General features: G+C 38.3%; 2 protein-coding genes across 3 annotated transcripts; one reads left to right on the top strand and one right to left on the bottom strand.

Moving 5' to 3' along the window:
* Positions 1-4,877: 4,877 nt before the first annotated feature.
* On the top strand, positions 4,878-148,809 carry LOC130077435 (serine/threonine-protein kinase ULK4-like). Its single transcript, XM_056242675.1, has 15 exons — positions 4,878-5,008; positions 5,403-5,524; positions 22,554-22,610; positions 23,433-23,484; positions 23,776-23,870; positions 26,943-26,994; positions 28,813-28,996; positions 30,585-30,677; positions 44,617-44,665; positions 72,303-72,408; positions 89,758-89,924; positions 98,928-99,020; positions 113,185-113,370; positions 142,256-142,341; positions 148,666-148,809. Exons 1-15 carry the CDS (start codon positions 4,882-4,884, stop codon positions 148,772-148,774), a joined length of 1,578 nt encoding a protein of 525 aa, XP_056098650.1. The 5' UTR covers positions 4,878-4,881; the 3' UTR covers positions 148,775-148,809.
* A 145-nt stretch (positions 148,810-148,954) lies between these two features.
* ctnnb1 (catenin (cadherin-associated protein), beta 1) lies at positions 148,955-164,473 on the bottom strand. 2 transcript variants are annotated; one of them, XM_056242661.1, is made up of 17 exons: positions 164,299-164,473; positions 156,256-156,300; positions 155,902-156,126; positions 155,366-155,619; positions 155,038-155,276; positions 154,617-154,818; positions 153,763-153,907; positions 153,567-153,670; positions 153,436-153,462; positions 152,693-153,031; positions 152,401-152,559; positions 152,112-152,231; positions 151,513-151,663; positions 151,150-151,271; positions 150,799-150,859; positions 149,903-150,128; positions 148,955-149,712 (listed from the first exon to the last, which is right to left on the bottom strand). In XM_056242661.1, the coding sequence occupies exons 2-16, from the start codon at positions 156,266-156,268 to the stop codon at positions 149,920-149,922; spliced, it is 2,370 nt and encodes a 789-aa protein (XP_056098636.1). In that variant the 5' UTR covers positions 156,269-156,300; positions 164,299-164,473; the 3' UTR covers positions 148,955-149,712; positions 149,903-149,919. The 2 variants fall into 2 exon arrangements, with proteins under 2 accessions (XP_056098636.1, XP_056098640.1); XM_056242665.1 differs by lacking the exon at positions 153,436-153,462 and having other exon boundaries at positions 164,299-164,472.
* Positions 164,474-210,121: the final 45,648 nt, after the last annotated feature.

The following is a 210,121-nucleotide window of genomic DNA, read 5'->3' on the forward strand; positions in this document are numbered from 1 at the left end:
AAAAATAGTTAGTTAATCATGGATAATCCACGGCTAGCCATGCATTAAAGGATTTTAATGCACGACGTAGAGGCGAAGAACCACCCGACGCGAAGCGGAGGGTGGTTGCCTCTACGTCGTGCATTAAAATCCTTTAATGCATGGCTAGCCGTGGATTATCCCGCTTATACCTCGGTTATTTGCCAAGTTAATAAGAAGTTAAAGCTGTAACTGATGTTTACAATGTAATTTTTTAACAGACGTGTAAAAATGACGGTTATTTTCTTAAGTTACGGCTTGTTAGTTCTAGCACTCCGTCCGCTTTAAATAAAGTAGAGCCATCGGATTGCTTTTATTTTATGAATTATCACATTTATTTAAATTCATTATTAAAAGAGAGAGACAGAGAACTGAAAGAGAAGGAGAAGAGAGAGAGAGAGAGAGAGAGAGAGAGAGAGAGAGAGAGAGAGAGAGAGAGAGAGAGAGAGAGGAGAGAGAGAGAGAGAGAGAGAAGAGAGAGAGAGAGAGAGAGAGAGAGAGAGAGAGAGAGAGAGAGAGAGATGAGAGAGAGATGAGAGAGAGAGAGAGAGAGAGAGAGAGAGAGAGAGAGAGAGAGAGAGAGAGAGAGAGAGAGAGAGAGAGAGAGAGAGAGAGATGCGTGCGCGAGTTACCTATGAGCGTCTCTTCTTTAAAGTCTACAGTCCCCTCGTTGCTTAAGCATAGGCCTATAGCTAACTTAATAATTCATGGATTTATTAAAATTATTTATGAATGATAGGCAACACTGACAGTGACAAGGCAATCTTTATTTGAACTAATCATGGCATTTATTTAAATGAATTAGCTGTATGTCAAACCAAACTTTTCTTACGCGGATGATGAACGCTGGTGTCTTTTCCATTTTTCCTGTAGCGCTTTAAAACTGATTTAAAGACGGCATTGCTTGACTAGAAGTCTTTATCCCTTATGATGTTGTATTTTGTAACGTGACGGTTTATACCTGCTCTGAGACACATCAAACTTGCAACACTGTATTCGCGTCCAGCGGTAGACTGAACAGAGGCATAAAACTCCCGCAATGTCTCATTTAAAAGAGAAGCAGAGTAACGTTAGGTCTCGAAATCACAATTGTTCTGTCTTTGGCGCAACAAGTCACTGAAAGTGTTAACTGCCCATTTAGTTGTCTTTTTCGTATTGACCTCAATCTTTGTCGTCTTCGATCTTATCTAGCTCTGTATTTTCCCTCAAAAAAAAAAAAAGCCTAAAACGTATCTAAGTAATATACAGTAGTAGGCTATTTCGTTGTCAGCCTGCCTCTCCAAATGCAAAACTGACATTAACAAAATGCAATAACAGCTGAAAAAGTACTTGGGTGTGTGTTTTATTTTATATTTACCGGTCAATGATGCAATCGCTGCTGTCTGTCCCATAGAAGAACAATGACAGCCAGGGTATGTTTTGGACTATTGGGGCTTACATGAACCACGTGACAGCCATCGCGGCGACATCAAAGAGCGTCGTAACTCTTTCTCTCTATGGCTCTGAGCCTACCTAAATAAACGTTTTCATATGTGTCTCTCTCTCACTCTTTTGCAAGTGTAACTCTGTTACTATGGTTACCAATGTTTATAGTAGCGGATTAATTTCGAACTGTAATCAAACTGACTGGAACTACCTGTGCATTAAACGGTTTTACTGCACACCTTCCAGCCAATCAGAATCGAGTATTTAAACAGGCCGTGGTATAATTTAATGTAAAATATTATCTTCTATTTTTAGTCTTAATTCCTCTAATCTCTACCAGTGGAGGAAGAACTTGCATCTTTTTACTAAAGTAAAATTAATAATATCATAATGAAAATGTTTTTAATTACATATGTACAGTACTTTTATACTATTTTTAAATAAGTAGTAAGCAAAATGTACTAAACGTGAAACATAGTGTTATTATAATTATATAAATTATTGGAATATTGCTTGATGTTGTAACGTAGCGTTATAGGCAGAATGAGCTTGTCTGTACACTGTCTACACCGGACGCGGCCGTTATTGCTCGCGTCGCAACAGCTGTTTACCCTAGACGCGAAAAAGGGCCCGTTACAAAGCAGAATGGGGCATCAGTTTACTGTCGGAGATTTGTCACTCGCGCAACGCATTTTAATCAATGTTTCATCAACCAATTGCCTGGATTTAATAAATAAGAAGTAAATATAGCAGACAATATAATCAGGACTTCTCAGCTGCGCGCTTTCCCCATCACAAGCTCACACAATACATGACAGAGGCTGGTAGCAGAGAAATCAATTCTGTGAATTACACTGCGCAAATCAAATGTAATAGGCTACTACCCACCGGATGAAGAAGGGTTGGCTCTCAACAGAACATAAAATATTCATTTTATTTTATTTTATTTTTCGTGTTCGCATTTATGAGGAAAAAACAACGGATGTGACAAGCTCTGAAAGCGGCACTAAAAGACTTTAAAACTTTCACAGAGACATCAAACAGAAAGCGCAAAGCCTCTCATTAAAGTGAATTTCGTTTTGTATTAATTGTATCTTAATTTTAATCAATGTTTCATCAACCAATTGCCTGGATTTAATAAATAAGAAGTAAATATAGCGGACAATAGATAATCTCGACACGGAGGCGCCGGCGCGGGAACTGCAACTCGTCTCATAAATGAACCGAAACTCAGCGTATAGACCTGAGAAATATATCTATATTGAAATGTCTACTTTTAAACAGAACAATTCAAAACGAAAGACAGACTGCTCTCTGCTGTAATTCGTATGAAATGTGCATTTCTCTCTGGCGTGTTCACTGAAGATCGCGAGTCAGCGTCGTCAACTTTGCAGCGACACTGACTGAAAACACTTGTTTATTAATAAACAATTAAAATGTATCCTTGCTATATTTGATGTATTCACAAATCATTACTTCTTTGTGACAGCTTTTATGTGCTTTATTGGGATCGCCGCACCCGCTTTTTTTTAAATAATCATTTATCGGCCATTATAAATGCCGATACCGATAGTTAGGAAATTGCCTTATATCGGTCGGGCTCTAGCAGAAACCAATGTGGTGTTGTTGCAAAGTGCCGGTCCGTGACAACACCACATTGGTTTCGGCTAGAGCCCGACCGATATATCGGCGGGCCGATATTAGGCATTTTCCTAACTATCGGTATGCCAGACGAGCAGAAAATGAAAATATAGCCTAAAACGGAGACATATTTTGAAACCGGAGAGGACCGCGGAAAAAAAAGAAGAAAAGCCGTACATACCTGCCTCAGAAGACGCATAGTCCAACCCGACTGCTTTGCCATAGAAACCGATGCAGATATTACGGAAAATGGAAGAGCTGCATGGACACAAAAATCGGATCTGAACAGTTGCGATACACAGTGTGGACATCAATAATTTTAGATCACATTCCAATCGGATACACAAATAATCGGATTTGTACTGACAGTCTGAACGAGGCCATAGCAACACAGCTATAAGTATTCCTAATATGTTGGAACTTTTATTGACAGTAGTCAACTTTTACCTGTTGAGCCTGGATTTGTGATGTTTGAGGTGGGGGAGGTGAGACACGCAAAAGGGGCGTTTGCAAAATATGCTGTATTTATGGAATTCTTTGGAATTATTGCATTCTTATTGTATCACATTGTATTATTTTACCCTTGTCACAGACCCAGACTTCCACTCTTAAAATACAGTATGAAAATCCATTTTAAAGTACATTATTAAATTATAAATCATTATTAAACGTTTCAGACTATGGTAATCTAAACAAAGAATGGGATAAACATAAACCAATTTGACACACTGATTTTTTTTTTTCAACCAAAATCATTAGTTAATATTGGTTTGTATTTCCATTAAGATGGTACATTTTATCACATTGTGCATAAAATAAAATAACATTAATAACAATAAATAATAACAATTACAATAAAAAATAATTAAAAATAATTAACAATAAATAAAAGTAGAAATAACAAAAATACAAATACAATAATGATTGTGTGTTAGGTATAAATGAGATATGCTCCGTTGTATATATTAATGTAAAAAATATATCAAATTAACTTTAGCAAAAAGTGTTTAAATACAATACAATACATGATTCCAGATGTTGAGAAGAAGAAAATAATTGATAGTCTATTTATATTATGAAATAATATTTTATGTATGTTTGTTTGTTTGTTTTTTTGCCAAAAATCTTACAATCTTTAAAGTTACTTTAATTTCCTATTATCACTTTAAAGCTGCTTTGAAACAATCTATATTGTTAAAAGCGCTATATAAATGAAGGTGACTTGACTTGTTTTTTTTTGTTTTGTTTTACGATAGTTGTTATTATTATTATTATTATTATTATTTATATTATTATTAAGACCAAACACCCATACAAATAAAATAAAAATTCCACCCGAAAAAAAGTAATTTTAGATCCAAGGCAATTCCCAGAATCCCAGGAGATGTGATCCATGCTTTTACTAAGATTGTTCTTCGTACCCCGACCCCATTAATCAATCCTAATATGTCGGTTTGCATGTTTGAATCAAGTCATATTCATTCATCTCTAATTCAGCCACCAATTTGTGTACCTTATACACTTCAAATTCAATTCCATTCCAGATGCATCTTGTTTTTCTCTGGTCCTTTCAGTCAGGCAGACAGACCTCATTCCCTTCCTGATATTGTTTCAGGATCAACACCATTTCATCTCCATTCTGTCACCCCTCCAGCTGTTGAGTGTAATTGATTAAAAAAAACCTCTATCCTCTCCCCACTGTGTTTCAGCTCTCTCTCTCTCTCTCCCTCCTTCTGTTTGGTCTGGGTGTCTGCAGATGAATAATAATGTTTTGCCAACCCTTCTCTCAGGCTGGTGATGTACATTGAAAGAGACGTCCGAAAGGCCACGCCAGGAAAAGAGCAACAAAGCGGCAATGAATACCTGTCAAAATGCCTGACCCTCTTCATCCGTCACACTGTGCACGAACTGCCAGCCATCCTGGGTAAATCAATCACAATACACCCCAAAAAGAGGGAAAAGGGAACGCAAAGAATTCACCCGAGATGGAACAGAGTGAAATGGGCAAAACAAAGAAGGGGCAATAAGATTGAACATCCAATTTGATTGGCCTCTCTTTAATTACCTTTCTGATTGAATACGTCAGCAGGCTCTCAGGTATCGACCTGTTCCTCCTTTTTCATTTGTGAATCAGTGCCGCTACACACCACCGCACCCCCATTAAACAGGTTCAAACCGGTTTAGTTCTTTATGCGGGTTTCGTCCCAACACTGAGACGCACCTGCTCACGCCCCTGGCCACCTACCCAGACTAAACATGATAGTTTGTTTGTGAATGGCTGATTTCTCACTGTCTCTGTTTATGTGGGCTCTCTTTAGATGACATCCTGTCCGTGTTAGGCAGCATTGTGGGAAGGAAGCACCCCTCTCCTACACAGTCCCGTCAGCTGAAGCAGAACCTCCCCATGATGGCTGTGGTGCTGCATCTGCTCACTTCACAGGTGTGTGTCTGTGTCAGGTCTTACTATATTTACCTATTTGCTAGTTATTTTGGGTTTTCGATCTCCTGGAGGATGGGACAACCTGAAAAAAAAAAAAAAAAAAACACTGCAGGGACCTACCTTGTGGTGCAATAGATAATACCTTTTTTCACATATAAACATGTTTAATGTCATTGTTAGAGTTTTGCTCAGAGGTTCACAATCTGTTTAGGCCAAGTACCCCTTTGGTTATATCAGAACTTCCTAGAACAGGGGTGTTCAAACTCTGTCCTGAAGGGCCACTGTCCTGCAGAGTTTAGCTCCAACTTGCCTCTACACTCCTGCATGGAAGTTTCTAGTATGACTAGTGAGACCTTGATTAGCTGGTTCAGGTGTGTTTAATTGGGATTAGCGCTGAATTCTGCTGGACAGTGACCCTCCAGGAGCTGGATTGGACACCCCTGTGCTAGAACATGTAAGCCCAGTTTCCTCTGTCTTTGTATGTTTTAGTTCAAACTTGAAATGTGTGATTTCTGGGCCACTTGTGCTTTTTTAAAAATTTTAAAAATAATGAAAACAGGTTTCTCAAATACTTCCCATCTGGCATTGGCCAAACAAACTGGTAGTCCTGCCCAAAATTAGTACTATTGTTTGAACAGGGAGTCTGGGACGGCCCATAATTTAAAATAGAATTTCTCTGAAATTAAAAATCTTTGGGAACTTTTGGGATATTGAGTACACAACTGCAGGAAATATACCACTCTGTGCAAGTGATTTTTGGATATTTAATTAATTCTTACATATTGTACCTTTAAATACAATATTACATTTAAATTGAACCAATGCTGAAGCTTCAAAATGTTTCATTGTTCCTATTTATTTATTTATACATTTTAAAACCTTGAAATACATGTGTGAATTTAAATATAATGTACACGTATAGTGTATGTGCATCAATACAGATGATAATTCAACACAGAAACAAATTATCGATGGATGTGCAATGTAAAATACCATGCATAATAATTATAATAATAATACCTTTTATTTATAGGCGCCTTTCAGGGCACTCAAGGACACCGTACAATATAAAACGAGGGAATAAATACAATCATGTCATTAAAAGCTATTCTAAACGGATACGTTTTTATCTGAACTTTAAAAATGGAAAAATTGAATCCATTTGATGAATGTGCAGTGGTAAAGCATTCCATAACTTAGGTGCCACACAACTAAAAGCTCTACCACCAAAGGAAATCAACTTGAAGTTTGGAACAGACAATAAGTCTGCAGAAGATGATCTCAAAGAATGCAGAGGAGTATACAAATGAAGAAGATCTGAAAGATAGTGAGGTTTGAAATTATGAAAAGCTTTATAAGTAAAGCCCCGTTCACACCGCCAGCGATTTTGTCACTACATGTCGCTAGTCTCTGTACTGTGAAGTCGCTTGTGGGCGTTCGTAGTGCTGTCGCTCTTATGTTATTGGTAGACTCCACGTCTGGCCATATATCTATACAAAATACCATCAGAAGTGACATATACAACTATATCATTTTAATTTGACTAGGAATTAGGCTCAAAAGAAACAGTATGCTGTTGGGAGAGTGTTTTTATATTACCACGGCAGTGTTAAGTGGATTAAATCATTTACTAGATTAACGATCGATCAATCAACTCATTCTGTCATAAATTACTAAAATGTCATTCGAATTTGACAAATAATAAATTTTTTTGTCCCTAATAGTCAACATAATGCAGGGGAAACTGTCAAATGATCTGCAGCAGTGCTAAACTTGCATCATAAAATTACAACACTCGAACTATAAATGTATATAAAACTGCTACTTGGGCGGAGTGATAACCGCAGCACCTGAGACGCGCTCTCTGCTCCTCACCACGGCGCATCTCAGGTGCTGCGGTTATCACTCCGCCCAAGTAGCAGTGCTTCGCCTTCAGAGAATATAGTTCCCAGTATTTATACGGTTAAAATATGTCTGTGTCTCATGTGACTTTGTTTTTTGTACACTCTGTGACTATACAAATCACAACATGTAAATAGGAAAATGTTTGCGTTATTTTGTCACTTATATGGATTAGTATGCTAGCTGCAACCATTTACATCCAGTCTTTGTGCTAAGCTAGGCTAGCGGTGGGTGCGTCAAACAGACTTATAGCACGCACGGAGATGAAAAAGGTATGTATGGACTTATCTAACTCTGGGGGATAAGGTGAATAGGCTAAAGTCCCAAAAAGTCGGAGTGTTCCTTTAACGGGGCTTAAGGAGTAAGATTTTGTAATGTACTCGATAACGAACAGGAAGCCAGTGCAGCAAATAATTGGAGTTATATGATCAAAGGTACGTGAGTGAGTAACAATCCTGGCTGCTGAGTTCTTAATTAACTGTAATCTGTGAAGTTGTTTTTCAGGAATACCAAATAAAAGAGAATTACAATAATCAATCTGAGATGTAACCAAAGCATGAATGAGTACTTCGGTACAATGTTGAGAAAGTGAAGAACGAAGTCTAGCAATATTACGTAAGTGAAAAAATGCAGTACGTGAAATATTATTATTATGGGAACTAAAAGAAAGCAAACCATCAAATATAACCCCAAGACTTTTCACCTGGGTGGAAAAGTTAACCGGGCAATTATCAATAAGGAAGGTGAAGGCTTGCGTTTTAGATAAAACAGACACAATAAGGAGGGCTTCGGTTTTACTGGTATTTAACTTAAAAAAATGATTAGTCATCTATATAGTAACATCCTGCAAACCTTTAGTGAGGTTAGAAGGAGGATGAGAAGCATTAGGCTAGGTCTTGTGGGTATGCACACTTGTGTGTCGTCAGCATAAAAATGAAAATTAATACCATAAGAATGAAAAATGTGACCAAGGGGTAAAATATAAATAATAAATAAAAGCGGACCCAACTCTGACCCTTGTGGAACACCGTGAGTGACTGAGACAGGCTCTGAATGACCAGTCTTAATCCGTACAAACTGTTTCCTTTCACATAAATAGGATGAAAACCAAAGTAGCACATTATTAGCTACTCCAATGCAATCCAATCATTCCAGTAATACTGAATGACTAATAGTATCAAAGGCAGCACTAATATCTAAAAGAATAAGAATAGACATGAAACCAGAATCAGCACCCAGATCATTTGTAACCTTAACAAGAGCTGTTTCTGTACTATGTTTGGGTCTAAAGCCCGACTGTCAGATGTGATTCAAGTTGAGTTGCTACTATTCTTTCAGGTATATTTGATATAAAAGGAAGATTAGAAATGGGCCTATAATTGTTTAGATCGTTAGGATCAGCACCAGGTTTTTTGAGAATTGGAGTGATAGAAGCCATTTTTAATGATGAAGGAACAGTAGCAGTAGATAATAAAGAACATACTATAGCTGTAATAATAGGAGAGATTGAATGAACAGTAGGTAAAGGATTGAGTGAGCAAGTAGAAGACTTTATGATCAGCTTAGTAATGGAATCAATTGAAGGCAGCTCAAAATTAGAGAAAGTACTTCCAGACCAAAAAATATGATTATATCCATTTTGATAATCACTAGACATTAAGTCAGAATTAAGTAGTTCTTGATTAGGGCTGGGTACCGAGTTCGGTACTTTTTAGGTACCGACCGAATTGCCTCGATACTACCGAGTATCGAAACATGTCTTGTTTTTCGGTACCTAAGTGGTTAATCTCGTCAACGTCAGTGAAACAATAAGCATGCAGCATGATTGGCTGTGGCGGAAAAACACTAGATTACGCGGCTGCCCAGAGACGCGGCTCGTCGCACGTGAGGCTGCAGTGTGTGTGTGTGTGTGTGTGTGTGTGTGTGTGTAAGCGTGCGTCCCAACCCAGATAGATAGAAAATATGTGGAAATGATCCAAAGTGTACCTATGTCATGTGCCAGACTCGATGCCAGATGCACGCGATGCAATATTTTCGACAAGATCATTGCTGCCAAGACCGGCAACACGGTAAATCTAGGCACTGAAGCGCACAAAATACACTTGAGAGTAATGGTGTTCACATCGAACGCGAATAGAGCGTCAAATACGCGTCTATCGCGTCTAGTTCGACGCTTGAATCTTCAGCTCGAGTTCAAATTTTTCAACTTGCGCGGAAGACGTTCGCGGCAAACGCGTCGCCCAATTCGCGTCATTCGCGACGCCCGGCGCGAATGATGCGTCTATTCGCGTCTTTGCATTGACTATGTATGTAATCTACACGCACAAATAATTAAATTCGTGTTCGGTGTGAACACACCATTAGTAAACACTTGTTCATTAATAAACAATTAAAATATCTCCTTGCTATTGTTTCCACATCCATAATCATTAGGCTACTTTTGCCAGTGCTTTGCTGCAAGCTTCACGTGCAGGTATATATCCCGCCCCCCAGTAGCCTATATTTAATTTAATTCACATTTATTTGTATAGCATTTTTCACAATACATATCGTTTCAAAGCAGCTTTACAGAAAATGCATGTCTAAATTACAATTTAGAGTGATCTGTTATCAGAGGTGACAGTGTAATGCATTTCAATTAATTTTCATTCAGTTTCATCGTTAATTAATGCATTAAGTTAAAGCAGAAACAATGAGCTCATTGAAGTAAAGAATACATGTTGTTAAATGATTAGGAAACATAGAAAACTTTAGCATTGGTGCTTTTTTACATACTCAAAATATGAGTGTAAAAAAGTCAACAAACTGAAAAAAAAATTAGGTAATGTTATATTGTTAAACCTGGTTACATAAAATTGGTATCGAAAAAAGTATCGTTCAGGAACCGGTATCGAAGTCAAGGTATCGGTATCGGTATCGGTACCGAACATTTTGTTACGATACCCAGCCCTATTCTTGATGTATACTGTCAATCTTAGATCTAAAAAAATTAGAAAAAGATACACATTAATCGGGAGAAAGTGAAACAGTATCGTAAGGTTTCAACATTTTGTTAACAGTACTGAATAAAGTCCTTGTATTACTTTGTCCATTGGCAATGATATTTGCATAAAAAGATGGTTTTGCTCTTTTCAGTCTTCATAGTACAATATCCATTTTTATATGTATATTTAATTTAATGTATTTTGAATATGTTGTTTATCACAAATTTGTAATAAAAATGCCACTAAGGATTCCTCTGGCTGCAACTGAAATCACGTAATCTCTGCATAGGTAAATATATTGTGAATGTGAAATTATATATGTATGTAGCATTGTGTAGGCAGTCAGCACTGTTGACCAATGGAATCTTTAGAATCTGCTGTGGGGAGGAGTTTGCACTGAATTGGTTCTGGGAAGAAAAAAAAAATCATGCATTCACAAGTCCTCTCCCTTGGCCTGATAGGATAATAAAGTGTCCATAGGATGAGATGTAAAATCGACCATGTTATGGAAGATGATCGTATATTTTAACATATACTTTACTATACTTTTAATTTTATTATTAATTTGTGTGTATATCGCTCAAATAGTGTGCTTAGCCAGCTACTGAGAAACTGGTAGCCAGGCAACAGACAAGTGACAAATCCTGAGTTGCACACGCATTCTACCAGCACTGTTCATCACGGTTAGCCAACTGTGCTGAGAATTCCAGGCCGAAAATGGTTTGTAATTGTGCCGTGCCCTACCAGGTTTAAGTGGAAATACAACTGGAACCGTTCCTTACCGTTCTTAGCACCGTTCGGCCCGACATTTCACACGGCGGCCATCTTTGAAATGCCTCTCTGGCAGCTATTTCAGTCATGCAAGTGCAGCTCCTATCTCTTTGAATGGGGTAACATTAAATTCTCCAAAGCTGTTCACTAAGCTTACGATTAAATTTCCTATTTGAAATCAGCAATGAAATCTGACAACAACTGTCTCAACTCATGATAAAAACACTCAAATCATGATAAAAAAAACTGCATTTTTCAGGCTGGACCAGCCAATACGCATTTGGAGTCCTAAGCCCGTGTCTTAGAACACTGTTTCTATAGCTTCTAACGCAGGGCTCGAGACTAACTTTTCCACTGGTTGCACTGGTGCTACCAACCTTCTCAGTTTGTCGCACCAGCATATGATTTGGTCGCACCTTTTTTTTTTTTTTTTTTTTCTACATGCCATGGGATTAATCAATGCATGCTGATGAATAGTGGTTTTAATGGACTAAGGCTAGCAAAGGCTTTCTGGGTTGCAGCAGAAATACCTGTAATATATTAATTATCATTGCCAAATTTCAGGATTTTCATGGATTTTGGACAGTAATTTTAAGCATTTTACATTTGAATTATATACAATCTATCTATTTACATTTGAATCATATTCTATCTATCTATCTATCTATCTATCTGTCTATTATCATCTTTCTATCTTTTAAAAATCATTAAACATTCAAATGTATGCATTACATTTTAAAAGATTAGAGTATTATAATAAACTGATACAGATTGTTCGTTATCAAAGTTTATAGTTGTAACAAAAAGCAGAAATCTCACACTCCTTACCTTCTGTATTTTATAATAATTTCCTTTTTTCCTCTGTCGAGCGATCATGAGAGTAATCGCTCGACAGAGGAAAATATAACCGCTGAAAAGACGTAGGAGGAAGGGGCTCTGGGTTTCGTGAGACCATTTTTATCATTTTTATATGCCTTAATTCGTGAATTCGTAATTGGCACGTTTCACCATCAGTGTGCAATGCGCGTGGCGTCTACGTTCGTAAATAAATAAAACTGCACGTGTCTTGCGGAAGAACATTGTAGACGGAACTTCTCTCCGTTAATGTCTATGGCGAGTCACGCAGGCACTGGGCTACTCCGCAGCCGAGACGACCCCGGGATAAAATAGTCCGAATATAAACACTTATTATAGGCCTACCGTAGTGATTCAGAATAAGTCAAAAACACGGTTTGGAAAATGGATTCATGATGTAGCCTACTCGTTCATTTTGAACATAAGTTACGGACTGCAGCAGCTGATACAACAGCGTTCTGTTGCTCAAGCGTCCACTCGCACAAATGCGACCACATAACATTTTAACTCGCACATTCTCAAAAAATGGTCGCATATGCGACCAATTTGGTCGCAGTCTGGAACCCTGTTCTAACGGCAGCTGCAGTGACACAATGACTTTATTAATCAGCGATTGGGTCTTTTATTTAGAAGGTGGGACTTATTCCACCATATTGTATGTTGCACTTTCCACCATTTATAGTAATATGAGTGCACTGTCTTTATATATATAAAGTCTAGAGTAGCGAGTGTAGAGTAGCGTAGAGCATAATGGAATAGTATGATATATGGTATGGTATAGGTATAGATAGATATAGTCTGAATAGAGTAAATTTGTGAATCATTTTGTGACTTTTAAACTAACTACAAAATAAACTTTCCAGACACTCTTACTCACTTTATTAAACGTCTTCATCTGCACAGAAAATAAAGGAAGGATGTGCTGTACCTGCCTGTCACGCGCTGTGTGTAATCACTGTCTGTGTCAGAATGATCTATTAAATAGCTTTTCGGTGCAGCTTTAACGCACACATTCACACACACGCACACACACATACATACACGAGATTATTACCAGTTGCCAAACAGTGCAAAATTGGATTTACTTCTGACACACTCAGTCACGCCAAAATTAATATGAAGGGATCTGGTGTTCTCAGAGAAAGATGTTTGTCAGTGTGCAGAGTTGATGAGTCTCTCTGCTGATTAAATAGGCTTTTACATTTGGCCAGGATTTGCCATGGAGACTCAGTGGCAGATTGAGTCGTCTCATTTGAAGGGGTCGGAGCTGATAGAGCTGTCTGTCTGATAGTTCCACTGTCATTAACTCATCTGAGGAGGATACACTGAAGTCCATTAACACAGAGCTGCAGTGGGCTGTTAGAGTGGTAATAGGCAGTTACCAGTGTGTCTGTCTGCTTTAATGGTCCTCACAGTGAGTTGTGTTGGTGTAGTGCCAGCCTCAGACAGCACATCCACAAATTGACCGCTCACTGGCCGTCTAATGCTTATTGTACTCAAATATGGCAAATATTTGTCCAAATTGCCAGCCTCAATCTTACTGGCTGTGGCTGACAATTTCTGGGAGATGTTTTTTCTTTTTCTTCTTCCTCTTTTTTTTTTTTACCTGCTGGGAAACAGTTGCCAGGCTGCTCCAGTGAGCGCTTCCATGGAAGAACTACACACTGGATCATCTTTTTCTTCATAAAAATTAACTTTGGTTCAGTTTTTTTCTTATGATCTTATAAACCTTTTGATTTCACCTTCAATTTTAATATGCTTTATGCTGTAATATACATTATCGTTCAAAGTCTTGGGATAAGTGTATATATATATATATATATATATACTGTATATATATAATTTTTAAAAAATAAATTATTATTTTAAATTTCTTTAAAATCGCTGTAAAGACCTTTGCACTCTTATAATGAAATAAATAATGAATAATGTATCATGGTTTCCACAAAAAGATTAAGCAGCAGAGCTGTTTTCAAAATTTATAATGATTAGCATAATATAATATATTATATTATAATAATTTCTGAAGGATCATGTGACACTGAAGTCTGGGGTAATGGCTGCTGAAATTGTAGCTTTGCCATCATCATCAAAATAGATTAAAATAGAAAACAGTTTTAATAATATTTCACATATTTACTGTTTTTACTTTATTTCTGATCAAATATATTCAGCCTTGGTGAGCATAAAATACTTGCATACCTACCCCTTTTTAGGGCAGATTTACACTATAAAATATTTCTAATAAAACTAACTATTATTAATATAAGTATTGCTATTACAGTATATGCAAATTTCTTCAATACAGTTTAAAAAGGAAGCTCCTCACAAAGTTGGCTGAGAAAATAGACAATTTAGACAAAGGTTGGCTACTTTGAAGAAGCTAAAATATGAGATTTTTTTTAAATTTAATTTAGCATTTTGGTCTCTAAATAATTCACATTCTTCCATTTGTGTTATTCACAATGTTGAAAATAGTAACAAAATAAAAATAAACTTTTGTCCTAACTTTTGTCAGTCATTCGACCCCTTCCTGCCTAAGTAGGCGGATCTTGGCTAGAATAAGCTGCAGTGTGGGCTAGACTTCATGCCTATAGTCAAAAGTCTGGCCACACAACAACCAGTGTGTGTGTGTGTGTGTTCTGATATTAAGAAAAAGGCTGCAGGCCATAGCTGGTTGTCTTCCCAGTAGCAGGATGGTCTGCATCTTTGAGACTTCACTGGCCTCTTCATGCCCTTGAGCCCAGTATGCGTGATCTCTTCAGCTGCTATGTGGTTCTGAGAGGCGTCGTGCTCTTGTAATGTGAGAGCATGCCTGTGTGTTTGTGCATCCATACATACATTCATGCGATGAGCCCTCTCTGTGGTCTCATCTGTCTCTCTGGCCTGTTGCTTCACTGACAGCAACACACTACGCTGACACTCCACCACTCATCAGTCACGGGGATCAGTGGTGAGGTCAGATCCAGTGTGTTTCTCAGAGTCCAGAGTGGATAAGAGCTCAATACCTCACAGTCCAGGTCTATGACCTCTGACCTTGCATCATTATGGTCCTATAGCACAAACATGACCCCCCTCATTCTCACACCAGCGCTGAAGTCCTCCAGAGAGGAGGATCACATCCTAATATGACATTTTAAATGGAACACACCACATCTCAGGGCTCGACAGTGCAAGCATTTTACTCACATTTCCTTCTAAAATGAGATGTTTGTGAACTGTGCATTGTATTTAGGAGCACATGTGTGAATAAAAAAAGGTCCCTGTGGGTCCTCCTCAGTTTTAGGAAATTTAGGGTCATACATATTCGTACAGTTTAAACTATCTTAAATGGTACAACAAATGTTTTCATTATTTTAAGAGATCTTAAATGTGGAGATGGAAAAAACAGGAATTGTGATACAGCCTAATGTGATTATTAAACTTCTAAAGAGTATGATTGAATTACATAAATATGAGCATTGAATGTTTCAAAGTAGCAACATGGTGGTGTTGAGTATTTTATTGGCTTGCAGTTTCAGAGCTGTTCGCAATCAATGAAAACCGTGCATTTATTAAAATAAATGATGATATACTGTTGATGAATTAATGGTGTTTACATTGTAATATGCTGTAGATCAGTATTGCACCCCCTGAGGCAATTAACATCCCTCTGCATATTTGGCTTATTCACGCCTGCATGCTAGGTGACGCTGACTGACGATACATTTTTCCTCATACATGTATCTCGTAGGTGTTTATGTTTGCCTTTAAAGGGTTAGTTCGCCCATTTAAGACATGAAGTTGTATGCAATCCTTACCAGCACTATAGTGCATACACACTGACCCACTCTGTTGTCACCTCCCTGGTCAGAGCAGGGCCGGCTCTAACCCTTTGGTTGCCCTAGGCGATATTGAGTTTTGCGCCCCCCCCTCCTTTAAAAAATTATAAGTATTTATTAAACTAAACATGCTCTTATAGTTACTCGAAAACTTAAACAATAAATTGTTCATACAAATGCTACAAAGAACGTTCAAGGATATTTATATCATAGTTGCATTGTACAACTATATTTTATCTGACCATAAATAACTTTTTGTAGATAAATTACAACTACTACCACCACTAGGCCTAGGCTACTATTATTACAATCTATTGGGCTGCTACAAGGTTAAGGGGGTTTAGGGGGGTTTTCCCCGTAAGAAAATTTTGTGCATTTTAATGTTAAATTCATCAATCTGGTGCACTTTGAGAGTTCAAAACTAAAAGCTCCAACCCATATTCAGTGTGCAAATTGAACAAAGAAAAATTCAAACCTCTTTTAATTACAGTGTCTGTCTTCATTACACTACTACATAATAGATATAATATTAATCCCATGACAGTAATTGCCATAGGCTATATTGTAAAACAAATGCACTGAAAAATAAAGGAAACTTTCATGAGTATTGTACAAATTTCTATACTTGAAAGTAAGTTATATTTGGAAGTAACCCACCGCCGCCAATTAAGCAAAACAAAACGAATGGGCCACAGATGTACGAGTTTTATGGGCCGTTAAGACAAAAATAGAAAAATAAAAGTATGAGATGTATGTATCGGCCCAAAAAGCACGTCGGGCCCGCGGGAATCTCCCGGTTGTCCCGATGGCCAGAACATTTGACACTTATGGATGAGATGAGAAGACTTACCTCTATACTGGGCTTTCTTTTTATCTTGTTGCTTTCTCCGTTTTCGTCCCTGTGCACCAGAGGGTTTAGACCGCTTCATTTTCGATCAGCGCGCGCAGCAGCCGAGCACTTGCCTAACGTAACCATAGAACGTAACGTAACGCAACTAACCCTTTAGGAAATGATCGACAATAATCATCCATTCAATCTAATAATCAGGTTGACAAGTAATTAAACGTATGGCTGAGGGGCGCCTTAGGATGATCATGTTTAATAAACATGTTTTTGTTTCGCTTGTCATTCTAATTCTATGATTAATGGGAAGTAGGCCAGGGGAGACACTAGAGGGCGCCCGCGCCCCCAACACATTTGTCGCCCTAGGCAACCGCCTAGTTCGCCTATAGCAATCGCCGGCCCTGGGTCAGAGTTCTGGCCGCTGGAAGTTTTTCAATAAAGTACTCCCGGTTATTTTCCGGGGCCACAAAACTGTGCGTTTTTACGTGAAAAAATGATTTGCATTTCAAAGCTTGATTAATTTACCACACAAAAAACACGCCGGTCAAAATTTTTCACGGCACTATTTTCTATCCATTTCTATCAATCCGCACTGCTGTCAACGTCAACGATTTGCTGTTGATAGCGCGACTCGCTGACAACATGTCTGACTGCGAAACTTCTGATGATGAAACCAATTTTAGCACAATGTCAGACGGATCAGAGGATGAAAGTAATTTTAGCACAACGACAATGTTATTGATTGCAACACAAAACCTCAATTGTGTGTGTGTTCAATCAAATAGTTTTCTCAGCAAATTGTACCAATATCCCTATATACTGTTTTTATATTAGTCATCTTTTCACGTGTTTTATAATGGAGTCTAAACATCAGCTTGTTTACTGTACAGTTTAGACATGGGATCATAAAGTTAGTAAGGGCTTACCCGTGGTACTGGTACAGCAAAACTCTTTAATTTTCCTTTTCCTCCTTGGTTGGGGATGTAATCGTCTTCGCTGAAGTGAGCACTACACACACGAAAATCCTTTATTCTGGATATTTTAGCTCCCGCAGAGTAGCCGATGGCAACCAGCCAAAGCTGTCTCATAGTTATATTCGAAACAGGAAAACGATGGAATCTGAACTTTGATCCCGGCACATCCTTGTGGTCACAGCCTGGGAATTTACAAGTTCGCACCATTGTTAATTTAATACTTTTTACGTCGTTGTCAATCGATTGTGTAAACACTATGGAACAGCTGATCGGAACGTGCGGACTGTTGACGTTGACAGCAGCGCGGATTAAAAGAAAATAGTGCCGTTAAAAACTGAGGTATGAATTTTGACCGGCGTGTTTTTTGTGTGGTAAATTAATCAAGCTTTGAAACGCAAATCATTTTTTCACGTAAAAACGCACAGTTTTGTGGCCCCAGAAAATAACCGGGAGTACTTTATTGAAAAACTTCCAGCGGCCAGAACTCTGACCAGGGAGGTGACAACAGAGTGGGTCAGTGTGTATGCACTATAGTGCTGGTAAGGATTGCATACAACTTCATGTCTTAAATGGGCGAACTAACCCTTTAAAGGGACAATGTGTAGGAATTTCTCCCATCTAGTGGTGAAAATGTATTTTGCATTCAAACGAATTGTGCTCTCCAGCGCCTCGTTTTTTCAAATGCGCGTTGCATCTACGGTAGCCATTATGTACCAAAAAGCTATGACAGGATGTCTTCTAATAGCACTTCGTCGAGTGTTCCTTCGGGTGAACAGGTTTGTTATTTCAAACAAACAGCAACTTGACACAACGAACAAACGAATGTTGCAGTATGAATTCTGACTGTGAAAAACATGAACTATTGTAATAAGTAGTTATGCCTTCTTTATTCGTTATATTTTCTGAAGTACGTGCATTGTTAGATATCATCATCAACTTTTAACTATAAATGTTCATCTGTCTATAAAATAAAGTACACAACCAAACAATGGAAAAAAAGCTTGTAATTAAGACTGTAACATTGACTTACCTGTCGAGAAGAAAGCAGGACTTCAGCGTCTCTTTTGAAATCTTTCTCCTGCATTAGCTCTATCTACCTGGAAAAAGCTATCCCGACATTAACTCGTGTTTTTCGTAATCTCCGGTCACGTTTCCTTTTACGATCTATTTTTGGACTTTTCTGGCGACGAGGATTTGCAATGCAGCCTTTTAAACAGTGGCAGTGACAAGCACCTCTCACTGCTCTGCTCCTCCGCTTCTGCTGCGTTCAGTTACTGTACGTCACGCTCGCTCTGAACGAAAACGCGCTGTGGAAACGCGTTGGCCTAGTACTTTTTGTCCCTCTCTGCTATTATAGTTTTTCAAGATGGCGGAACTACATGGAAGCCTCCGTGGACCTACCCGTCCCATGTATATAAAGATAATAAATTCTTTGTTTACGAGGATAAGTCACATAATTGGCAGAGGTATTTGTACACCATTGAGGACATATTTATGAATAAAAATATTGATTTTAAATAATAAAATACATAAAAAAGTACACATTGTCCCTTTAAATTTATGTCGTGTGTGTAAGATTCTTCAAATTCCATTAATTGAATTATTAATAGTAAATAAAGCAATCATATAAACATCAGTATCAACAAAAGCCATCTTCCACATCAGTGGCACAAGCTGCATCTAGATGCATTTATAATGTCACAAATAGGCTAATGTTATGAGATAATGTTTTAAATTGAAATAAAAAAGTTCTACAGAGAAATACGAAATGTTAAAAACCAAGTGATACTTTTAAATATTAAACTAAAATCACCAGTACGTGGCGACAAGTCTCTGTCTAAATGAGTAAGCAATTCATTAATTCGTTCGTTTGTTCGTTCGTTCACGAAGCAAATGGCTGTAAGGGTTCATTGAATCATTGATTCTCCCGATTTATTTAAAGCCGCAGATTCATTCACTAACGAAACGCCACTGTGTGTTACTTAAGGCCAATTCACACCGCGAAGACAGACGCCAACAAACACAGACAGATACGTTCGTCGAGATTCGTCGGATTACCCGTCTTCGTTTTTTGGTGTTGGTCGGGGTTTGTTTTCATCTGACTTGGCATGTTGAATCACTGTTGATATGATTGTACAACAAACGCCAGAAAACTCGGACGTACTCTAATGTAAACATCCTTTATAGATATAAAAATACCCCAAACCTAATGGAAATCACATACTATCGTAATCGTGTGTTTATTAGCTTCATGATTTATGTGTAGAAACATTTATCTGGGAAGTGAAAACACAGCGCAGGAAGCCCCTAATGATCATCAGATTGCATAAATCAGTGGATAATGAATAGAAATGATGATTCTGTCTAATTTTTGTCTCACTTTTGGACTAAAAGCCCTAATGGACGCTGTTCAGTGCAGCTATTTGAACACAAATAAACTTCAGCAGACGTGACTGAATATGAATGCGTGTTGTTATTCTATTCAAAATATCATAAGCTACCGATTATTTGCACTCCTGACATTAATATAAACAGACATTAATATAAACAGTGGACAAATATTGAAGCTGGTGTATTTAATCTTTCTAATGAAACTGCAGTTGTTTCACGTCGCAGCACCCACAATCTCCTTCGTTTTGTTCACCATATTTCCAGGCAAAAGATGACACCTAAAGACATTCTGACTTGAAGTTTGTCGGTGTCTGTGTTGGGGCATGTGAACATGCCAGTTATTTTTCATGAAATTCTAAATCCAATGCCAACTTGTTTGCCAGTGTTTGTTGGTGTATGTCTGTGCGGAGTGAATTGGCCTTTAGAAATGCACAACTTGTTTGCTGTGGCTTTCGTTGGAACTATTATTTCGTTTTCAAAATAGAGCAAACAATACTGACAATACTGTTTTTACATCATTTAATATTACATTTTTGTTTGTTGAACTGTTGTATAAAATGGTAACACTTTATTTCAATTGTCCACTTTAGACATTCTATAATAAGTATTAACTAGTATTAACTAAAAGTAACTTTGCAACTACATGTCAACTAGCTCTGTTTGCTTAATATCTGCTCACACTTTGTTTTGATGGTCCGCCAGCAGACATTCTACTGACTATAAGTAACTTTGCAACTATCAACTTATTCTACTAACCTGAACCCTAACACCTAACCCTTACCAAACAGTCTACTGCAGTCTATTAATACTCTACTGACGTTTTAGGTTTAATGAAGTTGAAAAAGGACCATCGAAAAAAAGTGTAATCTATAAATATCACATTTGCAATATGTGAATATTCAGGGTATTTTTTTGAATCGAAGAGACTTTGAGTTTTAAAACAATCTCTTTGCTATGCAATCTTTATGCACAGCCTGTGATATTTGATTGTCATGCTACTGTATAAATGCTAAATTGTCGAGAACGGCAGTATATTCTGCAAGCAACCTATCATATGCACACTGCTTGTGTGGAGGCAGTCAGCTTTGACCTCAGAAGATTTTTTATTTTGATTGGATTAATGTATTTGACATTTTACGGCACTACCATTTTCCTGTTTATACATTAGAGGCCCGTTTTACATTTTACCTGTTAGAAATGCATGCTCGATTTTTATGTTATTTTAATTAAATGAAAGCAAAACCCTCTGTCACCTCACAAACCCCCAGGGGTAAGCGTAACCCGGTTTGAGAACCACTGCTGTAGATGGTTGTAAGAGTGCATATTTTATCTCGATTATCTTTTTAAATAGCAACCGCCAATAGTAAAGCATAGACATTTCAAAATAAGAGTCCCAGTGTATTTCTGGCTTGTTTATTAGTAAAAGGTCAACATTATACATAATTTTCTTTTGCTTTTTCTGGTTATTATTGGTATGTTGGTACACAAACTGTATCTGGCATTTAATTCAACATAAGCTCTTGTAGCTTTTGTGTTGGTCGACCCGTCAGAAGAAGAAAAGACAAAGAATGTTATTTAATATTGTTTATATATATATATATAGTTAAGAGTAGGCCTATAAATAATTACATAATTATTAAATACAGTTTGAATAAAAAAAATTTATAAAAAAAAAACTAGTGTACTTTTTGTAATAAATTAATTCATTTGGCTTTTAAATGTCTATTTCTATCCATTTATTAAGGAAACACACATTATTTGATATATTTTCATTCCACAGTTTTCTTTTTTATGTGCTCCTAAATTTTTCAACTTGTGCTCCTTGGGAGAAAAAAAAAGTAGTCGAAGTTCTGTTGCTTAGTCGAAATGGTGCATGATGGGAAAAATGTCCTCTGACAGAACAGTAGAGCTTTATAACATTTTCTCTTAAACCGGCTGAACATTTTGCGGTTTTTGCTGTCCTCCACGATCATTGCTTGTCAGATTGTACAGTACAATGTGTCCCGCATGAGATCTTGGGTAAAGCCCACAGCAGACTTTGACGGTGACATTCCTCAGTGACATTAACGTTCTTATGTCAGACTGTACGATGCACATCGTAGCTGGGATTTAAGTCACAATTGACAGCGTTGAGCGTTGCAGGAGCAGTTAGATTGCAGCAAAGTGGCCCGGAAATTCTGAACCTGCCAGAAGATTCATTGCAAAGGCAATTTATCGGCCGTCGGTGAGCGTGATGCATTAATAGATCCAAGACTGCCGATTTTGCTGTACGATGAAAGAAATCTAGAGCGTGCATTCGGCTGTGTTCAAGACAACTGTAAGACTTTATAGCTGCTAAAGCTCAAGTGAAGACTGACAGTTTTCGGTGGCACTCAAAGGAAATAAGACTCAACGGTACTGAATAGCAATGTTGTACAGTGTTGCAGGGTTGGTAAAGCTTCTTTCTAAATCTAAATCTCTTCATACTTTGCCTGTTTGGTTTGACAGATCTTCCGACCCCAGGTGGTGACTGAGGCCTTTCTCATCAAATTTGGGAAACTGCTGGTGAGTGTCTTAGTTGAGTGATACTTAAAATTAAAATCTCTTGTAAATGTTTCCTTTCTGAAGTCATTTGCTATATACTGTAGACAGACACTACTGTTCAAAAGTTTGGGGTCGGTAAGATTTTTGTTGCTATTTTTGAAAGAAGTCTCTTCTACTTACCGAGTCTGCAATTATTTGATAAGAAATACAGAAAAAGTCAAATTGTGAAATATTTTTACAATTTAAAATAATTGTTTTCAAATCTAATTTATTCATGTAATGACAAAGCAGCCATTCGTATTATTATCAATGTTGAAAACAGTCGTGCTGCTTAATATGTTTGTATATTATACATGTTTTCAGGATTCTTTGAATAATTAATTCAATTTAGCATCTTTTATATGCAATAGATATCTTTTGTAAATGTCTTTACTGTGACTTTTGATCAATTTAATGCATCCTTGCTGAATAAAAACATTTATTTATTTATTACTGCCCCCCCCCCCCCCAAGCTTTTTAATTGAAGTGTATATATAGTTTCCAAATATTTTTTCATTTTGAACAATTTGTGAAAAATAAGTGTTTGTTTAAATTCAGCAATTTTGTGTACATCTTTCAATTAATTACATTAGACATATTGGCCATCCTGCTTTACACATTACAGTATCTGTATTGCCATTGGCCATGTAAAAATCCAAATACACTAATTACCATTTTACATAAATATGATATCACTACGTTATTGTTCATAACATCTCAGTGAAAATGATTAAGTAAATAAATATTAAAAAATATATTCAAATGTGTCATTTTAATATCTCTTTTCTCTTTAATTGTGGAAAGAATCACATAACCTCCATTGACTCTAATGAGACCAGTTTGGGAAGTGCTATAGGTAGGTTTTTATTTTTTGCAATTTTAGTGATCTAAGATTTTCAAGACTTTCTCTCTCTTTCTCTGCTGTTTACTTCAAACCTGTCTTGCATGAACTACATTCTCTAATGTAATTTAGCTCCAATTTACCAGACATGCTGTTTGTCTGGAGATCAAATGTAGGAAAATTATTGAAGTCTTCCACTGTCATTTTTTTTTTCTCCAGCCATTCAAATGAATTGTTTGGAAGTACTACTGTTGTGTGCCTACGTTTATGCTTTCTGTGATCTTTTTTTTTTTAACAAATTAACAGGTCAAGCAGCATCCGAGGAGCTGATCAGAAACACTCTATCTGCAGTGGAGGCCATTTCCCAGCATCCCGTTCTTCTCAGCCTCTATCACTGCACTGTGAGTATATGCACCACTCTTTGATGTTCTGCTTTTAATTTTGTGTTATTATTTATAAATAATTTAAGCATCTGTCCAACAGCATTTAGTTACATCGTGTAATGGGACTATTGCACATACTTCACAAACCCTGTTTGCAAGAGTGTGTGCAAGGTGTTGATGAAAATGTTCTCACAAAGTTAGTTTCTAAACTCTCTATTTTGCCCCATGCAGCCTGTAAAACTTTCCATCTTTAAGGACAGGCTAACAAAAACAATATATCAAGCTGTGTATGAGAGCAGCTAGGGCTACACTCACGTCTAACTTGAGATCTCACATCCTCACGCCTAATGGAGCTACAACTGAGAGACCACGGCTCCCCTCTGCCCAGCACCATTATTCTCACAAACCTCTCGACAACAGGAAATCACTCAGGAGTGAAGGGAGTTTGTATTTCTCTGTGTGTGAGGCTTTTGTAATGAGTATTGACGTGCGTTCTGTAGGACTGATGCATCAGGAAGCTTTGAGAGGACACAGGTTCTCTGATACTCTATAATAGGAGAAGGCATCTTAATTAGAGTTTGCCAGGAGTCATTAGATCACATTCTCCACTCTTAACACACACACACACACACTCCATATAGTATGTGAATGACCATAGCTTATTGAAACTTATATTCGTGAGGGTATAGACAGAAAGGCTGTGCATTCAAAAATGCTGTCTCGCTTGCCAACTAAGTTCAGTTTGACCTCCAAAAATGCTCTATAGCAGTGTTTCGCAAGACCGTTTTGAGTGGGTCATGGAGTGTGTAGTCAAAAAGAAACCCGTACAAAGACGTAATCGTTTTTTTTTTTCTGATGCAATGTGAAAGCTGTTGACTCTTCTGTCAGACGCAGTTTAAGTCTGAGAAAAACGGGATTCAGTATCTGCTGTCAGATGAGTTGTGTTGTCAGGCTATATGTCAGTGTCATTATTCTAATGTTATTTTTGTAACTAAATAAAAAGTCTCACACCTCAGAAAAAGGAAGTTTCCTGTCGTGTCAAATACTGTGCTTGCGGCGCACACTCTTCAATTGCACTTGCAAATGTTGAGCCGCGTGCTGTATATCACTTAATATTAGGGGGGGAACGATACCCTCATGTCACGATTCGATACATATCACGATACTGAACTCACGATACGATATTATTGCGATACTCCAAGTCAAGACTTATGATAAAGGTTAACAATAAATGTAAAATGGTAAACTTAGGCCACATTTGACTGGTAACATCAGACATCAGGCATTATCAGGACCCACAAATATTCCCCCATTGCATTAGTATACATTATATTCAACATTATATATAGTAAATTAATGTAGTACTGACACTAAAATTATGTAAACTTCAGTTTTACTTGAATTGAATTTTTTCTCACACAGTAATTTTTATTTTGGGTGAACTATACATAATACATATTGTTGCATTTTTGTATTGTGATATATTGTGACACGACATATTGTTACACCCCTACTTAATATAATAATAATGCATTATATTTAGAGGCACCTTTCAAAACACTCAAGGACACATTACAACTTTGACAGTCATACAAATCAAGACAGACGATTAACTTGCGTGTACTGTAAGCTGTGTAAAACGTGCATTCACTCAATCAATATTGAGCATCCAGATCGTATAATCAAATATATATCGTGGAGCGCTCTCGGATTATGCATGTATTTGTCATTTTTACTGTTGGTAACGGAGCGTAAAAGTGGATTTCAAAGATTTATTATCCTGATGTGCCCCCTATAGGCCATGATCAACGACTAGTTGACAGAGCATTAAAGTCAACTAGTCTGTGCAACACCTAGTGTCAACCATTTTTGAGAAATACATTTTATTGTTTCAAATTCCTAAAAATTTGGGTCTCCGGTTTATGACCATGGGAAAATATGGTCCCATGTCCGAACCAGTTGAGAAACACTACTCTATAGGTAGGCAGCTCAACGCTTTGGATTCTAACTTTTGAACACCCATTAGATAGCCAACAATGATCTAGTCTATATAGTTCATACATAGTTACATCTTCTATGATGAACATATTTTTAACTCCTGAGTTCAATTTCATATGAAGGGGGGTGATGCAACTGTCCTACATCATGAAGAAAAAAAGCTTCATTAAAGCAATGACATTTTTTTTTAAATAAATCCCTAAGTAGATTGGTACAAAACTGCTTATTAATATTAAAAAATATGCTAAATCAAAGTCATGTGGTTAAGCCAAGAGTCATGTGGTCAAAATCAAATTTTTTATTTTATTTTGTTACATCATGACATTTTCATTACATTTCAACTTTTGTTTAGAAACCAACATGAATACAAAGAGTGTATTACTAAGAACTCAGCATGTTTTTTTTAAAAGCTTTTCCTTTTTTTTAATCAAGGACACTTTTATTTGTCATTGACCCATATAATGACTCTAGGTAGACAACTCACTAATTCTAATGTTCAAACATACCTCAACTAAGCTCAAGAAAGAATTAGCATTATACTGACATTCACGACAACCCTCTCAGAAGGAGCGGGCAAGAGATCAAAGATGTGCCGTGGGTTTAGTGTAGCACCTGTACAATATGTGCGGCTCTGTGAAAAAACGGTCTTACAATAGAGAAAGAAAAAGAAAAATCCATAGATAACCTTTACAATTTGCTTCTTTGGTGTTCTTTTCACTTGCAGTCACCGAGAGTAAAATCCTTTGTTTGAGAGATGCCCACAGCCATCCACATTAAGACACCCGTGTGCAACATTTGCTGCCGTGCGGCTGATTGTAGTTGGTAATAATTGTAAAACCTGATTCTAATTTTCAAAAGAGCTGGCGTAAGGCCTTTTGTTGGAACACACTTTCTATGATCAAAGGGCAGAGCTGACATCACATTTCCATGCAAATTGGAGCTGTTCGGAGCACTCTCTCAGTCTTCCGCTTCCAGCTGTTTCACTTTCACTCACACCATGCATGTGTGTGTGTGTGGTCTGGTGAGACTAAGAGCATATAGGTGAGATTTCTCACTTTTAGAATAATGCACTTCTCTCTTTGTTTCCCTAAGGTTGTGGATTTGATTGTACCGCCACTGGCGTCTCTGGCCTTCAGTAAAAACGGTGAGAACACACTTCAACTGCAAATAAGCAAAGACAATTATACACTACAAGTCAAGTTTTGACACACCTACTCATTCTTTTTTATTACTAGTCTACATTTTAGATTAATATAAAAGTCATCAAAACTATGAAATAACACATTTGGAAGTATGAGAAATGGTTATTTCTTGGACCCTGTGGACTTACGCTCTTGTAGAATTCATTTTCACACTCCCACTAGTTATTTGTCAAATAAAAATGTCCAACCGTTGTTATACCGTATCTGCACATAAGTCCTCCAATTGTCACTCTTCAAGGGGCAGAAATTGAAAGAGTTAAATCTTTTAAGTATCTAGGTATCTTAATTGATGACAGTCTTAGTTTTAAAGGACATGTTGAACATTTGGTTAGGAAACTGAGACTGAAAATTGGCTTTTATTTTAGAAATAAGCTATGTTTTTCTTTCAATGCAAAAAAGAAACTTGTAGCTGCAACATTTACACCCATTCTGGATTATGGTGACCTCATTTATATGAATGCCCCGAACCAAGTATTGAAACTACTGGACTCTGTTTACCATGCCGCATTGAGGTTTATCACAAACTGTAAGCCTCGCACACACCACTGTGAACTTTACACACGTGTGGGCTGGACAGGACTGGAGAATCGTAGACTCAGTCATTGGTATATGTTTATTTATAAGGGTATTCTGCGTCTGCTCCCCTCATATCTGTGTGAATATATTCAACCAAAAGGGGCTGGACTGTATTCTTTACGCTCACAAGACTCACTGCTAATGTCTGTACCAAGTGTCCGCACAGAAGCGGGTAAGGTGGCATTTCACTATTCTGCCCCCACAACATGGAACAATTTACAAAAATACTGGAAATTAAAGGAACTGGTTTCAATAGGCCAGTTTAAACTCTTGCTCAAAAGTTTGGAAATGAAATCTATGGTTTGTGAATGTTTTTAAATAGTCTTATGAAATTGTCTGTAATGTACTGAATTGTTGTGGTCTGTGCCGCTGTCTTGGCCAGGACTCCCTTGAAAAAGAGATTAGTAATCTCAACGGGATTTTCCTGGTTAAATAAAGGTTAAATAAAATAAAAAAATACATTTATATTAGGAGAATTCTGTATTATTATTATTATTATTATTATTAGTAGTAGTAGTAGTAGTAGTATTATGTAAGAAAATTCTGTGAAGTAGAAATATTGAAGTAGGAAACATTTATTTGAATAAAATGACAGACTCTTTTAACTCACTATATACAGTAACATGACAAGTATACTCATATGTCATGCATGTTCTTCATTGATGGTAGAAATTAGAAATATTGAAAACGTTTCGCACAGTAAACATTCAAATGAAAGGTTTATGATTGTTTCACTGTTTGGCCCTGTTTACACCTGATATTAACATGCATTTTGGTCGATCTGAGCACAAGTGGATGACACTAATACAGGACACATAACAGTGGAAAAAGTTTTTAAAAATCATTCAATTATGTAGTGACCAAAAATGTTGGCAGTTTTTCCTTTCCATTTAATGTTTTTTTTTTCTTCTTCTCAAATGTATTTTTTTTATATGGGTAAAGAAATGTATTGATAGGCAGTAGGCTCACACAAATCGTAAGCCTTTAATGCTAAAGGTTTTTAAGATCATGAACATCACTTTTCCATTGAATATGAGCTATGAATATGTTGATTTATAATTGTGCATATGAGTAAGTATACATGTAACCCTTTGTGTGTGTGTGTGTGTGTGTGTGTGTGTGTGTGTGTGTGTGTGTGTGTGTGTGTGTGTGTGTGTGTGTGTGTGTGTGTGTGTGTGTCCCAGTGGAATGGCGTATTGTGAGTTTGCGTGTGCTGTCAGAGATCACGCTGCTCCTGCTGCTGAGCCAAGACGCGGTGGAGGAGAGAGAGAGAGATGGAGGGAGAGAACGAGAGGGAGAGTGGGAAGGTGAAGGCATCTCCTCCAACACTCGCTTGCTGACGCTCATCTCTGAGGCCCTGCTGCCACAGTAAGACTCACCACTCACTTACCTATATTCTGCTCTCTCTGTTTACTCCTCCGTCCTCTCTATTTATTGAAACTAAGATTGTGTCCTAACCATTATTATTTTACTGGATATGACAATATTCTGCTAAACTATAAACACATTAACAGTGATATTGCAAGACAGTGATATTACAACAATAAAAAAATAATACAATTGTCATAACAAGAATTGGTCATTTTAAAAATATTTAACATTTACATTATTTAATCAGCGACAGTGTACTCTTACTGTCATTAATATGAATTACATAATTACAAAATGATTACTAGTGAGTTTTAATAAGTAGATTTAAATAATTGTATTATTTTAGGGGTATGCACTTTTTAATATTTTAAATGAATGCAATCACTGACAATACTATTTTGAACAGTAAAAAAAAAAATGGAAAAAACAATCTTGCAACAATAGATACTATAATTGTTAAATTGTCAAAACATTAATTTAAAATGTGAAGTATGTAAGATTTTTTTTATATTAAAATGCATTCTCTTTACCCAGTTTTTGTTCATTGATTACTATTAGTATGCCATTCATGGGTTTATAAATACCATCAATACCATCATCATGCACTTGACAAAGACAAATGTAACAGTTGTGTCCAATGTAGACACACTTGCGTTCACTCTAGACAGAATGTTAGCCTTCTCAATTGCTTACTCATGTCATGACACTTAGCAACACAGTTAAAAGTATTTGTTCTCGGAATAATTGCAAAGTTTCACCATCATAGAGTAAAAGTTTGTCATTTGCATCTGTTTTAGGTCCTGTCAGTTTAAACATTGAAGTTTTTTTAAACCATTTGAGCTCAAAAAGACACGAAAGAGAACTCAATTTGTAACTCCAGCACTGTTGTCTGTGCACACACACACAGAGCAGCACAGACACCATGCAAACACGGCATTCCGCTCTCTTTCTCATCTGTTTTTGTTTGAACGGACACATACACACAGAATTGTCAAAATGTCTGTCTTATGTCAAAACACAGTCGCTAATGGCTTACGTGAACATAAACAATTGGCAAAGAAAATGGATGCACATCATTATATTGGATCCAGTGCATTAGGTCTTTAAGTGACAGCAGCCTAATATATTTATTAATTAATTAACATTATTAACATAAAGTTATTAATGTTAATCAAACAACAAAATACAAAGAAAATCACTTTTTGTAGCTTTTACAAAGATTAATTATATTTAATTTATACAGTGAAGAATATGCAGCGCTATGTTCTATTTTTATTTGTATCTTTGTTCTTTTGAATTTATCTGATTGTAATTTGTTTAGTATTTTCTATGCAGATTCACTCCCCTACAAAATCACCCCAATCATTCTAGAATGACTAATTCTTTCCAAATAGAGCTATTCATCTGGTGAAACTGTTTTCATATCGCAATTGTGCATCACAGAAAAACGAAATATCGCAATGTCAGTTGTTGTTTTTTTTCCAATATCGTCTAAGCCCTAATCTTTAATGACTTTTGTTATGAATGAACTTGTATCCGATTGTACACATATTGCCTAGCTTGTTTAACGCAGATCTCTCTGCAGGTATGTGACTCTGCTCCTGGAGCCAGATCCTGTACCAGTGTATGCTCTTAAACTGCTGGTGTCCCTCACTGAGCACAGCTCACCCGTCAGCAGGTAATCAACAGCACAGCAAAACATTCTACACACTCTGGTGGATTATTTATTTATTTAGTGAACACATTTTAGGAGGACCTTAATTTGACAGTTTGCACGGGTACACCAATCCCCTTCATTTCTGTATAACCCTCAAGATGAGGCCCCACACAATTCTATTGCATATTAGCCTTTGTACTGTTCCATTTTTTTCTCTAGTGAGCAGTGGCGTACGATCTGGTTTACTGTAAATCCAGTTCTCTAACCACAAGACGACAGCTTGTCCTTTAATTAATAATAACTAATAATGTATTCTTACAGAACAGTATACTAAAAATATTTACAGTTGAAGTGTTGGACAAAAACACTCCTAATAGTCCCAGAGATACCAGGCAGAAGATTGTCTTGAGGCTTTTCTTTCCTGTGTGTTGCTGAACTCAACCTTATTAGATTATTGATCCTTCAAAAGTAGGTCACGTTGAGAAGAAATAAACTTCAGAGATGCCACATATAGTTTCTAACTACACCCACAGATGCAGCTTTGTGCTGGAAAGCCAAAAAAAAGCTCAAATAAAGATGAACATAAGTTGTATAATTGTATTATTCTATAAATTTACGAAGTATTTATAAATCTATTACAAGATAATTTGTCAAAATGCTCTAAAGGCTCTAAATCTGTCTGCACAACTCTTGTGGATCTTAGCTTTGTTTGGACTAGTAGCTCACATGCTTACACCCACACACACACACGCACACAAAATGTCATCTCTTTTGTCTTTTTAATTGTTTTCCCTGTTCTTACCACCTCTCTCTGTGGGCTTTTACGAGTGTCTGGGTGCACAGGTGAGGGAGGGAGTGAGTGTGTGTGTGTGTGTACATTTCTTATCTCATCCTCATCCCCCCGCTGTTTCTCTAATGGCTCCTGCTGGCCTCCTGCACATTGTCTTTCTTGGTGCTGATAGAGCTGCAGCCACACAGTTGAACTATTCAAATTGATGTCACCTATCGGAAAATGCTCGTCTGTTGCAGAGCCATCCCCCCCACCCCACCCCCTGCCTGCGAAGAGCTATTTCCACTCACAATAGTGAAATTAAATTGCGTTGCCTGTGCTTGATAAAGTCCTAAAAAACGCAGACCGTCTCTTGATGGGTTCCAGGCGAAATGAGATTGCAAATGAGGGACATTAGCTGGTTCTGTGCGAGCACTGGTGTTCTTTTATTATCGGTTGTGATAGTAGTTCAAACTTTCCAATTATCGAGAACCTTTGGCCACTCTTGGGTTTAATAGAGACTAAAGAAAATAGATGTGCTCTTAAGAGAGTTGTGCTGAACGGCTTCTCTAAAGTGTAAATTTTATCAGTACTACGAATTTATGTCTAGTACATTAGCCATTGCTTAGACAGGGGATAATGAACTAGTTTCTAACCAGTATGTTTAGTTAAAACTCTGAATGGGCTTTAGCTCAGCTAAAGGAAGAAATGTGACTCACTGATGGTCTGATTGACTAAAACTAAATTGAGTATTTAGTCCTTGCTAGGAGTGAGGGAGCGTGTGATTGGCTGTGACAAATTGATCAGACCACTGAAACTTCACAGAATCTGTTTTATTTATTTAATTTTACTTTGACAGAAAGAGCCTTTTCTGCTCTTTATTTCATCGATACTGGAGAGCTGACAATAAACAATAGGGAAGAGTGGAAGACTGACTGCATGTGCATTACCTGGCAGGCCACACTTCCTACCTACTCAAAAGGTTTAATGTGAATGGAATTGATTTGTAGATATCCCACAGTCACGAATGCGTTCGAACAACTACAAAAGACTGCGCCTATTTTCCTCCTAGTGACTTGCGTAAACATTATGGCAAGCGCGCTAGCCAAACAGAATATAAACTTTGTCGCCTGAAGACTAGTGTTGCTTTCTTCAACGAAAATTATGACTAAATATCGTCGTCAACGAACCTTTATCACGTGACGAAAACGAGACGCAACGTAAATGCTGGTCATGTGACGATGACTATAATTAAATGTATATTGCAGTATTGTTGACGAATAAAAACGAGACTAAATGTGGTTTACAAAATAAAAACTATGCTAAAATGTCTCTTCATTTTCGTAGACCGAGACGAGACGAAACTTGCATTATTATTATTAGGCCTATGCAGCATTTCTGTTTCCTGTGTCACTTCAGGGGCTGCATCAGATCGCACTGCGCAGACGCAGCCGACTTCACATCCTCGAGCCCAACTCGCGGCATTATTTAGAAGATGCAGCTGCGTGAGTTACGGCTGTTTCACACATACTCCGTGTGTAGTGCGTATGCGGTGGGTGTTCCGGTGTGTATGCAGGAGCAGCACGCGCTATTGTGCTTTCACGTGTGCTGCGTTTGCCGTGCGCAACTGATCTACGGCTGTACCACAATCACAACATTTATTCTCTATTTTTTATTTCAAATCGATATTTTTAGCCTACATCCATTATGTCGCGTTGTTGAGGTAGATACTGTGTGTAGATCTCTGCTCTGCTGTTATGCACGCACGCTCCTGGAGCGCATTGACGGACCGCATCCGCGTGCGTGTGAGCGCTCTAACCATAGGCTCTAACCTATTAACATGGGTGCGGGGGAAAATACGCACCACATACGCACTGCAAACGGAGTATGTGTGAAACAGGCGTTAGCATGAACGACAACAAACAAAGTTAAGTCTGATTCGTCTTTGGGAGAAAAATAAGAAAAGACATTTGGAAAAACTTTCATTTCATCATGTGTGTAGGCTACTTCTAACATGTTTGGTTGGTAAAATAAATATGTTGTAAATTCAAATCAGAGCGTCTTCCGTGTCTGAAATGGATGCATTCTTGAGTCTATAAGGTAACAATAATATAATAAGATAACTATAAGAAGATAAGATAGTTTGAAATGGGTTTGGCTAAAAGAAAATTTTGGTTCCGTCTATACTACTAGGTACTTATACTATATTGACTGGGTTAAATAGAATTGCATTACTAAAAAGAGACTAAAATACAATTTGCATTGACTAAAACTAGACTAAAATGTCATCAGTTTTCGTCGACTAAAACTAGACTAGACTAAAAAGAGTATGAACGTGACTAAAACTAATAAAAACTAAAATGACAGCTTGACACAAAGAATAGACTAAAACTAAAATTAAAACAGGCCGCCAAAAACAACACTACTGAAGACCCAAGTTTGGTTTGAAACTTTGAAGACAAAAAACGGACCTAGCACAATTAATGTTCTCTCACCATTACTGATTTCTAATATGCACTATGTCAAAGCAGAAACTAAAGCTGATGCTCTCCGTATGTCTTTCCGTCGTCTCAGTGCGCGTTCATGTGTAAATTGCGTGTAGACCCTCCCCTCGAAAAAATCAGGACAGAATGGGTTGAAAGTGGACAAAAGAGACAGATTAAAACATCAGGTGTAGACAGGCCACAGTTGCTCAATGAAATTTCGTTAGCAAAATCCAGTAATTTCAATACGAATCCACGCAAATCAGGAATTACACATTAGGCCGAAACATTTCCAGATGCAGATGCACGTCGACCAACAGAATGCTGCTTGGTTTGAAAGTGACTCGCAATAGCGATATTAAAGAGGTGCTGAACGCAGACCAGCTGTTGATTGGTTCCAGGTGAATGCATTTATATATGAAATATTTATAAAATAGTTTCCTTCAGTAAGTTTTTCCAAACTGGAAATGTCATGGTAGTTCATTGGTCAAGAGTTGTGAGAATCCTGTATGTAAAAAGATATATGGTCATTGGCTAAATTAATTGTTCCTATATAGATTTATAGTTGTGACCTTATTGTTTTATTAATATTATTTTATTATTTATATTATTATTATTTAAAAAATATATATATTTTCTTTTTAAATTGTCACAATTTACATCAGTTGGTCAGGTCATATTACAGTGTAACTACCAGTATAATTACATTGGTACAGAATAATTCTAATGAACAACATGTTACTTAATATATAATAGTTTTGTGAAGTTGCCAATAACATATGACAGATACAACAAGGACAATTTAAAGTTAATATTACTTAAAGGCACACTGTGGAATTTTTGGCCACTAGGGTGCGCTCGACCTGTAATTTTCACGTCTAGTGCCCCTAGAGGCCACAAGCGCCGCAGCATTGTCGCAAAAGTCAACAAACAGTCAACCGGTCAACCTCCCGTGTCTTTGTGTGTGTGCAGACGGCATTTGATTTGTATGTTGGAGAAAGTTAATCGATTCACTACTGACCAAAATAATAATATAAATATAAGATTAATAATATAAATCCTATAAAGAAAACAAATTGAATAAAAGTAGCATACGCAGAAAACAATGTCTGATCAGGTAAGTCGCATTGACAAGGGTTGCCCAATCCTGCTCCTGCCGATCGTCTGTCCTGCACAGTTCATCTCCAACCCTAATCAAACACACCTGAAGCAAACAATTAACGTCTTCAGGATCTCTTTGCAATGGGTTGGAGATGAAATCGAGTAGTCGGGAAATCGTGTAACAAAACTGATATAACTCACTACATATTTCCGTTATTTGTAGTCTTCAGTTTGTTTTTCCTTTTACACAAATACAAACATATATGAGCTGAAAGGAAAAAAAAACATTTACATTTACATTTGTATACGGCAGTATGTTGTGACTTATATCAGTTTTGTTACACGAATTCGCAATAAATATTACATTATTTATACACTTTTATGCCGATGTTTATTTTAAACTCTCCCTTTTTCTTTTTTTGGTCTCCTCTGACAAAATCTTTGCTTTCTTCGCTTTCTTCCGAGTCGCTGTTGATTCAGTCATGACGACAACATACAGACGCCGGCAATCAAACGCGAGTTGAGCTCTCACGTTAGAATTTGAGGAAGTTGGGGTGGTGGGGGAAGTGACGTATGCCGTAAAGCGGTCGAATTTTGTAGTTCTTTTTGTGCTCGGGTTCCTACCGGAAACCCGAAGTTACATAGTGCTAGTACAAGCGATACAGACACCTTCAGGCTTCGGCAGACGTGTCATTCAACCTATTGTAAGTCGATGTACCATCTCAATGGGTTTTGGTAATATATTATAAAGGTTGAAAAGTTCCACAGTGTGCCTTTAAAAGCAGGATAAATGGTGGCAATTTTATTCTTTTTATTATTATTATTATAATGTATGTGCTAGTGTAGATGAGGTGATGTCTTTCTACACCAATGGAAGTGTCTTTGTTGCTGCTGTAAAGGATGACACCCCCTGCTAGCGTTATATTGGACAGGACGTGCGGTGTGTGGGAGCTGTCTGTGTCCATGGTGCTCAGGCATGTGGAAGTGTCACGATTTGTTTGTATGTGTGACTGGCTATTATTCTCTCAGCACTGTTTATGTGGGCAGCTCTGGACTGAAAGGATGTGTGGGCATAGCAGTTGTTCTGGCTACAAACGCTGGCCCCTGACAACATTGTACATCCACTGAATGGACGAGACAGAGATGGACGGATGGATGGTTGCTGTTTCTGGAATCTATGTAATGGATCTATTTGTTAGTACACTAGAACAACGGAAATCTCAGAGGTCTACCAGGGAGAAATAACACCCTACGACGGCTCTGATAGTGTCTCGGCCCCAGAGGGCCGATGGTGCCAGTAAATGTCGGGTGCCGTTTCGAAAGAGTGAGGGGGGAGTGAGGACCGCATAGCAGTAGCTCTCTTCACTGACTGATTGGAGATCTGATGCAAAGGTTGCCTGCAAGCGTAAAGATTATGTGCATACGTTCTCTTATTAGATGCTTTAGTGTCTTTGGCTGACATTTACCTGTGTAAATGCCAATCTCGGCACTACCTGTTTCCGTGAAAATGCTGCTTTGCACCATTAAAATCACTCTTAGATGCAAACGAAAAGTTGAGGCATTCATTATTTTCTGAGTTAAGACCTAGTAGCCTTGTTTTAGAGACAGGGAAAAAGACAAGATGTAGGATTGAGATTTGAGATGCCTGTAATGGCTGGACTGAACCTTATCTCTGCTGATAGGATTTTGATTTTGTCACAAATTTGTCAACATCACCAATTACATCAGCTTCATTGTTAGTGTGGAGGATATCTGTCCTGAATTGACAGACCAGGCTGGCTGGTTAACTCTCTACAGTCCAGTGCATGTGAGTGATATTCCACTCTATGCCAGTGCACTCCACTCAATCGCTCACAGCCCATGCTTACGCTCACCGGTAAAATGAAGTTGCTCAAATCTTGCTCCGACATTGAAGGGGTCCTATTATGTTTTTCCACTTTTTTAAACTTTAGTTAGTATGTAATGTTGCTGTTTGAGCGTTAAAAAGAAATGTAAGGTTACAAAGCTCAAAGTCCACTCCAAAGGGAGATATTTTATTTAACAGAATTTCCTTTTCAAGAACTACAACGAATGGTTCATTTGGACTACAACGTGATTCTTCCGAATCTTATGAAGTCACAATGTTCCTCATTTAAATAATTTGCGCCCATGGAATAAACAAAAAAGGTGCGAGGCCTGGTTGAGCTGCATTAGAGAAGACAGTGTTGTGGCTATGTCAAAGACATAGCCAAATTTTTTTTCACAGCGTTTCCTAAACTCATTTGTTTGACCTTCCTAAGGCTGACAAACTTAGAGTGGTTACAATTTATTTTAAACACTGTTCCTGAACATTATAACACCAACGTTTCATTTCAACACTGCACATTTTATGGAGAACAGCTTGTTTTCTGTTGCTTTGTAAGCTCTTGCTTTTGTAAGATGGTTCACGGCTCCTTAGGAAAATTAACCATGATTTTGTGATCGTTTACTGTTTGTATTACCTTCGTTTTCCGACATATATCATGATTAAATGGTGGATAACATTGTATCTATAATGTATTAGAAAATAACAAAGAACATACCACTCTGAAACATCCTGTGAAATCCGTGCGTGCAAATTCTCTGCATGAAATCCGTTCTGCGTGATCCTCTTGTTCGTAAACATTGTCAGGGTCTGAATCGGACTCGAATTGGTTTGAAATTGACGCCATTATTATTCATATTTACACTAGAGAAGAACACGCAGATATGGGAGGTGGGACATTTCCTGAACACGTGCTGAGCGGTGTCAATCACAACACACTAGGCCAGCTAACCAATCACAGCACATTTCGCATTTCTGAAGGAGGGACTTCGTCAAAATCGGTGTGTTCGAGCCAGACTGGGTAGAGAGGAGCTGTAATAATGAAAAATATGTGTTTTTTGAACAATCGAGCATGAAAACATAATCTAGTACACCCCCAAAACAAAATCAAGACTTCATAAAAGGGCATAATAGGACCCCTTTAAATTTATTTTATTTGTAATGAATTTCTTGAATAGTGAATAGGGATGTTCACTAACCAGCAAATGAAAAAGGGCATTCTTGGTTGAGTGAGCGGAATCTTCAGAAAGGCTGAGTTTTCATGACTTTTAGAAAATTAAAGATAAAACTGACCTTGTCCGCTGGTGGACGTTGTTAGTAAGTAAATTAAATAAACTAGTGTGAAAATTTTGTTTTAAGAGTTTATTTTTTAAATATGGGAATGTGTTTAATTGTCACAATGCCCTTAAAATTGTCCAAAAAAATGCTTTATTTTCTTTACGCAAAATATGACTTCTCATTCCTTCAGATTTCGGGATGATAGATGACCCAAACATGTTCTTGACAGATTGCATGACATTCATCCGTAACCTGACACACAGTCCATCACTACGTGGGCCACGATCACTTTATCCAGGTATGGGTTTTGCAGTGAAAAACTGTGTCTCTGGATACGTAGGATAGGACTGTGTAAGTGGACCAATAACCTGGTTGGTCTGAAAGCTGTGTAAGTGAAAAGCTCAGTATTTTTTCACCCACCCAGTTGACCTCATTTACCTCTGCAAATGCCTGTCATTCAGAAAGATGGATGAGTGATCCTAGCCACTGGGCTGCTTGCCTATTAAAGACCTAATGGAGCACATACCGGGCACAAATAAGCCTTCGCTGAGAAAAGGCCGCAATCCCTCTCCCTTTCTCTGGTGTGTCATGATAAAATGGCCCTATTCATTATGCCTGCTTACTCTGTTGTACCCAGTGTGTGTGTGTGTGTTTTGTATTGGCTTTTGTGTTTTGTTGGTAATTGTAGGGGTAATGATGTTTGTTGGGAAGTAGAGCGCAGACAGATGAGAGATCATTGACTGTTCTGAATAAACATACTGGAGAAAGGGCACGTCGGTGAACACTTGAGTGTACTGATTGCTCGATGTGCGTCACTGTTCTGTCAATGGACTCCATGTACCGTGAGTGACGGTGAATGGATTGATGTTTGCTGCAGGTAATCTATTCTTGGTATGTTGAATGGTTTCTTTGGTGCATATTAACTGTGTCTGATCCGTGGCCTATTGGTTTATGCACATTGTTAGACAAGTTGAGCTGGTGCTCTTGTGGAAGACACAAATTCTAGTTTAGCCTTTCTGTTTTTACTATATACGAGCGGTATTCAAATGGCGGACCGTGGTCCGGTTCTGGACTCCGGCTTGGTTCCATTTGGAGAGCAGGAATAATTGCGCCATTTTACCGTTTCTACAGATAAAAAGTGAGCAGCGGTTCACATCACAACCGCTCAGGGCCATTTACGGTAATTATCTTTCGTCACTACATCTTTTAATATTTTTAATCTAGAGCCAAATGTGCTTTATTCAAGCCTTTTCCGCTACATTCGCATTGATGATGCAGTTACAGGGATACTTCACCTTCACTGTCCTCAAGTTGTTCCAAATCTGCATGAGATTCTTTCTTCTGTTGAACACAAAAGAAGATATTTTAAAGATTGAGAGTAGGCTAAAAAACTGTTTTGTGTTCAACAGAAGAAAGAAACTCATACAGAGGGTGAGTAAATGATGACAGAATTTTTCATTGTTGGGTGAACTATCCCTTTAACAACAGTAGCAGAAACACGACGAGAAGCAAAATAAACACTTTTTGCTAAAATGATGCAGAAAACAAGAATGCAGCAAATACAATTATTTGTATCTGTCATAAAGATGATTCCGACCATTTAACTAAACCAGGTTTGTAACAAGTTAACGCGCGGCACCTTTTCACGTTTTTTTTTTTTTTTTTTTTTTCATACAGTTGGGATTATTAATCCGCATATTAAAAGCATTTCATAATAAACAATGTAATACTTTGGAAAAATATTTAGAGATGGCAAGGGAAGACAAAAAATACGTATTATTGAAATTGCTAGTTATTTCCAAGTTTTGTTTTGTGCTCATGATGAGAGTATTTATTATTAAATCATGTACGTTGTTTGTTTTTAGTAGTTTATTACTTTGATCAAAATATAAAAATGGTCCATTCTTTTCTTTAAAAGTAAACCCTGCTCCCCTAGTATGTTTTCTCAGTCCCAAGGCCTTCTATGTGCCATACATGCAAGTGTCTAAATGTAAAAAAAAACAAAAAACATCTTAGCTTACCTTTTTGTATTCATATCCAGTTGGGAGAAAAAATATATATATAAATATGTTTTTAACGTTACTACAGCTGCTCCGATTGGAAATGTATAACTGTCTCTGTATAATTGTCCAGACTTCCACTGGGAAGGAAATATAGAGACCGGACCTCTTGGAACTTTTATTGAATATTCCTGCTGTATATTTTATCTGCAAGAATAGCAAAATGGCCTAAATGTTTTCCACATAATAAGTGTAGTTTAGCTTTCCCTTGATTTAATATTTTATATATCCTGTTACAAGAGGAATATAGGACAAAATATATCCAGGTTTGTCAGCAGCCAATAACCATTATGTCATAACTCATGAGATCATGGTTCAAATTCAAGCCTGTACAGAGAAGCGGATATTTAATGTAATTGACAATAATTATATTATAATGATATAATATAATATAATTTATTTTAATATAATATATATTTGACATTTATTTTAATACCAAAAATTGCTGTTCTCTTGAACTTTCTAATTATCAAAAAATCCTGGAGAAAAATGGATTCCACAAAAACATTTAGCTGCACAACTGTTTTCAACTGTAATAATAATAATAAATGTTATACTAAAGCACCAAATTAGCATATTAGAATGATTTTTGAAGGTCTTTGACCTCTGCTGGAAATGTAGCTTTTCCATTAAAAGAATGTTACATTTTAAGATGCATAAAAATAGAAAACAGTATTTCACATATTTGTATTTTTGAACAAATAAATAGAGCTTTGGTGAGCATAATCCTGGGCTGAAACGTTTAAACGGCAGTGTATATGGACTCAACGCTAACAGACACTAACTAAAAAGCTACAAAACTAGTTTCATGGGGCCTCTGACTAACTAATAGTACTCTGGTCTGACGAACAACATGACATTGCTGTTGCTGTTCCTGATGCGTTTTTTTTATATATATTTTTTAACCCAACTCCATCAAAATACACAATTATTTTGGCACAGTAAAGCCTGTTTTGGCCCTAAAAATCCCTAAATCCCAGGTTTTGAGCTGTGCTGACTTCTAGTAGACTTTCAGGCACAAAGAAGATATTTCTCTCTCTACCTTTGGCTTTGGTTCATATAGCAAGAATTCAGCAAGTTAGGGGAGATTTACTCATATAGACCTCTGCATTCACCTTATCTCAGGTTTCCTGGGCAGCTCTCTTTCTCACTAAAAGAAACCATATCCTCCGTAGAGGACACTCTCAGGGGAGAATGGTCAAATAAGCCTATATCTCTGCATTGACTGAGGAGGGCACCGTAAGTATTTCAAATGTGACCCTTCTACTAATTTCATTTTATCTGTCTGTCCTTTTCTCAGATTATTGTGGCGTTCTGTTCTATGCACCTTTTGCATACTGTAATTGGCTGTGAATCAAAGACCTTAATCAATAAGAGAGCATGGCGAGTCATTTTCAATAAAGGCTTCCATTACTCCTCTGGGGCTGGCCGTCTGGAGCATTATCTTGCTGTGTTTCAAAACCTTGTGAGCTGCCTACCTAGACAGCATTTTTGAGACAGCACTTTCCATTCAGACCAAGTGGACTGTTTACCAAGACGTATTTGAAAGTTCAAGTCAAACGATACGAATCGAGTGAGTAGCCAACATAGTCAGCAGTTTTGGACATCATAATTACATACGAACCTAGTGAGCTGCCTTGTCAGCAATTTTTTGCATCATATAGACATTTTATTTAAATGATTTAAACCTTGTGAACTGCCTACCTAGTCAGCAATTTTAGGCATCATATAAGCACATTTGAATATTTGACTCAAACTAAATGAGCGCCCTATCTAGATGGCATTTTAGCAACCATACACGTTCAAACATTTGATTCAAATGAGTTCATTACCTAGACAGCATGTTTGGCTATTATAGTCATGTTTGAACAATCCATTTAAACAATTTGATTTGAGCATCATAGTTCAAGCCTTCCTTGAGAGTCTTTTTAGACATCGTAGACACATACAATCGATTCAAATGAATTTAACATGGGAAGCTGCCTACCTGTACAGCTACTTTTGGCAGTCATAGTCACATTTGAATGTTCTTTTTAAAAACTGAGCTGTCTCCATAGACGCATTTATATATTAGAATCAAATTGTACGGTGGCCGAGACAGCTCAACGCGCTGCAACTGAAGCAAACACATGCAAATAGAGAAAAACGCGTGCAAATAGAAAAAAACGCATGCAAATAGAAAAAAAAACACATGCAAATAGAAAAACACGCGTGCAAATAGAAAAAACACCAGCAAATTAAAAAAAACATCTTCATCAGTTTCACAACACACGTGTGCTCCAAATAAGGAAACGCGCTGCAAAAGTTCACAACACAACCAAATACAGAAAACAGCTGCAAATAACACAGACCACAACGGAAATGTTTCCAGGGGAACCAAATAAGTGACGAACCCGGCTGAGACGTGCTTATTGCTCGTGAGCTTCCCTATGCCATTCTCCCTTCGAAGGGCAGATTGCAGAGCCCTTTTGGAGTGAGCAAAGGTTCTAGTGTCCTGTTAGGCAGCCGTGTGGAGCGCACTTGATGAAGGGAGCAACTAAAGACAACGTGGGATGTTCACATGACAACGCAGCACGGTGTCCATCAGCTGGTCTTACGACAGAAATATGATGCTGTTAACATAACGGATGCAAATACATTTTTATTTTTAGTTTACAAAAAAAGCTTTTAAAATATGCGTTATATATCTGTGTCTCAACTTTAAAATTTTGGACCCTACATTACCTAACATTTCTTACGAAACTTTTCTTTATGAAAATGTAATAACATGAAACAATTTGTACAGTGTAACTGATGTAACTTATAGATAAATATCTTTCCTTCATGTTTTTCTTCTTTATCTTTTTTATTTATTTATTTTAGTTTCCAGCTCATTGTTCTTTTCTCATTTGTATTCTGATGACATTGAACATATTGTTAATACATTTTGTACATTGTATACAAGTTGTATGTCATAAAAAATGTAATCTCTGTATGTTTTACACAAACAAATAAATAAATAAACAAATAAATAAAGTATCATTTTAAGCTGTAAGCACCAGCACGCATAGATTTATGGATATCTATGCCGGCACGTCCCAGCCGGGTTCGTCACTTATTTGGTTCCCCTGGAAACATTTCCGTTGTGCTCTGTGTTATTTGCAGCGCGTTTATGTATTTGGTGGTGTTGTGAGTATTTGGAGCACACGTGTGTTGTGAAACTGATGAAGATGTTTTCTTAATTTGCAGGTGTTTTTTTAATTTGCACGCCTTTTTTTTATATTTGCATGCGTTTTTTTCTATTTGCATGCGTTTTATTTTATTTGCACGCATTGTTTTCTATTTGCATGTGTTTTCTTCTATTTGCATGCATTTTCTTCAGTTGCAGCGCGTTGAGCTCTCTCGGCCACCGTAAAATTGTCTGAACTTAGTGGAGCTTCCTTCTTGATAGCATTTTTTGAGGATAATAGTCTTCTTCTATGCGTTTGATTCAGTCCTAGTGAACTTTTATTACTTAAACAGCATTTTTGGACATTGGATAGATTCAAACAAATGATTCAATTTTGAATGCTCAATTCAAACGCTTCAAGCTTATTGAGCTGCCTGCAGTGTAAAGGTGTTTGTAATTTTTCCAAAAATGTAAAAACGCTACAGTAAAATCTGGTTAACTGTAAGTTAGCTTACCATATATTGTGGAAAAACTCTAAATGCTTTAACATTGCATTGTGTAATTCTACTGTAAAATACTGTCAGATTTATGTTTTTCCGCATGTAAGACTGTTATACTGTATGATTTATGGTGGAAAACAATAGTACACTCCCTGTGGCACATTATATTTTATATTAATCTTTTTTGTTTCTTATTTTTGTTATTAGTAATGTACATTAGGTTGTTCTGTTATGCAGTTCATGTTTATTGCAGTATTTTAGTGTCATGTGTTACCCTAGTGGTATTTTTATTTTCCTTGTTGTTTTTTACCCCTTTTTCACACTGTGTCTTTGTATGAACATTGACCATGTTTTATGAACAGTCCATTTACGATGAACTCTGATTCATCATGTGGCTTTCTATTTTCCCACATGTATTGTAATGGTGATTAGCAGTGCATTTTAAAGTAAAAAGCCAGTAAGAATCTAGGTGGGAAACTCTATTTCTCACTCTCAATTTATTATTGTGTTTCCATCTGACTTTCTTCCTCCATCACTCTTTCATCTTTTCAGCGGCATACTTTCTCTCTCTTTTTCACTCGTCACTGGATTAGTCAAAGGTCATTTTCCCAGCTGACTGATCTTGGCACGGCAGAGCGTTCACACCTCAGTGGTCCTGTTCAGTGCCAAAACCCAAACGTGTGCACAAGTGTCACACTAATGAAGATGGAACGTGGGCCTAATGCCATGAAGTAAATGTGTGTATACTTATGTGTGTGTATGTGTTTTCCCCCAACAGGCTTGTTAGAGAGAGCCGTCTCCTGCCTGCTATCTTTCAAGTCATAGAGGTAAGTGTGCTTCTGAGCTTTCTGGTTTCCTCTGTTTGCTTGATTTGGGAAGCAATGAAATTACCTGAAAATCAAAAGCTTTATGTAAATCTGAAAACACTATATTGGAGAAATTGGCCATGTTGCAGAAATGCATCAAAGTATTTTAGAAAGAAATAGTGGTAGTACTTGACCTGTCCTAGATAAACCTGTGCTATAACCTGTGTCAAAGTCCAATTGCAAAATATAAACTCACGATTGCAACTTTTTCTCACAATTCTGTTTATATTTGTTTATATCACAATTTCTGACTTTATTGCTTGCATTTCCGAGTTTATAACTCGCAATTCGGACTTTTTTTTCCATCCGATTTGTTAGATAAAAAGTCGCAAATACCTTTTTTATTTTCTATTCCGTGGAGGAAATAAGTTCCAAAAAACCCTACATAAACGTTGTACATATTTCTTATCATTTGTGTGCTGTAATCCAAGTCCTCTGAAACCATGATTTTTGTGAGAAATAGAAAGAGAATTAAATCGTTGTTCACTGAAAATTTTCACTGCATCCCCTTCACTGAAGCTCTCTTTTGCTCCATTCTATATTTTTGAACTGGCATCATGACACGTTAAGTTATGACATGCGTTAAAAAAAAGATGTTTTGCAGTCAGTGGTGTGAAACCAGACATGGCACATTGACGTGTCATTTAAGAATCTGAATGCTAATGAGATTACAGATATTCAATGGAGGGGAAAATTATCGGAAAATCACAAAATGAATGACTACGAGTTCCAAATTAAATGATTATCTGTTGATTAATTCCAAAATAAAAATGTTAATAAATCACCTTTTAAATGACGAGTCATTTTAGAATCTGAACGCTAATGAGATAACAGAGCTTTGATGGAGAGGAAAATGATCGGAAAGTTATGCCTTTATTTCTGTCTGTCACAAAATATACGACAAGGAGGTCCACTTAAAAATAAAACAAAGGTATCATTTATCACTGTATTCATTTCAAATTAAAAATGTTAATAAATTAAAATGTATCAAATGTATGTTTTCAAATTGAGAGATAAATAGACGTGTCTGAAACTAATTCACTTTTACAAATGTAATTAAATGTAACAATACAAATTAAAATAAAGGAATCTCTTTCCAAACTGACTAATAAAACTACTATTCAAAGTTTTGGGGGTCGGTTAGATATTTTATTGTATTTGAAAGAAGGCTCTTATGCTCACCCAGACTGCATTTTTTAAAATAAAAAACTACAGTAAAAACAGTAATATTTATTACAATTTAAAATAACTGTTTTATATTTTAATACTTATTTTAAATGACATTTAAGATACATTTCAAAATGTTATTTATCCCTGTGATGGCAAAGATGAATTTTCAGCAGCCATTTAGTCCTTTAACCTCTAGGGCCCTATTTTAACAATCTAAGCGCAATCTAAAGCACACGGCGCAAGTGCGCTTAGTGCACCGAATCCAGTTTTGCTAGTTAAACGACGGGAAAAATGTTCGGCGCGCCTGGTGCATGGTCTAAAACGGATTCGCTATTTACATTGCGGAATTTGCAAGCATAAAAACTGAACACTTCTCCAGAGAGGAAACGGATCTGCTCGTATGCGAGGTTAAAGCACGCAGGCAGACCATCTACGGGACAAGCCGGATTCCACCATATCTTTATGTACACAATAATAATCTTTCACATTGTAATCCTTTTTTTTTTTGGCATGTGGCAGTTTGTGTGCTGCTGTGCGTGTGTGTGTGTGTAATAAGCCGAGTGTACGCGCGTTGTGGACCACCCTATAGGCGCACATTACTAACGCGCTCTTTAAATAACAAAAAAAAGATTGCGCCATTGACTTTAGACCAGGTTTCAGTTGGTCAATTCTATTTCAATTGCCTCAAAATAGTAACGCGCCATCAATGCTCCTAAACACACCTCGTTTTCAGACCAGCATGGGCAAATGGGCGCAAATCCATTTGCTATTTAAACAACGTGGCACAGGACGTGAAAATGATAACTGCGTGTGGCTGAAACTAGCAAAAAACACTTGCGTCGTGCTTGGCGCTGCAGTGCGCCTGGTGTATGATAGGGCCCCTAGTCTTCAGCTTCACATGAACTTTCATAAATCATTCTAATATGCTGATTTGCTGCTCAAAAACATTTCTTCTTATCGATGTTGAAAACAGTCGCTTTATAATTTTGAGATTTTTTTTTTCATTATTCTAAATAGAAGTTGTTTGTTTTTGAACACTTGAATGCATCCTTGCAGAATATATTTCTTATGTTCTTAAAAACATATCAAATGTTTAATTAATTCATGTTTAAAATGTTAATTGTTACAATACAGTATTAATGGCATAGCATAACTTGTTAACGTATTTATAGGCATTTATATAAGGGCAAATTAGCTATATAAATGTGTGCGTTTGTGTAACAGTCAGACCTTTCCCTCTGAGCATGTTCCCATCCCAGTATCTATTGAGTTATTATGTAAATGAGCCAGTAGGGGTCTGACCTATCAGAGTGTAATGTGTAATTGGGTAGCAGAGTTAATGGAGTGTGGATGTGAGGCCTTTTCAACAGCAGGTTACATTCTCATTAGAGTGGACCCTACATCGACTGTTAACAGTCAACACCACCCCCACCCCTCGAAAACATACAAACACACACGCATACTTATTTCAAGTAGGCCACAGTGAACTGCAGTCTAACATATCGTCGCTCTCGGGCGGAAACCTCACATCTCCAAAACCGCTACTTTTCAGGAAATGGAAAATAAACACTGTATTTTTTAAATAATAAACACTGTGTTGTCAAAGGTGATATTGTGGTTTGGACCCCCCCCCCCCCTCCCAAAAAAATTAAACCACATAACTATTATGTTTACAAAAGAGCCGAGACACACAGAAACCGTATTACATGTTTTTTACTGAACTTCCTTCTTTTTTTCACATCCACGCATGCGCACACCATAAAACCTCGCACAGCTGATTCTATAACAACCAACACAGCTAGTTTACTTCATAATAGTAGCCCCCTTGTTATTCCCCTAACAGTGTGTAAATAAATGATTTTAGTTAATTATGTGATTGTGAACACAACATTTCCCCCTCCCTCCCAAGAACTGAACTTATGCAAAACTGAGTCCTTGCCAAAACAATTGAACAGTCCAATACCTAGTGCAAGGCCTACACTGTCACTCTGTGACAAAGTCCTTTAAAGGAACACTCCGACTTTTTGGGACTTTAGCCTATTCACCTTATCCCCCAGAGTTAGAAAAGTCCATACATACCTTTTTCATCTCCGTGCGTGCTATTAGTCTGTTTGACGCACCCACCGCTAGCCTAGCTTAGCACAAAGACTGGATGTAAATGGTTGCAGCTAGCATACTAATCCAAATAAGTGACAAAATAACGCAAACATGTTTCTATTTACATGTTGTGATTTGTATAGTCACAGAGTGTACAAAAAACAAAGTCACATGAGACACAGACATATTTTAACCGTATAAATACTGGGAACTATATTCTCTGAAGGCGACTATATTCTCTGAAGGCGAAACACTGCTACTTGGGCGGAGTGATAACCGCAGCACCTGAGACGCGCCGTGGTGAGGAGCAGAGAGCGCGTCTCAGGTGCTGCGGTTATCACTCCGCCCAAGTAGCAGTGCTTCGCCTTCAGAGAATATAGTTCCCAGTATTTATACGGTTAAAATATGTCTGTGTCTCATGTGACTTCGTTTTTTGTACACTCTGTGACTATACGAATCACAACATGTAAATAGCAAAATGTTTGCGCTATTTTGTCACTTATTTGGATTAGTATGCTAGCTGCAACCATTTACATCCAGTCTTTGTGCTAAGCTAGGCTAGCGGTGGGTGCGTCAGATAGAGTTACAGCACGCACGGAGATGAAAAAGGTATGTATGGACTTATCTAACTCTGGGGGATAAGGTGAATAGGCTAAAGTTTCAAAAAGTCGGAGTGTTCCTTTAAGTAAGCAGGGCGGACCCTGGCCCTTACGGGTCGGCCCTCCGCAACCTCAGGCTGCGGCCATTCCAGAACCGCTGGGCAGTTCCCCATAGCTGGACTTGTGGCACAGCCCGGCCCTGGATCTGACTGACGGCCAGGGGAAAGCAGGTGAGATTGCAGGTCAGGGGCAGGTTGCTGGGGCGCTGGTGACGGTACGGCCTGAGGAGTATGGGAAGCCTGCTGTGGCCCTGTACATATCGGCACCGGTGGAGGAGGGGCCGATGGCAGTGGAGCCACCATTTCCTCACCTGGGTTCCGCACTTTCCTCAGTCTTTTAGCATGCCATCGTGATCCGTCACTAAGCATGAATGTGGCTGGGCCCAGCTGGCGGTGCACCTGAAAGGGCTGGCTCCAGTATGAAGCCATCTTGTTGCCCCGATGTGGCCTACGTGCTCGAACCCAGTCACCTGCGGTAATAGCCGTGGCCTTGACCCTGTGTTTCCGATCAAAATACTGCTGCATCCGTTGCTGGTGTCGGTTTACAGCGGCTTTGGTCCGAGCCCGAGAGCTGCCGGCTGTAGGCACTGCCATGCCTTGTGCTTTAAGTCTGTCCAGTGGCAGTTCCATCTCCCGGCCCAGCATGAGGAGTGCTGGAGAGGCCCCGGTTGTAGCGTGTTGGCTGGCCCTGTAGTGCATTAAGGTTTGGTTGAGTGCTGTCCGGAATGTACACCCCTGAGACAGGTGGGCCCGGACGCCATTCTTTAGGCTCTGGTTGAACCGCTCCACACCGCCATTTGCTTGTGGATTGTAGTATGCTGTGCGGATGTGTTTGATTCCCCTATCACTGAGGAACTGAGAAAAGTCTGCAGAGATGAACTGGGGTCCATTATTATTATTATTTATTATTTACCTTTATTTAACCAGGTGAGCACATTGAGAACATTTTCTCATTTACAATGGCGACCTGGCCAAAAAAGCGTTGAGGAACAAAAACATAAGTTACACATATAATTACAAGACAGAGTAGTACTCAATTAACATAGAAGAAGATTACTATACAGATCCGTAGAGCAAGTACACAGATCAGGTTAGCATGTACAATGGTCCGACAGTAAATTTGCTAACAGTAATTTGAAAGTGATTAACGGGACAATGGATTCAAGTTTCAAAGATTTTTGGAGTGTATTCCAATCATTAGCAGCAGAGAACTGGAAGGAGAGGCGTCCAAAAGAAGTACGAGCTTTAGCAGCCACCAGGGTGATATACCTGCTTGAACGAAGGTTCATAGAGGGGATTGCTCTGGAAATTAATGATCGTAGATAAGGTGGGGTGTTACACAGTAAGCATTTATAAATAAAAAGATACCAATGTTTTTGACGCCGGGTATGTAATGAGGGCCAGCCGATTAAACTGTAAAGGTTGCAGTGGTGAGTGTTATATGGAGCATTGGTGACAAAACGGATGACACTATGATATACAACATCCAATTTCCTAAGGAGAGAATTTGAAGCGATTCTGTAAATAACATCACCATAATCAATAATTGGAAGAACAGTCATTTTCACAAAGGCAAGTTTGGCTGGGAAAGTAAAGGAGGCTTTATTACGAAATAAGAAGCCAATCCTAAATTTAATTTTAGCTTGAAGCTGATTGATGTGGGTCTGGAAAGAGAGTGAACAGTCTAACCAGACCCCTAAGTATTTATAGGTATCTACCTGCTCTATTGCAAACCCATCTAGTGTCATGATACTTTTTGAACAGTCAAATACAGTGTGAGATCGATTAAAAAACATAAATTTAGTTTTGCTAGAATTTAAAAGCAGTTGAAGGGAACGGAAAGAGCGTTGTACACTCACCGGCCACTTTATTAGGTACCCCATGCTAGTAACGGGTTGGACCCCCTTTTGCCTTCAGAACTGCCTCAATTCTTCGTGGCATAGATTCAACAAGGTGTTGGAAGCATTCCTCAGGGAGTTTGGTCCATATTGACATGATGGCATCACACAGTTGCCGCAGATTTGTCGGCTGCACATCCATGATGCGAATCTCCCGTTCCACCACATCCCAAAGATGCTCTATTGGGTTGAGATCTGGTGACTGTGGAGGCCATTTTAGTACAGTGAACTCATTGTCATGTTCAAGAAACCAATTTGAAATGATTAGAGCTTTGTGACATGGTGGAAGTAGCCATCAGAGGATGGGTACATGGTGGCCATAAAGGGATGAACATGGTCAGAAACAATGCTCAGGTAGGCCGTGGCATTTAAACGATGCCCAATTGGCACTAAGGGGCCTAAAGTGTGCCAGGAAAACATCTCCCACACCATTACACCACCACCACCAGCCTGCACAGTGGTAACAAGGCATGATGGTTCCATGTTCTCATTCTGTTTACGCCAAATTCTGACTCTAACATCTGAATGTCTCAACAGAAATCGAGACTCATCAGACCAGGCAACATTTTTCCAGTCTTCAACTGTTCAATTTTGGTGAGCTCTTGCAAATTGTAGCCTCTTTTTCCTATTTGTAGTGGAGATGAGTGGTACCCGGTGGAGTCTTCTGCTGTTGTAGCCCATCCGCCTCAAGGTTGTGCGTGTTGTGGCTTCACAAATGCTTTGCTGCATACCTCGGTTGTAACGAGTGGTTATTTCAGTCACTGTTGCCCTTCTATCAGCTCGAACCAGTCTGGCCATTCTCCTCTGACCTCTGGCATCAACAAGGCATTTCCGCCCACAGAACTGCCGCTCACTGGATGTTTTTTCTTTTTCGGACCATTCTCTGTAAACCCTAGAGATGGTTGTGCGTGAAAATCCCAGTAGATTAGCAGTTTCTGAAATACTCAGACCAGCCCTTCTGGCACCAACAATCATGCCACGTTCAAAGTCACTCAAATCAACTTTCTTCCCCATACTGATGCTCGGTTTGAACTGCAGGAGATTGTCTTGACCATGTCTACATGCCTAAATGCACTGAGTTGCCGCCATGTGATTGGCTGCTTAGAAATTAAGTGTTAACGAGCAGTTGGACAGGTGTACCTAATAAAGTGGCCGGTGAGTGTATATTATTGAAGCTTTCTTGGAGGTTTTTTAACACAGTGTCCAACACCGGGCCAGCTGTGTAAAGGATGGTATCGTCTGCATAAAGGTGAATCATTGAGTCTCCTGCAGCAAGAGCAACGTCGTTGATATATACAGAAAATAAAGTCGGCCCGAGGATTGAACCCTGAGGCACCCCCATAGAGACAGCCAGGGGACTGGAGAGTAGTCACTCTGACTTAACACATTGAAACCTATCTGAAAAATAATTTGTGAACCAAGCAAGACAATCATTTGAGAAACCTAGGTTTTTCAATCTATCAATTAGAATGTTGTGATTGACAGAATCAAAGACCTTGGCCAGGTCAATAAATACTGCTGCGTAATAGTGTCTTTGATCAAGAGCAGTTATGATGTCATTTATTACTTTAAGTGTAGCTGAAGTGCACCCGTGACCGGCTCGAAAACCTGATTGCATGTCAGAAAGACTGTGATGGGATTCGAGATGGTTGATAATTTGTTTATTAACAATTCTTTCGAAAACCTTTGAAATCCTTTTCCCATTATCTGTCGTGATGGCGCGAGGCATGCCCCAACGCGCGAACAAGACTTCTAGAATGTCTGTGATTACCTGGGTTGTGACAGTTCCAGCCGGAACCACTTCAGGCCATTTCGAATGGAGGTCGTACAGCACCACAAGGAAACGCTGATGATGGGGAATTCCACGACCATGGATCTCTCCACAGATGTCAAGCTGGAGATGTTCCCATGGGCGGGACGGCCATGGAACCGGCTGCAGAGAGGTTGGCACTGGAGGTCCAGTTTTCCCACTAAGGAGGCATGGCACACAATCTTTAACGAGGGCTTCAATATCGCGATCGATGCCTGGCCACCAGATGAGATCTCGGCATCGCTGTTTGAGTTTAACAATGCCTAGGCGCCCCTTGTGTGCCATGGATAGCACGTGGGCCCGCAGACTACAGAGCACCACGGTGCACAAGCCCCTGGAGACACAAACATCACCCCAACATGAAAGTTCATCACGCACCCTTGTGAATGGCATGAACTCGTCACAAACCTTTGCTGGCCATCCAGAGCGAATGTACGTGCGTAGCGAGGACAGTGTGGGGTCACGCTCTGACTCCTGCTGCAACTCCTCCAATGACACGGCCGACTGCAAGGCTGTGTGAAGCATGTGAATTAATTCAGTCTCTGTGTCCTCGTCAGGGGAGACCATGGGTGTGGGGGCATCGATGGAACGAGATAGTAAGTCGGCGACTACATTGTCCCTTCCGGGGGTAAATTTCAGTACATAGTCATATTGCCTCAGCCTTTCCCCCCATCTGTGCAGGCGCAGGGGTTTATGACCGGATCCAGATGCCGTCAGCAATGCGGTCAAGGCCTGATGGTCAGTCCTGAGGGTGAAACGCCGTCCGTAGAGGTAAAGGTGCCACCTCTCTGAAGCCCAAACACAGGCAAGCGCCTCACGTTCACCCACCGAGTAGCGCTGTTCTGTTGGTGTTAATGCCCTGGAGGCGAAGGCTACAGGTCTCTCCACCCCGTCCTGCACCTGTGAGAGGACTGCACCAATAGCCCGATCTGAAGCATCACAGGTGACTAGAGTCAGACATTCAGGGTTGAAGTGGGCTAGTACAGGAGGTGTTGTGAGCTGGGCTTTCAGTGTTTGTACGGCCTCAGAACATGCTGTAGTCCAGTGCCATTGCTCTTCTTTTTTAAGCACCTGGCGGAGGGGTGCAGTGGTCTGTAAGTAGTGGGGCAGGAAACGGAGGTAGTAGGCCGTCATGCCTAAAAGTGAGGCCACTTGAGAGGCTGAGGTCGGCTCTGGAATCCTGTGTATGGCATCGACATTGGACTGTAGAGGGGAAATCCCTTTGGCTGACAAGCGGAACCCAACAAAGTCGATGGCTGGGGCAGCGAAGCAGCATTTTTCTGGGTTCATAGTCAGGTTGTTCTGAAGAAGGGCTTGAGCCACCCTCTGGAGGTGCTTGTTGTGTGTCTCGATGTCTTGGGCATGAATAACAATGTCATCCAGAAAGACCGCTACCCCAGGGATGCCGGCCAGTATTGTGCTCATCACCTTCTGAAAGCAGCTAGGGGCGGAGCTTAATCCAAAGGCCATTCGAGTGTACCGGAACACCCCAGCATGCGTCACGAAAGCAGTGAGGTCCCTGCTGGCTGGGTGGAGTGGTACCTGCAGGTAGCCCTGATGCAAGTCAAGCTTTGTGAAGACTTTTGAGCCGTGAAAGTGTGCGGTGAGCTCCTCTGAGGTGGGCAAAGGATATCTGTCTGGAATAACTGCCTTATTCACCAAGCGTAGGTCCACGCATATTCTTATTCCCCCAGCTTTTTTCTTTGCAATGACTAGGTTTGAAATCCATGGAGCAGCGTTGACTGGTTCAATAATTCCCATGTCCAGGAGTGTCTCAAGTTCGCGGATGACCTCGTCTCTCAAGGCAAAGGGGATCCTGCGCAGGGGCTGGATGACAGGTGACACCTCCGGGTTCACCAGAGGCCTGTGTGTGAAGGCTGAAAGACAGCCTAGTCCATCGAACAGAGCCGGCCACCTTTGCTGCCAAGTGGAGGTGATGTGGTGAATGTCGGAGCCAGCATCATCCCGGAGCGTGAACCCCAGGCCTGTGAACAGGTCCAGGCCTAGAAGGTTGGCTCCCCTCCTCGTAATGTGAAAGGGAAAAGATGGTAGGTGCTTGGAGCCATAGTGGACCGGCACGTGGAGCACACCTAGGATGTCAATCCTGGAGCTGTCATAGCCACATAGAGCGGTGGCAGGATGATCTAATGGCAGGTGAGAGAAAAACTTAAAGTAAGTGCTTGAATTTAGGAGCGATGCAGCCGCACCAGTGTCCATTAATAAGGGTAGGGTTACGTCGGCTAACTGGACGGTACATGTTTTGAACGCCACCTGACCGGCAGTCACATTTCGGATCTCTGTATAGTTGTGCTGAGCTGGTGGAGGTCCAGTGTGTTGTGGGAGCGTGGCCGGGGCTGAACGGCACATCTTGGCAAAATGGTTGTGCTTCAGACAGTTTCTACATTGTTGTCCTTTGGCAGGAAAATGCTGTGCCTTAGAATTGTGTGATTTAGAACCACAGTTACCACATACCTCTGCAGTTCGCCTATCGTTCTGTCTCTGCGTGAATTGTACTGGGAAACCTTGCTCTGAACCCCGACTGTCATATGAGGAGTGCATGCTGGTGTGATAGGCAGGCTGTAACTGCTCTGTAGCTCTGTCCGCGAGTGGCCGCGCGCCTGCTAGCTGAGACGTGGATTCCATGGCTGTCTCGATCTGCAGCGCTATCTCCACAGCTCTGCTTAAAGTCAAATCGTCTGCTTCTAGTAACAGCTTTTCTCTTGTTTTCTCACACGATGTCCCCTCAATGAACTGGTCCTGAATTATTTGATCTTGCAAAGCCCCATAATCACACAAGCGCGCCATGTCTTTCAAGTTTGTCACGTAGCTTCGAACAGACTCACCGGGTCGTTGCAGGCGCTTCCGAAGTTTATACCGACGGAGTAAAGTCCTTTGGTGGCCAGTGAAATGGGTCGTCAAGAGGGTAACTGCAGCATCATAGTCGTTGGGCGTCCCAAGATTGCGAAAAATGCGTTGCCCCTCCACTCCCAGACAGTGGCGGAGGAGCGCCATTTTCCTCTTGTCGGTAATGTCATCAAAGCCTAACGCGTCCAGGTAGACCGTGAAACTCTCCAGCCAGTTTGCCCATGGAACTGGAGGATCTCCGGGGACGGCAAGAAAGTGTGCAGGCGGGGGTAAACCAAATTCAGCCATCCTCGTCGCCAATATTATGTTTACAAAAGAGCCGAGACACACAGAAACCGTATTACATGTTTTTTTACTGAACTTCCTTCTTTTTTCACACCCACGCATGCGCACACCATAAAACCTCGCACAGCTGATTCTATAACAACCAACACAGCTAGTTTACTTCATAATAGTAGCCCCCTTGTTATTCCCCTAACAGTGTGTAAATAAATGATTTTAGTTAATTATGTGATTGTGAACACAATAACGAAACTCTTCTAAATTAGCACAGCGAAACATTAAGCACAATTAAATATCACACTTAATATTAATCTTGTACAAAAAAAAAGAATATTTATTTTACATTATAATTTTTGTATTTACTCTCCCTTTCAAGTGTCATGATTTGTCTAAATTAAAAGAAAACAAGTTCATAAAACTCAAAACAATGAAACAATTCAGATTACTTGAGATATGTCAGTTTGGTGAACAAAAAAAAAAGTTCTAAATACTCATAAAAGTTCATTTGATTGAACTGATTTGTTGAATTTAAGTTTACCCTACTCAAACTAATTAATTATTTTGAGCATTAGGCGAATTTCAATGAATTTCACACATACGTGATTTGTCTGTCCTTGGAACGTCTACATCTGAGGCAGTAAGTGCATCGCATTACATTTTCAAAAATGTACAGGTTATGGAGTTTACTGTACAGTAGCTCTGTTTTCTGTCATTTGGTCCAAATCTCATTATAAAAGATGAAGTACTTCGCACAGGCTATTTAAGACCGTATTGGTTATGACTCGACAACAAATAGATTAAGACACTCTTCTCTGCTCCTCAAAAACATACAACTTTAGCCTTTATATATAGTGTGTTTCTTGAGTAAAAGAAATAAATAATTACCCTTGCATTGAAAACAAGCTGAGATGGTCTAAAATGTGTGCGGCGGCACTTCATTCAAGATTGAGGCTGGGTGGAGTTATGAGGTTTTACAGACAGTTGGCGGATCCAATGGAGTTACGAAGTTTAGTCACAAGCTCTTTTTAATACTTTCCATTGGTGAGTATTTGCAAAAAGCCAAAGACAGACGTAAAGGGTGACCAATAGTAATGATTTATTAAAAAAAGACAAAATATGGAGACATCAACAATATCTGAAGAGCTTGGCAAAAAAAAATGCTATATATATATGTTTTTTTTTTTTTTTTTTTTTTTTACTTTCGATAAATGGTCATTGTTGAGCTGCCCAGCAGTAATTCAGAGCCTGCAGATTTTCAAGAAGTATCTGATGATTGAGCCTTTGACGTTCCCATTACCTGAAGTGAAAAATTGCCATTGCATTAAAAGAACTGTTCAAGGTTAATGCTTCATGCACTGTAATTTCATTTTCCAAAGCATATACATTTTCATCAGCCAAGCCAACCAAATAAAAATCAAGTATTTTTTGGCCATTTTTATGCAAAAAATGATGGTAACACTTTAAAATAAGGTCCCATTAGTTAACATTAGTTAATACATTAATTAACAAAGAACAATACATTTGTTACAATATTTATTCATCTTTGTTAATGTTAGTTAATTAACAATAGTAAAGATTAAGAAATGAAGTTTAGTCAACATGAACTACAACTGAAAAATACATCTAATGTAGTTAACTAATGTGTACAAATGGAACTTGATTGAAAAGTGTTACCAATATTATTAACACAATGTCAACAAGTAACAAGTCAGCAATGCATTAATACAACTGAGAATATTACATCTGAAAGTCAAAATCAGTGGCAGTTACTTCCTCACCATGCAATGAGCTGACTGAACACACCTGTTGTCTTCATTTACCCGATTTCCCTCTCTTATGCACTGACCTGTGGTCTGTAATCACATTTGCTGCTGATTTTAACACCGTGCCTAGCCTGGTTAAAACCAGACCATTCTCAGCTGTAACTGAGTTAGGGTCTGGCAAAGCGTCATAGACAAATCATTTCCAGAGGGACTCACCAACGGACGTCGCGGATAGACCTAAACCCAATCGGAGCGATGAAGGAGATGACGTATGCAGAGCAGCGGAGAAACATCTCCGTGTGTTGTTCTTTGCTCGGTTTTTAACAAAAAGGAAAAGTTCAAATCGCTTAAAACAGACGCGATAGCTGATTCGAACGAGTGATGTTCGACGGCGGCATCCATCTTTGTAATGTAGGCTACAAAATCTGCTTCAAAATCCCAGCGCTGTCGTCATCGTGTAAAGCCCGCCCCAACGTTTCTGATTGGTGCCGCGATTTCGACGGATTGGAAATGAGCTTGAATGAGCTCTTTGCCAGACTAACTTTCAGAGCAAATCTAAATTTGCCGGAAGTTGTCTGGGTTTTCCCAGGCTACACCGTGCCAGTAAGGTGGGCTCATCTCAGACCTGTACGTCCATCTGTGTTTGTCTTTTTTCTTTTTTTTTTTTTGCAGATAGCATTTGTTTTGGCAATTCTCCAGCAGTATAGCAAAGCAGTTAAGCTCCACTTTATTTGGTCAGTTGCTGTTGTCTGGCTTGAGATTAAATCAAACAGCGGTTTTGGTTTTTCAAGTGTGCTAATTTTCATATTGATAAATTCATTAAATTTGAGCTCTGCCTCAGTAGATAATTCCTGAACTATTTGGTAAGGATACACCGATAAAATATTCTGGCCAGTATTGATTACAAAGTAATTAGTCGTGCTTACTAAGTCAAGCATTAGTATTACTTATTGCTCATACTTGGATTTGTTTTTTCTCTCAGCATTTTCTTTTCTAAGCATTCTGACTTGCGTTCTTGCTTCTATTTTGCCTGAGGGGGCAATTAAAATAGATTAAAAGTTTCGTAGATTTCATTGGAATGAGTAATATCTAGAGATAGATAATGAGTCATATCTAGAGATCATGATAATCATTGGTTTGTCCTATTATGCTTTTTTTAATATTACCTTTCATGCAGTGCATATAGCTGCTTGTGAATGTAAAAGGTCTGCAAAGTTTTAAAGATCAAAGTGCATGACAAATAATAACATTATTGTCTCCTTAAAGGTGCAATGTGTAAAGAATTTGAGTGTCTATTAACAGAAATGCAATATGACATCCATAACTATGTGTTCAGTGGTGTATAAAGAACTTACTTAATAAACCGTAATGTTTTTATTACCTTAGAATGAGATATTTATATCTACATAACCGCGGGCACCCCCTTCTATGAAGGTCGAAATATTGTGACGTCATGTTTCTACCGTAGCCGACAGCGAACAAACGTCGTTTCGTCACTACATTGAAAGAGAAGCCGCAGAAAGCTAGAAGCTAGCCATAAACACCGTGAGTAGTGACTTTTCCCTTGTCAGTGGTGTAATCCAACTAAAATATGTAGTTGGATTGTTTCATGTAACTCAGTTCTTCTCCCTCGCTGTGTTATGGCTTTGCTATGTGGGGATAAATGTGCTGGTTACGTTCGTGAGACAGCTGATTAGTACTCTTGTCATTGACCGTAAAACAGTAACTGTTATGTTACAGGAATCACCAACCCGTCGATCGCGGTCGACAAGTCGATCTTGGAAGCATTTTAAGTCGATCGCGAAGAGTTTTCAAAATCAGAGAAAAAAAGCCAATTGTGTGTAGTAAATGGTGTCTAGGGGATGCGGAGGTGCGCGCGCTGTTACAATCACGTCATTTTTGCCACGCGCACCTTTGCACTCATTCGGACGCGTCCAGTATAAACAAGGCTTTACGCTTTAACCAGCTCAGCCACAGTAACAGCTCATATTAGCCAGCTAAACCTTTACTACCCTGTTAGAAAAAAAATATGTAGTTGGATAGTTTCATGTGGTTCTTCTCCCTCGCTGTATTATGGGTTTGCTATGTGGGGAGAAATGTGCTGGTTACGTTTGTGAGACAATCAGCTGATTACTATTATTATATTATATATTAAGACCCTTCATCCTCACCTGACTATGGCTTTGTAAACTTTATCCATGATGTGGTTTATAATGGACTGTGGTACAGAAACAATGACAATGTTACACACTCTTGGTTTACTCTGGCTATTCTCTGCTGTCTCAGACGACAATGTTTGTCCCGTTTTAGCCACCGTAGCTTCTTCGAAAGGGAGGGGTGAGCAGTGGGCTGAGCCCTTAGTGCAAACTCGCAACCGAAACGCTAGATGTCGCTAAAAATCACACACTGCACCTTTAAAGAAATAATTGATTCTGAACTGCCAAAACGCATTAGTAATTCCAGTCTCACTTCCTGTTACATACCTATGGAAAAATGTTAAAATTTGCATAATTGAAGCCTATGGTCTTCAATGGCTGCTTACAAACAATGTCTACTTTGCCCTGCCCTTAAACACTGTAGTTGTAGCTGAGGCCTGGAAGAGTTTGGTTTGTGTTGTCGATATGTCAAGAAGACGCTGTTTTCTACACAGTGGTGGACGAAGTACACACACCATGTACTTGAGTAAAAGTAAAGATACTCAAGGTAAAATATTACTCAAGTAAAAGTAGAAGTGCTGCCTTTAAACATTCACTTGAGTAAAAGTACAAAAGTATTTGCCTTCAAATGTACTTAAGTATCCAAGTACTTTGATTTTTTTTATGGCTATAATGTTCTATTATAATTTGTCACAAGACTCTTGCTTAACTCAGTCTAATTGACTAATCTAAGTGAAGTCTAATGTCACTCTTGGCACACCAATCTATTAATGAAATGACATTAATTAGTATATATATGTATATATATTTGAATTGAGTTAATTTTTTGTGCGTTTCATTTTGGAGGGAAGGGGACTGTTCCCATAAGGTATAAAACATTTACAGTATTTACTGTATATATTTTTCTCCAGCGCCTATGGTCATAATTATTAACATCTTAATATTATGATACATTCAACGCCATTAAATATATATACATACACACACACACATATATTCACACGCGCACACACACGCACACACACACACACACACACACACATATACACTCACCGGCCACTTTATTAGGTACCCCATGCTAGTAACGGGTTGGACCCACTTTTGCCTTCAGAACTGCCTCAATTCTTCGTGGCATAGATTCAACAAGGTGCTGGAAGCATTCCTCAGGGAGTTTGGTCCATATTGACATGATGGCATCACACAGTTGCCGCAGATTTGTCGGCTGCACATCCATGATGCGAATCTCCCGTTCCACCACATCCCAAAGATGCTCTATTGGGTTGAGATCTGGTGACTGTGGAGGCCATTTTAGTACAGTGAACTCATTGTCATGTTCAAGAAACCAATTTGAAATGATTAGAGCTTTGTGACATGGTGGAAGTAGCCATCAGAGGATGGGTACATGGTGGCCATAAAGGGATGGACATGGTCAGAAACAATGCTCAGGTAGGCCGTGGCATTTAAACGATGCCCAATTGGCACTAAGGGGCCTAAAGTGTGCTAGGAAAACATCCCCCACACCATTACACCACCACCACCAGCCTGCACAGTGGTAACAAGGCATGATGGTTCCATGTTCTCATTCTGTTTACGCCAAATTCTGACTCTAACATCTGAATGTCTCAACAGAAATCGAGACTCATCAGACCAGGCAACATTTTTCCAGTCTTCAACTGTTCAATTTTGGTGAGCTCTTGCAAATTGTAGCCTCTTTTTCCTATTTGTAGTGGAGATGAGTGGTACCCGGTGGAGTCTTCTGCTGTTGTAGCCCATCCGCCTCAAGGTTGTGCGTGTTGTGGCTTCACAAATGCTTTGCTGCATACCTCGGTTGTAACGAGTGGTTATTTCAGTCACTGTTGCCCTTCTATCAGCTCGAACCAGTCTGGCCATTCTCCTCTGACCTCTGGCATCAACAAGGCATTTCCGCCCACAGAACTGCCGCTCACTGGATGTTTTTTCTTTTTCGGACCATTCTCTGTAAACCCTAGAGATGGTTGTGCGTGAAAATCCCAGTAGATTAGCAGTTTCTGAAATACTCAGACCAGCCCTTCTGGCACCAACAATCATGCCACGTTCAAAGTCACTCAAATCACCTTTCTTCCCCATACTGATGCTCGGTTTGAACTGCAGGAGATTGTCTTGACCATGTCTACATGCCTAAATGCACGTAGTTGCCGCCATGTGATTGGCTGCTTAGAAATTAAGTGTTAACGAGCAGTTGGACAGGTGTACCTAATAAAGTGGCCGGTGAGTGTATATATATATATATATATATAGCCTATATTCTATATTCTATGTTATGGGAGCAGCCAATTTCCCTCCAAAATTAAACACAAAAACGTATTAATGCAGCGTTTCTGCTAGGCTGCTCCCTAGAAAAAAAAAAGCTATCATAAGCAAGTCATTTTAGTGGCAACGTAATGTACATTATGCGTCAATACTTACCAATAATTGTTGCAATAATAGCTGCTGCTCTCTGTCCCGCTTAAAATCATTGTCAACGCGATTTGTTTGGAACTATTGAGAGCTACACGAATAACGTGACGGCGAGATCACAGACACAACCATCTACGTATGTTCGCAACTCTGATATTTAACGGCTCTGGTTCGCGCTTAGTAGATTCCGCCAAGGCAAGTTCAAAACAAAGCGCGCGCGCTGTACTGTGATTGGTGGTTTGACCAGTTACGGTTTTAACCACTCATAAATAAAAAGGAACGACTGATTTTGAAAATGTAGTAGAGTAAAAAGTAAGATATTTGACTTTGAAATGTAGTGGAGTTAAAGTAAAAGTCTCCCAAAATTTAAATACTTGAGTAAAGTACAGATATGCAAAAAAGCTACTTAAGTACAGTAACGAATTACATTTACTTCGTTACTGTCCACCACTGTTTCTACACTACTAAAGCAAATTCACTTTGCATCAACTTCAAAAGGATGAGGACTCGCACTAGAATTGATACGGGGGGGGAAACTACTGTGAGTACCACTGTGTAACAAGCAATGATGAAGCCTCCAGAGCTAAAATTCAGATATGGTAATGTTCGTTTCCGACACGTGCTGTAAGCGGTAGACCAATCACAACAGAATCTGACATCGGACCAATCAGAGTAGAGTTGTCTCGAGGAAAGGAGGGGTTTAGGGTTTAACCGATTTCAGACTGTTTGAGAAATTAGGTTATGTGGTATGTATATTATGAGAAAATTAAAGTTTTTTTTTATTTTTATTTTTTATCTTTGATACATTTAAATCTATTGTAGGACACCTAAAGAAAACTTTAAAATAGCATAATAAGGGCACTTTAAATGAAAAAGCTGTAGGTGTGCTCTGTTTAGAAAATGTCTCAAAAATTGAGAGAGGATGTTATGGAATGAACAACTCTTGCGATAAATGAGATGTAGACTATTACACTTAAGCAGTTCCATTTGAAAGGCCATGATTTATTGTTGATAGTCACAGCTAAAGGTCAAGGCAAGATGCACAGCATCTCTAAACAAGCAGTGCTGTACAGTGTTGTTGCACTGTACACTGAATTCTGAAATCAGTTTTGTTCTTTTTTTTCATGTGTGGTTTGGTGTGCATAAATTTATGAATTATATAGACGACTTGTTTCATTTGGTTATTAGGTGTCCTTTTGGGGTCTTCAAGTGTCCTTTTTTGGAAAGACACCTACATTTACCTTGAAAAAAGCTTGCAGAAAATACAGTTTTGTGAGAATCATCCTTCAATCTGATAGTTTACTTTGCTGGATATAGGAAATGATGAAAAAATAAACGCATTAAACAAGATAAATGATGTATGCTTAAAGGGAGAGTTGAATGGGGGACAAGTGAATGGGGTACAAGATTTTGAAGCCCAAAAAAGTGCATCCATCCATCATAAAAGTAATCCATACGACTCTATGGGGGTTAATAAAGGCCTTCTGAAGTAAAGCGATGGGTTTTTGTTAAAAAAAAAAAATCCATATTTAAAACTAAAATAGACTAATTAGACTAAAATACCAGAGTAACCCCTGATGCAATGTTGGATTAGCGTAAGCTTTGACAGCTCTCGCGGTTCAAACAAATAGAGCTGGGCAACAAACTCCAGCTCCTCTTCTCTTATTTCAAAATCCTCTGAGATTTCTCTTTAAAAATTCGAATTTTATGGCGCTTTTCCACTACACAGTACCAGCTCGCCTCGGCTCGGCTCGGCTCGACTCGACTCGCCTTTGTTTGGTTTTCCACTGTGTAAAAGTTGTACCTGTAGCTACCTGCTTTCGGGTACTTTTTTTCGTACCACCTCCGGCGAGGTTCTAAGCGAGCTAAGCCGATACTAAAATGTGACGTGAAAACAATGCCGACTGCTGATTGGTCACAGAGAATCTGCGTCATCATTGCACGCGCCAGATGGAGTATCCAGAATAACCCCGCCATTTTTAAATAGTTTGGCCAGAGATAGTTACTAAACTTACTACTATTATTATGGCAACTCGGAAGAATACGCCGTGGTCAAACGAGGAGGTGCAGACATTCCTTTGTTTGGTTGCCGAAGAGAGGATCCAGCGAGAGCTTGATGGGGCAACGAGGAACGAAATGCGTCGCTATGACGACCGGGTACTATTTGTGGCGGTACTTTCTGCAATGGAAAACGGAGCGAAAAGCGAGCCGAGTCGAGGCGAGTCGAGTCGAGTCGAGTCGAGCTGGTACTGGTAATGGAAAAGCGCCATTAGACTTCGTGATTTTATAAAGCTTGGAAGAGCCAGAACATTTTTTTTATATATATCTTCGATTGTATTCGTCTGAAAGAAGAAAATCATATACACCTAGGATGGTAAATCATGGGCTAATTTTCATTTTTGGGTGAACTATCCCTATAATTTCACATTAAGTATGCGATTAATCACGATTACAATTATGGTAACACTTTACAATAAAGTCTCATTTGTTAACATTGGTTAATGTATTAACTAACATGAACTAACAATGAGCAATACATTTGTTACAGTATTTATTAATCTTTGTTAATATTAGTTAATAAAATTCCAGCTGTTCATTGATTGTTCATGTTAGTTTACAGTGCATTAACTAATGTTACCAAATACAGCATTTGATTTTAATAATATATTAGTAAATGTTGAAATTAACATTAACTAAGATTAAAGGCTGTAAAAGTATTGTTAATTCTTAGTTTGCGTTAACTAAAGTAGTTGCTAATGTTAACTATAATGAAACCTTATTGTGAAGTGTGACCATAGCCATGATTTCCTTTCCTGATCGCCTCTCCTATCACTTCCTGTCATTGCTTCAACTTCCCTATCAATACTAAATGCAAAAAGGCCATAATAACCTTTGAAGTCTCTGAAGTAAGATCCTTCGGTATGAAGATATAGTCCCTGATATAACGACAAAAAAAGAAAAGAAAAAATAAATGCTATTATTACTACCCAGTGAACAGGTCTTTCAGGTCATCTATATCTCCGAAAAATCAGGATCAAAGCGATCAATTTTATCAATTAAAAGTCTACTGTCTCGATATTAAACTTTCTTTGGAGGCCAAACTAAACTGGATTTTCCCTCTCCAATCAGAGTGCAGCCAAGTCTCTGAGTCTCAGTATAATTCAGATGCGGTCCATTCATCCTCATGAGCCCTGAGAGGACATGAAAGGAAGCCTAGGACTCTAATGAACAAGAAATCGCTAATGAACAAGGAGAGAGAGGTTTGTGTGACTTCTTTGGCCAATCTCAGCAAGCTAGTGGGCCGTAAGAGACGTTAGCTACAGCCTCACATCCCCTTTAATCCCAATCCCTCAATACTGCTGCCCTTCCAGTTCACAATCTGCCCTCCACACAGAGGTGTGGGCCTGTTTGCTGTAACAAGCGAAGGGATTAGCGCTTACCGAACATTTGAATTGTGTAAATGTGCTGAGGCGAGTCTTCTCTGTGTATCCCAAATCCCAAAGCGCCTTATTGGTCGAAACTTTCAACAGAAAAAAGACTAATACTGATGACAAAGGATGAGTTGTTTAACGTATATTCCAGCCTATTCAGCTCTACGAAGATTATGCTAGGAATCAGTCTGCAATTATACAACTCACGTGTCAACCAGAGAGTTGGTCAACAGTTTTAATGAGCTTGAAAAAGTCTATTATGCTCACCAAGTCTGCATTTATTTGATGAAAAATACAGTAAAAACAGTAATATTGTGAAATATTGTTACAATTTTAAAAGAACATTTCTATTTTAGTATATTTATTTAAAAACATCATCATTCATTACTCCAGTCTTCAGTCACAGGATCCTAAGATATATTTCTTATTATCTAAAGTTTGGGGTAAGTAAGATTTAAAACAATAATAATAATGAATTAATTAAAGAATACTTTTATTCGGCAAGGACACTATAAATTCATCTAAAGTGACAGTATAGACATTTATAATGTTACTATAGACTTTTTTTTTTTTTTTTTTTTTTTTTAATGCTGGTTTTTGAACTTGTCATTTGAACTTTCTTTTCATCAAAGATATGAAACTGCAAAGAGTGTTTTCAACATTGGTAATAATAAGAACCATTGCTGATAATTGAGCACATTTGACCTGGTGTGTGTAGTTTAACTGCACAACCAAGAGATTATTTGAAAGGATGTATGAAAATCCTGTGAGTTATTTGACTTTGTTAAATTATTTACTCTAGTCAGTTAAATGTCAAGGTAACCAAGAACTATTTAAAGAAAGAAAGAGTTCTTTTCATCATTGTAGTGTCATTGTATAGTATCATAGAGGGGAAACTTTAATGAATTACTCCAACACTGTTTGTACTGCCACGGCTTTCTGTTGAATGTGACCTGTCACTATAGATTGGACAGAAAGAAAGAAAAAACATGAATGTTCTTGAGAGCTGAGATGTACTCGCAGCCACACTTTCTGAGCAAGAAAAGTGCACTTAAAGCTTTTAGCTCTTCTTGTCAATAAAAGGAGGCTGTTTTTAATGTAGTAATAGATGGAAGTGTAAGACAGTGTTCTGAATATGTCCTCTTTAATATAGTGTATCACACCAGGGGAATATAAAAACCATTAGTCATACCTCAAATAAAAAAATAAAATATATATATATATATATATATATATATATATATATATATATATATATATATATATATATTAGTGCTGTCAAACGATAAAAATATTTAATCGCGATTAATCGCTTTAATGTCATAGTAACTCGCGATTAATCGCATTAATGTCATAGTTAACTCGCGATTAATCACAATTAATCGCACATTTTAATCTATTCTAAATGTCTCTTGATTTCATTTTGTCCCATTATTTTTTCTCATTTTAATGCTCTTATCAACATGGAAAAGTGGATCGGCTTGCTTTGTGCAAATGTTTTTTTTATTGAAAACAACATTGACAATACTGTGTTCAATTTCACACTAACATTCTCACTTGGAGCAAATAATCTCTCACACAATCTAACACTGTCCGTCAATAAAAGGGTGAAAGAAATACTGACGAGGTCCTGATATTGACGAGGGGGCGGAGAATTCGCATCAGCTGTGTATAAAAAAAATAAAAAGTAAAAGTACAGATACCCTAATAAAATAATACTTATTTTGCCATTTTATTTACTCCATCCTTTTGCTCAAAATATGTGGGGCATATGATACTAGACTCAGTCTGACATCATGATTCATTTCGATTCAATTCACATTTATTCGTATAGCGCTTTTCACAATACACATCGTTTCAAAGCAGCTTTGCGGAAAATGCATGTGTCTACTTTACAATGTAGAGTAATCTGTTATCAGAGGTGACTGTGTCCAAGTAATGCGTTTCAGAAATATACATCTACAAATCACGCAGTTAGGCAGAAACAGTGAGCTCATTGAAGGTAATTATTACAAGTTGTGAACATGATGATTACAGTATATTGCAAATTTAGCATTGGTGCATGTTGATTTAGAGTATGCATTATGAATTATTGTGATTTGTCGAGTAGCCAAGATTATGCAGACACTTAATATGTATTGATCTGCAAGTAACCTCTTGTAAACAATGTCATATAACTTTACATTTACCTCAGAAAAGCAATTCAATGTCCAAAAACTCATTAGTCGTCTAGAAAAATGAACTTAGTGCATATATTTAGCAAAATACTCCTCTCTGTGTAAATATATGCATTGTAGTTTACTTAACCTGGTCTTAAATATTTAATGTTTGAATAAATCCGTTTTATGACAGCCACCATTTAAATGTTTATATGAAAAAAAACGAGTAGAAACACAATTATGTTATTAAAAAATTATTATAATGTAATTATAAAAACCTTGTGTGTAATTAACCTTTAATATTATAATGATGAACCAGTGGATGATGGATTAGTTGATAGATTTTTTTTTTTCTGAGGAAATTTGCTGTACTGTACCTAGGCCCCAAATTAATCAATATCAAATCGAAATCGAATCGCAAGCTTGTGAATCGATTTTTTTATTATTATTTTTTGTACTTTATTTTCTTGTCAGAGTGCATCAGAATGCTTTGTTTACTTGTTCAAATCACACGCAGAAATTCCCCTGCGGGCCAATGCCCCCAGGCCCCCTACAAGTATTTCATTCGTAAACTTGTCGCCTTTTTCACCATTTGTGAGTTTGCAGGTCTGATACATATAAGGAAATTTACTGTTAACAACAGATTTGTACCGTAGCATTTTTTCAGTCGTTTACCTTTAATATCACAATCATTTTTTTTACATAGGCTATGTGAAATTGCTAACATTACAGAAAAGTACTAAACCATAATGAGCCTTTAAATATAAATCAAGAGCAATCATAAAGCTTTCCGCAGTGCAGCAAAAGTAATGATTATGAATGTTTCAGAAAAAATTATAAATTTAGGGCTGCACAATTAATCATTATGAAATCGCAAAGGCTGCGATTATTTGTATTGCGCAGCATGTCAGTGCAGTTTCATTATGATTAATCGTGCAGCCCTAAATAATTGATCAATAAACTACTCAATAATCAGTGTCGGCTGCAAAGATGAAGTTGACGACTCTGATTGTCATCTCCGCAGTATAGTGGATGCGCCTATACAGAGAAAAGCAAGTTAAGTTAAACATCATTTAGTAAGTGCTGTACTAATTTATCTTCCACACGAACACTTGGATATGCGTCTAATAATAGTGCACATTTATCTAGGTTAATGATAATGTTAGGGCGAGCGGCCATGTGGCGGCTAACGTTAGGCTGCTACTTATATGTTTCAAATGATTAGCCATGTTTTGAAATATGCAAACATTTGGATTTCCGGCCCGACATACTGTAATTACCACAAGAACCAGCCGTGTTTATGATCTGTCCCTCACGGACTGCTTGACTTCGCCACTTCCTGTGTTTGTTTGTTTTTTTTCTCCTGTGACTAACCAACTAATTACAGTTTGGTTGACTAAGCATTTTCTCATCGACTAACATTTACTCGACTGTTAGCGGGAAGACCTAGTTTATTATTCAGCTCAATTAGTTCAATGTTGATTCTATTTAATGTGGATGTTGCGAAGTTCATTAGTTATGAGGCAAACTCAGTTTAACATTAAAGAAGGTTAACCAAAGATAATGGTCTCATTATTCAGCTTAAGTGAGTTCAGTGTTGATCCAATTTGGTTCAATAACAGTGCAAAGTTCATTATATTATGAATCAAGCTTAATTCAGCTATAAGAAACTCTACAGAAGGCAATAGTGGTATCGTTAAGCTCAAGTCCATACACTGTTGATTCAATTTATTATCCAGCACAATTTAGAAAGTCCAGTCCATCCAAGTCGGACTCAATTGCAATCCCATGTATGGTACACAACTGACCACTTTTGATGCAAGACAGCAGTTTCCTGTCATCTTTGCAGGAATGTTATATGGAGATTGTACAAAGTCTTATCTTAACCAACTGAATTAAGTGAATAGCACATAGCTGACACATGTTGGTATAACCATAGATATCTATAGGTGTAATATACATTACATGACTAAACGCGTCATCGTCTTTGAATAGCTTTGTCACAGTCCACACTACAATGAGAAAACGGCATTTTCAAATGTGTCCACTTTGGCCCAAAAGGCCAAAACTTGTCGTGTTTTCAAATGTATCCGGATTAATGTAGACACGTAGCCTGTGACATCAAGATGAACTGGTTTTGTGAAACAGGCTATTTTCAGCACACTCCCAATATTAAACGTTTCCTCATTGTCTCTCCTGCAGTGTGTGTGTGTGTGTGTGTACTATATTTATGTATGGACTGAAGGTTCCTGATGAATGCACGACCCCTCCACTCCTCTCCCGAGGCTCCGTGCGGAAATAAAGTGGAAAAAGTAATGATTCCAGGCCTTGAAAATTCTTGCACAGCCTGTGGAGGGGCTCGGAGATTCCCCTGAGACAGAGATACCCTTCTCTAGCTGCCTGTCAGCCAGTAGAGTTGGCCAGACCACTCTTTCTCTCTCTTTATCTCCCTTTCTCGCTCTCTCTTTCCCTCCCAAGCCTCACTCAGACCTCTAATTAAAACCCCCATCGATTTTCCCCCTCCTCCTTCTGCCTTCTTTCTGCTCTTCTTTGTCTGTTTATCATGTTTTTAATCGGCCCCTGGACCTGAGCTCGCTGCAGGATTAGACAGTGTCTTTGACCCTAGAGTGGAAAGACCTAGACAACACCGTCCCTACACCTCCGGCCTTAGCCAGCTCCCCCTGTTGGCCTCACCCAGCCTCGGGTGTCCACCCTGGGGGAGAGATGAGAAGGGCAGAGCCTTGTCTCTCTCTATCTGGCAGCACCTCTGCCCTCTCTGGTTAGATTCACTCTCCACTCCTGAAAATAGTAGACGGCTACACAAGAGTGGAAGCACTTTTTCCTTTTGCTGGTTTTATAGCAGACATTGTTTGCCTCATTGGAAGTGCTATATAGTCCTGGATTAAAGCGATGAGCAAGGCTTATGTTTCAGTGATTTTATCATGGTTTTGGGGATTAAATGCCAAAATTACGAACCATGCTAAAATCATTGTACTGCATATTCTTGAGTGGCTTATTTAGTTTACAAAATGGTGGCAACAGCAATACAAGTAACCAATTATACATAAGTAAATAAAACTAGAATAAATAGTTGGCACAGACGTGCCTCTGAAAGTGGTATTTACTGTAGGTGTCTGTACACAGACTGTTTAATGCTGCTCAGAGGTGACATACATGCATTTGAATAGTATACTTTTAGGGGCTAAGGGGGGCATAATTTAGTCTGGCTTTTATGCATTATTATTTCTCAGAATTTGAGCAGGCACAGAGCCGCCTTACATCATCTGTGTAAAGATGCCTTTTGATAAATAACTCTTAAAAAATAATCCACTATTTGATTAACCGTTACTGATCACTAAATACTTTAAAACACATTTTTAAAATAGCATTAATGATATTAGTATTTTAGAAATGTAATAATGTTTAATAATAATATTGTTTTTATTATATATTAGTATTAGTATTAATAATAATACAAATTATGTTACTCTATTACTTTATTGAAAATGTGATCAGATTTCAAATTGCTTTCATGTTACTTTCTAAAACCTACAAACACTTTCAAACCAGAGGACAAATTGCTTGAAACCAATGTATGTGTGCGTGTTTGAATGATGTTTTGTGCATTGCTTGTGTTACATGTACTGTATACTGTATGTGTGCAGATACGTCTGCTTGTGTGTACCTCATCATTGTGAGTCTCATTCTATGATAAATTCCAAATCACTGTTGAACTTACAGGGGTTGAACGTTCTGTAATGAAGAACTTACATTTCACAGAAAACTTTTGAATTTTTCCACTCAACATATTGCACTTAACCTTGCATACCTCTGTCGCACTAGAGATGTATGGTCGTGATTCATGTTTTATTTTATGAATTTGATAAAATATTACTTTCAAACTGTGTGTAACCCATTTTATATGTGATTAGTATTTGGAATGTAATTAATAGTCAGTGTCTGTAACCTTTTTAGACAACTTTATTTGCTAAAAAATACAGTATAATTAGATTACAGTCCCTAAATACTAATCTGTAATCTGTACTTAGTATTCCATAACACCCTTCATTGCTCCCCCAAGTCATGTGTCATTCAGGTCAATATATGATTCTTTCTTCAATGTGAATCTGTGGATAATTTCTTTGTTGTTGTTGCCGCATTTACTGTATCATCCACCCAGCCTGATCATTTAAAACAGTGGCTCAACTTTTTTCACTCCAAGGTCCGAGACAATATTTAAGATAATACCTCTGGTTCTTCTTTTGTATTAAAACAAATAAACTCAAAAATATTGTCATTTTAATAGTTCACCCAAAAATGAAAATTTGCTGTTAATTTACTCACCCTCAGGTCATTCAAGATGTAGGTGACTTTTTTTCTTCAGTTGAACAGTAAAGAGGATTTTTAGCTGAAACCGTGGTTCTTGGTGATTATGTATAATGCAAGTCAATGGCTACTGTCACTTTGAGGGTAAAAAAAAAAACACATGCAATGACAACAAAATTAATACCCATGGCTCCTGACGATACATTAAGGCCTTATGTAGCGAACCGATTGGTCTGTGCAAGAAACTGAACATTATTTACAACATTATTACCTGTAATCGTGCACTAATGGCAGTCTGGAGCGCGAGCTTCCTGTCACATAATGACGGATCTAGTAAGATCCAGCAAGATTCAGCAAGATCCACTAATAAACAATTCAAACTGTGTAGAATTCAGGTTATACGTGGTCACAGTTAAATCCACTAATTTACACAGAGCTTTGATTCATTCAAAACGTCTTCATCCAAACTGGTTGTAACATTTTATAACATTTTTTTTTTTTTTTTTTTTTTTTTGGAGATTTTAATAAGATGTTCTCTTTTTTTTAGGAGCACCAGAATAACACAGTTGGCGGCATGATGCAGAACGCCATGGCTCTCCTCAGCAATTTGATTGGGCAGAAGGGCACGGACCTCCGACCGTTCTACAAGCAAGGTACTGTGCATCTGAACATCACATGCTTTGATATATCGGCCCTGTGGTTTTTAGCCTGTCTCTGAACCAGAAAGCACAAACCCACACAGTCTTTTCACCCAGACACTGCCACGCACATGAAAAGGGCCTGCATTCAGAGAGCTGCCCTTGTTTTGTTTTGGAGTGTTTTCATTCCATTACCAGACCCTTATTGCTCTCATCTTGCTGTCTGACTCTCGCGTGTGACTCTGATGGAGGGGGAGGGTGTTCAGCTGCCTTTTTAAAGGGCTTTCACCAGATACTGCTGCTTTTATCAGCATGGACGCTTGTGTGGTGGCCCGTTAGCCCACATATACTTAGTGTCCCACCCCTCTAGCCCTCATATCACCCACCGTCCAGGCTTGGGCATCTTAAAAAGCCGCCTCTCTCCTTCTGTTTTCATCTGGTGCTATCTAGCCTCTACTCATTCTCTCATCTGCACAATTTTCTGTCTGTTGTCTCTCTGTTCATGAGCATGCAAGGCTGTTTTTTTTTTTTCGTTCTTTTTTTTTATTCCCCCCAGCCTGCCGTGTGAATGCCCAGTCTCACCCTGACGCTTTCAGCTCCCTGTGCTGAATTATTGAGTAATGGATTCCTATAGCCTTACTTATGTTGACAGTTTTGGACCCGCATGCCTGTCTTCGCCGCACGCTAGGGCGAGATGGACGCTGAAGTGTGCGGGGGTGTGTGTTTGTGTGTGTCGTGTTTGTGTTTTTTCAAAAGGAGATGAGTCAGATTCACACACACACTTCACATTCAACATGGTTTGAAGAGGGGGGCACCTTGGTAAAAAAAAAAGTGTGTCGGTTCACACTTACGTGCTCATGTGGTTCTAGAGAAGGTGAGATTCACGTTGACTACGTTAAGTAACACGTTCTTAGCACTCACCTCAGAAAGAGAGCTGTAGCTGGGACGGGTGAAAATTAGTTTACCAAGCAAAACATGTCACTGGTTCTGCATCCTTGTTCCTTTAACAAAATTATTTTCAACCAAATCAGATTTTATGGTTATAATTCGGACTATAACTTCAGGATTTGGTCCAAAAATCATATTGCGAATATTTAGAAAATTTGGATTGCAAAATGATAAACATGTAACATCTCATAGCTGCTACTTAGAAACTTTTTGCCACAAGTGCAGGTCTTGGTGGCCATTTTTATTTTTTAAAGGTCCTTATATATTTATGACGTAGTTCTTTCTATAGTTCCTTCTTTTATACTTCTTTTTCGGTCTAAAATAAAGTTTGAAATATCTGAACAGCGGTATACTGTTAGCGAACATCCTGGCGGTGAAAAAAAATATCTGTCGCATTGATGGCATGTGAATGGTCATGTTTTTATGAACAGACACATTTGCAATATTCATTACAAATTAAATGTTTATCGCACTAAATTTGCTAAGTAACTACTATTTAGTTTCTAACTATTAAGTTTGTATATAATTTGGTTGCTCAATTTGTTCTTAAAGGCCCAATATTGTACACCCTTCTGAAGTTTTATTTTAGGTTTTGATGTCCTTAAGAATATGTATTTGCGGTATAAGTAACAAAACCATTTCATTATATTTTTACAGCTCCTTTCTCAGGAGCTCTGCCAAGAACAGGTCGATTTTGGCCTGTCTAATTAATATTCATGAGTCTCTCTTCTGATTGGTCTTGTTTTCTGAGTGACGCACGGCCACAAGTAACTAGGGTCATGTTTGCTGTAGCCTGCTGTGGCTTGGTGATGCTCACAAGTAAGGTAAATAAAACACCTGTAATGTTAGTGATAAATTATTTGTTATTATAGCATAAACATTTACAAACCACTGTTAATTTAACATAAAAGCAAGCATTAGGCTACTGCGCGCATGGTTTGGCATGACAGAAATAGCACAAAGTGCGCTCCCTTAATAATTCCTAAAAAGCTGACATCTCAGTTCATCGCGATCTCACAAAGCTCCGTTATTATCAATGAAGTTGACTGCACAATAAATCTTTCATAATGTCAACACTTCGTTTGTTATAATTTAGAGGATTTGCCAGCATGCAGAATTCAGAACTGAACAAAAACTCAATTTTGAGCGGTGAGTGGATTCTATCTTAAATGCATCTCATTGGCCATTGTGTTCAAGAAATCAACACATAGCCTATGTCTGTGATTGGCTACATTGCTCAATGCTGCAAACATGTAATAAATAGAAACTCGTTCTGGCCTGTAAATCGTTTTTATTTAGTTTCTTGTTGCTTTTGTGCAACATATGAATAACAATTTATAATAACAATTTATTTGTTTTTAGATGTTTTATTTTTAGATATTTCTATTTTTCGGGAGTCCCGCGAGTCATTTTATTCTCCCACAACCCGCACACACATGAGTACCTTACCGCCTGCGCCCACACTCGGCCATCAAATCTAGTCCCACGCCGCACTCTGTTGCATTGGGTCCCGTGGGAGTGCTGGTCTTTTTCTCGACATGTTTCCGTGTTGTTGTTGCTCAGCAACGATGTTGTCTGGGGGTTGGGCAAAAGGAGGGAGAGACGGTGGGCAGTGCTCGGGGTGGGTAGTTCTGACATCACATTTTTACGGAAGTCACAACGGCTTGTGAAAAGGCACAGCTATTTTATGCAGGCTGTTCGCATTTGTCTGTGGATTGACTGTTTTGAAACTTATATGGTAGTAACATAGGCCCCTAGACCTCTGTTATCATGAAAAAAGCCAGGAAATTTCATTTTTTAATAATATGGGTCCTTTAAGTCAAAACTAAACTAATAGGTTGTAAGCAGGGCTTGACAGAAATTATTTTTGCTCACCAGCCACTGTGGCTAGTGGTTTTCCAAAGTTACTAGCCACTCAGCATTTTCACTGGCCACAAGTTTGACATCGATACCACAGGAAAAAACGGCCATATAGATATGTTTTATATCTCATAATTTGGCAGCAGTATATTAGGCTGCTGTCACTTTAAGACCTGATGCACTGTGTGTTCTCTTTCTCAACAGTTTACGTTCACTTAAAACATAACTGACTGTGTTTACGTGAATACTCGCCAAGACTGGCATTTCAACATTATTTTGTGTGTATTTGACCGTTTAAGTGCAATAAGCAGCGAAAAAAAACTCAATTTAGTACTGAGAGGCGGCTTTATGTGCCCTCTCTTTGGGTGTGAGCACAAAATCTGCAGGAATGTGTAAAATTATGTGTAATACATGCAATCCCACGCCGAAATTCAAGCCCATAACACCAACAATATTCATCCGGAGCAAAAGAAACATGTGAGTGAGGGGAGGCGGGTTTGTGTGTCAACTCGCTGTCTGAGAGATGAGAGGCGCAGCTGGTATCGTATATCTATTCTGCGGAAAATGAGTATTTGAAGCGTTTCAGATATTTCAGTATCGATATGTAGCCTTTTTAAAAGACTACAGTTGAAAAATGTATATATATTATAAAATTCAACCCGTCAAAGTGGCTTGTAGGAGTGACTACGTTACACGCCACTGCACCCGCATTTAGCGGTTTGGCCGATGTTAATGTCAAGCCCTGGTTGTAAGCACGTTGTAGAAAAACCTGTAGTTATAAAAATTGTAAACAGAAGTAATTAAGTCATGCATTTTATTTTGTCTGGTCACAGTTCAAGTTTTTTTCTTTTCCTCACAGAACTATCAACAGAAATATAAATTAAAACTCTGTTGAAGTGCCTTATATAATGCAATAAAATGATTAGTCTATTTAAATATGTACAAAAATACATTTTCAGGAATAATATCTAAGGAAGTGTGACAATATCAGTTTCATTGATTCAGGGAAAGGAGGAGTCAGGGTCCGAACTTAATTCACAAAATAAATTTGCCACGATGGCTCTTTCCAACATCAACTCAAAACACTTGCTCATCAGCAGCTTCAACTCAGTCCAGCACAGCTCGCTCTCGTGGCAGGTTCTCTCTCTCTCTCCGCAGCCAGACATCACAGGCTTTTTATCCCATCTCTTGACTCACTGCAAAATGATAACAGCGGTTAGATCTTGTAAACCGGAGGCGCGTCCCTTACCACACGTCTCCCGAGCTCACTGTCCATCTGCAGCAAACGCTAAACCACGCCCCCTTGCCACAAAAAGCAATATACTAATATAGCAAACATGAAAATTTGATATTTATGTATTTTAATTGATAGTTTTTGTGTAACCTGTAAAGTACAAGTTGACCATTCAGATAGGTTTCATGCCAGTAAGCCATTAATAACTTAAGCTATTTGCATAACGTTCTATCTCTAAAAATATACACGAACACGAATATTTAAAGGAATGAAGTCTGCCATGCAAAACGTCAGCGCTTGATGAGTTTTGTTATGGGGGAAGGTGCATATTCTGGATTTTTTTTCACAGGTTAGTTCCTGTCTGTCAGCTGCAGCGAGGCTGACCGTAAGCACTCACATACGCACACACATCCGAAGCCTTCCAGATAAGTACAGGCCTGTAATGGCTTTTTTTTTTTTCTGGTAGATCTGTGCACAGCACGCTTCCCCATATCACAACAACCCCTCATGGACCTCTTCTTGTGTCTAAGCGAACCAGGCTGCTGCAGGCTGGGATCAGACGCAACAAACCCTGCCCTCCACACCTGTTTTTTTTTTACAGCACAGGGTCATCTACAAGCCATCTCATGCAGCCACCATTGTTATCAGCACTCCTCCTCTCGGAAAGCTCTGACCCAGCACTAAATATAACCCCTACAATTAGCGCTATCTTGCTAATGCCAGCCACCTCGGTCCTGCTCCGCTCTAGAAGGGAGGGGAAACACCGTAATTGGTTCTTTTAGGTGCGAGCAAGAGAGCATGGGCACGGGACGCAGATACAAGAAGTGAAGGAGGGAGTTAGGGAGAGATGAAGAAAGAACAAGAAAATGTGAGGAAAATAAAGAGAGCTGCGGCGGGGGTTGAGGGTTGATTGAGACGAGGAAAGAGTGAGAAAGATGAGTTTTATAATTGGTGAGATTTGTCGGGGTGAAAGATAACAGATGGAGAAGGAATAAGCAAGAAGAAGAAACCCAGACTGTGGAAGTGTCAGGATTATGTTGTGTTTTGTGCTCATTTCATTCCGGTGTGCTTCAGTTTAGTTTAGTCTTAAGTTAGTCTCCTTGGTTACTGATTACATTCAGCTGTCTGTCATTAAGTTTCCCTGTGTATTTATACTCCCTGGTTGTTTCTCAATACCAAGTAGGCAAAGTTCTGAGCGCCCGGTGATCCCCTGGATCTCACAACTTTTTACATTTTCAAATAGGCGCTATATTTCTACATACACCACAGATTCAAGCTTTAAACAACTACATTCTCGCCTCAAGAACACATCCGGGGATTTGAACTAGACTTGGCTAGATGTGAACTAGCTAGCCTCCGTTTTGTTTGACAATACTTTGAACGTCAACAAGAAGTGACGACTCCCAACATCGCTTAGAGCACCTTTAACTAGTCAAGCTAACCTTATAAAAATGTACACTATTCGCTACTAATAAAATGTAGCAGGCAACACCGAAGCTATTTAAAGGGATAATAAATTTTTCTATTTTCTGCTGACCTCAAAATAAGATATTTATTTGTATTTACTTCTGTTGTATTTGTTGTTCATGCAATGGGAGAAATTGGAACTGAAAAATATCTTATTTTGTGTTCTGCAGAAGAAAGAAAGACATACAGGTTTGGAACGACATGCGAGTGAGTAAATAATGACAGAATTTTCATTTTTGGGTGGACTATCCCTTTCATGTAAAATTATTTTTTTAAGCATAACTATCCAATGATATCCAATATCATATAATAAGGCTTCTGATCCAGTCAATTTTATTTCACTGTCTGAGTTAAAAGCATCAAAGGTTCCCACAAATGCACACTGTAATTCGCCATTGCATGCAACAAAATAAACATGTTTTATACGTGGTTTTGTATAAGCTCACAGTACAGTACACAAATACACATATCATGTGACAGCTATGATTTAATGCACACATAGAGCCCGACCGATATGGATTTTTGGGGGCCGATGCCGATACCGATATTAGGGAGTAAAAAAAAAGTCCGATACCGATATATCGGCCGATATTATTTATGTGTATTTAGGGATGGGACGATTACCGGTTTCACGATAAACCATGATAAAATATACTGACGGTTAGTATTATCGTTTAAAATTTAATTATCATTAAAACCGTGTTTGATTATCACGATTTTAATAACTCACTGTAAATCCTGTCCAGCCAGCAACAGTCTGACGCAGGCGCAGCGCGCAATGCTTTTTTTTTGTTGTTATTATTCGAGAAGGAATGGCGGAAGGCAGTGAGATTTTTTGGATTCAGGAGATTTTTCAGCCTTTTAAGAGGACGAAATCTGAGGTGTGGTCATATTTTGGCTTTTACAAATGGTCCTGAGGGAAACTTGATCGAGGATGGTCACCCTGTCTGCCGAACAAAAAGTCGCTGCAATAGAAACACTTACAATCTTCCGAGTCGTCTTGTGTGACCATCACCCACTGTTGTATTGCGAACGCAAGGCAAGTTAACTTTGACCTCAATACCAAAACTACGTCTAGGAAATAATTGGGCACGAAATGTTGTTTTGAGTTGAAATATTTTGTGTCACCCACTTAAAATAGACGTGAAGCTTCCGCGAAGAAAAGTTTGCAGCAAGTGGCTTTGAGCCAAAGACGAACGAACAACTTCAAACAAGACTATTATTAAGAGTGACATTTTAAGGGATAGTAATGTATAGTTTCATTGTACACTTGTTACACCAATTTTATTTTTACCACATAATTACGGGGACATATTGAATTGAGATTAATGTTTTAAATCTTACCCGTTTATAAATCCATTTTGTACAGTGTACAAAACAATCGTCCAGACAAGATGATCACAACAATATTATCAAACTCTGTAAACAATAAATCAACTCCGATAAAACAGGAGACGCAAGACGCCAAGTTGTATTTGAATGAAACAAGAGCGCGTGTCCGTTGTGATACATGGATGTGCGCCGTGTAATAATGCGTTGCTATTGACGACGGGCATTATAAAGAAGGAAATGCCACAGAATAGAATCTTGCTTAAAAAAACTGCATAGAGCTGCTTGTTTTATTTGTTGTTTGTTGATTTTCAAATATAAAACTTGTTGAAATGTTTTCAGTGTGAGCATCAGTTCTTTTTGAACACTTTCATCTCATTTTAACAAAACCGTGATAATATTGATAATCACGATAATTTTGGACACTATAATCGTGATATGAAATTTTCATACCGTCCCATGCCTATGTGTATTATAGTACAGTATACCAGTCAAAAGTTTGGACACTTTCCTATTGGTGTGTACAAACTTTTGATGGGTACTTTACACAGTATAAACAGAATAAATATATTTTATAAACACGTTTTGCAATGATCACTCAAAAGTGGTAATCAAACACTTGTGTGACACAGATATGTAATGGAGGCAGGGGGAATGATAGAATGAGAATTATACAGTTGAGCTGTAACCAAACTAGTTTGCATTGCATGTTATATATTATATTATATTATAAATACTGCTGCATAATCTTCACTAACGACTTTGTCTTTTAATTTAGTCATAACTTGTATCAATAAATATATTAAAAGTGTCACTGACAAAACCTTATTATCTTCTATTTTTAGTCTTAATTCCTCTAATCTCTACCAGTGGAGGAAGAACTCAGATCTAATAGTATCAGTACTCAGATAATATCATAATGAAAACGTTTTTAATTACATATGTACAGTACTTTTATACTATTTTAAATAATTAGTAAGCAAAATGTACTAAACGTGAAACTAGGCTACTCTTAATGCAAAATGGCCCTATATAAAGTGTTATAATTATATAAATTATTGGAATATTGCTTGATGTTTTAACGTAGCGTTATAGGCAGAATGAGCTTTAACACGGTGTCTACATCGGACACGGCCGTTACTGCTTGCGTCACAACAGCTGTTTACCCGAGACAAAGCAGAATCAGTTTACTGTCGGAGATTTGTCGCTCGCGCCACGCATTTTAATCAATGTTTCATCAACCAATTGCCTGGATTTTTATAAATAAGAAGTAAATATAGCAGATAATATAATCAGGACTTCTCAGCTGCGCGCTTGCAATAGTCACAAGCTCACACAATACGTGACAGAGGCTGGTAGCAGAGAAATCAATTCTGTGAATTACACTGCGCAAATCACAAGTAGGCTACTACCCACCGGATGAAGAAGGGTTGGCTCTCAGTCTCCACAGGCTACATAAAATATTCATTTTATTTTATTTTATTTTTCGTGTTCGCATTTCTGAGGAAAAAACAATGTTACAGACGCAACAGTTCAGCACTACGGACGTGAGCGCTCTGAAAGCGGCACTGCTTTTAAACTTTCACATAGACATCAAACAGAAAGCACAAAACCTTTCGTTTCTAAGTGAATTTCGTTTTGTATTAATTGTATCTTAATTTTAATCAATGTTTCATCAACCAATTGCCTGGATTTAAGAAGTAAATATAGCAGACGATAGATAATCTCGACACGGAGGCGCCTGCGGGTGAACTGGAGCTCGTCTCATGAACCGAAACTCAGCGTATAGACCTGAGAATTGAAATATATCTATATTGAAATGTCTACTTTTAAACAGAACAATTCAAAACGAAAGACAGACAGACTTGTGAAATGTGCATTTCTCTCTGGCGCGCGTTCACTGAAGATCGCGAGTCAGCATCGTCAACTTCATCTTTGGCTGACACGACTGAAAACACTTGTTTATTAATAAACAATTAAAATGTCTCCTTGCTATATTTGTTGTATTCATAATCATTACTTTTGCCAGTTCTTTGTGACAGCTTTTAGGTGCTTTATTGGCAGCGCCACCCTTACATGAATCACCGCACCCGCATTTTTTAAAATATTCATTTATCGGCCATTATAAATGCCGATACCGATAGTTTGGAAAATGCCTAATATCGGGCCGCCGATATATCGGTCGGGCTCTAGAATGCACAGCCCCTTGCATTAATTTATAAGACTTTTGAGACTTATTTTGCAGTGTTTATATCAACCTTATTTTTTGACGCAGAGGGAAGCTATTGTGAATTTATGATGCTTCTGATTCATTAGCCACCATGAGTAAATAACTGGAAGAATAACAAAGTGCAGTAAATGATCGAACTATTTGTGCTACAAAAAAGTGTGATAATTCAAATAATATGATAATAGATACCAGATGGCAATATCAAGCTGCATGCTTAACAGACTGTTTTTGTAAGCGGCTGACACCGGAAGCCTCACACATTCAAGGTAAAAATTACCTTACTCACTCTCACTACATTAAAAGTAAGGTAGATATGTTTGTTTCGTAGACTGTCTATGGAAGACAATTTATACCACAAAAATTCTTACAAAGCGAAAACAAACTCTCACGATGTGAATCTCACCTACACTCTATGGTGTATGGCATCTATGGTTCTATGAAGAACACACATGGAAACATATAACATATAACGCATAACATACATGGAACCTTTCCATTCCATTAATATTTATAGTGGAAAATGGTTCTTTAGATGTTTAAAATGTTATTAACACTCAGAAAAAAAATGGTGCTTTAAGAACTGTTAAACTAAAGGTTCTTTTAGAGAACGATTGTTCTATGGCATCGCTGTGAAAACTTTTTAAAAAACTTAGTTTAAGATTGTACTGTACTTGATCTCACAGTTTGAAATGTATGTCATAAGAAAGCATGTGGTTGTGAATAATTAACTGAAGTGTCTTCTGAATTGATAAGGGCATCCAGTCTCATGAATAATTATGAGTCGTCATCATACTATAGCGTATCCTGTGACGTTAACACAATGTGTATTAAACCTGGAAGACGAAAATAGAGCAAAAAGACTCAAAATAAACCAGTTACCTCCTTAAAATCAATGGATGCTCACATTTTCTGAGCCATCCATTCTGGAATTGCCTTATCCATGAATTAAGTATACATGTGATGCTGCCTTGAACTTTTGACTAAAAGTAGATATCTTAGAAGATAGCATAGTTACACTGCCTAAATTTTGGAATGGTCTTTGTGTTGGGAGTACAATACTGCATTTGATTTTTTTTTTTATAAGAAATCAGATGTACTATTGCCTCTGAGGCATTTGGACATCAGGTATATTCCCTTGCTTGTGTGGCACATATCTACTTTCTGACTGCCGTACGAAGGAGAGAAAAAGGTATTTCCTCATAAAACATGAACTGCTGACTTGTTTGTTTTTGCTTTGCTCGTGGAAGCGGAAAAACATCCATATCCTAAAGTCGTATTTGCATGACTCATTTTACTGGAAGTAATAGCAATAAATTCGGAACCAAAAGAAAGTAAGTTACATAAATTTAACTGTACAGCTGTAAGCATAAATATCCAGAGTCTGGCAAGTAGCTCTTTGTGTTTGAGACAGCGCTGAAATACTGCTCACAGCTCTGTTAAGACCTACGTATGCATTTCAGTTCAATATATTTGCATACAAATTTCAGAAGTAATTTTTGCACTGTGTGCATTTATGATAATTCACCTAAATTGCGAACGTTCCAGGCTGCAGTTCCAGTTTCATCTGTATTTCCCCTGTATTAAAGGTGACAGCCTTGGCTGTGTTTTCTTCGTTCAGCAGTGGATTTGTATTGTTGATGGCATTGCCGCTGTATTCATCTTGCATAATTTGTCAAGCGGCGAATTTCATGCGTGGGTCCTTCACCTCAGATAACTGCAGTACTAATCTCAGATAAACAGCGTGATAGCCTCAGGTCTTACTCAACTCCTCCTGATTATTACTGCTGGGACTGGAAGATAGCTCAACACACACACTTGCTATCACATGCCATCCCCAATACACAGGAAATAGTCTATGTCCCAAGTGGCCACTTCACCCTTTGGTGTTTTTTGTGTTGAGTTTGTAGTCCCCAGGGTGCTCCAATGCAGTAAATTGATAGTATCCTCTATATTTAGTGTGGAATGTTGTGCTTTCCTCTGTATGTGTCATAGGTCCTTCTGTGTGTGGTTGAATGTATTGATCATCTGGTACATGTGTGTTTCTGTGGTGTATCGTCAGGTTGAATCCCACTTAAGTATGAATCATACTTAAAAAAATATATATATATTAAGGGTGCTCCGATTGATCGGTCGCCGATCATAATCGGCCGATAATTGCTTTGGGATGTGTGATCGGCGGTCTCTATAAAGGCCGATCCAGAAAAGCCGATCAGATGACGCAAAACTCGCGAGACAATTTTTTTACGCACTGGTAAAAATAGCTTCACCGGTCTGGCAATTCTATTCTACAACAGGGCTCTCAAGTGTCAAGCATTTAGCGTGACAGTCACTCATTTCGGTCTTTTGTCACGCTCTCCCGCCACACATTGTATTTCTCACGCTGAAAAACTATTTGTAATATATTTAATATGCCGCTGCGGCCAAAACTCTGAACGCGCCGCTCTCACTGTGGAACCGGCATGAATCAAGCGCGTTTCCTCTGGTGTTGTTCGTCGAGCTACACAATAGCCAATCAGAAAATAGCACTATTGTATCTGGGTAAGATTTAACGCAACAACCAATGACAAAAATGTATCCAACCCCCGTGCGTCCGTCAAATCACTCGTACATATTTTCTCTCATCAAAACTGAATATGTTCATCAGCGGTTACAGTTATATCAAGCAAGGATACGTTTGTGTTTTATTTTGTGATTACACCGGAATGAATAAGAGTCCGCAACGGCGATAGATTGAAGCGCGCGTCCGAGTGAAGACTGCGCGAGACACAGAGCACTGTATCCATGCAACTGATCGCCGCGGCAACGAGCGCGCAGCTTGAGTTCAAAAACACATTTTAGCGCTAGATTTCTTATTTAATAGCGAACTTAATGCATAATCTGCTAGTTAACTGAAGATGTTTTATTTATTTATATTAGGTACATGGTGGGACAGACTTCACTGGATCTAAAAAAATCAATCTAAACATAGATATGACCCGTAGTGGGGACTTTCTTAATCTGTTTAAAATAATTTTGCAAGGGTTCTTCACACACACACAGACACACACACACACACACACACACACACAAAAAGGTTTGTCTACCTCTCTCTTCCTCTCTAAATGCCCACAAAATCTGACGAAGCATCCCAGAAAAAAGCAAAGTTATAGATACAGATATGGAAGTTGTTATTTATTTTTGTTGTTGTTGTTGTTGCTGTGCACTTTACTACCTGTGGTCCTTTAAGTGTATTAGAAAAACTGATGGCTGACTGACTCTAAACTAAAAACAGCAACAAAAAAAGGCTATAGTCAAAATAATGTTTAAAGTAGTCTAAAGCTAAATTTAAAGACTCAGATGTTCTGTCTTTTATTAATTTTATTTTATATTCTACAGGAAAGTTGTATGTCAAGCCCTAAGCTGCTCCCAATAACCAAGCTTCTATGTTAATACATGTTGCTTGCAAATAAATACACAGGTGTCAATTCATTATGCATTGTCTTCTCTTAAATGTAATACTTAATGTACATTGTTGTTAAATATAGTTTAATAAGTAATGCTACATGATAAAAAGAAGTCTTCAAATAGACCCTGTAATCGGTGATCGGTATCGGTATCGGGTGATACAGCTTCCAGTAATCGGCGATCGGCGATCGGCCCCAAAAATCCTGATCGGAGCACCCCTAATATATATATATATATATATATATATATATATATGCATAAAATACCCTTCTTACCTGACAGATATCACTGAAATATGTCTTGCAACAAAAGCTCTGTAAACAGGAAACATGTATGAATATATGGATGGGATGTTGCATTTATATTTCAGTCGAATCACACCAGAGTTTGTTTGAAGTGGACAGAGTTCCATCTTTTCAGCGGTCTTGGTCCACTTGTGCTCACCTGGGTTCGGATGGCAGCATTCACACTTATTCAAATGAACCGTACTAACCAAACAATCGCACCAGAGTTTGTTTTAATCAGAACAACCTGTCAAATGTGAACACGCCCTTAGTTTAGGTTTCATGGTCTGTTTGTATTCCTTGTTTTCATGTGTTTTCTTCCCATTTCCTCTGGTCTCATCATTAGTTAGTTGCTATGGTTACCAATTATGTTGCATACCTTTTTCTTGTTTAGTTTGTCATTAGCCTGTGTTTATAAGCCCTCAGTTTGTTCAGTCCTTTGTTTTGGTATTGTCTTTTCATATTTTGTGTTAAGCTGTTGCGTTGATACTCACCCTTTGCAGATTATCGTCTTTGTTTTATTTTGGTTAATAAAGTTAAAAGCTGCAATTAAATCTGCCTCTCATCTTCCTTTGTCTGTCCAGCCATGACGCCTTCCCTTCTTTTTGGCATACTATGACTTGGGACAGATAGTATGTGAACTGTGATTTTAATCTCATTCGCTTTGCAACTTGTCTGAGTCTCTTTTTCATCTGTTGGCATGTCTGTCTCATTGCATTGTCATAAATCATATAGACTGTCACATTTCTACAGCCCTCGTGCAAAGATTTATTTAAAATAAATGCTTTTAAAGGGCCAGATTTACTAAACGGGGCAAATAACGTGAGAGCGCAATTCCAAAAAAGTAGTGTAAAGTTCTGCGTGTGATCTACTGACGCAGCGCAAATTTAAGAACACAGACGCAGCCAGATCATTTCCATAATGACCAACGCAATCTAGCATCTGGTTTAAGACTACTGTTTTGGGGCTGTAAATAATGGCGCCAATACCAGTAAATTGACTAGAGCAAACCGTAGTAAATCACCTTGCATGATTCATTTAAAGCTGGGGTATGTGATTTTCTTTTGACCATTTTTTTCAAAATCACTTGAAATCCTATTCCCAACCCACTTTCAGCGACTGAGTTAGAAGCACTGAAATGAAAATTAAGCAATTTAATCATCTGTGGAACGGGCAGGACTCGAAAAACTCCAGCCAATCATTTCCAAGACCACCTAGAATCATTGGACTGTAAGTGCGTCAATCAAACGGTCGTACCATACCCTCCTCCCCCCATCCCCCTTGCGCGCGTGTCCCCTTCGTGCGCATACTCAAAGCTCGTGTCACAGTAAGTGCAAGTTGCCCCGGTACAGAGAGAGAGAGAGAGAGTAAGTGCAATCTCGCGCATCTGAGTTTTGCAGATGCATGATTGCGCGTCCATGTTCTTCGAATGGGTGGAGTCAGGGCCAGCGTTGGAGGAAAGAAGGTAGGACCTTTTGAGTTGTGTATTTTCAAAATCTGCCGGCCGTTTTGCAAATCCCATACCCTACCTTTAAATATTCTCCTCCCATACATTTTGCGTCTGAAAGGGAAACTCCTACAAATGCATCTGCAATAAGGTCAGCTGCAAAAGTAACTGTGTCCACGCCTTTTCAGTGCTAATTTTTCACTGCGTGTCTTTAGTAAATCCTGACAGTAGTTTTTTATCGCCAAAAGAGGGTTTGCGCCGGTGCAAGCTGTTAGTAAATCTGTCACTGTCTTCTAGAAATACGAACTTAGAAAAATGTATGACTCTCAATGCACTGGAGACATTTTGGCTTATCTAATGCTTTCTAGTATTCTAATGCTTATATAGTATCTAGTATTTCTAGTATTTTGATAGATGATAATAATAGATTTTCAAAATACACAGCTTCACTATTACTAAAATTGATCATGCATGGTTTTAACAGTAAATGCTATTATAAAGAAAATGTCCTATTAAATCTAATATGGCAAATCAGTTTCAATTTTATTCATTTATTGTCTTTTATTACATTACAAATGACATAATTTTCAAAGGGAAATACATCAAATCATTGAGGCAAACTGCTCATCAAACTAATTCATGAAGATGTTCACTCACATCTTAATCCTACAGTCTTCTCAGAGTACAAGTCAACTCACTTTGGATGCTTATTTTAGCTTTATAACAGGAAAATGCAGAAATGTGCGTCACCGGTAGTAGCAATAGCGGTATTAAAAACGGTGTTTGTCCACATCCCAGTCTATATCTTATAAGTATAGTGTTCTGGGTAAAAGATCATACCATGTTGAGAGCTTAGCAAGGAAAGGAGAGATGAACACATAATCTTAATATTTCAACAATACTGAGAAAGAAAGCCACAATAAGGTGGAAGGGAAGGCAAGGGTTCTGTCTGCTTTTGTGGAAGATCATGTATTTCATGTGTCATCAATAGTAAGGAAAAATAGACTTTTTATGTTTTGTATCTCAGAATAATACTGTAAGAATGTTCAGAATATTTATACGTTACAATATGTATATGTAATGTAAAGACTCATGTTTGTGAGGCCTGCCATGTATGCTGCTCCCCTGAACGAATTAAAAGATCTTCTGGGTGGAAATGTTATTTTTGTTCAACTCCACTCTACTGTACAGAGTAATATGTAAATGTTATTTTCCATTTCCTTTTTTTTGGGATCCTTGAAGTAAAAAAAATGTGGGATCCTTGAAGTAAAATAATGGGTGAAGGTTTAAATTAGAAGACTTCTGTACATCTCTTTACTTCTGGTCTTTTGGAAGTCACATTGAATGTATGACACTGTGGATTAGGTTGGACTGCATTTTTCATTTGAAAGTTCATTTGGACCTGAATCATGTGGTTTGGGGCATGAAGCAGAACCTAGTCTCACTTGTAAGGATTCAAAGACTTTATTTGGATGCTCAAACCGAACATTGGTACTTCATCCCAGTTACTTGTGGTCCGTGTTTGAGTTTATGACAACAGACTTTTCTGCCAGGAATAAAATGATCAATGTTCAACTTTAGTCATTTGCATATTTACAAATAGAAATGGAATAGAATATATGGAATATGATACATCATTTAATGATGCATATATACATCCTTTAAGGTCCTCAAAATAATATTACCAATTAAAAAATATTTAAATAGGAAAACATTTTATGTTTTTTTACAAGACTAATGTCTATGTATCTGTATATATTGTAAAATATTCACCTTGTGTATTTTGTGATTTTACAAACAAACCATCACAGCTATCCCATAAATCTGTAAATATTGGATGAAGCTATAGCTGTGCAATATATTGCAATGCTATTCAAAATTTATAGAAATAAAAGTGGTCACACTTTATATTAGGGTCCAATTCTCACTAGTAACTAACTATTAATTATGACTTTTACTTCAATAAACTTGTAATTACTGCTTATTAATAGTTAGTAAGGTAGTTGTTAAGTTTAGGTGTTGGGTAGGATTAAGGGATGTAGAATATGGTCATGCAGAATAAGGCATTAATATGTGCTTTATAAGTACTAATAAACAGCCAATATCCTATGCTAATAAGTAACTTGTTAATAGTGAGAATTGGACCCTAAACTAGTGTTACCATAAAAAAATATATATATATTATATATATATATATATATATATATATATATATATATATATATATATATATATATATATATATATATATATATATATATATATATATATAAGTACTGTTCTAGTAAGATCTATTCTATACTGGGATCAGTAAGATTTATTAAAGATGTTTTTGAAATAAGTTTCTAACCAAAGCTGCATTTGATTGATCAAAATTAGAGCAATAACAGTTATATTGTGCAAAATTATAAACATTTAATTTTTTTCAAATGAAATTTATTGAGGCCTATGTGATAGCAAAGCTGAATTTTCTGCATCATTACTCCAGTCTTCGGTGTCACATGATTCTTCAGAAATCATACTGATGAATATACTGATTTGGTGCTCAAGAAACATTGCTTGTTATTATCAATATTGAAAACCGTTGTGCTGCTTGATATTTTTTTGTTGATAACATGATACCCTTTTTTCAGATTTTTTTTTTGATAAATAGAAAGTTCAAAAGAACAGAATTTATTTTGTATCATTCTAGAAGTTTTTACTGTCAACTTCAGGTCAATTCAATGCATCCTTGCTGGAAAAAAAAGTACTAATTTCTGTCAAAATACAAAATCTTACCAACCCCAAACTATATAAATACACTACAACTGTATATATTGTTTTTATACAACATTTTTATTAACCCCTTCGTAAAATTGCATCAGGTTATATGTAATTTTTTTATGGTTTTGAATGTCTACCATAAACTGAGAATATTGATATACTCTCTGCTTACTTATGTAACTATGACTACTTCAACCAGTTAGTATATTAAGTGTAATGTATTGTGTGACAGACAGTTGTTTAATTAAATTGCTGATATCTTATGCTAGATGTGTTTGTGTCCATCAGATGGACAGTCAGAGCAGATGCATGTATAGAAGAGTGACTCTACTGTGTTTGTGTTTTTCTCTCTTCTCAGGTGTAATTGAGGTGGTGAGTAATGTCTTTGTGGAAGTCTCTGGTGTATATCTGGACAGAGAAATGCACTCAGGGATGAAGAGCTGTTCTTCTCTGCTCCTGTGTCTGCTGGACATCATCCACTGCCTACTCAAAAACCTTTCAGCTGTAGTCCGACTGGCCCTCCAGGTAACATTCTCTCTCTATTTCAGATTAGATTTATTGGCATGACAAGTAATTCAACTTAATTGTTTGTTGTTTGATTAACATAAATGACAGACAGCAGGAATTAGGCTGCTGTCACTTTAAGAGCTGCCCAGATCCAATACTGTTACACATGCATTTCCTTTCTCAACTGTTTACATTCACTTAAGGCATAAATGACTATTTACTAGGATACTTGCAAAGACGGGCATTTTGACACATTCAAGTGTGTGTATTTAACCGTTCAACGCCAATAAAGCGGAAAAAAAACCAGTGGCTTCACGTGAGCGCGTCTCTAAGACAGCCACCCATATAGCGAAATGAGTTCTGTTTCGCTGCCTATGGTACTTCAACAGTTTAAAATCACTTGTTTTTAAACCACAATGCTTAAAAACGCATGCAGACGGTAAGCTTTCGTGACCACCACGCACGCAGCACAGCAATGCCATGTGAGTGTAACCGCGATAGAGGCGATAGTCTAAAATCTCTACCGGTTGACAAATTTCTACCGGTTAATCGTGTCTACCGGTATATCGCCCACCCCTACTATCGGGTATGTTTAGGGTTTAGTGTAGGTGGTACGTTATTTGCAAATGCAAAGGTTAAAAGCATTAACCTTTTAGTGCAACTCACTGGACATTTTATTTCTAAACTGCTGTGCTACATAAAACAACTAACATACTAAAACGTTGCAAAATTCACGTTCATCTGTTTCGGATAAAACTGAACGCACTTTTAGCGCCACTAATTGGACTTTTCTCTTTGAAAGTATCACAAATTTTCAGAATTCTGTCACCACAGGCACGTTTTTCCGATAAGCGTGGGTTGTTCTTTACTCTTAGTATTGCAGGGTTTTAATATGATATCAGAAGATTCCAGAATTTTTATTTATAAAATCATTCGCCCGTAACGCGCCAGACGCTCAATTCGCGCCATTCGCGCGAACAAGGCGTATTCGCGTCTACCGCGCCACACTCCACGCCTCATTCGCGCCGCAGGAATTTTTTACGCGCATAACGCGTCTTTGCATTAACTTAACATTGAAATCACTCGCGCCTGACGCGCTATTCGCGTCCGGTGTGAACGCATCATAACAGCTGTGGTTGCCAGAATGATTCTGTAAAAATGCAGTAAAAATGTAAACAAATTTACAGAACAACATACATTTTACAATCTATCCACCTTATTCCTGACAAGCTTACTGCGTTTTGAATTATGGGCGGCACTTCCGGTTTGGGGAACTTCCATTCAAAAAGGCTGAAACGAATCATTTCAAATCATAAGGTTGCCCTACAAATAAAGCTGATCCGTCAGTTTGACTTAATGAGCAATCAGTTTTCTTTCATGTTTTATCTAAGAATAACATGAGAATAACGTAACACTTGGTATTTTAACGTGACATGTTATAACAAGAATATCCATAGTAAGAGCTCTGCATTCTTTTCCTCATGATTGTTTTCTTTTTTCCTTTTGAATTCCGCTGTAATAGTATGACAAAGGTCAACACATACTGCACATTTGTGGTCTGTTCTCCCGATTTAATTTACGATGTATACCATTAATAATTCACTGGAATCCTCTCCAAATCCTCACGTCTCTTTCCAGGTTTGGTTTCACAGGTAAATACAATTTATTATCTGTCAAAATGACTGAAATCACTTTAAAATAGTATCACGTAATGCTGAAGTAAAATACTTTTTTATTAAGGCAACGTATGTTACAGATTACCACAGTGATATTTAACCGACCGATTTAGCTGTGGAAAGATGCTTTTGAGATTATTCATGGTCTGTTGAAAGTTACCTTGTTGATGCTTTTACACTTTTAAATGTCCTTTTAATGTTCAATGGTTGAAGGGTGAGTAGAAAAATGTAATGTCATCGTAAAAGGTTTAAAAATCTATTATTGCGTCCATAGAGCTTAGTCTTTCACTGATTGTTTACATCTTAACGGAAGTTACACCCATAATTCGCACAAAGCGTCATGGGGCGCAGGAATACTGTGGATAAAAATGTGTCAAACCGGTAAATCCAACAGCCGTTTTGTACCTTTAACATATACTTTCAACCACCATAATAGCACTGGTAGTAAAGAGAAAGTAGCTTTTCCACAGCTGAGGAATATAATTGACTAATTACCGGGTTTTTTGTTTGTTTTTGTTTTACTGTAGCATTATTTTATAGTTAAAATAGCAAAAAAAAAATTTTACAGTGTAATTATGGAATATTTTTTTAATTCTGCCCTGGATGTTGCATTTGTTGTGTGTTGGTGTATTGATTGGATATTTTACATAATTGGGCTTACAATTAGACGTTTGTCCCATTTTCATATTCTAGTTTTTTAAATGGACCCCTCATCCTATTGGCATAAAGGGCAATGGGCTCAATCGCAGATTCTAATATTTCCAGCCAAATCCTAACAGGAGTTTCTAAAGGGCATTGTCGTTTTATGGCATACAAGGCCCTGCGGCCATTATCTCCCAGTTCATTTACTGCAGGGTTATAGTTTCCTGTGGAATTGCTTTTAGTACTAGATAATAGTAGTGTAATGAGCTTATGTGGTGTGAATATGTGTTGTGTTTTCTGGGATGTGGATCTTTTGTGGAAGGTCATGATTGTGTATTTATTTGGGTTGACTGGCAGTATTACTCCAGCAGTTCCAGGTTTAGCTGTAAACACTGTTCAGTGTAAGACAGCAGAACCACTCATCTGTGCAGAGCAGGTGTTTGATTTGATGTTGAGTGAAGTGAGACCAGGGGCGGAAGGTCATTCCACACAGATTCCACCTTGTTCATTGATTGTACATGTTGATGTACATATTGAACAATGTTGGGCTAAATCAGCAACATTCATTCCACTGTCCTGAGAAATGTGTTATCTTTTGTTGCCTTTTTTTTATTTTTTTATGCATTGACTTTTAGTGTACATTGATTTAATAAGGTTGCAGGTTTTACCTCCTACACTTTGTACCAGATAGAATGAAATCCATCCATCCGTATGTTAGTGTGATTTAAAGTTTCACATTGAAGTACACAGATTTCTGTTATTTGGATCTGTGTTTTCTTTTCTTTTTCTATTTCAAAATAAAAATTTTGATTTCGATGTTCCTTTAAATATTTAATGAATATTTTCACAGATATCGTGACACCTTTAATACGAGTATATTGTAGGTATCCAGAACATTATCTATCTTTGCTGTCATTATTTTTGTATGGTTTCATGTTGGTACTGTATGGTACTATTTACTGATTTTTTTTTTTACTGAAGTTAGTTTGTCCTATGATATATGAAGTGATTGGACAGAGTTTTTTATTTTTATTTTATTTTTTAAGAATACTCTGAAAAATAAGGGATCTAGGTCTTTTATCAGTACTGAATTATTCCCCCAAATATGTCCCCTCGTATGACAGTTGACAGAGACACACACTGTGTCCGAAATCGAATACTTCCCTACTATGTACTATGCAAAAAACAGTATGCCAAAAGAGTAGTTTGTCCTAATGCATGATATTCGACAAACAGTAGGCGAAAAATCCCCGGATAAACTATTACTTTCACCGAGATTCTGAAGTGCGCATTCGATGGACACTACTATCCCATGAGGCCACATGAGAGGATTTATGAATGGAAGTGAAGCGACACAACTGAGATTTGTGGGTCAGTAACAGTATGGCAATATACGGCGAATATAGTACGTCCAAAATTTCATTCATACTGCCCATATAGAGCGTACTTTTTGAAAGTACAGTTTTGAAGTAAATTCAAATGTAGCACCTACTCTGACAATACGTGAATCCGGATGCAGCGACAGTCTCTCCCATTCTTATTGACAATATGGTCATGGTTATTTCTGTGGAAAGGCAAAATTTTGTTATTTATAGATGACATCTTATTAATATTTTTACTTTCCTGTGTCCGTGAAGTCAAGCTGTAATCCTGTTTTTGCATTTAGATCCCCACAAACAAGCACATTTCCCTGAGCCTGGATAGGGCATGTCTCTTTTTCCAGTGTATGAAACATATCTTCTCTGCAGGAGGGGTTATGGCGGTGGAATGTATATGCCATGTAGGAAGATGTCTTGTTGTGACAGGAAAAGTTCTTTATGGAGTTTCAGCTAGATATGGTGTTTGCCATTTCCATGGTGTCAATGTAGTGGGGAAATTTATTCTGCCTTGGCACAGTTTGCTAAGTTTTTGTGAGGTTAAAATGATTTCTCAGTAATTGGGAGGACAGTCTTTCCCTCTTGTTTTCTTAATTGGCCTCTATCAGGGTTCCCACGCGTCCTGGAAAACCTGGAAAATGAAAGACCAATTTTCCAGTCCTGGAAAACACATGGAAAATGGGGAAAAAAGTAAAATGTCCTGGAAACGTTTGTGTTGTCCTGGAAAATAATTTTCCCTCCTTGTGGATGAACGCAAACGGGTTAAACATTTTACGCATGAATGTCTGTTTTCAGCTGCCTTCAACGGGTAATATTGGGCGAAAGCGCTTGTCTGCTTTCATTTCTGCATGTAGCCAGCACAGCGCCCCACGTGACACAAACCTGCCAATATGTACGCATTTTGCGTAGCAACAGGCCGGGATCACCCAATGGGCATTATGGGCACGGGCCCATTCGCACTTGGGGCCCAAGCGAGTGGAATGTTTTTTTTTTTTTTTTTTTTTTTTTTATTTCCGATAGCGGAGCGTACATTTGCACTACGTGCCTGTCTTTTTAGCAAAAATATACCCTTCACTAAATATCTACAGTGTCGTCGGGCGTGTGGTGCTTGAAAGCAGCTTTTGACACGTTCGACCCGAGTTCAAATCCGCCTTTTGCCGAACTCTCTCTTCTCCCTTTTCCCAACACATATGAGATGTAAAATGTATAGCCTATACCATAAAGGTCTCTAGCGTTATATTTTGCCAACGAACTAACATCGAAACCGTGATATGGCTTTGTGCCTTTATAAAACAGCACAAGACTGTAATTAAAGGTCCCGTTCTTCGCGATTCCATTTTTCAAACTTTAATTAGTGTGTAATGTTGCTGTTAGAGCATAAATAATACCTGTAAAATTATAAAGCTCAAAGTTCAATGCCTAGCAAGATATTTTAATTTAACAGAAGTCCCCTTTCAAAGCCTAGAGCGAACGGCCGGTTTGGACTACATCCCTCTACTTCCTCTTTTAATGACGTAACTAGAACAGTTTTTTGACTAATCTCCGCCCACAGGAATACACAAAAAAAGGGGGGCGTGGTCTTGTTGCGCTCCTATGGAGAAGAAGCACTTCACATGCGCATGCATCTCCAATTTATGGTAAGAGGCGTGACCTTTCCGGGCAACGTGCAAAAAGCTGCTGTCAAATCAAAACACAGGAACCGCTGGCACAATCAGAACTCGTTACGTATTTCTGAAGGAGGGACTTCATAGAACAAGGAAGTCATCAGGCCGTTTTTTGGACAGTGAAAACCATAAAAATTCTGTGTTTTTTTACAAAAGTATTTCAAAAGTATTGTAATGTTCCTATACAATAGTGTAAGTAAAATACATTTTTGTAATAATAATTTTCATTTATACAGTACATGTATAGGCTATATGGATTTTACGTAATAGTAATAATTATATAAATAATTATTACATTATTGTAATAATCGTTTGGCATCCTAAAACACCAGTGACAATGTAATGTAGACTGAGACTCTATATAATAACTAAAAAGATGTTTGATCCCTCTTTAATGTCCAGGTACAAGTCAATGCTTTTCCTTTGTTCAATGTTACAGTTCATGGGTTGGAGCCGGTTAAAGCTCTTAATTTTGAGCTCTCAAAGTGCACCAGATTGATGCATTTAACCTTAAAATGTAAAAAAAATTCTTGCGGGGGAGCATGCCCCCAAACCCCCCTAGAGAGACGGAGGTAAAACCAACATAGTTTTACAAAATCCTATGGGAAAGAACAATAATTTATGAACTTTACTCCAAAAACAAAGTTTCTTTTAAATCAGTAAAACTGTTAATGCCAGATTAAAATTGGACAAACTATACATTTGGCCTGCCTAAGGGGGGCCTACAAGAAAAGGGGCCAAGGGGCCTCCGAATTCTTAATCCGGCCATGGCTGTATCGACAGCGGTTTTTCTCCCTCTCTCTGTTGAGTGACAGAGGAGCAGTGGAGAGCTGTGGGCGTGTCGTCACTCATACCTTTGCGTGAAATATATTTTTGGTTTTAGTGGAGCCGTAGCGAGCACGACGACAGCTTCGAGATAGCAACGGGTAACAGGTAGTCTTACCGGGCCAAGTTCCAGTCAGTATTTCATACTTGTTCTATTGGCCGACAGAAGAAACAAAAAACGTGAATGAGAAAAACGTCATGAATTCAGCTCTATCAAAATACTGTGTATGTGCACAGAGCCCCAACTTTTCATGCTGTTTTTAGCTAGATACACAGACCGCAGAGAAGAGGCAGTGAGAACTGAAGACTTGCATGTTCATTTGAACACAATTGTTAACGTAAATTAATTGAATTCAACATGCTGAATTAATAAATAAAATGATTTTTAGTGGTAACCATAAATTTATCATAATTGATTCGCACTGTAGCAGCTGAGAAAGTCTTAAAAATATGCTGGAAAAGTCCTGGAAAATCATTTCAAGAAAAGAGTGGGAACCCTGTCTATCCTTCTCACTCTGTATTTCTTCTAGGATTTCAATTTTGTTTAAATTTATGAATATGGGTATACGTGAATAAGCATATTAAACAGTAGTCTCAGCCTCAGATGTGCCTCCTTTTACTGACCACACAAAAATGAAAAAAGATCATAGGGTTTGAATCTGTTGAATATATATATATATATATATATATATATTAGAGAGAAAGAGAACTCTTTGAAAGATACATTTGTTTGATACACTTAGTAGAAAACAAGCAAAACTCTCTCAATCTCTTGATAAATATATATTGTATATGCCTCTGCTTGTTTTTCTGCTTCTGTCACTTTACAAAAATGTCACTTTACATCTCAGACAGGGTGTGCTACTAAATAACTGCATTTTCCAGGAGTGTGACAGTAGCACAGCTGTTTTCAAAACCATACTAATTTTCTCTCTGTTTTGCCTCTAACCATTCCTGTTGCATACGTTATGGATGGATTTGGATGGTCTACTAGTCATCTAGGAACCAACTAGTTGGATATTGAGGTTGACTAGTGAGTTTTTTTCTTGACAAGAATTTTGATATGGTACATTATGACAAATCTGTACCACAACAGAAAATTTTCAACAGTTTATTGTATTCTTTTCTTTAATGTTTCCTCTTTAATTTAGGGCTGGAACAAAGAAATTCAAAAATAAATAACAATACAAATTAAAATAAATAAAAAAACGACATCAATTATCAAATAATAAACAGATCAAAATACACTTAATAGCCTTAATAGCCAAAATACACTTCATTTTTCTTGTTTCTCATGTCACAGACTGCTCTGTAAATCCCCTCATGCTCTTTTTCTCGTTCCAGGAGATATCCATCCTTATTTTGTTTTCCCTCTCTCACCCTCGCCGTCCCATCCTCTTGTTTGTAAACACTTCTCACTCTGTCACCCTTATTTCTTGAGCTGTTCTCCTCGTTTTTCTCTCTCTCTCCTCCTTTCCCTACACCCCCCAGCCCCCCCATCCTCAGGGAGCGCTTGCCTGCTACTGTCGCCGTAGGCATGCTTTTAGGGGGTTCATGTCTGGATCCTCTCCTCACTGATGATTAGATTGTTATGCAATGACAACTGCTATGCAGATACCAGCAGGATACATCCAGCCACTCACTCCGAGTGGATCCACCACACCTTTTACCCATAATTACTCGCAGCGGACATCTTTGTCGGAGATACCGAGTGTGCGCGCACACGAGCGTTCGTGTTCAATTTCCACTGCTTTGACGTCTAATAGTTCCCAGTGCTATTTTTACCGGTACGCTTCAGCAGACCCGTGGTAAACAGTGCTTTAAAGTCGGATATGTGGCACACAGGACTCACAGGAAGTCGCTCCCCTGTCAGTTCCTCCTCAACCCTCATTATCCACCCAAGGCCTTTGTCTTTCCCTCAGCGTCCTTCCATACATATTCATGCACGGACATCGGCAAAATGGAGCCTGTAATGGAATTCAGTACTCTGAGAGAGAGAGAAAAAAGCGACAGAAGAGAGAAAGCAAAGCTTATTAAAAAAAAGTGTCCACACAACCCAAATTCGTTTGGGTGATAATGATGAGGGAGACATTCCCGAACACTTTTCCCCACTGCGCCGACTGTCCTTCCCTCTCGCGTTTCTCTCACGATGTCAGCCCGAGCTCCGTCATTAATATTTTAAATGAGTGAAGGGAGTTTAATTGTGAAAAAGCTGCAGTCCTATTAAGCGAAGGCTTGCTGTAATCTCATTGCTCCGGTCTGTCAATCTGCTTGAGGATCCCAGACACTCACATTCACTGAAATATTAGGCAGAATAAGACAGCTAGAGACAGCGGGATGAACTTTTGAACCAGACCCACAGCACGGCTGCTCTCGCTGATGACTGATGGGTAACAAACTTTGCATTTCTTATGCATTCTTGCTGCTGTTGTCTATTTTTATCTGTCTGTCTGTGTCTCTCTCTCTCTCTACCTCTCTCTCTATGACAGCTGTTACTAAAGAGTAAGATGTTGTGGCTGATGGTAGACAGCGAGCTGTACACATTGTTCCGTTCCGGCAGCAGAGCTGGGCAGTGTTCAGAGACCCCAGCACCTCTGAGGAGCGTCTCTGTTAAAAATAGCACCAGCTTCAAGCTACTGTACTTCCTGTGATGATTACATGAGCAGGAATCTCTCAGACTCTCAATCCTCTGTTGCGTTGGCTCTTGAGTTCTCTTCTCTAAGCATCCCCCCAATGACTGACTGTCCTCATTTTCTTCCTTTCGCTTCCCCTTTATTCTCCCTCTCTTTTTTTTTCTTCTCGGTCTAATAATGCTCTCTCTGCTTCTCTTTTTTGTAGAGATCAGACAGTAATGAAAACACTGAGGCTGCAGAGGAACTGCTACTCATCAACAAGCCACTGACAGACCTAAACAACCTCCTCATTCAACTGGTCAGTGTGTGTGCGAGCATGTGTTTCATACAAACTTTACATCTGTTTTGCCTAACCATTCCTTTTGCATAAATTATGCATGGGTCATTATGGTCTACTAGTCATCCAATATTTGACTTTTTTTAAACAGTGCCATATGGACTCTAGCACCACTCTACCAACTCTACCACAACAGAAAATTGTAATATATATATATATATATATATATATATATATATATATATATATATACATAATTTATTTCATTTAGGGCTGCAACAACTTGTAAAAATGTAAATTTTATATAATTTTTATATAAAAATAAAATTATATATATATATAACTGAATATATACACAATTAATGGTTAGTGGAAAAATATTGATTTTACTGATTTATTTTTTTGAACATTAAATTTAGGTATATTAAAAAAGGTAATAAAAAAAGCTTATTTTACAAGGGTAAAGAAATGAGAGTAAAGGTGTGGTCACATTAGCAAAATTTTGCGGGCAAAAAGGGTCCATTGTCTCAGCATAGCTAAGTATAAGGCACAGCTCACACAGAACTCACTTTAAAACCAAGCTGTTGGTCAGCATGGTGAATTCAAGTGATCGTATTGAAAATGAGCAAAACTGAGTCATCTGTGTGAAACTCCAAATAGCATGGATTCCTATTGGAATGACTCAGTTTTTCCCATGAAGTGATCACATCTTAACAGGTTATGATCAGGGGAGTGAATGTTACCTGTTAACACAGAGTCTGTGCTTCCATTCATCAATTCACTCACACATCAGTTGTGGTAAACAGAAGCTCAAGCATGTTCGCCTGACGTGCGAGAACCAATGAGGTTCATTCTCGTGTTATGCAGCACGTTTGATTCTGCAAGAACCAATGAGGTTTTTTCTTGTGTTACGCAGCACTTTTGAGCTTCATCAAGAACCAATGAGGTTTGTTCTCGCGCATTAAGCAGGTTCGGTTGAGCTTCTTTCATGTTTGTTGATAAATGTTTAAATGTGAATTAAAGCCTAAATTAAATCAGTTAATCATATAAAGAGATCGAGTATCTTCAGAAAATTTGGACTAAGCCACTCAATTAATTTGGATTAGTGTTATGATCTCTTAATGAAAAAAAATGAAAATAAAATATATTTATTTGTGTTCTGAAGAATTTGTTTAACTAATCTGAATAATCTGCTGGTCTATAATAGCTTTGTGCAATAAAGGTTATGTAGCCTAATTTGGATATATGTCAGTTAATGTATTGACATGTATATATGATTATTAATATCCAGATATTACTCAGAAACACATCAGATATTGAAAATGTCATGTTTCACATTCCTAACAAAAAAACTGCCAAATAAATCTGGTTCTCAATGTTCTTGTCCTTAACTCTGGGACTTTATAAGACCATAGTGTTCAACGTTTATGAATCTCAAGGCCCAAAAATGTTCCCACTGCTCTCTGACCTGTACATTGGAGTTCACAGAATAATCTGGAGGTACTGAACTGAAATATTGATTGGAATCATCATCCATGGGTCCACCAAAGCAGATTCACTTAAAAAAATCAAGACTATGTCTTCAGCAAGTATGGGATTTGTTTTTGTTATCTTATCACAAGTGGTCAATAGAAGTTAGAAATGGAGTCTAAAACATGTTATGATCAGTTCACTGAAACCCAACCCAAGCTCATTAGAAATACATGACTCTGCCTAAATTTTCTGAAACACTGCAAAAACGTGCCTATATCAGGGTTCCCGCGGATCCTTAAAAAGTCTTAAAAAGTCTTAAATTAGATTTTTTAAATTTAAGACCATAAAAAAGTCTTATAAAGTCTTATTTTTACTTATGAAAGGTCTTACATTTTAGATGACACTTTGACTTAGACATATCTAAAAGCTTTCCAAATTAAAACTATCTAATTAGCGTACGTATTTTTTTATTTATTATTCTATCTTTGTGGATTTGCTAGTTCACGTGACATTTCGCGTCACTCGCGAGTCGCGGCAGCATAACTGTCTCCTGCACGCGAGAGGAGAGAAAGAGAAGAAAGGTCGTAAATGTCAGTTCAGTTGTAAGTTCATTCTTTATGTGCGTATGGTGTGCGATGTGTATTGTCTATTATGATATTGTAATCATTGTTTTAACAATGTACGAGGCACTGCGAGCTGACATCGCATTTGTCTCGTGCTTTCACTGCGTGATGTGTGCAGTGTAACTGTTATGTCCCCAAATTAGTTTTTGTCTTATATTTATATCATATTATGTTCTTATATTAGAATATCACATCAGAAAGAGTGCCGTTTTCCCGTGCACGATTCCAAGTGTGATATTTGTTATACAACTGTTAAATTAACAATAAGTTAACATTGAAACTACTTTTTAGACACAATATTGTCAATATTGTTTGTTTTCCCTTTATTTCGCCTACTATAATTTCAAAATGAAACCGTAGCAGAGTCTCAATGCAACCGACAGCGATGATTTCTTGACTGAAATCCGCGTTTTGAACGAATCACTTGCTTTTTTCCGAATGAATCAGCCGTTTGAACGAATCGGTTGAATGAATGACTCCCTCAACTCACTTATTAAGACAGTGATTTATTTGCCGCTGCGGTTTCATATTTAAAGTACCCTTTAAATAAAATGTTAAATATTGAATATTGATTTAAAAATATATATCTCATAGCTTTATTTATGCAGTTGTAAATGGAGTGTAAATATATTAATGCCACTTCTGATGCCACTTCTGTGTCACCTCTGCACTGCAAAGATGGATTTTGATTGCATTATTTAATTTGACTGGTAACAGTGGTACTGTATGATTATTATATAATTAAGTATTATTGTATAATTACTGTATAATTTAATTTGAATGATAGTATTTGACATTAAAGGTGATGCATAACTCTAAATAAGTTTAGAAAAAATGTCCATATAGGTGAAAATGCCCCTGAAAAAATCAATTTAAGGTGGCAAATATTGCCCCTTAATCAAAATATTAATTTCTGTCACTGCTGTGAACCGACCACTGCATAGAATATGAAAAATATAAATATCTTCGTGAGTCAGCTGTCAACAACAGACCTAAACCAGCCATGGCACCAGCACAAAAACACAATCAGTAAAATATCATCTAATTATTATCAACAAAACGTTGAAAATATCAAGATATATTTGTCAATACTGCACAGCCCTAATGTACGGTATTAATTTTGATTTCTTAAGGTCTTAAAAAGGTCTTAAAAAGCCTTAAATTTGACTTTCAAAAGTGTGCAGGAACCCTGGTATATATGTCTTTCAATGCAGTTTATATCTGAAATGACACTAGTGGCAGTAAAACAGCAACAACTTTTATTATTTTATTTTCTATTTATTCATGTATGTATTTGTTATGCTTTGTTAACAGTATTGGTTAGGTTTAGTGTAGGTTGTCCTATAATTGTGAGAGAGCATTAACCTTTAAGCACCACTCTCCAGACGTTTCATTTCCATACTGCCATGACACATATAAGAACCAACGTGATAATACGTTGCCATAGTTCGCGTTTGAATGTTTCAGTTAGCTGTGAACTGTAGCACCAGTCACTGGATTTTGAAAGTGCTGTGAAACGTGCTACAAGCAAAGCAATATCATTTAGCAAAGATTTACCCATGAACACTGGGCTTTTTTAATAAACCCACATCTGCAATGGAGAATAGCATGATATGGATTATAGCACCTCTTGTGGACGTGTCACCTGAAAAGCGCAGCAAAATGTACCTGGAGCAACGTATTTCAGGTTATAGAAATGTAGGCCGGGTAACTTATTTCCAATGGGTTGCCAAAACCACATACAGTGGTAGTTGCATCAAAACAAGTTGTCAAACTTTGTTGTGTTGTACCAAAATACACTGATTACGATGGAAATTACAGATGCCTTTCTTATCCTTTTTATTTGGTTCTTTTTCTATTCACTTGTAAGCTGTATAACATAGGTTTAATTTAATCATATTTTGTTACATGATGCCAAATTAGAATCTTAAAGTATATCTTTAGTTTTTTTATTTATTATTATTATTACTTTAAAAGTCATACTAGATGTCTAAATGTTACATTTCTGTAAAAAATGAAGTGAGATACATTATTCTCCCATGTCACTGTTGCTGAGCTCTAGTCTCGTGCTTACAGCTGATTGGTCCATGGTTGGCCTCAAAGGTTCCAGGGTAGATAAAGTGTCATACTGGAAAAACCCTTTTGGCTCTAATTGGAATTTTTATTTTTAGAGTCCTGATGATGTGTGGACAATACTGTGGTTTGTAGTAAAGAAATACAAAGATATCAAATCATACCTGATGACCATTCTACAAATAAGAATGTCATTTTAATATCAGTTTGCATCAAAATGATTCCACTGTCTCCAACAATAATTTCATGAAATATAATAAAGTGTTCTTTGATGTGAAATCCATTATTAGATTATAGTAAGTGCATATGGGCCGTTTTTACACTCTATCACATTCTCACGTGTCATTAACCGATCCCTATAATGAATAATGGAGCATCCATTTCGAATATAATCAATCCAGACAAGTGAGACATTCATAATTGAAAAGAGAGATTTACTTCTCATTCGTTTCATGGAAGCCGCAAATTGACAGAAAGATAGATTGAATTTCATCGCCAATGAATGTTGTGTGTTTGCCAAGGGTTTTGTATCTTTCTCATGAAAGCATATTAGAACAGCCAGCCATAGAAGACTCGATACAGCCTTTGAAAAGAGGGTCTGGGTGTTTGTGGGAGATGCAATGAACTGAAATGCTGTTCAGTATTAGTTTGTGTGGAAGGCTTTGTTGTATTTCATATTCCATTGTGAGTTTCAGATATTGCACACTGTATATGACTCATGTCTAATAGAGGCTTTCAGCAGACACTAGATGACATCTAGATGAGACTATGCTGAGAATCCCATCTATTGAAGATAGTGAGAGAGTGAAATGAAAGTGGTTGGCATAGTGATGCACTGTGGCATAATATTACCACAGATGGCAGAAAGACCAGAGACCAGCTTCCCACCAACACACTCCACTCAACTCTGTAACCCTCAGACGTGCATCCAGCTTGTGTATGTGTGTTTAAGTGGCAAGCTGTACCCGCATGACCCTCAAAGCAGAATCCAAGTTGCCCACTGTGCCAGGAAAAACTGACAGACTCATTCTTGGGGCAAAAACGAGTTTTTGCTGTTAAAAATGCATGACGCAAGTCAGTAGAACCAAAAAAAAAGCACAAGATCTAGAGCGTGTTTCCCAACCCTGTTCCTGGAGGCACACCAACAGTGCACATTTTGGATGTCTCCCTTATCTTACACATATATTTCTGGTCTTGGAGTCTCTATTCACAAGCTGATGAGTTGGATCAGGTGTGTTTGATTAGGAAGAGTTCGAAAATGTGTAGTGTTGACATGCCTCCACGGAAATGGTTGGGAAACACCAGTCTAGAGACATGTTTTTAAAAGTTGGACAACTTTTAACTTGAGCACTGCATTTTTAGAATATAACATTGCAAAATGCGAGAACAACAGTTAAAGACTCCCGTCTAGCGGGTGTTTACATTGAAAAACAATGAAAAAGTAGCGTAGTGGAATGGAAAAGCGCATTCTTACACACTAAAACTAACACACAATGCTGTTGTGAAAAACATTTTCAAACCCTGGATTTTCTTGTGCATTATCTAAAATCTGACATCCAATCATTCTCTTGCAAAGACACTCAGGACACTGTTTTTAAGTGTTTTCTGTGATTGGATCACAGCTGATCACATTAAAAGGCAGGTGTTAATGCACCCAAGATTGTGATCGAATCATGATCGGATCGCTGAAAACACATTTGAAGGTCTGGGATTGATCCTTATCACATTTGATGAAAGCTGAAATGCTACTGCGTTTTTATTCTGCATATTCTGTTAAGTAATGTGTAGTTACTATATAATAAACATGTAATTAAGTAATAAGAAAATGCTCTTGCAATCTACTCACCCGATTTGATCAACAGTATCCAATTATCAAATTATTTAGACTTGGAATCTTGTTTCTCTACTTTATCTCCCCAAAGCACTTGAAAACTTTTTATCCTCTTTTTCGTCACTTAAAATCCCTATAAACACCTTTAAATGGGGGGTTTGTCCTGACAGAAAACACAGATGAAGGAAGTCAATGCAGTCAGTCAAAAAAAAAAATCCAGATTCTATCCAGATTTTTAAAAAAAACAGCATTTGCCAAAAATAAATGTGGCTTGTGGCTCTGTGGCAATATGAAAACTCTGTTAGAGCACCCGCCTGGCCCAAAACCAACAATGGCTCAACAGGACTTCCTGTTTTTTTTTTGTTTTTTTTTTGACTAATGATAGATGGGCAGAGTGTTCGGGGAAAATATCTAAATATAAATGTTTTACAGTGTCATATACTTTCTGGAATAGCTTCTTTTTTAAAAGAGTCAAGGTCATTTTTGAAAAACCATGAATATGTTTCTATCTACTTTCTAGTTCAGTACATACACTGCTTAGTGAGTCAGACATTTTCAGTACTGTGCACTCAAACATCCACTCCCAATGAATTACATACTGGACACGACAGTTAAGAAAGAAAGGAAAAATACACATTGGCTGCTCAGTATACTTACCAGAAGTCTCATCATGTCTTCTCTATCAAGTCATCAGAAGTGGTGCATATTTCATTATGTCACTTTTTAACAAGTACAGTGAAGATGTATGTTAAACAAAATGGAAGATATACCAGCAGGTCATCTCATCATATGATGATGTTGGTTAATTAAAGGGATTGTTCACTTTGAAATAAATTTTTGGTATGTTTTAGCTTACCTCAAGGGCATCCAAGATGTAGGTGTCTTTGTTTCCGCAGTAGTTTCAATTTTGATATTTTTAGGTCAAACTGTTCTTGTCTGTCAGTCATATAATGCAGGTCTATGGTCACCACCTCAAAGAGCATGCACAGAGAAGTCCAAATTAAACATGATTTAATGACTCGTAAATGTAAGTACACATTGATGGCCTAAAACACGAAACGAGCGGTTTGTGTGAGAAAACGAACAGTATTTATATCGTTTTTACCTCTTGTAACCACAGCCACGTCCAAGTGATCTGATGGCGCGGGTGCTTCGGTCTGTGCAAGCGCCCTTGAGGTAAGCTAAAACATACCAAAAATTAATTTCAAAGTGAACTATCCCTTTAATGCCAGCTGTGTTTTTAATGAACAACATCATAACTGTGTCGCAGGCAATTGAATCATCAGTGTCCCACTGTTTTCTGGATCAAGATTTTTGAAGAAAATATAAATGCATATATAAAATCTAAATTTGAAGGTTCTGTATTGCATACTGTGTATTACATTTTTGCTTTTATACAGTTCACATAAAAGGTTAGTTCGCCCAAAATGAAAATTCTGTCATCATTCATCATGTCGTTCCAAACCCATAAGAGTTTTGTTCATCTTAGGAACACAAATTAAGATATGTTTAATGAAATGTTAGAGATTTCTGTTCCTCCATTGAAAGTCATTTCACCCAAAATTTCAAAATGTTCATAAAAAGGTTTTGTAAAAAGAAATCCATTTGAATCAAGCAGTTTAATTCAAGTCTTCTGAATAGACACGGATCAGTTTATATAATCAAAAGATTTAACTAATAGGCTTTTATTCCACATATATGCAATGAGGTTCATTCTCGTGTCACGCCAGCATGTTTGAGCTTCAGCAGAACCTGTGTTTGTTCTTGTGCATCCAGCAAGGTTGAGCTTCAGTTGACCATATTTGATGTGCTCTATGAATGTTAGCTGATCAATGTTTATGTGAATAAAAGTCTAAATTCAATCTGTTCATCATATAGCCGTGTCTCTTCAGAAGATTTGCACTCAAACACTCATTTGGATTTATTTTACAATGTGTTTATGAAAGTTCTGAACCATCTTGACTTTCAATGGAGGGACATAAATCTTTCAGATTTCTCTAAAAATGTGTGTTTTGCTAATGAATACAAGTCTTATGGGTTTGGAACGACATGAGAGTGAGTAATTGTTGACCAAATTGAAATTTTTGTGTGAGCAATCCCTTTATAATAATGTTTCATTGTGAATAATAAACAATGCAAGTATTAAAATAAGTTTTTAAAAAAGCATGTTTTTTTTTAAATAGTTTAAAATCAAGTACATCATGTAACATTGCAGGACACTGCTGTCACTCCTTGAAATTTAATGTCAACTACCCGCCTGCAGAATTCTGCAGAAAGATATCCACAGCATTTCATCATTCGCCAGAACACCTGTTATTCACATTCTAGACATTCACTGGTCCTTGCATTTAGTTTATTTATTATTTTGGCTAATAATGGCTTAATAATGCTATCAATGAGACTGTGCACAGAAAATGGTTACTTTTTTTATGAAAATCATTATATCCATTAGCCTGACGTCATCATACTCAGATTCTAGTCAGAATGTGAGTCTGATACTGCTCCATTGGGCTGTGATTATGGGACGTGTTTCAACCAGGAAAAAAAATGCCTCTCCACTCAATTCGCCTTTGGCTAAGCCACACCCTAGAATTTAGATTGACCAATCACCGCGCTCCCACAGAGGTCCGACACTTTTTCACTTTTTCTCCATTGACTTTAACACAGGCGTCTCATATTTTTGGTCTCGGCAGGCTATTACCGTCATAGTTTTATCAAAAATATGGTTAAACGTTGTGCCTGGGGCATTTGTAACACAGATACACGTTTCCCAGAGAGGTTGGAGGGAGGTGTCCGTTTTTTTCCCTTCCCAAACCGAAGTCAAATCCTGACAAGTGTCGTCTAGCACACGTTGCTAATAAATACAACTTTATACTCGCGTAGTCCGTTTGCTTTGTAATAACGATTATAGAAGTGAATAGAGACCTACCCAGCTTTGCATGAACAGTGTTGCTCCTTGATATTGTTAGTCCCAGCCTCCGTCTCGATTAGTAGGATATGCGGTGGTTCATTTTTTGACTGTGACCGGTATGCTTTTGCCTCTTTTTGGATGCCTTGTTGTTTCTTGCGTTTCACCTGTGTGTCGTGAATATAGCCTTCGAACGTATATTGCAGCCCCTTTTGCCTACTTCTATCGGACACTTTATTTGCTGCTTTATAAAAGTTTGATAAAATTTCAGCAGGAAGAGCTGTCACAGCATAAGCCATGTTGATACCAGAGCCCAGATTAAGTTTGTTTGTCGGACGTAGCAACAGTAACTAAGGGGGGCGGGGCTTAGCCAAAGGGGAATTGGATAGGCCGAATCCCGTAGGAAGGACAGCAAAAACATCTTTCCGTTCGACAAATGCCTTGATCGCGGTTCTCTGTTCCTCTTTTAAAATGAATGCGCTGTGTAGATCTTCTATAACAGACGCGATGGCTGAATCATAATAAATTCTATTCTATTACAAATTTTGTTGTAAACGAATTCAACCCAAGCGCTCTTTGACGTGGATGATTACGTTACGGTTGATCATCTGTCCATCATCGTATAAAGCCCGCCCTGACAATTTGATTGGTCCGAACAGCTTTGGTTCGGGCATACTTCACAACGGATCAAGTCCAGACCGAACTTCCCACCCTCAACTGTTGTGGGCGGAGCTAAGTTCGGCTGGCATCCAGGCTATATGTCCATGGAATGTCCACATGAAATGTGGAAACTGTGAAAGCAAAAACCGAAAACAAACAATTTTTACAAGAACAAAAACGAAAACAAAATCAAGTTTAAACGCTCTGAACAGAAACGCTTATTTGAAAATATCATTACCCGGTTAATAACGTTATTTTATCGTTCTGTTTAAGATTTTAATTTGGCACTAAACCAATCATGCATTCAAATATGGCCTATGCAAATGTGACGTTGACCCATCCAACATGAGTGAAATGTCTGCGCTCAGCTGTCAATTCATCCAATGTAAGTCTCAAGACAATGTGATGGCATTAGTTTTTCAAAAAACTTGTATTTTCAATGATTAAACACCTTGTTGTCAAAGTTAGTACTGTGGTTTTATGTATGGTCATACACTTGCGTGTGTTGTTATATCATTCATATTTTTCCAAAATCAAGCTCAAATTAAGTTATGAGGTTTTTTTTACCAGCGAATGTCGGAGATTTGAGTTTTGCCCGTCATTAGAACGGTCGCATCTGACGCAGTAAGTGCTTCGCATTAAGTTTTTATCAACTTACATGTGACAAAGATTATTGTAGCTATGCGGTTGCTCAGTTTTTACTGTCGTTTAGATTTGGCAAAAAGCTTGCGTTACAAAAGACACACACTGTATTGGCTATGACTATACCAGACTAAGACACTCTTCTCCGCTCCTTAAATACATAAAACATTAGCCTTTACACACATCGTGTTTTGAATAAAGAAAACGCTGTACTTATTCAAAGAACCAGATTTGTATTTACCCTTGAGCTGCAAACAAGCAGAGATGGTGTCAAAAATGAGTGCAGGACTTCATTCACGATTGAGGCGGGTGGAGCTACTGTATCAGGCGTTGCTGATTTTGAGGATCCCCTCAAGTTATAAGGTTTAGTCACTAGCTCTTTGTATAAAGTTCTGGTATAAAGTATAGGCAAAAAATAAAAATAAATCTTTTTTTTTTTCAATATTAACTAGTATTTTTTTTTTCTAATCAAACTGTTTTCGGATGGATAATGTTACAGAAGGAACGCATGAACAGAAACATTAAAACAAAATTAATTTGTAAGCCCTGCCCATGTGTGTGCACAGTAGGAAAATAATTTTGTCTTGGGAATGACCCCATAAAACGTGTGTGTGTGTGTCTGTGTGTGTGTGTGTGTGCGTGTGTGTGTGCGCATGTATACATATGCATATAAGTGGAAGCAGGGCACCAGGATGGGGCACTGTGTAAGAATGTTTTCAAGGGCAAATGGTGCCCAAGGATCAGGTGAACAGATTGTCTATGTGTGCTAGGGACATACTGCATTTTAAACAGTTCATCCGAAAGGGAAATGTGTCACCTCAAAGTCTCCACTCAGTATAAAAGCCTTTTCATGTGTTCCTCCCATACGCTTTTCATTTTTGGTGGTAAACATTCCGAGTTTGCCCACAAACAATCACACATGATCTTCCCTGCAGTCTGTTTACGCAGCGACTGAGTTCACAGTTTGAAGCAACACATGGTTTGAAAAAATGTAATTTGCAGTGTTGTTTCTTCCAAAGGAGGCGGTGGGAAATATCGATCGCTTTAAATGCACAGGCCCAGTTTTGTGCCTGAGTACATGCGGAGGTCATGAGAGGCCTGCGCGTTACACGTCCCCATAGGCTTCGGGTTCTCCTCCTCTTCTCATTCTTTCTTTCTTTCCTCCAATCATCCATTCACAGCCCACAGTGGCATTAACACTCCCTAATCTCCCTGATTCCTGTGTGCTTTTCAGCCCACAGTCCCATTAGACTCCTCGGCCTGATTTCCCCGATGCATCTACAAGCCCTGCTAAGTAAACAGGGTGGATTTGGGAGGCCGTCTAAGCAGGTGTTAACTCTTGTTCTGCTCTGACTCCGCGTTGGCATGTGAACAATACCGGAGCCGCGGAGCCCGTGGACGCACACCAAAGGCCTTTCAGCGCCAGGGGATCTCCCTCCGGTCAGCCTCTCTGTGGGCCGGGGAGGGGGCGGCGGTCTTTGGGGGTATTGTGTGGCCTCCTAAAGCACCGCACTCCATTCTGGAGTGGCCGGCGACATCATAAAGAGGGGCGGGATTAGGCGCGGCTGGCCCTTGCCCCAGAGTCTCTTGGGATTATGCCTTTATGGCAGAGGGCAGCAACAGATCAGCGCCAAAAGAGGCTAGAATCCCTGAGCCGACCACACAGGGCTTTGAGGGCCGAAATGAGCGGCAGAGAAAATCCCCACAGCCCTTGTGTGTCGCTTTTTGTCTTTATCTCAGTCTTAGGCTGAGCGGGGATTGTTGTGGTCTGGGTTGAGAACTCATACTCTGCTGCTCCCCTGATGGACGTGTTAAGCCCTATAGCTGCTGTCTCTACAATCTCTGAGGATGAGAACATAACTTTTCAGCTCTCCTACCCAGAGATTATATCTCTGCCAATATATATTTTTCTGCGTGGTGTTCAGTTGATCACAATTCCAGCCGGTTTGGGGGTAGGGATGGTAGTCATAAAGAAATTGTTGATCTTGATTCTAATGCACGATCGCTTCTGTATTGCATTGCCACTGCAACTTCCTGTGCAGCGCAGTGAATGGAAATTGTGTGAAAATTAAACAAAATTACATCTCGAGAAGGTGTTACAGGACAAGACAGGGCAATATTGATACGATTCATCTTATCAATCACTCATCAAGATATTTAAAGCTTCTGGAACTCATTACAAAAATGTGTATAATATTCTAAAATGTTATGTTTACTATAATTAATAATATGTATAATATTTTATGTTATAACTATTTGTGATCGTCCCGTGGAGTCCATTTCATTGACAAATAATGAGATCATTTTAATAATAAACACTTTTCAAATAATTCTTGCAAAAGGTGTTAACACAGACTTTGTAATGTCTTTTTAGTCATAAATCCAATACAATATTGGTCTTAACTGTGTATTAAACAGCAATACAAAACAAAAATGTGGTGACATTTTATTCATTTAAAAAAATTCTACTGACAAATGTTGCGCCCAGAGATTTGTTTCTCTTTCAGAAGATGCGTAATAGCGCCCCCTACCTTATAACATAGATTGCCGGAAAATTCTGTCAATGGTGGGGAAAAGAGTTAACTGTCATTTTATGAAAAACAGTATGCAATGAAAGAGAATGGTGACAGGCTGTGAGTTCATAACATTCTGCCTAATATCGTCTTATGTTCCACATAAGGTTATACAGGTTTGAAACAACATAAGGGTGAATGGATAATGACAAATCTTTTATTTTTGCGTGAACTATCCCTTTAAGGATCACAGATGTTTGAGTTTTGTGGCATGATCACTCCATTTTCAGTGTGGAGAGACAGATTTCTTGTTTCTGGAAATTCAGAATTTTGGATTACAGAACTTTTTTGTTGTACCCTTAAGAATTCTATGAAACCAAGTTGTTGAATACGAATGTCAAAGCCATGATTTCTGAACGACATTTGTAGCAGAGTTGTCCCTTATGTGTATGATCTTGTCTATGCCTGCATTATTCATCAAACTCTTGGTTCATGGGTTTGATTACCAGGGAATACTCTTACACTTATTAAATGTTTACCTTAAATGCAATCACTTTGGATAAAAGTATCTGCCAAATGTAAATTTCAAAAAAGCTAGAAAAAAATCCTGTTTTTCATATCATGTGTCCCTAAAAGTCTGAGAGAAACACCTAATGAGAAGTTCTAAAAAAAAATATATAAGACAGATTCTCTAGACCACTATGATTGACCGTACATGGACAAACAGATTTGTAGTGCTGAGACTGATGAAGGATATAGTTTGATATTTCCCAAAAGCAACAAAAAAGCAATATAAAAGTCTGAGAAACATTTGCTTGAAGGGAGAGTTTGGCTGCAGCTCAGCTGTTCAATAATTCAGCCTGTTCTTTCGAACTGCTATAGGTCCAGGTACTGTATATTGAGCATTTGAAAAGATTTTCTTATTAACTCTGCTATTTAGACCAGTGTGTAATTTTTTCAATGTAAAAATAGTTTGTATGTAATATACACTGCCCGGCCAGAAGAAAAGGTCTCTGTTTGGATTTAAATAGGCAAATGCTTTTATTTTATTAGTCTATCATTGGATCATTATTGCAGTGATTATAATGTTTCTAGCATGTTATTCATTTGGCAACAGTTCTTCTAACCCTAATTTATGGAGTGTGTAGCTTTTCATTTCTTAAACAACCATGTAGGAAGACAAATTCCAGGATGACAATGTCAAGATTCATTAGGCTCAAATTGTGAAAGAATGGTTGGGAGGGAGCATGAGTCCAAACCATACATTCATTGAAAGTTTCTGGGATGTGCTGGAGGAGACTTTACAGAGTGCTTGACTCTTGCACTGTCATGACCAAAAAATTGATGCATCATTTGATAACATGGAAACAACATCACAACATTTATTCCCAGAAATGTTTTGGTGCTTTTATGTGAATCGTTCCTGGGTAAGTGTTGAGATATCTGTGTTTGTCTCCCATAGCTGGCGTGTAATGACAGTGAGGTGTATGAGGAGGCCAGTCACAGTGTGTCTCTGCTGGCTCAGCTGTATGGAGGAGAGGGTGTGGAGCGCCTGCAGTCGGAGGAGATGCTCAGCCTGGCACACGCACTGCAGATGCACACTGAGCCCAGACAGCAGAAATTACTGCTCCGCGTGCTGAAACGATTGGTGAGTCCGTGCAAAAACTGATCTGAGACCAGCTGAGCTGCACTCTTGAATGCAATGTGAATGATTCATAACGTGTTGCAGTAAAAGCGTATGGTGAATATGGGCAAATATGTGTATTTTAAGTAGCTAAATATATACACATACATATGTATCTGGTTTTTATTTTCTGATTTGATTTTACTTATTATGCTCTTTTTGATTTCACTTTTCCTTTAGTGTGTAATATAGCTGTTTGTGCATGTAAACAATCTGCAGAGTTACAAAGGGGCCCAGGGGCGTATTGGCCATCTGGAGCACCCAGAGTTTTCCATATATAAAGAATAAATGATAGTAAATTTGTGTAGCCTATCCTTCCTTCAGAACGCTCTAAGCGGGAGACCTGTCACAACACAGCGGGGAAGGATAAACAATAAATCATGTAGAAATTCTAGTAGACCCCCTGAACAAAATGATTTACCTGTAAATGAGCATGGTAGGGGCTAGAGATGCGCGGATGGGCTATTATTTCATCCGCAACCGCATCACAAAACTCATCATCCGTCCGCCATCCATCCGCACCAACGTTTTTGACCAATTTTCAAAACCGCACCCGCCCGCCATCCGCTGATACAAGGCGCTGCTGATGACAGCCGCGAGACTAGAAACCGCCCGCCACCCGCCCGAATTTAATTAAAATATTTTTTTCCGTCACGTCATCCGAGTCCGCGGCTATAACCGCCAACCACGCATCTCTAGTAGGGGCCCTTTTAGTAGCTAAATGTAAACACTAAGCAGAGGAATAAGAAAGAAAGACTACAAAATAAATTAAAGTTCAAACGAATTTTCTGATTGTATTTATTAATATTATTTATTTATTTAATACACCATGTCGTCTCTAAAGAGTAGTAAGAATAGTAATAAAGAGTACCAGGAGATCACATATGAAGGAAATTGAGTTTTGAGCTCAATTTTCTGTAAGACTGGAGGAGAAACAAGCAGGGAGGTTTTTTTATTATTTTATTTATTTATTTTAAATTCTGGTGCTGTCAGAGTCAGTGTGTCGGCTCAATATGTGATGTGTCTGTGTGTGGCAGGTCGAACCCTCTCTTTAATATTGTATGTTTGTGTGGTGGGAGGGCATGAACTGTGCTCGCTGTGCAGTGTGGCCTTCTGGGTCGTTGAGAGATTGGTTACAACCATACAGAATGAGGCACCCAGACCCTCATGACTGTTGATGTCTTCTTTCTTTCTTTCTTTCTTTCTTTCTTTCTTTCTTTCTGTTTCTACATGTGAATATATTAGCCGATCATTACTGAGGTCATTTAAATATTGAAGTCTTAAATGTACAGTAGCACATGTTTAAATCTGCTCTCTCTCTTTCTTGATCCTCTCATCTGCATATATTTGTTGATTAGGGGACTGTCCAATATCAGCAAGGACAAATTATAAATCATCAGTCTGGATGAAAATAACACAGCAGGGATGTTTACATTCATCACACTATCATCGGCTGTGTGAAAGTCAGCGTGTCATTGATCATTCTTATTTATGATGGGCGAGACCATGAGGATGACTGATTTTTCAATCAGGATTAATCCCAGGATCCCTTTCGTTATCCATGTTTTCAACAGTTTGCCTCGATTAACTATAAACATTTATTTTATAATTTGCAAGGCAGAGAAGATTTGCATAATCATGCCAAGATGTGATTATTTCATTTGCACTGTGCAGTCGGTCAACATTTAATAAAAATTGACTCTATTTACTAAGTGTTCCTGATTTTATCATGAATGGAAAAATGCTCCCCGTGGAAACTCTCAACCAGTTGCTTCACCTCTGAAATTTCCGTTACTATGCACACTTAATTGTCAGCACCTCTCGTCCAATTTCCTGTCATGTTGAGCAATTATTCTTGAGCTTTTTGATCCCCATTATCCACAACAATATTCAAAGGCCCAATGATTTCATGATTTACTGGATGATAATTTTTTTTTTTTTTTTTTTTTTTTTACTAAAATATTTTTTAACTTGAAAAAATGTATTTTCATTATGGAAAAAATGCCCATTGAGTTTTAAGATTTTATTTATTTACATGACTTTTCCTTGTTTAGAAATCACACTTTTAAAATCAGGATACCTAATTTTTTCCTAGGTCATGGGAACATGGTTCTTCAAAGAAAAAGAAAGTCTTGAGGTCCCCCTTGAAAGTTTAATGAGGCCTATAGTTGAGAACCGCTGATATAAAAACCAATCAATTCCCAATGGATAAAATAAAACTAGTGTTATGGTCACCCTCCAAGATCCAGGAAAGGTCCTCCTTTCTTATTGCGGGAGAGTCAAGTCACCTTTATTTATATAGCGCTTTATAAGTGTCCCCAACTAAACAAGCCAAAAGCCAAAGGCGACGGTGGCAAGTAATTGGAGTCTGTTGTGTGTGCATGCGTGTGTGTGTGTGTGTGGTTTGGAAAACATTTTGTAAAACTTGTGGATTTGTTATTGGGTGCTAATATATGGGTATCCTCTGCTCATGGGAATGTGTGTTTGATTATAGTATGCGCCCCTTGCCCAGCCTGTGGTTGAGTCATCAGTGTTCTGATGACTTCATCTGCGCTGAAACACTGCAGATATTTGGATAGGAGCTGTTGGCTTTGGCAGACTCCAGAGAGAAGAGAGTGACCTCATCCAAACAAATCACTCACACACTGCCCAGCCACAAACTCAGACTGACACTTCAGGGACACTCAGGCACTAAAAAATAAACTCAGATTGCTATGAGCTCCTGTGGATAAAATTGCTCTCCTTTTTTCTTTTCTTTTTTGCTGAAATTGCCCCACTGTCCAATTAAGGAAAAGTTAATTAAGCCAATCAGGGTTCCTACAGTCATGGACAACCTTGGAAATTCAGGGAATTTAATTAATTTCAAAATTATCTGTAAAGAATGACTTCATCAATCGACTTTGATTGGTTCCAGTTAGTTCTTAGAAATCATACTGGAAAATATTAATAATAGTAATATTAATAACAGTAATAAACATTGCTGCAGGTAGCAATTATCGAGGCCAAACACGACATTGGCAAAATGGGAAGCTAAGCAAGCATGGCAGGTAGGATCAGACCAAGTGCAAAAAATAATACTTAAAGCTAGTGATGCACCTGAATGGAGATTCTGGCCAGAAACCAAAAATTCAGGATGTACTTATTTTTGGATGTATTGGTGGGTGGCGTTGGAACCTTTAAGGACCGATGCTGACGCAGGAGAGAGATAATTGGCAAGTGTCTCTTAAATCCTGGGCATCTCTCCATTCCTGTGTTCATTTAGTCCCACAATCGATGAATAGTTTGATAGTGAGGGACTCAAGACAAGGGCAGAAACAGGCTTGGTCCAGGATCTCGACACCTCAGTGTGGATATCCGGAAAGATAGTTAGATCCCGACATGGAGGTTTTGACTTTCTCGGCAGGAAGCACACATCTAGTTTGCTCTAGCAATGTGTTTCCTGCTTTTCGCTTGACCATTCAATATTTAGCCGTGTCTATTAATGGGTACAGCTGCAGTAATATCTTCAGCTAGTCAGCTGGAGATCCTTTTCATCTAAACTGGTTATCTCTTAAGCCTAGTAGTGAATGTTTTATGAGCTGAAGCATGACCAAAACAATGTTCTTGTGCAGAATGCATGCAGTTTTTGTTGTTTTTACTGCTACAAGGCCAATAGTTACATAGTGTACTTTTAATGAAGTTTACGCATCAACAGAAAACGCTGCATCACTTATAGGCATTTGTTGACGATTTTAGGAAAATGGTTGAAAACCCATAGATACAAATTATAGTTCCGATGACATTCCATCTGTGTGGTGTCTTAAGTGATAACACAAGTTGGTTGTTTCCTGAATATTTTAGTGTAGCCTGGCAAAGCTTACAAACAGCATTTTGTTTTATCTAATTCATTACTCCCTGACTTATTTTAAAACCAAAGTGCACTGGTTGGCACTGGTAGCTGGAGGCGCCCTTATATTTTCCGCCATGCTCACTCCCGCTTACTACTGAGACATTGGCTGTATGAATGTATTTGACGGGCAACCGTTAGCTTTGTAGAAAGCGAGTCAGGAACTGAGGAGATCGTTTGACACACAGAGGGATTTGATGAAATGTTAACGTCATGATTTTAAAAAAAGTATGGTAACACTTTACTTGAAGGGGAGTGCATAAGACTGACATGACACCTTCATAATCATGACTTGACACACGTCATGAATATGAAGGAGGTTTTATGCATGTTTATGACAACTGTCATTAAGTGTCATTCGCTCAATTATGACATTTTAATGCAAATATGACATTGTTTGAGATGTCTTTATGACAACTTGACATAAACCAATACATAATCTGTCAGTGTCTTTGTCATGACAACTTGACATTACTAAGACAACACAACCTGTCATAAATATGACATAGCAGATTAGTTATCAAACGTAAGAAACCACTTAGCTTAGGTTAACATTACATTAAACTGTCATGTGGTTGGTTTTGTCATTGGCTGTCATGAGGCCATTATAACATTGAAACGACAAATTCAATTTGTACCACTGTAGTTGAGGTCAAGAAAAATATTCATAACACAGTTATAATGGCCTCATGAAAGCCAATGTCAAAACCAACCACATGACAGTTTAATGTAATGTCAACCCATAAAGCTAAGTGGTTTCTTAAGTTTGATAATTAATCTTCTATGTCATGTTTATGACATATTTATGACAATTTATGTTGTCAAGTTGTCATTACCAAAGACACTGACAGGTTATGATGTATTGGTTTATGTCAAGACATCTGAAACAATGTCATATTTGCATTAAAAATGTTAATTGAGCGAATGACACTTAATGACAGTTGTCATAAACATGCATAAAACCTCCTTCATATTCATGACATGTGTCATTTCATGATTATGAAGGTGTCATGTCAGTCTTATGCACACCCCTTCAAGTAAAGTGTTACCAAAAGTATCGATACTAGAGGTTGGAATATCGCGATAGTTAGCTGTATCGATATTTTTGCACACCCTAATATATGTATGTATTTTTTTTTATGACAAAATTCAAAATGGTCGATGGCCAGAATGGCGGACAGTGTTTAATGATTAATGCGGCGCCAGGCTTGTGTTTTTTGCTAGTTTTAGCCCGACGCAGTTATCATTTTCACGTTGTTTAAATAGCAAATGCATTTGCGCATATTTGTGCGCCCATGGGTGTGCTGGTCTGAAAACAACGTGTGGTCAGGCGCATTGTTGCCGCGTTGCTATTTTGAGGCAACTGAAAAAGACCAACTGAAACCTGTTTTTGAAACCGCATTTAGTAACATGCGCCTATAGGCCGGACACTCTGCTTTGTACACACACAGTGTGTGCAGCAGCATACAAACATGCCAAATATTAAAAATAAAAGGATTACAATGTAAAAGATTATTAAGGCTCGTACACACCGGGACGAATATCGGCGCGCGTTTTTCAATGCGTTTTTTGTGTTCACACCCAAGCGATTTTCGCTGACGTTGAGCCGAGTGAACATGCAAATTCATTCCCTGACATTAGATGGCGCCCATTTGCTCTGCAATACCACTCCATAACATTCTCTTTTATCAAGATTTTTGTAGTCGCTGTCGCGTTTGTCATATAGTTCTTTATGTTCCGACACCAACGAGACCAGCAGCTCTACATTCATCTTGCCTTGCATCTTCCTCGTCTTATTTCTTCCCGGCAGTGTAGACGCTACTTGGCGTATATCTTCTTCGCCGTTACGTATGTGTGCTCAGCAAGACCGTTTTGTGTTTGAGCGCCCCCAAGTTGTGTTTTACTGTAACTTCAGAAGCTCCAGACACGTGAGCAAAAGCGCCAATTTTATTGGTCGGATAGTTTTTGACGTGGCGCGTCAAACTAAAAAAACGAACCCGAGGCGTTTTTTAAACAATGACGCTTTTACGCGTGGCGTTTTTCGTGTCGGTGTGCACACTCACATTGGCGCCCTTTGTTTAGTCACGAGGCGTTAAACGTCGGCGAATATCGCGCGCGAAATTCGTCCCGGTGTGAACAGGCCTTTGTTGTGTACATAAAGATCTGGTGGAATCCGGCTTGTCCTGTGGATGGTCTGCTTGTGTGCTTTAACCTCGCGTACGAGCAGATCCGTTTCCTCGCTAGAGAAGTGTTCATTCTTTCCGCTTGCAAATTCCGCCATGTAAATAGCGAATCCGTCATGGCGCAAGCGCAACTGGCTTTTAAAGGGAATGGGAGATGAGACTCTGATTGGTTTATTGCACGTTACGCCCAAAACACACCCATTACTCATTAACAGAATAGGGACAACCCTTTTAGACCAAGCGTCAAGCACGACGACCATTTTCCCCATCGTTAAACTAGCAAAAGTGGATTCGGACACGCCCTCAGTGCAAATTCAGTTCTGTGAATATTTTCGCAAGTTATTTTAAAATGGTCGGACTAATCAACTTGAATTAACTTTTTTTTTTTCTTTTTTTTTTTTTTCAGAAAATTCTAAATTGCAGACAAAAATTAATTAAGAAAAATAATACAGAAAAATAAAACTAATGGATACAGTAGGTGCTTATTCACCTTTGTTGTTTATCTCCTAATAATAAATGTGTTGAACAAGTTTAAACAAATGTTATGGAAATTAATGTCAAAATCTGTGGAAAACCTGATATCAGAAATATTGCAGAAATATGTTTGTCTGTCATGTTGGTATCCCTTCATTGATTGCATCAGTTTTTCCCCTCCTGATAAGAACTGAATATGATACTCTGAAGGCAAAAAAATCTCGAACTGCTCTGAGCTTCAGACGTGGAATACTATCTAGACGGAGAGAGAAATATTTTCAGTTAAGGTTATGTTACTAGTCTCTGGAATGACGGTGTCAGAAAGACCAGTACAGCATCTCGCTCTCACACAATTACACAGTTTTAAAGGAAGATGAACTCCATGCTTTCATTACATCTGCTTCCAGTACAATTGGGTTTGTAGACATTAAAGGGGTCGTGAACTGGATTATTTTATTATTTTATATAGTTTCCTTGGTGGCCCTATAATGTTAGTATGATTTTTACATAAATTGTCAAAACCTGATTTTAGCCTCTGATTTGAACACGCTCTGTTTGAAGGGGTGTGGCTGCTCAGTGTAAACAGTGTAAACGCCCACTGCTGGGATTGGCTGCTGTGAGATTTCAGTGTAAACGCCCACTGTTGTGATTGGCTGCTGTGAGATTTCAGTGTAAACGCCCACTGTTGTGATTCGCTGCTGTGAGACTTCAGTGTAAACGCCCACTGCTGTGATTTGCTGACATGTTTGCATATGAAATAGCCAGCATTACATGTGGAAATCTCTCGAATTCTTTTACAAAGTTGTTACTATTAATGCTATCGAGATTAACGAATCGTGAAAAGTATTGATTAAAGCATTATATTTAGATTAATTCCATCACATGAAAGGTTGCAGTGATGAGCATTGAACAGATGACAGACAGTCTTTTGATCGCTTGAATGAAGTGATCACATCATCAATTTCTGCACTCTCACAAATGCTTTCACCAAATAACAATGCCAACACAATGTAAATACAGTAAGAGCTTCATTGTGCAGTGTTGTAACAGCGTCATTATTTCATAACAAGTGTTGGCAAGTGTCCAGATAAACTCGCGTTGTGTGAATGACAGCTTGGGCGATTGGAAATGGAGCGTTCTTTGATCGCTTTCTGTATATAATTTAATCACAGTTTAAATAAGATTAATTTCATCCTACTAAGAGAAACGATGTGAAGTTGATCGTTTAGTCACTCACTAGCTTGATTTACTGATGCATAAACAATATTGAATGATTTTGAGAGAAAGATTATATGTCTGAACTTGATTACACATCAGAAATCACTGATCACAGATCAGGCATTAGAATGAACATGGTTACATGTTTGTGGCGTTTCTGGCAGATCCATATCGTAAAAGTCTGTTTGCAAAGCCTGCATCGAAATCGCAACTGATTCACCAAATAATCCACAGTGAAATGCACCGAATACAAACAAATAATGCACTGCTGAGACATTCACATTGTTGTAAAAAACAAACAAACAAAAAAAAAACCTTTTTCTCCTAGCATTAGGATCGTTTGGAAGGTAATGGTATTGATCCTGTGTTGATCTTTTCTCGTTCTCATGTCACTATTCACTAATGCGCTAGTGGGCGGTGCCAAAGACGCGGTGATGTAGACGTAAGCGTTGATATTCTTCTGCAAAGGCGATCTTTCGCTGCCCTGTGACGTCACAAGTCTCCACTTTTGAGATCCTGTCGTCTTCTGGCCTCAATAAAAGCAGTTTTTGGAATAACAAGGAAGTTTCTGTTTTGAAACTTGCAGGGTATTTTTATAGTACAGCGAACTCTTAACTGTTAAAAGATCAAGGAAAATGTTAATTCTCAGTTCATGACCACTTTAACAAAGATCTTATATATTATTGTGATTTTTATATTAGAGCAGTGGCCCAGGACTGATATCTCATCAACACATTTCTTTCACACATTCAAGTATAAATCTACTGAGGTCACACACCTCGAATGAGAAGTGTGTATTATTCAGGGAAATAAAATATATCTGGCTAATATAAAGTCAGTGTACACTAGTACTGTTCAAACGTTTGGGTTTGGTCAGATTGGTTTAACGTTTTTGAAAAAAAGTATCTTAAAATGGCTACATCTAATCACCAAGGCTACATCTATTTTTATCAAAATGTTGAAAGAATTGTGAAATATAATTACAATTTAAAATAACTCTTTTCTATTTTAATATATTTTAAAATGTTATTTATTTCTGAATTTTCAGCATCATTACTGCAGTCTTCAGTGTCACATGATCCTTCGGAAATCATTCTAATATGCTGATTTGGTGCTCAAGAAACATTTCTCATTATTTCTAGTGATTAAAACAGTTGCGCTGCTTAATATTTTTGTGGAATCCATAATACTTTTTTCAGGATTCTTTAATAAATAGAATCAAATTGTTTTTTGTTTTTTGTTGAACAGCAGTGTACTACTAAATTGTTTACTTTTACTTTGTTTTTTTACTTTTTGATAACATTTGAGTATGTCTATAGAGCACTTTTTGTGCAGGGTTTCAATTGGAGTTTCGCCAAATGGTGAACATTTTCCCCATGCATACTTTGTAACTGGCTCAAGTTGGTCATGCGAATTTGCCGCATTGACCAACAGAAATCTTGTTGATTTGAAAGCAACTTTCTTGTGAGCTGTGCTTCATACATCACTACACAATTGACAATAGACTATTTTTGCCCACGCAATAAAGCTGAAATTTCACTAATTTGGCCGCACCTTAAGTCTTACAGGTTAGCAACAATTCCTTTAATATTCTACCTCCCTTGATTACAACCACAATGAACTGCAGAAAATCATTGTCTTTAGCGTAATGGCCTAATTTAGAAAGCCGTTTCCCACTTCATAATTTAAACTACATTGGTTTGTGAAATAGACTGTCGTCTCCCAGAACATAGTCTACACATCACTTTTTGTTCTGAACAAACTAAAGTGCTCTACCAATCTGTCACACCTATCTACTTTTTCCCATCTTTCTCTCGCTTTCTCTTTTTGTGTAATCACCAAACACTTTTTTTTATTTCCTATTTCATCACTGTAATGTGTGCAGTGTAATTTTCACAGTGTAATATGTGCTTCAGTGTTTCATATGCTTGTGTGGAAGCACACCCTCTCTTTCTCTCTCTCTCTCTCTCTCTCTCGATCATCCACCCCCGTTTTTGCCCCCCTAGGATCTTCTCCCTCCATCAAGAGCTATTATAGGCCTCATTAGTGTCATCGAGCCAGATCACAACCACTTCTGTTGTTTTAACACTGTCTCTCCTTTCATCTGTCTGTCTCTTACTGTCTCCACCTGTCTCTGTGTCTCTCATCCAGGATTTAGAGGGAGATGTAGATGATGACTTTCTTTAGTTTTGGTGTGGTAGAGAGGACTGTGTGTTTGTAAGCACTTAAACCTATATATATAGTGTGCCATTTGTGTTTAACAAAGCATGCGATTGACTGGTGCTTCTTTATTGATCATAGAATACACTCAGTAAAGGTGCTGTCTGCTTCATTCTCACTATTAGCAGAACATATGGCTATAGATGTGATTTTTGGTCATTTTTGAATGATCGAATACTCAACAAATTAATTAATTGCTGATTTTGTGGACTTTGGGATGGCGGTTGATAGAAAAAGTTCCTTCCAAGCTAATTTTGGCTTACAAATGTGTACAAATGTGTCAGATTGTCATCTTTGACTATGCATTGCATTCTTCATGTGCTGTCACCTCTCACCATCTGTATCGCATTAATAAGGGGGGGGAAAAATAGCTCAAAGTGTAAAATTTTAAGCATCTCAACATGCATTCTGTTGCAGTCCATTCAGTTGTGATTCGTCTAGCTGATTTTTAGCACAAAAACCGGGTCTACCCTAAACTAATAGTCACTGTATACAGTATCTCTATAGTTTCTATACCAACATTAATAAATCAGACTGCAAGGAACAGCACAAACACCATCATTAATCACAAGATCAAAAATTGTTGAAATAGTCACACAATAATTGTCATGTGTTGCCATGATCGATCATTTGATGGCACCTCAGAGTACTTTCTCTGTCCATCTCTGTTTGTGTGTGTGTTTTTTATGCACTAAAGCATGTCTGTTGTTTTTGTGTTTTAAATTGTCCTCTTTGATTTATGACTTGCTGTCCCTGTCCTAATTACACACAAGCTCTGTCACTGCAGTGCTAATGGAATGAAATGACCTGGTCACATTACTGCCCTCATCTGCTGTCTGCCTTCCAAGACTTCTGGAGATAAATCACCCCGTCGGGCGTTTCTTACACACACACATATACACTCTCTTGGCATCCCTCTGATGTGTTGCTGTATGCATGTAATTTTATTGTCATGTCTGATTCTACCTAATGATTCAGTCTCTAGAGAATACTGCTCTGCTCTGATCCACATTGAGCATGAGTAATTAGCTTCCTTCTCACAGGCAAATGACACTGTTTGTTCCTTCATAACCTCCTGCTTTTTTGATATAGCTGCTTTATTTGTGAATCTGTAGAAGTTTGACTCTTTTTGTTTAAACTTTCCCTGACTTCCTATATTACAGCCAATTAGTTGCATTAAGCACAAAGTTCTGATTGGTGGTAATTGGTAAGGCAAGCATCATTACTACTGTAGCGCTTATGATACTGCTATGAGTAATAACTCAATTGTTGAGAAGAGATTTTTTTTTTTCTCTGGAGGACAATAAGAGCCATATCTATGGACCAGATACCTGCTGCATTTTAAATAAGTTTCTCACCTCTGCTGTAACCTAGGGGTTAGGTCGCATGCTCCATCATATTGGACCATGGTTCTCCTGTGGTCAGCAAGCTTTCAAATCTGCATCATTTGCAGATTCTGTTTCTTGTCCTCTGCCCACTATCCTGTCAATATTAGGTGGCAAAAAGCCCAAAAACATGATTCTCATCATTATGATTTTCGTCTCCCCTGCTGTGACGAGCCCTGGACCACAAGGACACGAGTGTGGCTGCTGTTCTACATTCTCAATCAGTTCACCGAGTTGTTGGTGAGAACGAAAGGGGCGAACGAGGAGACAGCTAGAGACAGAGAAGGGACGGACGTAGGGAGACATTCCCTGAGATACACATCACACAATGCTCTCAGGGTAGCAGAATGTGGCAGTGTGTATCGAGTGCATGAATAATGCAGAGGAAGGAGCAGGACAGTGGTGCTAGCAGACGCTCGCTCACACACAAACACATGCACACACTTTTGCACGGCAAGCTCCCACTCCTGGGACTCAGAGGCGTGCTCATTAGCTCTGCTGTGGCCACCCCTGCAGACTGGAGCCCCTCACAGCGTGACAGTAGCAACAATGGCCTCGTTGCTCAGCCCAGCTGCAGCATGAAAGAGTATTGACCCAGGTACGGTGCCTCGGGCCACCGGCCTCCGCTCACAAACACAGATTTGCACTCTCCTCCATGGGCAAAACTTGTTTTCGAAAGATGAACCGTTAGGGCTGGATACCACGCTGCTGGTCACAGCCGAAGGTGTGAGCTGAATTGTCGATGAGGTTGGGAACAGGAAGAAGGAGTGACTTTGCTGTGATTGACAATTTTCCTGTGCAGTTATTGGTGATCATCTTTCCTGCAGTGCTTCATTTGTTACTTGTGGGGATGTTATCCCCTTCATATTTATGTTAAAACTGCCCTACCCCACAGGCAGATCTTTCAAGGTTTCCTGGAGGTGAAGGGCGTCTAAGTTTCATCACCTAACCACCGGGGTGCCTCAGGGTTCAGTGTTGGGCCCCCTCCTCTTCTCGAAATACACTGCTTCGCTTGGCACACTTGGTTTCTACCATCACTTGTGCCTGTAAAATGTTAGGACAGTCAGACCTGTCTGAATATACTTTGCAGCTCCGGGTCCAGGTGTTTGTCATCTCAAAACTGGAATCCTCCAACGACATGTAAGCTAGATTTCCTAATCAAACAATGGATAGCCAATGAAATAATCCCCATGATCATGGCAGTGTGTCTAGTCTTCGAGGGTCCATGTCACACTCCATTGGCTATCCACATAAAGCTGCCTGCATCAAATTCAAGACTGCAGTTTACAGCTGAACTTTGTGCTATTCTGGTATACATTGGATAAAATTTCCTACTAAATCAATGTAATACTGATGGAACTAGCAGATCTTACTCCACTATAATATTAATGTTACTAGCCCTAACAACAATTGTACTGTTGTTCCTCTCTGACCTTGTCCTAGTTTGACTTTGTAGGGTTCAGCATTGTCAATGTCATGTTCCATTTCCACCACCACCACAGGAAAGTCAAAACTGTATTCTTTCTCCATCTCTCCCCCGCTCTCTCCATCCATTTTTATCTGTCCTCTATCCCATCTGTGCTATCTGCTCTGCATGGTGTCTGCAGTAAAAACAATGCTCTCCAGCTCTCTGTTATCAGCATAGATCTGCATTATCTCACACAATTATCAGCTCCAGAAACAGCACACGCATTGTGATTTGAGTGTTGGTACGCTGCGTGCTGCACAGTTGCATAAAAAGTTTTTAATGCCTAAGGTTACACTCCAGCTCAGGTGTGTGAGCTGAGTCTGAGGTGGTGTTAGTCTGTACAGTAGATACAGTACAAATAGCTTTTTATTTTTTATTAATAGCCAGGACCTGTAGACCTCATCTTAAGTTGGGTGAAAGCCTCTGATTGGACAGGTTATCACATCAAGAGCAATGTCAAATTCAGTATAATATCATGAAACCACCGTATATCCAGGATGTTTCCCTGGCTTCTGCCCGATACTCTGGGATAGGCTGCTGCATCCCTGCAACCCTACATAGGTTGCTTTGGAGAATAGAAGAATGGACTATGAAACCTAACATGTAGTCTACCCTAGTCAGACCTTTGTCTAACAACATAAGCTGTGGTCTTAAGTGCAGTTTGTTCCAGCCAAGTCCAACTCACAATGCGACCAACCACAGGTTGATTTGTTTTTATATCTTGTTTATGAATAGGTTTATCTGAAGTCAATTATATTCAAACAATGGTGTGGCAATATCAGGGAAAAAAACACTGGGTAATCATTCAATACTGTGGTATATAGAAGTACACTGAACAGTAGCTGTACCGTAGTACTACCACAATACTTTTTTTGTAAGGGAATAATGAACCTGCACTTTACAAGCTGGAGGAACTAGTGTCTGTCTCTGTCTAAAATGCCTGTCTCTTTACTAATAAGTACATTATTTCACACATATAACTTGAACACCATACACAGTTATGCATATATTTCCTAATACTTAGCACACTGTAAACCCTAACGCTCAAAATACTTAATTGGTTTGAGTAGGAAAAACTTAAATTAAACTAATTAGTTCAGTCAAATGAACTTTTATGAGTATTTAGCACTTTCTTTTTCTTTCAAGTTCACAGAATGGATATATTTTAAGTAAACTGAACTGTTTCATTGTTTTGAGTTTTATGAAATGATTTATTTTAATTTAGACGAACTTAAGTTTAACTGAAACGGCTGGGATGTATATTTCCCAGCATGCTTTGCCGATGGCACTCGGAAGGGAGAGTAAATGCTAAAATTAAGTGTAATACAATGTTTTTTTGTGCAAGATTAATGTTAAGCGGGTGATTTAGTAATGATTAATGTTTCGTTATGCTAATTTAGAAGAATTTCTGTTAATGTTGGTTTTAGGATAGTTACCATCATGGTGACAAGTGGTGCATGAGCTTGATTTGAGAGCAAATAAAACCTTTATATTGCTGCAAGTGTTACTGTATAGCATACTATTGTTAAGATGTTAACAAAATAGTATGTTAGCAAACTAGCTTGTTAAAGCTAGCTAAGTTTATACTAATAAAAGTGTTCACATTGAGATTACATGAAATTTTAAGTTAAATGTATGAATTAGTGTACTCAAACATTTCAAGTTAAGAACAATTCAAATGTACAAATACAAAATAAAAATATGTCAGTTCTGCTTACTTAAACTTTGAATTTCTTAACTTAAAAAATTTGAGGCAACTGATTGCCTTAAATCTTTTGAGTTGTGCCAACTTATTCGGGTTTACAGTGCATATCAAACAAAACTAAGCTTATCTGTCAGAGATTTTATGCTAATAACCTAATTCCACTAACTTTAGCAAATCCAAATATTTGTTCTTCCTCAGAAGTGTGCATAATATCAACCTGGTACATTAAACGCAACAAAGTGCTTTGAAGTTTTGTGTACACTGTGCATCAGGCGGTCAGTGAAGGGAATGTGGGTGGTGTGTGGATGTGCCATCTGAGGCTGAGACTACCTAATGTGTTAAATGTGGTAGAAGAGGCTAATCTGTCGTACTAAAAACTCTACAAACTGTCTTCTTTACAAAATTCTCTCTTTGAATTTGTCAAATCGAAATTGGATTGACCTAGATCCGGTAACATTATTATATGAAAGGCTCTAACACACTAGTTCCGTTAAGAGGTCCAAGGCTCCAAATAAATGACACATTCTACACGTATCCTTTCAAACATCACTCTTTCCTTCCGCTTCCCGCACCATACAGCAAGACAGGTCGACACTCTGCTGTCTTCGGAAACATTCAGTAGGATGAAAGAGTGATGAACCGAAGCCGGTTTGACGTAAACCCGTGCGAGCATGGATTATTCAATCGGACAAACTTGTGAGTGATGGTTGGATGTTTTATGAATCCGACTGCTTTCACCACCTATGCAAAAAAGCTTTATATTTATGCAAATGATGCAAATTAATTTACATTGTTCTCTTTTTTTCGGAATGACAGAGAGCACTTATTCACACGCGAGTGGGCAAGTGACAAAGGGTTTCAATTAAAGCAAGAAAAACCAAGCTCACTCATCCATCTCTCACCCCAGCCATCAACAAAGGCCTTTTAATTAGTATTCATTAATTGCAGTGCTGTAAAATCTATGCATGCTCATTTTTATCAAGCCATCAAAGACCTCACTAATTGCCTCTATAATATCAGAAATAGATCCAGCACATGATGAAGGGATTTTCAAAGAACAGTACAAAGGCTAAAGAGGAAGAGGGCTCCATTTCATGCCCGGGCCACTCAAAACATTGGGTCAGAATAGGAACAGTATATGTTCTGAGTAACCAGAGTGCTGTGTTTAAAAAGAAGAGTCAGTGCCTGCTGTATATGAGTCAGCAAAGACCACTGCAGATCAACATATTCTGAGGATGGGTAATTGTTAGAGTTTTAATGAGAAAGTTGATGAATAAGAGTTAACTTAGGACCAAAATATCTCAAGAAATTTAAGGCTATAATCGGAATCAGAGGTTTGTGTCTTTTAGTCTATTTGCTTACAGGTAAAATTGACAGAATTTGCATATACACGTTTAAAATTTAGTCTTTGCCTTTTGGGAAAACAAACCAAAAACTGTCCAGTCAAATGCTAATTGCAAAGTATAGTAAATCATGACTGTTATGTAACTGAAATTATTATTAATGGCTATTAAATAAATGGACAAGCCCCTTGGTATGTCCCTCCCAACCTGTTTCAATTGTTAGATGTTAACTCAAGGCTGAAAATACGTTCTTCAAGCGGGGTCTGTAGACTGCTGATCAACTGCCATTTTCTACAAGGTTTCTATAGGATATTTAATAAACATGCTGGTTAACATAGGACCTAGGAGACTTCCAAAGTTTAATGTGGCTCCAAAGTACAACCTTCAGCCTTAGACATCAACAATACTAGAAATGTAATCTAGTTCATTAAATGTCTTGAAACAATCTTGTGACAGCAGACAGTTCACATTCATGTTCACACAAAATTGCTTTGTTCGATTTTTACTCTCATTTTGCGCTTGGTGAGTGTTCATTTTAGGCCCTGTATATATGTGTGATTATGTGAAGTATAATTACCTTTAGAATGGTGTGGTCCGGGGGGAGGAGTCAAGACTATAAAATGGCTCCAGAAACACAGTACAGGGTGGTAGTAGTGGGAAGCGCTGTTTGTAGTATGTGGTTTGAGCTTGGTGTATACGCAGATCAGATCTTTAGCTGATCTCGTGTATTGTAATTATATTACAGTTTTTGTTTTGTTCATTTTATTTTTTATTGCACATTTATTGTGGGACTTTCACCGTGTGGCACCGATAAATCATTCTTAAAACTTACCCAGTGGTTTCCCTCGTCTCTTCTGGGTTCCATTCACAGGTGCAATCTTAACAGAAAGGTTTGGAAAAACTAGTTCAAGGTGGTTTGAACTCTTTGTTCTGAACCACTCCATGAGCAACTGCATCTCTGTCTTAGCTCGTACTTTGCCAAGCAATTTTGGAACTTGTTTTGGTGTTTGTTCTCAACTCATGTTCTGCTAAATAACTACATGTAAGTGTAATGGAAAAAGCTAGAGGATATACACAAAAGAATCTTGATACGGACATTGTACTGTGGTAAAACATTGTTTTGTGGATACACACATTACCATTCTTACAGACATGTTTTTTTCTTTGAAGTACATTAAGTACCTTGTAAATAACATGAATGAATGAATGAATATGGTATTCATTCAATTCTGTGGTATATAGAAGTACACTGTATAGTAGCTGTACCATAGTACTACCACAATACTTTTTTTGTAAGGGAATAATGAACATGCACTTTACAAGCTGGAGGAAACAACATTTACCCCCTGTCTCACAACACAGCTATACATTCAGAATGCTCTTTTGGCAGATGATACCCGTCCTGCTTACACACGCAACATTCAAACCTGCCTCAAACTGTTTATATTCTCATAGTCACCAATATTTTTCCACTCAGGTCTGACGAGAGGTATTGTCTGAAGACAATGTGCATAAGTGTCTTAAAGCTCTTGTGTTCTTCTTGTGTGATTATGCAGCCGCTGATGAAAGTGTGTGTGTGTGTGTGTGCATGTGTGTGTGGGGCACGTGTTTGTGGGTTGTGGATTGATTGGGTTCATCTCCACATCCTCTCATCTTGTCCTCTTAACAGAATGGCGGGTCGTGCACTTGAGTGAGCGAGTGAAGGAACATTGGAGTCTCCCTTAAGACCCCATCTGAGAATCTGTTATACTAATATGCTAATAGGCATGTTAATTCAGTTGGTAATTACAAGGACTTGGGTGTACTGTTCCATGTCAGCCTTTGAAGTGGGGAAACTAGGAAACTGCTTGCATATTAAATGCGGAACAGAGCTTGTTTAGGTTCGGAGGAGGGAGTTGAAGAGAAAACGTTTGTTTTTCGTGATGTTTTCATATCAGTGTTAAAAATCTCTTTGTCAGAAGGCTCATCCTAACTTCAGGGTTGGTAGCGACTAGATCATTTTAGGGTGTGTTCACACCAGGACAGGGAAAAAAAATCTATCGGTTTACTCAGAGCAGAATCAATATTTTAATGTGTCTGTTCTGCGCTCATTCTGTAACATTACAGTTCCGAAAACAGTTTGATTAGAAAAAATAATTTTTTGCCTATACTTTATACCAGAAACTGAATAGAACTAAACTACTATACTAAATAGCTTTGTACTAAAGTTGAGGCTCGAGGGGATCCTCAAACTGTCTGCAAAGCCTGATACAGTAATGTCATACAGCCACCATATGTAGATAGCTCCACCCGCCTTAATCGTGAATGAAGTCCTGCACACATTTTGGACAGCATCTCTGCTTGTTTGCAGCTCAAGGGTAAATAAAGAACTGGTTCTTTGAATTCAATTCAATTCAAATTTATTTGTATAGCGCTTTTCACAATACATATTGTTTCAAAGCAGCTTTACAGAAAGTGCATTTCAGAAATGTACATAGAAAAATACAGTTAGTTAATCATCATGTATTAATTTAGGGCAAAACATATCGCCGGCGTTGAGTCGTCTCTTCACAGGCGTCGGGTCGTCTCATCGCAGGTGTTGGGGCATCTGAAGTCTCCGTGAGAGGCTGGATACAAACTGGAGCTGACGAACGTTATTTACCTCGGGACTAGCGTCCCGAGATAACAGCAGAAAAGCAGATGGGAAATAATTAGCGTAGCTGCTGTTCATAATATTAATGCATTTGATCTGATTCAACAGTGGTATAAAAGGTAAGCATTATGTGAATGCTTGGCTGAAGAGATGTGTCTTTAATCTAGTTTTGAACTGGGAGAGCGAGTCTGAGCAACGAACAGTATCAGGAAGGCTATTCCAGAGTTTAGGAGCTAAATGTGAGAACGCCCTCCCTCCTTTAGTGGACTTAGATATCCTAGGAATGACCAGAAGCCTCGAATTTAGGGATCTTAAAGAATGCGATGGATTGTAGGGCGATAGAAGATCCATTAAATACACAGGAGCTAAACCATTTAGGGCTTTAAAGGTCAGTAGTAAAGTTTGTAATTGATACGGAACTTAATAGGTAACCAGTGTAGAGATGATTAAATTGGTGTTATATGATCATATTTTCTTGACCTAGTAAGAACTCTAGCAGCTGCATTTTGCACTAACTGTAGCTTGTTTATTGAGGATGCAGGACAACCAGCTAATAAAGCATTACAGTAATCTAGTCTCGAGGTCATGAATGCATGAACTAACTTTTCTGCATCGGAAACAGATAGCATGTTACGTAATTTAGCAATGTTTCTAAGGTGGAAAAAGGCAGTTCTTGTAACATATGAAATATGATTTTCGAAAGACAAGTTGCGGTCTAGTATAACACCCAGGTCTTTTACTGTAGTGGATAAAGTAACAGGACATCCTTCTAAATTAAAGTTGTATTGTAAGAGATTTTGTGGGTAGTTTTTTGGACCAATAAGAAATACCTCAGTTTTATCTGGATTTAATAGCAGGAAATGACACGTCATCCAGCATTTTATATCTTTAAGACATTCTGTCAATTTAGACAAGTTAGTGTTTTCATCTGGTCGTGATGAAATATATAATAAATATATTAATAATAATAAAAATATATGAATAAGTGCAGCGTTTTCTTTATTCAAAACACACAGGAGCTAAGAGTTTCTCTAATCGTCTATGCCTGTGCATAACACTTCATCGTTTATACACAAGATTTTAGCCAAATGTATTAAACGACAGGAAAAAACTAAGCGTCCACATAGCTACAATAAACTTTGTAACCTGTAAGTTGATGAAAACGTGATGCTGAACTTGCTGCCTCACCGTTAAAGACTTGCAAAGCACAAATCATCCATTTGAGCTTGATTTTGGGAAAATTTGTATTATATAACTACACACGCAAGTGCCACGATACTAACTTTGTCAACCTGGTTTTTAATTTAAAAAAAAATTTATTCCTGAATTGTAGCAGTTCTACACTAACTTGCCATTTATGCTGGTTTCAAAACACACACAATGCTGGATATAATCTGCCATTCATTTTCATAATACTTTAACGGTTGTTGAGATATCCTCGGAAAAACCCCTGAGATCCTCAGCTAATGCCAGCGATTTACCTATGATGAGCACAGGCATTTCACTCATGTCGGATTTGCAGAGGCCTTACTATTTAAATTCATGATTGGTTGACTGCCAAATTAAAATATTAAACCGAACGATAAAATAACGTTATTAACCGGTTAGTGGTCATTTAAAATACGCGCTCTGTTCAGAACGCTAGATTTAGTTTTTTTTTGTTCCTGTTAAAATTCCGTTCGTTTTTGTTAGGAGCCGTGGTTTACACTGACTGCACGTTTGTATTGTTGCAGAGTTGAGCGGATGTTTTCAACTGTTTTTTTTTTTTTATAAGAGTTGAGCGGCAAGCTTGCAATGTTCACCTCACTTGTGTCGTTTTTAAGGTAGCAGGTTGTTCCAAGCATCTTGGAAAAGTTGCAACAGTTGTTCTATGGATTGCTTCTGTCTCTTCTTGCAATCCCACACTGACTCAGTGATGTCAGAATCAGAGCTCCATGGAGGCTACACCATCTGTTGTAGGACTTCACATGCATACACAGATCTCAATGGATTGTTACTCTTCTTGCTAAGGGAATGTGTGGAAATCTATAATTGATGTGTCCTACTGCTACACTGAAAGAGAACCATCTTAAGAATAAGTTTTTATTTGTTTGCAGTTAATGCTTTACTTAAAGGGCATATTGCAGGTTAGAGGACCCAACGAGTCAATGTATAGAAAAATAATGTAGGAACTAGATTTTCTTTAAAATATTCTTATAAATACGCTACATAAGCTTCTGGAGTCGTTTTTGTGAGAAAATTTTACTTCCGCGTCTGAAAATGGTTGTGGTGGGCGTGACGTAACGGGCGGGAGAGCGGTCGATTCAAACAACAGGAAAACAATGGATCGCAATGACATTTCGGACGCTGAGGAAATACTTACTTACAATTATGGACTACAGCCATACAATTATGAGCCTGCTATGCTGCCAAGAGAGTAGGGACAGGCCAGGATTAATGTCAGACAGAACGGTCAGAGACACATTGAGTTGTGGTGTGAGGAGAACCAGTGGAGAACAGGACAGGTGTCTTGGTGAGAGACATGCTTATAGATACACGTTCGCTAACGATATACACTGTGCTCACAATATTGTACAGATTATTACCATCGTATATCAGGCCAGCAGACATTAGTATGTTTAGGGTAGATGTATACTATTAAATGTATAACAACTATACTTGAGTATATTTCTATTGTAAGTTACTAAAAACATACTCAAGTACATTTTTAAAACATATTTTTCATCTGGGTTATAACATAAACAGAAAATTAAAGATTTGAATATTTAATCAACCTAGTAATTTTGTTTTTCAATTACAAGTTGCCTCTATTTAGGGCATGACTCCCTATATCACACTATTTGATGCCATTGGTACAGTATACGACGATCAATATTCTTGCTTCGGCATCCCATGTTAAACCCCATCATATCGCCGGGATGATAATCCTCCGATCTGAAGTGAACGCTACACACGATCTGAAGTGAAAGCTACACACGACCGCGTTTCTCGAAGCCGATGCGGAAGAGAAATCCCGTCTCTTCACCTGCACAAACCGCACCAGGCACGAAAGATATACAGCAGCACCGTTTTTCTTGTGTGGGAAACCTGTGGACTCGATGTCCTGACAGGCCGGAGTTTTTGCAACCTCCACAAACACAATAATTTACCATGACGATGATAGATTGAAATACAAAAACTACCGAAAACACACTGACTCACGGCCGCTCTCACTGAATGCCAGCCTGCTCTGCACTGAGCCGAGGCTGAGGCTCCCTAGCGTGACGTAAAATGACGCGATGTTGAAAAAAAAGGCGTTTTTACGAGCAGTCCAAGAAACGCTCACTTTATCTACTAAATTAGTGCCCTTATGTCGTTTTAAAACATTTTAAATCCTGCATTACCTTTTCATATGGTATTTTCATACAAGGTTATATATTAATTTAGTTTTTTTTTTTACCTACAATATGCTCTTTAAAGGAGTAGTTCACTTTTAAAAAAAACTTTTGCTGATAATTTACTCACCCCCATGTCATCCAAGATGTCCATGTCTTTCTTTCTTCAGTCGAAAAGAAATTAAGGTTTTTGATGAAAACATTCCAGGATTTTTCTCCATATAATGGACTTCCATGGGAACCAGACGGTTCAAGGTCCAAAAGACAGTTTCAGTGCAGCTTCAAAGGGCTTTAAACGATACCAGACGATGAATAAGGGTCTTATCTAGCGAAACGATCGGCCATTTCAAAAATAAATAGAAAAGTTGAAGTTTAAAAAGCACAAAAATGCTGGCCTTGCTCTGTTCTGTGATGCACGTTCGTGACTCTCCTGCTCGAACTCGTTCATCAAAATGAACGAATCTTTTTTTCGAGTCATTCCGTTCATTTCGTTCGTTGAATGAACGAAATGACTCGAAAAAAGATATGTTCATTTTGATGAACGAGTTCGAACAGGAGAGTCACGAACGTGTATCATTTGTGTTTTTTAAACTTCAACTTTTCTATTTATTTTTTAAATGACCGATCGTTTCGCTAGATAAGACCCTTATTCATCGTCTGGTGTCGTTTAAAGCCCTTTGAAGCTGCACTGAAACTGTCTTTTGGACCTTGAACCGTCTGGTTCCCATGGAAGTCCATTATATGGAGAAAAATCCTGGAATGTTTTCATCAAAAACCTTAATTTCTTTTCGACTGAAGAAAGAAAGACATGGACATCTTGGATGACATGGGGGTGAGTAAATTATCAGCAAAAGATTTTTTAAAAGTGAACTAATCCTTTAACCCTAAAAGAAGAGTGCAAGAGTGGAAAATGATCAGCAAAAAATAATGTCATGCCACTTTTTTATAATCATCTGGAGTTAAGTAAAATGTATCCAAAGTAATTTTTGATATATTTGATATATTATTTGAGTGGTATCTCCCAGGATACATTGCCCTATTAGCCATAAATGTATTTGATGCAAAAAAAATAAAAATGAATATGCAAAATATGCTGCATGTATGACATGTAAGTGTCCTAAAATTGAGGCATGTATATTTCTAGTATTTTTACACTGCTGAACTGTCTTGTCTTGTCTTCAACCTCAGGGGTGGGCAAATCCAGTCCTTGAGGTCCACTGTCCTGCAGGGTTTAGCTCCATCCCTAATCAATCTGCTAAAAAAAATTTTTGATTAGCACACAAAAAATCCCTCAATTACAAATAAAAATCAAGATTATGGTGAGGCACATAATTATAATAGAGGTTATTGGGACAGATTTTCGGAGGGTATAAAAGCTGAATTGTAAAGCTTATGATTTTATAAAGTACTTATATTAGCTCTTTTGTTAAAACTTGTGTTGTCTGAGCTCTAAAGCTGTTTAAATCATCACAGAAAAGGTTAGTAACGTGACTTTTCCTCACTTAAATCATGTTGACATGCATATTGTTCATGTCTTGGCTATACTTTTGAGTGTTTTAACATTTACAGATTAGCCCCATTCACTACAGTTTCATTGTAATCCAGTGGGGTTTTTTTTAGTTTTTTTGTGGACAAGTGGAAATTAATTATTGTGGTAATTAACATTTCTACCACTAACGCAGTCTTTTGAGCTTAACTTATATTCCTTTAAATTGCCAATTGTCGTTAAATTAATGACTTTTAATTATTTCACGCTGCAAATTGCTGTCAGTTTGTACTTTAGACCAGACTGACTGTCTGCAACTGATGACTCAACTGCAACTGGTCAAATCACACATATGCATATAACATTTCTTTCTCGTTATATTTTTCCTCTGCCCTTGTCTTGATTACTCTTTCACTCACTGTATTTTGTCAGCTTCCATTGCTCATGTCCCACTGCAACCTTTTGCATCTGATATGCAAGATTCTGTGTCCGACTCTGAGGATTGTAGGCCAACAGCGTCTTGCATTGAGTCAGACTGCTTCAGGTGTGTTGGGCACAGTGAATTACACAGAGAGTCTATCAGCTGCTGAGAAACCATTTCAGCCGCTATTTAAAGCAGTTTCTTCTAGGTGACTGTTCCAAAACATTCTCCTCATCTGCTATCTGGTGGACATTTGAGGGCGTTCCAGGGAGAGCTTGTTTGTGAGTCATAAGGCTTCTCTCGAATTATTTCCTGGCAAAAGGAAGGAGATTTTCTCAGAACAAAGCTTCATTTCCGGCTGGTCTATACTATGTTTATACAGTATATATATATATAATTCGTAATTAAACAGTAAAGCATTGAAGATAATGGTATAAAAAGTGGCTTGCAAGAGGAATAATAAGAATCAAGAAGAAAAGTCATAATATTGTACCTAAAGGTTTGAAAATAATTTCAAAGTGACATTCGATTATGAGCTTAATTCAAAGCTTTACACACTGTGGAAACTTTTGACAAGCCAAGGTTCTGGGGCCAAATTCACAAAATAATCTTAATGAAAGAATTTCATAAGATAAATTCTAAGAAGTTTGTAAGATGCAATACAATTAAAACAATATTTTCTTCACAAATATTAAAAAGTAAATGGCAGGCATTCGCTGATCAACTCAGTTAAAATAAAAGAATAACCTCAATGGCTGTGTTTTTGCACTGCCAGGAAAAAATTCAGTAATAATCATAATCACTATTTTCGCCACAACAGGCTTGTTGACAGGAGTTCATGTGCTGTGTATTTTAAAGGTGCAGTGTGTATTTTTTAGTGGCATCTAGCAGTTCGGTTGCGAGTTTGCTCAGCCCACTGCTCACCCCTCCCTTTCGAAGAAGCTACAGTGGCTAAAACGGGACAAACATATAGTCGTCTGAGACAGCAGAGAATAGCCAGAGTAAACCAAGAGTGTGTAACATTGTCATTGTTTCTGTACCACAGTCCATTATAAACCACATCATGGATAAAGTTTACAAAGCCATAGTCAGGTGATGATCAAGGGTCTTAATATATAATATAATAATAGTAATCAGCTGATTGTCTCACAGACGTAACCAGCACATTTCTCCCCACATAGCAAACCCATAATACAGCGAGGGAGAAGAATCACATGAAACTATGCAACTATATATTTTTTCTAACAGGGTAGTAAAAGTTTAGCTGGCTAAATATGAGCTGTTACTGTGGCTGAGCTGGTTAAAGCGTAAAGCCTTGTTTAAACTCGGTAGACGGTAGAAACATGACGTCACAATATGTCGACCTTCATAGAAGGAGGCCTTCAAATCGCATGCCCGCGGTTATGTAGATATAAATGTCTCATTCTAAGGTAATAAAAACATTACGGTTTATTAAGTAAGTTCTTTATACACCACTGAAAACATAGTTATGGATGTCATATTGCATTTCTGTTAATAGATACTCAAAAATGTTACACATTGCACCTTTAAGTAGTTTATGTTGTTATTGTCTTGTTTTATCTGGTGTCAAACATCATATTAAAACATGTCGCCATCTTCATGGTCATGACCAACCAAAGGTAATTAGTTTTAATATGATGTTTAAAGTGTGTAATATAACTGTTTGTAAATTAAAAGATCTGCAAATTTTCAAAGTTCACAATAAATAAAGTTATTGTCTCCCAAAGAACTGATTCTGAAGAGCAGAAATGAGTCGTTAGTAATTCCAGTCTCACTTCCTGCACAAATCTACATAGGTTTGTAACTAATTTGCATAATGGCAGCCTATGGTCTTCATTGGCTGCTCGCAAACAATGTCTACTTTGACCCTCAAACACTGGAGTTGTCGCTGAGGCCTGGAAGAGTTTGGTTTGTGTTGTCGATATGCAGAGAAGTTTTCTGCTCTGCGAAAGCAAATCCACTTTGCATGCACTTCAGAAGATGAGATCTCACACTAGAATTGATACGGTAAAACCGGCGCCATCGTTACTGTTCAAATCACTGTGTATCAAGCGCTTAGGAAGCCTCTGGAACTGAAATTCAGATATGGTAATAGGGTTTAGTCTAGTTTAGTTAGCTGTAAGCAGTAGACCAATCACAACAGACTGAACCATCTGACCAATCACATCAGAGGAGGTGTTTAGAGAGACTAAATCCTTTATCGAACCATTTCAGACACTGTGACAAAAGAGCTGATGCTGCAATCAAATATATTATGAGAAAGTAAACCTTTAAAATAGCACAATAGGAGCACTTTAAGAGCAAATAAAATGTACCCAACGCATAAAAAAAACACAACGCTGAGGGTTGAACTGCTTCCTGTCTACTTGTGAAATTGTTGGCCAGAATAAGCTACAATGTGCACTAGACCTTACAATCATCTGTTTGAATGAATGATCTTTTTATAATATAGTTTTAAAAAATCAATTTACTTATTATATACTTATACCTCTGTCAGCCCCATGGAAGAGCTGCATCTGTCAGTTAGCAACAGTTGGAGTTGTTAACCAAATGTGATTATTTAGCATAAATGGTATTCGTCCATTCTAAATGGGTGAATATGAGGTGCCTTGTGTATTGGGGAGCAAGGAAATCCAGGAAATAAAGACAAAATGACATGTTCAGCTGGGTACATAACCCTGTTGCCTAGTAACGGGTGCATATTGAGGTGGGCAGGCGGGCTTGGGTGATGACATCAGAGATAAAGAGCACTGGCGTGTGAGACATCAGACTCTTCCGAAACGTAATAAAGCCTTCTTATCTTGGACCCCTCTTCATACTCAGAGGTGTTACCCTATTCCTCCATCAAGGCTTCTTCGAAATGTAAAACAAAAACAAAAAAATGGCATATTTGTCCCTTAGTGTCACAGGAGTTGTTTCAGATAGTATTAGTTCTTCAGAGACGGCTTTTGTGCACAAGCTGTCACCCTGTTGTGTTTTGCCCTGTTGTTTTGGAAGTAAAGAGAGCATCTTTTGAACGAGCCATCACAATCTGTGGGCTCCTTGCTTAGATGTGGCTCAGCATGAAAGAGTGTGTGAAACATAAACACCTCAGCCAAACTTCTGAAGTGCCAGTTGATCCCAGTCTGTTCGGGAACTTCAGCAAAGAGTCCCAACATGATACTCTTAGTTTACGTCAGCTCTCTGTACTTCTAGGTGAATCTGTGTAGTCTCTTCCTAGCAGCTTTTGTGGCCGGCTTACAGATTCCAAAATTATCCTTTTGCCAATGGTGGGTAAAGTGATTGATTTTTTTTTCCTTTATTTTTTTCATTTTAGTTGGTACATATTTACAGTAGCTGATTAATTCCAACAATATACCAAATTGGCAATATTCGCCACAAAATGTGGTTTCCGTGTGTGTGTGAGAGAAGCCAAGTCACCTTCATTTATATAGCGCTTTTAACAATACAGATTGTTTCAAAGCAGCTTTACAGTGATAATAGGAAATTACAGTAACAGAGATTGTTTTGGCTTTACAGCAGCTCTAGAATAAAGTTATTGTCCAGCTAAAGTTAGTTTTTGATTGATTCACTTCCGTTGTAAAGTTTATTAGTTATTAACTTACCGCTTACACAACACTGTTTCAACCGAAAACTCAAAATAAGAACAACTCTAAAAAGTATGTGCATCACTATTTGTGAGGTGATGTTGTGGAATGGTTTGAAACAAGTGTTAAAACATTGTACAAACATTAAACAGTTTAAAAAGTTATATAAAAACACTTTATTAAAAGGATATGAAGAGGAACAGAAGTGATTGTGAGTGTGGGTTATAATACTGATTGCATTGGGATATGTTTGGTGCAAAATGTAAAAGTTTGGTTGGTGTTAAAAATGATGGTATGTTTGTTATCTTGCTATGAATATAAAATTATATATATATACTATATACTGGAGGAACTATTTAGAGTTATATAAGGGGTCGGAAAAATAAAAACTAATTACCTGGTAAACCCTACATTATGTGGACCAAATTTTCCCACAAATATAGTAATACCAGTAAATTTGGACCTTGTTTGTAAAAAAGATTTTGTCCCGATGAGAAAAACAGATTATAAACAATGCAAAAAATATTTTTTACATGTATTTTGTATGAATTTTATGTAATGAGTAAGGTTAGAGTTAAGATATAGAATTGACAGTTTGTACAGAATAAAATAATTATGTCTATGGAAAGTACCCATAGAACATGGAAAACCCAACGTGTGTGTGTCTGAGCGAGCGAGCCCTGTGATGGACTGGCCGAACATTCAGGGTGTTTCCCAGGAAGAGGCTCCAGCCCCCAGTGACAATAGTAAAGGATAAAGCATCGGACAATCATTCTGACTTTGCACATATGTGTTTCTTATAACAAAAGATGGCAGGTAGATTTGTAGTAGTATGTGAGTTATGAAGGAAAAAGTTGAAAAACAGCCTTCCTTGTATATCATTCAAATGGTGCTCACTGCAGAGCCAAATGACGTCCAGCTCCGCCTCTCTGGACATGACGGGTGGAGATTGACCTAGTTCAGCTAATGGGTGGAGTTCTGATTAACGATAGGGTTATGTGTTGCGGTAGGATGAGGGTGTGGTTTGACCGTCTAGCTGACATCAAGCTCCACCCATTGTCTCTGCAGTGAGCAGCATCTCTACGTCTTTCAGCGTGAGCAGGATTCACTGAGAGCTCTTACAGAGATGAAGTGTGTGTCCTGTGCTGTTCATCAGAGGGGGCTTTCACTGACCCTCATTCACTCAGATGAAGCATCTCATCTGTGAGATGACACGCTGAAGAGCGAGTCTAATTCTAAAAACAGACATGTCAAATCAGCGGCAAACTACTCGAGTGTCGTACGGGTTACCATTCATGCTATTTTCAGTCTGTTATGATAGAACAGAGCTTGCGGAGCACGTTAACTGACTAAATAGGTTTCATGCTGCTTCTGCTTGACACCATATGAGAGTGTGCCATCTGTGAGCCCGTTTCCTAAGGTACATGTTATCTTCTTCCTGTACAGATGAGTGCAGTTGGCAGCTCCTGTTGGGGTTCTTCGGAAGGGCAGATCCTGGTTCACGTGCTGCAGAAACTGGCGCTGTCTACTGGGTGAGTAACCCGACACCAGCTCCCTGTCAGCCCCTCATCCAGCAGCACATGGGCCCCCGGTCGAGTCTCTTAGTGTGACCCTCATCTTTGATCCATTCATGTCGGGGCCGAGGCGTAGGCCTCTGATGAGAGCTTCCCTGAGCTCAGGCTTCACCCTCAGATTGATACAGGACTATTGTGACCCCCCTCCTCCTCTCCTGCTGGAATAAGAAGGCATCCCTTTGAAGCTGGCCAGCCGAGCTTGGGAGGCAAAGCTTCAGCAATATTGGGTTCTTGGCAAAGCAGAGACACATTTTTTTAAAACAATATGTTACTGAATGACGACATCGTCACAAATGCGTTCCGCTCAAGGGAGCGCTATGAATATAGTTGAAATTAACTTTAAAACAATATTGTATGATTCAAGATCAGTTCAATCAACAGCACTTGCAGCATAATGTTGGTCACTGCAAAGATAATTTCCTTTAAAGAAAGCAAAAATCTGGGTTACAGTAAAGCCCAAAGTATACATTGGCGTTGATGTGACGCTTTTCTTTCCAAGGAGCAGATGTTCTCATAAGTTAAGTATTAATAATACTACTCCTAAGTATTAATAATGTAATTATTTATAGGCCTACTTTATTTATATATATATGAAGAGTTCAGATGCAAAACCCTCTAAATCCGTCAGACTTATTTTCTTTAAATGAGCATTTTTTATCAGGCTCCTATGTTCACGTCCAGTAGTTTCATTTTAAAGGTACTGATAAGGTTATTAGTCATTGAATAAAATAACTTTTTTTCAAAAATGTCACTTGAGTCAATTCAGTGATTTTTAACAAATTCGATTTTCTTTTGCGTCAAAAACAGCTAAATCCACTTGTGCTTTTTTCGCAAAAACCTCTAAATCCACCTCTTTGGGACAAGACATAGTAAATAGCTGAAAAATCAATAAAAATGTAACTAGAAACACTGAAAAAGATTAGAGCACATTCATTTCAAAACTAAACAGTAGACACACCTCTTTACAGGGTGGCTGAATGAGATCTGCGATTATTTGCAAATCCCACCCCATTTCTCTGCAGTCACCTTTCTGCCCTGTCTGAATAAAGACAAAAGCCCCCCCGATTCACACAGTACAACCACATTGGCAAAAAGAATTGGCGATTAAAATAGTTTAATAGTTTTAGTTTGTATAATCAAGTAGAACAGAGCAACATTCTTAAACATCAATATCTGTGCATTTTGTATAAGAAGCTTATAAGACTTAAATAATGTAAAGTAATATTATAATGTATATCTCAAGTATAATAAATCAAATTCCTTCAAAGTTACAGCACTGCACCAAGAACTGTTATGAGTGCATGCTACACTTGCGACCAAGCTATTTTCACTGTAAAGTTACCGATTTTCTTTTGCCTTGTAAATTAACGGGAAGAGTTTTGAGGTAGATAAACGACGTTCTCTTCTGCCTTTTGATGTCAGTAGGACAGGCTCCTCCATTTCATCGTACTCCATCTTAAAAATGTAAAAAATCTGAATCCAAAAACAAAACAATCTCCTCAGCCGTCTCAAAAAATCCGTCTCCTCAGCGCACCGCTCTATTGAAACAGCCTGTACTGATTCGCGCGGCTCGCGCCTTCTGATTGGTTCTCGGGATGTAGTGGCTTTTGCTGCCAAAGGGAAGTGGCGTCTAGAGGCTTTTGCCGACAAACTGATATTTCTGAATGGGCTGAGGCTGAGATTTCGAGGATTTGAAGCAAATATATTTGTTGAACGTGTACTGTGTTCAGATAGCTTTCACTCAATGTCATTATCTCATTTTTGATGGAGGTGGCGTTTAGAGGCTTTTGCATCTGAACTCTTCATATATATATATACACTCACCTAAAGGATTATTAGGAACACCATACTAATACTGTGTTTGACCCCCTTTCGCCTTCAGAACTGCCTTAATTCTACGTGGCATTGATTCAACAAGGTGCTGAAAGCATTCTTTAGAAATGTTGGCCCATATTGATAGGATAGCATCTTGCAGTTGATGGAGATTTGTGGGATGCACATCCAGGGCACGAAGCTCCCGTTCCACCACATCCCAAAGATGCTCTATTGGGCTGAGATCTGGTGACTGTGGGGGCCATTTTAGTACAGTGAACTCATTGTCATGTTCAAGAAACCAATTTGAAATGATTCGAGCTTTGCGACATGGTGCATTATCCTGCTGGAATTAGCCATCAGAGGATGGGTACATGGTGGCCATAAAGGGATGGACATGGTCAGAAACAATGCTCAGGTAGGCCGTGGCATTTAAACGATGCCCAATTGGCACTAAGGGGCCTAAAGTGTGCCAAGAAAACATCCCCCACACCATTGCACCACCACCACCAGCCTGCACAGTGGGAACAAGGCATGATGGATCCATGATCTCATTCTGTTTACGCCAAATTCTGACTCTACCATCTGAATGTCTCAACAGAAATCGAGACTCATCAGACCAGGCAACATTTTTCCAGTCTTCAACTGTACAATTTTGGTGAGCTCTTGCAAATTGTAGCCTCTTTTTCCTATTTGTAGTGGAGATGAGTGGTACCCGGTGGAGTCTTCTGCTGTTGTAGCCCATCCGCCTCAAGGTTGTGCGTGTTGTGGCTTCACAAATGCTTTGCTGCATACCTCGGTTGTAACGAGTGGTTATTTCAGTCAAAGTTGCTCTTCTATCAGCTTGAATCAGTCTGGCCATTCTCCTCTGACCTCTAGCATCAACAAGGCATTTTTGCCCACAGGACTGCCGCATACTGGATGTTTTTCTCTTTTCACACCATTCTTTGTAAACCCTAGAAATGGTTGTGCGTGAAAATCCCAGTAACTGAGCAGATTGTGAAATACTCAGACCGGCCCGTCTGGCACCACGCTCAAAATTGCTTAAATCACCTTTCTTTCCCATTCTGACATTCAGTTTGGAGTTCAGGAGATTGTCTTGACCAGGACCACACCCCTAAATGCATTGAAGCAACTGCCATGTGATTGGTTGATTAGATAATTGCATTAATGAGAAATTGAACAGGTGTTCCTAATAATCCTTTAGGTGAGTGTATATTAGTGCTGTCAAAATTAGCGTTAACTTTTTGCAGTTTAACGCGGTAAAATTTTTAATGCAATTAACGCGGCATCCGTTTTTTTGCTCTGTCCTTCTTTGACTAGCGTTACATCATATGATCACGCTCTTATTCATGAAAATGCCTTTAAGACATAATTCAAGCGTGACAAGACAAACGAGAACGTCTGTGAATGTCCTGTCTATATGACACACACGACACACAGAAAGACGCGCCAGTATCGTGTGCACAGACAGTGTGCTATCCAGTTCTCTTTCACGCTTGAACTAACATTAACACACAAAATGATGCCAAAATACCCTTTTTGTCGAGTATTCTCATAAGAGCAGTCTTAGTTAAATAACGTCTTGAAGGAGAACTCCGGTCAATTTTAACATTGAGCTCATTTTTTTGTACATTTGGAGTGCTGTCAGTACAGACAAAAACGACAAAAATCGGTGTTGCCTACACCGTGTTATCCTCTTTTTAAAATTTGCACCCTGTTGACTTCAATGGGGCAAGTTCTAAACCTGCTTTTAGCCTCTTAACAACCTTAATATTTTAATTACAAGTGCACAGCCATGTGAGTGGTGTTATTAAGAGTGACCACGGTCAATCTGACTGCAGTAGATGTGCAAGATATTAATAAAAATGATGTTAATTCAGCCAGCTCACATATTTACTTCCTGTTTTCGTTCGAAGTCCACAGTAGTCAATTGTCGAGTTTGCGCGCGCGGTCATTAGTTATATTAGTTACCAATGATCGCGCGCGCTAACCGAGAAAATTGTAGCTTTAATAAGGATTAATCTAAATGTAATCTATGCAGTTAAGACTGTAAAGTGTTTGATAACTTTATTTAATTTCTGTATATTTCCTACCTGTCAGACAGGTAGGGCACAGGTAAATATGACATTATGGGTGAAGATTGGTTTAAATTCACTTAAATCAAAAGTTTTTAAATTTTTTTTAAAGTCTAATAAATGTTGAAATTGATAGCTTTCAATTATACTGTAATGTTGAATGTCTATTATTAATGTTTTCCAAAAAATCTTTTTCATAGAGACATCATTATTAGTATCAGTGATACTGACCATCATTTAAAATATACTGTCTTTAAGTTGTTTCTACATTAATTTGAAGAGTAACTGTGAAATTAATGCAATATAAAAATATTAAAACCTGTATATATGCATGTATGGTATGTATAGTTGTGATCAGAATTATTCAACCCCCAGTGACTCGAATTTAAATGTAAGCTTTTCTAAAGATATGGGGGTTTTAACAGTTTAGTGGCAAATTAAAAGTGATAAGGTCAATATATAATATAATGCCTTTGAGTTGTAGGATTTCTTTTTTTATGTCATAATTATTCAACCTGCAGCCAACGCTGCTGTTTTTAAGTCACTTATTTGGTGCAAACTAGGAAGTGGGCGCGGCTGTTTGGGAACACAGTCGTGTAAGACAGTTCTAGGAGGAAATTATAATGTACCACTTTGTCGAGAGACTTTGCTCAGACATTTCAGAACAACCAAAACAACATTTCAGATGCTGTGCAACGAGATCGGTCCGCTGGTTGGTCCAGTTATGCCGTCCCATCGCAAAATCACGTCTTTTTTCGATTCGCATCGTGGAACTTATTTGGTAAATGTGTTTCCATCATAGTTTGTGCATGTGTTCTTAACGGATAAAAAGTGTATCTGACTCAGTGGAGTGGCCAAGTTTTTTATGCACATTTTTAGAATGTATACGCATTTTGGGGTTTCCATACGTTTTTTTTTTTTTTGCGATATCCCAAAATGCTCATAAAAATGGGTGGATGGAAACAGTTGCAGAGCCTTTAAAGTAGAGACACTGTTGGTCTTGTGCTTGATTCGTCATTGCATGTTATATGCTCCATAATCTTTAATCAAAATGTAAGCAGCAGCAGGTCAGAGAAATATAGGGCCTGGTTTCTGGGACAAAATGTTTATCTTCCCCACAGTATATTGCAAACTCTCATTCAGATCTGACTCCCTTTCTAATATAGAACACCTACTTCATGATGCAGGCAATTTCCAACCGAATTGCTCGTCTCTCTCGAAAATATGTACATTATGTTGGTAAAAGGGCTTGTGAGTGGGTTTCATGTTTACTAGACTGTTAGAACAACATGCATGTGCAACGCTAAGACCTGTATTAGTTTCAACAGACCTGTCGTATTCTTATATTAAAGGAATATTTCAGCAAAAAATGTAATTCTGTCATTTACTTAAGTTGTTCAAACACAAAGAAAGATATTTTAGACTATTGGTAACCAGACAGTTGACAGTAGCCATTGACTTCCATAGTATTTTGTTTTTCCTATTATGGAAGTCAATGGCTACCAACAGTTTTTATATATATATATATGTCTTCCTTTATGTTCAACAGAAGAAAGAAACTTATACAGGTTTGGAACAACTTGAGGGAGAGTAAATGACTCTGTGAAATGAACTGTCCCTTTAAGGTATACCGAGGCAAACAATGAATACAACTCAGAAAAATACCTACTTGACTTTTGAATAAGTTATGCTCAATAGTGTTATTTAAAAGAATTTAATTAGCTCAGGTTACATCATCTCGGTTTTAATTTGGAGAAAAGTGAAAGTCCCAGTGTCTGCATCAATAATATATGTGGACAGCGCTGTTATCTTATTTAAGCAGGTCTGCATTTGGCACTGCTCTCTAATTATCATATTCATGAAGTAAACAACCATTGTGAATAACTTTTGACTATAAGCTAATGCACTACATGCTTAATGCATTTGTGTACCATGAATAATCCAGTTCTATTCTGGTACAAAATCTAATATAGATTAGGGATTAAAAGTATATCAACTCCAATCATACGATGTAGTTCTTCAGCTCATAGTAAGTCTACTAAAGCCAAATGCACAATAGAAGACTCAAAGATTGTTTTCTCAGCAACAGGGTTTTTTTTTTTACAATATCAAAATAATGACATGGATGAGAGTGTGCTTGGGGTTTATTTTGCTCCTGCTTTGCTGCTCATCAGGACAGTGTGCACACCAGATAAGTGACTGATGGACGGACACTGATCTGGAGCTTCTAGTTGCAGACTTAAATGAGCTTGAATCTTGTATTGTGCACTTGCTGTATGTGAATGGATTTATCACACATTGCCTGACCTGTTTGGACAACTGTATTAATGAAATTAACTTTTTTTTGGAAAGCACGCATAGGGTAAAGCAATCACTCGTTTCTCTTTCCCAGGTCTCAATCAGACACGACAGTGGGATCAGTAGCTGCAGAGATTCTGAAGTCCATCGGGTCCCAGGCAGAATTGAGATCCACAGAACAGAGTTTCTCTCCCGCTATTTAATGTGTGTTTATATTTGCACGTGTGAAAAACCTGCAGACTTGTAAATTATATTTTCGCAATAGACTACTGAACACTTGTGAGAGTGGTTTGTAAAATTTACTATGCAATTCTACAATGAAATGTAACAGTTTAGATTTAAAGTATTCCAGAATTTTTCCAAAAATAAAAATATTCACAAAATTAAATTTAGTCCATTTTATTGTTTAGCCAGGTCATAACCAAGTCTCCAACCAACAATTGCAGGCTACAATAATTAGGGGTTCTTTTCAAAACCTTTCTAAAGCTACCATCAAAAAATAGATCAAGACAAGAAAAAAAAAAGAAAAAAAAAAAAAAAGAAAAAAAAAAACTGGCCCCAACTGATTACAAACCCTTTGGAACATATGTGATTTCATTAAAGCAAGAGAACTGATATTTGGACTTCTCCAATTCTTGGTTTTATACAAAAGCTACACAATGTTACATTTGATAAGAATACAATTGAACTGATTAATTAGTGTTCTACACCATAAACTCGATAAAATCTTGGATGGATCATTACTACAATAACTCAACACTATGAGAAAGAAAGACAGTCAGTCGAAAGGAATACAAAGTTCTGCAAAATAAAAGACGAGTATCATAAAGCAAGCTAGATAAGTACCATTACAGACTGAAATATCCTTTGAAAAATAAAAAGTAATAAAAAGTACAGGCAAGGCTAAGGTTGAAAATTCCATCTTAGGATTTGCTTTTTGGGCTTTTCTTCTGTCAATCACACCAAATTCTGACCGACTAAGACCAGAACAAAAGTTTTACTTCCATGTGTTCCCATAGGAAACTCAGCTTGTATTAGTGTGTCAGGCACTTTCAGAGAAACTAGCCCACTCTCTTGAGCCCGCTCAGCAACTCTACAGGCCAAAATCACAATGCAGGTTCATTCAGATCAGACGATACAGCTGCAGCAGAGAGAAAAGAGGGGACAAACAGATTAGAATCCCATTAAACGCACACACAGGACTGTAATCAATTCAGACGCAGCTCAGATTAGTTCTGCTACCGGCGTGCTTTACTCCAGCCACACACAGTGCGGTCAGCACAGATCAAACACAACCGGCCCTTCGCCAATCAGGCGTCTTGGTGCCTCACCTAAAAAGTCATTGTATTTACAGATCGGTATCGAACCAGGCCAGCTGATTGCTGTCGCCCGGCGGGAGGCCGTCGATCAGGTCCTGGGCGTGGCCGAGGTCGGGAAGGCCGTCTACGGGGTAATCTGGGCCGGGGTGGTGCCCGCCCATCTCGTGCTCCATCATGGGATCCATGCCCATGGCATCCTGCCCGTAACCTCCGGAATGGAAGGAGCGGTAGCTTGGGTCTGGAGGACGAGGGGAGTGGATGGGAAGTGGAGGGAGCACACACACACGTACGTTAGAGGAAGCATAATAAACAGGCAGCTTACAATAGCACAACCTCAGACCCACAAGACCAGACTCAACTGGAAACTGGCATTCTCCATGAATACTGTACACTGCGGTGCCCCACTTCAGAGCTTCGGGGACTATTAGATGTTTATCTATAATGAAAATGACTTGGTGACATGGTGATTTTGTCTTGCCCAGCCTCAATCCAATTCAATTGTATCCAATCAAATTGTACTGTTAATTCTGAAAGCTGAATTTAAGTCAGTGTAGTATTTTTTTTTTTTTTTTTTTTTTTTACTGATAATTTGTGAAACTCACATGTGGGGTGAATATTTCCAGCATGTGGTGGTTCCAAACTTGTATGAATGACTTTCTTCCATAAACCACAAAAGAAAATGTTAGCCTAAATGGCTATTCACTCAGTGACTGAGGCTGCCCGTTTCTAACACTATGCCTAACATTTCATATTGTGAGGAGTCACGGGTTTGGCATTCCAGGCCCTATTTAGTACCCTCTTCGTGGAAAGTGCCAGGTGTGTTGGGCTCTAGGTTTGGTGGGTGAAGGCTGATGAAGCAGTGGATTAGTGCGTATCACACTCAGATGCTGAGAGAATGCTGAACCTACCGTCCTGTCTGTAGCCTAGAGGCTCTCCCTGTGCACCGATGTCCAGCCCTAGATCTCCAGTCTGCAAACAGACACGCAAGAAAGAAGATCCATGAGAGAAACGCTCACTTCAGCCTCTAATTCTGCATATATCAGGACTGAATGAGTTCCACAAATGCTTTCAAAGTGCTCGAGGCTCATCATGAAAACAATAATGCTTTGTTAGAATCACCTGCCCAGTAAATTCACAAATATAACACCCACATCTGTCATAACAGATTCTGTAATGCACTGGGAATTGATGGGCTTAATCTACAGCTGGGCTCTGTGCCAGCGTTGATTGCAGGATTTAGCAGAGATGAGCCCCCTTACCTCGTTCCAGGTCATGGGCTCAGTTCTGAACAGAGAGCTGGTGAGCTCCACAGACAGTCGTTTCTTGTAGTCCTGGGGCTTATCCTCAGACATGCGGAACAGAACTGCAGCAGCGTACGTGGCTGTGGGCGAGAGATAGCAACGTTAGTGTGACCGAGAAAACATTCGAGCCAGCCCTGCTCACCTCAGCCACTGCCTCCAGTGGAAAGCAGAGCAGAGCTGGGAAAACAAATCTGCATAGCGTTTCGTATTCACACTAGCTCCTCTTTAGACAACTTTAGACATCAGTTGGCAGTGACACTGCTGCCATTATTATATTTATTTGATGTCTTTCTGCATTATTCTGTATGCGGGCACACTCACCAACGCCCTCGTTTCTGGAGTGGAGGAGCTCTGTGAGGGGAGCGGTGGCTCCTTCTGCCTCGATGGCCTCGGCTGCCTCCTTATCCTGAGCCAGCTCACACAGCACGCCTGCAGCCACACGCTGGATGTTCTCGATAGGAGAATACAGCAACTGCACAGACAGAGATATGTCAGACGGGATGAAACTGGTTCAAAACGTGGGCCACCCAAAATGTTCTTAATTCACTAAAATAGAACCATATAAAACAATAGAATAATAGAGGTAGAATGAATGTGCGAATGATCGATAGAACATGCAATAGGCAGAGCGATAGATTGACACTGATAGACTGAACAAATGAGCAAACAAACGAAAGAGCAATAGACAGATAGAATGAACAAGCTGTAGATTGAATGACAGAATAAACGAGTGAACCAATAAAACAGTTCAAGTCAATAGAACAATACAGATAGAAGAAACTATATATAGAGCGAACAAACATGACGAATGATGGAAAAGACAGAAAGATCGACCAACGATAGGTAGATCAGTAGAAAGTAAAACAATAGACAGAACAATGACAAGACAACAGACAGAGAGTGCGCTCTCAGCGACTGACCTGAACAAAGAGTGGAATAGTGTTGAGTCCTCTGATGACAATTCTGTTGTGAATGTCTCTGGCTAGAATGTGCAGCGCTCCAGTGCAGCCCTCCACAATCTCCTCCATTCGCACACCCTCCTGAAACACAACACACATGAACCTCATTCACCATGTCCTTCTGCAGTGAGTTCAAGTGTATACTTTAACTTCTACGCTTATGTATAAATGGATCACAATTTTAATTTCAGAACAATGAAATTACACAATTCAGCAGCCTTAAACTGCTGATCATGTGACCGTGACTCACCACAAACTGCTGCTGTGTTCCACCCATGGAGGTGCGTCTCTGAGTGTCCTGATGGGCCCTGACCAGAAGCTGCACCAGGCGGGGAATGGCACCCTGCTCTCTGAGCGGGGAGTGGTTGGCAGGGCACAGCGCCAGGTTACGGATCAGCCCGACGGTGGCCTGGGAGAGAATACAAGGAGTGTTCAAAGTGTTAAAATAAACCTATTTTTATAAACAAATTCTCTTCACTCCAGTTCAGGCACAATGAAAGCCACTAAAAGACAGGAGCGATGACCTCAAATCACTTCCATACCTTAATGAGAGGCCAATGTGAGGGAGGGTGGAGTAATTTGACCACCACAGGCAGCCCATAGTGCAGCCGCACTGCATTCTGGGCCATCTCTGCATCCTGGTGTCTGGATGTAAGGTGACGGAGAGCACAGATAGCCGGCTCCGTGATGTCCTCTCTGTCCCCGGCTCGAAGGACAGTGCGCACGAGGGCCTCGATGCCACCCACTTGGCACACCATCATCTTGTTCTTGTAGTTGTTGCAGGTGAGGTTGGACAGGATTCCAGCAGCACACGTCACCACATTGATGTCATCTGAACCGAGCAACTGGACCAGGGTGCCCAAGAGCCCCTCCATACCCTCCTGTAGATCAGAAGGATCCAGAGTTGAGATGCATATCTTTCTTTAACCCAGAATTTGCATCCATGACAAACTCAGTCCACGATTTTTTTAGTCCCGCACACGACCAGCCACAGCCATTCGTAACATTTTACGACACGTTACATGAGGTTGTAAGCCTACCATGAGTGAGTAAACGGTTAAATACACAAAATCATTCCAGAAATGTTTTGATAATTCAAGAATTCTGACGTCACAACAACAGCTGGGTGAAATGTACACACAGCACAGGCATTACAACCAAATGTAGCATCAGTTCATGCTCCATCGACACTGTTCTTTTACAATCTGATGTCCTAACTGTGTGGGGTCAGAGCTGGCTACAGCCCCCAACCCCCATCACAGACAAAGGCAGGAATGACTGTTACCTGCACATCTACTTCTGCTAAAGACGTCTTCTCCATGGAAACAATGGGGAGACAGAAAGAGAGGGCTCATGTAGGAAGAACAGAAGACAGCGTAAAAGAGCTGAGGGAAAGAGACAGAGACGGATCGGTACCTGTTTGGTGGCGGCATCTGAAAGATTCCTCAAAGTCCACAAGCAGTTCTGCACCAGTCGCTGACTGGGGTCTGTGAGATGGAGGCCGAGTGCTTGCATGCCACCTGAAAACAGACACAAAGCTTATTCAAACAAAAACCACATTCAAATTTTCCGCTATAACATACTGGACTAAACTGAAGACAAATGGTCTCACCGGCCTCAACGATGGCAGGTTTGTTACTGGAGCACACAGACAGCACTTTGAGCACTCGACTGGTGGTCCACAATAGTTTCTCATAGGTGTAGGTCCTCATGATGTTGACCAGAGCCTGTGGGCCTCCGCTGGCCAGAATGATAAGCTGAAAAGAAAATTGAATGCGTTTACGTCTTAGTTTACCCAAGTTAACATTTTACAGTCCACACTGCACAGCTCAAACAAGTGTAACTGTTAATAAATGACCAAAGATACACAAAAACAGGAAAATCACCAGAACAGAAATAAAGTACTACAAGTAATATAGTAGCGCTGCACGATTAATCAAAACAAAACTGTAATCGCAATGCAGCTTAGTATGATTATCAAATCGCAAAGACTGGTATAATGAAATATGTGCTGCATGTTTCAGAGTCAACACCAAACTCTCATGATCTCATGATCTAGTGTTTTCAGTGTCGCTGCACATCACAAACTCCATTCTGCATGTGCTCATAAGTTTGAGTTGCTTGTAATGTGCATTTGGGAACACAACGTGATGCGACAACCATCTTTTCAACTTGCAATGAGAAACCGGCTGTCAACAAGCAGTTTTCCACCTAAATAAAAGCTCAATGGTTTAATGCTTGAAAAAGAAATTTGGCCCAAATTGTGTGGCCCAATAATTTAGTCAGACATTGAGTGCCAACAAGGCCAAAAACAAGGTGCACTTCAAATCTAAAAATAGCAGAGGCATTTTGTTGCAGTGCTAGAATGATGAGTGATGTAAGAAAAAGAAACACTCCGTAAACGAGTGAAGTTGGCCAAGCACCCTGCTGTGATGTGCCTAGCTTTGAGAAGTTTTTGCTGCTTACTTTGCTTTCCTGATTTCCGTATGCCAGAATCTGAAGGCAGTCTGTCGTGATGGCGAGGAATTTCACATTTGTTTTGTTTAACAAGGCCACCATTTTCTGCAGGCCTCCGGCCAGACGGACGGCCATCTTGGCTCCTTCCTGATGCAGTAGCAGGTTGTGTAGAGTTGTAATGGCATAAAACAGTACAGAGTCCACCGGGGAGCTGAAGAGACATCAGCAAAATTAATTAGCACCAAACTACAGATAAATAATGGGATTCAAGCTTAAGCAACCAGAGCAGGTCTCGGTATGACTCAGCCTGCTGGTGCTTGAACTCCAACACACTACAACTACCCGGACTCAAAAGATTCAAAGGATATACATCCGCATTGCGGTTGATGCATGTCTGCTTAAAAAAATAAGAGCATGAAGGAGAACCAACCCAAGCATTTTGACGAGGGCAGGGATGCCTCCCGATTTGAAGATGGCGAGCAGGCCTTCTCTGTGGTGGGAAAGGTTGTGTAGGGTGCCGGAGGTGCAGCGGGCCGTTTCTACATCACTTGTGTTCTGCATGGTCCTCACAATGGCTGACACCATCTGTGGGGATCGCATGATGGCGTGACGAGAGGCCTCCTTCTTAGAGAGCTGATGCACCATAACAGCTGCCTTATTAACCACCACCTGATGGAAAAAGAAGAAAAAAACAAGCCATTAGCGCACTCACAGTGTCACAGCACTGGCTGTTTTTGACCATCTATCTTGCTTCCGACCTGATCCTCGTCATTCAGTAGTTTGGTGAGCTCTGGAATGGCGCGGGTGGCCAGCTCTGCGTCGTCCTGGTAGTTGATGAGGTTGACCACGGCGTGTTTGAGCATCTGTGAGGGCTCGGCCAGGCGCTGGACGTTGGTGGGGTGAGCAGTGTCGAACTGTGTGGAAGGTATCTGCATGCCCTCATCTAGAGTCTCTGGGAACATGGCCGCCCGGACTCTCTGGGCTCTGGTCATGGCGTACTGACCATCAATGTCTACAGAGAAGCAAAGTACTATATTAAGCAACTGACTTGTGCACAGTTAATCAAAATGTCTTCAAAGATCTATTATGTCTATGAATATAATGGAGTGATTGTTAATTCCACATTGAAAAGATACAAACAAGCCAGTACAATAAGCAATTGTCTCAGTGCCATGTCTTACAATAACCCTTGTGAGTGCAGTTCATAGTTTAAATGAATTGTGCATTTTCCATTCCAACATTCAAGGGATTTTTTGAAAAAATTAAAACATGAGACATTAGAATCTGCACATACCTGCTACCTGGTCCTGGTTGAAGGACTGATTAAAGCCCTGCTCCCACTCATACAGCACCTGATTGTCCACATCTTCATCCTCTGGGTTGCCCTTGCCGCTCAGGGACGGGGCAGTGGTTGTGGCGCCAGAGTGGATACCTGAGTCCAGGTAAGACTGCTGCTGCCAATGGCTGACCGCAGCCTTGCGATCCGGCTCCATCGCCATGTCCAGCTCCATCAAGTCAGCTGCACATGAAATATTACACAATAAGTTAATAAATAGCATTTAGGCAAAAAGTCTTTTAACTCTTCAACATGTTTCTATAGTAAAATATTTTTGCCGTAACAAGTTGTAGAAGAACAAGAAGAACTTACATTGGGTGGCCATGATTTTCTCACAGCCAAGGACAGCTTCCTAATCTGAAATACACACAGTAACATGGTTAGTTTTTACATTCGCAGTGCCAACTCACTCTCTTCTCTCTCTCATATAGTCGAACACAGCTCAAACACATTCCAGAGAAGTCCAGCATGCAGGACACACAAGCCACAGTGTTCAGACTGAATGCTCTCTGTCTCCTAACCTGACTGCAGCTGGGATGAAAGAGTGAGGCAGGATATGCCGCACTACACACACAGCTACTCTTATTATCTGCAGGTCTCTCACGATACTCCCCGGAAAGACATGAACAATCAACACTGCTACAGGAAATCAAAGGTCTGTGAGATCATTCAGGAATTTAGGGGTTATTGTAGCAGTTTCTCCATGTATACTTCAAAACTGTGCATTTATCAGCCACAAAAAAAAATGCGGTCAAGACTTTGTTACAAAGTTATTACGTGACGTATATAAAACAATATAAATTACGTCATCAAGGTAACATTATCTACCGAGCTGACAACGAGGTTTTGTTGATACAGTGACAATATTAAAATGTTGAGAAAACAATTTTTTTTATCAGCAAAATTTCCTGCCATCACTGCAGATATTGCAAACTAAACCATTATTTTTGCATTGAAGGTGGTTCAAAGAAAGAAATATATTTTTTCTATACATTTCAAAACAAAATGTCATTTTCCGCTTAAACATAGTCCTGAATATATCAGGACCCACAATGACATTTTTCTGGCAAAAAAAACCCACATACAAATCCATATTTGGCATTTTACAAAGTCATTCCATCACAAGCATGATAATAAAGCTTGAACTATTAGTCACTCCAAACATCCACCTCCTCCTCTAAGCCATTCACTAGCAAAAGAGGTGCTTAAGGTTTATATGACCTTCAATAATGTGCTCAGACAGAAACCCCACCGTCAAAACAGCGTCAATATTCACATGACATTCTTGCCCATCAACGGCGGCAGTTAACACCTACTGAAACGATACTGAATTCAGTGTCTCAGTCCGGGGGGCCCCAGTCTCCTTCCCTTTTGTGAGGCCTCCTCCTGAATTACCATAACACAAGCCCCGAGCCCACCTCCTTTATTCAGATGTACAACACCCCTCTCCAAGTCAGCAGGCAGAATGCAACCCCTCTCCGAGACATCCAACATTCACATGTAGCCTTGAGACTGAAACTGGCTGCCTATATGCCTCTCCATTGTGTTGGTTAGCAAAACATACTGTTCCTCTCAGTAAAACAACTCTTACAAAACACAAACATGTTGCAGCATGTGAAAAGGTCACTCGGAAAAACGTTTCAGCAAGCTCTCATCAACATTTCGCAGTTCTTGTTCAAGAGCTGTTAGTATATGTCGAACAACACCGCAGGAGGTTTAGCTTTATGACGCAGCAAGGACTTGGCAATTATTCAGAGAAAAACAACTTTCCTGTGCATTCGGCTCTATAGTCTCGCACACATTCACTATTGTCCGGATTTGGCTCTCGAAAGCAGGAGCTGAATTAAGTCAAGAAAAGCTAGACTGGAATACAGAAGTGTTTGGTACAACAGGACAAAATACCTAAATTTAATATGACTTTAAATGCCTTTTTCTTGTTTAATCTGTTTGGGTTTATTAGTGTGGCACTGTGGGAGGGAGGTTTGGGGTGTGATATAGGGTTGTGATATGGAAGAATTTTTCAATTTGTATTTTGTATTGTTTCTCCTTTATTTTATTTTTTTGAAGAAAAAACCCAATAAATACAATGTTCAAAAAAAAAAAGAAGTGTTTGGTGTTGCACAGTCTATTATTGATAAACCTCAACTACTCAGAAATAATGGGGCTTTAAAGAGTATAACAACATTAAACACTATGGCAACAAAATAGTGATGCAGCGGACTTTCATGAGCATATTTCGTCTATTTTGTGCCCAAAACAAGGATACAACAGGTAAGGTAACTACAACAGGTAAGCATGTTAGACAAGTCTCAGATTTCAAATTCAATTGTCAGTTGAACAAAAAGATTACATTCGATTGCAATTCAGAGGGTAAGAGGCTTCCTAATATTTTATTAAATTTACAATATAGGCCTAAATATTTTATCTTTATTAAAAATAAGAACAAAGATGCAAATAAACAGTAGAACAGTAGAAAAAAAATCTAAATTTACATCTATTTAACAGTGTTATTCAGGGAAGAAATACAGAAATAATCAAATGTAAAAAAAAATATATATATAAATAAATATCTCTATATCTCAATGCATAGTTTATTAACGACACATAATGCATACTTTATTGTATACAGCAGGGCTCGACAACAAGGACTGCCCGATGGCCCGGGGTCAGCGTAAATGACACTCAAGACAGTTGATGGAAGTGTCACTTACCCGATCAGACCAGTGCTGAATTGTCAGGAATGTTCATCATTTGCACGTGTTTTTAAGCCATGCTAATTTAAATATTCAAGTGCAAGACGACGTGAAAGAGAACTCAATTCAATACTCGTGCACTGTGTGAGAAGTTGTGTGTGCGGAACACATATCCGAAGCACGCGCACAGAAAGCTGCCTCTCAGACTGATGAATGATTAATTGGGTTCCCTTTCACTTCTTGTGGACATTGCCACAAAACTGTCAGAATGCCTGTGTTGGCAAGTATTGTTGTAAACAGTCTGTTATGTCTAAAGTGAACGCAAGCAGTTGAGAAATAAAAAGCATGTGTACAGTATCAGTATATTGGATCTTTGCATTATGTCTTAAAGTGACAGTAGCCTAATATTCCTGCTGCTGTCTGTATTATTAATGTTAATCAAACAACTAAGGGTGACGAAAAATCACAACTTTTGTACATTAAGAATTAATTGTTATTTCATTTATACAATGAAGATTAAATGTAGTGTTATTTTACATTTGATTTAATTTCTCTACCTGAAAAATACTGTTAGACCTACCAGAAAAACATGAAAAGCAGTTTATTTTATGTCTGTTTGTACTATTGTATTTATTTATGCTATTGATTTTAACAATGTTTTAAATTTATATGAGTTTGGCTAGTAGTTTGTGTTATAACCTTATTTATTAAGGTTATGGGTCAAAAACAAAGAAAACAGGCCCATTTAATTTTTTTATGGTGGGGGCAGTGAAAATTTGGTCATGGCAAGTAAAAAATTCAACCACTAGAAAAAATCCTTAGCATTGAGCCCTGTTACAAATAAAATTAATCTTATTAAAGCTACAAAAGTTTAGTCAAGAGCAGCAAGTGATTCTCTACTTTTTATTTTTGCTGCTTGATTAACATTAATGAGACAGCAGCAGGTTTATTATAAAGACAATGCAAGGATCTAATATAATGTTACAAATTCCCCAACTGTTTACGATTAGGCTAACTTAAGACATAACCGACAATGTTTAGGTGAACACTTTCCAAGGCAGATATTTGAAATTAATTCTGTTCATCTGACCGTTAGAGCGTGAATTGCTGCTAAAGAGAACTGAATTTAAGATTGCATACTGTCTGAGAGAGGCGTCTTTGTGTGCATGCTTCGGGTGTGTGTCAGCACGAGTAACGCATTGAGATATTTTTCGTGGCTTATTGCGCTTAATTCTGTTTCAAATCAAGCATGTCCTGCACCTTTTCACATTCATGCATGTAATTTTCGTAATTTGCTTCCAAAGGACATATGCAACTTTTATTAGCCTACTTTATTTACGATAAAACAGCACATGAATATGTATTATAGTCCTATTTAATCACATTTTTAAAAATCAATTATTTAGTTTTTATGCATCGATGCAGAATCGATCACATCAGCATCATGATGCATCGTATAAATTAGCTCTACACAAATCGCTATAGTTCAAATCACAAATTAACATTAGAAGGCAAATTGAAAGAAACAGTATGACTTTTACTTAACCCGTTAGTTATGTCTTTAAAATGAATAAATATTTCATAAGTTATCACAGCCACAGTTTCAACAATGAATTGGAATAGAACAATTAGCCTATATTAAAAGGTTGTTATAAAAACAGGCTGATGATCAATGACATTTTTGTATACAGCTAATTATTTAAATTATAAAACGATGAAACTATTTTAGGGATCTATTTTGCATCACTATAACAAAAATCAAACCGTAGCGCAGCTCAACAACAGTAAAACCAAAAGCAGGCCGTGTTGTGAATGCTTTAGTTTTATGAATGGAAATCTCACCTGGACCAACACAGGGGCGCCAAAACAAACCCCTGGCCCATGAGAAAAATGGAATTGACACCAAAGAAAACCAAAATCTCTCAATCCTGTGCAGCTCCACGTCGAACAGTGTCAAAATGACAGGGTCAGCTCTTGTTATATATATATGCGGCAATAACGAGGACAGTTCCTCTAGGAGGCAGCTTTCAGTATTCTGAATGCAGAGCATGGAAAGCGTGTTTGATAAGGGGATGTGTAAAACAGTGCTGCTGTGGCACTCCGCCTGGGGCTGCTGAGAGTTTCACAGCAGTCAGCCAGTCGCTTGGTCTGTGGCTCACAACATCTGGAGTCAATTGGAGAGATAAACCCAGCAGCATTCAGGCTTTAAACCCCCTGCGGTATTACAGCTCGCTTTCGCACGCAACGTGAGGTGCCAACTGAGCCTCAGCCTCCAAGAAATCCCACACACAAGCTACACTTAATCAGTCCTCTAGCTCGCAGTCAATTGAGATGTGTGGTAATAAGTCCTAACAAACCAATACAGGCTAGTCTGTGTCACTGATGAAGTCATGCTGGATATATTTAGATGATCAAACTGACTCAACCCTTTCCAGAGCTCAATTGCAGGGTTATACAATCATGTGAATGGGCAGTGTGATAATACAATGACGAAGAGAAAAGCATCTGGGTGAGCTCTTCTGAATTTTACTCTAGCTGAACTTCACTAGTTTCTTTATTACAATACACAGATAGACTGGCTCGGGTATGAAGAATCCCAACCATAATAACCACATTCGTGTGATTTTCACTGCCGGGCCAGCATGCACATCTGAAACCAATCTGAATGTTTTGGTACCTCTACTGGGTGGAACATGGGTGGACTTGGCCACACGGAAAAATGGGAGGGAGGGAAAGATGCACAGTCCGCATAGAGATCTACCAGAGAGGCCACTAACAATGAGCAACAAATAAGCACTCATTACTCAAAGCTTGAATTTGACTTAGAATCTGGCACACAAATGTATGTTACGCATACATAGAATTTCAGAGTCAGCATTGTGAGGAAAAGCTAACGTCTGCATCACAAGACAATAGCCTGGACCAAACTCTGTTATTTTGCCATTAGTTACTTCATCCCCAATCAAGTCTACATGAAACTTTGCATTGAAATAAGTGTGAAGCCAAAACCAGAAAGCAGTTTAATTATTTATTATTAAAAATTTAAAACGCACTTATGTAATTCACACGCACATGAGCGCACCTGGTCTTTGCATCTATAGTGAAAGTATATGGTACTAAAACAGATCAGCTACAAAAAAAAAGGCAAAACAAACAGCAAAAGTTCTCCCAAACCCTGTGCCCATTCCACACTCCACCATGGGCTTCTCCAAAGAAACATGAGGAGGCTTGAGAAGACTGGGGCATTTGTTTGTAATCCTTGGCATTCAAACAGCATGTGAATCTAAATACCACCCAAATGGCTTGGGCTAAGTGCCCGTTGTGACCAGGGGCATCCAGCTTAGATAGCGATTTCAACACCTGCATTCGATTTCTGAAATCCGCCTATTGTGTGCAGCATTTCAAAAGATCTTAGTTGCTAGCTCCCAGGAACATCCTATACTACACGTCTGCTCCCAATGTGTCAACCGTGATGAGAGATGCTGTAACAGCCCGAGCCTGCGCACATGTAGAATACAGCTTGGCTCAATGTATTCTGACTTTAGTCAAAAACACACTATAGCCTCTCTGTACAACCTAAAGGACTACCCCAGACACTTCTATTTGGAGAGTTCAGGCATAAAGACTCAAAAGAAAACAGTGGGAGAACATTGTGTCTATCAGACAAACACTTAGGCCTATTCCACAGATAAAGGAAAAGGACTTGCACACAAATCAGAAAAACTAAAACTTTATAGTATTCTGAAAGTGCTGGCATGCTTGATAATGCACATGACTGCCATGCTGAATGGGTGGTGATGTATGAGAACTATCACGGGCATTTTATTAACTCAGATAGGATCAAATTCATATCGATTTATTGTGGCAAAATAAGCAAGTAAAAATGACTAATGCTTTCTGTTGAATGTTTTTGCACGATTTTCCCCAAGTAAAAAATCTACTTAATAAAATGTATACATTCTTAAGGAAAATGTTTACAAAAAATCTTAATTTCAGACAGATTTAAACAGATGTTTGTCACTGCACTGACATTAGCACAGCTATGCTCAATGAATGAAGCAACAAACACCATAGTCAATCACACAAACATCCTAAAACCTGTGGTTGCCACACTGACTTAAATAACAGATACTCTAAAATATCCAACATAACTGATTAAATACTTTGCCTTTACTGTGCATAAAATAACACTTGGGCCGAATTTCCACATTTCCTCTCCAAATTCAGTCCTATGCAAAACCCAAAAATGAGTCATGTAGTACCAACAAAAATTAATTAAGTAAACTTCAATTTTACATATTTAAGTGGACTATACACAATTAAATTACGTTTAATAAAACATTCAGCAATTGTGTTGCTTTCAATCATTTTTAATTAAGTAAATTGAACAAGCAGTAAAAATATTTTTTCCCAGTGAATTCTCAGAACCTACCAAACCACCACAAAGTGTCATGGGGGGGGGGGGGGGGGGGACATGGATTAGTTCCAACAAGCAGGAATAAAAAACAAAAAAGACTTGAATGCCTAATGTCTATGGAAAAGCTAGCTCTGCATTCTGCCTAAAGTTAGACTCCATGGCAGAAGTGGAGGAAAAGGCACATTTGTTTGGTTTTCGTTTTAAGCCACGTGAATCATTAACAAATGTAAGTTACTGCCAGTTGTGCTTACAGGGGCGGCTAAGGTATCATATGTTGTGCTAAAAAATAAACCATTTAACACTAAAAACATAAATATAAATCCACGCCTTTGCAGGAAAGAATGTGATAATTTCACACACTGGATATTAGTAAAGCTGGAGTCAGACGGGTGTAATGTGAAGAGTGATGTACGGGTCCGCAGAGCCGATGATCCCCACCCCCATCAGCACGAGCTCCAGCAGAGTCAGGTTTCACTCAAGCTCCTCCTCGACTTCCTCTCAACGGACAAACACTTTAAATGCCTTTGTTTGTTTCTTACTGAGAAACTTGGATATGGGTCATGTTTACTACCGCGTGATTTTACTAAAATCATAAGCGTTTATAACTCAAGGCGATACAGCTGGCCAGGCATTGAGCTGAAAATGTTACTAAAAACTTACTGTCCTCCAGATTTTAGTAAGTCACAAATAAAGTCAACATCTCGGGTTCAGTAAATACGCAAACACGAGCTTGAAAAGTCAACAAAAAAGACAGCTAATTTATATTAGTTAACCAAAGCCTAACTTTTAACCTAACACATCCCCGACTTTAGACAAACACTGAATTTATATTACGGTCAAAACAAACCAACTTTTGTTGTTGCATTATACAGTGAGAATTCGCAGAGAAGTTAATAATTCGTGTAAAGGGGAGACTAATATCCAGTTGGGATTTTACATGGTCTCCACAAAACACTTTCCCAGCCCTAAAATGCTAACCAAGCTAGCACCAAATACACTAAATGTCTTTACTCTGAGCTTCAAATACACATTTTCTGATACATTAAAACGCCTACAGAATAACAGTCGAACAAAATCCGCGTTTATATGCGTCAATGTAACGTTAGGAGGAATTTGGTCGTGATTTTGCAGCAAATCTATCCAGTGGCTGATGATCTCCTCCTCATTCCCCACAGCTGCAGAGAGACATTCCCTCCAAACATTCCATACAATAACCAACAACACGTTTGATTGGCGAACACTTACCTGTATCAAAAGCTGTATATTCCCTTTTCGCGTTTCAGTACTTAAACACGAATAATGGCGACAATCCGTTGAGAAATTTTGAGTGAGTAACCCGCAGCTCCTGCTGAGAGTGAATGTGTGCGCGAGGACTCCGCGCTCGCGCAGCAGCAGCACACTGGGAAAGATGGCGTCACTCCATGTGTGCGCGAGCCATTATAAAAACTCCTACCCATACTATATCCTGCCGCCTTCTGGAAAACTAGATCCCGTGCCGCCGGATTTTTATTGTAAAGAAACCAAAAGCGGTTTCCATACCCCAACCCGATTTACAGATATAAAATTAAGTAGTGTTTGATATGGCTGCGCGCTGACCGAACAAAATGTGAGAACGTTTTTAAGGGAGTATATAAAATAAGGATTCGTGCGTAGGAATACACTAGCTTACACGGCTGTGGTGCGGCAAGGGGGCGCACCTATTCATTAAGTTTTATGACTCTCGCAATAAAGAGAGTGTGTAGTGTTGACGGGAAGCAACGCGACAAGACGACTAGCCTAATATCATGAATTAAAAAAAAAAAATCTTTGTGGAAATACACGTCTTTAAATCTCCCAAGCAAATGGGAGCTAAAATGGGCTCGGCGGTTTAGGTTTTAGAGACGGAGGAAGTTTGTCCACCTCTCTCCCCATAGAACAATGCAGCGAGGATCGGAAAACTACTGGATTAAACCAGAGATATTTTACTTATGTATGCTAAAATAGCCATCCCTTTAATTATAAGTATTTACCATAATTCACAACTAGAAGAGCTCCGAGGACATATTTTCGGCTGCAGCATATTGTTGGTTTCACGCAAGGAAATATTCAATATTAAACGTTTAAACCCCTGGAAATGACTATGAACATTTGAAATGACCGTACACATCTAATACATGGCCTTTCAACGTGCATATTTTGCGTGTTTACAAAACACAATTCGTGTCGTGACTGCGTGAAGCTGTCATGTTGAGACTGGTTCTTACCTCAACTCTTCCCTGAGTTCCCATGGAAAAATAGAGAGGAGGGGCTGAGGAAACAGTGCTAAAACGCACTTGGACCATATTATCATCTTTAATTGTCACAGTATTGACATTAATTATGGTATTTTGTACACCGTGTTATGTCAACATTGTCATTGGTTGCCCCTTTGTTTGGACCCCTGTGCTCCAGGCATTCACTTATTGAAATCTTATTGAGGATAGAAGTCATCACCATTAAAACTATAACTAACAGTATGTAACATATATGCCAACAGCAAACAAGATGTGTGGGTTTCAGAGTTTACTATTGAAGTCTATACATTATATTTTATTTCTACTAAACAAAGTTTTACATTGATGCCCAGTGATTTTCCCTCAGTCTATGACATTAAAAGCAGAACAGGCCAATAAAGCTGCTTTATTTTGATATGCATGCAATTTTGTGTCTACTGGATTCAAAATGCTACAATTCAGTTGTAGTTCAATACTCACATTCAGCCTTTCATATTAAATAAACATTAACCCCCATCAAGAATTTCTTTAAAATTTAATTTCATAAAATTATATTTGAATGCTTTAACGTCTAATGTTATCCACTTTTTAGCTCTTTTAAACAGCCAAGCTATCTAGATTTAGATTTTAAATAGATATATATATATATATATATAAATACTACATTTAATATATATATTTTAAATTGCGAATGCTAAGAAAGCTAATACAAATAAAAATAATAATTAAATTGAAAATATCATGATTGATACTAGAATATATTTTCATTTATGTATGGTACTAAAACAGTACATGAGCAATTATTTCAGTGCATTTAACAGTTTTCCAATTCACTTATTTCCCTCTCTCTCTCTCTTTCTCTCTCTCTCTCTCTCTCAACAGAAGATGGTAATTTGTTCATACTGGACTAACAATAAACATGTTTGCATGCAAACAAGCTCAGCTTGTATTTTACTTTAACATTGCAGTCACAACTAATTAATTATATAAGGTTAATATTCTGTATATTATATTTTAAGTCAACATACATTTGTAATATTCAACAACAACATTCAACAATATTACAATTACAATATACTCTTCTTCATGAAAATAACTTCATATAGCATAACTTTTAGGTCTTCTTTTATCCTCGTTCCACATGATGTAAGTGTAGTGAAATAGGCTGTTAATATACATATCATAAATGAGTTAATATTGTTTATAAACTTGAATCGTATGTAACCCTTGCTCCAGCCTCCATCAGAAGGATTGACTTTGTTCTGTTAAAACATATTTAAATAAAATGAAAAAGTGAACCTCAGCTATTTGCACTTTGCTCCTTTACATAGTAACATCAACATGTAATAAATAAGGGCCAAGAAGAAGAAAAAAAGAACAAAAGAACTGAGTCCTTCTCTCTCACACATCAGGATTACATATGCATCTCCTGCCTTCTCCCAGTAGGATCAAGCTGAGAAAAGAAGTCACAGGTCTTGCGCATAGCCAGGAGTGCCGGTTTACCTAAAGGAGAGCCGAGGTCACGTCCCGCAAAGCTTTGCTCTCCTACTGGAGTGTGTGTGTGTGTGAGAGAGAGAGGGTGAAAGAGAGAAAGATATAGTGGGTTTATTTAGAGAAAGGCAGTATTTTCCCCCGGGAAGCCGGAGGAATTGAAGCTGTGTGCTGAGGGGAGGGGAACCTTTCTCTGCACGTGAATGAAAGGGGTGCGCTAAAACCCACTTGTGTGCTGGCATGATTGTCTACCATGACCCCGACTTCACCAAAGGTCCCGAACCCACATCCTGGCTGTCACAACAGAGTCAGCCACATCCTGTCCGGGTCCACCGTACCAACACGGAAAAGAGCAACAAAAAAAAAAGTCTTTACATTCACTTGTGTGACTGAAAAACTTTGCTTGTAAATAAATATAATAATGGCATTATCAACATGAAATGATGTTAAAGGACTCTGTAAACCCAACAGCACAGAAGATGAAGGTGCATCTTGTTGAGATAATTTTGTTAAATTGTGTTCATTTTGAAACTCTGTTCTAAATGTTATATTTTGTATCATTAGTGTCACATATACTCAAAGCAAATGATTTATGTGTCTTAGCAATCATTTTATTTGGTTGTATGATTTTTGAACTTCCCATGGAAGAGCAGGTTTATATCAGTTTGATCATTTAATTGCTTTTGGCTTCATTCAATTTATTGGTAAGAGTTATTCGATCTCAATCCATGGCATGTAGAAATAATAAATTCTGCAAATTACAAAATTATGTTTAGGACAAGATTTTAATAATATAGAGCTGAAAAACACACTATCAATACTTGAAAAAAAAAAAACTATCTAAAAGTATATATTAGCAACGTTTCGGTCTCATGACCTTCATCAGGCATTAACTAATATAGAACTGAAAAAACACTGTCAGCAAAATGGAAACAAAGAAAAATCATTATTTTTAAGAACACAAATTGTTGTAATGGCTAAATAAAAATAAACTAACAGGAAAAAAGAACAAATATTCGTGTTCAGCAATAGTTGTTGGTTTGCCCAGTTTGAAAGAAGCATACACATAAAAAAGGCTTTGCCTATAACACAGAACATACCTCACATGTAAACAAAAAATCACCATGATTATTTTTAAAATATGTTCTTTGATATTGTAAACATTGTGGAGGAACTGTCTTAAATAAACATACTCACAAGATTTTCTTTATAAATATTTGCATTCCATAATTTAAAGGAGAGATTTAGTAAAATAATAGAACCTTTTTAGAAAACCAAAGAGAGAAAATTCACATCTAATATTAAATCCAACATCTACAAAACCTGTTTAAGATTTAGGACTGGAATTTCGAAAGAACCTAAAACAATTTCAAGCGATATTCTTTGTGGTGAAAGGTCAAATAAAAACACTGACCCATGTACTGCGCTTGTCAGATCATTTTAATTGCAAAATACCATATTTGATGCTCAAACAATGAATATAAATTTGAGAATTTGAAAGCATTTACATAAATTCTTCCAGCACATTAAAAACAGTCAGTCACAGAGAAAAGAAAGAAACAAAAAATTACAAGCACTAACATCAGTCTTTTTATTTAATAAAAAAAAAATATACAATCTTCATTTTATTTAAATGCAAACATACAAAAAAATAGCAATGTCAAATAGCACAAAAGCCTCCCTCGGTATATGTTCTGATTAAATTGTGACTTTTTCCATCTTAACTGTTTAACTGTTAAATCACAGAACTCAAAATATCCAACTCAGACATCTCAGTGTAATCTCATGCACGTAAACAAACACAAAGCTTCTTTTCAGCGCGCCGACTCCAAATTCTCTTCAAAGGCTCTCCGCTTTGTAAGGTTGCACAGGCAACAATATCTGTGTGCGGACCAGCCCCTTTTGTGTCCTGGTTCATTGTGAGGTTCAAAAACACAGACTAAAGACTTGGTTTGCCGCCCCCATTACATTCAGCCCTCCACTTTTATTCCAACTGGTGCTATTGAAATCTCTAATACCGAATAAAGTTTGGGATCCCCAGATCAATGCGGTGTAGTGCATTGTGATTTTAAAACGGAAAGCTCCTCGTGAACACAGCATTAGAACTTGCAGAATTTGAGCCGGGCACTTCGAATAAATACCTCTGCATACAAAAATGTGAAAATGTCAGGGAAAAGAAGAAAGTAAAGGAAGGAGGATCATTTTGAGTTCTTTCTAAATAGACGTGTCTTCATTAATACAATTATTATTACAGTCCAATTGTTTACTTGTTTTATTAAAAAAACAGTAGCCAAATATCAAGACGTTTGATTAATGCAACATATTTGCTTTTTTATGTTACCCTCGGTGTCAACATCTTTATTATAAGCTTCTTACAATGTTGTTAATGATAACAATAGCTTACAATAACAAAAATAATAACAATAGCTTAATATTTCATATTTTTTAGTTTGTGCATATTGTCACTGTGTAGGACAACACAAAAACAATTATTTCAAACAATACAGGTATGCTTTCAAATTTCACCTATTTTATTAACCTGTTATTATTGCTGCTATTATTAATGTTGCTGTTGATGATGACGATGATAATAATAATAATAATAATGATGACGCTCTGTAAATTGTGCTTGCTATTTCTCACCAACATTTATTAGTACTGACTGTTTTTCCCCCCTATTAATCTCCCCTGAAGCAAAAGAAAAACAAATCAAAGAACGGTTAAAAGATGAAGAGTGTAATGACATCAATAAACACCAACTAAAAACCGTATAATACACATCAGAGCGTTGAACACATCTCCATCAATTTTCTCTTTTCTTCCTGCTCTTGCTTATGTAGAGATCAGCCTTTTATCCTTTCTTTGTTTGCAGAAGTTAGAAAGGGGGGGAATACGTCTTTGAAGACATATCAGAATATAGGCAAGTGACTGTGCAGTTTGTTTTAGATAATAGAGGATTCAGTCATGATGCAGATTTGTAGACGACACAGACTGAGGAAAAGTAATGTCTAATGTCTCTATGTCTAAATGTCCTGGTGGCTTTATTAAACCTCATGAAATGATACAGAAATGGCTGCTACTCGAATGTTAAACCATGAGCTTGGGCTTGTAGACAGCATATAAAAATGAAGCTATGATGCACAAATGAATAAATACGCTTTGAATTGCACCGGATGAAATCTAAACTGATCTGAATTATGATCTGGTATTTATAGATAACATACTTATAATATGTAAACATTGAAAATAAATGCACAGTATTATTTCTGCAGCGTCATGAATCTAGAATTTCAAGCAATATTGATATTAAAGGTGAATTTCACAATTAGATTTAATTCAATTTAAAAAAAAAAGGATATTATGTTTTAATTTAATTGCAATTCTTTTTCTTTTCTTCGATTTATTTTAGAGTAGTGAATTAGTGCTTAAATACCGACCATCAGACACCTTGATTTGAAAACACAACAAGCTCCATCGTCTGCAAGGAAACTAAAACGTGCAACACATCAATTCAGAGGAAAACACTGAAAACAGCTGAATCAAAGCCAGCTTAAAAAAAACATAATAGTGTGCTTTGAGGGAGGGTGAGGGAAAGAAAGGAAAGAGAGAGAAACGGGCGGAATATAATCTCATCATGCAGCGTCCACGGTACCTATTTACATCGAATGCAAAGAGGGCACGTCTGCCTGCGCATCCCTGCTGCGTGGACTGAAAAGCAGGAACAAATCAAAGACACAGCTCATCTGTGTTTATATTTTCAGACAATGAAAAACCTACTCTTTGTATAAATACCCCCCCCCCCCCCCCCCCCCCACTTTCTTTATTATTGTATAAAAGCCCCCCCACCCTATACAACCCATTCAACAAATCCATCCATCCTCTATCTTCCTCAGAGGCATGGAAAATTAACATCGCTTGCTTATTTTTTAAAACGGATTTTTTTTTTTATCTGCCGATTTTCGAAGTGACGCTGTTGCTGGTTTGGTTTACAACAGATATGCTTCCTTATTGTCTCCTCATACAGACAAGCACAGATCCTGCAAGGGTCACATCAAAAACAGTCTTCACATCACACCTGTCAGCTGATATTCTGGATTATACCTGTCTATACATGTCTTCTGCAAAGATACACGGGAGCACAATGACACTCTGCACACACACACACACATACTTGCATCACTCAGTCTACCCCCCCCCCCCCCTCCATCTCCCCTCTGCAACATGCACAATGCTTCCATCGTTCCCCACGCCAAATTCGGCTCAAGCTCGAAGTTTACAGCATCTCTAACACAATGATTTGCATTCTGCCCACTGGAATTGCGCCTGGATGTCCTGAATTTTTCAGCTGTGCGTCACATGCATTTTTCAGATGGACTGACAGAATACAGACAGCACTGGCGGAATGACTGCTGCTTGTGTGTGTACAGTGTTGTGTGTGTATGCATTCTTGAGAAAAGATGGCGTGTGTGTGTGTGTGTGTTGCAAGAAGGCTGATCCTTATAGCCGAATTGTTCTTCTGAATCGTCACCTTTGCAACACCAGCTGTATGATTCTGCCGACACACACACACACACACACACACCAGCTGACTCTGCTCAGAAAATTCTTGCACACATCATTTTTGGAACAATTCATGATATAGTCTTGTTAGCATTGCAAATGCTGACTGTTTTGTTGACACTTCAACTTTGAAGCTCGCAACCTGCTCAAAGGTATTGAGCGAAAAACACGATATTTACACCTTCTGACCTTTTCAGACTCAAGTCAAATGAGCTCATGATATTCTAGACTACATGACAAACCATGTCTGATCTATAAGACCTGAAACAGAACCGTTTTGATGGGAAGGAACACAGTGCTCACCTTTCTTAGCTTGCTCAAGACCACTAGCATGTCACATCCATCAGCCAATGTATGCAACGGCACTGATTTCTCCAAAAGTCCATGAGATCCTGCTCTATAAAACATCGTGCTAGCAAAGCCAAAGAGGAACAAGCCTCAACCTATTTCATCTTAGATCTGCTGCGAGCGAGGACCGATGCGACCACTGCTCCTCGTGAGCTTAACTTTCATGTAAGCCGGCGACAGATGCAGCTTTTGGGTCTCTTTTGGGGGGCCTCTCCCCAATATTTTAAGCCCAATTTTCTATGGTTTGATTTAGGGACGATGGGCTTGATGCCGGGAGTGAGACAGCAGGCTCAGCGGGGGCCATTAGCCATGGTGTGGTGGCCGACATAAAAAGAGTTCAAGCTCCCGCAAGCGAAAGGAGGAGGGAAAACCCCCAAGTCTTCCTTTCCCACCTTCTCCTCTTCAGTAACCTGATGATGGTGCTCATAGCAATGATAATCTTTACCCTCCGTCAACGCACTTCTTAGGGAGCATGAATGGATCAGTGTTTTTGAACTGTGTCAAAGTTTGCCTGACAAGCATCCACCATTCTTTACTTTTGATGTTGTGTAATGTGAAGAGTGCCAGATTCCAGTTTGTCTTGATTGCTAACACACTCTAACTGATTCAGTTGGCCCAATTTCCCAAGCCATTCGTCCAGTTCTTTAAAGAAAGACATGTTTTTTAAAAACCATTTAACACATTTGACCTGTTTTCACACACATTCCAATTTTCTCAAAACAAAACTGTTCTCATTTTGCACAGGTTTACCATGTTCTCATTCAGAAAACACAAGTACACAATATAATTAACTCTCAAGTGTCACAATGTGAACTCAAATATCACACATTTATCCATGTGTAAACATTAGCAAAACTGATGACACACCAATCAGAATCTCCGGATAATATAAATAGGGCCACGGGGAAATATGTGCTTTGGAAAATGAACCATAGTGGTGGGAGACAAAGAGGAAGAGGAGGGGAAAAGAAAAATGACAGGGAACGTGGTAAGAAGACATTTGTTACTGATGAAATACAAAGCTCTATTGTGGACGCGATGTTCTTGTCCATTAGGGAAGTTGGTTTTCTACAGGGTCATCTTATACTACTTACACATACAATATCATTACAGTACAGAATAGCTTTAGATGAGAGAACTTTCACTATTCTATGTACAGTAAATACCGTAGCACATGTTGTACATCCTCAAACTCATAATTGCCAAATTGATTTGTAGCCAATAACTTCTAACATTTTATATTTTTGTAGAACTGCCTAGGGGAGGTAGAGAAATTTTTTTGTCAGAAAACTAAGAAACTATTATTGTATGGCAAATATGGTCATTACAAAACTGTAATACAATTTGGCAGAAGATGCTGAATTAATTTATTTTACTGTACTGTAATTGACAGTATACTGTATTGTTTTGCTTGCCTAGTTCATATTTGTATTCTTCTGTATTTGAACTTTTCTTTTCTAGTGCGTTGCATCTACTGCAAGATCTCTTTACAGAAGTGTAATGGAAATAAACTTTTCTTTAAGCTTATTGTTGAATTTCACTGTCTGCATCTCTCTGTTTATACCGTAATAGATATTAAGCTGTAAAATGATTCCTGGTTGCCAAAAGGAAGTTTTTGTAACAGTGTTATGAATTGATCTCACTAGTGTTCTCTATTGTGTAGTATTTTTGGGTTTGTGTGTCATATGAGGTTGAAGTTTGATTCTGAAAAAAGAGAATGTGTTCTTGACTAAAATATTTGAATTTGAAGTGGAAGTTTGAGGTTTGTACAAGCTGTTGTGTAGTTTTGAGATTGTGTTTTTTTATTTTTTTATTTTAATGTAATCAAGAAAAACTGTAGTAAAGCAGAACCTCACATAATTCATTTAGTTTATTTCGTTCAAACAGCACAAGATGAATATGAACATAATTCTCATATTGATTGGCTTCAGAACAGTGAATTACTGTAAATGAATAGGGTTTCACATTCTTTTTGCAATATATATTGCAACTACAAAATGAGTACCAAATAAGAATCTTCTATTTGACTATTTTCTGTCAAAAAAATTAATGCATGCAGGGTAATTTTCTTATGAATTACTGTTAATCAACAGCAAAATGCACAGTAATTTACTGCTCTTGTTTTACTGTGAATTCACATTATAAAGTTGTCTTTAACCATGTCAGTATAAGAAATTGTTTTGTTTACTGTAATTTTTTTGAAGTCACCATAATGGTGATTAGTGTTCCATTAGCTTGGGATCTTGGACCTTGTATATTCATATTCAAATTTCTGATATGCCAAGTCAGAAGTGTGACAAAAGAAAACGTGTTATAAAATGACTAGCTAGAATATAAAATAAGCAAATTGGCTGATTTTAATTCAAACTATACTATTATTAGCGTTATTTCAGCATAAATATTTACTAATATCTTAATTCAAATTCATAATTGTTTATAGATGGATATTTCACAATAGCAAAGCAGCTGCTGAGATTTATCTTTGAAAGGTGTGACATCATCATGCAACACAATATTTTTGTTTCTTGCATCACCTAATGATGCACAGACATCAATACTCGACATACAAAACACAACAATGGTGACACTCAACAAATAATAATAATAACTGTGCGGTAACAATAACAGTAACAGTGTTAAAGCACTATCGGTGAGATTTTTAAATGTTTTTTGAAAGAAGTCTCTTTATGCTCACCATTTATTTGACCAATTAGTAAAAATGGAAATATTTTTAAATCTTATTACAATTGGAAATAACGGTTTTCTATTTTAATATATATATAAAAAAAAAATGCATGTGATGTCCAGAAATCATTTAAATATACTGATTTGGTGCTCAATGGTTATTATTATTATCAATGGTGAAAACAGTTGTGCTGCTTAACATTTTTTCTGGAAACTCTGATACTCCTTTTTTCAGGATTCTTTGACAAATAGAAAGTACAAAAGAACAGCATTTATTTGAAATAGATTTTATTTGCAACATTATTCATTTCTTTACTGTCACTGACCAGTTCAATTTGTCTTTATTGAATAAACATATTCATTTCTTTCTTTTAAAAAAAAAGGTCACTCTGATTTCAAACTTTTGAACAGTAGTATTCATTTTCCCTGATGGATCCACATTAAAGTTAAAGTCCAAGGAGGATCTAAGTTAAAATATTGATGTTGGTTAAAAGAAAACGTTTATATCAGTTGTAGTTCACGTATGTGTCTGTCTGATAATTATCAGAAATCTATAATTCACTGTTGATCCACTTTTACGAATAACACCCATATGTTAAATGGCTGCTAAAATAGTCCATCGCTTTTTGATAGAAGTGTTATGAATTTTTAATTAAATACTTCAGTAAAGCTTAAGAAATGACCTGAGATGTATGGAGGCTTTACATGTATTACTTTAGTGAGAGGAAGGGAATCTTTGATTAAACTTCAGCCTTTGAGATTCTGAACAGATAGTGAAGACCAGGATTACATTAAAGAAAATTTTTTCACAGATGCGGATTCAACACCACCTATAATAGCCAGGATTGATTCAAATAAAATGCACCACAGTTAAAAAAAGAAAAAAAAAAAGAAAAAGAAATTCCCTGTCAGTTGATAAGTATCCCTTATTTTTTAATGATGCCAAGTAACTTTGTTTCAGCAGGTTTAGCCAAACACTCTGTTAATTCTTCATAATGATAGTTGCTGTCACACAGAAGAGTTTGAAGCTCAATATGTCTGATTATATGTTGGTTTAGACCTTGTTCTCTGCCCAGCCTCAATCTCAGCAGGGTGCCTCCAATTACGCCACTGATTAAGACACTCTTGTGCGAAAAACCTAATTGGCTTCGTGCTGCAGAGAGCTGCTGGTTTTTTTTTTTTTTTTTCACTGTGGACATAAAACAAGAGGCACTGAGAGTGAAAAACAAGACCCTCTCTCTCCTTCACTTCATATTTTCCCCAGTGGCCAAGGTTATTTTGAAGAATCTCTAACCGAGAACAGCTTTGCAGAATGCCACTTTGTACCTGTTGCCACCATCTTGTTTTCCGATAACAAGCTGGCAACAATACGGGAGAGAGTTTACTTCTCAGTAAACATAACAGCAGCATCTTCTCTCATGGCCTTCAAATTAAATTGAAAATCTAGAATTATCTACTCAACAGCTGTCAAGAAAAGCATATGCTCCCCTCGGGTTGCATTTGTTTTTTCCCCCCGCTCCCTAAGCCCTGATAAGAGTGTTTGTGAAGGCCATTTGTGTGTGTCGACGTCTAGGAGGATGGGAAGGCTAGTTGGTTGGGGGGTTTGAGAACTGGTGACATTTGTTCCTGGGTTCTGTCGAGGACTCCCTGCTGTGTTTCGCTGGGCTAGAGCTTCTGAAGCTGGCCAGCCAGGCCTCTTCCCCCATACGCACACACAAAGCATGATACACACACATGGACACATGAGCACTTTCACACGTGTGTTCAGTCACACACAAATCTGCAATGTCAAATTAGAAGCAAGTGGCACATGCATAAACTAGCAAACATCCATGCACAGATGCAGAGTTTAAGTGATTAATGCGAGCAAAACTATACGCTACATGATTCCTAATGATGGGCTTTTTTTTCTTTCTGCACAGGCATTGCAGTGTGATATAAAAAAAGGAAAGAAAGAAAACACCACACACTGATTAATTCACAGCAGATTTTAAAGTCGCTGAGCTAATTTTTGGTAATTGCATTATACATGTATAGTGATCCATTCAAAGTTACAAAAAGCAAAAATCAGCTTTACAGCTTAAATAGCCTAATACACAGGTTTTGACAGAAGAATATAGGCTACCGTTCCAAATTTTGAGGTCAGTATAGACCAAAGATTTCTATTTAAAATAAATACTGATAAAAAAATAAAATTATTAAGCAGCACAACTGTTTTCAACATTAATAATAAGAAATTATTTTGGAAAGATCATGTGACACCAAAGACTGGAGTAATGGCTGTTGAAAATGCTGTTTTGCCATCACAGGAATAAATTAAAATAATTTTAAAATACATTGAAATAAAACAGTATATTTTTATAATATTTCACATTATATTATATTATATTCATTTTATATTATATTCAGTGGTGGACAAAGTACACAAATCAAGTACTTGAGTAAAAGTACAAAAGTAGCCTATAAGTATTAAATGTAAAAAGTACTGATAAATGAATGTTTATTTTGTATTTTTTTATATTGATTTTATATTACTTATTGTATATAATCCTGCTCTAAATACCTGGGGGTTGCTGGGTCTGACATCATTGTGATCTGATGTGAATATTCAAGTAGTATGGAAGATTAGTGGATGATGCAAATACATGTATTTATCTGCAAATAAGAAAATAACTTATTACCAAAACTTCAAACAGTCATATCAAAACATTAAATAGGCTATATTAAAATATAAATTTAGATTACTGATAGGCTTGATGTGTGCAAACAAATTAACAAACCAAGAATATAAAAACAGGGCTAAATGCACAATATTAAGAAGAACACTGCAAATATACAAGCTAAATCAAATTTGAAGGCATAGACATTAATTTGCATTATTTTAATGTTATGTATAGGGGTGTTTATACCTAAAACCTGCTGATGTGGACATATAGACTATTCGCATTACAGCGGGCTGCCTTAAACCCATTTACAGACGATTTCGTTCACAAACAACTTACAGTCGTGACCTAATATGATTTCATTTATAATAATCAATCCTAAAATGCGGCATTTTTTAACTTACTTTTCGCGCCATTGGTCACGCTTAGACTCAAATTCCGAGGGTCTCCCGGTTCATGGCTAATTTTCAGTCAGACTTGTGAATTCAGTCAACTCGAGACTCGTTTTGAACGGATACTTCGGTGAGTTGTTGACTCGAAAACAGCTGCAAGAATCGTTTGAAAAGAAGGCTCATAAGCTATCCATCCACTTATTTGTATGCGCTGTAAAACGCCAAGATGTGCATACATTTTAAAAATGCACATAAAAAACGTATGCGCCACATGTAGGCTAAACCACAATGGATACACATTTACCGAATAAATTCCACGATGCGCATAAAAAAAAAAAACGTCACGTGACTTCGCGTGATGGGATGGCATATCTGGACCAACCAGAGGATCAATCTCGTTGTAAAGCATCTGAAATGCTGTTCTACTCATTCTGAAATGCCTGAACAAAGTCTGTCATCAAAGTGGTTTGGTATAATTACCTGCCAGAACTGTCTTACACACTGCGTTTCCAAACAGCAGGTAGGCCTATCCGAAAGCAAGATAACATGATCGCGTTTATTGCGTTTTGTCAGCGCGCTCCGAGGTAGCCAACAAGTAATTTATTATATACGAAAATTATTATATATAGTGGCTTCTCCCAGTGCAGCAACTTCCCTTTTCTTATTGATATTTAGCACCAGTTTATCAGGAAGTGACAAACATTTTGTTTCGAAGCGGTGCCATTGAAAACACGTGCTTGGAGCACGTGACGATTTCTTCAGTTCAATATAACAAGAAACGAGATGTTTTTAGGAATTGCAGTGAAGTAAAAAGTACAAGATTATGCTTTTAGAATGTAACGTTAGTGAAGCAGGGCCGAAACCACCATTGACATTGAGGGGGACAAGTCTCCCAACGCGCTTTAGTTTTAGCAGTGAAAGACGTAAGTAGCTAAACATTTAATATTTGACAACTTTTTTTAACGATATGATAAGAAACGTTCAGCGACCGAAAGTAATAGGCTATCCAGTGATGCAAACTGTATATTTTTATGAAATTTCACCGTTTTGAATTGAAAATATGCCGTTATTGACATGATTCATGTAAATCATGACTGAATTTGACATGACAAGAAACTTTTTTGCATTTTTACATATTAGATATACGAATAAGAGTGAATGTGTGCATATTTTAAAAATATATTATTTACAAAACTTCATAACTAGACCTGGAACTTTTACTGTTCTTATTTATTTTTCTTTATTTCCTTAAATCCCTTTTAAGCATTTAAACCAATAAGTTTTAATATAAGTTTGCTTGTTATTTTTTCAAATGAATTTGTTGTGGTTATCAACATTATGCTGTTGATTGAGCTTAACTTTTTGAACACAAAATGTTCTATTCCAAAGCAAAACATACAGAAATATACAGAAAAAGAAAGACATTAAATACAAACCTTAAGTGTCTCATTTGACTAATTCTCTCACTTTACCTGTGTGTACCTTATGTGTAGGTACTTATAGATAATTTTTTTTTATGTATGACTCAAATGAATCAATCTCAGACATCTTCTTTCCTAATCTATTATGGTTCTGTTGAATAATTGGTAACATGCACACGCTTACACCTCAACTTCATAGTCGAGTGCCCTACGACTGCTATCATGCGAATCATCTCAATATCGTTATTAAAAGGTGGCATCAGCATTTCCAGTTCACTGAAGGTTCTTCAGATATAATTACTTAAACGCAAAGATGCATTGTAAATTAATATTACCGTGATGATAAAGATTTGCTCAGACATCATCCAGGAAGTGGGAATTCTGTATTTTAATATCTCATTCAAATAGTAAGAGGCCTGTTTGAACATGATTCTCATTTAGATTGGTTATCTGCACAACTTGTGAATTACTGTGAATTGATTGTGTCTGCTTTCTGAGTCTTTAATACAAATATACTTTAAAATACTTTTGATTTTTCAATACCTGGTCACTTGAACAATAATATGAGTGGCAAATGAGAATCTTCAACAAGCCTATTTTCCATTGCCTTTCCTATTATTCTGTTTGACAGCAGAAACTTTATAAATATATTAAACATATTCAAATAATTCTTACTATAACTCCAAATTCAGTCCATTAAAAAGAGACTTCGATGTACAAAGTTCTAATCCATGGCTATACTCAACTTCTGAAAAATCACAGGCCACAAAGTAGGATCCTTTTAGCCTCAAGGGCCGAATCTTTTTTTAATTATAAATATATATTTTTTTGTATTAATAAGGCAAAAATATTCTATGTCTGACTGTGTAAAGCCTGGGAATCTTGAATTTCCCTCTCTTTTGCAGCTTTTTCTGACTGTTGTTTTTTCAGGCTGGTTCAGTGTTTTTGGTCCGCCGCGCGATACCTGAAGTAATTATATGTATGAAAGCTGAGACACCAATTTATCAATAGTTTAAAGTGAACGTGATAACGCAAACATCAATAACCAGGAGCAATGAAACAGAAAATTAAAATTCAGAGTAAACAAGCACAGTATGACATTATTGCTGTATTAGACCGAGAGCTGCAGGCCAATTTTGTGAGCTAGTTTAACAGCAGCCCCAAATGGGATTTGATTTGTTCCTGCGTGTGCATGTGTGTGTGTGTGTGTGTGTGTGTGCACGAGAAAGGGAGAGAGAGAGAGAGAGAGAGAGAGAGAGAGAGAGAGAGAGAGAGAGAGAGAGAGAGAGAGAGAGAGAGAGAGAGAGAGAGAGAGAGAGAGAGAGAGAGAGAGAGAGAGAGAGAGAGAGAGAGAGAGAGAGAGAGAGAGAGCGTGAGTGACTTTGTACTGCAGGTGAGTGAATATCTCATGCTCTCAGCCCCTGGACCCCCTGCTGTTTTCAATCAATACCATTAGAATGCTAGAGTCCGGTCACCCTGACTGTAATCTGCTGTGTGTGTGTGTATGTGTGTGTGTTTCTCTGCCAGCCCCCTCCCTGCTACTATCAGTTCGATAAGCTTTGGCACAATTTAACACAGATTTGGGCTACGGTTCATTTTTAAGGTTTTTCATTTTTTGATTATCAGGAAAAATAAGGAAAACAGCAGATGGTCAGGAATCAGTGTCGAAACGCAAGACTGAGAACTGCCTGATCATGGTTATTGGAGGATGTGAGTGAACTTTAATACATATCCTTACCATATGAAGCTCAAGCACTTTTTAAAACAGCGTGTCTCTCAAAATCTTATTTGGAAAGGGTCCTATTTATTCATTCTTTTTAAGTGAGTAAATAAATAAATAAATATAATTTAATAATTGCACATTATTGTACTTTTGTTTCTTTCTCAAATTAAAAAAGAGTAAATCATTTTGTGATTTATTACAGCATTTTAAATGGTTTGCCAAAGTATGTTTGTTAAAGAATTTATATAAATTACTTTTTATAACATACACATTCTCAAACATTATAAATGCTCATTAATGACTGAAAGATGTTCAAAAACACATTTTTTAAATTATTTTTTCGAACATATTGGTAAAGAAATGATAGCTTCTGCACTATACATGCAGTATGATCTGTATACAGCAAGAACATATGTATCTGCCCAGTGGATATATGCAAATTTAGATATTACCGGTGAATAAATATATGTAATTAATCTTTCACCCCCAGTTACAGCTGCATGACTTTGCACATGGTACTTGAGAAAAAATTACATGCTTGTATCCTTGTTTAAAACAATAATCTATGGTAATTACAGTTTTATTATACCATAATTACAGTAAGTATAGTCATTACAAAAAATATATATTTTCATGGTATATACTTGTGGTAAACATTGACTACTGTGCTAATGTGTTCACACAAAAGGTCCTTGTTATCAGTTATAATTTTTGACAGTTTTAGTAATTGTATATTTGCCTACCTGATTTGTTTTTCAAACATATGCATCTGTTTTTGAGGTAACGTGTGTTGAATCATGCTATTCTCCTCACATTAGTAAGAATGTTTTTAGTAATTCTAATTTTATAAGGAAAAAAAGTGCATTACATATTAAGCAAAGAGCACAAAACGTCTGACCAACTTCCTAGTTCACATCCATTTATTGTTTAAAATGCAATATTTTCCTAACAATTATTCATATTTTAAAACAGGCACTTTGCCAGGTGTTCTCTAAATCAATGATACAGACAGAGTTTTTTTTAAATTTGAAAACTGCATCTTAAAAAGCATTTTAAACTTAACTGCAGATTACAGCTTCAACTTTAATGGGCAATTCACATTAGCAAGTAGGAATACTCCAGCATTTATGTGTGATTGCTGTGACAAATTAAGCCTATTTCAGGAAAAAATTAAGGTTTATGTGTAATATGGTGAGAGCCAAACAGCAAGATTGAACTACCACTAGCCTCATCATTGAAAGTGTGAATAAAGCACTTTAGATGAATGGACCATCAAGTACTGCTTTAATTGGATGGTTGTGGGGTGTCAAACTGAGGTTAAACGTATTTGCTGTGTACACAAATATGAAGCTGGAAATTCGATCTATTCTGAAAGTGAGAAATGCCTCTGAGTTAGAGAATATAAAATGACTGTGTTTTTTTTTTCAGTTGACAGTATTGTTTTTGTTATGCAGAAAACAGATTCTTATTTTATATATATTTTTATTTTATATTTTTTTGTATTGATTATATTCATATTTGTCTGTAAAGCCTGATATATAATAAATATCATTTTAATGTATTTTTATTTTTTTTATTTGTTTGCCTATTGTTTGCCAGATAATCTTTGGCACTGTTTCTTTTTTTCAGGACTCAGATTTTGATGGCATTTTCTTTATGACAGGACACGGTTTCAGCCTCTTTTGCGGGAGATGTTAAGAAGATTTTTTACGCCTTTTACTGTTTAGTGGGGAAATGAACACCTGGGATGCTTTACAAGCAATACGTTCAGCAGTATATGCCAAATAATCATACAATGAATTTAAATGCTGGTGATGGACAATAGAATATGTAAGATGTCTGACATCTTTTACCAAGTTCTGGTTTTTACATGTAATAAACCATAAACTATGAATTCAGTTTTATTTCAATTATATTTATTATATGTTGATACAATAATTTATAAACATGTATACAAATCATGCTGAAGCCAGTATAAAATTAAGGAAAATAGTGATATAAAAAAGATATGTATATATATATTAGACCACTAATAATTTGTATAATTCAATAATTTGTAGGTAGGCACCACTTAATTTTACAGTCTCCTTGTTACATAAGTTACATGTACTTTCTGTAATAATAACAGTAAATTAGGGATAATTACATACATCTAACCAAACTCTGTTCCTAACCCTAACCAAGTACATGTATTTAATTAATATTACTCAGAGTAATACATTTGTATAACACATTTTGGTTACAATTTATTTTATGGTGTCATTGTAACAGTGTAATTATATATTTGAGCACTGAGTATATTATAGTAACAACACGTAGGTTACTTACTATAGGGTTATGATTAGGTTTGGTTTATGGCTGTGGAAGTAATTATGCATAATTTACTGTTATTACTATGGTAAGTACATGTTACATATGTAACAAGGACACTGTAAAACAAAGTGTTATGCAAATTTCTATATGAATCCAATTTCTGCTTGAATTAAATTTTAAATTGCTTGTCGTATGTAGTCGCACTTTAATTCAACGTGCCCTTGTTACAGTGTAAATACACAATTAAATACTGAGTAATATTAATTAAATACATGTACTTAGTATAGGTTTAGGGTTTTGTTTAGGTTATTATGAACTACGTTATTACTATGGTAAGTACAAATAGCATGTGTAACAAGGACACATTCAAATAAAATGTTACCATTGTATACACCAACAGTGTATTGTAAGCATAAACATGCTGACAGCTGACATACAAAAGTTTTTTTTTCATACACTACCAGTCACTGAACTGATATGACAGAGGTTTATAACGCACTTGATTAGGATTCACTGCAGTCAATACCAAGTAAACCTTGATGCAAAAAAAAAAGAAAAGTTTTTTTGGAGGGGGGTTGTTGGGGAGATAATGAGGTACCATTAGCATTAGCTAGCGTGTCACCTTGGCAGGTAAAATATAATTGGGTGCTGGAGTGTCTCTGTATGATCAGCCCATCGTGCAGTGCATGCACATACTGCATTATTTAGCAGCGCAAGGCACAACGCAGCTAGGTAGCAATCTCCTTTCACAGCCCATTAGCCAGCACTGATCCAGCGCTGGCAACGAGCTGCCCCATTCACAGCACACTAATTATTTTACATCAGTCACAGTATTTTTCCCCCAACAAATGTGACCAGTGATGCATAATTATGAGCGGTGGGGTTCGGAGAATGCTGAGGGCGCTGTGGACTAAACTGTAGCTATTTTAGAGAAAGCACAGATGTAAGCTGAGAGAACAATCAGATCTCCACCTAACTCTGCTAGATACACCAATAATGTCTGAAAATGTAAAACCCAGCTGAGTACGTGGTGCACTTTTTTTAGACAAAAGTTAGTCCTTAATGATTGGTAAGTAGCAATTTTAGCTTAAGTTATTTAAGTAGCTACTTTTACGTTTGTTTTTAAATCTCGAGAGAAAAAAAAAAGAAGTAAAAACATCACACTCTGTTCATGAAGACCTTCAGCATCTCTCTAAATGCAAGTCATCGCTTTCTTTTCTACTCAAAAAAGACCTAATAACAAACCCAAACAGTCATTAAACCTTGTATGCTAATTCTATTAGCTTTAGCACAATATCTCTTCTCATGAGACAAAGACTACTGAAGTATCACAAGACAGCATTTTCACCCAACATACCTAGAGCTGACTTAATGTCGAAGAGGACAAAACAAGCACCATACGAAGGCCATGGCTCGGTCAAAAAAGTCCACTTTTATTCTCATCCAGAGAAGAAAAACACATCCAAATCTTCAGTTTAAATGATGCAGGTGAAACGCATCATTCTTCTTAAGAGGGAGAGGAAAATTTAGGTTTTCTACTTGCTTGCCTTGTGATATTTCTGAGCCGTCAGCAATGTAGAAGCTGCTTTTCTCTCCCCTAATTCTGTGGACTTGGAGCTTTGAAGCCCCCCAACTGTGCACAGTATGGTCTTTGAAGCGGGGAAGAAATACAGAGATTTAAAAAAAATGGATAAAAAGCAGGGGGAACATGCTTCTCCTCATACATACCATTGTCTACATTTATCTGTTTTTTTGGGTGCCATGTTCGCTTTTGGATACAGGAAGCTTGATTTGAACGGATCTATGACTGGTACAACAGCAAAATGTGGAACAGTATAGAGCTGCACATTTGTGCAGTTAATTTCTAAATAAAATATAAATACACTATTCTCTGTATAATATATAATATTTACAAAATGCATGTCACCTCTTCATCAAAAGAACTTTGGCTATGATAATTGCATTAGCAATTTTGTTTCCTGTACAAATGCAACCTTTGACAGTTTACCTTCAGATCTTATTACTATAAATACTTATATTAATATTCAAACTGCAATTTGAAGAATAACAATTTATTTTGTGAAATTCCTTTAATTTGGTACTTTGGCATTAATTTAACTTGAATTAATAAATATAAAACTGTACTTTTTAAATTGAAAGACAAAAAAAAAAAAAAAATCAGAAGAAATTGGGAAATGATTAGGATACGGGGTATGAATCATCGGATGCTATGAGGTACATTAATATCAAACTATTTAAAAAAAAATACCCTTGTAGAGATCACCCAGTCTCATAAAGGACATAAACCAACAAGGATTGACATTTTGGTGCTTTTTTCCCCCCAGTGAATGCTTGCAAAGCTCCACGAGATCTTGTGAGAACATAAACCAATACGGCCATAATGCTCATTGTTAGGACGGCGTAATGTTATGCAAATGGACTTTAGCTGAGGGGCCGTCTTCAGTACTTCTGAGCTTGTGGCTTTGATAACCTCCATTACTATAGGATTAGATGAATGCTGATGTTTTGTCAGTCTCCTTGGACACTAGTCCTCAACTCAGAACTAATCCTGTAATTCTGATAGTCTGAATAGAAGGACCCAACCATAGTATCTTGTCGATGACATTCAGCAAGACACTACAACACTTATACTTTAGATGAATCTGTTGTTAATATACAGCCCAAAAAACCATACGGTTTAATAAACCAATCGGATATCAACCGGGGCAACTCTGACAAGGAAGGTTTTGATGGCTTGTTTCAAAGAAATTATCTTTTATCGTCAATGTTTTTTAACGATATAGATTTAGTTTATCTCTTTTTTCCACCCTCTGACCCTCTGTTGTTTTCTTTCTTTGAGTTTCTCTAAGACATCTCCAGATTTTTTTGGAGGTGATGGTCTGTCTGCTCTCTGGCTGTTATGTTTATTTATTTGCTCATTGATTTTTCAACATGTATGTACACACGTTTCTCGGCTGACAGATTGATTTTTTGCAGTGCCAGAAATCCGTTCTGCATTTAGCCGTGTCCTGTGATCATATTCCATTTTAACCACTTCAGATGCACTTCGGGCCTTTCTGATCGTGGAGAATTGAATGAAGGAAACTAGGTTGTTTTCCCAAGGTTTTTATTTTTATTTTTTTAACTCTTGCAGGAAAGTGGACAGCTAGTGGACACACAGATTAATACAGATTTGATTTGTGATTTGTGCAAATAATTTGCAATGCACTGATTAATAAGCCTCTGAAACTACAATTAATAATAGTAAATATATTTACTGGATCTTTCATGACCTATACTTTCCATATTCACTGGATGGATGGATGGATGGATGGATGGATGGATGGATGGATGGATGGATGGATGGATGGATGGATGGATGGATGGATGGATGGATGGATGGATGGATAGACAGACAGACAGACAGACAGACAGACGTGGGTGGATAGATAGATAGATAGATAGATAGATAGATAGATAGATAGATAGATAGATAGATAGATAGATAGATAGATAGATAGATAGATAGATAGATAGATAGATATTTTAAGGTGTCATTGTTACAGTGTAATTATATATTTAAGTACTGAGTAATAATAATTAACTACATGTACTTACTATAGGGTTAGGGTGGGATTAGGGTTTGGTTGAGAGTTAGTTGCATGTAATTATGCATAATTTACTGTTATTGCTATGGTAAGTACATGTTTCATTATGTAACAAGGACACTGTAAAATAAAGTGTTACCGAGACATTTTGTAGAAAATAATGGACATGCATTTTAGTGTTGTGTTTGAAATCAACAAATTAATGCACTGCTAGAGAAAACAAACATGAACCTTACAGTATAAATGTTATATGAGATATAGCCCTTTATCCAGTATTCATCATTTGCTGTTATAGCTATATGATTGAACTCAAATCCATTATGAGGGTGTCTATAATGATTAAATTTGGTATTGTGTCCAAATTTAACTCAATTTTCACTCCACTTTGACCACAACCTTTGGGAAATAGGCATTAAGAGTCATTGTTGGACTCCAGCAGGACTCTCTGGACTCAATAATTTGATCAATGAGTTCTCTCCGGGGGCTTTCAGTGCTGCTGTCAGCACTTAGGACCCCTTGTATACCTGACTTATTTTTCTGCATTAACAGTATCCCAGACTATCCAGACAAACACACCTCAGAAACCGGTATGAGGACTGGTCTGTTACACAATACATCCCCATATTTGAAACAAAAAAGCATACATATTGTTACCTTTATGTAATTTGAAATATTATATTTGTGCAAAAATATACCTTTGTATTCCTTGAAATATGTATGCATAAAAACCTTGTGTGGCATTATGCCTGAATAAGAGGATTCTTAATGTATATTATTCTAAAGTAGAAAAACATAGTAAATATCATTAGCCTGGTTTCCATTACAGATTTGCGTAATGCATTTTCTAAATGTCGATTAAAAAACATATTGCGAAATGGCAGCGTTTCCATTAACCGATGTTATGAGACTAAATTTTTTTAGTCACACTCCAGCACCCAATTATATTTTACCTCTCGCAATAAGTCATTCCAAAAATCATGGCAACAGATGTTGTAGGTTTACGTATATCGCAGCCACCGCACCGCAAAACAAGATCCTTTTTTTTTACACAAACAATCAGTTTATATACCCATGACCTGCAGTATTACTCAAGTCATTGTGTATGCCAGAGCTGTAGTATGAAATGTTTCATACATTGGGGTTATTATGTCAGTGTCTTGTTTTAAATGCTGGTTTATCTGTCCTTGTTACAGTTTTTATTTGCAGTCTTGTTTATTGATTGCTTTAATTTCTGAAAACAACTGTACTACAGATACTGGCAAGGCAATTTGCAATTATACTGCAGCTACAGGCCATTAAGACTTTTAAGTAGGACAATCAAATGTCCAAGCCATACATAAATCCTAGCAAAAGATTGAATGAATTTAATTATACTGTTTTCATGAAGATTTACTGCCACAATCACATTCAAACAAGGATGAATAAATGTATGAGACTGACAGGGTTCTTTTCTAATTTGCAATCAAATGATTTACTGACAGTGTTTGTGTTTTATGACAGATTTATTCCATGTATCGTCAAGCTAAAATGGCCTACTAATTATAAACAGTAATTCTACTGCTAAAAATGCATCTATTCATTATTTAGGACATTGATTTATTTTGCCTATTTTATGTTAAACCAAGCAGATCACATTGATCTGCATTCATGTTTTAATGGTCTGAATCACTCACTGGATGTTGCAATGTCCTCAGGTTGCTGAAAAACTCTTGACCTGTCGATCGGGAAATGCTCAAGGCACTGCTTAGAATCCCTTAAAGCTGCAGTACGGCATGTTGGCATGTCTGGATCTGGTGTTTGTGGTTTGGCAGGGACTAGGATAATGATAGACTGCTGTGGTCTGGACAGCTGGAGTGCAGTTCCCAAAAGTGCCAGTTCTAATTTTCAATTACTACTGTCCGAAGTACAAGTAACAGTTAGTAATGGCTTTATTTTCTAAACCTTCATGGTCTGAGAGCCTCTGTTTCTTTTTAGTTGGCAGTCGAGGAACAGACTGAAAGAAGCTGCTGACAACCTACCAGCCATTTAAAAAATACATACCTTCATCTGTGTTAAGGTCAGAGGGACTGTTAGTCATCAGCTACACCATTCCTATTCTGAGGATCTCTTGGACTCTTTCGGTGTATCATATCAGCCAGCTGAGTAGATAGAACCCTGCCAACATTCCATAGGCAAAGGCCACTTTGACTGCCGTAATTGTAGTGATGCTGATGATGGCATTGGATCTATTACAAACATATACCATGACGCTAACAGGGAGCTTTTGTTATCAGAGCTAAAACTTTCTGTGACACTTTATATTAGGTGTCTTTAACTGTGTACATACATTTTAAATTTAGATACAAGTGTGCAAAAAAACTGTTGCTGCTATTGAGGTGGGATATGGGTAAGGTTAGGGTCAACAGTGTAGTTATATGTAATTACAGAAATTAATAAGAGCTGTGAATACATGGAAGTTTTTTGGAAGTATAATGTATGTACACAATTAGTGCATTGTATTAAATGATTAATAAAAAAATGTAGGACATAGTAGTTACACTTAATATTGTCAGGTTCAGTGTGTTTTGATTCTGCCCAGCTCAAAGTTTTTGTTTCCCCACTGGTCCCGCTAAGCTTAGAGTTTTCTATGTCTCCAGAGTTCTCGACCAGCCTCCCTCTCCCATCTCCTCTTCCCAAATCAGCCAGTTCCTCAGCCCCTCCTCCGCTGGTTTCCTTCATCTCCTCGACATCTCCTCTTACGCCTCTATATGAGGATCTACCTCGGATCTTCAGGTCAACTCCGCCTTGGCTCCTCCCTCCCTCAGCTCCACCACAAACCATCATCCCTGCAGCCCATCCTGGCTCCCTTGTCCCTCCTTTTCCACCTTGGTTGGACATCGTCCTGCCTGCGTCTTCGGCTCCGTCCGGCTCTGCCTTCCCTCCGTGCTCTGCGTTTTCGGTCCCACCGGCTCCGCCTCAGTCCTCTGGTTCCCTTATAGTCCAATGTCTTTGTAAAAATGGGTCAATTACATATAAGAGTTTCTACAAAAATGAAAGGAAAAAAATCCTTAGAAAATCTTGCTTGAAACACATGGGCAAGGTTCTTGGAAATGTCCTCTTTGTCATGTAGGTTTCATCTGATTAAGAAAAGTTTGAATTTATTGATTCAAAAATGTAATTTGGTGTTACCATCAAGTAAAAAGTAACATATTTTCCTTGCCCTTGAGTGTCCATGCATGTGAGTGTCCACATTTTAATTAGTGTATATGTATATTTCATTGTCTTAGAATCATTGTATATATAATTAATATTAAAATCAATTATAAAATTGATTAAATATAAAATTTGTTCATAGATTAGATAGTCTGATGTTTTAAAAGACTAATTAACCTTCATGAGGGTCTGCTGGAGTCCCGTTTTTCTGAAAAATGTCCTGTTTTATTTGTTTGTTTGTTTTAAATTTACTGTTTATGTGTTCATGTTTGTTCATGTTCATGTTTGCTTTGCCACATGATTTTCTTGAATTTTTGTTGCATTATTTTAATGAAACTGTTTCTTCATGATATCATCAGCCCAGTCACCACAGAACTACATTTCCTAGCATCCCTTCTGGTCCCCACCTGCACTTAGTCAGCCATCATCACACCTGCCACTTAATCACTCATCACCCACGCACCATACAATATCTGGTCTCGTAATTCCTACCAAGAACCACCAACCCGAACACCTGAGACACTTACCTGTGCGATCTTCTTCAGTCTCCAGTCTTCATACTTCAGTCATCCGTCCTCTCCTGCGATCCAGTCGGCTATCATCTTCACCCACAACAGATAAGATCTGTCATTCACCATCAGCATTTCAGGATTGATTCCCCAATTCAGTACTCACCTGCTCCCGTCTTGACTTTCCTGCAATAAACCACTGTTTGGATATTACCTGTGTTTGCCTTCTTGATATGATTTGTTGCGCTCCCGCACTCAAGATGGCCGCCCCATTGTGGAATACGCTGGGGAATTCCTGGAGCTGACTTCAACGGAATACACAGAAGATGCTGTGCTGATGGAGATTTTTTATAGAGGTTTGGATGAACCTTTGTACTCTAAGATGTCATGGGGTGTGAATAGGTGCAGTTAAGAGCAATATATTCGCTACGCCCTTCTACTCAGCAGAGCTAGTCCTGAAAGACCACTTATTCTTTCTGTGATATCCGAGTATATCCCATTGAAGTCTGCACCAGCCATTGAGCCTGTTCCAGCCCCAGAATTCAGTAATGAATCCGTTCAAGTGAGAGATGTTCCTGAGTCGGTTCCAGGGAGAGAAATTCCTGAGTCTGTTCCAGGAAGAGAAATTCCTGAGTATGTTCCAATGAGAGAAAATCCCCAGGAGGTTCCAGGTCCTGAAATTTCCCAGTCCATTCCAGTGCCGTCACAATCCTCAGTCACCAGCCTAGTCACCACAGAACTACATTTCCCCAGCATCCTTTCTGGTCCCCCCCTGCACTCAGTCAGTGCCACTGATAATTTTACAGTAGGAGCACTTGCATGTACTTACATTGTACTTAAAGTGCCCCTATTATGCTATTTTAAAGTCTCCTAATTTTGTTTTGGAGGTCTCCTACAACAGGTTTACATGCATTCAAGGTCAAAAAACTGTTTAATTTTCTCATAATATACATTGCACATCACCACATTTATCAATGATTCTCAAACGACTCGATGGATGAATCAATCTCTCTAAATCCATCCTTTCTGTGAGCTACTGATGTAACAATTGTGTTATGTTGACTGATGTAACATAATTGTTAGTAAAACAAATCTTGCTCCATCCTTTATATTTACTCAAAGTAGTAAGAAAGACAGACAATCTCCATTCATAGACGCAGTTTTAGGTAATACTGGCCCACAGCTGATTAGTATTTCAGTAAGACAGGAATAACGTGACTTAGCAGGAGACCTACACAATATAAAACACAAACCTAAGTATTTTGAACACCCGGTAGAAAATATATACATTAATAATTAGTCATACTTATAGGTTGTGATTCTGAGGAGCAAGTTGTTCCAATTAAACTGGGTACTAACCCATCTTTCAAGAGCAAGCGTTTTGCGATTCCTGCGTTGAACTCCTAGATTTGAGAAGCAGTCGTCAGAAAAATTAAGGGAACACAGCAAAAGTTTGGGATTATTCTGCTGTGGAATCATGGTAAAGATCACAGCCTCATCCTTTGGAAGTGAAAATAAACCGAATTTACTTTAACAGCGGAGAGCAGAGCGTCTTGACGACATGATATCCACACGAACGAGCTACAGCAAGATGTCCTGTCCACACAGAACGTAGCCGGGCATTATGAAAATGTAGTAAGTGTGAACCTCACAAAAATAGATTTGAAATCCAAACGACTCGTTTGAGCGGTTCAGAGTCAAAATAAAGTATAAAACAACTTTATTTATGATGCACTTTCATCTTTACAAATTTGCAGACTGTTTACATTCACATACAGCTAAATTACACACTGCATGAAAGGTAATTTTCAAAAATCCATAATTTTAAGAAAGTACTGGTAATATAAGTACATGGGTGAAGGTTAGGTTTAGGGGTAGGTTCAGGGTTAGTACTTAATTATTACCCAGATATTGTAATAACTATAATAAGTAGGCTACATATATGTACACGGGAAACAGGACTGTAAAATAAAGTGCTACCGAGTTTGAATAAAAAAAAACATCTATCATAATCAGGTGGATTTTATTCAAATTTTGTCATTAAAAGAAGACAAACTGTTTTTCTAAACTTAAAATATTCTCCATTCATTCACAGTTTGATGTACACTGAAGGCAGTCAACTCTTGCTGTAGCATGCAGTAGACAACATGGAAAAGATATTGAAAAGCACAGTGCTTCCCACCAGAGGGACCAATTTGAAGCCTGCGCAACATCCGCTACCACATGCACGCACAGATATGCCAAAGCTCATCCCTGACAGGTGGGACTCTGACTGCTGGCTCTTTCAGGGGGTTTCTCATGGGACCAGCACAAGTGTCTGCCTCCATACCTCACACACACACATCCAGAATATGACTCTGACAGTCTCTGATACTGAGCTGCGGCTCTGGGAAAAAGTGGCCTTCATTAGTTCGACTGTACTGAAAGATCTGATGACATCCTTTAAAATGAGCCTATGCTGTTTATGTTGTTAGCTTATGTGCTGTATTTGGAGTCACACTATTCCTTCCATTTAAGGGATGTAAGAGTAAGAGTTGTGCCATTTGTAGGTCAGTGTTGGAAAATAGTTTTCTTCTCTTTGTAAAGTCCTCCAGAAAATGGATTACTTTGAGTGAAAGTACTAGAAAAGTTCAATTATTGTTAGTGAAATTCATAAAGTTTTGAGGAAGGCAGAATGTTTGTTTCAGGCACTCAAAGTAAATACAGATTAAGGTCGGGATGGAATAATTTTCTTAATGTAGAAAATCCATTTTCTAAATGCATCATAATGATCTGATTGTGAACAATTTATTTATGCATATGTTTTATTTTATTTGTCTTTTAAATCTATCTTCTGATGACGTATGCTGGACTGGATCATTTAGTCCGCTTATGAGGATCCCTTTCTTACAATCGACTGCAAGCTTGCATTCAGATGTGCCTCAATCCAATCAACAACTGATGGAAAGAACCAAGCTCCGGCCCTACATTATTTTCTTTTTAAATCTGAAACATTAAATCTGTTTCACTTAAATATACATCACAATACGACATAATGGAAGTTTTATAAAGAATCTGATTGGATGAATCATGCTTAAAACTGTTGTAAAATATCTGATATATGGATACCTGTGATGACATTAAGTTATTTCTATGTTAACAGGCCATTAAAACCATTTAAAATAGAGCAAGAACACTTCACAAACACAAGGAATGTTAAAGGGATACTCCACTTTTTTTGGAAATAGGCTCATTTTACAACTCCCCCAGAGTTAAACTGTTGAGTTTTTACCGTTTTTGAATCCATTCAGCCGATCTCCGGTTCTGGCGGAACCACTTTTAGCATAGCTTAGCATACATCATTGAAGTGGACAAGACCATTAGCATTTCTCAAAAAAAAATGACCAAAGAGTTTTGATATTTTTCCTATTTAAAACTTGACTCTTCTGTAGTTACATCGTGCACTAAGACCGACGGAAAATGAAAAGTTGCGTACCATGAGTGCAGCAGGCGTAATGATATGACGCAGCGCCTGAAAATAGGCCACCTTCCGTCAACACAACGGAACTATTTTCAGGCGCTGCATCATATCATTACGCCTGCTGCTCTCATGGTACGGCATTGAAGTTTCTTGATTATTACGCAGGAATGAGAGAATAGTTCCTAGCCATACCAGCCTAGAAAATCGCAACTTTACATTTTCCGTCGGTCTTAGTGCACGATGTAACTACAGAAGAGTCAAGTTTTAAATAGGAAAAATATCAAAACTCTTTGGTCATTTTTCTTTAGAAATGCTAATGGTCTTGTCCACTTCAATGATGTATGCTAAGCTATGCTAAAAGTGGTACCGCCAGAACCGGAGATCGGCTGAATGGATTCAAAAACGGTAAAACTCAACAGTTTAACTCTGGGGGAGTTGTAAAATGAGCCTATTTCCAAAAAAAGTGGAGTATCCCTTTAACACAGAACAAATAACTAAGAAAAAAGAGGGCTTCCATACACAGAGGAAGATCATTAAAGGGGTCATATAATGCCTCAGCTAACAGCTTTGTACAAGCTAATATGATTCTTTAGGGTCTAAATTAAAAGTTTGTAATATACTTTAATTAAAAATTCTCATTAGTATTGTAAGAAAACACTTATTTTACCTGGTCAAAAACAGCTGTTTTCAGCACGCCGTTTCAGTGCATATGACTTTAAATGATAATGAGCTTTGCTCACCTCGCCTCTCTGTTCTTTGCGTACACCATTTGTAACTCAATAACACAATAACCATAACGCGTTGTTCAGTATAAACGTGGGATTATGAATTATATTGAGAACGTCATACATAGAAAACATGCCGTAATGTACCCTGAGTGTAAACCTTAGACGCATTCATTGTGAAAAGTGCAGCTAGCGATTTGCAAAGATTAATATATTAATATAAAGTTTAATAAAACGTTACACTCACTTCAGTTGTTCTAGAGGTTTGCAGGAACACGAATAGCTGGTACCGATCCTTTTTTCATGAGCAGCTTCTTAGCAAAACCAGCTTTATACTGACCCTCGTTTATAAAGCAGTCTGGTGAGAAATGATTCGCGCAATGAGAGCATTGACGTTGCTCGTGGGGAATATTCCCTTCGAAAACAAACACAGCCACTGCGTTTTTTTTTGCGTTATTTGGGAACATTAAAATGACTGCTGTGTTCGTTATTACACCCAAGAACAGAACACCACAATCGCTTAGACGCCATTCTGCTCATAGACAGTGCTCCAGCATATCAACAATGACCGCGCCGGTCCGCGCCGCGCAGACTATGATTGACAGCTCCCTCATGAGCGAGGGCGGGTCTGTGTTGAAACGCTCCTGTCAATCAACAATCGTGGGAGGGGCGTGCGAGCTTGTGACGTCACAAGCTCGAACGGCTCGATTTGAGGCAGGGGAAAACATATAAGGAGATTAAAACAAAACCACTGGATGGATTTTTATCATTATATGATGGTTGTATATGTAACGGACGCACCGTGGCGTCAGCACCCGTGAGGGACAGATTATTCTCCTGTAACACAGGAGCGAAACGAGGAGACAGTGTGTCACGTTCAAGCTCTCTGGAGTAATCTATTCACAATATGTTCATTAAACAAATCTTTGTTTCTCAGAGTCACATTATGCTTCACATATCACATTTTCAATGTCTTCTTAACATTATAATGACTTTCAGTGTTCATGTCAATTCACAATCTGCAATAAAATAAACTTCTCAATTTCACATTCATGTTTACTGACTTTGATTTCACACTATTCATCAAAAAAGAAATACAAAAACCATAGCAAAATACTTCAATTACTTCTCTTAAATGATTAATCATTTCTATTCACAATATTTTACCAGTATCACATTAATACGATGCTGCAAATCACTCTCAGAATTATTAATATACTTCAAATATAACTTTAAACCTTATTTAACACATTAACTATTATCAATTGATCTTCAAAACACATATATAGTACGTTAAACAATACTTATTAACCTTTAAAGCTTATAAAATACCTTCATGTGCATTTGTATAAAGAAAAATGTATATTTTTAACTGACGCGCTCACAAACGTTACATGTGCGTTTTCAGTAGGCCGCTAATCGGTCGAGCTTTTCTCTCTCGCTTAAATCAACCTTAAAAACAACCTCTGACGAGCGTCACTGCTCTAAAACAATTCACTTATATTCTAAACACATTTCAGCATGGTTAAATTTAACTTTAAAGTGTTTTTATACATTTACCCACCTGTAACACAGGAGAGAAACGAGGAGACAGTGGGTGCTTCTCAATATCCCTCCTCATCTCCTCGCTCCTCCGTCCTCCATCCTATGACCCGGAAACCAATCGAGCTCAGCCATCTTGAAGGACATCTCAATTCTCTAATTGCACCGCGAGGAGGCGAGGACCGAGGAGTGAGGAGGCTTCCAGAGGAGCTATGAGCGAGGATACACAGGTGTACCCTTTGCGGAAGAGTTTTATCGACTAAACATGACGCACGTATCAATTCTCCTCCCCCTTCACATCTGTCACAATCATTTGAATTTATACTTTACTTTTGTAGTTTACATAAACCACACAACTCACATATTTCAACAAAGTATCTTGCTTTATTATTATTTATTATGAATTTCTTAAATAAACAAACCTAAACAACATAAGGGCAAATCCTTTGAGCGCAGCTGATGACGCAGTGAAGTGACGCTCGAGTGATCAAGTATTCCAATGTATAAAAAAGGTTTCATTCAATTCCTCCATCCTCGTTTTTTTTCCTTGCAGCCTTCCCTCGCGTCCTACAGGGGGTGGAGCTGAGACATGAGGAAAGGAAGCGAGGAAAGGAAACGAGGATGCACAAATAAGAAATGAGAAGCACCCAGTAGCTGTGTCCCAATGTGAAGGCTGCGTCCTCCGAAGGCCGCATTTGAAGGCCGATTGGCCGCATTTGAAGGCCGATTGCGTCACAGCGGCGTGACGAAAGCTGTCCCAATTCAATTCCGCATCCTTCGAAGGCCGTGTTCGAAGGCCGGTTGCGTCATCACGGCGCGACGAAGGCTACCCTGATTCAAAAGCGACGCCAAATGCACCCTTCGTTTCGCCGTGAAGGGAAAGATACATAAATGGACACTTAGCGGCCTATCCTACCTTGATCCTACCCCATAATTCATTGCGCGCCGGTGACGACAGCATTTTTGGTGCAGCATTTGGTGTGTAGCCTACAGTTCAAATTCAAATGTTGGTGTTCAACTATGCCTTTTAAAACCGTTCATTTTTCGTTTTTCAATTACGGGTTAAAAAAATGAAAAACGAATGGATGCAAATTTACACAGACTACTAAAGATAGTTTAGTGATAGTTTTTTAGATTAAAGTCTTTGATTTTACTAGTATTTTAATTGACTATCAAACCTTTCTACAAATACATTATTTTAAATATTTAATAATATAAGGTAGCCTACTTTTGCGTCCATTTGTTTTTCTTTTTTTTTAACCCGTAATTGAAAAACTAAAAATGAAAGGTTGTTGTATTTTTAAAAGCCAAAGTTAAACACCAAAATTTGAACTGTAGTAGGCTACACAAATGCTGCGCAAAAAAAAAAAAAAAAAAAAAAAAGACTTTTTGCCCCTTTATTAAACATTTAAAATATTCACAAATTACTATGGGACAAATGTCGATTTTACTGGTTTTCTAAGGCCAGATTAGAACCTGGAAATTATATTTTTCCCGCAATGCTGAATGAGAAGAGCCATGTCTCTGGAACCATGATTTATAGGCTAATGATAATAAATGTGTCTGAATATATAACGAGGCATTTTAATTGTTCGTTTAAAAGTGAACATTTCAAGCTTTAGGCTATTTTGTTTCAGTTCATTTATGAGACGCGCTCCAGTTCACGGAGATCATGAAAGCGCGACTGATTGTTTTATTTTATTTTACAAAAGCACAACGTTTTCTTGTTATGTGAGTTTGGACAAATAAAAGTAGTTGCGAATGATGTATTATTCTTTTCTGTATGACCAGAAATTATAGAGTATTTTTTAAGTTGCTTCCACTGTTGATGGGAAAATGCAAGTGTTCGCGGCCGCGCCTCCGTGCCATGCAGTGCGCGCTCACACTCCCACACACATTTGCGTCAAAATCTTGTGTTTATTTGTGATAATCTTAGCCCTGTATTATGACTGACATTTGACGAATTTCTTTGTTCCTTTTTTGGATAAAACCGCCTTCTAAATATGTAGCCTAAATGTAGGCTAATAACAATAATATTATTATCATTTGCGTTGAGTTCACTGAAGACAGTAATAATCATAAAATAATTTATGAATGTTTTATTTTTATATAACTTAACCTTGTGTTTGTGTTATATTTCTTTTTTATATGTGAAGTCTTTTTTTGCTTATTCTATTATACTGAGCTTTTTCCTCCTAAAAAATTGACTTTAAAGACAATTAAGTGGCCTAAATGTCGTTTAGAAAATTCATGTATTTAACATCCTCCGTAAAATATAAAACATAAAAATGACAATAGCCAATTCTGGCTCCATAGCGGTTTACTCAATTATAACAAATAAATGATCAGGACGGCAGCTCCATCTCGCACTGTTGCTTGGCGCCATGGAGCGGTAATCGGGAACACCTGGATGCGCAATTAGGAAATCCTATGAAGGCTACAAGGTGCGTCCTTCGAAGGACGAATAGGCTGCATCCTTCGAAGTCCGCGGCCTTCGGAGGATGCAGCCTTCACATTGGGACACAGCTAGTGTGTCACGTTCAAGCCATAGACAGTAAAAGAAATGGACAGAGCGATCTCATTGGAACTCAGTTGAGACAGTTGAAGCCCACTTTTAGCGATTTTTGAGAACTTCCGTTCCTGACGCGCAGACTCAGACCGACTCAAACTAAGCTTGATGACGTGAGCAACCTGTCTGACAGACGTTAATCTTCTAGTAGCTGTGCGTGAAAACTGCCAACGTTAATCTTGCAGAGACGGGGAACTTGAGCAAAGAGTTCTTTGGCGTGAGTGAGCAGGAGTAAGAATTCCGTTGCTTTTATGGACTCATTATCTATGCGCTTCTCCCTTGACGGGACGTCCCCCCGATTGCCTGCGAGCTTCTCCTCCTGTCTGTACGGTAACTTCTGTACAGCGCGACAGAGAGTCGAGTGGTTATGACGCAATCGTTAGCCTATTTTTACTAAATCTGTTTCTACGGGGCCATAATGTAACATAGAAGGTAATGGAGCCCTTTATACATTGTCGTGTTTCTTTAGAAATAAATAATGGACAAATGGAGTCTTTAAACGCCTCAGATGTAAAGTTATTCGCTGTCAAAGTGACGCAAAAATGAATGGGAGTCAATGGAAATGCTAACGCAAGTGAAGTTCTGCTACAACATGGCGGCACCCGGCCGGCTTCAACTTCCGGTCGATGGATTACCCCCTTGGTTCAAGCTCTCTGGAGCAATGAAAAACTCACGACTCGCACAGCTTAACACCCATCGCTCGACTCTGCCTCTAACGGTCAGGAGTAGCATTGCACACTTCTCTCTTTTTCTTTTAAAAGGAATCACATTAGAATAAAAGCCTTCTGAATGTTTCTTTTTCCAAAATAACACAATAACATATTCAAAATAAAACCAATAATTTTGAGTATACTTAACGTACAATTACAATACTTTTGTGATCGTCACATGTACAGACACTGCCAACACACATTTCAGTACAATCAACTTGTAAAAGTGCATGTACCATTATATGACCCCTTTAACAAAACAGAGAACAGGTGTACATTAATCAGAAACCATGACAACAAATGAACGAACTAGAACACAGGCAAAACAGTGAGAGGGAAAACCATGGAAATGGAACTAAACATGACGATGACATTAAACCCTCCAACCGAGTACCCACAGTCAGTGATGGTCTGGGGTGGCATGTCAGCTGCTGGTGTTGGTGCACTGTGTTTTATCAAGGGCAGGGTCAATGCAGCTAGCTATCAGGAGATTTTGGAGCACTTCATGCTTCCATCTGCTGAAAAGCTTTATGCAGATGAAGATTTCATTTTTCAGCATGACCTGGCACCTGCTCACAGTGCCAAAACCACTGGTAAATGGTTTACTGACAATGGTATTACTGTGCTCAATTGGCCTGCCAACTCTCCTGACCTGAACCCCATAGAGAATCTGTGGGATATTGTGAAGAGAAAGTTGAGAGACGCAAGACCCAACACTCTGGGTGAGCTTAAGGCCGCTATCGAAGCACCCTGGGCCTCCATAACACCTCAGCAGTGCCACAGGCTGATTGCCTCCATGCCACGCCGCATTGAAGCAGTCATTTCTGCAAAAGGATTCCCGACCAAGTATTGACTATTGAGTGCATAACTGAACATAATTATTTGAAGGTTGACTTTTTTTTTTGTATTAAAAACACTTCTTTTATTGGTCGGATGAAATATGCTAATTTTTTGAGACAGGAATTTTGGGTTTTCATGAGCTGTATGCCAAAATCATCAGTATTAAAACAATAAAAGACCTGAAATATTTAAGTTGGTGTGCAATGAATCTAAAATATATGAAAGTTTAATTTTTATCATTACATTATGGAAAATAATGAACTTTATCACAATATGCTAATTTTTTGAGAAGGACCTGTATAGGAAACAGAGAGAGGAAGAACAGGTGGCACAAATTAGAAACCATGACAAAAAATGGATGAACGAGAACACAGGCAAAACAGTGACAAGCAAAACCATGGAAACAAAACTAGCATAACATGACAATGAAACTATATAGAACTTAACAAGACATAATAAAACAAAATATGAGCGTGACACCCACTTTATATTAGATTAACTACTGCATCAAAAAATATTGTTTGGTTCACTACTTATTGTAGGCCTACTTATTGCGTTCATGTCATATTGCAAAACACTTTTGCTGCTATTGAGGTGGAGTATGGGTAAGTTTAGCAAGGTTAGTAAGTGGTATGGTTAGGTTTAAGGGTGTGTTAAGGAGTAGGGGTAGGGTCAAAAGTGTTATTATTATAGATGTAATTAAAGGTACTCCCCTGAACACACTGTAAAAAATCGCGGTCTCTGTAGACACCCCAGGCTTCACAAACGGCAACAAAAACAAACTGGGCCAACCCGCACCACGAAACATAACAAACAGTGTTCCAGCCAATAACCGACAAGAAGGATTTGGGGGTGGGGTTTGAGGGGTTAGTGCGCATACACATGAAAGGGGGTGTAGAGGAGAGAGAAGCGTGAAGAGGGAAGTTAGAATTATATTCTCTTTAAGTTTGATATGGCCGACAGATGAACAAATGATTAAGCTCGGGTTGCTGAATAATCGATCCCTTTCTTCAAAAGCACTTTTTGTTAATGGTATGATTACAGACCATAACCTAGATATGCTGTGTTTGACAGAAACTTGGGTAAAATCAGACAATTATACTTTAAATGAGTCCACCCCACAAGATTACTACTATAAACACGAGGCTTGTTTAAAAGGAAAAGGGGGAGGTATTGCTGCAATTTATAACAATATCTTCAGTATTACTCAGAAATCTAGTTTCAAATATAATTCATTTGAAGCGATGGTGCTTTCTGTAACGTTATGTAGCGTAAGTGATAAATCCCATTCTACTTTTTTGCTGGCTACTGTATACAGGCCACCAGGGCACAATTCAGATTTTATCAAAGAATTTGCTGATTTTCTATCAGAGTTAGTACTGGCTGCAGATAAAGTCCTAATTGTTGGTGATTTTAATATCCATGTAGATGACGAAAAAAGATGCATTGGGATTGGCACTTAAAGAAATTCTGAACTCTATTGGAGTTAGACAACATGTGTCAGGACCTCGTAATCATACTTTAGATCTAATATCATCACATGGGATAAATATTGATGACGTTGAAATTCTGCAGCAGAGCGATGACATCTCAGATCATTATTTAATCTCATGTATTCTTAATTTATAGCCGACTCTGTGTTACAAATATTGTAGAACTATCACTTCTGCCACTTAAGATTGCTTTATAAATAATCGTCCTGATCAGTGTCATCATCTCAGCATCCCAGATAACATTGGCCCTGTCCCAAATGGAACCCTAAGCACTCGCGGTCTTCCTCTGAGTCCGCACTTTCGCGACGTAACGCCGCTTTGAATGTCGGGAAGAAGTCTGCTGTGGAGTCCGCATCAGCGCGGGCTCGGCAAAAGTGCGCATCAAGGGCGCAAATCGACCACGTGGGGGCGCTCGCGAGCACCCTTCTGAGATCTAAAAATGACAAATGGGACACACTGCGGTCTCACGGACTTAACGGACACGCGCACGCGGCAGCCATTGTAAGTCCACAAGACCGAAAGTGCTCATGAAGTGTGCGATTTGGGACAGGGCCTTAGAAGACCTCGATGTTGTAACAGAAATGATTGACTCTCTCTTTTCCAGCACTTTAGACTCAGTTGCTCCTTTGCGCTTAAAGAAGATTAAAGAAACGCCCACGCCGTGGTACAACGCCGTGGTACAACGAGCACATCCGGGCCCTTAAGAGAGCAGCCAGAAAAATGGAGCGTAGCTGGAAGAAAACAAAATTAGATGTTTTTCGCATTTCGTGGAGAGAGAGCATGATTATGTACCGAGAGGCCTTAAAAGCTGCTAGATCTGCTTATTTTTCAACACTATTAGAAGAAAACAAACACAACCCTTGGTATTTATTCGAAACAGTAGCTTAACGAAAAATACAACTTCAACACCGGACGTTCTCAAACAGTACAGCAGTAATGACTTTATGAACTTCTTTACTTACAAGATTGATAATATTAGAGAGAAAATTATAACCATGCAACCCTCTACAACAGTATCGCATCAGGGAGTGCATTGTAGTCTCCCAGAGGAAAAATTGTATTCATTCATTGCTATAGGAGAGGAAGAATAGCTGGGTTTCAGTCACGTGATTATGATGACGCGCGAAATTCAGATGGAGGGCAGGGAGTAAAGAGCACAATGGACGAGATGGAGGAAAGTCCGTACTGTACTACTTTACACGCTATTACAAGAGAAATATATAAACAAAAAAACAAACATATGTTGGACGTGATCCTTACGTTATGAAGAGGAGCGATTTTTCAACTGAATTGAAAGATTTTCCTGACATCGAGGCGGTAGATATCAGCAACTACATTGTCTTACAGACATGCTTTGACTTTACAAAGTTTGGAAACGTTACACGTTACACAAACAGTCACTTAAGTTGTATTAACTCACCTTTGACGAAGTGATCACTGCACACGGGCATTTTCCCATTCGGCTCCTCCCGACCGCAGACAAGTTTGCAAGCCGTTTTCACTGAGTTTTTCAGTCAATTTCTTTCATTTTCCCCCTTATGAACAACAACTTTTGGTACACGATAAAAACTCCTCGGGGTTTGATCGATTTAAGTAACCATAAACGATGCAAAACATAGGCATTTTGAGTTTGTTATAGTGCTTTCTAAATACAGTAAATCACTTCCTGCCCTCCATTTGGATTTCGCGCCATGGCAACGCAGTGGCGTGACGTCATATGAAAACAAGCTATTGTCTAAACTCGTTAAATCATCTAAATCGATGGACACCTCTACAAACTCGTCTCCAAACCGGCGTGATGACTCTGACCTCCAACTAGATGGATTGGATAATATTGTGAATGTTCTGATTCAATTTAACTTTTGACCTGTAATATTGCCTGAATCATAATCATACACTGTTCGTTCGTTGGCCAGAGGAGAATTGGCCCCCGACTGAGCCTGGGTTCTCCCAAGGTTTTTTTCTCTATCACCTGATGGAGTTTTGGTTCCTTGCCACTGTAAGTTGCCTTGGCTTTTGGCTTGCTTAGTTGGGGACATTTAATTATTCAAAAATATTTTTGATCTGCGTTACTTCATGTGGACGATGATGCAATTTTATTCTAGAAACAAACTTCTTGTAATTATTTTCATGTTATCACAGTGAAGCTGCTTTGATACAATCTGTATTGTGAAAAGCGTTTTATAAATAAAGATGACTTGACTTGACTTGACTTGACACACGACCAAAGAGACGACGTTCCGATGAACAAATTGCAAAGAAGAGGAAAAAGGATAAGGAACGTGCGAAGTCTCGAATTTACATTGGAAAAGCCTTCGAAAGGTGGCGAGAACTCCGCCGGCAGAAGGGCTTCCAATCCGACATTCAGGTAGCTCTGTTTTTGCTGGACAGGTGGGTAAATCCATTTTTTTTGTTTTCTAAATGGACGTTCATGTTTTCCTAACCAATACAAGGGAGGGGGAGGGGACTGGATGAGGAGGAGGAGGGAGGGAGGGTCTAGCTAGCCTCCGTTTTGTTTGACAATACTTCGTACGTCAACAAGAAGTGACGACTCCCAACATCGCTTAGAGCACCTTTAAATAAATAAATTACAAATATAAATACATGCAGGTCTTTTTAAAATTTAAGTACAATGTAAAAACATGTATGTACACAATAAAATACACAAATTTAATAAAGTACACAAATGTAAATGTTAGTACATATAAAGACACCTAATTAAAGGCACTAAATTAAACCCATTATTAAAACTGTTATTATTAAGCTTAAACAAGCTTAGCCAATCTTAAGTATATAACAGGGCATGACTTTAATTATTTCTTCCATTAATGCTTGAGTCCTGGATATTGAGTACAGATAGTTCCACAGCAGGGTGTCCAAAAAGAGAGAGAGAGAACGCGTTGTCAGCTATTTGTCATGCACAGTATATGACCATCAAGACAATTCAATCTCGCTCATCTCACAGTTCCTAAATCACTCAATGACCCTGAAGCAGTGAACACCTCTGTAATAGTCAACCAGTGAAGTGTGAGCTCTGAAGCTTGATCCTCCTGAGCCAGCCTGTGGGATTCAGCCTCATCCTGCAGTTTCATGATTTGCAGTGCAATCAGTGAGGTGTTATGGTATATTCATTAGCATCTGTCCATACAAAACCTTACATGCATTAATTTGCCATTTTGTACAAATTCCTTATTATAAAAGATATTTAAGGCCTGTACTCAGGGAACTGTTGTTAACTTATTATTATTATTGATTTACTTGAAAAGGTGAATATTGTCTGCTGAAAATGTTCACCACCTCAGAACCAAAATACCATGTCAGTAATAACCACAGACTGATTAATGGTGCAAATTGTATGGCTTTATCAATTGTATATATCTTCAGCTTTGCTGTATGTGATTTTTCTTGTTAATAATATAAGTATTGATATGACATATGAGCATATATGAATATATGGGTATATTGGAAAATGACTACCTGATCCATATACTCAACATACATTTTTGCAAAATGTGAAATGAAACAAATTGCTGCAGTTTCCTGGTGAAATGACCATTGGCAATAAAAGTGTCACAACTGTTACTTTACATGAAGATAACATGTTTTTAGTCTATTCCACACACAAAGCCATCATTTTGTTTATATGCATGACTAAAATCAGCATTAAGTTAACTAGTATGGGATAAAAAAAAGGACTTATTTAGTTGTGACATAATTTCAAAGGAACATATCATACCATATTTCGATAAAAGTATTGGGGAAAATGGTAAGGAGGGCACTTTAAACTAATTTTAACTTAGAGAGACACTAGCAAAGCCAGATGTTTTTTTCCACTTTTTAACCTTTTTTAAAGCATCTTCCTTTACATGTTCTCATTGCATATTACAAAGTCCTTCTATTATAGTTATAAAATAGTTTGCTGCAGACATAGGCACAATATCTTGTGCAATTTGTTTTTTTTAATGTGTTTTTTTTTTCAAGAGAGCAATATTAATTTGGATTTTACATCAGATAACAGCACTTTTCTTATCAGACACTTTTATTGCCAGTATGTAAATTATAGTGTGCAAATGAGGTGACCAGTATGACCTCCACTTTGCAGTTGTCCTGATTCAACCTCTATCACTCTCATAATGTGCAAATATATAACAATGTATTTAAATAAAATCTGTAATAAATGAATTCAAAAATATATAAAAGTGTATATGTTGCATAGTTCTAGCATACAACAGGTTAAGTGACCCTTTTCATTTTATTTTATTCATTACCTGGTATCACCTTATTTCAATGGCCCCCAACAGACATTCTACTGACTATAAAGTAACTTTGCAACTACAGGTGATCTTATTCTACATTTCCGAACCCTGAAACCTATTCCTAATCTAACCGTCATCTAACAGTCTAGTACAGTCTACTAATACTCTAATGAGAATTAGTTGACGTATAGTTGCAAAACCTGGCTCCTGTAGTTAGTAGAATGTCTAAAAGGGACCATTGAAATAAACTGTAACCAATTATCCTAAACACTTGTTTGTTGCTATGCACTCTGAAAGTTTCTGATTGTGAGATCATTGCATGTCATGACCAAAAATATAAAAAACATTTCATTTTAAATGTTATTAATGCCTAAAAATACCATATGGTACACTGTGTTTTGTCAGACATTTTATGGTTAAATGTTTTTATGAAGTCATTATTGATGTGATTCTTTTTGGTTATTAGTTTATTCAGCCTCTTTATTTAACTTTCATCAAATACTTAATATACTTGGTGGGTGTAACGTACTGGTGGTTGTGGAAAGCACATGCTGAAGGTGAGGGTAAAACACAGTCTTTACTTATTAGATTCAGGCAGAACAGAAACAACCATGTAAATACGCAGGATGAAATGATTGAACTACCTAGGCACAGGTGGAGGAAGATGAACTAATCAGGGACTAACGAGAACAGGTGCAGACGTGACAGAACATAATTGTGACATTAAGCCACCCTCGGAAAGGCACGTCCTCGCGCCAAATTTGACAACAAAGTTCAGGATGTAGTGATGAGGGCGGAGGCTTTGGTGGAGGGCGTGGAGCTGGTGACGGATGGTGATGAGGAGGATTTGGTGGAGTTGTCGACCATGGTGGAGCTGAAGGTGGGAGGAGCCAGGGCGGAGTCCTGGGACCGATCTGTGGAGGCGGAACCATGGTGAGTGGCGGAGGAACCGGTGGAGCAGAGAGGCTGACGGACCAGGGCGACAGACTTGGAAGGCTGACGCTGAGTCGCTGACTCGCGGGACTGAGGCGGTGACGAGGACTTGGATGACCGGGGTGACGCTGGAGCGAGTGAGGATGACGGGGAGGTCGGATGAAGGGAGGAGTTTGATGAAGCTGTAGGTATGCAGGGTGTAGGTGCAACCGAAATCCCGGAAGTCCGATGCAGAAGCTGGGCGTCGACCACTGAAGGCTGACCTGGAGAGACGAGGGAGCCCAGCGGAGCTTCCGGGCAGACTGGCCACGGAGGCGATGAGAGAACAGTGAGCCGGGGCGATGGTGGTGGGCTGACAGGCAGAGATGGAGATATGGGCCTGGAGGCCCGAGGTGCAGCCGGGGACTCGGCCTCACATCAAGCTGGTGGAGGGGAAGCCCTAGGCGAGGAGGATGAGCCGCACGGAGTGAGCGGCGGGGGCAGAGCCGAGGAGCTGGACCACACCAGTGGTGCCGACAGATCCAGGGGACTGATGCCACGGGGTGGGCCTCGGAACGGTCCGAGAGGACGGGACCTAGGGAGGGGAACAGGTCGAGAAGGGGGAAGAGGTAGAGGTAGGAGGGGGAAGAAGAAGAAAAGTAGGAGGAGAGAGAGATTGTTGGTAAAGTTTCGTCGACCCTGGAGCACTCCACCAGCTGGTCCTCCGCCAGTTGAATGGCCAAGTCCAGCGACGTCGGTCGGTGGCACTGGACCCACTCCACCGTCTTCCTGGGCAGACGGGCAATGAACTGCTCCAGTACCACGTGGTCGATGATCTTCCCTCAGCCAGCAGCCACTTGCGGCAGGAGTCCCGGAGCTGTTGAGTTATCACAAAGGGCTGGCCGCTCTCGCAAAGATCCAGCGAACGGAACCACTGGCGGTGTTGCTCTGGGCTCCGGCCGATCCGCTGTAGAATGGCTCTTTTGAGGTCGTCGAAGACCAGGAGGTTCTGGACAGGCAGTTGTTGGGCCGCTGCTTGCGCCTCCCCGGACAGCAGTGGGATGAGGCGCACCGGCCATTGCTCTCTTGGCCACCCACCTGCCTCCGCTGACTTCTCAAAAAGGTCCAGGAACACCTCCTGTGAACCCATTTTATTCAGCGGCAGGTGGGGTAGCTCGCGACGCGACGGCGTCGTTTCTGTCCGAACCTCCCGGTCTATTCAGATCCAGAACCTCTCGCGATCCTCTAGTTGGCCCTGAACGAGCATCTGGAACCGACGCTCCAGATCGTTCCGCATTTCCATCAGGGCCTGGGGAGGACCGCGAGGTGAAATCACATCCCCAAGTGGCAACGCTGACGGAGATTGCATGCTGGCGGCGGCTTACGTCTTCCTTCCCGGGTTTCGGCACCAGTGTAACAATATTCAAGGAAGAGGACAGGGTCGGCTTGTGGACCCGAAATGCGGGTCTTTATTGGAAAACAAAAATAAACAGAACAAAAACAAGGTCGCGCACACAGCGCTATGTAATCGAAACTCAGTCCACTAGAATCAGCTGTCACTCAAGACGTTCCTCGCACTCTCCGCACTCGGCGTTCTCTAACACACTCTTCCCGGTGTTCTCAGCTACTGTGCGATCACCCACAGGTCTCCACTGGTCTCTCTCTCCCAGCATCTCATTTCCTCGTGGCTTTTATCGGTCTCCCCACGCCAATTACTGAAACAAGACACAGGTGTTTGTCATTCACACTTATCCCACTCACGCCGCACCTGTCTCCCGATCCTCTCTCCTGTCACAGACCTCGCTGAACCACGCCCCCCTTGCCACAGTTGCTTCATATGTTTTCTATTATTATATACAGTATTTTGGGACCATATTCTTTTCCATAGGTGCAGTTGCTTGGAATCTTCACAGAAAATAACTCTTTAATTGGTAATCTAATTTATAAGACCATTGTTTTCTTGTCTATTTGTGAAAATGGCCAATTAATCAGGGACATATGGGGCAGTGGTTCCTAATTAGATCTTCAGCAGAGTAATTTTTTTAAAATGTGTTCTTGGCCAAATGTGAAGAATCATGCAGTGAAGGGCTGAAGATGGTATGTGAATCTACCCACTGCAAGACAAAAAGCACAAGGCGTGTTCAGCACTTTCTTGTGAATGCAAGTAATGTGGAAAAGTATCTTGAAATAAATTATGTCACCCCCTTAATCTACAAAACCACAGTGTCCACAGTGTTTGTCATGCAACCATTATATTTAGAAAGGGGCCATCAAGTAAAGCTGCATATGATTGAGAAATCCACTTAAGAAAAGGGATAAAATGCAAGAAATACTATTACACTAGTCTGAATGGACAATTTTACATTTAGGACAAATTTATTTCAATGTCTAAGGTGGCTTGGGAAAATAAAAATCCTTTCAAAGAAATCAATCAAGGATTTGTCACATGAAGTTTATGAATTGAAGTATGCTGATCTGATTTCCAGGAACCAAGTAAGTAGGGTTTTATTCTGTTCAGTACTTTTTTTTTTTCAGTCAATTGAATTTGTAAAGATCTTTTGAAAAACCTTTAAAACATTTTTTTATATCAATTTTATATTTTTAATAGTTTTTTTTTGTTGCCCTTTCCTAGTTGATTTGTGTATCTTTAAAAGAAGGGAACAACGTGCAACAATACAAAGAGCCATTTTTAAAACTTCTCAGAAAAGCAGTGAGGTGCAGTGCAACTGTCACACTTGTATAGAAAAACAGCATAGTGGCACACACACACACACACACACACACACACACACATTCTGTGTGAAACGGCCATAAGACTTGGAATGGGATAATTATTACATTGTTTTTGTAAAAAAACATTTTTTTATTTTTTTTGTTGAGGTCACATTTGTAGGCCTTATTGTTATAGATGCTGTATTCTAATTTCAGTTCATTTCAAATGTCTTGAAATTTGCCTAATTAGGAATAAGTCTCCTTTCTCAATTCATACATAACAACAGGTAAACATTGGCACCTCTTACCCCGTTCTCCCTTACCACAATTCCTCTGAAGTATATGTTTGGCTTTAATAAAGTTGAAGGAAACCTGTAAAGTTAATGACAACAAAGGAAATAACTAACATTTGTGTTCTACTTTCTTTTTTTTTTTTTTTTGAAAGTTAAGTCTGCAGCAGTGTTATTCAAGGATTCAAAAAAATGTCTTTAAAACTTAGTGGGTGAATTACAAACAAAACGTGTCTATATGCCAGCAGTCTGCCATGCAGCAGACAGCAAGTTCAGTCTCTATCTCTAATCCCCTTTTAAGCACATGACACACTGGAGCCAGTCGGGTGCAGTGTCAAGTCGCAGGGCTGCCACATTCTTCCCTTTGTTCCAATCTTTAGAGCTCAGACACTTAGGTGACTT

Source organism: Rhinichthys klamathensis, unplaced genomic scaffold, assembly GCF_029890125.1.
Source record: "Rhinichthys klamathensis goyatoka isolate OS25496 unplaced genomic scaffold, OSU_Roscu_1.1 h1tg000023l_1, whole genome shotgun sequence".
Taxonomy (NCBI): Eukaryota; Metazoa; Chordata; class Actinopteri; order Cypriniformes; family Leuciscidae; genus Rhinichthys; species Rhinichthys klamathensis.

Bases quoted from the DNA above. Each gene is read 5' to 3' on its own strand.
- ctnnb1 (XM_056242661.1), bottom strand. The intron at 153,463-153,566 runs GTACCGATCCGT...TCCATGGAGAAG, and splicing joins CAGATGCCGCCACCAAACAG to ACGTCTTTAGCAGAAGTAGA. The intron at 153,032-153,435 runs GTAACAGTCATT...TCTGATCTACAG, and splicing joins TAGCAGAAGTAGATGTGCAG to GAGGGTATGGAGGGGCTCTT.
- LOC130077435 (XM_056242675.1), top strand. From the start codon at position 4,882: ATGTACATTGAAAGAGACGTCCGAAAGGCCACGCCAGGAAAAGAGCAA. The intron at 72,409-89,757 runs GTACTGTGCATC...CTCTCTTCTCAG, and splicing joins CCGACCGTTCTACAAGCAAG to GTGTAATTGAGGTGGTGAGT. The intron at 89,925-98,927 runs GTAACATTCTCT...TCTTTTTTGTAG, and splicing joins TAGTCCGACTGGCCCTCCAG to AGATCAGACAGTAATGAAAA.